Raw genomic sequence first — 224,034 nt, forward strand, 5'->3', positions numbered from 1 at the left:
AAGAAGTCTGGAGATAAATGTGAGAAGGGAGGGACAGGCAGTAGAAACAAAAGTGAAGCTGTTTGAGCAGCATATTCCAGAAGTCTTGAGGTCTTTCTGAGCGTAGCCTTCATTGATTTGAGATCTTCCACACCATTCTCTCACTAGAAGGGAAAACCTATAATGGCAGCAGGCCATAAAAAAAAACCCAGTTTGGGAATATTTTAATGAAGTTCCTCTACCTGTGGGTAAGACAGGCATGCATGCAAAATGTGCAACAAAGAAATGCAAGACCTGGTTGCCCAAATGAAACAACATCATGAGAAGTGATCCTTCTCAGGAGGAAGCTGTGTTGAAGATGATGAAAGGAACCTGTCTGAACATGCAGGATCTTCAGGTTGGTAAACTTTTTTATTTCATACTTCTTTCTTAAGGACTGCCTGTCTTCATTCTGGACTATTCTTGAATTCTCATGTTTGAGGAAAAAATATAGTTGTTACTGTATGGTACTATCATTTTAGATGCAGTTGTGATAAAAAATAAATAGCTGAAATAGGCAGCTCTTCCTTTTACAATTTCACCTTTAGAGTAGTACTGAGTGTCAGTTAATGCAATGAGTAATATTAAATGAGCAGTATGGTAATAATAATTAAATAACTGCATGGACTTATTTTGTTTAGGAGAATCCATCGTCAACATACAGGCTTCTGAAGACTATCCACTTTCAAGATCACTATCATTTTCTATAGTTTCAGAGTTATCTGCCAATGATAATGTTTCAGTCACATCATGTATGTCACATAGCCACAGTATATCACCTGTAGCAAAAAGAAAAAAAAAATCTCCATCATCCAGAAATAACCATGGATAAGTTTGTGGTAGGAACCAGCAGATTACAAAAGGAGGTAATTGATGATAAAATTGCCCGGTTTGTATATTCAACAAACTCTCCTTTCTGTATGATTAAGAACCCACACTTCATTAACATGGTTTGGTCATTAAGACCAGGATACAGTCCACCCAACAGAGCAGATGTCACAGGCAACTTGCCAGATAAAGTGTTTTTATGAAAGAGAAATTGAGCAGTGTGCAAAAGGTCTAGAGGGTAAAATTGTTAACCTGAGTTTTGATGGGTGGAGTAATGTCCACAGCGATCCTGTTGTATGTGCTTGTGTGACAACAGAAGAAGGGAATGTCTTCCTTACAGAAACAATTGATACATCAGAAAATGCACACACAGCAGAATACTTACAAGAAGTATCAGTAAAAGCTATAACAAACTGTGAAAAAAATTCAAATGTCTAGTACACAGCTTAGTCACAGACAATGCTGAAAATATATCCAAGATGAAAAGAAATTATTTAGAAGAGAGTCCCAAGCGATAAGATACGGTTGCAGTGCTCATTTGATGCACCTCTTAGCCAAAGACTTCAGTGTTCCAGAAATAAAGGCTAATGTTGAAATTGCAAAATACTTCTGTAACAACCACTTTGCCGCAGCTGCTCTGAAAAAAGTGGGAAGAACCAAGCTAACACTCCCAGAAGATGTGTGATGGAACTCAGTAGTGGACCGTTTTGAGCACTAGATCAAGAACTGGTCTAATCTGATGACAGTTTGTGAACAAAATCATGAAAAAATATATGGCACTACCACAGCCAAGGTTCTCAACATTGGGCTTAAGAGAAATGTTGAACACATGCCGAGTACCCTGAAGCCTATTTCTGTAGCCTTGAACAAAACGCAGGGAAATAGCTGTTTTATTGCTGACGGTGTTGAAATTTGGAAGGAAATGAGTGAGATCTTAAAAAGAGAAATATGCAATGACAAAGTTAAATTACAAGCCTTAAAAAAACGAATGGGACAAGCACTATATCCAGCTCATTTTCTTGCAAATATTCTCAATACTTGGTACCAGGGTCAAACCTTAATTGCTGAAGAAGAGGAGTTGCCTATGACATGGACATCCAGCAATCATCCCTCCATAATGCCAACTATAATAAACTTCAGGGCTAAGGGTGAACCATTCAAGAAATATAGGTTTGCTGATTATGTTTTAAAAGAAAGTCATACCAGTGAACTGGTGGAAGTCACTTTAGCACTTGGATTCAGAGACTGTTGAAGTGATAATCTCACTTTTAACAGCAGTAGCTTCTTCTTCCAGGTAGAAAGAATATTTTTTTCCTTTGGACTAAAATTCCAAATTGAGAAACCATTTGGGACCTGAAAAAGCAGGAAAGCTTGTTTTTCTTTTCCAGATTATAAACAAACAGGAAAATGAAGGTGAAGACAACTGAGTTAGCTGCAGAAGCCAATATTTTAAGTTTCTCATGTTGACCTGGCTGACATGGTTGATTTAATTTTTGTTGTTTTTTTTTAAAATTCATTTAACTATTTTAATTAAAAACAATTTTAACAAAAACAAACCTGATTTTAAAAAGTTTGAATGTTTAACTAAATTCAAAAATTCATATGCTTGTTTTGTTAAAATATTATATGTTTGCTGTTGAAGAAAAAAATCCAGAATACATAACATTGTTGTTTTAGTTAAATACAACAATTTAAATGTCTGTCTGGTGATGTTCTCCTAATACAGGATGGCAAGAAAATTCTCCAAATATTAATGATTAACCTGTTGAATTGGAGATATTTCTGAAGTCATTGGGAGGTGAACTGTCTGCTTCAATTACCTTTGGTAAATGAAATAACCAAACAAACATTCATTTTTTATATATAGCTGTAAAACTAATCTGAAAAGCTTTCAAAATAAATCACTTTAAAAATGTATAGTGTGTACCTTCTAAAAATGAAACCTACATCTATCTCTGAGTTGTGAAGAATATGTATTAGGGTTATAACAACCAACAAGAATGCACTTTTATGTAGAAATCCATGATTAAATAGAGTCTTCCTGACTAGTGATTTAAATTATGATTTAAATCAAATCCAGCCTGGAGACCATACAGATAAACAATAGAGAAATCAGGGCCATAAAGGCAAAACAATAGACAAGTATAGATTTCACTGTCATAACTTGATAAGTGGTTTCTTGCCAGACAGAATGCTATCAAGCAACATTTTCTTTAAACATCTTAAGGTCTGTTTCTTTATCTGGTGATGGTGGGTGTAACAAAGTGGCCTTCAGCAGGACACAACTGAGAGTATCAATTCAGGACAAATTACTCCGAGCAGGGCAGTCACAGCCCAAGGCTGGGGTTCCTTCACTATTAAGGCACACCAAACCAGCCAAACAGAAAGGACTTCAGTTTCACTCCAGTGGCTAACCACAAGTCATCAAGTAATTCCCTCAAACACTCCAGTTTCCCAGTATCACCACCAGCGCCGCTCCTTATGGGGATGAATGGCTATGAAAACCAATACCCCAGTAAAAGAAAAAAGGTTCTCCCGATCCCAAAGGACAAAGCCCCAGACCCAGGTCAATACACCAGTTAGATCTTACCCACAAATCACGCTGTTGCTAATCCTTTAAAGGTTTATTCATAAAAAGAAAGAAATATAGATGATAGTTAAAATTAGTTAAATGGAATCAATTACATACAGTAATGGCCAAGTTCTTGGTTCAGGCTTGTAGCAGTGATGGAATAAACTGCTGGCTTAAGTAAAGTCTTTGGAGTACATCCAGAGCTTGGATGGGTCATTCAGTCCGTTGTTCAGAGCTTCAGTTTGTATCAAAGTTCCTCCAGAGATAAGAAACAGGATTGAAGACAAAATGGAGGGGTTTCCAGGGCCTTTTATATCCTCTGCCATGTGAAAGGCCCCTTTGTTCTTACTGTGGAAAATCACAGAAGCAAGATGGAGTTTAGAGTCACATGGGCAAGTCACAAGTCCCTGCATGACTCAGTTCTTTACAGGCATTGCTCACATGCTACCTTGAATGTTCCCAGGAAGGCTCCTCATATGTGGATTGGAATCTCCCAAGGTCCATTGTCAGGTGTTTCTTAATTGGGCACTTAATCTGAATAGTCCTTTCTCAAGAAGTTGACCAAATGCTTCACTAATGCTACTTAGAATCAGACACATTTAGATATAAGTACATATTAATAACTTCACATACAAAAATGATATACACATGTAGACAACATAGTCATAACCAGCAAATTACAATCTTTTCAATTTACAACCTTTCTTACTTGATCTCCTTTGTACAAGATTTGGTGCAACTATAGGACCGTGGTTGCAACAATGATCTATACAGTCACAGTTTACATCAATAAAGTCACAGTGGGTACTATTAGGACAGGAGTGCTGTTATACCAATAAAATAAAACCCAACAGGATCTTTTAAAAGAGGATAAGGCAAAATGCCACATTTATTGTGAATACAAAAAGAGGCACAATAAACAAGTAATCATAAATATTCTATCCCATGTACTCACACAAAATACCAAAAGAAGCAAAGCAAGTAAAAAGTCATATTTACTACATTCCATTCACTCCCACACACATACACATACAAGTTCTGCAAAGTTGTTATAGTTACCAGCCTAGAGGTTGCTCATGCCAAGTTACTGGCCAGGTAACCTGGGCATGGGGGTGGAGCCGAGTCTTTGATAGATGCGCATCTGATGCTCCTGGAGGGTGGTTGCAGAACCAGACTCAAAGTCCTTAGTCTTTAGGGTCTGTTTTTATAGGAGTTTATTCCTATGCCAGTCTGTGGAGATGGCTTCATCGTGCTGTTGCTGAATCAATCCAGCAGATGGCACATCCCTGATGGCTCCGTGCTGCCAGATGTTATCTTGTTCTTCGGCTCTCCCATCCTTGAGACTGTTGGGTGGATTTCAGTCTTCGCTCCGGGGTTCATCCGGTTATCTCCACTTAGCGCATTCTTCGGCCAGTCGATACTGAAGTGGTAACTCTTAGGCTGGCACTCCTAACCATTCATCTTCTATTTACACACAACATCCATTCACATGCATTCTTGAGCTTTATTTCAACATATATCTCTTCTGACTTTAACAACTCTTAGGGTGTAACGAAACTGCTTAACCCCCTTACCATATAACATACATAACAAGCAAGATAAAGAACGCGAGAAGGGTGGGAATCTCTGTGTGCTGTTCCGAGGAACAGTTATTTTTGCAAAGTCTTATCTCTTCTGAGAACAGACCCTCTGTCCCAGGATGTGCTGAGCAGTTTGGCCTTGCAAACTGCTCACAGAGAAAGGAAAAAGGAAAGGCCTTCTAATTAACATTACTTTGGGATCTTTAAACTATATAAAATTAAAAATCATACAGAAATCCTCTGATATAGTAACAGTGCCTTCTTAACAGCCTGATATTACATTGTTTTGGTGAAATTTAGATAGAAACTGAGGATGTGACTCTCTGCAACTTAGCTCAGGGCTGCTGATTTTACTGCAGAAGAAGGCCTCAGATCTTATACCCCAGTCTTTTCAACAACCTTCTCCCTCTGTGCCCCAGGCTGCCCCCAGGCCATGCTATGACCCCCTCCACATAGCCTGGGCTGCCTCCCCACCTCGGGTCACGCCAGCAACACTGAATGGGTAGGAGCAGGACAAGATTGCATTTGTCAAGCCAGAAAAAAACATGTTGTAGTAATCAAGATATGAGCTGCCTTTACATCTTACAAAGAGAGCTAAGACATTTCCCCATTCTAAGAGCACCCAGGGGAATCCTTGTATACATTTTTCTTAGAGAGACAAGTGGGTGAGATAATATCGTTTATTGGACCAACTGGATATAAGAGTGGTAATGAACAGGTAAGATATTCCATGGTTCTTTTCCGAATGGTACCTGCTTTAGGATCCTTTGTGACATTTGATTTATTATTCCTGTAGGACTTGATGATTCACATAATGTTACATAGTCCTTTTGGACTATTTTCAACTTGTTTGGTGATGTTTTCCCTACTGCAAGGTGATCTAACTTAAGCTATTGTTGCAGGTATATGCTTGTGTATAATGGTGCAATTTTATTTTTTTTGAGTCATGGGAAGTATTCTAGAGCTAGAAAATCAAGTATTGGGCCCTTTGAATTTATAGAAATAATAATATTACTTTACACTTATATAAACTTGAATAAATTTAAACATTCTCAAAACACGTTTCTAAATTAAAACTCACAACTGTGACATTATTCCCATTTTACATGGGAAACTGAGGCAAAGAGTTAAATGGCTTGCCCAACATCACCAAGGAAGTCTACAGCAGAAGAAGGAATGAAACTCAGAACTGCTGACCCAGTCCCCAATCCTGTGTTTGGCTGAAAGGCCAAACTTTCTCTGATTCATAGGATTTAGCATAATCTTACTTATCTCATTGGTCAATGTACTATGCCGGCTTCACATGACTAGTTGTGAAAATGTATTAAGCATAAATTATCCACTTTTGCTCTTACAATACCTCTTATTTGGAATTTACATCTTTATATGTGGTAGTTCTGAATCAACATGGAACATTTACCAAACATACCTTATCTGCTTCCAGGCAGAGGCAATGCGTGGGGGGTGGGAGCATGTGGAGTCATATTCCTCCCCCACCCCCCGGTCGCCCGATTGCTTGGTCACATGGTGTGGCCGGGCCCCCTCCCTGTAGGGGATCTGTGCCGGGTAGGGAGAGGCAGGAGGAATAGCTGGGAGCTGCAGAGAAAAAGGGGGGTTGCCTGGTGGTAGGGGCATGATAATGATACAGGGAAATAGGCTGCTCAGGGATCTTGACTTAAATGTCAAGATGGTCTCTTGAAGGAGGTGCAGACAGAGTGATAGGAAAGGAGGTCTGTTCTGTTTTCGGAGGTCTAGGTATCCTTGGAGGCTCTGAAGATCTGGGAAGTGTCTCTTGCAGGGTGTTGGAATGATCTGCAAAACTGTGCAGTTTGGGACCTGCTAAATCATCTCTTTATTGCAGGCTCATGAAGGCCTGAGCATTACTCTTAAATCCTTAAGGGTGTGGAGCAAGAAGTCTGTGTCTGCACTGAAGAGCTTAGGCCAGTGGTCCCCAAACTGTGGGGCATGGAGGAATGTTTGGCGGAGTGCTGCTGGGCCTGGACTAGCCCCCATTGGGGGAGGGAGAGCCACTCTGTCCCTAGGTCTGCTCCTGACCCAGCTGCGGCCCCAGCTGCAGCTGTGGCTCCGCTCCTGGCCGTGGCCCCCGGCTCCTGGCCCCAGTCGTGGGCCCACTCCCAGCCGTGGCCTCCAATTTCCAGCCCTGACCTCAGCCCCTGGCTCCCAGCCCTAACTGCAGCCCCAGCTGCAGCCCTGGCCCTGACCGTGGCCCCACTCCCAGCCACAGTTCCACTCCCAGCCCCACTCTAGGCTGCAGCCCCGCTCCTGGCACCAGTTTTCCCAAGGCTCCCAACCATGGCTCTGGGGGGCACGAACTAGGTAAGGGGGGCACAAGAAAAAAAATGGGGGATGACTAGCTTAGTTCCTTCAAAGGGGATGTCTTCAACAGTATTCTGTACCTCTAGGAAGTCCAGAAGACTGTAGCCAAGATGTTCACTGCATGACCACAGCAGTGGCTAGGGATCTAGAAGCTGTCAGTGGCATCAAGAGCTGCCTTCAGAGAATCTTTCACAATTAACTGACCCTCCAAAATTAGGGCTTGAATTTGTTCTTCTGGTCTTGTGGGAGGTATTCAATAAAGTGTGTGAACTTTGAATAACTGTTGACATCATATTTAGAAAGAGATCTTGAAGTCATTATGGATAGTTCTCTGAAAACATCCACACAATGTGCAGCGGCAGTCAAAAAATTGAAAAGAATGCTGGAAATAATTAAGAAAGAGATAGATAATAGGACAGAAAATATCATGTTGCCTCTATGTAAATCCATCGTATGCCCACATCTTGAATACCGTGTGCAGATGTGGTTGCCGCATCTCAAAAAAGATATATTGGAATTGGAAAAGATTCAGAAAAGGACAACAAAAATGATTAGGGGTATGGAAAGGCTTCCGTATGAGGAGAGATTAATAAGACTGGGACTTTTCAGCTTGGAAAAGAGATGGCTAAGGGGAGATCTGATTGAGGTCTATAAAATCATGACTGGTGTAGAGAAAGAAGATAAGAAAGTGTTGTTTACTACTTCTCATAACACAAAAAACTAGGGGTCACCAAATGAAATTAATAGGCAGAAGGTTTAAAACAAATAAAAGGAAGTATTTCTTTACACAATGCACAGTCAACCTGTGGAACTCTTTGCCAGAGGCTGTTGTGAAGGCCAAGATCATAACAGGGTTCAAAAAAGAACTAGATAAATTCATGGAGGATAAGTCCATCAATGGCTATTAGCCAGGATGGGCAGGAATGGTGTCCCTAACCTCTGTTTGCCAGAAGCTGGGAATGAGCGACAGGGGATGGATCACTTGATGATTACCTGTTCTGTTCATTCCCTCTGGGGCACAGGGCACTGTCCACTGTCGGAAGACAGGATACTGGGCTAAATGGACCCATGGTCTTACCCAGTAGGGCCATTCTTATGTTCTTAGTCATCAAGGCCTGATACTTTGCAACTTGAAATTAAAGAGCCATCAAGAGGTAACTCTTCTTACCCAGGCGGTCTAAGCATTTGGACTCCTTGTCAGAAGGAGAGGGTCTGGCATAAGCATGGCAATTTCTTTCATTAATCACATCTACAATCAGGGAATTGGGGGCTGTCAAGGTTCCTCCCCCACTCTGAACTCTAGGGTACAGATGTGGGGACCTGCATGAAAAACCTCCTAAGCTTATCTTTACCAGCTTAGGTCAAAACTTCCCCAAGGTACAAAATATTACACCCGTCGTCCTTGGATTGGCCGCTACCACCACCAAACTAATACTGGTTACTGGGGAAGAGCTGTTTGGACGCGTCTTTCCCCCCAAAATACTTCCCAAACCCTTGCACCCCACTTCCTGGACAAGGTTTGGTAAAAAGCCTCACCAATTTGCCTAGGTGACTACAGACCCAGACCCTTGGATCTTAAGAACAATGAATAATCCTCCCAACACTTGCACCCCCCCTTTCCTGGGAAATGTTGGATAAAAAGCCTCACCAAATTTGCATAGGTGACCACAGACCCAAACCCTTGGATCTGAGAACAATGAAAAAGCATTCAGTTTTCTTACAAGAAGACTTTTAATAAAAATAGAAGTAAATAGAAATAAAGAAATCCCCCCTGTAAAATCAGGATGGTAGATATCTTACAGGATAATTCGATTCAAAAACATAGAGAACCCCTCTAGGCAAAACCTTAAGTTACAAAAAAGATACACAGACAGAAATAGTTATTCTATTCAGCACAATTCTGTTCTCAGCCATTTAAAGAAATCATAATCTAACACATACCTAGCTAGATTACTTACTAAAAGTTCTAAGACTCCATTCCTGGTCTATCCCCGACAAAGACAGACTATAGACAGACACACAGACCCTTTGTTTCTCTCCCTCCTCCCAGCTTTTGAAAGTATCTTGTCTCCTCATTGGTCATTGTGGTCAGGTGCCAGCGAGGTTACCTTTAGCTTCTTAACCCTTTACAGGTGAGAGGCGCTTTCCCCTGGCCAGGAGGGATTTCAAAGGGGTTTACCCTTCCCTTTATATTTATGACAGGGGCAGAATGGGAAAAGAAGTACTTGGTTGGAATATGATATTTTTTATCTGCCACTAGCAGATGGACAGAATAGGGGCAGGTGTTTGCCATAAAGTACATGTAGGTGATAACAGAGCCTCATTAACTGGTAAAATTATTTTATCCTGGGAGGTGATACTGAAAACGTAAACCAGGGAGCATTGAGATTCCTGGACCTCTTCTAATGGGATTTGGAGGGATTCCACTATGCGTTTCATTAGGATCTGGAAGGTCCTGAAGTCATCAGCATAAGTTGCTGGTGGTGGCAATTCTGCCTCATATGGGAAGGAGGGGGACTTGGCTGATAGGGGAGAGCTTTCCTTAGTTCGTGGCTCTTATTCATCTTGTATCTCTTCTGGTACCAAGGTGGTGTACAGTACTAGAGGATGGTCTATTGGTGCTTGTGAATGATGCATTACCAGCGGCTGTTGGGGTTTTTTTCTGGCTGGTACTGTATAAAACTGCTTGCTGAGGTGTCACTTGGTATTCCAGTAAGCACACTGAGGAGGTGGATAGGGGAAGACTCCCTAAGGGTATTCATAACCTTGAGGACTAGGTGTTTTTCTTCAGTATGTAGGCTCAGATGGTATGATACCAAAGCAGAGTCTTGTACCAAGACATCAGAGCCAGAAGAATAAGTATTCTTCTCTGGGCTAAAATGGAGTGCCTCAGGTATTGATGCTGGTACTGAGGGTGGAGTTTCTAACCTTGGTCCAATGCGAGAGGGTTCAGGCTGCAGTTGTTACAGTGTTACTGTGGAAGGGGTGTTAGGATATAGATATTCAGGCCTGCCTGTAAAGGCCTGTACTTTAAGAATTTAGGTATATGTTTATCATTTAGCTAGTAATAGAGGTATACAAGAAAGAATCTGGGTAAGGGCCTTCTCTCACTGTGACAGTCTGAGGCCCTGTTCTTAGGTCAATGCCTTTGGCTAAGCAGCAGAGGCAGCCATAAGCTGGGAAGCACACGCTCACATCCTCACATTTCAAACTAGTCAATAGGGGGCTGATAGGAAGGTGATCCGCTTTATCACCTCCAGAGAAAGGGAAGAGCCTAGAAGATGTAAAAGGAAATCTAGTTTGATAGTTTTGTGTCTGGTAAGAACTCACTTATCAATAGACACAGCTAGGAAACCCTTATGTCTTTATCGATGTAGTTGTGAAATCCTCACTTCTGTATTGTTTTGTCATTTTAGTTCCCACTTTGCTATTGTTTATTGGCATGGTGTCTGTCTGGTTGTGTGATTGTTTCTGTCTGTTGTATAATTAATTTTGCTGGGTGTAAACTAAGGTGGTGGGATATAATTGGTTAGCTAATTATGTTACAATATGTTAGGATTGGTTGGTAAATTTCAATAGACTGATTGGTTAAGGTATAGCTAAGAATATTACTATATAAATTAGGGGCAAACGGGAAGTAAGTTGGGATTCAAAAATAAGGAAAAAGGAACTCGGATTTAAGCTTGCTGGAAGTTCACCCCAATAAACATCGAATTGTTTACACCTTTGGATTTCAGGTATTGTTGCTTTCTGTTCATGCGAGAAAGACCAGGGAAGTGGGAGAGTGAAGGAATAAGCTCTCTAACAAGGGGCTTCTGTGGAGCTCTTTAGGAGAGGGGACTCTGGTTCCTCTGATATAAGAAGGTCCTCCGGAAGAGAAATCTGGGGAGGGCTGGAGGACTGTGATAGTCTGAAGCAGAATCCTGAGTTGATACTGGGGTCTGGCACAGGAATCGGCACATATCTGGAGAGCATGTGGGAATGGAGAGGCTCTGGATGATACTGGGTGATCTGGATGAAATCTCTGAGCTCAGAACATGATGAAGATGATAATACTGAAGAGGAATTCCAGTGCCAGTTTGGATTATATTTATGGCTCTGAGATGGGAACAGTATGGAGGCAAGTGTGGAAGCACTGGCTGGATCTTGGTGCCTCAATATATTAGGTGGTACCAAGGTAGATGCTTCTTTGTGCTGCCTGGTAGACTTCTCTGATCGAGTCTTCTTAGGCAACACTGATGCCTTGGTACCAATTTGAGCCAGAGCCTCAGTAGTATTCCTTACAGGAAGCAAGGACTCTCCAACTCAGATTTATGAGGTGATCTACCCCTTTGCTTATATTCCTTAGTAGGAGAAAGAGGCTTCTTTCTTTCCATTATCTTCATTTGTGGAGCAGCTGCTGGCGTTCCAATGGCCACTAGAGCGGCCTGAGATATTGAGGCCAAGGTAAGGGGGGAGGGCAGACCTCACTGGAGATAGAGAGGGTTCCATTAAGAGGAGTGTCATGGGGGCTCCTGCTTCTGCCTCTGTTGAGCGGGGCACCCCTGTTTGCTCAGTGCAGGGTTGATACTCCCCGCCACATGCTTGTCCGGATTCCTTGTTGGGTCAAACAATCACAGTCAGGGTATCTCAGGACCCCTGACAGGGCAGAGCAACCATGCAGTCCATAGCTCCTAGGGTGGGGCAAAGCAAGGCAAATACTCGTTCTAAGGCCCCAGTTCAGGCACTGGCTCCTAACACATCCCCTGGGTCACTTTCTACCAAAAAGCCCATCTTGGGCATCTCCTCGGCTGGCAGCGGCTCGGCATCCCAGTCGGTCTCTGTGGTCGGCTGGTTGTCCACAGCATAGTCTAGGTCCATGGTCTCTACGGCCTGGAGAGTTGATGGTTCCTTGGCAGGAGCCTGCAACACATGTCCTTCCTCCTCCGCCGCCAGCCCCAACTTAGCAGGGCTGCCTCCTTTTATCAGTCTCTTCCACCTGGAGCATGCGCAGCAGGAATAAGGGGGCATGGTCAGCCCTCGTTTGCGCAGTGCAGGGTTGATACATTCTGTCACAAAGAGCTTCAACCTAGCCTCTCTGTCCTTTCAAGACCTGCCTTTGGACCCCTTGCAGACTTTGCACTTTGACGGAACATGGATGTCTCTGAAACACTGGAAGCAGCTAGAATGCCTGTCGCTATGGGGAAAGGACTTTGCAGGTCTGTTGGGGTTTAAACACCAAGGTCTTCAGTGTAACCTGGAGTGCCTGAGAGCTAAACCAAAAGTCTAGCAGAACATACATTGGCAGGGAACCCCCTTTTTTGAAGCACAACTGTCTGAAAAATAGGAAAATAATAAACTAAATAACTAGAGAAAGAAAAGGAAAAATAATAATCAAATTTAAGTAAATGAAAGGAGGGAGGTTGTGAAACAATGGACATCAAATGCTCTGTCCTGTGTTAGTTAGGTTTTTTGCCTTCACTACTCTGCTTGGAAGGCTATTCCTGAACTTCACTCCTCTGATGGTTAGAAACTTCTGTCTAATTTCAAGCCTAAATTTATTGACATCCATTTTATATCCATTTATTCTTGTGTCAACATTGACCCTTACCTTAAATAACTCTTCTCCTTCCCTGGTGTTTATTCCTCTGATGTATCTCTAGAGAACAGTCATCTTTCTCCTCAGCCTTCATTTGATTAAGCTAAACAAGCCAAGCTCCTTATGGCTCTTCTCATAAGGTTGGTTTTCCATTCCTCTGATCATCCTAGCAGCCCTTCTCTGCCCCGTTCCAGTTTCAGTTCATTTTCTTAAACAAGGGGGACCAGAACTGTACACAGTGTTCCAGATGAGGTCTCACCACTGCCTTGTATAATGGTAATAACACTTCCCCATCTCTACTGGAAATACCTCATCTGATCCATCCTAGGATTGCATTAGGCTTTTTTGCAGCCACATAACATTGGCGGCTTGTAGTCATCTTGTGATTGACCAATACACACAGGTCTTTCTCCCCCTCTGTCATTTCCAACTAAAACATCTCAAGCTTATAGCAAAAATTCTTGTTTAATCCCTACATGCATGATATTGCATCCTGCACTATTAAATTTCATCCTATTTCTATTACTGCAGTATTCAAGGTCATTCAAACCACAGACATTTTTCAATTTACTACTATAATAATCTTGAAGAAGCTCCAGACTCACATTAGAAACCCCTGCCTAGAAAGCAGGGTCCTATGCTCTGTCCCCACTAATTGGCATAGATAGGAATTGAATTCTTGTGGCCAGATTCTGTCCTGATTTACATTACATGCAGTTCCAGTGAAGTCAGCGTGGCTACATGAGTTGAAAATCAGGACAGAAATTGGCCCACAGAGTTTACTTCACAGATTCCAAAGAAGGTTGCTTAGTCAAACAACAAAAAGCATGCAGAAGGCCAAAACTTTTAATATGAAGAAAAAAAATATTGAGAGCATGAAGGCCTTAGAGAGATGGCACGTCTCCGGTCCAGATTTCCCCTAGAGCAAGTCTTAGTTTAGTTTAATTAACTTCCTCAGAGCCCAGGTCTGTTTTCTCTCCTTGACAATCAATGCTTATACAAAGGGAAACGTCTTCAGCTCGAAGGTCAATTAACTTCACTGACTACAAAATTAAAAATAATATAGATACATTGAAATAGTTACAGTTAATTTTTCAAGTGACTGTAGTGTTTGTGAAAGATAACATAGCTCTGAAGGCCGCATTTTTAGCAAGAGAACTGGTACAGGAGAGGGAGTAGCAGTCCAAACTTTCCCAATCTTCCCCGCCAACATGCCTCAATTTTAAGTCACAGAAAAACTACCTCAAGGGGAAAGGGGATTCAGTCCCCAAATGGTTTCAGTCCTTGGCCACTCTGCATAGCTTGCCAGTAGCAGTGAAAAATTAGTGACTAATGCGATGGTGATTTGGTGATGTGCACTCATGTTCACTAGGACGTGTACTGAACTATAAACTCATTTTAAATAGGTCACTGAAAGACATAAAATGGTAACAAAATTGAGGTAGGGATTTAGCCTGCTGACTTGAAGGTGAAAGGCTCTAAATTCCATTACTAATCACTTGGGCCACGCTGTCCATTAAACAATTTTTATCAGATTGCCTATCAATCTACCAGAAGCAGATAATCTTTAATGTTGACTACTCATATATTTGTTCTTTTTCCAGGAGATGTTAGCTTCCAGCTTCTTTTGAAAATTGTAACTGAGTTAACGATTAAGGGTCCACTTCTGCATTCCTTGTATGTTCAAATATTTCATTGGCTTCAATGGAAGTTTTGTCTGCACAAGCTATGCACTGACTTTTTTCAGAACTGAAATAAGTTGGCCCCTATTGACCCTGAATAAAAAAATAAAAGGGACAGCTTTCCTTTTTAAAAAAAATTATTTATTTTTATTTAGAGCTATAGTTGGGACACAGAAGACGACATCTAGTTAGACTGAAAATGCAAGTTATCAGTAAATGTTTGACTAAAATATTGTTTTATTATTTGCTCCAATAAACTCAAATTCTTTCTCAATACTGAGTTAAAGTATTTCATAGTAATATGTTACTTTTAAAAAGTATGTATTGCAACAATACTAAAATAGCACAAATAATTTAATGTAAAAAGACCTCAAAATTAAAAACTCACCATGAATATGTTTTTAATTCTACCTATGTATTTATATGGCCCCATCACCATTATATCTGAACATCTCCAAAGTAGTTAAAAATAGAAACAACACCTCTTTCTTCGTTTCCCGTTCAAAGGAGATGTAGCTCAATTAGTTATTAAGTGTGTGCGCGCATGTGAGTGTGTAGATTTTCAGGGGGCAGAAAGCAAACTCACAAGAGACAGGTTATTCATTTAATTCTGAATGATCACAAACTTCTTTGTTTATCTTCTGGGAACACATCTTGGGCCAGCTTCTATCTCACTCCTGAGCCTTCCTTTGTTGACTGTTTTGTGGTTGTAAAAGAACATAGTTGTTGTGGGAAGTCATGGCTGCAAATCTTTGAGATAGTCAAAACTCTCCAAAGAACAGGATCTAGCTATCCGGACAGATCTTGAATCAAACTCTGCATTCAATTGAAAACCAGTTCAGAGAGTGGGAGTGCCTGGCCAACATTCTCACCATCACCTGTTGCTAAGTACATGGGTTGCTGCCTTTTATAGCAGTTAAAGTTTTTTCAGAATGTGTAGCTTTGTTCCTAGATATGAGTTGCAATAATAAAATCTGGAGGTCAGTAATGCAGTGATCTCCATTGACAGGTGTAAAACTGATCGGCAGGGTCACAGTCAGTCACAGATAAAAAAAGAGCATTTTTTGTTTTTATGGCTATTTGACATCAATAAAATTGGATTCAAAAGGATCCCAAAGCAGTGGCCTAACTTAATTTGAGGGCAGATGTCCTTACAGTGGCATTTCCCTTTTCCTATTAGCATCACCTCAGCTTTGCCCTGATTCAGTTTTAGCCAACTGCTCTTCCTGCAGGTGCTAATTTTGGTGAGGCACTGAGAATTCTGGGAGATTGTGCTGTTTATGATTTTTTTAAAAAGTGGAGCTGAATGTTCATGGTGCACTGGCACCTAAACCCATATTTCACAACTTCTCCCAACAACTTCATACAGATGTTTAATGAAACGGGAAGACTGAGCCTTGAGTGGACTCCGCGGGTGACATCTTTTGAGATGGAGAAGCCATAACAAGCCTCAGCGTTTAGTCTAAAAGAAGAGACTTGAGCCATTTCAGGGCATTTTCTTCACATCTGCAACTGTCGGTGGTAGGAAACAAATACATGGTAATCAATGGTATTAAATGATATAGTAAGGTCTGGGTATTTCCTTTGTCTGTTGGCAAGAAGAGCAGAGAGCACCTATGCATCAAATGCTGTCTTTTTAACATGCAGTGGCCTGAGAGGGATCAGGTATTCTTCTAGTTTCTCAATCAGTTTAGTTAGAAAAAGAGGTTGGACAATGGGCAGTAGTTGGTGGAGATGCTATCATCAAGTGATGGTTTCTTTAATACTGGTTGGATTATTGTATGTGTCAGGATGGCTGGTAGCCTTCCATCATCAAAGGATTCAGAGTAACAGCCGTGTTAGTCTGTATTCGCAAAAAGAAAAGGAGGACTTGTGGCACCTTAGCGACTAACCAATTTATATGAGCATGAGCTTTCGTGAGCTACAGCTCACTTCATCGGATGCATACCGTGGAAACTGCAGAAGACATTATATACACACAGAGACCATGAAACAATACCTCCTCCCACCCCATTGTCCTGCTAGTAATAGCTTATCTAAAGTGATCATCAAGTTGGGCCATTTCCAGCACAAATCCAGGTTTTCTCACCCCCCTCCCACAAACTCACTCTCCTGCTGGTAATAGCCCATCCAAAGTGACCACTCTCTTCACAATGTGTATGATAATCAAGGTGGGCCATTTCCTGCACAAATCCAGGTTCTCTCACCCCCTCACCCCCCTCCAAAAACCACACACACAAACTCACTCTCCTGCTGGTAATAGCTTATCCAAAGTGACCACTCTCCCTATAATGTGCATGATAATCAAGGTGGGCCATTTCCAGCACAAATCCAGGTTTTCTCACTCCCCCACCCCCATACACACACAAACTCACTCTCCTGTATTACCAGCAGGAGAGTGAGTTTGTGTGTGTATGGGGGTGGGGGGGTGAGAAAAACCTGGATTTGTGCTGGAAATGGCCCAACTTGATGATCACTTTAGATAAGCTATTACCAGCAGGACAGTGGGGTGGGAGGAGGTATTGTTTCATGGTCTGTGTGTGTATATAATGTCTTCTGCAGTTTCCACGGTATGCATCCGATGATCTGATTGGCTGCTAGCCTGCAGGGGGCGGGCAGTAGGGTGTCTGTTTGTTTGCGACAGGGAAGCCTGGCTGTTTAAAAATAGCCAGAGCTTTGCGAACCAGCTGAGCGGCGGAGAACCAGCTGAGCAGCGGGGACAGCAGAGCAGCTCACAGCAGGAGTTTGCCTGGGAGTTCGCCTGGAGTGAGCCCAGTGAGGCTTACGTCTTGCAAACTGCTCTGAGGAAGCTCATAGTAGGAAGGTGATATGGAAGGGGGGGGTTCAGCTGTTGTGACCTGCACTGGATGTGCCATGTTTGTCTTTCTTCCACAGGACAGAAGCGACCTTGTCTGTACAAAGTGCAAGCTGGTCTCCATATTGGAAGAGAAGATTGAAGGTCTGGAGCAACAGATAACAACCCTGCGTTGCATACGGGAAACTGAGGATTTTCTGGACAAAACTCAGGGGCACAAAGCTCTACAGATATAGAGCAGGTTGCACAGAGGAGCCAAGAGGCCAGTGAAGAAGCTTGGCAACATGTGACCTCCAGAAGAGGTAAGCGGAATGTCCGGGTTCCAGTAACACAGACACAGGTAACTAACCGCTTTCATGTTCTCTCCACAGGTATCGTTGCGGAGAGTGGACCAGATGATATGTCTGGGGCGAGAAAGCAGAAGGAGACTCCGCTGGTTGGAAGGCATGAGATGCGCTGTCCTGAGGTTGGGAGTTCCACGACCACCACTCCCAAGAGGAGAAGGCGGGTGGTGGTGGTCGGGGACTCTCTCCTCCGGGGGACTGAGTCATCTATCTGCCGCCCTGACTGGGAAAACCGAGAAGTCTGCTGCTTGCCGGGGGCTAAGATTCGCGATGTGACGGAGAGACTGCCGAGACTCATCAAGCCCTCGGATCGCTACCCCTTCCTGCTTCTCCACGTGGGCACCAATGATACTGCCAAGAATGACCTTGAGCGGATCACTGTGGACTATGTGGCTCTAGGAAGAAGGATAAAGGAGTTGGAGGCGCAAGTGGTGTTCTCGTCCATCCTCCCCGTGGAAGGAAAAGGCCTAGGTAGGGAGCGTCGAATCGTGGAAGTCAACGAATGGCTACGCAGGTGGTGTCGGAGAGAAGGCTTTGGATTCTTCGACCATGGGATGGTGTTCTAAGAAGGAGTGCTAGGCAGAGACGGGCTCCACTTAACGAAGAGAGGGAAGAGCATCTTCGCGAGCAGGCTGGCTAACCTAGTGAGGAGGGCTTTAAACTAGCTTCACCGGGGGAAGGAGACCAAAGCCCTGAGGTAAGTGGGAAAGCGGGATACCGGGAGGAAGCACAGGCAGGAATGTCTGTGAGGGGAGGGCTCCTGCCTCATACTGGGAATGAGGGGCGATCAACAGGTTATCTCAAGTGCTTATATACAAATGCACAAAGCCTTGGAAACAAGCAGGGAGAACTGGAGGTCCTGGTGATGTCAAAGAACTATGACGTGATCGGAATAACAGAGACTTGGTGGGATAACTCACATGACTGGAGTACTGTCATGGATGGTTATAAACTGTTCAGGAAGGACAGGCAGGGCAGAAAAGGTGGGGGAGTACCACTGTATGTAAGGGAGCAGTATGACTCCTCAGAGCTCCGGTACGAAACTGCAGAAAAACCTGAGTGTCTCTGGATTAAGTTTAGAAGTGTGTGCAACAAGAGTGATGTAGTGGTGGGAGTCTGCTATAGACCGCCGGACCAGGGGGATGAGGTAGATGAGGCTTTCTTCCGGCAGCTCACGGAAGCTACTGGATCGCATGCCCTGATTCTCATGGGTGACTTTAATTTTCCTGATATCTGCTGGGAGAGCAATACAGCGGTGCATAGACAATCTAGGAAGTTTTTGGAAAGCGTAGGGGACAATTTCCTGGCGCAAGTGCTAGAGGAGCCAACTAGGGGGGGCGCTTTTCTTGACCTGCTGCTCACAAACCGGGTAGAATTAGTGGGGGAAGCAAAAGTGGATGGGAATCTGGGAGGCAGTGACCATGAGTTGGTTGAGTTCAGGATCCCGACACAGGGAAGAAAGGTAAGCAGCACGATACGGACCCTGGACTTCAGGAAAGCAGACTTCGACTCCCTCAGGGAACGGATGGCCAGGATCCCCTGGGGGACTAACTTGAAGAGGAAAGGAGTCCAGGAGAGCTGGCTGTATTTCAAGGAATCCCTGTTGAGGTTACAGGGACAAACCATCCCAATGAGTCGAAAGAATAGTAAATATGGCAGGCGACCAGCTTGGTTTAATGGTGAAATCTTAGCGGATCTTAAACATAAAAAAGAAGCTTACAAGAAGTGGAAGGTTGGACATATGACCAGGGAAGAGTATAAAAATATTGCTCGGGCATGTAGGAATGTTATCAGGAGGGCCAAATCGCACCTGGAGCTGCAGCTAGCCAGAGATGTCAAGAGTAACAAGAAGGGTTTCTTCAGGTATGTTGGCAACAAGAAGAAAGCCAAGGAATGTGTGGGCCCCTTACTGAATGAGGGAGGCAAACTAGTGACAGAGGATGTGGAAAAAGCTAATGTACTCAATGCTTTTTTTGCCTCTGTTTTCACTAACAAGGTCAGCTCCCAGACTGCTACGCTGGGCATCACAAAATGGGGAAGAGATGGACAGCCCTCTGTGGAGATAGAGGTGGTTAGGGACTATTTAGAAAAGCTGGACGTGCACAAGTCCATGGGGCCGGACGAGTTGCATCCGAGAGTGCTGAAGGAACTGGCGGCTGTGATTGCAGAGCCATTGGCCATTATCTTTGAAAACTCGTGGCGAACCGGGGAAGTCCCGGATGACTGGAAAAAGGCTAATGTAGTGCCAATCTTTAAAAAAGGGAAGAAGGAGGATCCTGGGAACTACAGGCCAGTCAGCCTCACTTCAGTCCCTGGAAAAATCATGGAGCAGGTCCTCAAAGAATCAATCCTGAAGCACTTGCATGAGAAGAAAGTGATCAGGAACAGCCAGCATGGATTCACCAAGGGAAGGTCATGCCTGACGAATCTAATCGCCTTCTATGTTGAGATTACTGGTTCTGTGGATGAAGGGAAAGCAGTGGATGTATTGTTTCTTGACTTTAGCAAAGCTTTTGACACGGTCTCCCACAGTATTCTTGTCAGCAAGTTAAGGAAGTATGGGCTGGATGAATGCACTACAAGGTGGGTAGAAAGCTGGCTAGATTGTCGGGCTCAACGGGTAGTTATCAATGGCTCCATGTCTAGTTGGCAGCCGGTATCAAGTGGAGTGCCCCAAGGGTCGGTCCTGGGGCCGGTTTTGTTCAATATCTTCATAAATGATCTGGAGGATGGTGTGGATTGCACTCTCAGCAAATTTGCGGATGATACTAAACTGGGAGGAGTGGTAGATACGCTGGAGGGGAGGGATAGGATAAAGAGGGCCCTAAACAAATTGGAGGATTGGGCCAAAAGAAATCTGTTGAGGTTCAATAAGGATAAGTGCAGGGTCCTGCACTTAGGACAGAAGAACCCAATGCACAGCTACAGACTAGGGACCGAATGGCTAGGCAGCAGTTCTGCGGAAAAGGACCTAGGGGTGACAGTGGACGAGAAGCTGGATATGAGTCAGCAGTGTGCCCTTGTTGCCAAGAAGGCCAATGGCATTTTGGGATGTATAAGTAGGGGCATAGCGAGCAGATCGAGGGACGTGATCGTTCCCCTCTATTCGACATTGGTGAGGCCTCATCTGGAGTACTGTGTCCAGTTTTGGGCCCCACACTTCAAGAAGGATGTGGATAAATTGGAGAGAGTCCAGCGAAGGGCAACAAAAATGATTAGGGGTCTGGAACACATGAGTTATGAGGAGAGGCTGAGGGAGCTGGGATTGTTTAGCCTGCAGAAGAGAAGAATGAGGGGGGATTTGATAGCTGCTTTCAACTACCTGAAAGGGGGTTCCAAAGAGGATGGCTCTAGACTGTTCTCAATGGTATCAGATGACAGAACGAGGAGTAATGGTCTCAAGCTGCAGTGGGGGAGGTTTAGATTGGATATTAGGAAAAACTTTTTCACTAAGAGGGTGGTGAAACACTGGAATGCGTTACCTAGGGAGGTGGTAGAATCTCCTTCCTTAGAGGTTTTTAAGGTCAGGCTTGACAAAGCCCTGGCTGGGATGATTTAACTGGGAATTGGTCCTGCTTCGAGCAGGGGGTTGGACTAGATGACCTTCTGGGGTCCCTTCCAACCCTTATATTCTATGATTCTAAGTGAGCTGTAGCTCACGAAAGCTCATGCTCATATAAATTGGTTAGTCTCTAAGGTGCCACAAGTACTCCTTTTCTTTTTATCATCAAAGGAAGCAGTGTTCAGGAATACCAATACTTAATAATAAAGTTATTATATTTAAGTGTAGTTTAGTTCACTGGTTTAAGGCAAAAGTTGTAGCCAGTCTCCAGAAATATTGTATGTGCATCCATTTGCACATGAAAAATAGGCCATTATCTGTGCAATTACTTATTTTGTATAGGCAAAGGGAGTTTAATGTGTGCAAACAGATGTGCCCAAACATAGTACAGTTGAATTTTCAGATGCCTCCTGAAACTTGAGGCCTGATTGTGATCCAACTATAGTTGGTGACAAAACTCTCACTTACTGTAGTGGGAGCAGAATCAGACCCCTGTCTCTTACCATTTTAAAAAAGATATCCTAACTCCAATCAACAATATGAGATATTTTCAAAACAAAGATCTTGTTTAATTAAAGGTTAGTTTCCGTAGACTTCACTCATATGAAACTCTCATACACAAGGAGTTCTGCATGAATACGGACTGCAGCATAGAACCTTGAATGTTATCAGTTACAATGGCTCTTTCCAATGAAACTATATTTAAAGTTTTCATAATATGCATCTTTTTATCGACAGACATTACACAACAATCAATAAATATATCTTCTTTTAGAAATATCACTATTTGATGGTTAAACAATTCTATCCATCAATATGATGAATGAACTTTGATTAGATATAAAATCCATCACATTATTAATGTCTCTATATATGATTAATTTCAAATCTGAAGGCTTTGTAATGTTTCTTGAATACTGGAGGCCATCCTGTCATCCCCATTCCAGCACAAGGAATGAAGATTGGAATCCTTAAAGTGCTTCTGAAGTCCATTTCTGCTATATTAAACTTATGTTGTCCTGAAAGTTAATCTTTGCTTGAAAAATCATAGAATGTGAATGCATAGGATTTCCTTACTCCAAGGATTGCTGAGATGGTTTACAATTTTCAGCAAGATGAGCTACCAACTGTATTGCTGTAATCATAGGTAATTGTCATGAGCAAACAACAGGCTGTCTGCGGATCCATCTAGAATGATCTGAAATAGAATTAAATATATCTGGTTATTTCAGTATATTCATTCTAAATCAAATCAGTATTTCATAACAGAGTAATAGGTTAAAGTCTGGATATGATATATTCATTGGTTATATACATATAATTTAACTAGCTAACCCTGGAACAGCCATACACACCTTTTTAGGTAAATCAGTGTGACTACTCACTCTGATCTCTATGCCTAATACTTATAATCACTTAAAATCTATTCTTCTGTATTTAATAAATTGATTTTATATTTTACCTAAAACAGCGTGGTTTTGGGTGAAGTGTTTGGGAAATCTCAGTTCAGACTACAAAGGCTAGTGTAAATCCATTCAACACTGAGGGAGTGGTGAACAAGGTAATAAGCTTATGCTGGCCAGGCTTCTGACCAGTGCAAGATAGTACAGTTCTGGGATGCAAGGCTGGGGAGCTGGGGGGAATTGCCTGGGGCCTCTCCATTGCTGCTTCATGACTGGCTGGTAGATCATTCATGTAACTCAGTTGGATGTGTCCCTGCCTGTGGATGGCTGTGTAAGTGCAGTGCCTGTCAGAGGCTTGCAGTTTAATATTAACATCACACACTGAGAGACAACCCAGGCTGCTGGGTTTGGAGGGCTCAGCAGTCCCACAGTCCAGGTTGCACAGTTAGAGCTGTTCAGACTGCAGGTGAGAGAAAGTACATCAGCAAATCTTGGAGCTAAGGGAATGGGAAATAGGGGCTCAGAATCAAGCTGAGGAGTAAGCACACCAGCAGGCCTTAAAACTGCAAGCCAAAGCAGCTGAGAAAAGGTAAAAGAGCGGAGACACCAACTGGCCTTGCTGGAGAACCAGAACCCTTCCTCATCACTGATTCCCACCTCTCCAAAAATCCATAAATAGGAACAATTGTGTCCTGCATACAAAGAGACAGACAATGTTACAGAATCATAGAATCACAGAATATCAGGGTTGGAAGGGACCTCAGGAGGTCATCTAGTCCAACCCCCTGCTCAAAGCAGGGCCAATCCCCAACTAAATCATCCCAGCCAGGGCTTTGTCAAGCCTGAGCCTTAAAAATATCTAAGGAAGGAGATTCCACCACCTACCTAGGTAACGCATTCCAGTGTTTCACCACCCTCCTAGTGAAAAAGTTTTTCCTAATATCCACCTAAACCTCCCCCACTGCAACTTGAGACCATTATTCCTCGTTCGGTCATCAGCTACCACTGAGAACAGTCTAGATCCATCCTCTTTGGAACCCCCTTTCAGGTAGTTGAAAGCAGCTATCAAATCCCCCCTCATTCTTCTCTTCCGCAGACTAAACAATCCCAGTTCCCTCAGACTCTCCTCATAAGTGATGTGTTCCAGTCCCCTAATCATTTTTGTTGCCCTCCGCTGGACTCTTTCCAATTTTTCCACATCCTTCTTGTAGTGTGGGGGCCAAAGCTGGACACAGTACTCCAAATGAGGCCTCACCAATGTCGAATAGAGGGAAACAATCACGTCCCTTGATCTGCTGGTAATGCCTGTACATATACATCCCAAAATGCCATTGGCCTTCTTGGCAACAAGGGCACACTGTTGACTCATATCCAGCTTCTCGTCCACTGTAATCCCTAGGTCCTTTTCTGCAGAACTGCTGCCGAGCCATTCGGTCCCTAGTCTGTAGCAGTGCATGGGATTCTTCCGTCCTAAGTGCCGGACTCTACACTTGTCCTTGTTGAACCTCATCAGATTTCTTTTGGCCCAATCCTCCAATTTGTCTAGGGCCCTCTTTATCCTATCCCTATCCTCAAGCATATCTACCTCTCCTCCCAGTGTCATCTGCAAACTTGCTGAGGGTGCAATCCACGCCATCCTCCAGATCATTTATGAAGATATTGAACAAAACTGGCCCGAGGACCGACCCTTGGGGCACTCCACTTGATACCGGCTGCCAACTAGACATGGAGCCATTGATCACTACCCGTTGAGCCCGACAATCTAGCCAACTTTCTATCCATCTTATAGTCCATTCATCCAGCCCATACTTCTTTAGCTTGCTGGCAAGAATACTGTGGGAGACCATGTCAAAAGCTTTGCTAAAGTCAAGGAACAACACGTCCACTGCTTTCCCCTCATCCACAGAACCAGTTAGCTCGCTATAGCAGGCAATTAGATTAGTCAGGCATGACTTGCCCTTGGTGAATCCATGCTGACTGTTCCTGATCACTTTCCTCTCCTCTAAGTGCTTCAGAATTGATTTCTTGAGGACCTGCTCCATGATTTTTCCAGGGACTGAGGTGAGGCTGACTGGCCTATAGTTCCCAGGATCCTCCTCCTTCCCTTTTTTAAAGATGGGCACTAAATTAGCCTTTTTCCAGTCGTCCGGGACTTCCCCCAATCACCATGAGTTTTCAAAGATAATGGCCAATGGCTCTGCAATCACATCTGCCAACTCCTTTAGCATTCTCGGATGCAGCGCATCCAGTCCCATGGACTTGCACTCGTCCAGCTTTTCTAAATAGTCCCGAACCACTTCTTTCTCCACAGAGGGCTGGTCACCTCCTCCCCATACTGTGCTGCCCAGTGCAGTAGTCTGGGAGCTGACCTTGTTCGTGAAGACAGAGGCAAAAAAAGCATTGAGTACATTAGCTTCTTCCACATCCTCTGTCACTAGGTTGCCTCCCTCATTCAGTAAGGGGCCTACACTTTCCTTGACTTTCTTCTTGTTGCTAACATACCTGAAGAAACCCTTCTTGTTACTCTTAACATCTCTTGCTAGCTGCAACTCCAGATGTGATTTGGCCTTCCTGATTTCACTCCTGCATGCCCAAGCAATATTTTTATACTCATCTCTGGTCATTTGTCCAATCTTCCACTTCTTGTAAGCTTCTTTTTTATGTTTAAGATCAGCAAGGATTTCACTGTTAAGCCAAGCTGGTCGCCTGCCATATTTACTATTCTTTCAACACATCGGGATGGTTTGTCCATGTAACCTCAATAAGGATTCTTTAAAATACAGCCAGCTCTCCTGGACTCCTTTCCCCCTCATGTTATTCTCCCAGGGGATCCTGCGCATCAGTTCCCTGAGGGAGTCAAAGTCTGCTTTTCTGAAGTCCAGGGTCCGTATTCTGCTGCTCTCCTTTCTTCCCTGTGTCAAGATCCTGAACTCAACCATCTCATGGTCACTGCCTCCTGTGTTCCCATCCACTTTTGCTTCCCCTATTAATTCTTCCCGGTTTGTGAGCAGCAGGTCAAGAAGAGCTCTGCCCCTAGTTGGTTCCTCCAGCACTTGCACCAGGAAATTGTCCCCTACATTTTCCAAAAACTTCCTGGATTGTCTGTGCACTGCTGTATTGCTCTCCCAGCAGGTATCAGGGTGATTGAAGTCTCCCATGAGAACCAGGGCCTGCGATCTAGTAACTTCCATGAGTTGCCGGAAGAAAGCCTCGTCCACCTCATTTTCGTCCGGTGAGCTATAGCAGACTCCCACCTCGAGTTGTTGCTCACACTTCTAAACTTAATCCAGAGACACTCAGGTTTTTCTGCAGTTTCATACTTGAACTCTGAGCAGTCATACTGCTCATTACATACAGTGCAGCTCCCCCACCTTTTCTGCCCTGCCTGTCCTTCCTGAACAGTTTATATCCATCCATGACAGTACTCCAGTCATGTGTGTTATCCCACCAAGTCTCTGTTATTCCAATCACATCATAATTCCTTGACTGTGCCAGGACTTCCAGTTCTCCCTGCTTGTTTCCCAGGCTTCTTGCATTTGTGTATAGGCACTTGAGAGGCTGTGTGTGATTAAAGAGATTCCTGAGGACAAGAAAATCCCCTCTTTGCTTGCAAAGTTAACTGGTAAAGCGCTGAATATATTCAATGAAGTGCAAGCTCAGGATGCTTTAAATTATTGTAAATTCAAAGGAACAGTTCCAGATTATCCCTGGAACATATAGGGTAAAATTTAGGAAACTTAAGAAAAATGCCGGTATGAGTAATGGGGAATATGTAAACAGCATGAAAGATCTGATGGGAAAATGGGTGAGGGGGAAAAGGGGTTGAAAGCTTTGAAGAAATATTTGACCTTGTTGCTTAGGAGCACTTCCTAAGCATATGTAAAGATGAAGTGAAACAGTGTCTATGGGACAAAAATGTGAAAACTGTGGATGAGATGGCGTCTCTAGCTGTTGCCTTTGAGAAGACCCAGGCATCTATAGAGACTAAACCACAGGAAGAGGGGATTAAACTTTGTAGAAAGCAGTGTTCCTGTTTTACCCCTGGAAAAAAGGAGGGTGGCTGGGAGGTTGGGCACTCACCTCCCCAAAATCATTCTGCCAATCCCTATCTCAAATCTCCTGTGAAACCAGAAGAGCCCAAAAGGTACTATCACTGTAATGCTACTGATCGCCTGAGGAATAAATGCCCTGTGGTGGGAGGAAGCAGGCAACAAATAGTTAATACTTCTCAAGACAGGAATGTTTCAGGCACCTGAGATTTATCATATTGGTTTTGTGAGACTAGCCTCTGCAGAATCAGACATGGAGCACATTAATGTTGTCAGAATTAATGACACGGAATACTTAGGGTGGAAGCATACAGGGGCACAGATTTCTCTGGTTAATCTGGTGTTTGGTGCTACACTCTATGTATTACCTGGTCAAATGGCAGAAATTGTAGATGTGGGTGTGTAACGATTCTTGGCTCTGGAGGGACCCAACTGAGAGTGCCAATTCAGGACAAATTGCTTAAAGCAGGGCAGTTACAGCCCGAGGCTGGGGTTTCTATGCACACCAAGGTGAATCAAACCAGCCAAACAGAGACTTTGGTTTTACCCCACTGGCTAACCACAAAAGTCACACAAGCAATTCCCTTAGACACTCCAGTTTCCCAGTATCACCACCAGTGCAACTCGTTATGGGGACAAATGGTTATGACAACCAATACTCCAGTAAAAGAAAAAAGGTTCTCTCGATCCCAAAGGACCAAGCCCCAGACCCAGGTCAATATACAAATCAGATCTTACCCACAAATCACGCTATTGCCAATCCTTTAGAATCTAAAATCTAAAGGTTTATTCATAAAAGGAAAAAGATATAGATGAGAGATAGAACTGGTTAAATGGAATCAATTACATACAGCAATGGCAAAGTTCTTGGTTCAGGCTTGCAGCAGTGATAGAATAAACTCCAGGTTCAAATCAAGTCTCTGGAGTACATCCACAGCTGGGATAGGTCTTTCAGTTCTTGGTTCAAAGCTTCAGTGTAGCACAGTCCCTCCAGAGGTATGAAGCAGGATTGAAGACAAGATGGAGGAGCTGCAGCAGCTTTTTATATTCTCTTGCCATGTGGTCTTTCTTTCTTTGTCCCAAAGACAAGCTGTCCATCACATGGGATGGAAAAACCTTCAGAGTTCTGTCCATAGGCATGTCCCTGCATCCTTGCTGAGTCACAAGGTGTGTCTGCCTTCTCTCAATGGGTCAGTTGTATAGCTGATGGTCCTTAATGGGCCATCAAGCAGGCTAGGCAAAGCAGACACCAACTTGTCTGGGGTGTCACCCAGAAGCATAGCATAAATTGGAAATACAGACAGTATAGAGCCAATACTTATATCTTTAAATACAAAAATGATACATGCAAACAGATAGCATAATCATAATCAGCAAATCATAACCTTGTCTAAGACACTTCATTTGACCTCCTTTATACAAGATTTGGTGCCACTACAGGACCTTGGTTGCAACAATGATCTATACGGTCCCAGATTATGTCAATAACATCACAGGGTGGAACCAGATTCCCTGTGCCACTAGCTAGAATTCATTGGCGTGGGAAAATTTGGAAAGTGTTTTGACTGTGGGTGTAATAGAAGGTCTCTCAATTGACATACTTAGTGGGAATGATTTTTTTTCCATATAGCTCAAGCTGTTAAGGTGTTTGCTTGCAGCAAGAAGGAATATTATGGTGAGACCCCAGAGGGAAAGAGTAAAGTCCCAGGAACTGCTGAAGGAAAAGGGAGAAAGTCTCTTTGATTCCTCTGCAGCAGGTGAAAGCAGCATGCTTCCAAGTGTGGAGGAGGTTGAGACCAGCTCCTGCACTGCAGATGAAGACATCATCTCCTCAGGAAGGGAGGAAGGCGGAGTGCCTGTCACTGAGAAAGCAGTCCAGGGTTGTCATACATATAAAGGGAAGGGTAAACACCTTTAAATCCCTCCTGGCCAGAGGAAAAACCCTTTCACCTGTAAAGGGTTAAGAAGCTAAGAAAACCCTTAAGAGAGGGCCTGGACTAAGTAATGTGGCTTATTTAAACCAGATGAAGGATCTGTTAGATAAATGGGTCCAAGGAAGGGATGTTACTAGCTTTGATGGAATGTGTGATTTGATAGCTTAGGAGCAATTCCTGAATACGTCCAAGGAGGAAATAAAACAGTGTTTATGGGATAAGGAAATGGACTCAGCAGAAAGTCTTGCTTCTTATGCTGATATATACGAGCAGTCCCAGAGCGCCAGAGAGGTGGGGCAAGCTGGAACAAAAGGGGTGGAGGGAGGAGAGAGGAACAACCCTGGTCGCAGTTGGAGCGGATACAAGAAGGGACACCCTCAGACCACACCCTACTACCGGGGACAGACCAAGGCCCCAACTACACACCAAGGAATGCTCCAGACACCTTATTGTTCTGCCACACCGTTCTCCAGCAACCCACCTCGCCCCAGTGACTCGTCAGCTGGACAACGTTTTAAACGTAATGAGCTGGGGCATGTAAAGGCCAACTGCCCCAAGAACCCCAACAGATTACAGTTCATTGCACCGGAATCACACCAGAGGTCCTCAGCCCCAGATACCTCCCAGATACCCTCAAAGCGGAGGGAAACTCTGAGAGTGGGTGGGAAGAAGGTCACCGCGTGGAGGGACACCGGAGCACAAGTGTCAGCTATCCATGCTTCCTTAGTGGACCCCAATTTAATTGACCCAGAGATCCAAGTAACAATTCAACCCTTCAAGTCCAACTCTTTCAGTTTGCCTACAACCAAGTTGCCTGTCCAGTACAAGGGCTGGTCAGGAATGTGGACTTTTGCAGTCTGTGATGATTATCCCATCCCCATGCTGTTGGGGGAAGACTTGGCTAGCTTCACATGATTGGCCAAGAGGGTGGAAATGGTCACTCGCAGCCAGGCTAAGCAAGTTGTCACGCCTACCTCTGTTCCGGAAACTTCTACCAGGACCCGGTCAGAGGTGATGGAACCAGACCCCATGCCAACGTCTGCAACAGCAGTAGTGGATCCAGTCCCAGAGACCCAGACAGAGCCAGCCCCAGAACCAGCACCGGCGGAACAACCAGCACCAGACCCGTTGCCAGCACTGAATCCCATACTTGCACCACCAAACCTGAACCGGCAGCAGCTGATAACCCTACACAAGAGGCTCAGCCAGAGCCTGAACACCAACATAGTGCACCAGCGGAGAGCAGTTCACAGTCAACAGAAACAGCCCCATCCCCTACATCGCTTCCAGAGGGACCAAGCCTAGGTCCACAATCCAATGAGGAACTGATGTCTCCAGCATCAAGGGAACAGTTTCAGACCCAACAGGAAGCAGATGAAAGCCTCCAGAGAGCTTGGACGGTGGCATGGAGCAACCCACCGCCTCTCAGCTCTTCTAATCAATCCAGGTTTGTTGTAGAAAGAGGACTTTTATACAAGGAAACTCTTTCTGGTGGACACCAAGAAGACTGGCATCCTCAGAGACAGTTGGTAGTTCCAACTAAGTACCGGGTAAAGCTCTTGAGCTTAGCCCACGATCATCCTAGTGGCCATGCTGGGGTGAACAGGGGCCAAAGACTGTTTGGGGAGGTCATTCCACTGGGAGGGAATGCGCAAGGATGTTTCTACCTGTGTCCTATCTTGTGGAGGTATGCCAAAGAGTGGGAAAACCCCAAGACCAGGTCATAGCCCCTCTCCAGCCACTCCCCATCACTGAGGTTCCATTTCAGCGAGTAGCTGTGGATATTCTGGGTCCTTTTCCAAAAAAGACACCCAGAGGAAAGCAGTACATATGGACTTTCATGGATTTTGCCGCCTGATGGCTGGAAGCAATAGCTCTAAGCAACACCAGGGCTAAAAGTGTGTGCCAGGCACTAGCAGACATTTTTGCCAGGGTAGGTTGGCCCTCCGACATCCTCACAGATGCAGGAACTAATTTCCTGGCAGGAACTATGGAAAGCCTTTGGGAAGCTCATGGGGTGAATCACTTGGTTCCCAACCCTTACCATCATCAAACAAATAGCCTGGTGGAGAAATTTAATGGGCCTTTGGGGGCCATGATATGTAAATTTGTAAATGAGCACTCCAATGACTGGGACCTAGTGATGCAGCAGTTGCTCTTTGCCTACAGAGCTGTACCACATCCCAGTTTAGGGTTTTCCCCATTTGAACTTGTATATGGCCGTGAGGTTAAGGGGCCATTACAGTTGGCGAAGCAGCAATGGGAGGGGTTTATACCTTTTCCAGGAACTAACATTCTGGACTTTGTAAACAACCTACAAAACACCCTCTGAACCTCTTTAGCCCTTGCTAAAGAAAACCTACAGGATGCTCAAAAAGAGCAAAAAGCCTGGTATGATAAACATGCCAGAGAGCGTTCCTTCAAAGCAGGGGACCAGGTCATGGTCTTAAAGGCGCTCCAGGCCCATAAAACGGAAGCGTCGTGGGAAGGGCCATTCACGGTCCAGGAGCGCCTGGGAGCTGTTAATTATCTCATAGCATTCCCCACCTCCAACCGAAAGCCTAAGGTGTACCATATTAATTCTCTAAAGCCCTTTTATTCCAGAGAATTAAAGGTTTGTCAGTTTACAGCCCAGGGAGGAGATGACGCTGAGTGGCCTGAAGGTGTCTACTACGAAGAGAAAAGTGCTGGTGGCGTGGAAGAGGTGAACCTCTCCATGACCCTTGGGCATATGCAGCGACAGCAGATCAAGGAGCTGCGCACTAGCTACGCGCAGACGTTCTCAACCGCCCCAGGACTGACTGAACGGGCATACCACTCCATTGACACAGGTAATGCTCACTCAATTAAAGTCCAACCTTACCAGGTGTCTCCTCAAGCTAAAACTGCTTTAAAACAGGAGATCCAGGATATGCTATAGATGGGGGTAATCCACCCATCTGGCAGTGCATGGGCATCTCCAGTGGTTCTAGTTCCCAAACCAGATGGGGAGATATGTTTCTGCGTGGACTACCATAAGCTAAACGCTGTAACTCGCCCAGACAACTATCCAATGCCACACACAGATGAACTATTGGAGAAACTGGGATGGGCCCAGTTCATCTCTACCTTGGACTTAACCAAGGGGTACTGGCAGGTACCGCTAGATGAATCCACCAAGGAAAGGTTAGCCTTCACCACACATGTCGGGCTGTATCAATTTAATGTACTCCCTTTCGGGCTGCGGAATGCACCCGCCACCTTCCAAAGACTTGTAGATGGTCTCCCAGCGGGATTGGGAGAATATGCAGTCACCTACCTTGACGATGTGGCCATATTTTCGGATTCCTGGGCAGAACACCTGGAACATCTACAAAAAGTCTTCGAGCGTATAAGGGAGGCAGGACTAACTGTTAAGGCTAAGAAGTGTCAAATAAGCCTAAACAGAGTGACTTACCTTGGAAACCAGGTGGCTCAAGGAACTATCAACCCCCTACAGGCCAAAGTGGATGCTATCCAAAAGTGGCCTGTCCCAAAGTCAAAGAAACAGGTCCAATCCTTCTTAGGTTTGGCCGGATATTACAGGCGATTTGTACCACAATACAGCCAAATCACCGCCCCATTGACAGACCTAACCAAAAAGAAACAGCCAAATGCCGTTCAGTGGACCGAAGAGTGTCAGAAGGCCTTTAACCAGCTTAAAGCAACACTCAGGTCTGACCCTGTGCTAAGGGTCTCAGACTTTGACAAACCGTTCCTAGTAACCACAGATGCGTTCGAGCATGGTGTGGGAGCAGTTTTAATGCAGGAAGGACCGGATCAAGAATTCCACCGTGTAGTGTTTTTCAGCAAGAAGCTGTCTTCCATGACTTTTTCAAGATAATCACTAATGGCTCACATCTCCTCAGTCAGCTTCTTGAGTATTCTAGGATGTATTTCATAAGGCCCTGGTGACTTGAAGGCATTTAACTTGTTCTTTTCCTATTTTAACCTTTGAGCCAACCTAATTTTCACTGGTATTCACTATGTTAGATGTCCAATTGCTTCTAAACTTTTTGATGAAAAATGAAACAAAGAAGTCATTTAGCACTTCTGCCATTTCCACATATTTTGTTATTGTTTCCCTCCCCTCATTGAGTAATTGGCCTACTCTGTCCTTGGTCTTCCTTTTGCTATTAATGTATTTGTAGAATGTTTTCTTGTTACCCTTTACATCTCAGACTAGTTTAATCTTGTTTTGTGCTTTGGCCTTTCTAATTTTGGCCCTACATACTTGTGTTATTTGTTTAAATTGATCCTTTGTAATTTGACGTAGTTTCCACTTTTTGTAGGACTCTTTTTTGATTTTTAGATCATTGAAGATCTCCTGGTTAAGCCAGGGGGGTCTCTTGCCGTATTTCCTATCTTTCCTACACAGTGGGATAGTTTGCTCTTGTGCCCTTAATAATATCTCTTTGAAAAACAGCCAACCACCTTCAATTATTTTCCCCTTAGATTTGCTTCCCATGGGCTCTTACCTACCAAGTTCCTGAGTTTGCTGAAGTCTGCCTTCTTGAAATCTATTATCTTTATTTTGCTGTTCTCCCTCCTACCATTCCTTAGAAGCATCAGCTCTACCATTTCATGATCACTTTCACCCAAGCTGCCTTCCACTTTCAAATTCTCAACCAGTTCCTATTTGTCAAAATCAAAGCTAGAACAGCCTCTCCCCTAGTAGCTTTCTCCACCTTCTGAAATAAAGAATTGTCTCCAATACATTCCAAGAACTTGTTGGATAATCTGTGCCCTGCTATTTTCCCAACAGATGTCTGGGTAGTTGAAGTCCCTCATCACCACCAAGTCCTGTGCTTTGGATGATTTTTGTTTGTTGTTTAAAAAAAGCCTCATCCACCTCTTCTTCCTGGGTAGGTGGTCTGCAGTAGACCCCTACTATGACATCACCCTTGTTTTTTACCCCTTTTATCCTTACCCAGAGACTTTCAACAAGTCTGTCTCCTGTTTCCATCTTAACCTCAGTCCAAGTGTATACATTTTTAATATATAAGACAACACCTCCTCCCTTTTTTCCCAGCCTGTCATTCCTGAGCAAGCTGTACCATTCTATACCAGTATTTTAGTCATGCGTATTAATTCTGTGATGCCAACGATGTCGTAGTTGTGTTTATTTACTAGCATTTTGAGTTCTCCCTGCTTATTCCCCATACTTCTCACATTAGTATACAGATATCTAAGATACGGATTTGATTTCCCCACTATGTTGTCTCTTGTCCCTTTCTTATCCCTGCTATAAACAGCCCATGTTCCCCATCAGATTCTGACACTTCTTCCAGGTCTCCATGTTTTTTACTTACCTGTAAGCTTTTGTCTCCTGCCATCATCTGATGGTAGCATCTGTCTCCCCAGCCCCACAGGTATATTCCCCATACCTATCTCTTCTCCTTTGTAGATCTGGATCCTCACAAATAGACTTCTGTGGGGGTCAAGGAAGAAAGGAATGATGGAAGTGAAGGGAAGCATCCCTTCTAAGGCCCCCCCAGCAAGGAATCACTGGGATTTCATCCTCTCTTCTGAAAGCATCAGATGTGAGATTCTAGGATGTGAATATTCTATCTCACAGTGTCTTATTTTGGCCTAACAGCTCTAACTACGACACTTCATCAAGAACCATTTTTTCTAACATCCTCAGGATCCCTGGCCCCCTGCTTCTCACAGATTAATGGTTGTTTCCACAAGCTGATGAGATAATTACACTCTAGGGGGCCTGCTACTACTCCCAGGCCTGAATTCACGAAGGGGTTTAGGCACTATGATGCTGACCACTGCAATGCCTAATTTTTAGGTGCCTAGAAAATCCTTAGGATCCACAAAGCCTGAGTGACGAGACTAGGATCCTGGAGAAATATTTATCTAAGACTGCAATCCACAAAAGACTGCCAGCGAGGCAGGGAGTCACCTAAGCAAGCCAATAGGAGATACCTCTGAGAGGGTGTGTCCTAAGCCCTGCCCCTCTCAGGGAGTTCTGCACCTAAGTCCAGGCTGCAGGTAGGTACCCATCTCTGCTTAAAATCCGCAGCCAGGAACCCCTCTCTTAGAGCTGGGTGGCTTAAACACTTAAGCCATTTCTTGCAAGACTGGCTTAGACGCCTGCCTAATGCCACACAAAGCAGAGGAGAATGAGGATAACGACTCCCGTATAACTAGGGCCCTACTAAATTCACGGCCATGAAAAACACATCACAGATCATGAAATCTGTTCTCCCTCCATTAAATCTGGTCTTTTGTGTGCTTTTACCCTATACTATTCAGATTTCATGGGGGAGACCAGTGTTTCTCAAATTGGGGGTCCTGACCCAAAAGGGCGTTGCGGGGGAGTTGCAAGGTTATTTTAGGAAGGGGGTGTGTGTCACGATATTGCCACCCTTCTGTGCTGCCTCCAGAGCTGTGCCCTCATCCAGAGCCACCACTGTCTGGCTGCCCAGCTCTGAAGGCAGCACCCCACCAGCAGCAGTATAGAAATAAGGGTGGCAATACCATACCATGTCACCCTTACTTCTGCGTTGCTGCTGGCAGCAGCTTGGACTTCAGAGCTGGGCTCCCGGCCAGCAGCCACCACTCGCTAGCTGCCCAGCTCTGAAGACAGCACTGCTGCCAGCAGCAGCGCAGAAGTAAGGGTAGCAATACCACAACCCACACTACAATGCCCTTCCAACCACCGCACAACTCCTTTTTGGAGTTACAATTACAACGCTGAAATCATGAAATTTATGATTTTTTAAATCCTATGACCGTGAAATTGACCCAAACAGACCGTGAATTTGGTAGGGCCCTAGCTATAGCCATTAGCCCAGTGTTTAGGTTACTCATCCAGGATATGGGAGACCCCCAAGTCAGTTCCTCCCTCTGCCTGATGAGAAGAAGAGATATGAACAGGGAAGAACTATTGTAACAGCTTACCTAGGGACATGGTGGATTCTCCATCACTTAGTCTTTACATTAAGACTGAATATCTTTCTAAAAAACATAGCTCAAACAGCAGTCATCGGCTTGATGCAGAGATTACTGGGTGAGGTTCTTTGGCCTGAGTTATACAGGAACTCAGACTAGATGGCTACACTGATTCCTCCTGGCCTTAAAATCTATGAATCCGTGAGCCCAGAATGAGGACCCAAGTATGTAAACAAAACCAGTTTGTACACCCAGATACAAAGCCAGTTTGTATCTGCGTGTAGCCAGTGATGGAGAACCTTGTATTCTGCAGATCAGAAAAAACTTTAAGAGAAAGATAAAGGGAAATTTTGAGAATTCACTGCACTTTGAGCATCTAGCCTACCAGTTTTCGAAAGCAATACTTTATGCAATCCTCAGTTTTCTACACATTGTTAAAAGAAACTGCTTACTGTGTATTTCAACCAGAAGAGCCACAAGTGAGCCAAATACTAACTGCTTGTGAGAGAGCAGGGCATCATGAATCATTTTAGAAATGGAGTTCCAGGGGTGAGTGTGCTGCAAGATTGGGTTGCATGACTAGATGTGACTGTGAGTGTAAAGTGGGGACAGAATACTGGAAGGCAAAACCTATGCAAGATGAAGATCTAATGGGTATAAGGATAAAAGGAGAGATGAAGGTAAAGCAGTAAATGCTAGAGGCCATCCAAAGATTTGCTGAAAGGGACTGTGAGTACTACTGTCAATGATCACTTGTACATGAAAGACAGAGGTTTGGATTAAGGATCCAGGAGTAACCAGCAGAAGGATATTGTTCTCTTATTTTTGTGCTCCTAAAACACAGATCTCAGATTCTATTTGTCACCTGCTATCTCAGCTTCTGCATCAGAAGTCTTTGAATGTAAATCCACTCTCCTATACCTTTTTGACATTACCTTTCACCTTGGCTCTGTGCAAGAACTAGAAGTCCTTATTGTCAATGATTCTGGAAAGGAATCCAGCTTCACATGACATTTTCAAATTAACAGAAACTCTTCTTAAAGCCAATGGAGACTATTTTTGGAAGAACACAGAGGGGGTTTGACTATTTGGGTATAACAAGTGAGTTGTCATGTTAAGTCATTTGGAAAAGGGCTTAATGTTAATATTTTCAATTATTTTACCAATTCTAAAGCCTGACACTCATTTAAATTAATTCTGTATACCAAATGTATTAATGTAAAAAAAAACCAAAAACCCCAAACTAACATTTTCCCCATTTGTTTAATGGAATAATATTTGCAAATGGATACTTGGAAAAAAGTTTTGTTTTATAATAATGACGTGTTGTTCTGTGAACTGAATATTATAGAGATACAACAAACGATTATGGGAAAAGTATTGTAAACTGTCATATTCTTGCTAACAGGAAAAAATGTATGTTTGTTTCCTAAAGTAAACAGTCACTCAAAACTGTTATTTGTATGTGATATGATCCTTGCTGAAGAGTTCTTTTAACAACTAAAAAGGGAACAGCCTGCAGCTCCACTGGAAGGAGAAGTGTCATGTGGCTGATGATAATTCAAACATCACTGCCGTATTCCTCCTGAGAGAGGACGTAAATGCAATTTACAACCCCTACATGCACAATGGCAGCTCTCCTGGGGTGAATCTCCCCACTTGGGCAGCATAGTGCCTGCCTTCCACTAAGGAAAGGCAACTTTCAGCTCTGGCCACTGTATCTCTAGAGTCCCTTGACTTCTCCACAGTTGACCCCAGCCACTTTATGGGCTATGCTAACTGCCACTGGAGTGGGATTTGTGAGCATCCTGCTCCAATCCACCCTGCTTTAGGTGGACTCTTCACCAGTGGGGGTTGTAGTCTTCGTTCCACTGGTGAAAGCAGATTAAACCTGGGCAGGCTGTCTAGCCCCACAAATCTCCTGGTAGACCGAATCTATCACTTTATCAAAGATGTTAATGTCCTGTAACAATATAAAATCTCCTGGTACTTGCATTGTCAACCAGTTTTACCATTCATAAATGACTGTTACAGTCTGTCAGCATAGGTTGGTGTTTAAAAGAAATCAGCCGTTACGTAAGTTTGGTTCTAATGACCATTTTTATGGTTCAGGTAGACTAACTACCATAAGCTGTATGCAGAACTGGTATAAGTGGACTCAACTTCCAATGAAGTAAGTGTAAATTGAGCTCAGCACTACAGACTACTTCAACTGAGATATCCAAGTCTGGGTTTAGGAGCCTTAACTTTAAGCTTGAAAATTTTTAACCCAGATATTCTGACACTCATTCCTGTGTCAAAAGACTACTCTGATTATTTGTTTTAAAAGAATTTGGCACTGTTGACACAAGCCTGTCAAAATATTAAAACCTTACTTCAGTGCTGGAGAGATGGTCACCATAACATAGGCACTTGGTTGGAAAGTAGAGGTTAATAAAAGGGAGTAGAAATGGGATTCTCAGGGCACCAAGAGAAGTTCAAAGGAGCACAAAAGCCCCAGGAAAAACGCTACTTACCTGATTCATTGCTGCTCACTTGTGTTATTGTTTCATCTTCTTCATCATCATCATCATCACTATCACAATTTAATGAATGAAAGGCTGTTTCTGGCTCTGTGTCAACCTGATTTGCATCCAATTCTTGCTCAGCAAAGCTTCGCAGTGCAACAAGACGGTGATGTATTGCTGCATACAGGTACTCAGTATCTTTTGAACTTGCCTGTAGAAAATAAAGTGCATACAACCATTGAAAAATAACTGCAAAATAACTCTGACTGCATACCAACCAACCACTGAAATGCAGATGTAAAAGGGAGAGATTTCAAAAGGACTGAAAAGAGCTAAAATCCCTTCATCAGACACTTATTGTCCTTCAGAGTCAAAAGAATGCATGTAAGATTCCAATTTAGTAACCTTTTGAGAAAATCAACTTAAATACAAATAATATTAAGTTTGTCTTAATGGTCTGTGTTTTAGAATTTGTTAAAAATAATTGTTGGTTGTTTTCCTTATTGATATAATGGATGCAACCTTAAAACAAAAATTATGATTCATCTAGTGAATAACTCTTTTATTGAATACTTAATAGTCTCGACTCTGTGCAACTCCTCCGTAACAAAATGTACTTCTGACAATAATAAAACATATATGGACTGTGAAAATTCCTAGTAATATTTCTGGTTAGAAGTAAGTAAAAACAGAATTAATAACCAAAGATAAGTTTTCTCTGATTAACAAATGAAAAGATGCCATGAACTCAGCTGGTAAAGTTGGAAGGAAATCATTACCAGAGGGTAGTTGAAAGCACATGATCTTCTGGGGCCTGATACTCCACTGCTTTGCACCATGTGGATTCATTTACACCTGTACAAATTCGGAGTAGAAAGATACTAGTCTGATTTGGTAGTTTTATATCTCAATTTATACTCACTTTGCACAGGTGTAAGTGACTGCAAGAGTTGTGAAGCAGTAGAGTATCTGGCTATTCTTCCATGCTGCTCACATCTGCAGCAGCCAAAAACTTTCCTTTCATTATAGCCATGCACAATAGAAAGCCCTTGAGTGCAATTCAGAGTTGGTGTTTCAGCAGAAATTAACTCAGCTGTAAACTGAGTAATTTGTCATCACAGGAATACGCAGCTTTTCAGGGACAAAGTCCGCCTAGGGTTGCAAATGTTGTAGATTAGACTCAAGCAGCTGCCTTTTTCATTGGTTCTCAAATTGTCATATATCTTTGAACCTGAGCCATGGGTGAGCCATTCTTTTTAGGCATATCTGAGGAACTGTCCTAGATTGAGATGTCAATAGAGGAGGTTTGGGAACAAATTGATAATATTCATTATCAGATGATATTCATCCAAGAGTTCTAAAGGAACTCAAATATGAAAGTGCAGATCTGCTTACTGGGGTACATAACCTATCACTTAAGTCAGCCTCTATATCAGATGAATGGAGGATAGCTAATATAATGACAATTTTTAAAAAAGGTCCAGAGCTGATCCTGGCAATTACAGACTAACTTTAATAGCAAGCAATTGGTTGAAACTATAGTAAAGAACAGAAATATCAGACACACAGATGAACATTATTTGTTGGAGAAGAGTCAACGTGGCTTTTGTAAAGGGAAGTCGTGCCTCATCAATCTATTAGAATTCTTTGAGGGTGTCAACAAGCATGTGGACATGGATGATCCAGTTGATATAGTGTACTTGGACTTTCAGAAAGCTTTTGACAAGGTGCACACCAAAGGCTCTTAAGTAAAGTAAGAAGTCATGGGATAAGAGAAGGTCCTCCCATGGATCAGTAACTGGTTAAAATATAGAAAACAAAGTGTAGGAATAAATGGTCAGTTTTCACAATGTAAAGAGATAAACAGCAGGATCTGTACTGGGACCTGCGCTGTTCAACATATTAATAAATGATCTGGAAAAGGAGGTAAACAGTGATGTGGCAAAGGAGAAGATATAAAATTACACAACAAGAGAGTTAAGTCTAAAACTGACTGAAGAGTTACAAAGAGATCTCACAAAACTGGATGACTGGGCAACAAAATGGCAGATGAAATTCAATGTTGATAAGTGCAAAAGTAGTGCACATTGGGAAAAACTCATCTATACGTACAAAATGATGGGGTCTAAATTAGCTGTTATCACTGAAGAAAGAAACCTTGGAGTCATCTTGGATAGTTCTCTGAAAAAAGCTGCTCAATGTGCAGCGGCAGACAAGAAAGCGAACAGAATGTTGGGAACCCTTGGGAAAGGGATAGATACTGAGACAGGAAATATCATAGTGCCACTCTATAAATCCATAGTATGCCCACACCTTGAATACTGCATGTAGTTCTGGTCAGCACATCTCAAAAAAAGATATATTAGTATTAGAAAAGAGCGACAAAAATGACTAGGGGTATTGGAATAGGGTGACCAGACAGCAAGTGTGAAAAATTGGGACAAGAGGTGGGGGGTAATAGGAGCTGATATAAGAAAAAGACTCAAAAAATCAGGACTGTCCCTATAAAATCGGGACATCTGGTCACCCTAGTATGGAAAAGCTTCCTTATAAGGAGAGATTAAAAAACTGGGACTGTTCATCTTAGAAAAGAGATGACTAAAGGGGAGATATGATAGAGGCCTATAAAACCAAAAATGGTCTGGAGAAAGTGAATAAGGAAGTGTTACTTACCCCTTCACATAAGAAAAGGATGAGGAGTCACCCAATGAAATTAAACCTGCTGCCTAGTAAACAAACATAAGGAAATACTTCTTCACACAATGCATAGTCAACCATTACCAGGGGATAGCGTGAATGCCAAAACTATAACTGGGTTCAAAAAAGAATGAGATAAGTTCATGGAGGATAGGTCCATCAATGGCTCTTAGTCAAGTTCGCCAGGGATGTAACCCCATGCGCTGGGTGTCCTGAAGCCTCTGACTGACAGAAGCTGGGACTGAACAACTGGGGGTGGATCACTCGATAATTGCCCTGTTCTGAACATTCCCTGTAAAGCTTGTGGTACTTCCCACTGTCGGAAGACAGGACACTGGGCGACCCTTGTGGACCACCTGCCCTTCTAGTCATGATTGCATGGACCCACCATAAACCACAATGATCACTTTGAATAATATCCCTGTGGCAACTATAGCAATTGTTTTGATGCAGAAGGAAAAATCAGGAAAGTGTGTTGATATATTTTAGGCATCTTTTAATGTTATTTAGCTTCATGGAGTAGCCAGTTCCACAGATCACTGATAGTCCACAGACCACAGTTTGGGAACAACTTGTATACCATTGCTTTAGTGATCCCTGCTGGCTGTGTAATACAGTGATCTGGTTATCTCCTTGGGCCATATCAGACCTTCAGCTTTTTGCACAAAAAACAGCAATTGACCTCAATGGTAATTCTGTACATGTTATAGCCTTACACTTTTTACCAGAAGGAGGCTTGCTAGAACAAGGAATCTGAGCTAAATTGCCAAGTTCTAGATACTTGTCCTTTTTCAATTTTTTCTTACCTGTATTAGAAATACTTTAACAGAATGGTCTTCTAGGTCTGTCGCAGTGATGCACAAACTCTTGCGATTTACTCTTTCTATCGCCATCTGAGTCCAGAGTTTGGTGTTGAGAATCAGTCTCAAACTGCCTTGATTTCGCATAACTAAAACAGGAATGCTTACATATTAGACATTACATGGTGATTGAAACCTCCCTGTTGTTGCAGCGGATTTATTCAGTACTGCTATAAAATCATATTTCTATTAACTTTGCATTTCAGGGGATTTATAACCTAACATTTTGAAAGAGGTGGGGGTTTAAATTTCTTTATTATGATTTGATATTTTTAAAGTTTCTCTCAATATTTTATACTTTTTGCCATATGATATAATGAAACAATCTTTCAAAACTACACAATAAAGTGTAAGAAACTACTGCTCAATAAACAGAACATCCCATAAGTCACTTGGAAGAAGCAGCGCCTCTGGAAAAGCCACATCAGAAAAGACAGAACAAGTGCTAAAGAAATCTGGAAGCAGAACACATAGTGCTTAGTGACATCTGTGAGTACCTGCAGCTCACAAAAGCTGCAGTGCCTAGGGATGTTTAGAAGGCAGCTAACTTTATAGAGTAATAATGAAGAGGCTTTGAGCAACTGGATATAGATATAAACAAACCTGGTTGCAGGATTACAATGATGTGATATCCAATTGACTATAGCAATTGAGAGCATGATTAAGAAGTGGAACTAATTTTTACCTAGCCTTGAGTGTAATGTTCCATGTTTATTGCTTGAAGTGTCATTAAGCCTCAGGGATCCTCTTCCTCTTTCAGTCCAGGATAGTGAGAGTTTATTAAATACAAAAAGCTTGCAACTGATCTAAAGGGGAAAATGTTATGGAAAGCGTCAACAGATCTGAATTCTGTTGTGCCGGAGAATGCAATTTATACGTTTGATGTCTCTGTGCTATAACTTTTTACTTTACAGTTTGCATAAAATTAAGACCAATTTTAAAAGTGAAATGAAAACTGCACTAACCCCAGATTTATGTTGAGTACCTCTACTAATCAGGCTATGGGGAACGTTTAGCATAGAAATACATTTCACTTTTACCTTTTCTATTTTAATCCTTCTCTGTGAAATCCACCAACATCTCTGTATTTCCTGAAGATGTCCTAGAATGCATCATCCTATGACATCACTGATATCAGAAGTTTCATGCAACCCATTGTACCAGTACTGTCATAAACTGAAGCTAATGACCCATCCATATACAAATTTCCCACATATGGATGGGAGAGTGGATTCAAGCAATCTTACAAATTGTGCTTCTTTCCATTTTTAGATTTTTGTAATATATGCAAGTGTTAATTTGCCAAGAAAATAAAGAGTTTTAAGAATCTCGAGTAGCAAGATTTATCCTGCTGGCCTAAAATTACTACGATGTACCTTAGTTTTATTATAAACCACTTACTTTGATAATTCCTTAGTTAAAAAAAAAATCAAGCCTTTGTGTTTATAAAGTAACTTTAAGAGTACTTATAATTTGGGGTTTTATTTATTGGTGTTAGGGAACACTGACTTATTGTGAAGACAGTTATAACAGACAATAGCAGAATGAGGCTTTGGAGCATGATTTTGGAGGTTGAAAGAGCTCTCTATATTCAGCACAGAGAATATACGATGAAAAGCTACACATCAGCTTGAAAAGAAATTAGTTAACAGAAGCATATTTTAAAAAAAGGAAAAAAACGTATACAGTTGTCCAACAAGTAGTAGTACATACATATTCATGGAATTATAAGTTACAGTAGACCATAATGTGCTTTCTAAACAAAAGCAGAAAGGCTCATCATGCAGTTTTTAGGAAAATATACCTGCAACACATTATGTTCTGCTTCTTCCCCTGTTATAACTTCAACTTTATCTAACAAATATTTCTGTGCTGGTTTGGAAATGTAAGCTGCAGCTGATTCAATTAGTGTTGACTTCTTTGCAAAAAATGTTTCTAAAGGAGAAATAAAAACAATAGAAAATTCTAAAATTTCTACAGCGGGAATATGTCAACAGTATGACTATTTGTATGGTCTAGGTCTTTGTACATTCGTCTTAGTGCTAGATATCAGTTAACATTTTAATAAACTTCAGGCATTCCAGTATATTTTTTAAAGAATAAGACCACGATCCAGCATTTCTGTATAGGCACATTGGTCTGTCCACAAGGAACAACTAGCAGGATCAAGCCCTAACTAGTTAATAGTTGAGTTTCCAAATCAAATTTATTTTGAGATATTGCTGCTCAAAGTCATAGTCATGAAAAACATAAGTCCCATAAATCATAATGGTAATAAGAGCGGTGTGAATATTTAGCAGGAAATAACATGAATAACTAGCTAAAATTGTAGCTGAAGTGACTTGTTCATAAACAAGCTATAGGCTGAAATGTGTTCACAAAGTATTCATCACACAGTTTTGGATAACAAATAAATTTGTAAAACTCTAAGACTATTCAAGGAAAACTTACAAATAAAAAATAGTCTAAATTAATCAAATAATAAGTCATTCGCTATGATGATAATCTAGCTCTAGTTTTGAGTCACAAACCAAATGGCAGTTGCTTTCTGGACACTTAAATTTATGGTGCGCATCCCAATAGTATACTAATGACTGGATAACTTTAAACTTTTAACTATTTAAAGTAAATAGATTATAATTACTGACCACCACTAATTTGATGTCCTCTATGATGCACTGAAATTGACCTATTGGTAGAGTCTCACTGTATTTGTTTGCTAACTAGTAATGCTTACCTGTATGTGAATAACCAGTATGAAAAGTTTTGGCATCTGTGGATGTTATTTCTCTCTTGCATAGATCAGTTTCATTATGCAGCTTGGGAGATTTTTGAGGGCTCTAAAAAATTGAAGAAACAAGGAAAAACAGATTGAGAAATTGTAACGTTTATATGTTTGACATTAGCAGCAAGCTGAAAGATCAGGAATATATTGAATCATAAAATACACAGCAGGGGTGAAGATTAGTTGAAATAATAGGTTAACATGCAAACTTTACTCCTACATACAAATACTGACATAGGATATAAATAAACAAGCGTTTGGTATTTCAGTCAATAGTGGAACTTTGTCCATTATTATAAAAGCCTTCATTAAGCAGGAACTGCAGTCTCTTCTTAAGAAAGACTCTGGGCTAGGAGAATAAGCTTCTTTCCATTTAAGTTTAAGGTGATCTGATAATAGAAGTGGAGAAGTTTACCAGATATCTTTCCAAATTAATTCCTCATTTTACTGGACCACCATATATACCAAAATTTTAAAAAAGGCATTGCAGAATTTAGAAATAATCACTCTGAGATATTTTAAACTATTACATTTAGCTGATTCTGCAGAGTTACAGTTTTCTCATTGTTCACATCTCCTGTATATCTGAATACTGCTAATCAAATATTTTCTTGGGAGTCAGAGGGGAGAAAGCCTACAGCTCTGAATGTTAAAAAGTCTAAAATGGTTTGTGCTATAACAGAAAATTACTAGAATTGATTTTCCTACTGAAGGGCCAAATCTAAAATTTGGGCCACCTAAGTTGTGCCCATGAAATGTGCGCACAAGCCAGCCGAGCATACCCAACAACTAACTGCCTTTGCAGATGAGCACCAACATATATAATTACTCATTTTGGACCAATCCTGTGAACAGCAATACATGTTTAACTTTACTCACATGACTTGACTTCAAAGAGATGACTCATGTGCATAAGCATCTGCAGGACTGGGGGCTTTGTATGAACATAAGACAAATGTTGTGGTCACAATTTAGGTGACCATCTTTGAAAATGTGACCTCAGCATTCAAATGCCAACTTTTTTAGAAACAAGAAAAAAGAAAAATTTCAATATTTACAAATCTTACCAAAACTCTCTCTACCATGTTTTCTCCAAACACAAAAGTAGAATTTCTGTTGTTTAAAAAAGTTACATCTTCAACTGGCTGATTTCTAGAGGAATATGTGAAAAATATCAATTAGACTTTGTAAGAGATGCAAATATAACATCTATAACTGCATACATTTACCTTTCCAAATCCTACATTAAAGCAAAAATATTGGCCTACTGGGAACCACAGAGAATACTTCATTAAAGGAATTTAGGGAGATGCCTTGTATTTCGTGTAGAATAATGAGATTGTTCCTTAAAGCCTAGATAGTGGCAAAGCCACAAGCCACTGTTGCAGCACCCCAGGAGCAGTATAGGGAAAGAATCCTGCATCAAAGAGGCACACTTCTCTCCCTACTTCCTCTTACTCCAGCAAACTGCTACCCTCCCTGTGTCGGCTTAGCTGTGCCGGCCACCAGATCCACCCTCTCCCCTATCTTCATCTACTCCTTGTCCATCTGCTTGGGGAACACAGACGGGCAGGCGCAAAGCTTACTTCAGCATACCTAGATATAGGTTATGTCAATGCTGCAATGTAAGCGTGGGTTCAGACTCTGGGTTGAGCCCAAATCCTCCTTCTATCTACACACAAATCTCTCAGACTCAGGCTTAGACCTAGGGTTCTAGGACCCTGCAGGGATGGAGGGTCGAAGCCAGTGTCAAGCCATGACCCAGGGTTCAAGCCCTATTGCTTTGAAGTATAGATGCAGCCCTGCTTAACTTGGGTCCTGGGAGTCTGCCAAAAGTATCCCATAATCCCACAGGCCATCTTCTTTTGTCCTCTCTATTGCAAAAATCTCTAATAGACTCAGTTGAAAATGGACGCCGCCACTTGGCGTACAGCAAGAGCTCAGTGAGTCATTTTCTTCTAACCACTAAAAGGAAGAGATGCAGATCAGGATAAGTAAAGAACATGTCAGAGATCTTTTGACCAATTTGAATGAATTCAAGTCAACGGGCCTGATGCTGTTCACCCCCAGGGTACTGAACGAATTAGTGTAGAAATCTTGGAGCCACTGGCAATATTTGCAAACTCATGGATGACAAGAGAGGTCCCGGAAGACTGGAGATGGGCTAATGTAGTGCCCATCTTTAAAAAGGGGGGAAAGGAGGAGCCGGGGAACTATAGACCAGTCAGGCTGACTTCAGTACCTGAGAAGCTACTAGAGAAATGTATAAAACATTCAATTAGTGAATATCTGGAGGATGAAGGGGTAATCACAAGCAGACAGCATGGATTTACTAAGAAACAAATCATGTCAAATTAGTTTGATTGCCTTCTTTGACAGGGTAACTGGTTTGGTGGATAGGGGGAATGCGGTGGACATAATATACCTGGACTTTAGCAAGGCTTTTGACACAGTCCTACATGATATTCTGAAAAATAAGCTGCAGAAATGTGGGCTTGGTGGAACTACCATTAAGTGTATACATAATTGGTTATACAACCACAAACAAAGAATAACTATTAATGGAATGATGTCACATTGGAGGGAGGGTTCAAGTGGGGTTCCACAGGGATCTGTTCTGGGTAGAGTGTTGTTTAGCATCTTTATTAATGAGCTGGATGTAGGTGTAGAGAACAGACTGATCAAATTAGCAGATGACAAAGTTAAGGGGGTTTGTCAATACTTTGGAGGATAGAGCTAAAATTCAGAGGGATCTTGATAAACTGGAGAACTGGGCTGTAGACAACAAAATGAAATTCAGCAAAGACAAATGTAAGTTTGCTACACTGAGGGAAGAAAAACCAAGTGCACAAATACAGAATAAAGAAAAGGAGTACTTGTGGCACCTTAGAGACTAACCAATTTATTTGAGCATGAGCTTTCGTGAGCTACAGCTCACTTCGTCTCTAAGGTGCCACAAGTACTCCTTTTCTTTTTGCGAATACAGACTAACACGGCTGTTCCTCTGAAATACAGAATAGGGGATATGGCTTGTCAGCATCACTGCTAAGAAGGATCTGGGAGTTGTGGTGGATAACAACCTCAAAGTGAGTCAGCAATGTGATGCTGTTACAAAAAAAAGCAAATGCAATTTTTGGTTGCATCAACAGAGCAGTCACGGGAGGTGATAGTATCACTCTACTCAGCACTGATTAGGCCTCAGGTGGAGTCCTGTGTCCAGTTTTGATCACCAATTTATAGAAAGGATGCAGAGAAACTGGAAAGAATCCAGTGGCGAGCGACAAAGATGATAAAAGGGATGGAATCAAGCCATATGAACAAGGCTGAAGGAACTGGGTATGTTTAGTGTGGAAAGGAGAAGATTAAGGGGGGATATGATAGCAGTCTTCAAATACTTGAAAGGCTGCCATAACAAGGCTGGAGAAAAGTTGTTCTCTTGTGCCATAGAGGTCAGGCAAGAGGCAATGGGTTCAAACTACAGCATAGCAGATTTAGATTAAAATCTCAGGAAAAACTTCCTAACTGTAAGAACAGTAGGACAATGGACCAGACTGCCTAGGGAGGTTGCGGAAGCTCCTTCACTAGAGGTTTTCAAACGGAGACTGAATAGCCATCTGTCTTGGATGGCTTAGGCACAACAAATGTTGCATCTTGGTAGGGGGTTAGACTAGATGACCCTTGTGGTCCCTTCTAACCCTGTGGTTCTATGATTCTAAGCTGAAAACACACTATTCGAGAGGCTTCTGTGTTTGCAATGGAGACTCAACAGAACAAGCCTTTTGCAAAGCAGGCAGCTTCATGGTCATGGGAATGTACCCAGACTTTGGTGAATATCTGGTGTGAGGCGAGTAAAACTGTGACCTTCAGTAAAAATACCAGGAATGATCATGCATACCTGAAGATAGCAAACAAGATGGCAGCTTTGCAAATTTACTGGATCACTGACCAATACGGGGAACAGATTAGGTTGCTCAAAAGCTAGTACCAGTGGACCAGGGACCAGAACCGCACCTCAGACAACTTGCCAATATTGTGCCCATTTTATGAGGCCTTTGACTGGGTGCTGGGCACTGCACCCAATACAGAGTCAACCGTGGTGCATGATGACCTGGTCAGCCAGGATGGTGCCCTGCTGGCCTCAGAATCCAGAATGGAGACTGATGGGATGTTGGGGATTGCACCCTCAGCAAGTTTGCCGATGACACTAAACTGGGAGGAGAGGTAGATATGCTGGAGGGTAGGGATAGGATACAGAGGGCCCTAGACAAATTAGAGGACTGGGCCAAAAGAAATCTGATGAGGTTCAACAAGGACAAGTGTACAGTCCGGCACTTAGGATGGAAGACTCCCATGCACCGCTACAGCCTAGGGACTGAATGGCTAGGCAGCAGTTCTGCAGAAAAGGACCTAGGGGTTACAGTGGACGAGAAGCTGGATATGAGTCAACAGTGTGCCCTTGTTGCCAAGAAGGCCAATGGCATTTTGGGATGTATAAGTAGGAGGATTGCCAGCAGATCGAGGGACGTGATTGTCCCCCTCTATTTGACATTGGTGAGGCCTCATCTGGAGTACTGTGTCCAGTTTTGGGCCCCACACTACAAGGATGTGGAAAAATTGGAAAGAGTCCAGCGGAGGGCAACAAAAATGATTAGGGGACTGGAACACATGACTTATGAGGAGGGGCTGAGGGAACTGGGATTGTTTAGTCTGCAGAAGAGAAGAATGAGGGGGGATTTGATAGCTGCTTTCAACTACCTGAAAGGGGGTTCCAAAGAAGATGGATCTAGACTGTTCTCAGTGGTAGCTGATGACCGAACGAGGAGTAATGGTCTCAAGTTGCAGTGGGGGAGGTTTAGGTTGGATATTAGGAAAAACTTTTTCACTAGGAGGGTGGTGAAACACTGGAATGCGTTGCCTAGGGAGGTGGTGGAATCTCCTTCCTTAGAAGCTTTTAAGGTCAGGCTTGACAAAGCCCTGGCTGGGATGATTTAGTTGGGGATTGGTCCTGCTTTGAGCAGGGGGTTGGACTAGATGACCTCCTGAGGTCCCTTCCAAGCCTGATATTCTATGATTCTATGATCAAGTGAGGACCATGAAGTAATTTTCTTGCTGAAACCAGTCCCAGATCATGCTTTAGAACAGGATCAGCAGCAAATTCTGGGTCCATACTCAGAGGAGCTGTTTTTTGTCCCCACATGGAACAGCTCACTGCCGAGCCTGCAGCAGACATGGGAGGGACAGAAGCTGCCCCTGAGCCTGGAAAGTTTCTGCCTCCAATTTAAAATGTACTGCTACCGAATCAGAGGGATTTCCACTTTAAGAACTAATGCAAAAGTTATAAGACTCCCCAGCTAGCAGCATCTATCCACTACTGGTGGATTGTATCCCAGTGCCTCGGCATCCCCACTCCCTGCCACCATGTGGAATTCAACATGGCAACTGGGAAATGCCAATAGTAAAGAACATCTTTAAAGTGTATTTTTACCAGAAAGGCACAGATTTTTGCTAGGGCCATTCCTGTTTCTTAAAAACAACAACATTACATTGCCATGCCTTTAAGTTTGCTGCTCTATAATCACTCAACAGTCTGTGGAGCTGCCTGGAAACACTGAACTCTGTGTGTGTTTGGGGAAGTGTGTTCCACTTCCAAAACTAGCCCATTTCAGTGAGAGGTAGTCCATAGGGGACAAAATCATTTGTCCCAAGTATGACCAGGGTTTGAATTTTTGTTCAGAAAAGTGCAGGGGGCAGGGAGGGGGAAGGCTGTGATGCTCTGTAAGCCATGTGGAAGCTAACACAGCATCCTGTTGATTCCCTCATGGATTCTGACCCACTCCCAAATGCTGATAGCTGCAAACTTTTCCTGAAGCAGGAACTCCAGATCAGTAGTCACATTGCAGAGAAAGACGTATTTTCCAGGGCCACCTCAGTAGCTGACCAACCCACTCCACTCACAGATGTGATGTTCAGTCACTTTTCGTTTGAATACTTCGGATGCATACACTGCAGGTTTTTCAATAGCAGCTTAGAATAACATCTCCCTTTGTCAATAGGGCACCACAAGAACAGTTATTGTCAAGCACTACCTTCCAGTAGTCAGGCCTAGTGGTCGGAGTGAGGTCAAAGCAGGATGTAGTGTTGGGCCTGGGCCAAGGGTGACACTGGAATCAAGATCCAGGGACAAGCCAGGGCCAGAACCAAGATCAGAGGCTGTAGACAAGCCAGAATCAGTACCAGAGCAAAAGTCCAGGTGCAAGCCAGGGGTTGAAGCCGGGTGGTCAGAGACCAGAGACAAACCAAGTCAGTACCATAGCCAGGGTGGAGACACAGGCCAAAGGTCAAAGCCGGATAGTCAGAGACCAAGGAAAGTCAAGAGGTGGAGGCAAGGCTGGAGCGTGTTTGTAACAGGGCAAGATCAGAGTAGGGCAAGGTCTAGGAGCAGGGCTCAGGCAAGGCTGGGGCAGGAACAGGATCAAGAGCCGGCTGGGAGTCTCGAGAGTCTGATCTCCTGCTTCCTTGCAGTGTGTTTCCTGGCCAGATAGTGCTATTTCACAGAATGATCTGGCGGGGTTGGAGAAATACCTGAGCCTGGAGGTCATCTGACCCAGGCTCAGTTCAGGGAGAGGTTGCTACTGCATGCCTGATGGTTGATTCACTGCTGGAAAAGTAAATCAGTGAAGCTAAGTTATTGCATGCCTGAGCGGTGACACAGTTCAGCTCCATTGGAGGGGCAGCTGAGTGGGTTTGGGTTTGCCTCACAGTTATGTCATCCAAAATGTGAAAGACCTGAAATGATAGAAAAAACCTTTTGTTGCGAGGCCACTGACCGGCCTCCCACCCCCAACACAAGTAGTTAGGAATTTTTTGTAAAACAAAAGCAACTTGGAATTTTTAACATACCATTATCTGTGTACTACTGTAACTGCGATTAACCAGGCTGTGCCCAGGGACATTCTGTGGACTGAAGCATCCCTTTCACAATATATTGCAGTTCAGTTTTGAATGTAACATTTTATGTCCTTGAAATTCCACAAGCATTAATTCTGTGCTCCTCCAGTGAGCTATTTGAGACAATAACCTTCAGTGTCTTGTCCTGTTGCAGGCCCCTTGACCTCTACTGGCTGCTATATCTCCACAGCTCAACCTCAGTGCAGTACGAGCCTGGCCCAGCGTACCTTCACAGACTGTTCCAAGAGGAGCGTTTCCATGGTGAACTTGGACGAAGTTCTTGAGTGGGCCAACCAGCAGGTCCAGTACCAGAAGCAGAGGGTCTTAATATTGGAGAAGAGGCATGCCAAGAGGCAGGAGGAAAGGCTGAGGCTTACCACACAGCTTGAGGACAGGGTTTTAACAAAAGAGTAGGCACTTGCTTCACAGTTCCTGGAACAGGAATAGCAGCTAAGGGAGGAGCATAGAGCTCAGCAGAGAGAACTGTTTGAGCAGGTCATCTCAGTCAGGGCTGCAAGATTATCGGTTCCTGCTGCCTCTCCCACACCATCGCCTGATTCCTCTGCGATGTATTCTCAGTCCAGAAACAACTTGGAAAACTCCACATCTGGGTGACTCATGCAATCAGGCCCCAAAAACAGTTGGGCAGGACAGCTAAACACCATACAGCTCTCCATCTTGCCCCCTCTCCCACTGACACCTCTGCCTCGGCACCAAGTGCACAGAAAACAAGGAAAGAAGAGAAAGGAGAACAGAAGCCAGGGGACATGCAGTGGTAGGGTGATTCTGTTGTGTTTGCACTGGTTCATACACTTCATTTGTTTGTTTTGGAAATGTTTTTTTGTCAGTGTTTCGGTGTTTTAATGGCAGTGGGTGACTGTTGCACTGTTTTAACACATTTATAAGTAAAGCCTTTTATGTCATCAGGAAAGTTTATTGCTATACTGCATTTCATCATACAATCATGATTTGAAATAACAAAGCTAAACACATGATCAGGAACAATTAGGAATTACTACACAAATGCTATTCCTCTATACAGTTAGGTACAGCAAGTCACACATCAATAACTTCCTGATGTGAATCTATACTGTGAATCATCCCCCATTCTATCCCCAATTCATAATTCAGCATGTCATTCATAAGTACATTGCATGACGATCAAGTTCGCACCCTTCCCCACGCAGTGAACCCCCAAATCAATTAGCCCCTTAACTCCCACAAGCAGGTTCATAGAGGTACTATCCCCGCTCTTCCATCGGGCTATGGAAGCCCATAATGTAGGAGCACAGAGCATCCCTGAATGCTGTTGCCTGGGTGCATCTAGCTCCAGCTGTGGTAAGTGCACTTTCTGGCTGAGTGTTCAGTGGCCCCTTGCTGTCATAGGTCCATTCAGGGGGAAATGGTTCACCTCTTCCTCCTGGTCCATCTCGTGCGTTTGGTGGGTCAGAAAACGTTGCTGAAATGTCCACTAGTGCCTCATGGAAGCTCTGCCTGTTTACTGTCTCAAGAGTGAAAGTGCAAGCCAGACAACTTCTTGAAATGTTGCTCAGCTGGCTGTGTTGGTGGGCTGTTCAACCTTCCTGTAACATGCAGGGTGGGCAGTAAAGTTTTCCCACAGTGCACCATGGACAACAAGCTAGAGTGGCCACATTTCAGGAGGGCACTAGGGAGCCTGGGATACGGATGGTTTGACTCAGGTCTATATGCTGCATTGTGGATGCCAGAGCCCCAAACTGAAGCCCAGGTTAGAAAATCCTTAAGGTAGGGTTAGAATCATAGACTTTAAGGTCAGAAGGGACCATTATGATCATCTAGTCTGACCTCCTGCACAACGCAGGTCACGGAATCTCACCCACCAATCCTGTCACAAACCCCTAACTTAAGTCTGAGCTATTGAAGTCCTCAAATCATGGTTTAAAGACTTCAAGGTGCAGAGAATCCTCCAGCAAGTGACCTGCGCCCCATGCAGAGGAAGGCAAAAAAAAAAAAAAACACAGGGCCTCTGCCAATCTGCCCTGGGGGAAAATTCCTTCCTGAACCCAAATATGGCAATCAGCTAAACCCTGAGCATGTGAGCAAGACTCACCAGCCAGACACCCAGGAAAGAATTCTCTGAAGTAACTCAGATCCCATCCCATCTAACATCCATCACAGGCCATTGGGTATATCTACCGCTAGTAGTGGAAGATCAGTAAATTGCCAGAATTAGGCTATCCCATCATATCATCTCCTCCATAAACTTATGAAGCTTTGTCTTGAAGCCAGATATGTTGTTTGCCCCCACTGCTTCCACTGGAAGGCTGTTCCAGAACTTCATTTCTCTGATGGTTAGAAACCTTCATCTAATTTCAAGTCTGAACTTCCTGATGGCCAGTTTATATCCATTTGTTCTTGTGTCCACATTGGTACTGAGCTTAAATCATTCTTCTCCCTCCATGGTATTTATCCCTCTGATATATTTATAGAGAGCAATCATATCTCCTCTCAGCCTTCTTTTAGTTAGGCTAAACAAGTCAAGCTCATTGAATCTCCTTTCATAAAACAGGTTTTCCATTCCTCGGATCATCCTAGTAGCCCTTCTCTGTACCTGTTCCAGTTTGAATTCATCCTTCTTAAACATGGGAGACCAGAACTGCACACAATATTCCAGATGAGGTCTCACCAGTGCCTTGTATAATGGTACTAACACCTCCTTATCTCTACTGGAAATATCTCACCTGATGCATCCCAAGACCGCATTAGCTTTTTTGACAGCCATATCACATTGGTGGCTTGTAGTCATCCTGTGACCGACCAATACTCCGAGGTCCTTTCCTCCTCTGTTACTTCCAAGTGACGTGTCCCCAGTTTATAACAGAAATTCTTGTTATTAATCCTTAAATTTATGACCTTGCACTTTTCATTATTAAATTTCATCTTATTACTATTACTCCAGTTTACAAGGTCATCCAGTGTAGACACTCAAGCCCTGGGTTCTCCAGGTCAGCTGACTTGAATCCCACTAACCCTGGGCTTACCCTTCAAGTCCAGGTAACTCATCCAGAGGTGTAAGGAAAAGTTCAAGTTATAATCTGCCCATAAGCCTTCTTTTCCTTTTTGGCTGATGTGTGCATTTTTTCACCTAACAGCTACACAGACACACATAGAGCAACAAGCTAGAGGACAAAACCAAACACTTGCTATTCTCTAGGTATGCATTAAAAAACTCACAACACTTTAACTAACTTACCCTACTGTTTTAGGGCTAGTAAGGTGCATGGAGATAGATGGCCTCACTGTTGTCTCAGAACTTGCTGAATTCTCTGCTGGGCAACGAGAGCTCTCTTCAGACAACTGGAAATAATTAATATGATCAATTCAGAAATGTTGGAAAAAATTAATTGTGGCTCATCTTGCACTATAAATAGTTTTACCAGAAATTAGGGCCTGCAAAGTTAAATGCATGTGAGAAAGTATTACTGACAAGAGTAAGTCCATGCATGATGGGTCCACTTGCATGAGTTAAGATAATTCATGTGGTGGTTTGCAGAGACAGGCCCATGTTTATTGTGTGAAGCAAGCCAGTGCAATTCCTAACCAGATTTTTAAAAAAATTCCTTAGAAAGTAAAAAGTTTTCCCAACCCTCTACCCTAAATTCAGATTGAATTACAAGTTTACAGCATCTGCACACTCATCAAGCAGCCATATGGGCAGTTTAGCAAGGGCTGGATTTTTCAAAGCGCTCAGCATTGGCACAATTGCTCCACTGAAGTCAAAAGCAAAACTCCTGTTGACTTCAATGGGAACAGAATTAAACTAATACTGAAGACTTCCCTGTAAAATACTTAATTTCAGTGAAATGTTATTAAAGCTCAGGCACATGGGAAAAAACCCAGACATGTATATTTGACATTGAAGTTACATTTTACCTGAATATTTGCTTTCTCTTTAGCTTTGGAAGATGCCAGTGTATTTTCAGTGCACATCTGCCTTCTTTCCTCACATATCTGAGACTGTGGTGGCTGTAAAACGGCAGGTCTTATGACAGTCCACTGCTGAACTGGTGATGAGAGTCCTTGCAAAATACAAAATAAAAGGTTAATATATACAATCTTTCCTTTACATTTAAGCAACAAATTTTGGTCTTGCTTTTTCTGACTCATAATGTGGATGTGTGGTGGAGTTTTAAATTAATTGTATTTAAGTGTTATTGTTAATACCTGCCTCCCTTTCCTATTTTAAGTCCCTTCTAAAAACCCTGCCAAATAAAGGAGTGATGTAATATTTAATAAAATAAATCTGCACTGATTGTGATAAATCCATCTTCTGATTATATGAAGCCTGATCCTGCACCCATGGAAGTCAACAGGAGTTTTGCCTTGCCTTCACTGGGAGCAAAGTTCAGTTCTTGTTAACATTATGTATCAGAAATTTTTATTCAGGATGATATTCATTCCTGAGCAGTGGCCCTAAACATGGCCCATGAACCACTTAAGTTTTCAAAATAGGGCTTTAAGTGGAATTAAGTGGTTTACAGGCTTATAATATAGGCCTTCTGCACAGGGGGGTGAATATCAGCTGTAGAGAGTAAACTGGCCGGGACAGGGACTGTCTATGTTTTACCTGCTCTGTATAGTGTTGAGCACACTGTGGATCAACAACTAATAAATATTGCGATATTAACAAATAGTTACCTTTTTCTGTTCTTGTGATGTCATGGTTTCTCTGGAGAAGAGCTGAGGTCATGAATATGTTATTCTTTACTGCAAAAGAATTGTTTATCCACAGTGCTTAATTGTTTATATGCATTTCTGTAGCCCCCATCACTGCAGTATCTGAGCATCTCACAAACATTAATTTATTTCACACCACCTCTTCAAGGAAGGAAAATATGATCCCCATTTTATGGCAGGGGAAATTTAGGCACAGGGAGAGTGACTTCCCCAGGAACTCTAAGACAGAGCCAGGAATTGAACCCAGACATCCTGGGTGTCAGCCACTACTTTAACCACAAAACTGTCCTTTAGTTTTACAGCTCACAGGCATGATAATGTCACCAAGTCAGAATATCCTTTCAGATCAGGAAAAAAGAGACCCAAGAGCATGATGGTAAATGCTGGAGATCCAGCATGTGCTGGTAGTGATGACCACCATGATAAGTGTAATGATGGTCCGTGTGTGGCACTGCTGCTTTTATATGGTTTCCAAATGCTACCCAGAAATGTTCAGAAGGGCTGCCAGCCTTGTCCCATCAATAGCGTGCTACAAAATTACATGTCTCATAATCCATATGTGAACTCCTCCATTCCATTCCAAGATGATTCTAGTTTGCTGCTATACCAATTTTGTACACTTACCAGATTATTTGGAAACCCCTCATCAACAATTACTTTAATCCAAAGGTTTTCAATCTGGGAGTTATAAACAGGTGTCAGGGTTTGTGACCGCCCTGCCCTTCCCTTATTGATAAATGAGACGGTGATCCCTGCTAAATCTTGGCTAGAATGCAGGCTGTTCCCAGAATGGAAAATGGTGTGTCTGTATGGATAAATATGTGAATCACTGTTTTAGTCCGAGCACAACTAGCTCACACCATTTCTTCAACTCCATTCTGTGTTTACTGTCCATAATATTTGACATAATATTTTATAGGTTAATATAACCTTCCACCTACTTGCTACAAGCCTTTGTAAATCTCAAAAACATCTGAGTTGCAACAGTGAGTAGACTCTGCACAACCCAGAGGAGCATATGGCATAGGCTGCTTGCATCCCATCCAAACAGCAGCTCTCCCATGTGCAGAGTATTCCCTAGCACAAGGAGACATTAGTGCAACATTGACAGAAATGAATGCCATCTACTGAATCACCAACACATCTTGTTGAACATCACAAAGTTCCTTCCTCACATTCACATACTGACTTGGCCCAGCCCAGTTAGCTCAGTCCCACAAAAAGAGCTATTTTATTTTGTTATTTTACCGATTTTTGATTTTATGTGAATATTTACTGAATAATATTTTTAATTACCTGGCTGTGATGGAGGAAAGGTAGGAAGGATAGTACAGGAAGATGATCTCACTCTTTTCCGAGAGATTGCTGTATCTGAAAACATAAGAGACTGAAATGATCCTTTGTTCAAAGCACAGTACCTGAATATGGATTTTTCATGTTAGCAAAATGTATTTGTCACGGATGAGCAGACTCTACCTGTATCAGGCAACTACTAAGGCTTTATAGTGTAGACTTCGAATTTCCAACCACTGCTAGCACTAGTGCAGCTTCAGCATAGAGAAAAAGCTGGCAGGTGCCAGCATTTTTGACCATCCCATCATCTAGGTCTTCTCAAATTAGAGCTAGATGTCATGGTTGTTCAAGTGCCAGAGGCTCGTCTACACTGGTACTCCTAGTGTTGCTAACACCAATGATACTGAACACAAAGGTGGGAAAAATATAGTACAGGCACAGGCGAAGGGGGTTATTATAGCAAAATTCTGACACACAAATTCTGGTCATGTTATAACCAGTCTTTTTTTTTTTTTTGTATGGAGCTGTTCAGGTCTAAGTAGATGTAGGAATGATCTAGATGTAATTTTAAGGGTAGATAAAGTTAGATTAACTGTACTCTTTTAACGAAATGGGTTAATATTATTTACCTACATTAAGGCCCAAATTTTGAGGAAAGCATATGACACATTTTAAAATAGAATTTCTACTGCACATGCTCAGTACACAGGGGTCTGCAGTGACTTGTGTGTGTGTTCCCCACAATATTGTGGAAATAACTCTACCACCTTGAAGGGGTTTCCAAGTTGGATGATAACTGGTTGGAGGGGAAAGCCCTTGTCAGCATGGCTTTTCAATTGCATGGGTCCCCCTGGGGTTGAACCATGAACATCTTCCACAGGGTAGGAAATCCTGCTTTCCCTGGACCTAGTCAAAAAATTCCAGGGAAACTCATGATTGAGACACATGGACTTTCCACAGCCTTATGTGGAAATAACTCGTACATGGACCTGGGGCCCTCTGCTAATTTAAAACCAATATTTTTTCAGACTTAGGAAGGTGCAATTCCTCACTGAGCATTACTTGCAGACTAACCTTGAAGTTTAAAAGTTTATCTGACTTGGAATTATTCAAACCAAAATGACAGGGTTTCAGAGTAGCAGCTGTGTTAGTCTGTATTCGCAAAAAGAAAAAGGAGTACTTGTGGTACCTTAGAGACTAACAAATTTATTTGAGCATAAGCTTTTCGTGAGCTACAGCTCACTTCACTGGATGCATTCAGTGGAAAATACAGTGGGGAGATTTATATACATAGAGAACATGAAACAATGGGTGTTACCAGACACACTGTAACAAGAGAGTGATCACTTCAAACCAAAATGTGTATCTGAATAACGAGAAAAATATTTTTTCTAGCTTATCAATCTAGAAAATATAATTACAATTATAATGTAATTGATCTAAATGCCATACCCATGTAGAACTGCGAGTCAGACGTTTGGAAAGTAAAAGATGAAGACCTTGCCCGTTTCCTGGAACCAATGAAATCTAAGAGAAACATAACATATCATGTACTGTAAAATCAAATTTTCCAACAGATTTCAGTAAATTATTGCAGTACAGAATTCTAATATTAAAGGTCTCATATTAAAGCCTGACCTGGACCCGACCTGTCTACAGACAACCCAACCTAACCCAAGAGTGTTGAGTCATTTTTAGATCCAACCCAACCCAACACTTCCCCCTGACCCTGAGTCAGTGTGACTGCCTCGTCCCTGGGGCTTGGCCTGCTGGGGGCTTCCCATTCCCCACATCTCATGTCTGCAAATAGTCTCCAGCTGCCTCCTGCCCATGGGGTCGGTGCAGCAGGGGCTGCATGCCTCATCCTGCTGGCCATTGCTGCCTTGCTGTGCTGCGTGTGCTGCAGAGTGAGAGGCACAGCAACTCAGTGGCACGACCCACTGTGCTGACCTCATGGACAGGAGGAAGTGCTCACAGTTGACTACACTCAACTTGACCTGAGAGGTTTTGGCCTGTTTTTAGATGCAACCTGACCCAAACCCGACACTTGTAGTTGGATATCACTGGGTTTGGGTCAGGTTGCAAGGCTCTAGCAGAATCTACTTATGGAAGGGGCTCTTGATGCCTCAGTAATGGCCTGATCCAAAGCCCACTGAGATCAGTTCCACTCCCACTGACTTCACTGGGCTTTGGATCAGGCCTTTTTTCACTCTGCATCAGGCTGTATGGCACTCAACTGATTTTAAAGAGACGGCTGAAATAGGACTCTGGATCCACACCACTCTTCCCTCTATGGGGTCACCTTATAACAAGACCTTAAGGAAGTGAAGAGATCATTCAAAATCTAATAGTTGTGTCAGTGCTGCAGGGGAGCTGAAATTTGGATGGGGTGTGTGTGTGACAAAGGAGGACAAAAGTGGTGACTCTGTGCCCCATATATAGTCTTAATCCACCCATGGTAAATTGCCCTGTTACATACAAAGTGAAATTCTAATCACTACTAATGCATGCAATGGACTTAGCACTTACAAATAAATACACCCTTTATAACAAGTTTATTATAAAGGGTTTTAATTATGCAATTACCATTCTCAGCCTTGTAAACCACGTCTTCTGCAGGCCTCTGGGGGGGAAAAAAAAAAGAACAAAACATATCAATGGATATGTCTATACTGCAGTAAAAGAGCTGTGGCAGGCCCGTGTCAGCCGACCCAGGCTCATGGGACTCCAGGCTTCAGGGCTATAAAATTGCAATGTAGATGTTTGGGCTCAAGCTGGCGCCCGGGCTGTGAAACACTTCCCCCTCGTGGAGTCAAGGCTCCACAATCAGGCCCTTTATTTCCTGATTTTCTGGCTGCTTTATGACAAAAGCAAAAGGAAGAAGCTTAAGTGTTACCTTAAAAGGTCGTTCTTTCTTTTCAAAAACAAATATGGGCTGAGCAATAACTGATGTCTCTGGAAAAGGAAAGAGGTCACTTTTAGAACATGGGAATTAAACTATTTATCCTAATGCTGCATTTAAAACTAAACTGGGATCCACTGAAAATTTTAAATCAAGGTATTTCTCATCTTCTAAAAATACAGGGCTTGGTCCTGCAGTCCTTACTCAAACAAAACTCCCATTAAGCCTACTGTGAATTGTACCTAGTTAGGGCTGCAGGATTCGGCCCCATATTTTTAGGGGGGCTGCTCAGTGCTGGAGAACGTCAAGCCGCTACCGTGCCAGTAACATGTTAGCGACTTGGAGGCAAATGCTTTATGTGCTTCAGCAGCTAGACTTGGTAGGCATTGGCCTAGTGAAAGGTAATGTACCAGGGCTGGCAAGAAAAGGAAAGGTGCAAACACCCTAGGTACAGAGGCTTAAAAAGTTACAGTTCAAAGTGAGCAATAGCGGTTCTTGTTTGGGTCCCTGGGGAAGCCCAATGGAGAATTGGGACTCTTCAGGCCTAGTGCCTGGGATGCCCTCTCCAGTCCAGTCTCTATTCAAGCAAATAGGGGCTTACAGGTTTCCAGGCCAGGATCAGTTTTAGCAGAGTGTCTCTGATCGGGGCCCCTCTGCACTGGCTCCCTGCCCAATTGCTGCTGTCCCCCCCTGCCCCCCAATCAGTCCCACACACAGCTGCATCCAGTGTGATATCTGGCAGTCACAGTCTGTTCTGCATGTGGCTCTGTACACAGTTTCTGGGGTTGCTTCTCTGCAGCGCCAGGCTAGCCATGCAGCCACTGTTTTCAAATAGAACCTGGTCATTTACTGGTTCAGGACCTTTCGTCTTCCCTTTCCAGGAAGAAGGGGCTGTGCAGTGGGGACAAGCTGATTTGAGTTGTAGTCTGTTCTTAATAGATCCCCATTTTCATTCCCCCGCCCCCAACATTTTCTAGTTATTTCAACCAGTGGACTCAAGACCCCAGTTCTGCAACTCCTTTCACCCGCGATTTGCCTGGGATCAATTACTCAAGCTCAGGCCTTTATACAACCCCAGTGCAGCAAGCAGACTGAAAAAAACCCTTGCTTTCAGTAATGAAAGGCCCGATGTAACTGCAAAGAAAGAGGCAAAATTTGGCCCACTCCAGTCATTTGGCGTCTTGCCATAGGGGTGACCAGATAGCAAATGTAAAATCGGGACAAGGGGTCGGGGTAATAGGCACCTATGTAAGACAAAGCCTCGCATATCGGGACTATCCCTATAAAATCAGAGTATCTGATCACCCTACTTGCCACTCACCATTTAAAAAACATTGAGATGGCTGAAACCTCACAAAAATTGTGATTTTTATAACTGGGACTTCCCACAGGATCAACACATTAAAATATCTACCCTCCCCCAGATTTCTGCAAACATAAGAGTGACATCTTTATCTTGGTTTGCATACCCATTGGTGGTCAAACTGTTCTAATTGCACAATCAAAAGTCCCTTAATGGTATAATAAGCCTTCCATTTGAGCAGGGGTGGCCAAACCAACTTTTACAGTTAAAAAGCAGCTCACAGAGCCCCCGCCCCCCATTCTCTACCTACCAGACTGGAGGGGCGGGAAGCTCAGGGCTTCTGCCACCCTCCGCTGGGGTGTTGGGCTAGGGGTTTCTGCCAGAGACAATTGGTGTCTGCTGAGGGGGGGAGGGGCATAATTTAAAGATTCACCTCCCCCCAACAGCTTAAGTCACGCCCCCCCCAGACCTCCCCCTTACTCTCAGTAGCCCCTCCCTGCAGCCCCCAGGTGTTAGCTCCCTTGTGGAGAGGCCGTGGCAAACAGCTAGGAGCTGCAGGGAGGGGCTGCTGCTTTAGCTCCATGGGGAGAAGCAGCAGCTATCCCTGCAGCTCCCAGCTGTTTGCCGCTGCCTCTCCCCATAGCCACAGCTCCCAGCATGCTGGCTCCAGCAGCTGCAGAGCAGTGATGGGGCCCAATTGCACCATGTAACCAAGCGAGGCCAGCAAACCCTGACAAATTGGGGGGAGGTCACGCCCCCCCCCCACACACATTGCTTCTGGCTTCTGCCCAGCAGAAGAGGGACTCAGGGCTTCAGCCCAGCAGGGCGTGCCTGCTGGGGCTCGGGACTTCAGCAGGAGCGGGGCTGAAGCCCCGAGCAGGCACCTCTCACAGGGCTGAAGGCCTAAAACCCCCCTCCCTGCAGGGCTGAAGCCCTGAGTCCTGGCAGGTCCTCCTGTGGGACTGAAGCCCCGAGCCCCGGTACATGCACCCTGACTCTCGAACTTCTGAAGATTGTCATATGTGGCTCGGAGGGTCAGTAAGATTGGCCACCCCTGCATTAAAAAGTTTAACATTTAGTAATAAAATGTTTGAACAATTGTTAAATTACCCATGTAAATAAGTATTGCTCTCAGAAACCAGGTGCAAAAACATGAAACTGATTATTTATCACTGAAATGAACTGGTAGTAATTTAAAAACAAGGTAATAACTATATTACCTTGGTAATCACTATATTGCCCATCATAGACTTTCACAGTGAGAGCACGAAGAGAGCTTTGGCTCCACAAGCACAATCCCCTACAACTTCAGCTAAAGGAAAATCTGTTCGCTGATAGCAGCAAAAGACAAATGCTGCAGCACTTAGATGAGCAATTCCAATTCTATCCAGCAGAGGGGGAAGTAGCTCTCAACCTTTCCAGACTACCATACCCCTTTCAGGCATCTGATTTGTCTTGCATATCCCAAGTTTCACCTCACTTAAAAACTATTTGCTTACAAAATCAGGCATAAAAATACAAGTGTCACAGCATACTATTACTGAAAAATTGCTTACTTTCTCACTTTACCATATAATTATAAAATAAATCGACTGGAATATAAATATTGTACTTACATTTCAGAGTGTAGTACACAGAGCAGTATAAACAAGTCATTGTCTGTATGAACTTTTAGTTTGTACTGAGTTCACTAGCGCTTTTTATGAAGCCTGTTGTAAAACCAGGCAAATATCTAGATGAGTTGCATCTGAAGAAGTGGGGTTTTTTTACCCACGAAAGCTTATGCCCAAATAAATCTGTTAGTCTTTAAGGTGCCACTGGATTCCTTGTTGTAGATGAGTTGATGTACCCCCTGGAAGACTTCTGTGTACCCCCAGGGATACATGTACCCCTGGTTGAGAACCACTGATATAAACAACAGTAGTTCATTGAGGTATTCATTTATTAAATACAAACTATTTTTCTCTCTTCCCTACCTCCCCAACCCCCCATTTATTAAGGTTCAAGCTTAAATACTAAAGGACACTTTCAAGTTACCTCTTAAAATGTAAAATTCAGCACAATATTTTTAAGATACATTTACCATTTTAAAGCCTGTAGCATATTGCATTATCAAAGAAAGAATTGAGAAAGGAACTCGCTGATTCCACATCAGCTATCACTGAGTCACCCTGGCTGGAGCTAGAAGGCTGCAGGAGTTAGAAAACCCTTTGCCAGAACACTATTAACTTTTTGTTATTGAAATAACAGTTCTAAACTGGGAATTACTGAGGAAAGATTCGCAAAAAGAAAAGGAGTACTTGTGGCACCTTAGAGACTAACCAATTTATTTGAGCATGAGCTTTCGTGAGCTACAGCTCACTTCATCGGATGATTTACAATTGGTTGGTTTATGGCAGAAAATTGTGGAGCTAGGATATAATAGTGCTCATTAAGACATTAATAGGTGTATTCTGTTTTAGAAAATAGAATCACCATTAACTCCTGTGCCTGAGGAAAGAGCTCTTCTCAGAGCATTTAATGAGAGGTTACTGATACCACCTGGATCAAGTCATGTCATTTTCAGGGATCTATGCTGCTGCTACCAAAACAGAGGAAAACCCCGTGTATCCCCAGTAGTGTGGGTATTGTGGGTGTTCAGGCCATGCAGCATTCTCCTGGAGTGAACCCATTAGTAATCTTTGTAAAAAATAAAACTCTATGTATCAAATTATAATAAACTTTTTAAATTTCTAGCATGTTTAAATAAAAATATTGTACAGACATCCTAACTAGGAATGAGTGATGCAGACCTAACTAATCAGTGCTGTACGGCCAGTAACACTGGGGAATTTGCACACTCAAATGACTATGTTAATTATAAAGGTCTTGGCTTAATTTGTGGTTTCTGCATTGCTGAACAGGGTTGACACTGTCAGTGCTGCTGCATGCTGGGAAAGGAAGAGGGAAGAGATGGACAGCTTCTTTGTTTCTTTAGCATCAGCAGGGGGCATACAAACAGGCACAGTGACTGGCATAGTGTCCCAAGGAAGAGGTGGCCCTTTGTCATTAGCAGCAGTAGTCACGGACATACACACAGACAATGAGTAAAGGCCAAGAAAGGGGAGGGGTAGGATTGGCAGCCCCACCTCCTCATTACAGGGAGGAGGACACACAGACAGAGTCTGGTGAGAGGCTGGATAAGACCAGGTTGCTCCAGTCCTGAGCAGTTCAACTAATTTTGGGTGAAGGAAGCTGTTGGGGAAAAAAAAGTCACCGCAGAAGCTTGCCAAAGGAGTTGCCTCTGAATACTAGGACAGGAATAATCCACCACTCTCAGCCACGAGAAGGAGTGCCTGCCCATAAATAATCCCCACTAGACTCCTTTTCCCTTTCTACAAATCCCCTGAAGCTGCTGAATTAGAAAAGACCTGGCCTAATGTCTCCTGCCTTGAGAGTTGTAAAATGATCCCATGCCCTACGGCAAGTATTAGAATTGCCTGGTTAACTCATTTGTGAATCAGCTGGATGGCCAATCTTGGTTCCAATATACTGCTTACATGTGAGGAATTGAAACCTGGATCTGATATTCTGCTCTCCCTTACATATGAGGGATTCAGATATCTGGTCTAAAACTTACTCTTCCCTATGTGTGTAGAGCATGGATCCTAGCCACAATATTCTGTTCTCTTCCATCTGCTCAGATCATGGCTCCCAGCACCATCCCTCTGCTCTTCCCTACATGAGCTCTGAGTTCTGCACATATAGGGGAAAGCAGAATATTTGAGCTGACATTTGAGTTCTGTGCACATACACGAGGGCGGAATATTAGAGCTGAGACTGGCTGTGTGGGTCTCCGAGGAGTTTTAAAAAATCTCACTTTTGATGAAGGATTGTGCAATATAAATTCTTATTCATGATTTTTTTTAAATCAGTCATTTATTTCATCACTTCTAGAAAGCACTGAAATGTTAAAAATGAAACGTAGGTCACATTATGAAAAAAATCTCTGTGGCTTTTACTTCCTTAAACAAAACAACCAAAATAGGATGACGAAAAGAGGATGCTGGGAAATGTTGGATAATATTGTAATTACAGTATACAGACTATATTTTCAGACTTCAACCTGGTCTTGCACTTGTCGTACATGTGTTTAAGCACTGTCACCTCTGCATGCAGGTAATAGGTTCTATCAACTGCACGTGCACAAATAGAGATCATGTTTTTAAAATTTGTTTCGGGGGAGAAAAGGAGATCAGACTTGGAAAAACATGACTGCTGGATGCTGAGTGAGCACAGGAAGCATTAAGCAGAAAGACAACAAGGATATAGCTGAATCCAGGATGTAAAATTAAGGCTACATTAAGTCTACCCGTAATGTGAAAAAGTCTGTTTACCCAGCTAGGTGTGTGGTAATTTCAACCTGCAGTGCAAAACTGTAAGGTTTACTTTTATTTCTATTGATTTTCTGTTTTCCCAAAGTTGAAGTTTTTTGGTTTTTAATTTAAGGAAGTTTTTGGCTGGTTTGGGATTACTGTTGCATATTGTCCTGAGGACAGGTAAATGATCCGTGGCCTCGGAGGACAGATTGGAGGGAGGCCTGAACTTAAGTCCAGCTCAGGTTCTTGGTCAGAAGCAAAGACCAAGGTTGCTGTCAGTGCCCTGGCTTCAGACATCCCAAAGCATGAGAAAAACCTAAAAAACAAAGGAGGAGAGATGGGTTCATGGAAAAAAGACAACAGTTACAAATTGTTTTCTCTTTGCAGTTTGCAAAATTAATTTGGGGGGTTTTTTGGATCTGAAAATATTTAAAAAATTGTTTTACCTTCAGTGTCCTGAGATTCACATTTCTGCAGCTGTTTGAAAACTTTTTTTAAAACAACAGTTTCAAATGTGGATACCTAAAGTTAGGTATCTAAATATATATTTATACACCTAAACAGAAGTGCCTGTATCTCCTGTATGTTGTACTGTAGTAGCCTCCACTGACTTCAGTAGCATCTGTGAGTGCACAGCAATTCTGAAAATGAGGCCAATTTTAACATGGATTAAGATTCCTAAATTTAGGCATCTGCATTTGAAAATGTCAGTTCTGTTTTTTTGGGTAGTTCAAAATCTGTATTTTCTTTGCCAACTTTGACTGTAATTATAAATCAGTGCTGGCTGCCTTATGTTAATGAGTGCTGTTGTAGCCATGTTGGAACAAGGATTTTAGACAGACAAGGTGCGTGAGGTAATATCTTTTACTGGACTGACTTCTGTTGGTCAAAAGAGACAAGCTTTCAAGCTAAAGAAGAACTCTGTGAAACTTTAAAGCTTGTCTTTCACCAACAGAAGTTGGTCCAGTAAAAGATATTACCTCACCTATCTTGTCTCTCTTAAATAAAGGAAGTAAATAATTGATTTTCTCATACAGAGTTCTGCATTCCATTCCAGTCCATCCCACTTGCTAATGTTCCATTTTGGGTGAATTAGAAAACCAAGAAACCAGTTAATTCTGACATAGAATCATAGGACTGGAAAGTAGGGTTGCCAATGCCAACCCTCCAGGATTGACCTGGAGTCTCCAGGAATTAAAGATTAATCTTTAATTAAAGATTATGTCATGCAAAGAAACCTCCAGGAATACATCCAACCAAAATTGGCAACCCTACTGGAAAGGTCCTCAAGAGGTCTTCTAATCCAGTCCCCTGCACTCAAGGCAGGATTAAGTATTATCTGGACCAGCCCTGACAGGTGTTTGTCTAGCCTGCTCTTAAAAATCTCCAGTGACAGAGATGCCATAACCTCCCCAGGCAATTTATTCCAGTGCTTATCTATCCTGACAGCTAGGAAGCTTTTCCTAATGTCCAACCTAAACATCCCTTGCCACAATTTAAGCCCATTACTCCTTGTCCTATCCTCAGAGGTTAATAAGAACATTTTTTCTCCCTCCTCCTTGTAACAACTTTTTATGTTCTTGAAAACTGCTATGTCCACCCTCAGTATTCTCTTCTCCAGACTAAACAAACCCAATTTCTTCAATCTTCCTTTATGGGTCATATTTTTGTACATATTTAATAATTTGTATTGCTCTTCTCTGGACTTTCACCAGTTTGTCCACATATGTTTCCTGAAATATGGCATCCAGAACTGGACACAATACTCCAGCGGAGGCCTAATCAGCACGGAGTAGAGTGGAAGAATTACTTAGACCAATTAGGTTCTCCCTACTTTACTAGGGATGTACCAACACCTAGCTTTCGTACTATAGTTTGCATGACAAATATTATTCAGGAGCCAGCCAGTCAAATTTGAAGAAAGTAAAATGTTAGTAGTCATTATTAATCTTCCAGGAAAGCGAACATGAATGCTAGATACTGGCTACACCTTACAGAATGAATATTCAAAATTAGGCTAAAACTGGAAAAATCTGTATTTTAAAAGTTTCCCCACACAGCTGGCCAGTCTTTTCCAGGCTGTTTTGCTGATGTTGTGCTACTGACCCTGTTGTAAGGCAAGTATCTCAAATTTTCACTGCTGTCTTTCACCCAGTTCACAAATTGAGAGGCCTTAAAATGGCCAGCAAATCCATCACGATCTGCCACAGCCTTTGCTACTGTTAGAAGTCTTTCCCCTATATTGTATATATTTTGCGATGTGGCTCTTTACAAGTAAGTGGAATCCCGCTGCCTGACATCTTCCTTGGATTTTTTATTCTTTCTCATTCAGAATTTTGATCTTTATAAGGGCTCAGTGAAATGCAGAAAGCACCAGTTTTTAAACACAAAAACTATTAAATGAGAATATCAATGTCTGTGAATATAATTTCTACCCTTATATATTTTGGTACAGTGTTGTATAGTATTAGCAAGCTTATGCGCTCCACTTATATTGTATCATGTTTTCACTAACATTTGATTATTATTTGCAGAAATTAGTACAGCAATACTTACATGAGCTACTGTAAAAACTATTTAACTGTATGATGACTCCTTAGAGGAAAAAAATCAGAACTAGTTTAAATGTTCTCTAGCGCAAAAAGACATTTAATAGCAGTGGGACATTTTTGTTTGCCACTTTTAGCATCAAACCACAGACACTGTAACCAGAAAATTGTCTGAACCAAGTTAGGCCCGTCAGCGCTGCAGTACAATCTGCATAGTGTACTGTTAAGTATAGTATAATATGGCCTTGTCCACATACTTTTTCTAAAAATAAATGGAATCCCCACAATTGCCCTCACCATTCAGCTCCACCTTATGATTGTGAAGACTGCCTTTTTCTTAATGTCAATATGTTTCTGTTTTGCTGAGTTTGCAGGCAGAAACAGTGTCAACATTCAGGAGATATGTGACTATATTCACCTTAATGGGTTACTAAACTTCAAAACATAGTGATAATAATTTGATTGCTAACCCTCATAAACAAGCAGCCAAAGCACTTAGATGAAATACTGTAAACCTGAAAGAAAAGTACAGCTATTGTAAATCAGGTTTGGGATTTTATGTTTTCTAGCTCCGAAGAAACAACATTCAAGAAGTAAAATTAGAGTATATGTGGCATGTTTTGCAAAGTTTTAATGCTAATATTCTGCAGACATATTATTTCAAGTGATATACTATTTAGCTATCTTGTGAATGTCTTGGGAGAAGTAGAGAGGAAAATTAGATACCTCGCTTATTGTCATTTTGGTTATTACCTCTTCAAAGGTACTTGGATATTACAGTGATGGACACTCACAGGAGACATAAATAGACAGACAGATAGGTTTGCCCTACCATTTCTTAAAATTTGTAAAATTTAGAGTAATTGATCACATTTAAAAAGCATTACAATATTATTGTCATGCAGGATATTCAAAACTATTAATGCTAAGAACAGAATAAAACAAATATGGTCTAAAATATAGGACAGATTCTGATCTATTATAAATTGAAATAGCTCCAGTGAAGTCAAAGGAACTACATTAACTTTACACTAGCTGAGGATTTGGCTCTAAATTTGTCTCAGAAAAGCACACATCAGAGTTAAGCTACGTACTGATATTTCCATCCTTCACTATTGTCTATTATCAGAAAAAAAGTAACTCCCTTCAGATGCATAAATTACACAAGCAGACCAAAAAACACACGATAGTGCAAAACCAGCGTGATGTTTTTCTATATAAACTTATTTTGTTTCAGTTCTAAAACTGCTTCTTAGCACATTACTTTTGGATACAAAGAAACAACTGTCTACATTCCTATAGATACATTTCAGCCAAAAATCAATGAAGCCTTATGGCTAAAAACAGGACAAAACATGCTGGGCGAAGTGTGGTTTACATTTTATAGATCTGATTAAACATCACAATTTAAAATTTACATTTGCTCTCAGGCAAGTGGGTGTGCAGCAAGGATTTCAGCCAAGCTCTCAGGTCCCTTCCTATCCCTTTGAAGTGCATAATCCTAGTTTTCATTGCCAAAACTCAAGTGAGGAACATTACATGGGACGAAATTAGAGATACAGGAAAAACAGTAGTTTAAATCTGTAAAATGCAGAGCACCTCCTGCAAGACTTTTAGACAAAGACTTTAAAAAAATAGTAGCCTACAGTTAGGGGCCTAAATTTCTATGTATGTTCCTGAATAACAAGTCTGATTTTTAAGTTCTGAGCAACCAGAAACTCCCAATGAAGTCACTGGAAACTGCTGGTTGCTCAAAATTTATGAAAATCAGACCAGTTATTTAGAAACCTAAGTATGGACCTGGGACTCTAAGTTTAGACTCCAATGTTTAAAAAAAATCTTGGCCTTAATGTCCTTGACTCTATTGACTTCAATTTAAAAGGAGGTGAGAGTCCTCAGAAGTGAAACCTACAGGATCACATCCCAGAAAAATTAAAATAGTCCCCCTCCATCTTGATACACAGCCAGTTTTAAATCCATATATGATAGCAACTCTCTCCCAGCTAATTTAAATATATTTTTCTATTAAGATTTTGTGACACAAAGAAACGTTTTATTAAAGTTCAAATATTCTACACCTACTGTATTCCCTTTATCAGTCACAAAAAAAGCAAAACCATGAAATATAAAACAGGTTAGAGTAATAGCATGGAGGTAAATTTGACTCTGCAGTCCTAGAAGGGACTATCTTCCAGCCATATCACATCATCAAACTGTGGTCCTGTCAGACTTCACAAGCTAAGCAGAAGTAGGTCTGACAAGTGCTTGGACACTGAAAGGTGCAACAGGACGTGGTTTTGGTAGTTTAGTTGGTAATGCACAATATTCAAACTTGATGTCTTAATGAGATGTCCACAATAGATCTGGTCAAAATTTTCCCAACAAAACAGTTTTCCATAAAAAGAAATGCTGATCTGACAAAATCTAAACATTTAGCAGGAATGTATTTTCCATGAAAACAAATATTTTGTTTCAACAAAGTCAAAGCACTTCATTTTTTTAAGGTCAAAGTGCTTTGTTTCAATCATATCATTTGACTTTTAAGTAAAAATGATAGTCAAAACAAAGCACGTCAACCTTATTGAAACATTTCAATAAGGCTGTTTCAATATTTCCAAAACAATTTTTTCAGAATTTCTGTTTTGTGAAAAATGTTGACTTTTTGTTTCAAATTGGGATGACAGAAAATTTTTAAGTGCTGGAATTTCCAACAGAACAGAAATTTCAGGTTTCAACCAGCTCTAGTCCAAACTACACTAGTCTACACTGCAATTAAACACTCACAGCTGGCCCGTGTCAGCTGACTCAGGCTCATTCGGGCTACAGGGCTGTAAAATTCCTGCAAAATCCCAGTGCAGACATTCAGGCTCAGGCTAGTGCCTGACCTCTGGGACTCTGTGAGGGGGGCAGAGTCCCTGAGCCTGAACCTAATTGTCTATACTGCAATTTAACTGCAATTTATAGCTCCGCAGCTCAAGCCCACAAGCCAAAATCAGTTGACAGAGGCCAACCGTGGGTGTTTTATTGTAGTGTAGACATACCCTACATTTCAGTGAAGAGATTCCTGTATACCATACAATGTGCTGATCAAAGACACTAAATAAAAGGCAAATATACATTTTCAACCTCAGTTTCAAATTGCATGATATAGATACAACTTGTGGGAAAAGTTGTGACTGGAATGAGATAGGGAGTTACACAGCCCTACTCAGATCAACAATGATTCAAGCTTGCTCAGGAAACCTAGATTCCATTTCCAATGTATTTAGGAAAAAGAAAAGGACAGAGCATGTTCAGCTAACTAGGGCCAAATAACGCTTCTTAGAATCACACTTTTATAATATCTTTCCTATGTTATTAGGGTCCGAGATTGCAAATCCTTCATCACACAAATAGCTTATACTCACATGAATAATCTCACTGCTGACAATCATGTGACCAAGACTTTGTGGGATTGGGCCATTACTTGTTAGGCCATATTCACCCTTACATTAATCCTGTACTAGCCACAACTTTTGTTACTATAGGGCTCAAGCACCATCTGTGCAGTGGAATAGGAATTGAAGTTACCCAAATGGTGCTATTTATTATCCCATGCCTTGAGCATGCTTTTATAGCATGGATCTATGAAGGATTTTTTCTAAAAATATCCTTGTTCACACTGGTCATAATAACTTGGCTAGAAGCCTGGTCCCTGTGATGTTTACAAACCCAGCATATAGATACATTATGTATACAGCACTGGCCAGCACAGTTCCAACCACAATGTGAGCATTGGATAGGCTTAACAAAGACTTTTTAAAACCTCAAAGACTACAGTTCGTGAAAAAACATTATGCCTCCTTTCAAACAAGTGTGTGTCGTAAGTATTTTTGGAAGTCACATCACAATAATGTAATTTAAGCAGAGCTGCTATGCCAGCAGTAACTGTGCCACTAAACCAGTGAGACTGTGCCAAGAACAAAGAATTGCTTAATAAACACTCGAGACTCTCTGACATCCCCATGCTCACTATTATTATATATAACCTAACACTCCAGCCCATGCAGCGGTCAGTTTAGGAAGGGTCATAATAATTAGCATACAAATATTCAACATCACCACATCCTAATTAAGTGTTAGTTTCCTCATTTTACTTATGGAGAAACAGACATAGTGAAGTTAAGGCTTCGATCCAGCAAAGCAAATAAGTATATACTTAATTTTAAGCATGTGAATAAATGGGACCACTTGTAGTTAACATTAAGCACCTGCTTAAATGTTTTGCTGGATTAGGGCCTAAGTAATTTGTCCAGAACTATAAACTAAATCAGTGGCAGAACCAGGATTAGACCTCAGAAGTGCCTTACTCCTAGCAGTGTTCTTAGTGCACTAGACCAGCTCTTGGTTTAGCAATAGTTTGTACTAATCACACACAGGTATTTTTATTGGTCAATTATGCAGAAACTGTTTCTTGATAGCGTCCTTCCTCCTTTTGAGCTGCTGTTAATAATTTCAGATAAATCACTTTCAAATACTTCCTCTTCCTGCTCCTCCATTTGGGGCTCTTTGGTGAGCCTAAATGAGACAGCCCTGCTCTTATTGCCAAAGTGCTCAGCATAGGACATAGCATTTAGTACAGCCATAGGAGCAAGTGCCACTTCCACGAGCTATGCTAGGCCAGGCCTTTCTGAAAGCCGCAAAAGTTTCAATGACACAGAACTCAGCATCCTTAGGAACAAAGAGACTAACTGGAATTAAAATTTATAGCAAAATCTAGACCCGGGACACCTCTGGGATTTCAAAATGCAACACTTGAACATGCAGTCTTTTTTAACTCAGCAGGAAGCACAAACCACAGATCCCTGCAGGTAGAATCATAATTTTAAGAGTTTAGGATGAAAAGCATTTCAGACCAAATTCAGTCTTCATTTACACCTTTGCAACCCCATTAATATTGCTGGGACAGCATGCATATAACTAAGAACAGAGTTTGGCCTTTATGCCTACAACTATCCCATTCATCAAAAATATGTTTGCTGTGGGAGCACACATATACAAAACATTAGTCATACAAAACCTACCTGTGTAGCATTCATCGCTGCAGTTTAATTCGCTGTTACCCAAGCTGGGGAACTGATTGCTGATGGTTTGTTTATGCACATGAGTACTGGTACCAGTAGCTTGGTTCACGGTCCAAGTATCACTGGGACATCCTCTTCTTTTGGTGAGGTAAGGTTTGTCCTTCATGTGATGCACAGAGCTGACTGTAATATTGTTACCTGTACTTGAAGGTACTATCCCTGTATATAATGCATTTGCTTCACTAGCAGGAACTTCTTGGTGTCTCATACTTACAGTCCTTACAGTTTAAAAAAAAAATACAGTAAGCTTCAGTTTATCTGGCCCAGAACTTGTGGTTTAGTCTTACTAGCTCTTCTTTTGAAGATAAAAAAACCCCAAACCTAATTTCAGTAGTTTAAAATCCTGCATAGAAACTATGTTTTCCAAATAGCTGTCTAACTGCTACCAATTCCTGCTTTGCATTTTACTGTTGACATGAGCTTCTAATGCAGAAACTCAAAAGTAACACCTTGTTAAAGCAGTTACACCAGATTCAAAGAACATTGCTCCTGCACAAAATGTTGTAGATCAAATAAAGCAAGCCTTTACTGAGCACGCTCTTGTGTTACTGTCTCTGACAGCTAAGTGTAGAGTTCCTAGCACAGGCTGGTCTTTGGGAGATTATGTAAAGCCAGAAAGATTAACATAATGGGGTGGGCAATGAATGACGCTAAAGTCACATTGCATAGCACTTACCAAAAAGGGGATAGAGAATGGTTTCAAAAGATTCTGTGTTTTTCTAGTCATTGGATCCTCAGAGGCAGAACAGCTTCATACATAAACCCTGATTACCTCGTTTTACTGACAACAGTAGAGCAAATTAGCAATTAACACTAGGTGTGTGAGGGTAAGTGTGTGTGAAAGAGAGATTTGATGAAAGTTTATATATCTGCCATTCATCAAAAGAAATGCAGTTCCAAGCAGAACATAGAGAAAACTGCATGATTTGCATGTTGTACGATTGCAAAGGTTTCTAGTGGGTGTTCTTTTATAAAAGGAAACAAAAACAGTGTTCTTCCTTCAATTAGGGGAATATATCAACATTCTTCTCAACTTTGCTCAGCTGAGTAAGGAAAGTGCATAGTCCCAATCTAAATCAGGAATACATCTCCAATTATATTATTCTTCCTTTTCAGTAATTTTTAGAAAATTATAAAGAATAGCATGCATGTTATAAAAACTTGAAGATATACAGAATCATTATGGGCATAATCCTGCAACTCTTACTCATGCAAGTATTTTTACTCATGCAGGTAGTCCTATTAAAATGGCGAACTACAAAGGAGAGTCTAAAGAAGTCTATTAAGAGCCTCACTTGTGTAATTCATACCTCCTTCCAGCCCCTACAACATGTATGTTACACCAAGACCCCCTGGTGCTCACACTTACTTAGTTTCACACCCACTTACAAAGGTGTAATTTACACCTTCCCTCACATCACCTCAGAACTTGTCCCACTGAGTCTAACTTTGACCCTCTGAATGTAACGGAATCTAAACTGATGTAATATGCCTGCTAAGGGGCCAGAAGAAAGGAATGCAGCAGGCAAGTAACTAACAGGAGAGTATAAGAATGTGAAAGTTAAAATAGCCACACACTGCTCGAACCTACACTCCAAACAGCCTGCAAAAGATGTAAGTTACACTAACTTGGACTCCCTTACACATTGATAAATGGTTGTAAGTATGTCTCAGGGAATCTAACCAAGTATAAGAGAGTCTGACTTACACCATGCTACATATCACCACTGAATGGCCCAAAGAAACTACTTCTGTGACTAATGACTACTGCGGTCAGCAAAGGCTGCAAGATTTGGCCCTTTTGCTTACAAAATATTAGCTTGTGTGCTCCCACAGACCTAGGGACTACTTTTCTAGGTGGCTCTTACACAAGTTGTGTATTATTCCCTTTTCTCACAGTGCAGCCACATTAGAGGGGATCATGACCTATCTTATAATGATAAAACAATGAATCCTAGAGGTATTTCACCTCCTCACTAAGATTAAAGTAAGACAGAAGGTTAGCTTTTATGGCACAAAGATGCTATCTATCCTATTCACTAGAACAAAGAACTGTCAGCTAAAGACAAAGAGAGTTGCTTTTTATGGCATATATCTGAGTGGTCTGTGATAGTATATAATATTATGGTCAAAGCAGGAATTTATGGCAGTCAGAAGAACCAATTTACAATGTCACCAGACAGAGAGACAGCTAAACATTTGGATAAACATGGGATCTCAGTTAATTCTTTCTTATGTCATCTAGGAACCCTCCCTTATGTATAAGCACACGTAGAAATGTCTAACCAATTAGGTGTTTCTACAATACTGACAGGTGAGTTTGAGTTCTGCAAGGACAGTACAGACTAACATTGGACTCCTGAAGCAGTAATAAACCACAGTAAACAAGCTGTGAAAACTGCACAGTAAAAGTAGCAAACAGTAAAAAGCACAGCTGCCTATACAGTCTTTAATTTCATGGGCACCTCTGTGCTGCACAGAGCTGAATAGTCTCAGCAATCTCTCTCTGAAGAATAAGCACCACCACCAAGCAGGATATGTGGTAATCTCAGGCATGATTTAACTTGCGACTGATGTGGAGTGCAGAAGAGGACATTTTAAAGGGGCAGTGTCAAGAAGAGAGCAGACTAAGAAATTAAATTAGAAAAGTTCTTCCTCCCTGGAATATGCATCAGTTTGAAATCTTCTATGCCTCACATGGAGTCATAGAATCATAGAATATCAGGGTTGGAAGGGACCTCAGGAGGTCATCTAGTCCAACCCCCTGCTCAAAGCAGGACCAATCCCCTACTAAATCATCCCAGCCAGGGCTTTGTCAAGCCTGACCTTAAAAACCTCTAAGGAAGGAGATTCCACCACCTCCCTAGGTAACCCCTTCCAGTGCTTCACCACCCTCCTAGTGAAAAAGTTTTTCCTAATATCCAACCTAAACCTCCCCCACTGCAACTTGAGACCATTACTCCTTGTTCTGTCATCTGCTACTACTGAGAACAGTCTAGATCCATCCTCTTTGGAACCCCCTTTCAGGTAGTTGAAAGAAGCTATCAAATCCCCACTCATTCTTCTCTTCTGCAGACTAAATAAACCCAGTTCCCTCAGCCTCTCCTCATAAGTCATGTGCCCCAGCCCGCTAATAATTTTTGTTGCCTTTCCCTGGACTCTTTCCAATTTTTCCACATCCTTCTTGTAGCGTGGGGCCCAAAACTGGACACAGTACTCCAGATGAGGCCTCACCAATGCTGAATAGAGGGGAATGATCACGTCCCTCAATCTGCTGGCAATGCTCCTACTTATACAGTCCAAAATGCATTAGCCTTCTTGGCAACAAGGGCACAAGAAGTCACTGTAGCACTGGGGACCTGGGGTAGAACAGAATTTGATGTGTAGTGGGCTCTGAAAAATATAAATCATAAAAATAGTATTTATGATTTTATGCTGAACTCCTTAAATCCATAAGTATGCACTTCTTAACTGATGTTTTAATCACTAGGAGGACATATTTTCTCTTTAGTGTGCCTGCAGAACTTGTGCATTTTGGTTAGCAACCATCTCTTTGGATCAACATAGCTCGTGGCATAGAATTCCTTATTTGTTTTTTCAATATATACTTACTTATAAAGGGAAAGTAAAGGAAACATGTAAAACAACCAAGAGTTGTGATTATTCCCATGCTTGAATAATGTGTGCCAGGGCATTCAAATGATCAAACTACAGTTTGACCATAAAAATGCACCAATGGCCTGCTCCTTCAAAATACACTATGCAACACATTTGTAAAGTCTGGGTTGTGTCCCCTGCTAGTGGCTAGATCACATAAAGAATAACAACTGCTAACTAAGAGAGTTACTCTTTTAGTGCCAGTGGTAGAGGTCTGTGCTTTAGTACGGAAGGTCCTGCTGATGATCTGTATTGGGGTCAATACCCTGTATACTTCCCATGTGGCATGGAGTAACCTCACTGCACACTAACTTACTTCCCATCTCTCTTTTTTTTTTAACCGTGTCCATTTGTAAGAGACCACAGAAACACAGAAATTGCCAGACTGGCTCAGATCCATGGTCCAGTTAGTCCAGTGCCCTGTCTCTGACAGTGGCCAGCACCAGATGCTTCAGAGGAAGGTGCAAGAAAACAAACAGCAGGTAAATGTGGGGTAATCTGCCCTTCCCCCTCCCCACATACACACAAAGGTTTTGTCCGAATCCCTAATAGCTAGAATCTGAAACATGAGATTTCCAGTACTTTTTTTGTTAACATTAACCATTATTACTGGATATTCTTGTTATACATATAAATGTTCAATCCTTCTTTGACCCTTGCTACATTCTCGGCCTCAGTGACATCCTGTTGCAACAAGGTCCACAATCTAATTATGAGTTATATGATAAAGTGTTTCTTTTTAGCAGTTTGGATCTGCCACTTCTCAGTTTCCTCGAATGTTCCCTTGTTTCTGTTATGAGACAGGGGAAACAGAAGCTCCTAATCTACCTTACCTATTATACCATTCATTATTTTGTATACTTTTGCCATGTCCTCTCTATGGTAAACAATTCTGACCTTTTCAATCTCTCTTCATAGGAGAGTTTTTCTAATTTAGCTCAATTGAAAACCTCACTTAATAGCAATGCAGTCACAGTTCAACAGTGAAGGCAGTGTGGCCTACTGGACAGAGCACTGACTGGGACTTGCATTCTTTTCCTAGCTCTGCCACTGGTCTGCGGTGTGACCTTGGACAAGTCACTTCACCTCTCTGTGCCTCATTTTCCCCATCTGTAAAATGAGAATAATGATACTGACCTTTGTAAAATGCTTGTGGATCTACTGATGAAAAACACTTTGTGAGAGTGAGGGATTATTATTTACCTTTAGCTCAATGTTAGCAGTTCAGATTATAAGATTGATTGAACTAGTTAGTTTTTGTGTGCCTTAGTTGTCAGGATGTTCAATCTGAGACATCAGCTCCTAATGATGTCAAATGGAGATGTGGGTGCTGAGTACTTCTGAAAATTAGGCGTAAGGATGGTGTCTCAAACTGGACACCCAACATTAGTGTCTTCTTTTGAAAAAATGGTCATAGGAAACTACTATAGTCTCTAAGAAGAAAGAGTAATATCATTCTGAATTCTGAAATCAACTAAGGTTGTGCAGGGCAGCTGAGGTCATGCAGAGCTTCTAAACTTTTATGAGGTCATCCCTTATGATTCTGAACATTCTGTTCCTCCCTCAGTGTCAGTTCAGCTCTTGCTCTGCACATTTCAGTTGCTTTATAAACAGTCTTCCCCAATGTATGCAATGATTATTTACATAATTATTTGAACTGGGGTTTACAATGTACTAATATACAAATACTAAATTTGGCCAAGTAAAATAAAAGTGTCCATTCTTAGAGCTGGGTGCAGTGTGAGGGATTTTCTTTACCAGTGTTGGTACTAGAGATGGGAAATCTTGAATCCAAGCATCCCAAAGCATCGGAAAAGTTTGGGGCTCTAGATACAAATCCAGCTATGAACTTTGTGGATTGGGCCCATTACTAGTTTGGGAAAACACTTTCTTCAGTTCCAAACCACATCATAAAGACAGCCCTACTTGGTCAGACCAAAGGTCCATCTAGCCCAGTATCCTGTCTTCCAAGAGTGGCCAGTGCCAGGTACCACAGAGGGAATGAACAGAACAGGTAATCATCAAGTGATCCATCCCCTGTCGCTCATTCCCAGCTTCTGGCAAACACAGGCTAGGGATACCATCCCTGCTCATCCTGGCTAATAGCCATTGATGGACCTATCCTCTATGTATTTATCTAGTTCTTTTTTGAACCCCGTTATGGTCTTGGCCTTCACAACATTCTCTGGCAAGGTGTTCCACAGGTTGACTGTGCATTGTGTGAAGAAATACTTCCTTTTATTTGTTCTAAACCTGCTGCCTATTAATTTCATTTGGTAACCCCTAGTTTTTGTGTTATGAGAAGTAGTAAACAAAACTTCCTTATCTACTTTCTCTACACCAGTCATGATTTTATAGACCTCTCCTTAGATGTCTCTTTTCCAAGCTGAAAAGTCCCAGTCTTATTAATCTCTCCTCATACGGAAGCCTTTCCATACCCCAATCATTTTTGTTGTCCTTTTCTGAACTTTTTCCAATTCCAATATATCTTTTTTGAGATGCGGCAACCACCATAGGCGCCGACTCCGTGGGTGCTCCGGGGGCTGGAGCACCCACGGGGAAAAATTGGTGGGTGCTCTGCACTCACTGGCAGCTACCTGCCCCACCCCAGCTCGCCTCCACCTCCGCTCTGCCTCTGCCTCCTCCCGTGAGCACGCCGCGTCCCGCTTCTCCACCTAGCTCCCAGTACTTGTGTTTCGTGGTAGCAAGTGCTGGGAGGGAGGGGAGATGAGGGGCAATGAGGCGCGCTCAGGGGAAGAGGAGGGGCTGGGACGGGGATTTGGGGAAGGAGTCCAATAGGGGCTGGGAGGTGGCAGAGTTGGGGCGGGGACTTTGGGGAAGGGGTTGGAATGGGGGCGGGGCAGGGGTGGGGCAGGGGTGAGCACCCACCGGCGCTGGGAAAAGTTGGTGCCGATGGCGACCACATCTGCACATAGTATTCAAGATATGGGCATACCATGGATTTATATAGAGGCAACATGATATTTTCTGTCTTATTATCTATCCCTTTCTTAATTATTTCCAGCGTTCTGTTTGCTTTTTTGAGTGCCGCTGCACATTGAGATGATGTTTTCAGAGAACTATCCACCAGGACTCCAAGATCTCTTTCTTGAGTAGTAAGCTAATTTAGACCCCATCATTTTATATGTATAGTTGGGATTATGCTTTCCAATGTGCATTACTTTGCATTTATCAACATTAAATTTCATCTGCCATTTTGTTGCCTAGTCACCCAGTTTTCACAGATCCTTTTGTAGTTCTTTGCAGTCTGCCTGGGTCTTAACTATCTTTCGTAATTTTGTATCATCTACAAATTTTGCCACCTCACTGTTTATCCCCTTTTCCAGATCATTTATGAATATGTTGAATAGGACTAGTCCCAGAACAAACCCCTGGGGGACACCACTATTTACCTATCTCCTTTCTGAAAACTGACCATTTATACCTATCTTTGTTTTCTATCTTTTAACCAGTTACCAATCCATGAGAGCGCCTTCCTTCTTATCCCATGACAGCTTACTTTGTGTAAGAGCCTTTGGTGAAGGTCCTTGTCAAAGGCTTTCTGAAAATCTAAGTACACTATATCCACTGGATCCCCTTGGTCCACATGCTTGTTGACCCCCTTAAAGAATTTTAGTAGATTGGTGAAGCATGATTTCCCTTTACTAAAACCGTGTTGACTCTTCCTCAACAAATTACGTTCATCTATATGTCTGACAATATTGTTCTTTACTATAGTTTCAACCAGTTTGCCCGGTAGTGAAGTGAGGCTTACAGGCCTGTAATTGCCAGGATCACCTCTGGAGCCCTTTTTAAAAAATGGTGTCAAATTAGCTATCCTCCAGTCATCTGGTACAAGAAGCTGATTTAAATGATAGGTTACAGATTACAGTTTATAGTTCTGCAATTTCACATGTGAGTTCCTTCAGAACTCTTGGGTGAATACCATCTGGTTCTGGTGACTTATTGTTGTTTAATTTATCAATTTGTTCCAAAACCTCCTCTAATGATACCTCAATCTGGGACAGTTCCTCAGATCTGTCACCTAAAAAGAATGGCCCAGGTTTGGGAATCTCCCTCACATCCTCAGCCGTGAAGACCGATGCAAAGAATTCATTTACTTTCTCCGCAATGGCCTTATCATCCTTGAGTGCTCCTTTAGCACCTCGATCGTCTAGTGGCCCCACTGATGGTTTAGCAGGCTTCCTGCTTCTGATGTACTTAAAAAAAATTGCTATTACTTTTTGAACCTTTGGCTAACTGTTCCTCAAATTCTTTTTGGGCCTTCCTAATTGTATTTTTACACTTCATTTGCCAGTGTTTATGCTCCTTTCTATTTTTCTCGCTAGGATTTAACTTCCACCTTTTAAAGGATGCCTTTTTGCCTCTCACTGCTTCTTTTACTTTGTTGTTTAGCCACGGTGGCTCTTTTTTGGTTCTCTTACTATGTTTTTTTAATTTGGGGTATACATTTAAGTTGAGCCTAGATTATGGTGTCTTTAAAAAGTTTCCACGCAGCTTGCAGAGATTTCACTTTTGGCACTGTACCCTTTAATTTCTGCTTAACTAACCTCCTCATTTTTGTGTAGTTCCCCTTTCTGAAATTAAATGCCACAGTGTTGGGCCACTGTGGTGTTTTTCCTGCCCCAGGGATATTAAATGTAATTATATTATGGTCCCTATTACCAAGCAGTCCAGCTATATCACCTCTTGGACCAGATCCTGTGCTCCACTTAGGAATAAATCAAGAATTGCCTCTCCTCTGCTGGGTTCCAGGACCAGCTGCTCCAAGAAGCAGTCATTTAAGGTGTCAAGAAACTTAAACTCTGCATCCTGTCCTGAGGTGACATCAATTCATTCGTCCATAATTACATTTTGATAATTGAGATTTTGGTTAAAAAAAACCCTACATGTTTCAAAGCCAAACTCAGGTGAAACAGTGTCTTGTTGCAATCAGGCAAAGCCAAGAATTGCACCTGATTTTGATGTAAAACTATAAATGGTCCCAGATTCATTTAAAATTGGACCCAAATTTGCTCAGAAGAATCACAAATTTAGGAAAGCTTTCAATGAACCTGTGCTGAGTTACAAGTGTAATAAAAATCCAGGATTCTCTACGGTGTCATATTTCATTACGAATGTATTTGTTTATAGGTTTCAGAGTGGTAGCCGTGTTAGTCTGTATCAGCAAAAACAATGAGGAGTCCTTGTGGCACCTTAGAGACTAACAAATTTATTTGGGCATAAGCTTTTGTGGGCTAGAACCCACTTCATCAGATGCATGGAGTGGAAAACACAGGAGCAGGTATAAATACATGAAAAGATGTGAGTTGCATTACCAAGTGTGAGGTCAGTCTAATGAGTCAATCGATTAACAACAGGATACCAAGGGAGGAAAAATAACTTTTGAAGTGGTAATGAGAGTGGCCCATTAAAGACAGTTGACAAGAAGGTGTGAGTAACAGTAGGGGGAAATTAGTATTGGGGAAATTAGGTTTAGGTTTTGTAATGACCCAACTACTCCCAGTCTTTATTCAGGCCTAATGTGATGGTGTCCAGTTTGCAAATTAATTCCAGTTCCGCAGTTTCACGTTGGAGTCTGGTTTTGAAGTTTTTTTGTTGACGAATTGCCACTTTTAGGTCTGTTATTGAGTGACCAGGGAGATTGAAGTGTTCTCCTACGGGTTTTTGAATGTTATGGTTCCTGATGAAAGTAGAATGTAACTCATTTACAGTTAGAAAGGTAATTTCACACTGGAGAAAATGTAATAACCCCAGAATGTCAATGTCAAACTGACTGTACTTGGCCTGTAGTTTTTGTGTTCTCTTCTGTATTGCTAAAAATTAGTCTGCCAAATTTGTCCTCAGTTATACCTGTGCCACTCTAAATCGACAGGGTGTAACAAAGGGTAAATTCAGACATTGTGTGCTCAGTTGTTTGCGTGCTCATTGTCAACCTCTATCTCTCTCTCTGCCAACCTCTTCTTACTGCTTGACCGTTACTATGAATATTGCAATAGGTTCCAAAGGCTTCAGCTGGGATTGGGACCCCCACTATGCTAGGTGCCACACAAACACAAAGCAAGCTAAAGAGGCACCAAAGAGGCATGCTTGAAAGCCTTTTTTGGATTTTACAATCTAAAAAGACAAAAAACAAACAAAAGGGTGGGTGAAAGGCAAAGGGATCAGAGTGACCTGGCACACAGCTTGTTAGTTCTATTACTTTTATTTTATTTCATTGCTAAATTCACATATTGCATCATAGAAATATTATACAGTGCGGGGGAGGGAACTGGCAGGCGAAAACAGTAAATAAAAGAAAGGGATGGAGTGGGAAGAAGGAAGACCGCAGGGGAGAAAGAGGAGGACAGAACTGGGAGGGGGACGACAGCAGAAAGATTGTGAGGGAGAGGGAAGGAAGGATATTGGGGCTATTCAGGTTATTCATCAGACAGAAGACGGACCAGAGTTACACCCACAGGGACTGCCCCACATACACTCATAGTTCATTAGGCTGTTTTCTGATATTTGTATGATGCAATATGTGAGTTGAGCAAAAATGGGATTGATAATGGTTAATTATTTCCTAGCAGAGGTAAATAAACAGTGGTATTTGAATGTTATGTGTGCTCCCCCATGCACCCTGACACCTGACAGCAGATTATAGTGAATGATGTGATGCCCGAAGAAGAGGAGATGTTCATGGTCTAGATTGTGGGAACTCATATAACCTGGGGTGGTTTCCAGATTGTGGCCCTGGATTTATACACACACTGTGAGGAATGGCACAAAACATGTTTCCTTTAATGAGTTTTGAATTTATAATGAAATGAAAAGTCATCAGTGATGCTGTATTACAATAAAAAGCTGTTGTGTAGTCCTTGACTTTAATGAGAATTCTGTGAGCCAACTCAGCTTATCTGTTATCTCTTGTGCTATCACCAGTCATGTGATATCATTCAGCATAGAACCTTATAGCCAAGACAGATACCTGCATTTCTAATGTATTTCACATAATAGGTATTTTTTTTAAATCTATCATAAAGAAACAAAATATAGCATAAGTCCAATTTTTCTGCAGGTCACGTTTAACAGAAGCAGCAAATGGCTAGATGGCGCAGTCAGAGTTCATGTACCATGATTGCAGACTGTTTTGTTACGAATGCTCTAGAAGCATGATTTAACAGCATTCCTTGAAGGCAGACTATTGAAAGGCTAGAGGTTTGTTTCTTACACAACTTATTTTATGTAGTTTTCATAAACTTCATGTTAAAATTGAATATAGAAAAGTTCATAAACCCAAACCCCAAATCTGAATATCCCTCCTCATAGGCGCGGACTTCCACTCTACCCGGGGGAGTGCTCAACCCCCACCTCCACTCCAGGCCCATCCCCTCCCCGCCTCTTCCCATCCCCGCTCCGTCCCCACTCCCCCAACTCCCCACCCTACCCTGCCTCTTCCCGCCCCCGCCACCCACTCCACCCTTTCCCCCAAGGTCCCATCTTCACCCTGCCTCTTCCCACTCTTGCTCCGCCTCGTCCTACCTCTTCCCACCCCCCACCCCCAAGCGTGCCCCATCCCTGCTCCTCGCCGTCCCTCCCAGCACCTCCTGGTTGAATATTTTACCCACAGAAGTCTTAATTTAACAAATATTACTCAAACAGCTCTATTATTAATTTTGATATAATGCAAACTAAACGTTGTGGGTTTCCTCACTCTGAACAATTTGCCAGATACAAACTTGTTTGTAATTATGTGTTATATGCTCAAAGTCTGTTTTGTAACATACTTTATAAAAGTGATTTCCAAAGAAGCTACTCTACAATGCTGGCAGACAGCATTCATACCCAGCTGTGCCATTCCGAGTAAACAACTTTCTGCATAGAAATCAACATTGAGGGATTTATGCAAACCCCAGTAAAGATTTCACACGGACTTCAATAGGTTTTGGACCAGACAATTAATGAGCTGAATGCTACCCTTAGTAAGCCTACACAACCTCAGTTGAAGTAAATGGGTAGAATGCCCTCATAACCTGATTATGTTATCTATTCAACAACAACAAAAATCTTACTTTAATACCCTGGTTGCATGTGTTGTATCCGCCTCTAGTGACTTGTTCCAACAGAGAATAAGAATCTACTACTGCTACCAACAAATGCAGTTGCTCTTTTAATTCAAGTGGCAAAGGGCTATAATTTGGTGCTGAAAATCCTTGGTTTAATCTCTGCTGATGACCTATGGGGCATCTCTCTCAACCTCTAAACATGGCAACATGTGACACAAGCAATGAAAATTTGTCACAACGAACTAAACATGGACCACCTGTGTTTTGTTGTGCATTGTGTCATAATTGAAAGATAGCTAAAAACAATCAAAACAAGTTTTAAGAATATTTTTTCCACTGTGTGAATGTAATAAATCTTTTTTTAAGAAAGAAAGAAGATGTCCACCATTTACATCCACAAGGACCCCCCACCCACACACACTCATAGTTCATCAGTAGGTGTAACATCCTCCCCCCAACCTACAGATATACAACTCAGATCCCCTACCACCTGATCTAAAGGAATAACTGTTATTCTTTATTTGGAACAACCCCTAGAGAAGGATGTGACACACATGTTACCAGTGGTTATATAATTCTTTGCTAGACATCTGTACAGTGTTAGAGATCAGATCTTGGGTTCTCTATTCCTGGCTCTAGAACGGGATTTTAATCTAGTAGCAAGAACAGTGGCTAGAGACAGGAGAACCAAGCCAGTGGATTTGGCACATTCATTCTGAAGGTCAGTGTGCTATGCAGATAAATTTTGGGTTTGCCATATTAAGTTCCCAGTTCTTCTTGAAGTAATCTTGTGCTACCTTTCACTTATTTGTAAAATGGAGAAATTATAATGGCTTCTAGGGTAAGGTATGAGGCCTTGCTTTTAATCATAATGACTGAAGGTACAGACATATAAACAGGAGTCAATAGAGACGAGACTAGAACTGATGGTCTCTAGCTCAATGCACTTTTAACTAGGCTACAATGTATGTAGATGAAGAGGAGCTCTCTTGTCCATAGCATGATGCCTGCTTTGGCAGTACGCCAGAACAGCCTCCCTGATTCGCATGAAAGATGGACAATCATGCAAATCCTGTACATTTGAGAGCTCTGGCTGGGGGAGGCTCATATTTATTTTGGATTTTTTAGATGTGCAGATCACCTTTAATTTCAGTTTAATTTTTAAAACATTCAACACCACTATTAGAAATAACTCAGCAGAGAAGAAAAGGAGTACTTGTGGCACCTTAGAGACTAACCAATTTATTTGAGCATGAGCTTTCGTGAGCTACAGCTCACTTCATCAGATGCATACCGTGGAAACTGCAGCAGACTTTATATATACACAGAGAATATGAAACAATACCTCCTCCCACCCCACTGTCCTGCTGGTAATAGCTTATCTAAAGTGATCATCAGGTGGGCCATTTACAGCACAAATCCAGGTTTTCTCACCCTCCACCCCCCCCCCACAAATTCAGCAGAGAAGGATGTTTTTAAATAGTATTATAGCCTTAACATTATAACAGATAGTGACAGATTTATCAGTTGGACATCGATTCCAGCTTAGAGCATGGAGCAGCTGACACAGGACTTCACTAATAAAGAATTAGAAATGCCAGTCAAGTTAGATTTATGGAAAATAGATCCTGTCAAACTAACTTGATTTTTATGAGATTACAAGATTGATAAAGGTAATAGTGTTGATGTAATATACTTAAACATCTGATAGGTTTTTGACTTGGTAAAACAGGATATTTTGATTGTAAAGCTAGAATGACAAAATTAACATGGCACACATTAAATTGATTAAAAACTGCTTAACTGATGGAATCAGTGTGCTTCTACGGGGGCGCAGAGGTATCAGTGGATCAGCCCTGCACTGTTTATCATTTGTATCCGCATAAAATAATCACTGATAGAGTTTGCAGACAACACAAAGATTGGAGGAGGGTAAATAATGAAGACTACAGGTCACTGATACAGAGAGCTCTGGATCATTTGGAAAACTGGGCACATGCAAACAACATGCATTTTAATATGGCTAAATATAAATGTACACATTTTAGAAACAAAGAATATAGCCATACTTACAGCACTGGGGACTCTATTCAGGGAAGCAGTATCTCTGAAAAAGTTTTGGGGAGGGGTGTCATGGTGGCTAGTCAGCTGAGCATGAGCTCCCAGGGCAATGCTGTGGCCAAAAAGCCCTTATGCAATCCTTGGATGCATAGAAGGGGAATCTCAAGGAGAAGTAGAGAGGTTATTTTACCTCTGTATTTGGCATGGGTGCAACCACTAGGAATACCATGTCCAGTTCTGACACCCACAATTCAAGAAGGGTGTTGGTAAATTGGAGAGGGTTCAGAGAAGAGGCCTGGGAATGATTAAAGGAGTAGAAAACATGCCATATAGAGACAGACTAAAGGAACTCAAGCTATTTACCTTAAAGAGAAAGTTAAAGGGTGACTTGATCACAGTCTATAAGTACCTACTTGGAGAACACATTTGATAATGGACTCTTCAATCTAGCAGTCAAAGGTATAACACAACCCAATGACTGGAAGTTGAAGCTAGACAAATTCAGACTGGAAACAAGGTGTAAATCTTTAACAGTGAGGACAATTAACTATTGGAACAATGTACTAAGGGTCATGGTGGATTCTCTGTCACTGGCAGTTTTTAAAATGAAGATTGGATTTATTTTAAAAGATATACCCTAGTTCAAAAGGAATGATTTGGGGGAAGTTCTAAGGCCTTCGTTATAGAGGAGGTCAGATTAGATTACCACAATGGTCCCTCCTGGCCTTGGAATGTATGAACATAGGACACAGGGGGAAATCTACCCCGTGTAGAGGGCCAGCACGAAAACTATGCACCAAAGGCCCACACAAATCCTCATAAGAGGGCTTTGTGCTTGCCCTCTGCACAGGGGTGGATTTTAACCCAAAGTGATCAGGCCCTGAGCCCTCGTGCTTTTTTCCTCTGCAAAGGCAGAGGGCCATCACTTTTCCTGAATTTAAAAAGAAAAACGGAATCTCTTTACTGTTCCACTTAACAGAACCAAATAATGTAAAGAAACAACATGGAAGAGAAATATAAAATAAAACTGAGGAACAAAGAAGTTAATTGCACTATAGCCTTTTAATTATATAACAAATCAAATTAATTATTTCTACAGCACACAAATAATGCCAAGTGCTTTCCAGAGAAAATAATCACGATCCTTGGCCCAAAGAACTTATAACTTATGTGTAGCCATAACAATTTAGTAACATTCAGTTATAACAAAACTAAGCATATGCTAAAAGTGTTCAAACAAAGGATTGCAGAAGTGGCAATGTGAGTCTTGTGGTCATTAGCACTACCCCTGTTGTCTCTTCCTCATTGGTGCAGGACAACACCAAGAGGTTTCAGGGAACAGGGCAGATTTGGTGTATATCAACATGATGCTCTCACTTTGTATTTGTTTATTCAGGGCCACATTCTGCCATCCTTATGTGCAGAGTAATTTACTACTTAATGTGAAAGTCCTTTTTAAAAATTTTATTTGCAGAGATATTAATCAGTCAGCCAACAGGCATCTTTCCCATGCTCTGGGTGCTCTTATAACACCAACACTTTATAAGCTCAAAATTTTCATATCATATAGCAACATACTATTCTGTCACTCCTACATGATGTAAGATCAATAACAATGCCACCCTGCAGCCAAGATAAAATTGTTCAGTTTTCTAGATCCAAACCACCAAAGTTTGTATCTGAAGTTTTGGTTTAAACCCCTCTCTAGTTCCAAGCAACATGTGTCCCAACCATCCGCCCAGGCATTTGTATCAGGCTGGTTGCAGTGTAGTTTGCTCCTGTGGTTACTGTCTACTGTCAATAACTTCCTATAATCCTGTATGCACTCTCCTCTCAGTGCAGACCCTGTGTAGCGATGGATTTGACCAGTTCTTCCCCCTGCTCCTACACTTTTTTCCCAATCCCAATCCCTGATTTAAGAGGGGGAATATAGGCCATGTCCGTGTGCCAGCTGCATGACATGCTTGTCTGTTTAACTATGTGGCAGGGCAGCTGGAATGGAGGGAAAGCTCAGATGGGTAACAATCTGTGCCTGATAAATCACTAACACTTACAACATGTTCTCATTCCATCTGCCCCCAAGGGCTAAGAAGACTACAGCTAGGGATTACAACACAGTCAGGCATTGAATGGGGAAAAGGAGGAGGAGGGGTTTGTGGAAGGAAAATGCACATTACTGCCATCTCCAGTAACTGCCTGAGTACACAAGGAAAGCCGATTTACTGGATACAGGCAGCAGCCCCAGGGCTTGAAACAGGATATATTTCCGAACATGGGCAAAGTCACGTAGGAGGAAGAGAGATAGGCTCTGATCCCTCTGGCCCTGGGTCACTTAGCACAGCAGCATGCCAGAGGCTGTAGGGAGGCAAAAGGCTTGAGGAAGCCTGTTGAAAGCAGAGAGGGCAATATTTGGCACTACCAACTGGAGAGAGTCACAGGAGCTGCTGCTTTAATCTGCCCTCTGGGATTCCAGGACAAACACATACACATGATGCAAAACAAGAGCTAGTGGTTGCTACAGATTTGGAGGCCTATTGGCATTTTGCCAATACAAGTGGTAAACAGATCTAGAAACTGAACTGACTGAACCCTTAGGACTGTCACTGACTGACTACGCTTCCCAGGCATCTTGCTCATGCAGGACGTATACAATTGCTTTCTATTCCAGTGCTGCCATTTGAGATGGAGAGACACTGCCCAATCAGGATGAATTTTATATCAGTTAAGGTATCACCTGCTAAGCACTCTGAGGCTTCATATGAAAGACACTACAGAAATACAATCCATTATTAGTATTCTTTTATTAGTGTGAAAGAGTTTGGGGCATGTGTGTTTCATTTTAGGACCACAGTTTTTCAAAGATTTTAATTTCTCAATACGTGGCTGCAAGTATATACATGCAGCATCTTTCATTTGTGTATTTAAAATACTTCCCTGGGTTATAGAAGCTACTAAATTGTATGCACAAGTAACTGTCAGTGCAAGGTGCAGGTGCAAATTTAGGGGCTGGGTCGGGATCCTTTTGAAAATTTTGGACAAAAGTTAGGCACCTATATTGAGACCAAAGCACAGAAATATCTGAGATCTAGTTTTCAGAGGTGCTAAGCATGTACCCACAGTTACCGATTAAATCAATAGAAACTTTAGGTGTTCAGCAGCCTTGGGGAAAAAAATCAAACAACTTGTTTAGCTATCTAAGCCTGGATTCAGGTCTTTAGCTTTAGTTCTTCAAATCTACAAGTCAATTCAGATCAGTTCACTTGGCACAACTCTTTTGACTTTAAGTGAGTTTCCCCCTAATTACATAAGGGCTGAATCTGACCAGACATCCTGAAATATCATTCCTTCAAATTGCCATATTTTGACAACATTCTCTGCTATTCTAAACACCAATTTTTTTTGTGATCAAGGATGGAAGGACATGCTGGACATCAGAAAAAACAACACAATGTAACAACTTTTAATTCTACACATTTAGCTACTTTATCTGGTTCTGTAATTTTTGTGTGGTCAATTCCACAATCCAGTCAGTGAGCCCAGAAGAGCTGACACTGTCAGGAAGGACTCTTCAGGCAACAGAACAGGAATGCTAAGTGCATCAGCTGTGTCTGTTCATGATTTATTACCATCATTATGGTTTCTACTATGAGTTTTGAAATTGTGCAAATTATGGCAGTGTAACCTAGTGAACAGAAAACGGACTGAAAAGGAGGACCAGAGCTGTTTGAAACTTAGTTTCCAGCCCACAAGAAATTCTGATATTTAAAAAAAAAAAAAGTGTTTGCTTGTATTTGGAAATAAATAACTAATTTTCAAAATTTCCTGTAGAAAGAAAATTTTGAAATTTTTAGTTTTGGGACACCTCCCCCTGCCCTTTTGGTTCAATATTTTCAAAACAAAATGGAGCAGCCAGCTGCCTTCATCCCAGAAAACCCAGGGCGGGATTGTGGAGAGTTCCCTGCCATACAGGGTGGAGAACTTGGAACCCTGGCTGGTGCTGGGGATCTCAGGGTTTCTAGGCTGCTGGCTTCACAGCAAGGAGCCTGGAAGCTCTGTGGTCCCTGACTTTGCAGCAGTAAGCAAGGCAAAGCTACCTCAGATCCATGGACCCTGGAAGCCTGGGGTCCCCAGGAACGCTCCAAGCAAGCTGGCAGGAAGCCAGGCAGGTTTGGGGAGGAAGTCTGTCAACACTGTACCATTTCTGGTTTTGACAAATTGATATCTTCCTATGAAAAACAATTTCATCACAAGATTCTTGACCCTACTCCCAGCTCTGCTACTAGCTTGCTGGGTGGTCTTAGGCAACTTATTTCATCTCTTTATGTTTCAATTTCCCCATCTGTAAAATGGAGATACACTTACCTCTTTTGTAAAGTGATTTGAGACCTATCAATGGAAAGTACTATTTAAGAGCTATGTATTATTATGTTGCATAATTTAAGAAAACATCTTAATAACCCAAAACACAATTAGATGCCACACTGTGCAAACTCAACAAATAACCCCCTTCCCGGGGCTTGGCTTTGTTAAAAAAGAAGTTAATAAGATAAAGTTCAACTTAAGACTTCTACAAGGCTTGCCGTGTCTAGGGTTCCTATGTCATGATTGCTCAGCCCATACCCTAGATCCTCTCTCACTTCCCTTTATATACTCTTTCTGGGTCAGGTAATAGCCACCTGCCAAAGAGTCAACGAAACCCACTTAAACCTTTTGTAGCAGACCAATTCCTACTAACAGGGTGTGGTGTTTCAGGCAAATGCTACTAGCCTGTTACAAATGTAACATTCTCCTAACAAATTTGTTTAGGGCCATATCCAACCACCAATCTGCACAGAACTATCTGTCCACTTTTGTCTGAAAGTCCAAGTATTTTGGCCTTAGTTTTAAAATTCTCATGAATGGTGGCAAACCAAATATGTATATTAGTTATCAATATTTTAACGTGCTTCATTAGCAAACATTCAACAAATCATTCAATGCCACAGAAAAAACAGTCTGCAAAAACATTTGAACATCAAACAGAAACCAAGGAAAGAAGTATTAATACATTTCTGAAGAGCTGCGCATACTTTGTAGCTACTTAAAAAAATCCAGTGCCTTGAATCCAAAGCACTAGGTAAATTAAAAAAAAAAGTAATATAAAGTTCCATTAAAAACAATTCAGCAGATGCATCATTCTGGAGGGAGATTTGTAATCCTTCCATTTTATTTCTGCAAACCCTTTCCATGGAACTCTCATTTGAGCCAACTGAAGGAGTTGGGGATATAGCATGCAGAAGAATTCTGAGAGAAGGCCTTTGAACTTGTACAAAAGTAAAGAAAAATCTCATCAATTACAAAACCACAGCTTTGATTTACTCTATGCTTTTAACTTTTCAGAAAGTACAGATCGAAGGCACGATGCACCTGATTCTCCATTGTGCTTTATCTTATGTAATCATTCACACTAATGTAAAGTAGGTGTAAAACACTACCCATTCAGAGTTAGTAACATTTTATATCCATTTTGGACTCCCATTCCGCTAGTGTAAATGGATGGGAGGGCAGTAGAAAATGCAGGGCAGTAGAAAGTCAGGTCCAATCCATCTTGATTTCAACAGAACTTCACATCAGTTGAGCAGACAAAGTTTTGTCTGTTATGTAGGCAAAATGGAAATTGTAAGTCAAAGCTAAACCACATGGATATATATTTGCAGTACTGATTGGTAAGGAGAGGCTGTTGAGATTCAGGAGTCAGATCTCTATGTGTAGAGATAAGGTACAGAGATTCATTTTTCTTTTTGTCTTGTTCACCCATCGCATTTAACTCATCTATACAAATCACCTAGCATCATTGCAAGTAAAATCATGATACTGGGACCTACTTCTTTAGGTCATATGATAAAATAAATAAAATAAATAAATAAATCTATACTTGGATCTGGCAATTTCTATTTACCACTATTTATTTACAATTCCAAGATGTTGTTACCTTATTTCCATCTTTGTGCAAAACAACTTTGTGCATTTTTTAAAATCCATGTGTCTGCAACAATAAAAGAAAGTTGAAGGAGAAAAAGAATGAAAAGAGGCAAAACTGCTACTCTAGAGACAGGGTCAAAGTTTGGGTCACTCGTTCATCAGGCCTACAGGACAGGAGAGCCTTGCATTGCTCGAGTGAGCTCTTCTAGCCGGCACTCTCAGCAGTGCTAGCAGGCTCCAGGAGGTTTGTTACAGTGACAAGAAATCCAAAGGGTGAACTAAGGGACTAGATGAAGGGGAAAGCAATGTTTACTGAAAAAAATCGAGAGAAAATAAATGAAAACAAAAGTTGAACTGATAAACTTGGCTGAGTCTCAATTCCCAGTTATTAACTATACAAACAAGAACACACTTACATCCTAGGGATCATGCATGTTGGTCCCTGCCCTGTTGCTGACAGGTTCCATGCTCTGAGTTTGCATTTCAAGGTCTACACAATCCATCTCTTTCAGTCAATTTCTCCCCTCTTTTCAGGAATAAAGAGAAGAACATGACAGAAACAGAGATGGTAAGCATTCTCATTACCATCTGACTTCTAATCCAACACAATTGTACAATGAGCAACAGGAGCCTCATGCAGTTAATTCCAAGTTCCAGTTTACCCAATATTTGAAATCTTTGGAAATTTTTGAGTAAAATTGCTTTTGTTTCACAAGAATTTCACAAACCTAAGAACAGGCAGTTTTGACAAAAAATCTTCACTATGAATATTTCATCCAGCTCCACAAATGAAAACCTGCACTCTCTGTGACATACCCATTATGCCAGTCTCCTTGCCCAGCATGATAAGCCAAGAGGCTTCTGTTGCTGCTAGAATGATTTCCATGTGGGAAATGGGCCAATGGTGAGATCCTGACAAATGGCAAAACTCTACATTTTTATCTTTTATTGTTGTTGTTGTGAAAATGCAGCTACCACCATGTAAACAGAAATGCCAGTGCCCTGTAAACTCACACATCCCCCAGCACACTCACCTTAATAAATTGTGAACTTCAAATCCTAATTTGGACAATTGAAATGCTAACATCATTAGCCATAGGTCATTCCTCCCAAACCCCCATTTAATTGTAAAGAGGACATGGAAATTAAATGCAAAAAAATTAATGTTGCATTCACATCTGTCATACAATTAGAGTCACAAAAGTTAGGAAATGGAAAAGCTAGTTTCCAACAGCAACTGGAACTCAACCATATTCGTGTTTTATGGTGTATGTTGGACAAAGAATTATACTGTAATATTAAGACACACATTTAACAAAAAGAAAACAGGGGTATAAACTACAAAGTACCTGAGTGAATGCTGCTGTTTGACACATTTTTTTATTTCCTGATTTTGTGATTCTAACTCTGCAACCTTAATAGTGAGCCCACGTAATTTTTGCATTTAACAACTGAAAAACAGAAGTGTCTCCATGTTTCTCCATTACTTAGTATATCCAAGCATGTCCCTGGAGCACCCCTAAACTATACAGCACTGCTTCTCACTTCCCAGACCCTATTAAGATTCGAGGAGACACTTAAAAAGCCAGGACACTTGAACATAGTGGCACTTATACTAGCTGATGAGTGACAGTGATAAATGAGATAAAAAAAATATTGAGGCTTTGACTGGAAAGGCAAAACAAAGCACATCTTTCTTTCTTTCTCTCACAGCTTTATCTATATTCAGATATTTCTGTCACACACACAAACACACCCCTTCCCTACACCTACCTTTTAAAAGCTGAAAACACCAAAAGAAAACTGAGTTCCAGTGCAAAGGTTTTAAACTTCAGTTTATTAACCTTCCTTAGAATCCCCATAAGCCAAAAATCAAAGACTCAGTCAAAGAACCTTGGAGTTTGTTTAACAGTGGAACTTTCCATTTGCAGAGAAGTACTGAGTCACATCTTTCTCTGTAAATGGAAAGTTACACAGTTAATCCATATCCTATAATTAGTTCGTTTGAAAACTAATTGGAAATGGTCTCTCCCACTTTCTGGATACACTGTGATGCCACTTTGAGCAAGATGTGGCTCAGCGTACTGCACAAGCCTCTATTCCTGTGTGCTTCCTAGCAGATGGCTGAGTAGCAACGTTACAGCAGTCTCAGACCAGGCCAACTGTGTGCCTCCAGAAACCCCAGGAGGAGTGCTGTACGTGTAGCTCACTAAAAGGTTATTTTTCTAAACTACTTATTCTTTTTTGGAAGTAGAATGCCCACTGATTCATCTCAACTGGGTAGTGTCCTTCCCTAGAGAGCTCTGAGGAGCAGTCAGAGCTGTTCAGATGACCTAGCTCCAAAATGAATACAACTGACAGAAGCTGAATAAAAATATTCATGCCCTTGAAAAAAATCTCATGAAGGGCAGTTGGGTGCCTAACTTCTATCTGTGCCTTTGAAAATATGCCCTCTTGAGCTTTAAAGATAATGTTCCAGATCCTCAGCTGGTGTAAACTGGTGTCATCCATTGACTTCAACTGGAGTGCTGATGATTTTCAACAGCAAGGAACTGACCCAATGTGTTTTTATCACTTGAAAGTTAAGGGTTTTTAAAAACACCTATACACAGAAGAAATGCCCTGTCATATGAGTTGCGTACCAGAGCGGGTGGGGATTGGTGAATAAGTTATTTCAGAGAAAATAAATTAACAGATTAGAAAAATATTCTTTTCTATTTTACCACCATTTATCATTATAGCAAAGTAACTCACAGGGAGAAATACATTCATATTTCCAGGGATGATTAAGCCCCTAATTTCTTCTGGAAGAGGAAAGAGTTGAGGTCTTGTGCAGGGCCGTCCCTAGCTATTCTGGGGCCCTATGCAGGCTTCTGCAACGGGCGGGGTGGGGTTTGGGGGGTTGGCTTGGGGGGGCAGGGGGAAACCACCCCCCAGCACTCACTGGCAGCATAGCTGGGGCTGGGTTGCTGCACTTCCCACCACCAGTGAGTGCAGGCCTGGCCCTGCTTCAGTCCTCAAGAGAGTGGGGGTGGGACTGGGGCAGGGCAGGAGTGGGAAGGGGTGTTTGGCAGGGCAGGAGTAAAACCCTTTGAATGCCCTGTCAAAATCTTGGCTAAGCCCTGCTGTATGGTAGTGAAGCTAGGTGCAGGGGCCCAGGCAGCCAGCAGAGAGCCCAGCTACAGGCTCTAACGAGGGCCAGCTTACAGCAATGACTTGAGCTAAGTAGCGGCAGCTGGGCTGAGGAAGGGAAGGGCTATAAAAGCCCTGGAGAAAGCTCAGTCAGGAGACTAGGCTGGGAGGGGATAGGAGGCTTACAGCTTTGTCTCCTCACCAAAGGCAAGGAGCCAGGAAATCCTGGGAAGGGTCTGAATGGGGATAGCTATTGGGGGAATAAAAGGGACTATATGGTTGCACTGTAAACAGAGACACAAGGGTGAAGCACCAAAGAAGGTGTGGGGACTCTTTATTTGGCTGGCCAGCACAGGCACAAGGAGGTGGAAGCCAGTGCTGACCTTGTGATGGGGTGGAGCAGGGGCTATGGGGAAGAGGCAGGGCAGTTGCGTACTTTGCGTATCGCTAGGGACGGCCCTGGTTTTGTGATCCTCAGAATATTTCCTAACCACAAAGCTGCTATAGACTGCCTTTGATAGTGTATTGTCTAGTACAAGAAGGGCATCTTGATGTTTGCATAAGACTTTGAACCAAAATTTGATTTTAATAATTAGTTTCCCTTCCTTTTTTGCTGAAGTTCTAAAATAAAGCAATTATATGAATCAGTTTCCTTGCAAAACTCACTGAGATCAGTACAAGAATAAACTATGACCTGTGTTACGCAGGAGGTCCGATAAGAGGATCAGAATAGTCTCTTCTAGCCTTATAATCTATGGATATAGACTCTTAGAGTGAGGCCAGAAGGGACCAGCGTGATCATCTAGTTTGACTTCTTGCACATTGCAGGCCACAGAACCTCACCTACCCACTCCTGTAATTGACCCATAACCTCTGGCTGAGTTACTGAAGTCCTCAAATCATGATTTAAAGACTTCAAGTTATAGAAGTTTATAGTAGTTTAAAGCTGCAAGTGACCCATGCTGCAGAGGAAGGTGGAAAAAATCCCAAGGTCTCTGCCAATCTGACCAGGGGAAAATTCCTTCCCAACCCCAAATATGGCAATCAGTTGGACCCTGAGCATGTGGGCAAGACCCACCAGCAAGACACCTGGGAAAGAATTCTCTGTAGTAACTCAGAGCCCTCCCTATCTAATGTCCCATCACTGGCTGTTGTGGACATTTGTTAATAGTAGTTGCAGATTGGCTACATACCATTGTAAGCAATCTCATCATACTATCCCCTCAATAAGTGTAACAAGTTCAGCCTAGAAGCCAGTTAGTTTTTTTGCCTCTACTGCTCCCCTTGGAAGGCTGTTCCAGAACTTTACTCCTCTGATGGTTAGAAACCGTCATCTAATTTCAAGCCTAAACTTGTTGATGGCCAGTTTATATACATTTGTTCTTGTGTCCATAGTGGCACTTAAATAACTCCTCTCCCTCCCTGGTGTTTACCCTCTGACGTATTTATAGAAAGCAATCATATTTCCCCTCAGCCTTCGTTTTGTTAGGCTAAACAAGCCAAGCTCTTTGGGTCTCCTCTCATAAGGTAGGTTTCAGAGTAGCAACCGTGTTAGTCTGTATTCGCAAAAAGAAAAGGAGTATTAATGGCACCTTAGAGACTAACCAATTTATTTGAGCATAAGCTTTTGTGAGCTACAGCTCACTTCATCGGATGCATCTGATGAAGTGAGCTGTAGCTCACGAAAGCTTATGCTCAAATAAATTGGTTAGTCTCCAAGGTGCCACTAGTACTCCTTTTCTTTTTTCTCATAAGGTAGGTTTTCCATTCCTTGGATCGTCCTCGTAGTCCTTCTCTGCACCTGTTCCAGTTTGAGTTCATCTTTCTTAAACATGGGAGACCAGAACTGCACACTGTATTCTGGATGAGGTCTCACCAGTGCCTTATATAATGGTATTAACACTTCCCTGTCTCTACTGGAAATACCTAGCCTGATACATCCTAGGACTGCATTAGCCTTTTTCACGGCTGCATCATATTAGCAGCTCATAGTCACCCTGTGATCAACCAATACACCCAGGTCCTTCTCCTCTGTCACTTCCGAATGATACATCTCCAGCTTATAGCAAAAATTCTTGTTGTTAGTCCCTAAATGATGACTTTGCACTATTAAATGTCATCCTATTTCTATTATTCCAGTTTTCATGTTCATCCAGATCTTCTTGTATGATATTCTGTTCATATTGGCAATACCTCCCAAATCTGTGTCTTCCGCAAATTTTATTAGCGCACACTCACTTTTTGTGCCAAGATCATTAATAAAAATATTGAATAAGATTGGTCCTAAGACCGATCCCTGAGGAACTCCACTAGTAACTTCCCTCCAGCCTGACAGTTCACCTTTCAGTATGACCCATTGTAGCCAACCCTTTAACCAGTTCTTCATCCATCTTTCAATTCTCATATTAATCCCCATCTTCTCCAATTTAACTAATAGTTTCCCATATGGAACTGTATCAAACGCATTACTAAAATCCAGGTAGATTAGATCAGAACTGGACACAATACTCCAGTTGAGGCCTGATCAGCACGGAGTAGAGCAGAAGAATTACTTCTCGTGTCTTGCTTACAATACTCCTGCTAATACATCCCAGAATGATGTTTGCCTTTTTTGCAACAGCGTTACGCTGTTGACTCATATTTAGCTTGTGATCCACTATGACCCCCAGATCCCTTTCTGCAGACACCTTCCTAGGCAGTCATTTCTCATTTCATATGTGTGTAACTGACTGTTCCTTACTAAGTGGAGTACTTTGCATTTGTCCTTATTGGATTTCATCTTATTTACTTCAGACCATTTTTTTAGTTTATCCAGATCATTTTGAATTTTAATCCTATCCTCCAAAGCGCTTGCAACCCCTCCCAGCTTGGTATAGTCCACAAACTTTATAAGTGTACTCTCTGTGCCATTATCTAAATAACTGATTAAGATATTGAACAGAACCGCACCCAAAACCGATCTCTGCGGGACCCCACTCATTATGCCCTACCAGCATGACTGTGAACCACTCTCTTGGAATGATTTCCCAACCAGTTATGCACCTACCTTATAGTAGCTCCATCTAGGCTGTATTTCCCTAGTTTGTTTATGAGAAGGTCATGTGAGACAGTATCAAAAGACTTATTAAAGGTTTATGCATAACTGATGCTTCTGAAGAAGATGAAATCACAGTCTTACCCTTCCACAGGGGGAGCCATTTGGAGGATGGTCCAGTTTCCATTAACGTCAATGGAGAGACTCCTACTGATTTAATAGGAACTGGATCAGGTCCCTAATCAGCTATGGAATGCTGTGCATAAGAAGGTGCATGCTGCAGGCAACTAGCTTATTCTCTGAAATAGGAACTTTTGTTACCCATATTTTCTTACCTTGCCTAACTACACGTTAAAAGCAGTGCAATTATCCAGCCCTCTTAAAAACCCAGACATCATATTTCTTTTGATGACCTCCTGTGGCAGTAAATTCCACAGGCTTATACTATGTACTATATTTCCTCAAATGGAGTCTAAATCTCATTGTCCTTTAATAGTTGAATCCTTTGAGTTTCAGGTTTGACTGAAACCTAAAGCAGAACTCCCAGCATGCAAGCCCACACTGATCAAAGGCAAAGAAAGTGTTTGTTCAAACTCCTGTGAAGTGAAAGTGATACATTTCAGATAGGTCTTGACAATATTGAAACCCTCAATTCACTTTCCTGCTTAAAAGCTTCAGAAATGATTTAGACCGCGGTGCTGTACAATGGCTGTATGCACACTATAACAGCCAACAGATGGGAAATCAAAGTTTTAGCCACTGCAGTAACAATGTACGTAGCAAAATTGTTCCTTGAGCCCATGCTCGGCTCTGGGGTTATGAGGGCTCAAGAGGCCTTCCTCCCTGCTTAGACCCCACCTTATAATAGGATTGCCAGGCATTCAGTTTTCGACTGAGTTGAGGCTGAGAACAAAGCCCTGGCTGAAAGTTTTGTTTTTCTTTGGGGACCAAGGTAAAGAAGGCAATCCACATCTTACATCTTCTCCAGCGGCCCAGAACTGTAAGAGATGGTACCTCAGGGAGGAGGAAATGTGTCCAACTTTCTCTTTTAAAATGTTAACTGCTTTCAGTTGTCTCAGCTTTATTTGTACTACCCATGCACCCACTTCAATATGTTACTATACACTTTCATTTTCCTCTGCTTTGCTTTAAGGTTAATAGCATTTCAGACTAAGCAAGATCCTAAGAATAAGGCATTAATATAATAGTTTTTCATCTAATAATACTGATCTCTTATATAGTGTTTTTCATCAGTACAACTTACAGCACTTTACAAAGTAGGTCAGTAATTTTCTCCCCATTTTTCAGGTGGGGAAATTCCTATGGGGAGGGAAGTGACTTTCCTAAGGTCTTCCAGCAGGCCAGTGGCAGAGATGGGAAGAGAACTTAGGTCTCTTGAGTCACAGTCCAGTGCCCTATCCGTTAGGTATATCAGGGCGTGACCAGAGCCCCTCTGTACTTCAACAATTCCCAGCTGATCCCTTGTCATGAAACTGTAAAGCAACAAACTGAAAACTAATAAAGAACTACTTTATTATACAATGCATTAGTTAATATGTGGCACTCATTGAAAGAAAGAGCCTAAATATCAGACAACTATATGGATAATATATTAGAGAATGATAAATGAATAAGGGATCTAAATCCTCATGCTTCAGGGCATAAGCCAAACACTAACTGATAGGGGCTAGGAAAAACTTCTCCTTTGGGCTGATTATGGGATTAATGTACTTTCCTCTGAAGAATCTGACTCTAGCCACTGTCAGAGACAGAATACTAGACTATTAATTTGATCAGGTATAGCAATTCCATTGTTCCTAAAAGTCTCAGCCTTTAGAATAGTAGTGTGCTTTCTCTAAACTACCACATTTTGAACTATGCAAGCCATGCTTTCAGACATGGGACTTTCTTTGATTTTGAGAGCTATGTAATTTCTTTTTTGGCTGTGAACAATTGCATTTTATTGGTTACAGTCTCTTTATTCATAAAGACGGTAGTTCTGCTTCCCACCAAGACATTTCATTGCAATACATTCTGTTTGTTTAATCCATTTACTAGGTGCTTTTTCTGAGGAACTTAAGCACCCAATGATAAAGACCAATTACAAAGGATTAAAAATCTAGGAAAACAAGCAACCAGGCAAATCAAGTGCACAGTCAGCGAGCAGCAAAAACATATTCCATCTCCAAAAGGATCCACTTCCAAAAAATTGGAAGAAGGGGAGAAAGCGAGAACGTGGCAGAAAGCTAAGAAAAATGGAAATAGCTGAAAACTGCCCATGATAGGAGAAATGAAATAGTAAAATGGAACTGGATGTGTGCCCAAAAGACAGCCAGACAAGGATTCTGGTGGACCTCCTCTAGGAGGAAGACCCAATTTTTAGGGACTGACATTCCACTCCCATCTTTGGGAAGCTAGTATAATACAAGAGATTCTGTGTTTCTTCTGCCTACACAATTCTTACTGAAGTTAGTGAGCCTATTGGATTCCCAAGGAATTCCGTATTGATTCCCAAGGCTGCCCTGCCACAGAAAGGTACCATGCCTCCCGGGTCTCCCTGATGCACAGATACTGTGCATCTGTTACTACATCTCTTTCAGTGTGCACCTTACTCCCCACTACTGTGGCTGACCAGCTCAGCTGTCTAGCACATAGAGGTTGGAGCCATAGTCTTGCTTGTCTAGTCTCGCTGTTTCATTTGAGACACCAGGGTTCCTCAGGGGAGTATGAAGGAAGAAGTCCCTGTGTTCCCTAGAATGCAAGGACTACAATTCTACTTGGCCTTTGCACAGATGACACAAGGAGGGGGAAGAGTCGTTACACCCACCACCTCGAGTGTGACCCACATAAGTGCCAGGCAGAGTCTGGCCCCAAGTTAGCATTATGTGTGTATCTCATGGAGAAGCATCAAACATTAATTTACAATATAAATACAAAAATATAATGACAAGAGATGCTCAAAGAACGTAAGCCTGAGTATAAAAATTAACATCAGTCTTAACATATGGACACAACAACATTACAAATTCAGATCTTATACTTACTTGGGTTTGGAATGTGCACATGCTAGAAGTAAGTGTGCCATATGTCTGTAGACTATATTATGGAATAGTCAGCAGAGCAGCTTAACTGAAGTAACATACAGAATTAACATCATGAATGCTAACCAGCACTATTTTGCAAAAGGAAGAGTCTATGAAGATAGTTTTCTGGTATAACTAACTAACTCACTCACTCACACACACACCATGGTAATGAATGAAATTACAAGAACAAGGACCACTGTACCTGAATTAGATTCTCATGGTCATAGCCAAAAGGTGGCAACATTTTGAAGGTGATAAGAGAAGACACTAAGCACAAAGCTGACATGAGCAGAAACTAAGCCAATCCTGTGCTTTAAGCAACAATACTTACAGAATCAGCAGCCAATATATATGGTGGAAGATACATAAGCTTTTATTAATCACAGACATGGTATGACCAATACCAGCTTCTTCAGTATATTAAGAAAGCACAACTGTATTCCCCCTTTTCTTTAGCTGGTATCATAACAGCCTCCTTCCTATTAAATATTTGTTACACCGGACATTTAAGAGGGAGCATGGTCTTCATAGCAGGGGAAGAAGTGTCACCTTCTCTTTGTCCAGCCACTGTCCATCCTCTCTTATTGCTTTGCTTTTATGAAATCTTAGGTAAGAAAAAGTTAAAGCTTTAAGAAAAATGCTGATAGAGTCACAGCTCCCCTTTAACAAACAGTGCAGAATATCATATTCAATCATTTCTTTTACCCTCATAATCTTGTTCTGTATTTCCTTTCCCATCAGTGCTAATGATTCTAGTATTTCTGTGGAAAGAAATGCTCTCTCTTTCAAGATCATCTTGCTTGATTCATCCAGCGATGTTGTAATTTAGTGTTTGGAACACCATCGTTTATCTCAGTGGAAGCAAGTGGCCTGAACGATGTCTTTTCTCTGTACACAAATAGGCTGATAATAAGCAATGAGAGAAAATACTGGAAGGGTTGAGAATTCCATGGAATGTCAGTAAACTTGTAGGGTCTATATGTTCCTTTCCATTTGTCTGTGCAGAGGGAAGGTCACCAGTATCACCAACCCCAACTATCAAAAAACCATGAATACCCTCCCCCCCCCCCCCGCCAAGGATCAGAAGATTCACTTAAAATCACAAGATTTTAAAAAAATAAGATAGATTTGGGGTACTTTGCTGACTCATTTGAGACTTTAGGGTACATTCTAGTCATGATTTCAAGCTTTTCCCTACAATCATGTGGGCTAGAAACTTACTTTAAAAAAAATGAAATCTGAAATTCTCATGTAATAACTTGACTTCAGGAATTGGGGCTTTAAAAAATCAAGTATCACGATAGTTGGCAACACTATCAAGTTATGTTGTGGGCAAAGAAGGGGCACATAGCAGCTCCACTGATTGTGCTTTCCTGATTCCATGGAGGCACCTGTATCCCAAATCCATAGGACCAGCTTCTGTAGGTTAAGAGTAGGCATGAGGGGGACAGAGGTCGGGCTCGGAGGAGGCTCTTGACTATTATGGAAATGCACCTCAAAGTCCCAGAAAACAGAGAGACCAGGCAGGACAGCAGGCAGCACTGCAGTGACCGATTTTCCACAGGAGACGAGACTTTGGAGCAGAACTCAGTCAGTGTGGAGGGTCTATATAAAGCCTGTACTAAATCTTTGGTTAAACGTTTTCTTTGGCTTGGTTGTTTTATAAAAGTTATTTATTTTAGCCCAGGTTAAAGAGCTTTTGATGAGTAAAGCAACAGCTCTTTGTGTGGGTCTTTATGTATTTTGTAATCTCATTTAGCCTAGTTAGGTCAGGGAAGATTTCTCTGGTTTTATGGAGTATTGTGGATTTTACCTGTTGATTTACTCTGCTGGAAGAGTCCGCACAGAGTTTTAAGTCATTGGGCCTTCTTCTGCTGTTAGAGAGCCACGCAAAACCCCTATTTCTTTAAGGCTGGGAATTTCAAAGGGGTATAAGGGATCCTTACCCATAACTATTTCACATTTGGGGACAATGTATACCTTCAGATCAGCGGCACTGCTATGGGTACCCGCATGGCCCCACAGTATGCCAACATTTTTATGGCTGATTTAGAACAACGCTTCCTCAGCTCTCGTCCCCTAAAGCCCCTACTCTACTTGCGCTATATTGATGACATCTTCATCATCTGGACCCATGGAAAAGAAGCCCTTGAGGAATTCCACCACGATTTCAACAATTTCCATCCCACCACCAACCTCAGCCTGGTCCAGTCCACACAAGAGATCCACTTCCTGGACACTACAGTGCTAATAAACAATGGCCACATAAACACCACCCTATACCGGAAACCTACTGACCGCTATTCCTACCTGCATGCCTCCAGCTTTCACCCTGACCACACCACACGATCCATCGTCTACAGCCAAGCTCTGCGATACAACCGCATTTGCTCCAACCCCTCAGACAGAGACAAACACCTACAAGATCTCTGTCAAGCTTTCTTACAACTACAATACCCACCTGCAGAAGTAAAGAAACAGATTGATAGAGCCAGAAGAGTTCCCAGAAGTTACCTACTACAGGACAGGCCTAACAAAGAAAATAACAGAACGCCACTAGCGGTCACCTTCAGCCCCCAACTAAAACCCCTCCAACGCATTATTAAGGATCTACAACCTATCCTAAAGGATGACCCAACACTCTCACAAGTCTTGGGAGACAGGCCAGTCCTTGCCTACAGACAGCCCCGCAACCTGAAGCAAATACTCACCAACAACCACATACCACACAACAGAACCACTAACCCAGGAACTTATCCTTGCAACAAAGCCCGTTGCCAATTGTGCCCACATATCTATTCAGGGGACACCATCACAGGGCCTAATAACATCAGCCACGCTATCAGAGGCTCGTTCACCTGCACATCCACCAATGTGATATATGCCATCATGTGCCAGCAATGCCCCTCTGCCATGTACATTGGTCAAACTGGACAGTCTCTACGTAAAAGAATAAATGGACACAAATCAGATGTCAAGAATTATAACATTCATAAACCAGTCGGAGAACACTTCAATCTCTCTGGTCACGCAATCACAGACATGAAGGTCGCTATCTTAAAACAAAAAAACTTCAAATCCAGACTCCAGCGAGAAACTGCTGAATTGGAATTCATTTGCAAATTGGATACTATTAATTTAGGCTTAAATAGAGACTGGGAGTGGCTAAGTCATTATGCAAGGTAGCCTGTTTCTTCTTGTTTTTTCCTACCCCCCCCCCCCCAGATGTTCTGGTTTAACTTGGATTTAAACTTGGAGAGTGGTCAGTTTAGATGAGCTATTACCAGCAGGAGAGTGAGTTTGTGTGTGTATGGGGGTGGGGGGGATGTGAGAAAACCTTGATCTATGCAGGAAATAGCCCTACTTGATTATGTAAAGAGTTGTCACTTTGGATGGGCTAGCACCAGCAGGAGAGTGAATTTGTGTGGGGGGTGGAGGGTGAGAAAACCTGGATTTGTGCTGGAAATGGCCCACCTGTTGATCACTTTAGATAAGCTATTACCAGCAGGACAGTGGGGTGGGAGGAGGTATTGTTTCATATTCTCTGTGTGTATATAAAGTCTGCTGCAGTTTCCACGGTAAACATCTGATGAAGTGAGCTGTAGCTCACGAAAGCTCATGCTCAAATAAATTGGTTAGTCTCTAAGGTGCCACAAGTACTCCTTTTCTTTTTGTGAAATCCCACTGAAATCCACTAAGAGTAGGGCACTTAACTCAAGTAGGCACCTTGGAAAACCCCAGCCTTTACTGGTGTGACTGAACAAGAAAAGTTTTTCACATGAATGTTTTAAGATTAGGTATTTATTAACTGGTGTTTGCTTAACTAACTGTATCTACTACTGTTAGCTCATTGTGCTTTCACAGTCATTTGATGTACTGTGGGGTCAAAAGACGTATATATTTATTGGTAATTCAATATTGTGAGCACAGGTTCCTGAGATTTATTCTTCCTGATAGGGCCTTAATGTTGAATCTATGGTAAAACTGCCTGTATCTCATTTTAAGGAACAGGGAAAAAGGTTACTGTGGTCATGAGAAAGAACTCACATAAAGACTATGCAATTTTGACATGTAATGAATGTCTGCCTTCCAGCTCAATAGCCCTCAATGTGCAATTCCTTTATGACCAAATCTCACCATCCCTACAGAGCCCTTCCTTAGGCAAATCTCTCATTTCATTCAACAGGAGCATAGCCTGCATAAGCATTGACAGATTTGGCCCTCAGTAAATACTTATTTTATAGAGAGCTGTATAAGCACGGAACTAGCAACAAGAAACCTTTGAATGAACCATCAGTGTTCCCATCTATAAAATGGGGATAATAATGTTTAGTTATCTAGCCTACAGAGGTGTTTAGGAATTAATTAAATCAAATTAAGTATTTATAAAGTGCTTTGAAGGTGCCAAGTAGCAAATAATCAAACATCTGTAAAGTATTTATTATAGGAAATCTGCTCTAACTGCATGAATACATTTATTAAAATACATTTATTAAAAATGTTCTGGATATAACTTGACTTTGTTTCTCAGTACTATTGTCTCCCCCCACCTTAATTTGGCGACTTGTGAGCATTTAGGGATGATCCAGTTCCCATTGAAGTCAGGGGAAAGACTTTAATTGATTCCAACAGCAGCTGCTCAGCAGTTATGGGAGGGGAAAGCTATTTATTTAGGTACCTATTTTGTGAAACCATTTAAGAAACTCATCTATAAAAAACTGCAGAAGTGCATCTGCTTATCTAGCAGCAATTCTTTTGTTCATCACATTCAAAAGATGAGAAATTAAGTTTTGTACACAGTTTGACTGCTTCTCTCACAGCAGTTTTAACTTAGTGTGACTAACTTCACACTATTTAATCTATTTGTTTGATCCAACTATCTAATCTAGTTTATGTATCAACTAATCTATTTAAGTTCTCATACAGCACGCATGTATCTGAGCATTTCCCAAAATTATAGCATGTATTTAAGATTATAGTCTTCTCTGTTTTCCTCTCTCTGCAGCAGGGAGTGGATATTATGCACAAGTCTTATACAAGTAAGTGTAAGGCCAAATATGCTCTCTTGCTCACTCTCTTTCATTTATAAACTTATTTAGGATACCTCAGTCCTCTCCTGAAATAGGACCCAATTTTGCAACTGTTGTGTACATAATAATCCTCACTCACCATAGTAGTTCCTTTGACTTCAGTTTTCATAGTAATTTCATAGTAATCAGAAAGAGCCAAGCAGAATTCCATTTTTTTATATCATAAATGTTCTCCTGCTAACTGCTCATTCTTCAAATGTAGATGCCTAAATGGCAACATAGAAATTGTTTCCAAGCTCACTTTTTTCTGTTTCTTCTAAGTCTTATTTTGTTCAGGATGATTCACTGTTTTACAATAAGCAGCAGATTGCATAATTTTGGGTACCTGATCTGTATGCTCATGTTACTGAAGAGTCATCTTTATACATGGAGGCTGTACTACTTTATTATCTAGTGGTGCGAAATGGGGACTGCTTCTGATTCGGTCCTGACCCCATGTTTTACCTTGGGACCTAACTAATTAGTAAAAAGAAAAGGAGTACTTGTGGCACCTTAGAGACTAACCAATTTATTTGAGCATGAGCTTTCGTGAGCTACAGCTCACTTCATCAGATGTTTACCGTGGAATCCACGGTAAACATCTGATGAAGTGAGCTGTAGCTCACGAAAGCTCATGCTCAAATAAATTGGTTAGTCTCTAAGGTGCCACAAGTACTCCTTTTCTTTTTGCGAATACAGACTAACATGGCTGTTCCTCTGTAACTAATTAGTGTTTCACTTCTCTCATCCATAGTAACAGCCCCACTTACAAAGTGCTTTGAGATCACATATGAAAGTTTCAAGGGAAAATTAACACATTATTACTGTTGATCTGCTGATACGCCATTGGAGGCACATACATACTAGAAGCAACAGGTCATTTATGCTGCTTCAGACACTGAAATAATCTGGGTGTACATTTCTTTTGTGACTAAAAATCAGGGCGCAGCAGAATATTACCATGTATTCATCATGGACAGGGACCATTATTATTGATTTACTTACTTACACCCAGAGGTTTCAATCAAAATCAGAGATCCACGATCCTAAATGCTATAAAAAACCCAAACCAGCCATACGTGCTCTCTACCCCAAAGAACTTACAAACAAAAACTGCTATTTAATGAGTCACTGAATAGTCTCTAATTGATCTCCCATTTCATCCAGCCACCTGAGATGCCTTGAGTATCTATCTTCCCTGATCAGGATGACTAGACAAGAATCCCTTTGTAGCACATCAGTGCTGTCTGTAACCTGGACATGGGCAACCAGCACCATGGTTACAGCACATGTCAGTAGTCAGGAATCAGAGCCCTGGATTAGAATAAGATGCCAAGCCAAACTCAGGAATCAGAGCCAAGGGTCAGGACCAGGTTACCTGCCACAAAACAAGTCAGGAGAACTGAGAACAAAAAAGCCTTGTCACAACCATGAACAAATGATCTGGATAGCCACTGATCTGCTTTTGGGTTTAAGAGCTGGTCTGATGACTCTTCTAACGAATTGAACGGCATAACCAATCAAGCAGCCTACTGAAGCCAGTTGCACTTGTTAGGTTGCCCAGAGACTACCTCTGCTGCAGGCCCTGCTGTCTGACACATTTTACTTCCTATTCATGTCACGGTGGAATGGTATAAGGCATTTTCGTCCAGAAGTTGATCATGAAGTATGTTTCCTTACCATGAGATCAGAAGATACTAATCGGGAAAAAATACAGAAAGCTTGAAATGACATTGGTCTCCTAAAAATTCTCAAGGGATATGAGCCCATATAAAGGAAAAAGATCCATGCATTACTCTGAAAAGAATATTATTTGTGGAGGAAAACCTGACAATCCATAATGTTTCAGAAGCATAAGATTTGTACCTGCCAGATTCATTTGAATCTGTGCAGCTTGAAAGACGGTAGAGTTTTTCACAGCAATCAAGAGACCACAATTAATAATCATTATTTCTTTTTTCATTTTAATGTATTTTTTATTACAAAGGCAGTCATGTACAAGGCAGAATAACTATAGTACATATGGATTTTTTTTTTTTTACGTGAGGCCAGGAATTCAATTGAGTAACAAGCTGATCATATTTGGGAAAGCTGTTAGCCTGAACTACCACGGCAGATAGGCTGTGGGTAATGGTGTCAGATGTCCTAGTGTAGGTCCATATTAAAGGTTTGCAGGAACTCCTGTCACTGACTATGCAAACAGTAGAGTTGATCAAAGGAGCGATATGCTAATAAAACTGGTTACCTGATTGCTTGTGTTCCCGAGAGTAGAGCCCAGGATGTCTGACTGAGGTATTAGCCTACGGGAGCTTATTGTTGAAGTCAATTTGGTATCTCAAACATCAAAAGATAATTTAGCTATTACTGGAAAGTCAGTTAGCAAGCTGAAGCTGAGGGGCTGATCTCTATGTGAAATTGTAAAATGAGAGAAATAGACAGTGAATAGAAATTGTGTATGGTGAGATACATGGTCTCTTTTAAGAAAGGCTTGAGGAAGCCTGAGTCTGAATGTAGAGAGGGGGAATGACTTAAGTATACTGGCCAAGACTTTCAAAATGTGGACGCCTGAAGTTAGACCATGAGAGTTGTGAATGCTCAACACACTTGAAAATCCAGGTCACCTGTTTAGGGGCCTAACTTTAGGAACCCATTTCAGAAAACCTGAGCTCCCATGTTAACCTGGGTAAATTATTATTTTCTTGGGTTTTTTTAACCTGTTGTGTGGTCTAATCCTGTATTTGCATTGTATCTTGTAAATAAATCCTATAGTTATTAAAATGTGAGCAACTGGGAGAACTGTATGTAATTTAACCTCACCTAATCATTTTATGCTTTTTTAGTGCATGACACTGTAATATCTCAATGCCCTCCACACAGGTTAAAAAACAAGAGTAATCTGAGAAGATCTTAGTTTCCAGTTCCCCAGTGACTTTTCTGCACACGGTCTGATGCTGCAAGATGCTGAATGCTTTCTTTGTGGTGCTCAGCACCCTCAACTCCCATATGATTTAAACAGGAGTTCAGAATGCTCAGCACCTTTCAAGGTGCTCAATGCTAGGTTCAAGCACTAAATGGGGCTTTCTCGTTTATTTGTTCCCTAGGCTGCCATGATTCTTTGTTCTATCTACTGAAGTCTCCATCTGTCTACAGTGATTGTCTCTTTCAAAAGCTGAGAATACAAAGTAAATGTTTTCACAAACCGGCAAGGCCATAATTTAAGTGGAGAGGTCAGCTGATAATTGTATTTGCAGGTACATATAGTGTTTCCAGTGAGGTCAAACTGCACGTTAGAGATGAGTGTAGTGGAGTACAAAGGAGAGATCAAGAAGAGAGGGTATTTGTGACACAGGCACAATCATAATTCAACGTACACACATTTTGTGTAGAAATTTATAATATAAAAGACAGCATTTCATTCTGGGACTTGTTTCAGGGGCATAGTGTTCCAGCAGCCATCTTGGGAAAGGTAAGGAAGTGTTTCACGGCTTCACAAATGGGATCAGTATCATCATCTAATGTGACCTGCTGCATAACACAGTCCATAGAACCTTACCCAATAATTTCTGCATCAGGCCCATAGTTGCTGGATAGCTATGATAGGGTTGGCAGGCGTCTGGTTTTTGACCGGAACACCCGGTCGAAAAGGGACCCCGGTGGCTCCGGTCAGCACTGTTGACCGGGTTGTTAAAAGTCCAGTTGGCAGCGCAGTGAGGCTAAGGCAGGCTCCCTGCCTGCCCTGGCTCCACGCAGCTCCTGGCAGTGGCCAGCATGTCCCTGTGGCCCCTAGGCACAGGGGCAGCCGAGAAAGCTCCTGTCTCGAGCACTGAAAACTGGATATTGGCCGATAACTGAAACCAATGGGAACTGCGGGGGCAGTGCGCAGAGCTGCCTGGCCAGGCCTCTGCCTAGGGGCCACAGGGACACACCGGCTGTTTCCAGGAGCTGCACGGAGCCATGGCAGGCAAGGAGCCTGCTTTAGCCCTGCTGTGCTGCCGAGTGGGAGCTGTCTGACGTAAGTGCCACCCAAACAGAGCCCGCACCCCAATCCCCAAGTCGGAGCCCCCTCCCGCACCCTAACTCCCTCCCAGACCCCACATCCCCACCGCCACCATAACCCCTGCCCCAGCCCTGAGGCCCCTCCCTCCAAGCCTCTCCCCCAGTCCTGAGACCCCTCCTGCACCCAAACTCCCGCCCGGAGCCCGCACCTCACATCCCCTCCTGTACCCCAACCCCCTGTCTCAGCCCTGGGCCCCCTCCCACACTCCAAACCCCTTGGCCCAGCCTGGAGCCCCCTCTTGTACCCCAAACCCCTCATCCCCAGCCTCACTCCAGAGCCACACCCCCCACATCTTTTTCAAGATGGATTTGCAATAAGAACTGGGCTATCACACTTGATGGACAAACTTTGGAAGAATTGCCATCCAAGGCCAAATTTTCAAAAGTGATTTTGGGTACCTCAGTTTTTGGGCATGCAATTTGATACATCTAAAGTCTCATGTGCTTGAGATGCTGAGCGCCTGCAGTTCCTTGTGATTATGATCTCTTGACTTAGAGCCTATCCATGAGCACAGGTGACTGAACTGCTCTCCCAATTTGACAGTAGGTTGTGGGGTGTGGATGATTGGACCTTGGATACAGTTTACATGCTCCCATGTATTTGTTCAGAAATCTCTTTTTGAAACAACAGTCTTCAGAAGTGCCTTGCCAAATTAATAGTGTATAACAATAAGACCTATGTTTGTATTAGTCGTGTCATAATTAGAACCTTTAATATCTTGTATATTACTGACAAATAACCACTTTGCTTGCTTGTTGTAGTTATGGGAAACATTTCTAGGCAGGTTGAAGATCATTAGAACCACTGTGCCTGAGTGGCTCAGGCAGAGAAAAAACAGAATTATTACAAAAAACGATAGGCATTATGGGCTCCATCCTGCAAGGCACTGAGCACTCCTGTGACTTACGTGAGAGTTGAGAGTCATTGGCATCTCAAAGGAGTGTTGCCTGGAATGGAGAAATGTAGTGGCTTTGGACAACAGCTAAACCTGAACATTCACCTCTCACAGACTCTGGCACACAGCTGTACAGCACATACCACAATGACAAGAAAAGGGTGTGAAGCCTTTGATGAGCTAAACTATTCATGCCCTATCTTTAGCATGTTAATTAAACAGTCATGCCCATTAATGTGATTGAACTGATTGAAATGTGAAGCTTTGAAGAAACTGTCACGTCATAAATCACTTGCAAATCATCACTTCAATAACCAGTCAGACCTACTAACATGGATCACCTGTTCCTCTTTTCCATGGTGCACTGACAATGGCATAATACATTCTGGAGGACATTTAACTTCAAAACAGCTGCTCAGTACCATGCTTAATAGGCCAGATTTTCAGCTGGCCTTAACCTGGCTGTAACTATGTGTGTGCAAATTTTCCAAATGCAAACACTTGCATGCTTATTTGCTGTGTTTCTTTGCCTAATAACAGAATTTGCAAGCACAAATATAGCATGCATGCATATTTGTGCAGATGTGATTAGGGACCATGTTTTGAAAAAGTGTTCCACTGTGTCTATCATATTAATATTGACTAAAAGAACAAAATTGTGTTCTCTCTCTCTCTCTTTCTCTAACTAGGTCTTATATGTCCCCACAACACCCACCAAACAACAGAAATTTCTCTCTCTCTTTTCTCCTTCCCAGCCTGGAGGAGAAATTACTTGATTAATATATAGGCTTATTTGTTTGTTGATACTTGCAAAAGTAGGTGTAGTATATGTATTTGTAGAATTTATGGGTATGTGTTTACTGCAGAGTTAACTCAGGTTATCTACATTCGAGTTACTTCTCTCCAGTTAGCCTAGCTTGAGTGAGAGTCAAGCTGCTGTGTCCAAACTGTCACTCTCTTGTCACTCTCATACAGAGTAGTCATGTGAGCAGCTGGTGAGTTGTGCTAACTTCAGCTTTAGCTATTCACCCTGGATGGGCCAGTCAACTTTAGTTAAAGCATCAATGGTTTTTGTGTGTGGACAGGACTCAGGTTATAACTCAAGTTAATTTTGCAGTGAAAATAGTTCTTGCTCACAGGATTTAAGTCAAATAAAGGTGCTTTTGCATTTAGAGTCCTATGTTCATTTCTATTTCTTTTTTCATAGTCTAGATCCAGATCCTGTGAAAATTCTCCTCCATTCATGAGCCTTCCCCTATTGGTTGACATTTTCATGGTTCCAGTGGGACACAGCTGTTGCGGGATGTCATGCTCAGAGCAGGAATAGCAACCACCCAGGTAGTTAGGTCCAACCCTATGGAAGGTTTTGAATATCACGACAGCAACACTGAACTGAACTCTGTATTGAATGGGGAGCCAGTGTAAAGAGCAGACCACCAGAGTGATGTGTTCACAAAGACCTATGTTGTTAAGCAGATGAGCTTTTATGTTATTTACCATTTGGAACTTTATACCCAGGAATGAAATCTGTGGCTTCATTCCTATATATAAGGGCTGTATCTCCCCCTCCATATGAATGTGTATGGAAGAGAGGAAACTAATCAATAAATTATGCATCTCTAAAACAGTCACTGTTTGGAAGGCATACTACCATTTTCACAGCAGGACTAGAAGCAGTAGGGCAGGGGCAGTCTGGAGCCTGAAAAAAGCTTTTAGAAGGGATCCACTGGAAATCCTCACATATGCTCTGCAGTATCTGGCCAGATGCATGCAGGGACTTTCATACTGTACTCTTTTTCTAAACATCCCAAGCACTGGTAACATAGCCAGAGCCAGGGCCATGCTGCTCTTAGCTTCCAGGCCAGAGCTGTGCTCTGTGTCACAGAATGCAGCAAAAAGAAAAGGAGGACTTGTGGCACCTTAGAGACTAACAAATTTATTTGAGCATAAGCTTTTGTGAGCTACAGCCCACCACGAAAGCTTATGCTCAAATAAATTGGTTAGTCTCTAAGGTGCCACAAGTCCTCCTTTTCTTTTTGCGGATACAGACTAACACGGCTGCTACTCTGAAAAGAGTGCAGCAAGGAACTTAATGCTGTTCCATATAGTATGCAACTCTTTAACATGGTATTTGTGCCACGTAGCCACAGAACTATGCCACATGGAGCAGCTATTCCCTGACTTCACCCCATGCTGCCTGGCCAAAGTCCTTTCCCTATGTGTCCAGACTGCCCCGAAGGGCCTGATACCATTTATGCAGAGGGCAGAGAGAGGGTGAATCATATAATGATCCCACCTTTCTGCTCCACACAGGGAAATGGGTATTGGTGCTAACAAGGGCTGTTGATGTGGCAAAATGATGTGAGGTCAATCATTTGGAGCTACAGGGCTTGATAAAAAACATACAGTCTTATTTTTAAGCCTCTTGGGTGACTGTACTTTTCTGAGCTGTTTCACATGTGAATTCTCTAATGGAAGCCTTGTGGACTTGGAAAGCTTATTCTGGTTACAAGTATACGGGGTGACAGGTAAATGATTACTTTTCCTCTATCACCACCTCTCAGCTGGGGATTTTCCACTACAGTGTCATTGCTTAGGGAAAGTTTTAAAATGGCAGCAGAATCTCAAACTGTCTGATTCTAGTGCTGATATAGTGGTGCTTGATTTGCTTGACTAAGGAAGCTACTGGCAAAAAAAGCTACAGTTGGCAATTTGCTTGTCTCCCTGCATATTTTGGCTCCATATCAATGTTTTAAAGTTTTTTCCAGACGTGTGCAGAATAATCTGAACAGCTGTCATGTGACCAAATGTGAATGTGATGAGAACATTTTACATATACAGTGTGATGCCACAACTTAGTGTGATATGTTATAAATAAATATCAGTGTTAATGCTACTAATAAAAACTATAATCTCATTTAAGAATAAAGAAGTATTTGATTCTTCACTCACACTGTATTAATATTTTATCCTGATATAGGGATCTTATCCAGCAAACCCTTACATGAATAGTTCCAACATTAGGATTGGAGGAAGGACTACTGGCATGAGTAAGTAGATTCAGAGTTCGGCCCCTAATTATCATCAAATATATAATATATATGAACTATTAATATCATAACCAGGCCTCAGGAGTTGATGTTCTCACAAAAAGCTAAATTGATGTAACTTACACATACTGCTTGCCTCATCAATGCATAAAATACACCTATTTAAACTTCCTTAGATTCACCTCTAAATTTGGCCTTGTAATCCATACAGCTTGAAATAAAACTGCAAAAGAGACGTGTAATTACCTCACCTGTAATTTGTTAACATTAACAAATAACATTAGTGACAGTAAGAGAAAGCAATGAAACCTAACAGTTTTCATTAACTAAAAACTTCAGTATATGAAGAAGAATCATTGTCATGAGAAAATGTGTGTGTTGAGTCATTGAAGGAATACCAGACTGCATTTCTTTAAATCCATGTAGTTTTCCTATAAATTCCACTTACTTTCTACTGCAAGGTGCAGGGAATACTGAAATGGTATGCAGTGTTTGTTTATCTGCCTACATTTGCAAAAGAGCATTTCTCAAAGGCATTGCAGTGTTTTCAGCTTCCTTCAGTGTTGCTCCATTGGAGTCAATTTACACTAGCTGACGATCTGGCACATGATGCGTTGTAAAACTTTGCAGGTGTGGAAAATTTGCTTTATTTTCTTAGCGCCATGTCTTGCCAGCATGCCACACGTGGAACTCCCACAAAAGCTAATGGGATTTCTGCACAACTGATAGTAAGATAGAACCCAAAATTTGTAATAACTATGCAAGAATTTTATAGGTAGTAATACAGATCCATATATGTTTCTGCACATTTTATTTACATAAATCTATTGTGCATTTATTTTCTACTTAGATTTTTAAAGATCACGTTTTTATTTGTTCATTTTCTGAAGGTCTTCTGTTTTTAATTTTTTATTCTATTTTTTTTTAATTGGCACTCAGTCTGTGTTTTTAACGTGTAGGTCTCAAAGTACTTTACGCAGGTAAGGAAGCATTATTATGCTCCATTTACATTTGAAGAAATGGAAGCACAGAGAAGTTTAGACCAACATTTTCAAATGTATGTGCTTCAAGGTGGAATCTTTAGCTTAAAGGTAGAACCTATATCTAGTTGTCTGATTTTAAGAGGTGCTGTGCACCAGTACCTCCCACTGAAGTTAATAGAAATTTAAGAATCTAATTGTAGGAGCCCAAGTTTTTAAAAATGGCCTAAATGACTTGCACAGTATCACAGAATAAGTCAATAGTAGAACCAAGACTACAATTTCCATCTCATGACTATCAATCTAGTGCGTTATGACTTGACTACACTTCCTCCCTTTATAGGCCTTTCTGTGAAGCCATCATCCCTGTTTCCTAGAATTGACTGAAAATGAACAAAACTTTCTCTTGCAGCTGCAAAACTAAAAGAAAACAAATATACTGCCTAGTTCACTTAGTAAACTATTTCTTACTTTTTAAAATATACCTATTACTAAAGAAAAAAGTTATAGATGATGTAAGGAGAGTCCGAGGGAACTGGGGTTATTTAGTCTGCAGAAGAGAAGAGCGAGGAGGGATTTGATAGCAGCCTTCAACTATCTGAAGGGGGGTTCCAAAGAGGATAGAACTAGGTTGTTCTCAGTGGTGGCAGATGACAGAACAAGGAGCAATGGTCTCAAGTTGCAGTGGGGGAGGTTTAGGTTGGATATTAGGAAACGCTATTTCACTAGGAGGGTGGTGAAGCACTGGAATGCGTTACCTAGGGAGGTGGTGGAATCTCCATCCTTAGAGGTTTTGAAGGCACAGCTTGACAAAGCCTTGGCTGGGATGATTTAGTTGGTGTTGGGACTACTTTGAGCAGGAGATTGGACTACATGACCTCCTGAGGTCTCTTCCAACCCTAACATTCTATGATCTTCTGAAGTTTGCTAGGGGATTCAGAATGGGTTTGTTAATATTTTTACCTCCACCTTGTTTCTCTAAGAGGTTCAAAATAAATTACTCATGTACTCCTTTGTGTCAATTTGTTCTCCTTAAGCCATATTGTGCCATAAGTTTTTAGATTAAAACTCCTCTTTGAAATCAGTGGTGAGTTCTGCCTAACTGTTGATGGCACAGTATGGACCAAGGTGCTCCATTTGATCCTGGGCTGTTTGTTGTATTGGATATTCAAAACACAAAATTCAAGCTGTGTTTGTGAATTCTGATTGGACACATAGATCTCATGCTATTATTTCTGTTCCCTGATTGGATGAATGTAGAGTCAAGTTTTTCAATCAAATTAGTGTTCACAGAGCCATCGTGATAAACCCACCCACCTATAATCATAGTTCCACCCACTCTCAACCTATAATGAAGATATAATCTGCATTCATGCCTGTGTATAGTTTCAAATGTGTTATTCCCATCAAGCATTGTATTAAAATGAACATTTGGGCTGTGAAAAATTCTGCATTTTCAGTTTAGGGGGATTTTGTAGAACTCTTTCTTTGTTGTGGTTCATCCGCTGAGGTTTGGTTTGACTTTGGGGGTTGAAGTACATTTTATTAAGATGCTACGTTGCTCAAGGATTTTTCTAGACATAAGGTGCCATTCATAACCCCAAAAGAAACTCAGTTAACAAGGACACTGGTATATGTCACAACCTTTTTCATCTGTGTTAAAGTTAACTGTTTAGGTCTTGTTGCTGATGAATTGTCTCTTTCTATAGAATTAATAAAAGACATCTAGATAAGCATTTCTTTGACCTTTCAAAGATAAGCACTTTGACCTTTCATTTATTAAATAGTTTTTTCCATTGCAAGAATTTCCCTAATTCAACTGAAACAATACATTGATGTCACAGACACAGTGTCTCCACCTCATGACTGCATAACACTGCAGGATGGCTGTCAAACAGTAAGTGATTGGTTCATAGTTTTCATTCTTTACAATTTGTCCTTTGTGCTCTGATGTCCAAAAACACCCATGCACCAACGGACCCAATAGTAGTTGTACATCATATATCCCCTCTGTCTCTGCCATTTAGAACAACAGTGCTATTTTTGATTGCTTATTTTTGCATGAGGGTAAAAGTCCCATCCAAACTGAAACACGGCACATTTGAGTTCAGCCTGGCAGTAAATTTCTCTGTCTTTCCCAGCCAAATCTAAAAAAAAAAATCTGATTTAACTGCCTGTTTCTCTCTCTTATCTGAAAACAAACCAAAGTCACTCAAGATGAGGTGGAAAATGAGCCAATGATCAAAGTCAGGGAAACAGGAGAAAAGAGGACGGTAGATAGAGCCACATGTGGGGGACAGATGGGAGAAGAGCCAGACAGAGTGGACTTCAGAGGGGGTGAAGGAGCAGGAAGAGGAGGAGGCTGGAAATAGCAACAAGGAATGAAGAGGAGCCCAACAATACTGAGGTAGCTACCTAATTGTGGGAAATGAGACAAGGAGAAGACAATGACAAATGTAAAGTCAAAGTCTTGTGGCTTCAACAAGTCTAAGGAGATCAACAGAGTGGGAGATAAAAGGTTGTGGATCAGGGTTGAGTCTTTAGGAGCTGCAGCAGAGGGAGCCGATGAAATGAAACAGGGTAGGGGATAGCAAAAAGGTTGGCAAGAGTAAATCCTGAAATAAGAATATCACTGCTTCTGCTGCATGGCCTCCTTGTGAGCAGCATCCTGGAGCAGCTGGGTATCAACCTCATCTGCCTGCAGCTGGACATAGCAGACAATGGAGCCCTGGATAAAGCAGTTCTTGACAGACAACATGTGGGGTACTTCTCCAGGTCAGTCACTCCAATGTCAGTGTGATATTCAAGTACTGATCCACAGAGTGGAGGGCCTCGTATGTGTACAACAACTAGACATCTGTGACTGGCCTGTGCCAACTGACTTGGGCTCGCAGAGCTCAGGCTGTGAGGCTATTTAATTGCTTATAGACTTCCAAGCTCAGTCTGGAGCCCTAGATGTTGGATTCTCCTACCCCACAAGCCTGAGTCAACTGGCATAAGCCAGTTGCAGATTTTTCTTTGCTGCATAGACATACCCACAGATACTCAAATCATCCTTTAGTTCTACTACCACATCCTTTCCAACCAAGGATTTGAAGAAAGTATCCCACCAGCTGGAAGTGGGGAGCTGCATGGGGGAACCCTGAGAAAGGAAGAATGTGTGGGCCGGGAGAGCACAGAAGAGGAGAGGATGGATGTAAAGGATGAGCCTAAATTGGGATATATGGCCAGAGGCAAGAAGAAGAAGATGGAGATGAGTTGAGGATTTCTGATGGTAGGAAAGGGGTGTAGTTCTATATTTACATTTATAAACACAGAATGGCTTTTTATAAAGCTTCTTATTTACTGACATTTTTCTTTAGAAAGAAAAAGTGCAATAATGTAATCCCCATCCATTCAAAACAATCAGTATTTGGTATTTGTATGACTAATATTTTCCATAACAAGTATGGAACAATTCTGAATGACAATTAGAATTTACAAAGGAATGGCACTAGTTAAAAATGAAGCAGGTGACCCAATTGACTAACTCCTCCTCAACTTCCTGAAATTTTGCACACTTGATTTTGTTTCAGAGTAGAGCTTTTCTGGGAAGCAAGGTAAAAATCAGAAAAAGAGCTTTTATATTATAATGTTTTGAAAATGTACCTTTTTAAAAATATTTTTAACTTATTTTGGCTCATCATATCTAAAAAATGGCTTGGACTAGAAACACCACATTTGTTTTGCTTTCATGGCCTTGCTGAGGAGAAGCGTCTTTTAGTTCTTGTGCAAGAGAGATGTCTTTGCTTTGTTGTGACACATAAGGTGTGTGAGAGCAGGGCTGCCATGAACCTTATATGCCAGCCCATTCAAAAAATTCTGGGACTCATTAAAAAGCAGGCAAATTCCTACACAACATATTTTGCTAAAATAAGAATTAAGAATGAAAATGTGTTTCAGTGGAGTCCAGCTATACTCAACTTTCTTTACAAAAATCCTACACCTTTCAAAAAACCTTAGACTGTCTAGAAATGAATGGCTAAGGGATCCCTGTAAGCCTTCACTGCTCAGTGTCACCCAACCTGATTTACACTGCCCACTGAATGTTAATCTTGCAAATATACACAAAAGTCAAAATAACAAATTGCTAGAAGACGATAAAATTCCATTTTCTATTCAAGAGATCAATTTCCAGTAATCTCCTTCTGCATCTATTTTTCCAAATGTTAAGGACAAAGTTAAGGTTGGGTGGGCAATGTAAATCGGGGATAATAGTGACCAAGGAAGATTTATGTAGTGGTGCGGAACTGACTGAATTCCGTACCTGGTCAATGACACTCTAATTTGGGGGATTCTTTTTAAAACATGCAGTTTTTATAAAGAGCATAATATTGCTGGACTTCACTGAAACACACTTAACAATTGTTTTTATTTGTTTAGGAATAATATATTACATGGAAAACATCTTCTTGTACAATTTCTCTTCACAGGGCCTTGTTCAAAGCCAATTGTGTCTTTCCATTGGCTTCACTGGGATTTAGATCATGCTTAGAGGCAAGAATTATCCTGCAAATCATGGGATTAAACAAGCCGCTGGACCACTTCTAAGAAGGATTGAGACAAAACATCAGAGTACAATAACAATTTCATCAAATATTCCATTTCAACTGAGACAATTAAAAAAAGATTGTCTCTGACTCCAATTGATATACATTTTATTTGCTATTGTTAGTATTCAGAATAAATATCCTTCTTTAGAATGAGTGAGTTCTATTGGAATGTCTCCCAAAATGTAATTATAAGGCTTTTGATTAGAACATAGGGACACTGAAATTGCCATACTGGATCAGATATAGGTTCATCTAGTCCAGTATCTTGACTCACAGTGCCAGGAACCAGATGTTTCAGGAAAAGTGCAAGAAAACACAAGGTGGACAGTTATGGAATGATATCTTTACAGATATCTTTGAGCTAGAGGATATCTTCTGTCATTCAGCACAAGGGTTCATATGCCTTCTAATATATTTCAATCCTATCTGATGCAACTGTGGATGTTATCACTATTGCACTATACATATCAATGCCTAATTCTTGGTTGAATCCCACCAAACCCTTGGTCCACAAAAATCTAGTGCCCAGGGTTTCCACCAGCTACATATGCATTCTTTTTATTGGTATTAAATGATACTTGAAATGTATTTGCTATGATTTAGGATTTAATACAACCCCAACATTAGATGCAACCAAAAGATGTGTAGTTGGTTTACTATTTGCCCATATCCTCTCTAAGAGAGATTTGAGCATTCTGGTTATTGTACATTCAATATAGGCTATTATAGGAAAATGGAGTATAGGAAAATGGGCTATAATTTCCCATAGACATAGAGGATATAGTAGCTTATGAACTGAACATTAGTCTGATTAAGTCTCATTTGGGATATTTGTATTGATTTCTTAATATTCAACAATTTCTCCATTGTATTGCAATGTAGATTCTAGTCCCCTGGAGTCTAGCAAATGCAGCACAGCAGCTCTTTTAAGCAGCCTCAATAATAATTTAGCAACATAACACAGGTTTCAGAGTAACAGCCGTGTTAGTCTGTCTTCGCAAAAAGAAAAGGAGTACTTGTGGCACCTTAGAGACTAACCAATTTATTTGAGCATGAGCTTTCGTGAGCTACAGCTCACTTCATCGGATGCATACTGTGGAAACTGCAGAAGACATTATATACACAGAGACCATGAAACAATACCTCCTCCCACCCCACTGTCCTGCTGGTAATAGCTTCTCTAAAGTGATCATCAAGTTGGGCCATTTCCAGCACAAATCCAGGTTTTCTCACCCTCCACCCCCCCCACCCCCCCACAAACTCACTCTCCTGCTGGTAATAGCCCATCCAAAGTGACCACTCTCTTCACAATGTGTATGATAATCAAGGTGGGCCATTTCCAGCACAAATCCAGGTTCTCTCACTCCTCACCCCCCTCCAAAAACCACACACACAAACTCACTCTCCTGCTGGTAATAGCTTATCCAAAGTGCTATTATCCATAAGCTATTATGTTATCCATAAGCTATTACCAGCAGGAGAGTGAGTTTGTGTGTGTGGTTTTTGGAGGAGGGTGAGGGAGTGAGAGAACCTGGATTTGTGCTGGAAATGGCCCACTTTGATTATCATACACATTGTGAAGAGAGTGGTCACTTTGGATGGGCTATTACCAGCAGGAGAGTGAGTTTGTATGTGTGGGGGGCGGAGGGTGAGAAAACCTGGATTTGTGCTGGAAATGGCCCAACTTGATGATCACTTTAGAGAAGCTATTACCAGCAGGACAGTGGGGTGGGAGGAGGTATTGTTTCATGGTCTCTGTGTGTATATAATGTCTTCTGCAGTTTCCACGGTATGTATCCGATGAAGTGAGCTGTAGCTCACGAAAGCTCATGCTCAAATAAATTGGTTAGTCTCTAAGGTGCCAACATAACACAGCAGTGGTAGAAGTTCCTTCAACTTTCATAGCCAAGGTCCCCAAACATGAACACCGGATACAATAACTTTGTGAAAAAATTGTCCTTCTGTTGGAAAGAGGAAGAGAAGAGAAAACTCAAGTTTAGTGACAGACTTCAAGTCAGAATTTAATATATCTGTTTTTAAAGTGATCAGATGCCATTGTGTAAAAACTTGGACAGATAGAATCATAGAATATCAGGGTTGTAAGGAACCTCAGGAGGTCATCTTGTCCAACCCCCTGCTCAAAGCAGGACCAATCACCAACTAAATCTTCCCAGCCAGGGCTTTGTCAAGCCTGACCTTAAAAGCTTCTAAGGAAGGAGATTCCACCACCTCCCTAGGTAACCCATTCCAGTGTTTCACCACCCTCCTAGTGAAAAAGTTTTTCCTAATATCCAACCTAAACCTCCCCCACTGCAACTTGAGACCATTACTCCCTGTTCTGTCATCTGCTACCACTAAGAACAGTCTAGATCCATCCTCTTTGGAACCCCCTTTCAGGTAGTTGAAAGAAGCTATCAAATCTCCCCTCATTCTTCTCTTCTGCAGACTAATTAATCCCAGTTCCCTCAGCCTCTCCTCATAAATCAAGTGCTCCAGCCCCCTAATCATTTTTGTTGTCCTCCGCTGGACTCTTTCCAATTTTTCCACACCATTCTTGTAGTTTGGGGCCCAAAATTGGACACAATCCTCCAGATGAGGCCTCACCAATGCCAAATAGAGGGGAATGATCACATCCCTCAATCTGCTGGCAATACTCTTATTTATACAGCCCAAAATGCTGTTAGCCTTCTTGGCAACAAGGGCACACTTTTGACTCATATCCAGCTTCTCGTTCACTGTAACCCCTACTTCCTTTTCTGCAGAACTGCCACCTAGCTGCTCAGTCCCTTGTTTGTAGCAGTGCATGGGATTCTTCCGTCTTAAGTGCAGGTCTCTGCACTTGTCCTTGTTGAACCTCATCAGATTTCTTTTGGCCCAATCCTTTAATTTGTCTATGTCCCTCTGTAGCCTATCCCTACCCTCCAGCGTATCTACCACTTCTCCCAGTTCAGTATCATCTGCAAACTTGCTGAGGGTGCAATCCAAGCCATCCTCCAGATCATTAATGAAGATATAGAACAAAACCGGCCTCAGGACCAATCCTTGGGGCACTCCACTTGATACCAGATGCCAACTAGACATGGAGAAATTGTTCACTAACCGTTGAGCCCGATGATCTAGCCAGCTTTCTATCCACCTTATAGTCCATTCATCCAGCCCATACTTCTTTAACTTGCTGGCAAGAATACTGTGGGAGACCATATCAAAAGCTTTTCTAACATCAAGGAATAACATGTCCACTACTTTCCCCTCATCCACAGAGCCAGTTATCTCATCAGAAGGCAATTAGGTTAGTCAGGCATGACTTGCCCTTGGTGAATCCATGCTGACTGTTCCTGATCACTTTCCTCTGCTCTAAGTGCTTCAGAATTAATTCCTTGAGAACCTGCTCCATGATTTTTCCAGGGACTGAGTTGAGGCTGACTGGCCTGGATCCTCATTCTTCCCTTTTTAAAAGGTGGGCACTACATTAGCCTTTGTCCAGTCATCCGGGACCTCCCCCGATCACCATGAGTTTTCAAAGATAATGGCCAATGGCTCTGCAATCACATCTGCCAACATCTGCCCTCTGTGGAGATAGAGGTGGTTAGGGACTATTTAGAAAAGCTGGACGTGCACAAGTCCATGGGGCCGGACGAGTTGCATCCGAGAGTGCTGAAGGAATTGGCGGCTGTGATTGCAGAGCCATTGGCCATTATCTTTGAAAACTCGTGGCGAACCGGGGAAGTCCCGGATGACTGGAAAAAGGCTAATGTAGTGCCAATCTTTAAAAAAGGGAAGAAGGAGGATCCTGGGAACTACAGGCCAGTCAGCCTCACCTCAGTCCCTGGAAAAATCATGGAGCAGGTCCTCAAAGAATCAATCCTGAAGCACTTGCATGAGAGGAAAGTGATCAGGAACAGCCAGCATGGATTCACCAAGGGAAGGTCATGCCTGACTAATCTAATCGCCTTTTATGATGAGATTACTGGTTCTGTGGATGAAGGGAAAGCAGTGGATGTATTGTTTCTTGACTTTAGCAAAGCTTTTGACACGGTCTCCCACAGTATTCTTGTCAGCAAGTTAAGGAAGTATGGGCTGGATGAATGCACTATAAGGTGGGTAGAAAGCTGGCTAGATTGTCGGGCTCAACGGGTAGTGATCAATGGCTCCATGTCTAGTTGGCAGCCGGTATCAAGTGGAGTGCCCCAAGGGTCGGTCCTGGGGCCGGTTTTGTTCAATATCTTCACAAATTATCTGGAGGATGGTGTGGATTGCACTCTCAGCAAATTTGCAGATGATACTAAACTGGGAGGAGTGGTAGATACGCTGGAGGGGAGGGATAGGATACAGAAGGACCTAGACAAATTGGAGGATTGGGCCAAAAGAAATCTGATGAGGTTCAATAAGGATAAGTGCAGGGTCCTGCACTTAGGACGGAAGAACCCAATGCACAGCTACAGACTAGGGACCGAATGGCTAGGCAGCAGTTCTGCGGAAAAGGACCTAGGGGTGACAGTGGACGAGAAGCTGGATATGAGTCAGCAGTGTGCCCTTGTTGCCAAGAAGGCCAATGGCATTTTGGGATGTATAAGTAGGGGCATAGCGAGCAGATCGAGGGACGTGATCGTTCCCCTCTATTCGACATTGGTGAGGCCTCATCTGGAGTACTGTGTCCAGTTTTGAGCCCCACACTACAAGAAGGATGTGGTTAAATTGGAGAGAGTCCAGCGAAGGGCAACAAAAATGATTAGGGGTCTGGAACACATGACTTATGAGGAGAGGCTGAGGGAGCTGGGATTGTTTAGCCTGCAGAAGAGAAGAATGAGGGGGGATTTGATAGCTGCTTTCAACTACCTGAAAGGGGGTTCCAAAGAGGATGGCTCTAGACTGTTCTCAATGGTAGCAGATGACAGAACGAGGAGTAATGGTCTCAAGTTGCAGTGGGGGAGGTTTAGATTGGATATTAGGAAAAACTTTTTCACTAAGAGGGTGGTGAAACACTGGAATGCGTTACCTAGGGAGGTGGTAGAATCTCCTTCCTTAGAGGTTTTTAAGGTCAGGCTTGACAAAGCCCTGGCTGGGATGATTTAACTGGGAATTGGTCCTGCTTCGAGCAGGGGGTTGGACTAGATGACCTTCTGGGGTCCCTTCCAATCCTGATATTCTATGATTCTATGATTCTATGATTCCTTTAGCACCCTCAGATGCAGTGCATCTGGCCCCGTGGACTTGTGCTCAACCAGCTTTTCTAAATAGTCCTGAACCACTTATTTCTCCACAGAGGGCTGGTCACCTCCTCATACTGTGCTGCCCAGTGCAGTAGTCTGGGAGCTGACCTTGTTCGTGAAGACAGAGGCAAAAAAAGCATTGAGTACATTAGCTTTTTCCACATTCTCTGTCACTAGTTTGCCTCCCCCATTCAGTAAGGGGCCCACACTTTACCTGACCTTCTTCTTGTTGCTAACATACCTGTAGAAACCCTTCTTGTTACTCTTAACATCCCTTCCTAGCTGCAACTCCAAGTGTGATTTGGCCTTCCTGATTTCACTCCTGCACCCCTGAGCAATATTTTTATACTCCTCCCTGGTCATTTGTCCAAGCTTCCGCTTCTTGTAAGCTTCTTTTTTGTGTTTAAGATCAGCAAGGATTTCACTGTTAAGCCAAGCTGGTCGCCTGCCATATTTACTATTCTTTCTACACATTGGGATGGTTTGTTCCTGCAACCTCAATAAGGATTCTATAAAATACAGCCAGCTTTCCTGGTCTCCTTTCCTCCTCATGATATTCCTCCAGGGGATCCTGCCTAGCAGTTCCCTGAGGAAATCAAAGTCTGCTTTTCTGAAGGCAGACAAACAGATATTGACTGTATAATTTTATTTTACATTTAGTGTGAGGTTGGATTTGTTGCTTAGCACTTTGGAGGATAGGATTAGAATTCAAAACAATCTTGACAAATTAGAGAATTGGTTTGAAATCAACAAGATAAAATTCAATAAAGACAAGTGCAAAATACTGCACTTAGGAAGGAAAAAGCAAATGCTCAAAATCAAATGCACAATCAAACCACAAAATGGGGACTAACGGGCTAGGTGGTAGTACTGCTGAAAAGGATCAGGGACTAATAGTGGATCACTGCAAAAAATGCAAATATCAATTTGGGGTATATTAGCAGGAGTGTCGTATGTAAGACACAGGAGGTAATTGTCATGTTGTACTTGGCACTGGTGAGGCCTCAGCTGGAGCCAATTCTGGGCCTCACACCTTAGGAGCAATATGGATAAGTTAGAGAGAGTTCAGAGGAAAGCAACAAAAATGAGAAAAGGTTTAGAAAACCTGATTTATGAGGAAAGATTTAAAAAACTGGACGTGTTTAGTCTTGATAAAAGAAGACTGAGGGGGGACCTGATAACAGTCTTCAAATATGTGAAGGACTGTGATCAATTGTTCTCCATGTCCACTGAAGGTAGGACAAGAAGTCATGGGCTTAATCTGCAGCACAGATTTAGGTTAGATATTCGGAAAAACTTTCTAACTATAAAGGTAGTTAAACTCTGGACTAGACTTCCAACAGAGGATGTGGAAACCTGCCATTGGAGGTTTTTAACAACAGGTTAGACAAGCAACCTACACCATCCCTGACATGCAATTTGGTCCTTCCACAGCACAGGGGGCTGGACTAGGTGACTTCTCAAGATCCCTTCCAGCCTTACATTTCTATAATTCAAGGCTTTATCTTGTTCCCACTGAATCCAATGTGAGTTTTGCTAATAATGTCAAAGGGAACAGGTTGGGGCCCATTTGGTGGGTTGCCCCCATATGAATATCATTATGATGATGGATGGTTTATGGGTATCATTATGATGATGGGGATTGGTCCTGCTTTGAGCAGGGGGTTGGACTAGATGATCTCCTGAGATCCCTTCCAACCCTGCTATTCTATGATTCTATGACTCTATGACTATGACATTTTGAAATATACAGCTTTTTTAAAGATCCTGAGTATCTTAAGCTTGAGTCAGTGTGAGATGACATTCATAATAATGTGTTTTAGACAGGTCTTACAGGACATGCAGGAAAGAAGCAAGTGTGCAATGAGAGTCCCATTCTTTCCAATGTGTTTGTCCCCCAGTGCCTGCAAAATTCTACTTGAAAAAATGAGGAAGTGCTTTTAATTAGAACCGTCAAAAATAATTAAACTGTCATCAAACTATCTGTTACATTTCCAAAACGAACAAAACAGTTCAATAGGTTTTGTTTGGAATTTGTCTTTGGGCTCACAGAGTATCCACTAAGATGTGCTTCTTCAGCCAGGGTAAAATTTCATCCCTTTCCTTCCCTCTGCTCTGCTTGCTTCCACCCTTTCCAGAGGTGTCTGTGATTCACTGGTATTGTGTGTACTTAACGAGTGAATATCCTTGGGATGAATTATAAAAATAATAATTTTGGAGCTTTGTTCTTTAGCGAGACCAGAGGAACACACCCTCCATACAGAGACCATGAGCGGGCCAAATTCTGCACCCTGGCTTGGGGAGAAAATTAGTGACTATCCCTAGGATTTGACTCAGCTCTGTGGTGGTGATATCAGGCAGAGCATGCAGCTCTGGCTGACTCTACTCCACAAATATTGGTCCACTATTTTCAAATGAGGGAACAATAATATTTTTAGAGTTTTTCAAAACATTCATGATTAAATCTGAACCAGGCAATGTTCACTTGGTTTTGTGACTAACAAATTTATTTGGGCATAAACTTTCATGGGTAAAAAACCCCACTTCTTCAGATGCCTGGAGTGGAAATTACAGATTATCTGTTAGTCTCTAAGGTGCCACCAGATTCCTCGTTGTTTTTGTGGATACAGACTAACACGGCTACCCCTCTGATACTTGGTTTTGTATTTCATTACAAACCCAAATTTTGGGCTACTCTTCACTAGGAGGGATTGCTCAGATTTTCAAACCTTAAAAAGCCTGGATCAAGATGTGAGTGAGCCTTGGCCAAGTTATGATTTTGAGTAGGAATTTGGCTGAGTTTCCCTTTGAGGTTTTGTTTTAATACTCAGTGGGGTGCAAACCCCACACAAACTGAAGTCAGAACAAAGCTGGAACCCCTGCCAACCAAAACTGCTGAGTTTCACTTAGCTCCTAAATAGTTTACAAGGACTGAAGCTTTGTTTGCTCTTGTTTGAGAGAACTGTTGGGATACTGCTCATAGTTTGCCTGACCTCAGCCTGTACTTGGAAAGGTTTACTCCTAAGCATACCTGTAACTTTCCACTTCACACTCCGTCTCAGCTATCCATTCAGTACAAACCATCCCTGCGAGTGTTGAGTATGCAAAGCCAAATCATAGAAAAAGTCAGATTACAGCAGACCTTTGGGACAAATGCTGGTATTTTGCCATTTGGCCATTAATCAAAATGGTCATAAACGCTACAACAATAGCATTGATTTGTGCCCATATTCCACCTGGCTGTAGCATGGCTACATGCATGACCTCTTTACTCACATTACTCCCGCTAGAAGCAGGAATCATCTGCCTAGAGGGAAGGGACGTGTATGGTTGCCATTGCAAGGTATGGGGCACAAAAGTACCACAGGCCCGCTGGATCCTAGGCCATGCCTTAGTGTGTCCCTCCTGTCCCGAGGTCGCAGATCAACTACTCCACATTTTTTTGTAAGGGATGGCAGTTACAAAGAGCTTTGAAGGTGGTGTCAAAAAGCTTGAATGGAATGCCATAACAGATCGGGAGCCATTGGAGGGATTCAGGACGGGGAACGTCGTGATCAAATCAATGGATAGGAAAGATGATTTTAGCAGCTATATTTTGCATGGATGGTGGGAGGCAATGGTATTCGGAATCCAAAGACGAGGCTGTTGCAGCAGTCAGTGCAAGATCTAAGGGGGTGCTAAACAAAAGATTTGGATGTAAGAATGGAAAGAAAAGAATATATCTCGGAGATACTGAGGAGGAAGAACAGATATGGCCTGGACGTGTTGGGCAAGAGAGAGGGAGGAGTACAATCTTCTAGATTGCAGGCCTGAGTGACAGGGAGGATGATAGTGTTGTCCACAGTCATAGAAAAGGGGAGAAGTGAGAAAATTTTGGAGGGATGATCGGGATTGGACTCATAGTTTCATCTCAGTTAACAGGGATTTCCAAATACAGCCCCTACTTATGTTAATGAGTGGATGAACAAAATTAAAACAACAGACATCTTGACTATGGCAGTAGAGTATGCAGAGCAGATTAGAAGAGGGGATATAAAGATGGCTTTTCACTCTCCTGATCTTAAACCCTCTCTGTGCTGGCATAACTGAATGCTGTTCTTCATTATGCCTGGTGTCAGTGGTTCCCAGGGCACAACACACTAGCCGGGGATCAACAGGGCATAGGAATGCCACCTTAGCCAAATCCCCTAGTCCCATAGCTGTGTGGCCCCTGCACTGGCACCAGTGAAGGGGTAGGTAGTGTAGAAGTCAGAATGCAGTCTCAGCCAAAACCACATGATCCTCCCAGTGCCAGTTAAGCAGGCTTGGGGGCCACATTAGTGGACCCAGATCCACTGCAGCAGTGGATCCGGATCTACTAGTGTCCTTTGCAGAAAGGAGTTTGGATGAAGGTGGTGAGGGAGGGGTTTATGATTTGACTATTATATTTTAGAACAGTCCTTTTATTCTGTTCCTCCTCCAAATTTCTCCTTAAAAGGCACTTTCCCCAGGAATCCTTCCTGTCTTGGTCTCTTCACCTTCCCCTACCTGAACCATTTTCCTGTGACTTGTATAGTCCTATCTATTTTAGATCATAAACTCTTTGGGGCAGGGACCGTGTTTTACTCAATGGCTGCAATCCCACAATCTGATCCACATGAGCAGATCCTTGTGCCCAAGCAGAGCTGTATCCCCACATACTTCCAACTGTGGAACTGGGCCTATGTTTGTAAAGTGCCATGTAAACATACAGGGCTTGTGGCATGTACATGGTTTTTATAAATAAAATAAATACTATAATTACATGTATTAATAAACACTTTTTGAAATATTCATGTTTGATACAGATGGAATTGCCAATTTTATCTGCACTGCTTACAGTAACTTTAATTTAAAATATAAATTTATAATTTCAGTTAAAAGTAGCCATTTAGCTCACATTATTAAAGCTAAAGATTTCTCATTAGAACTGTAATTTTTTTAGATTAAACTAGAAAGATTAGATTAGATTAAAAAAACAGATTACAATACTTATCTTTACTAAAGTAAAGGTTATACATTTCAGCTACCATAAACAATTGTGAAACTTCAGTATGTGTAGGGTTAAAGGCTGGAAATGGGCTATAACTTGCAGTGGAAATTTCCACTGCATGCTTTATTGGCAGTGGAATGAGCCAGACTCATCTGAAGGTGTGCACGTGTGTGGTCTCTTCATAAACACATCGGAATGCTGTGTCACATTATTTTTCCTTTCAGCTTTCTGACCAGCTTTTGTTTTCGGTCTTTCAGAGTTTTATGGAGTCACAGAGTACATAGTTACCCTGAAGTCAGTAGAAGTTGTGCCTGAATGAGGACCGCAGGTTTACACTTCAGCCTGCTCTGATTTTTTAATTGTACTTCTGGTTCCACTGTCCTGCAGCTCTTTGTCATTCGTTCTTTTCTGGCTCTTGTTTTTGTACTGAGTGTAACAGTTTGCACGTGTCATATTCCATACAGTAGAGATGTTAGACTGTAAATACTTTGGAGCAAATCTTATGTCTTATAAGCACCAAGCACAGTATTTTCACTAAATATTATAATAATAATCCCACAAATAAGGCCAGAAAGTGTAAAGCCAAGCCCTATTTGTCAGAGGCAGTTTAGAGTTTATAAAGCGATGTAAGTAGTGTTAAATATTCCGGGTGGGATTTTCAGAAGTCCTGAGTCTTGAGCTAAATGTACTCCTATTGAAGTCAGTGGGAGTTTTACCATTAACTTCATGGAGAGTGCAGGTAAGCCCATGCTGGGTGCTTTCGAAAATCCCATTTAACTACCCATATCCCCTCCAGGTCAGAGTTTTAATGGTTATTCGTCTTTGGGTTTGTGGGTTGTAACCAGGTCTACATCGGTGTAGTGGTGGAATAATTGGCTTTGTTTATTTTGAAGAGAAATTTGAGTCAAAAATAAAAAATCATATGAAGTGTGGGGGCTCATACTAAACACAAATTAAATATAATACATTTCTATGTAGGTGAGTGTTGCTTTTTCTTATTTTTGCACTGTTTTAAACTCATCATTTTTGTCCAGGAGAAGGTCAAATGGCATAACCCTTATTCACTTTGATACATCTATTGAAGATGATCTTCACCCAGGGGAAATAATGGAATGATACCAATGATTCAAAGGGGAAAGAAAATGTGTATATTTAAGAGTTTAATCTGTTTTTGGTCAGGGTTTAATTTTATGTAACAGCTATAGGCTTTGGTTTACTATAACCAATCAATGGAAGAAATAGTTTAAAGCAAAGTGGAATTTTAGGAAGTTGTTCCCACTGTATTACAACACAGTTTAGTTGTAGGTTCCTTCTTCGCCCCCTGATCTTTCAAAAAGCTCTGTGCAAATGGACTCCTGCATCTGCACAGTTTGAGAGTCTAGGTAACAAAAGGGGAGAGGACCTAAAACAAGACCTGTGCTTTATGGAACTATTTTTCTTTTGTGCGACTTGTTGATCTAAAATAATACTAAAATGCTGCTTTGAGATTTTCACCTGGATATGCTACATCTGAAGCAAAGAATTCAGAGGTAGGAGTAAATTGATTTTAAAAACTAAAAGGACAGCAAAAATGGTTACTTATCTGTACAAAACTGTTGTTCTTTACAATGTGCATGTATACATTCCATTGAAGGTGTGTGCTCAATACACTGGAGTTGAAGACTTTTTGCCAGGAGTACCATTATGTGGTGCATGCACCCCTGCCATCCTCATGCACTGAGTCAAGGGCATAAAAGGGGCATGACCGCCACCTAATTAATGCTTGAAATAGTGGGGAAGGTGGGAGAGTCATGGAATGTATATGTGCATGACATGTCAAAGAACAATAGTTACAGTACAAGTTTCTCCTGTACAGGTTTTTCTCCTTTGAATGATTGTATATATACACATTCCACTGTAGGAGATTCACCAGAAATTTTCTTACAGATAGTAGGACTTCAGACTGCAGCTCTGACCCACTGAAGCTGGCATCATCCCAGGAGCTTGATAGTGATAGTGTTGCATCAGGAAAAGGTACATACAGACAACTAAGTTGCTGCTTTACAAATGCCTACTATTGGTATGTTACTCAATGCTGAGGAAGTGGAATGAGTCCTAATGGAATGGGCTGTTATTCCCAGAGGAGGAGAAACCTTTGCTAGAGAATAGCAGAGCTTGATATAGTCAGAAATCTAGTATGATATACACTGGGCTGTAACCAGTTGCTCTTTAATCCTTTCACAGAAGGCTACAAAAAGTCTAGGAGATGACCTGAAAGACTTTGTGCAGTCCTGGTAAAAGAACTGAGCCCTCCGAATATCTAAAGTGCAGGAGTGGATTTACCATGAAACAAACTGTGCGATGGCACGGGGCCCCCAATGACAGGGGGGGCCCCAAAATGCAGGAGAACCTGCCCCCAAGTCCTGGCCAGCAGCGCTGAGTGCTTAGGCAGTTAGGCTGCCTGCATGCTGTGGCTGGTGGCCCCATGCTGCTCCCAGAAGCAGCCAGCACTGAGACCTGCTGCTCCCCTCCCCCCAAGGGGCACACAGAGATGTGCCAGCAGCAGGGCTAAGGCAGCTCCCTGCCTGCTCTGCCTCCCTCCCTCCACACCACTTCACTCCCGGAAGTAGCCGGCATGTTCCTGCGGCCTGGGGGGCATGCATGTCTCCGTGTGCTGCCCCCGCCCCGAGTGCTGACTCCACAGCTCCCATTAGCTGGGAACTGCAGCCAATGGGACCTGCAGGGATGGCACCTGTGGGCAGTGGCGCACGGAGACCCCCTGCCCTGCCCCCCCCTCTGCCTAGGAGCTGCTACTGGAGGGGGGGATGTGCCGGTCACTTTGGGAGCCGTGCCACCCGAGGTAAGTGCTGCCCCCCGCCCCCTCCCACACCCCAACCCCCTGCCTGCATCTCATACCAAAACTTCCTCCCAGAGCCCGCACCCCTCCCCCCTCCTCCCACACCCCTGCCCCAGCCCAGACCCCACACCCAAACTGTCTCCCAGAGCCCACCCCCCCGCACCCTCTCCTGCACCCCAACCTCCTGCCCCAATCAAGGTACCTCACTTTATTTTCATTTACTTCCCATTACTTATAATATAGGAGGAGGTTGAAGAAAAAAAGAATGAAAAACGGGGAGGTGGGGGGAGATAAGAGAGAACGTTCTTTTTCTTGGCTGCGGGGCTGGGGGTGAAAATGAAGCTGCGCACAGGGCACCACTAACTCTAAATCCGCCCCTGATAAAGTGTGAAGCTTCTTTTCAGCTATTTTAGAATGAGGTTTTGGAAAAAAACTCCAGAAAATGAATGGTCTGATTGAGGTGGAATGCAGACACAATCTTAGGCATGAACTTAGGGTGTGGCCTCAGAAATAAATTGTTTTTCTGAAATGTCATGAAATATGGGTCAGCTACCAGTGCCTGGAGAGTGGACACCATTCACACATCTTTAATTGCTACCAGAAATGCTGTTTTGATAGCAGTGATAAGGAAAAAGAAAAGGAGTACTTGTGGCACCTTAGAGACTAACCAATTTATTTGAGCATAAGCTTTCGTGAGCTACAGCTCACTTCATCGGATGCATACCGTGGAAACTGCAGAAGACATTATATACACAGAGACCATGAAACAATACCTCCTCCCACCCTACTCTCCTGCTGCTAATAGCTTATCTAAAGTGATCACTCTCCTTACATTGTGTATGATAATCAAGTTGGGCCATTTCCAGCACAAATCCATTGTTTCATGGTCTCTGTGTATATAATGTCTTCTGCAGTTTCCACAGTATGCATCCGATGAAGTCTCTAAGGTGCCACAAGTACTCCTTTCCTTTTTGTGAATACAGACTAACACGGCTGTTACTCTGAAACCAGTGATAAGGAAGTTACTGATAAAGATTTGAAGGGGGAACCTATTAAACAGAACAAAACTATATTCAGATACCAAGAGGGTACTGGACTGGAGACAGGAGGGTACATATGAATGAGGCCCTTCAAAAATTAGGTACCAAGGGATGCAAAAAAGATAGAAAACCCATCTGCTGGCAGATGTTTTGTAGAGATTTAGGCTGACTGCACCCTCACAATTGATGTAGGCTGGGGTACCAGTACTGCCTTGGCCAAGCTGGGGATCTGAGGATTAAAGTTGCTTTGTCTCTTTTTAGCTTCCTCAACTACCTCAAAATTAGAGGGACAGGTGGAAAGGCATACATCAGAAGACCTGACCAACAGAGGAGGAAAGCATCTGTTAAAAAAATCCAGTCTGTGACCTGCTCTGGAGCAAAATTTCCTGTATTTGTTGGTCAGGTTGGTTGCAAAGAGGTCTATTACAGGGTAACCCGACTAATGAAAGATCTGGTGGAGAGAGAGAGAGAGAGTGTGGGTGTGCGCGTGCGTATGTGCGCGCGCACATCACTTATGATGGTCTACGAAGTTCCTGCTCAGAGAATCTGCAGTAGAATTCTTCACCCCTGGGAGGTGAAACCTCTTTAGCAAAGCATTGTTCTCTATGCGGAAAATCTACAGGTGGATGACTTCTTGCCAAAACTGATTCAACCTCGCACCTTCCTGCTTGTTCAGATAAAACATATTGTTGGTGGTGAGTGTTTGAACCATCTGGTTCCTGATGGTGGAAATGAATGTCTCACAAGCTTTTAGAATGGCTCAAAACTACAGTACGTTTAGATGGAATGAAAGCTCCTGGGGCTTCCAAAGTGCCTGAGGTTGACCCAGGTGGGTTCCCCAACTGTGGTAGAGGCATCTGTTACCAGGGTCATAACTGATTGTGGTGGCAGGAAGGGTGCCTCCTTGCATATATTTTGAGAGGCCATCCACCAGTTCAGAGACTGAAGCACTGGGGCAGGCACACAAGTGAGCATGTCCATAGAATGCTGTTTGGACAATACACCATGTGGAACCAGACCTGAAGACACCTGAAGTGAAATCTGGCATTCTGAGTTACATATGTGCACAAGGGCATGTGTCCTAACAGCTGCAGACACAAGTGCACAGTTGTCCTTGGATTGGGCTTATGGGTTTTGGACAGAGAGACTATGGACTGGAATCTATCTGTCAGAAGATAAGCCAGGGCAGTTGTAGAGTCTATATCCGCCGCATGACATTTATTCTTTGTCTTGTTTGTAATATCAATCTGTCTATATTTAATTTTAGACAGACGAGGAAAGAGATGTGTGATGATTGGGATGTTTTGGATGTGGGACTTTGATCTTCCCCGAACCAGCCAATTGTCTAGGTAAGGAAATATTTAAATCCCTGAATGGCATACATGAGCTACTCCTGGAATACATTTAGTAACCACACTGAGGGCAGAGGATAGGACAAAAGGCAATACAGCATACTGGTGGTGCGCATTACCTACCATGATTTACAGTTACTTTCTGTGGCCAGGATGGATTGCCACATGGAAGCATGTGTCCTGCAGATCAAGGCAGCATACCAATCCACCATCTCCAAAGAAGGGATAATAGATGCAGTTGTGACCATCCTGAACTTGATTGTCTTGATAAATCTGTTCAACTTTCTTAGGTCTAGAATAGGTCAAAGATCACCTTTCTTTTTGGGAATCAGGAATTTGTGGGAATAGAAGCCTATCCTGTGTTGGTAAGGAACTTCCTCTATTGCTCCCCAATTCAAAAGAGACTCTAGAGGCTGTATTAATACAGCCTCATAGGGCAAGTTCCTGAAAAAGGACAGGGAATGTGGGTTGGGGAAGGGGAGGGAAGAGAACTGGATAACATAGTCTTCTTCCTCTTGCGCACCCAGCTGTCCAAAGAAATTTCTGTCCATGTATTATAAAATAAAGATAAGTGGTTTCCAAAGGAGGATGTGTCTAAAATTTGTAGATGATTTACAGTTGGTATACTGTCCTTGGTTGTGATGTCAAAACAACTGTTTTGAAGCCATGGTCTGGTAAGAAGGGACTGCCGTAGATGAGGTGACGTCTAGGAGGATTTGATCTCCGCCATTTCTCCCACATTTCAAGTCTTCTGAATGTGGAAGAGAGGCCCTGGCTGGTAGCAGTTACTAGATAGGCTTATTAGCATTCTGTGTTATTTTAATAAATCTGCTATGGTCTTCTGTTCTAAAGAGGTGTTCAAGTGAACCACATACTTTTCCTCAGAATGATCAGGGATCCCGATTATCTGTATATTCAATTTTCTGAGCCTGTTTTCCATCCAAAAGTCAATGTGTCATCATGCATTTCATTCAGAAAACAAGAGTGGTGATCAATCTCCATTGCATCAATTCAACTGTCAGTGTTGAAACGTATGCAGGGAGATCAGAAATATGTATTTAAATTTTGTAGCTCTTGAGAGAATTGCTATATAGAGTTACTGGTACTATTGCAGACATCAGTAAACAGCATTTGAATGACTTTCCTCCATGTGCTGGTCAAGTGGGTTAGCAGCCTGCCTGGCTCAGGTATTTTTTAGTAGAACAGGCATTGAGTGCAGCTAGGTCTGTTTGTCATTTAATTTGTTTTGCTGCTTTTTTGAGCTTTCCAGCCTCATAGATTATCCTGAGGCCATTCAAATCCCTTGATACAGCTTCTGATTAAGTTGTTTAATATGGTGGGATCCAAAACAGTATTGATCCTGATTTACAGAGGTGCTGAGCACCCACAACTTTCCAATAAAGTTAACTGAGGCTGCAAGTGCACAGCACCACTCAAAAAATCAAGTCCATAGTTTAAAGTCTTTAGAACAGCTATGCCTGGGAGCTCGGTTGCTTTCAGGTCGTTATTATCTTTGACTGCTTATTTATGAATATTAAAAATCTGCTCATATTGGCCGTATATTGATGAAAAAGCAGTATAGTCTAGGTAGGATGCTTAAAAAGTGAGGTTAATACTATATTTGCAGTCTTTTAGGCCATGCTTCAGTTAACATATATGGTCTTAGCCCAAGAGTAAATGTTTTTTCAAAACTCAAAAGTCATCTGTTTAGCTGTTTGTGATGGGTAAGAGAGGACTAGTGTTTAAGGTGCTGCTTTGCATCTCTTGAGCTCAAAAATAGATCTTGTGGGGAGGAAGATGGGAAAGAGGCCTTTCTAGCATGGGGAAAAGAGAGAGTAGGTCTCATGGGAGCACCTACCTAATTATCCTGGATAAAACTCCTTAAAATAGCATTTTTATTTACAGACATACACATAGACTTTCTTGATTATCTGATTCTTTGCTACCTCCTTTGAAAATGCCTAAAGGGAAATCTCAACCCAAGAACTTTATTAGCAAAATTACAGATTTAAAAAACAGAAATAATGTTTTTACCCAGAAAAGCCACAAAATGCACATCTCCCTTGAAACCAACTGAAAGGACATGTTTTCTTGAGACTCACTTTCAAGGACAGAATTGATGCACTGGAACAACTCATGGAGGCTGTGAGCCATGTTCTGTTCTTGGTTACACCCTCATAGCTCTACTGACAGTAATAGGGTTGTGTAGTTGCAACTGAAGGTGGATTTTAGCCCAGGGTAAATAAGGAGTAAGAAATATAAAGAACACCTGGCAGAACAAATCAGGACTTCTAAATGCATAGCATAAGAAACATTACTAAGCGACCCAAACATACACCAGATCTAAAACCAGAGGCTAGATCCTCATCCTCATTCCATTCCCATCATGCTGCTCTGGCAGCCTAAAATGGGGTAAAGGAGGAGACAGGGACTTGGTTTCACTCCTTTACATATCTTTCTCCCAATAAATTGGTAGGCCACATGGTAAGGAGTAACTTGCACCCATAAAGAGGCATAGCAGCAGATATGAAGCAGAGGCATTCTAGTGCTCCCCCTGGGGACTGCTGCTTCATACTGCCCTTCATGATGCACTTGGAGCAAATCAAACCATCTAGCCTGCAAGGATTATGTTGAGAAGTGACAAGACCACAATTATACAGACAAGGTGGGTGAGGTAATATATTTTATTGGATCAATTTATTGACAAGCCGTCACCAATTGAAGCTGGTCCAATAAAAGATATTACCTCACCCACCTTGTCTCTCTAATATCCTGGACCAAACACAGCTACAAAACTGCATACAACCACACTTTTTTTTTTTTTAAGTAAAAGTTACATTGCCCTGACTCACAAGATTTTAATAGAAATTTACTATGAAAAAATGTCAACTCATGTAGTTCTGCGTTCTTCAAACCACTTAGATTTCATTTAAAATATAATTAAAAGCATATGAATGAATCCCCAAAGACAAGGTAACATTTTTGCATGAGATACATATCTGTATAAATTATACATACTATTACTAAATCACAGTAGGAACTTATACAAACTGATGAAGAAAGAGAAAAATCCTTTGCAGTAATCTAAACTGTGAAATATCCTTAGCAGAAACCGTTTCCCAGGGAAAGACCTGGATATTTTAAAATAATAGCAGTATCAACTTCAGTATGGAAAGAAGTTTTAAAACATGGAGAACAGCTTAGGCATTTAAGTTGTAGAAGCATCCATAAATAATATGATAGTGCCATTGTCTCTTTCTGAACAGTATTTTCTGATTCACTGTTTCCTGAATCCTATTATTTTAAACAAAATAGGCAAATTGATAATTTCTAAGTAAGTGGGCAATTTACTTTGGGAAATGTTTTCATTAGCTCTAGATAGTAAGAAATGCAAGTCTGACACCTTCTGGCTACTTTTCAGAGTAACAGCCGTGTTAGTCTGTATTCGCAAAAAGAAAAGGAGTACTTGTGGCACCTTAGAGACTAACCAATTTATTTGAGCATGAGCTTTCGTGAGCTACAGCTCACTTCATTGGATGCATACTGTGGAAAGTGTAGAAGATCTTTTTATATACACACAAAGCATGAAAAAATACCTCCTCCCACCCCACTCTCCTGCCGCTAATAGCTTATCTAAAGTGATCACTCTCCTTACAATGTGTATGATAATCAAGTTGGGCCATTTCCAGCACAAATCCAGGTTTTCTCACCCCCCCCCCCCCCACACACACACACAAACCCACTCTCCTGCTGGTAATAGCTTATCTAAAGTGACCACTCTCCTTACAATGTGTATGATAATCAAGGTGGGCCATTTCCAGCACAAATCCAGGGTTTACCAAGAACGTCGGGGGGGGGGGGGTGGTAGGAAAAAACAAGGGGAAATAGGTTGCCTTGCATAATGACTTAGCCACTCCCAGTCTCTATTCAAGCCTAAGTTAATTGTATCCAATTTGCAAATGAATTCCAATTCAACAGTTTCTCGCTGAAGTCTGGATTTGAAGTTTTTTTGTTGTAATATCACAACTTTCATGTCTGTAATCGCGTGACCAGAGAGATTGAAGAGTTCTCCGACTGGTTTATGAATGTTATAATTTTTGACATCTGATTTGTGTCCATTTATTCTTTTACGTAGAGACTGTCCAGTTTGACCAATGTACATGGCAGAGGGGCATTGCTGGCACATGATGGCATATATCACATTGGTGGATGTGCAGGTGAACGAGCCTCTGATAGTGTGGCTGATAAAGGCTGACAAAGGAGGTGCTGTTGTCATCATGAATAGGTCGGAATATGAACAAGAGGCTGCTCATCAGCTCTCCAACACCACTTTCTACAAGCCATTACCCTATGATCCCACTGAGAGTTACCAAAAGAAACTACAGCATTTGCTCAAGAAACTCCCTGAAAAAGCACAAGATCAAATCCGCACAGACACACCCCTGGAACCCCAACCTGGGATATTCTATCTACTACCCAAGATCCATAAACCTGGAAATCCTGGGCGCCCCATCATCTCAGGCATTGGCACGCTGACAGCAGGATTGTCTGGCTACGTAGACTCCCTCCGCAGACCCTACGCTACCAGCACTCCCAGCTACCTTCGAGACGCCACTGACTTCCTGAGAAAGTTACAATCCATCGGTGATCTTCCTGATAACACCATCCTGGCCATTATGGATGTAGTAGCCCTCTACACCAACATTCCATACAAGCCGTCAAGAACACTATCCCCGATAATGTCACGGCTAACCTGGTGGCTGAACTTTGTGACTTTGTCCTTACCCATAACTATTTTACATTTGGGGACAATGTATACCTTCAGATCAGCGGCACTGCTATGGGTACCTGCATGGCCCCACAGTATGCCAACATTTTTATGGCTGACTTAGAACAACGCTTCCTCAGCTCTCGTCCCCTAATGCCCCTACTCTACTTGCGCTATATTGAGGACATCTTCATCATCTGGACCCATGGAAAAGAAGCCCTTGAGGAATTCCACCATGATTTCAACAATTTCCATCCCACCATCAACCTCAGCCTGGTCCAATCCACATAAGAGATCCACTTCCTGGACACTACAGTGCTAATAAACGATGGTCACATAAACACCACCCTATACCGGAAACCTACTGACCGCTATTCCTACCTACATGCCTCCAGCTTTCACCCTGACCACACCACACGATCCATCGTCTACAGCCAAGCTCTGCGATACAACCGCATTTGCTCCAACCCCTCAGACAGAGACAAACACCTACCCAACTAAAACCCCTCCAACGCATTATTAAGGATCTACAACCTATCCTGAAGGATGACCCAACACTCTCACAAATCTTGTGAGACAGGCCAGTCCTTGCCTACAGACAGCCCCCCAACCTGAAGCAAATACTCACCAGCAACCACATACCACACAACAGAACCACTAACCCAGGAACCTATCCTTGCAACAAAGCCCGTTGCCAACTGTGCCCACATATCTATTCAGGGGACACCATCACAGGGCCTATTAACATCAGCCACACTATCAGAGGCTCGTTCACCTGCACATCCACCAATATAATATATGCCATCATGTGCCAGCAATGCCCCTCTGCCATGTACATTGGTCAAACTGGACAGTCTCTACGTAAAAGAATAAATGGACACAAATCAGATGTCAAGAATTATAACGTTCATAAACCAGTCGGAGAACACTTCAATCTCTCTGGTCATGCAATTACAGACATGAAAGTTGTGATATTACAACAAAAAAAACTTCAAATCCAGACTCCAGCGAGAAACTGTTGAATTGGAATTCATTTGCAAATTGGATACAGTTAACTTAGGCTTGAATAGAGACTGGGAGTGGCTAAGTCATTATGCAAGGTAACCTATTTCCCCTTGTTTTTTCCTACCCCCGCCCCCCCAGACATTCTTGTTAAACCCTGGATTTGTGCTGGAAATGGCCCACCTTGATTATCATACACATTGTAAGGAGAGTGGTCACTTTAGATAAGCTATTACCAGCAGGAGAGTGGGTTTGTGTGTGGGGGGGTCGGGGGGGGGGTGAGAAAACCTGGATTTGTGCTGGAAATGGCCCTACTTGATTATCATACACATTGTAAGGAGAGTGATCACTTTAGATAAGCTATTAGCAGCAGGAGAGTGGAGTGGGAGGAGCTATTTTTTCATGCTTTGTGTGTATATAAAAAGATCTTCTACACTTTCCACAGTATGCATCCGATGAAGTGATCTGTAGCTCACGAAAGCTTATGCTCAAATAAATTGGTTAGTCTCTAAGGTGCCACAAGTACTCCTTTTCTTCTGGCTACTGAGGGCTGCAACATAAGTTTTCATACCACATTGTTGACACCGTGGGAAAAGATTGGAATTGATTATTAGAAGTCATATTGTTTGATATAAATTTCAATTCACATGACAGCTGAAACATCTATGTGGCTATTAGTGGAGACTGAGATAAGGAACAACAGCTTTCTAAGTTTTCCACTAGCCCTTGGAATCTAGAACATTTGGATACATTTCAGAGTAGCAGCCATGTTAGTCTGTATCCGCAAAAAGAAAAGGAGGACTCGTGGCATCTTTGAGACTAACAAATTTATTTGAGCATAAGCTTTCATGAGCTACATAGGATGCATTCAGTGGAAAATACAGTGGGGAGATTTATATACACAGAGAACATGAAACAATGGGTGTTACCATACACACTGTAACGAGAGTGATCAGGTAAGGTGAGCTATTACCAGCAGGAGAGCAGGGGACAAGGGGGGGAACCTTTTGTAGTGATAATCAAGGTGGGCCATTTCCAGCAGTTGACAAGAACATCTGAGGAACAGTGTGTGTGTGTGTGTGGGGGGGGAATAAACATGGGGAAATAGTTTTACTTTGTGTAATGACCCATCCACTCCCAGTCTTTATTTAAGCCTAAATTAATTGATACATTGTTTTTAATGTAGATTTTAGCTCTCATGTTAAATCTGTAGTAGATTATAGTGCTGCCCAATGAGATTCAGCACCTACCCTGTTTAGGCACTTTTGTAAGTCCAGATAGGCACCTATCTGCATCTCTATGTCAGTGTTGCCAACTCTCATGATTTTGTTATGAGTCTCATGACAATTATAATTTTCCTTAAAGCCCTAGGTCCTGGAGTCAGTCAAGTGGATATAGGATGATTTCAGCCTTCATTCTTAAAGAAAAAGTAAGTTTCTAGCCTGAGTGGCTGTGGAGTCAGCTTCAAAATGTGACTCCAGTGCACCCTAAAGACCGAAAAAACAGAAGGCAAATAAAAATAAATTAATTTTACATAATTTCACGATTTTAAAGCCAATCTCATGATTTCTGGGGGGCCTGACTCATGGTTTTGAACATCTGAGGTTGGCAGTACTGCTAAGTGACTACATACTTCTGAAAATCTGGCTCTCACATACAAGTAACATGATTCTCCAAGTCTTATGGGAAGGATGCGTAGTAAATGCATCTGATTCCGGTTTCTGATTACAGAGCACACTCCCATTAATCCTGTATATGAAAAAAACCCCACAGATGGTGATTAGTGTCACCTTTTTGTGACTAGAGGTGGTATGGCATGGTTTGCTGATATGAGGGATCACCGACCTTGACCCCAAGGCAGTGCTTACACCACCCAGCAGCTCTTCTGAGTAATCAGGGAAGGATCTGGAGAAGGGTTAGCTTGCAAAGGATCCAGCCCCCAGAGCTCCACATTTAGGGAAACATCCAGCCCAATCAGCTGAGGGACTCGATAGAAACCAGGAAGTAACAGGAAGTTGCCTGAGCAACAAGACGAATCCCTGGCTGGCTGCTACTATGGTCCCCTTCTACTTACCTGACTCCTAAGCCTGGCATTCCTGCCTGCTCCTGGTTCCTGTCCCCCTATTCCAGACTCCAATCTACTCCTACTTCATGTTGTTCTGCCCTGATCCAGGTCCCTGCTCCTCTGCCTTACCCCTCTCTCTGGCTCTGACTTCCGGCTTGGCACTGCACTATTTTTGGTTTTGACCCTTGGCTCAAACCAGTAGGCCTTACTGTCCACAGCCTGGTCATTGCAGCCTCCTCCACATCATTACTCAATTCCCGCCCTGATCTGTTATTAGCCATTGCTTTGTCTGTCTAAATTAGAGTGTAAGTTCCTTTGGGCAGTCACGTTACTTTCTTATATATTGATAAAGTGTCATGCAAAGTAACTCTATATAATATAGAAGTGTGTGATACAATGAATTTCTACATTTACCTAGAATCTTTTAATAATATTTCTGATAGGACAATATCTACTGAAGAGAATAGCGTACCAGAGAAAAGAAGGTTATTTTACTTTTTGCAGACCCACTTCCTTCAAAATCTGCTGAGCTACTACCACCTGCAAAACATTAACTGAATAAATAGCATCCAATAATTTAAAGCATCTGCTCTTTGTAAGCAAATCTGAAAAACAAACTGAAGGCTTTCTAAAACAATGCTCTCTAGCAGTGTAATCTTGAAGCAGGCTGCTCAGCTGCCCAATTCTTTCATGGCTGATGCCTTTTAAAACTACTCCCTGTCGCGTAGCTGTTTGATGTAATTTTTAAAGTCTGTTTTGTCCTGCCAGCTGCACTCTCCTTGTCCAGACTTCAAAGCCCATGTCATGCAGAGCACAGCATTTTCATTATAATAATAATAATTATAGTTTATTCTGTAGTGCCCCCAAATATGCTCGACATTTCACAGAATATATAGTATACAAATATATGCTCTCGCTCTGTCGAATTTACAATCTTTGTAAAAAACATGGCATGCCTGTCACTTCCCCTGGCTGAACAGATCTAACTGCAAGGAAATGTGAAGGTTACTGACTCTGTGAATGTTGGTGGAATCACTTATTTTTTCTCCCAAAAGCCTCAGATCGGCCTTGTCGTATGCCGTCAAATAATTATCAGCCCCAAGCAGAACTGTGCAGCACGTCAGTCAGTTTTTGGCACTGCTTTGCTTACTTCTAATTTTGTAGATATAAAAATAAACAAAGTGTCTCCTGGGTGCTGACATATTATTTATAAACATGTTGGTACCTGTCACAGGCTGGCTGGTCCTTTAAGGGGAGTCAGGCTCAGCCTTGCCTGTGACCTAGCAGTTATCACCCAGTAGATCCTGATATGGACTCAATTACAATTAGTGATCAGGGTCAGGGTAAGCTACCTAGAGAGGAGTAGGTTTCAGAGTGGTAGCTATGTTAGTCTGTATCAGCAAAAAGAAAGCGGAGTACTTGTGACACCTTAGAGACTAACAAATTTATTTGGGCATAAGCTTTCGTGGACTCATTCAGGAGCCAGAGGAGACCTCGGAGACAGGAGCAAAAGGAGTTCCTGCCCTCTGGCAAGAGGGCATGATGAAGGCAGGCTGGAAAGAACCACAGGGCCCAGATCAGGCTCCTGTGAGGGGCCCTGAGATTGGAATCTCCCTGCTTTCTTACATGCCCTAAGGGAAGCTTCTGTAGTCTTGGGGAGGGGAGGAGAGGTAGAAGAGAAACTTGCTGAGAAGAAGCAGCATGGAAAACTGCAGGGTCCAGAAGAAAAGAGAAAGAACAGAAAACTTCAGCATAGCTCAAGAGGGCCAGAAGAATTATTGGTTCGACAATTTATTTGGATTTACATTTGGACTTTTGTTACCATAGAAGGGGACTGAATTTAGGTGACCTGGCTAGAGGGCTGGGCCACAAAAGACCCAGACAGAGATAGGCCATGACAAGGCCAAAGAAGTGGTCAATAGGGGGCATTAGAGATTAAGTCTCTTGCAAAGCCATCTTCTAATGCCACCGGGTGCTACAAAAGTGAGTGCAACCACTTACATACACAACCCTATCCTTTTTTTCAAATTTGGATGCCATATTGGATTGGTTAGCACTAACACTATTTTATAAAGGGACTGTCTTACTCTTCCCACCCCCTTGCTGGAATTTTCCATATTAGAAGAGCAGATGAATCATGATTTTCTGAGCTCTGCCTTCCTAATATGGAAAAAGTCAGCAAGGGGCCCCTTCTTCTAACATTCTTCTCTAGTATCCTTGCACCACATGACCTCCAAATATATATATCTACTCCAGAAGAATCCTTTGGTAGAACAAAGATCCAAGTATGGCATGGGTAACAAAGTAAACATTTCATGTCAGTATTTTGATTTAATTAACCCACAATTAACTTTGCTGACATATTACATGAATTTTACATTAAGAGGAATTATGTGAAAAATAAATGTTGTTTTACCCAGGAGAGCTTTGTGTATAGCTTCAGTTTTCAATTACAAAATTCCTATAATCCTATTAATACCAAGTTTACATAAACAAAGATGTTGCCTGCTTGAATCAAAGGAAAAATTTAAAGGGGACAGGGCTAAAAAACCCCCTTCAAATTAGAGTAATAGAAATAGTTAATTATACACCAGTTAGATGCCTGTAAGCAACAAACTAATAGCATCGCCAATATTTTTACATTATTAGAGAAATACTAGTTCTTACCTGAAGGTGGTGCTTATGTGCCATTAAATAAACCATTCATTTGTTTGGAAAAAAAAAATATTCCCAGACAGTGAAACATATAATAAATCCATCACATAATTCCAGCTTCTCTTTTTAAAAGACAGACCAGGGATGGAACTATGACAGGGGCCAAATCACATCTTTCTTCTATAGGAGGTGAGTTTCCCAGGTCATGTTCATAGCTATTTGTGAAATGGGACTGCATCTTATTTTGCATGCAGATTAATGGTGAAACACTCTTCCTGTGCGGCCAAACATTAGTCTTTATAAAACACAACAAAAGAGTATTCTTAAGGAATACTTAAAAAGGAAGAGGATATATGCAGATGAAATGCTAGAACAAACATTTGGCTATCCAAGCCTGCATGACTAAGTACCTGTCAGAAGCTGTAGTTTTGCTAACTGGCTTCTGTTAATTCAGATTGAGAAGCAGTTGTTTAATTGTAAAAAGAGGAAATTAAAATATATTCCCAACAAATAAACCAAAAGGTGCACTTTTAGATGAAACCCTGAAGTGTTTGGGTTTAACTGACTTCCTCTAAAGTTGTTTGCAGTGTTGTTATAACCGTGTTGGTCTCAAGACATTAGCGAGACAAGGTGGGTAAGGTAATATCTTTTATTGGACTGACTTCTGATGGGGAAAGTGATAAGCTTTCCAGCTACACTGAGCTCGACCGTGACACAAAAGACTTGAAAAAGAGCTCTGTGTAGCTGGAAAGCTTGTCTCTTCCACCAACAGAAGTTGGTCCAATAAAAGATATTACCTCTCTAAAGTTGCCACTTAAAAGAAGCCAATAAGACGTTTAGAATTAATAATATATACATTTATATAGTACCTTTCATCCCACAGGATCCCAGGATGCTTCACAAACTATTTTTGAGGTTGCTAGCCATCAATATAGTTTAAGATGCAAAAGTGTTTTTTTTATAAGCCTTCTTCTTGTTATCAGTCACTCGTAACTTTCGGAATGGTTCTCCTGTTGGTCCGAAACTTTATATGCTTGGTCTCTGTCTGAAAGTAACTGCTCTGATTCTGAGATGTCAGATACAGGACCCAAAAAGTGAAGGGGTAAAGGTACCTTTATGTTGCAACCTTTGTGACTTCCTAGTTTTGTCTGAGCATACATTAGACTAGAGCACCTGCAGAACTGCCCTAATGTGTATCACACCAAAGGCCATTCTGACACCCAACATAACAAAAACCACAATAGTGCTCTGGCCATATTCCCTTTCCCCAGGAAAAATGCCCTACTCTAGGGCAATGAGGAGGGTGGCATATAGCCTCTACCGCAGCTGTGTTCCAGGCATGGATCTTCCCTTAGGGCAAGTGAACTCACCAGGTCTGGATCCATCAATTTTATGGCCCCTTTTTTTGGAGTAAAAGGGCCATAGCCTAGCAAGGAGTCAGGTGCATGCTTCCACTGGCTCTGCTAGGGTAGTGTCCCTTCTTCAAACCTTTTCTACCATATGTTGCTTCAAGCCTCAATTCAGCCAATAATGTTTCAATAATTATAGCACAAAAATCTAATCTCACTTCCTAGTGTGTGCTTTAAAATAAAATTTGGTAAGTTGTCTGTGAGAGTTTAGCTTTTTCAGAAAGCACTTACAAATAACAGGATTTTTCTTCTTGAGGTCCCCCCCTTCTCCTATTTGAAATAGCTCTTTCAAAATCTTTTAACTAAAGGGGAGTTGGAGTAGTCAGGCACATTCTAATAGTCAGAAGCATTCAGATATCACCGTGGCAGATATCACATACAAATAGTTTCCTGCATCTTCTCTATCCCTGTTGAAGTCTGTATGAAGGGATGGAAGAGAGGAGGGAGGTTGAAGGAGAATAGAAGGGGGGAGTTGTTGTGGGTGATTCTCATCATTAGTGACATCTAAAAAGAGGAGACAAAGACTGTCTCATTATTTCTCAGTAGTTTTTACCTCTCAGAATTGCCAGCTTAGTCATTGTGCAGGACAATCACACCTTCCATTGACATCAGTGGGAGAGCATATTTAGAGGGAGTCTAATGATTTCAATAAGCTTTGGATCAGCCCCTTATACAACACTTAAATGAACGTTCATACACTTCAATACCATCTGCACTGACAGAACACAATATCTATTCATCCACTACACTATTCAGCACTCATACCTAACAAAACCTTAACACCACATGATTTCACAGTAAATAAACACTTCCATTTCATTAAGAGTGCTCTGGCTCTAATTCAGCTCTACTTATAAAACCTCATGGTGTGCAGAAAAACAGCCTCAAGCCCCCTCCTCTTCCCACACCAAGATCGGATACAATGACGACCCTTTAAAAGACGAAGTTGACGCATAAATTGGAAAATCCATTAACAACTGGAAAGTAATAAAAGGCAAAACTATTAACCGTTATCCACCCTACCACCCCCACCCCATGTTCTGGGGGGTAGGGGTGGATAAGGCCATGTCCTCCAGCCCACTGTTTCTTGCCTCTTAATGGTGGGGCCCTCTTTCCTTATATCTTGCAGATCTTTTCCCAGTACATGTCTGAAAAAAATGTTGCTATTCCTCATGAATTTTGCCTCATTGTCTGTGGATGCTGTGAAGCTTCTCTCTCCACACAAGATAATGTAAACAAAAGCTCTTATATCAAGAAATAGATGATCAGTATGGGTCAAAAATAGGCTTAGAAAACCTGAGTGTCAGACACAGCTAGCTAACCTATTATTTCCTGTTTATTTCTTGTTAAGTCATTGACGTGGCAGTTGCTCCAGATGGTAAATGTATCACCTTTCAAGAGGGAAGTGAAGCAAGGGGCCTGAATGTGGGGTATAGAGATCTAACAACTGAAGTGACTTTGAGTGATTATTGTGCCTTTAAGACCCAGAACATCCTCGATGCAGAGTTAAATGAGACTTGTTATTTGCAGGCCATTGCAGCTAAAGTTAAATGTAGAATGAATCTAAGAATTAAGGGCAGCTGGATGTAACTTTTAAACAAGGACTCTTTCATGGTGCAAATTCATTCATTTTAGTGTTTTTTCATTTTTTGTTAATCTAATCCAAGCCTGAAAGTCTCTCGTCAAATTAAAAGGTGAGATTGGTTGATGGATTTTGGTAGATATCCCAGTAACAACTAACTGTTATTATTAAAGATCCATGGCATCCTTCATCAGTGTTGGGATATTAACCTGTGTCCTGACCGGATTGTTACTTCAATGTTGTTGTCCCTTTGGCCTGAGTGGTTAGCCAAAAATCTATGGCCTTGCTGAGTTGTTGCCATTAGGATAAGAAATCAGTAATAAGAGTCAGGTATATTGTTGAGGTAATCTTATTTATTTACAGAAAATGTACACAAAGTCCTCTTTCCCTGAACACAGCACAAAACAAACAAACAATAGCAGGCAGCTTCCTGGCTGAGAGATTCCCAATTCTACCTGTACAGTGAGTTCTGTGCCCAATAAGCCCTTTCCCTCTGCTTTCTCTCAGGATCAACTCACAATTCCTTCTCTGGGCTTTCTGCCTCCAACACACATACAACCTACAATTGATATCCTAGCCCCTCAGATTGCAACCAGGAAACCCACTCGTCCACATGGCTTAGTTCTGACCTGCCATGTGCCGGTGTGCTTTGGGTAGTAGCCCCACAGTTCTCAATACATAAAGGGGCTTAATTGCTCCTTCTGTAGAGCGTGAAAGAATGCTGGACAGACCCATTGGCTTTAATGAGGTGGGTCATTGCCTTTGGACCTGAAACTCCCTGAATGGCAGCCTAACAATATTTATAGAAACACTGGTCAGCATTCTACTCACCTAAATCTACTCACCTAAATCTCACCTGTAGATTCAACCAGAAAATGATTTTCCATTCACTGCTGTAAACTGTTGTGTAGCTCTTGCTTAGGGCTTGTCTTCATGGGAAAATTGACCAGTATAGCTATAGTGCAATAAGCAATAGTTATTCCAGAATAGTTTCCAGTGTGGACACTCTGGGTGGGATCCACAAAGGCAATTAGACACCTAAGTCCTGGTTTTAGGCACCACTGCAACCCACAAAACTCCTGCTTGGCTGCTGCCTAAGCTTATAGGTGCTAAAGTCACTCAGTGCCTACATTTTTGCAGTAAAAGTAAAAGCCACAAGTACTGCTTTTCTTTTTGCGAATACAGACTAACACAGCTGCTACTCTGAAACTAGACTTCTATGTTTCTGCCTCTGGCATATGCATTGCTGCCTCCCTCTAGGCGCCCAGGCACTTATCTCCCACTTAAACCCCAGTGCAATTCCTGAACTGGGGGAAAAGATAGGTATTCAGCCATTCAAGTAATGAGTGGGGCTTGACTGGTGGGTGTGCTCAGAGACCACCCTAACTCCACAAAATGGGGGGTAGGGGGAGGAGATGGACCTTCCTTATAATCCTTAGCCTACACTCACTGTTATTTCAGCATAGTGGGTCCATATGGGGAGCTACTCCAGAATAGCTTTTGAAAAATATCTTATTGTGCCACAGCTTTGCCCATGTAGACAAGCCCTATTTCTATTAAACCACTGCCACATTTCACGCTGAAGTGGCTGCAATTCCATACAACCCAGAGAGATCACTATGTATAATTTATACATCAGTTACACTTGCAAAGACCTTGGGATCCTTTGGGATGAAAGGCTCTGTATCAATGTAAGCTCTTTATCACAGGGCATGTTCTAAATTAATTATTTTCTGGATAAAAATATTTTGTTGAAAATAGTTTTGCCCCATGTATCCTTAATTGTAGGCATTTCCCAAGACTAGTTTAAAGAAGCTAGCTATTTCTATATACCCACTATCCCATGTCACAGCATCCTGAAAGATTACAAGAATATTCTGTCCTAGAGCTATATTTGCCAAACACCTCTTCTATGTTTACATAATGTTTTACATATTTGTGCCTGCCATTTAACTACTAATGATACTACATTTGCTTAGCATTTCTACAGCTCTTTTTCATCTTCAAACACTTTACAAACATTAACAAAGATAATCCCCTTAATCCTTTTAATTAATCACTTAAGTTCTTCTTGCTATTTCTGCCCCTCCCCGAACAGCAAGGATGGAACTGAAAGGACCAGTGGCCAGCACAGCATTAGCTCCACCTCTTATGGAAATTACCAAGAGCCTCTTTTGCATGCATCTAAACCAATCTCCAGGCTGCTGTGGAAACACCAATTTTAAGTAGGTGTTTTTGGTTTACAAGTGAGAATACTAGAAATGTACAATTTACAGCAAAAAGGGTTTTAAAATATCTTCTTTACTGCCTGCAAAACAACAAGAGATTTTCAAAGTATTTGCAACCATTGTGAAAGAGAAATAAAAGAAGCTTTAGTTTTTTTGGAAACAGCTCTATACCCTTTCCCTATCTATCTAGGGTACTTATTAGGCACCTATGAGCTTAGCTATCCAAACGCTAAAGAAAATTAAGAAGCAAAAGAATCTGGAACAAATTATTTTTCTTTATTCCATTACAGGGAAGTATGAATGATTATGTTCAGGGATTTATTTACTTAACAAGTGTTCTTCCTGGGAAATGGCTTATTGAAAGTGCATTTTATATTTATAATCTGATGTGGGATGAGTGTGATCTCTTCCAGCAAGAATAACAAGGAGTCCTTGTGGCACCTTAGAGACTAACAAATGTATTTGAGCATAAGCTTTCGTGGGTCAGAACCCACTTCATCAGATGCATGGAGTTCCCTAATCAGGGTCCTGCAGATAAAAATGCCTAGCACCTGACAGTCTAAATCTAGGTGTCTCCATCTGCATTATCCACAAAGGAGCACAGCTGATATGGATGGTCCTAATCTGCAATGACCTGTTACTTTAATTCTGTCCTGAAGTGAATGGATAGCCAGTGGAGATTGTGAAGCACAGGTATAATGTGTTGGCTTTGGCCTTTGCAGCTTGTGAATTGAACTGTTGCATGTTGTACCACTTAAACCTTTCTGTGGTGGTTACACATAGCTCAAGTAGAGTGAATTGTAGTAGTCTAATTTGGAGGAGACAAAAGCATAGATCAAAATGGTGAGATCCTTCTCCAAGTGTTCCACATAACTGGCAATCTGTGATTATTGTGTGTGTGGAGCAGTGATGAGACCAGCATGACTCCCAAGGACTCACACCACTTAAGTACTGTCACCAGCCTCTGCAACTACCTTAGTGTGGTGTACTTAACCAGAATTTGGTTAAGACAACATTATTTAGCTTAAGAGCTGACAGAACCACAGCACAAAGTTATAGGACAAGAAGCACAATCCACTGTAAGGAGAGTGATCACTTAAGATGAGCTATTACCAGCAGGAGAGTGGGGGGGGGGAGAGAAAACCCTTTGTAGTGATAATCAAGGTGGGCCATTTCCAGCAGTTAACAAGAAGGTCCGAGGAACAGTGGGGGGCGGGGGAGAATAAACAAGGGGAAATACTACAAGGGGTTTTCTCCCTCCCCCCCCACTCTCCTGCTGATAATAGCTCATCTTAAGTGATCACTCTCCTTATAGTGTGCATGATAAACACCCATTTTTTCATGTTCTGTGTGTATATACATCTCCTCACTCTATTTTCCACTGAACGCATCCGATGAAGTGAGCTGTAGCTCACGAAAGCTTATGCTCAAATAAATTGGTTAGTCTCTAAGGTACCACAAGTGCTCCTTTTCTTTTTGCGAATACAGACTAACACAGCTGCTACTCTGAAACCTATTTTTATTATATTAAATATAAAAAGTAGGGTTTAAGTGGTTTCAAATAATAAGAGACAGAACAAAGTAAGTTACCAAGCAAAATAAAACAAAACACGCAAATTTAAGCCTAATCCATTAAGAAACTGAATACAGGTAAATCTCACCCTCAGAGATGTTCAAATAAGCTTCTTTCACCGTCTAGACTCCTTCCTAGTCTGGGCCCAATCCTTTCCCCTGGTGTAGTCCTTGTTCGTTCCAGCTCAGGCGGTAACTTGGGGATTTCTCATGACTGGCAGCCTCCTTTGTTCTGTTCCACCCCCTTTTATAGCTTTGGCACAAGGAGGGAATCTTTTTTCTCTCTGGATCCCCACCCCTCCTTCTAAATGGAAAAGTACCAGGTTTAAGATTGATTCGGTTCAGGTGACATGATCATTACCTAGTAGCTGGAAGATACGTAGATAGGAAGGTTTGCAGGTAAACAAACCCATTCACAGTTCATTGATTCTGAAGCACCCTTAATGGCTTCCACTTAACATGTTTACATCAGTAATACAAGTTTATATCTTATTCTCTTAACTCCTGGCATAGAAATAATACATGCAAACAAATAGGACGAACACACTTGGTAGATCATAAGCTTTGTAATGATACCTTACAAGAGACTTTTTGCATGAAGCATATTCCAGTTACATCATATTCACACTTATAAACATATTTCCATAAAACGTATGGAGTGCAACGTCACACCCTCCCACTTTGTCAGGAGTTGGGTGTACGCTGCTGTTCTTGCAGAAAAAAAAAAAAAAAAGGCCTAAGCACCTGATTCCAGAAGAGGGTTCCGAGCTGTAGATTACGAACAGATGGGTGTTTCCTTGCAGCAAGGATTTAGATGCTGAACTCTCTTGGAGGGGTGGGACTTAGGCCACACCCCTCTCATCAGCATCTGCTGTTGCCTAGTCTAGTTTAGGCATATGCCCTGCCTCGTAGGGAGGTGGATTACCTACACCAATGAGAGAATCCTCCTGTTCATTCAGGTATTGTCTACACTGAAGCGCTACAGCAGCACAGGGTTGTTGCTGTAATGTTTTAAGTGTAGACAAGCCCTTACCATCTGAAAGAAATTATCTGGACTTAAATTATTTACTTCATTGCTGAGAGGCTGCCATCATCAACTCTCTTTTGCTTCTGTCTTTTGAAAGAATAGATTGTAAATGTTCAGTCATATGCTGTAAAGACACTGATCTGTCAAGTGCTATAGTCGGTACCATGGGTAAGTGGGAATGACAAAGCACTATAGTGTCTTAAGGAATTACTAGTTTCCATCTGCTCTAAATCAATAAAGACTGTAATGGCACAAACCTCTATTTTATCAATCAGGAACATTTTCGAAGTTAAAACACACAGTTCTGAAAAATTCTCCAAATGTAACTTCCAGTATTAATCTCCTTCTCCTCCCAAACCCAGAAAAGCATTTGGATGGGTTAATACGACCACAAAGCTGATTAGCATGACTGTACAAGGATGAAGGATAATTAGGATGCTAGAAGCCACATTATTTTATGGTGCCTGGTTTCTGAATAGTACTTTAAAAGTCAGCTGCTCAAATAACTTAAAGGACTAGCTTCACAAGGGAGACTTGGGCACCTGGCTACCCATTTAGGCACCTATGTTCTAACATCTGGGCATCACTGGCATCATAAAACTCCCAGTTAGCAGTTGCCAAATACTGTAGGTGCCTAAAATTCCTACACTCCTCACTTTCATAGATAGATGAAATTTAGATGCCAAGGCCAGAAGGGACCACTGATCATTTAGTCTGACCTGTATAACACAGGCCATAGAACTTCCCCAAAATAATTCCTAGGGTATATCTTCTAGAAGAACATCCAATCTTGATTTAAAAATTGTCAGTGATGAAGAATCCACCATGATCTTTGGTAAATTGTTCCAATGGTTAATTACTCTCACCATTAAAAACTTATGCCTTATTTCCAGTCTTGTAAAGTCGTTTTAGGTGCCTGTGTTTCTGCCGGTAGTGTGAGTGTATGCACAGTCACCTAAGTCCTGGCACTACCAAGCAGCTTGGTACCTAACTCACGCCTAAGCCCTGTTGGGATTCACAAACTCGACATTCCACTGCCTATCTCACCTGCAGCTCCCAATCTGGTAGGCATGCTCTGTGCCTCGTTCTCAGAAATGACTAAATTGTTTTGGCTTAAATTTTCCAAGAAAATTCAGCCTGAGGCTGAGGAAAATTTCAGCCCAAAGGGCTACAGTTTGCAAAGTTGTAAGCAACTGAAAATAGGGTCTTCTAATGGGAAGTGTTTGACAACCTTAAACATGGGTCCAGATTCTCATTTACATGAAGACCACTTCACACCACTCTGGCCTTAAGGTGGGGGTAAGTGTAATTGGTAATTTAAAATGAAAGTGTAAAGTAGCTTTGGGGTAAACAAGAAGCAGGCCCTTCAATCCTACAGCTATCTCCATTATTGTGATGACACTGAGATTCGTACTTGTCTGATATATTGTATTTCATTTGGTACAGAGCAACTGTACATTAAACATGCATCCACAGCAGCATCCACAGCACTCACTTCATTAACTACTGAAACTTTTTGTGGGAATAGATGGTCTCCCCCTTCCCCCCCCCCCGGCTCTTTTTACCTTCCCTTTCTCTCAGACCTGGTGCTATTCTCCCTGAATTATTTACAAGTATCTCAGAATGCTGCATCTTGTTACTGACTTTAAACCATTCCAAGCTTCCTCCTTTCCATTTTGTGCTGTTTCTCTCATTGTGGAGTCTTTGTCCTGTGTTTGGTGCAGAAAAGGATGACAGTTACTGTGTGTTTAACTAATTTTTTTTAAATGATCCACCTTTGTTGTCTGTCTAAGCAAAAAGGGAAAATCCAAATATAAATTACCGAGCAGTTATCTCCCAAAAAATGAGATCTTGTTCTGTTTCAGATGTGAGAACAGGCTGTCGCCATTTGCAGTCAACAATAATTGAATGGAACGGAAGGGCTCATTTGAAGTTTAATCCATGAGAATCACAGTTACAATGCTGGTTCCAATGTGTTGTATTGTTTTTGTCCTCAGAGTGACCCTTCAGGGTTCATATCCCATGTCTCACTATCAATGCAGGTAGCCCCCTGAGAATGAGCACTCCCTAATCTACCTTCAGAAGCCTAGAAAGATTAAAAATAGATGCAAGATTTACTTACAGGCCACTGGAATGCTGCGGTGTTACCTTTCTCTGTTACCTAGTTCAAAAGGTCTCACAGAACACCAGATGATAGGGCAGGAGTTAGAATGATGCAATTTAAATAATTTGTCTTTAAAAAAAAAATCTACCAGGAAGGAAACTTTGTTCTTTTTGAGCCAAATCACAATTTCGTTGAAGTCAATGGCTTTAATGATAAACTCCATTGTCTGCAAAGGCGTCTCTAACATAGTTTCAGTTTTAAGATGTATAACTGCAATTAATATTGTATTCTTTAGGAAAGCCATTTATTTTTCAGCTGCATGACACTATGCTTTTCAACAACAAACTTCACTTTACTCATTAAACACAAATCTTTAAGGAGGAAAGGAAGGACTGCATTTTAGCAAAAGGACTGTGATATAGTCATAATAAATACAACACCACACTGCAGTGCCCCATTCATTTCTCCACACTCCTTTTATGAATAGAAGACTTAGTTAAACCACGGAACAAACATTACTTCCTGACCATGTGTCTCTTTGGAAAATAATTTCATTATCAGAAAGCCAAATGCAAAGCCAGCTTTTGGAATGTCCAAAACCATAAGGTGGGACTTACACTGGAGCAGGATCTGGCCATTACTTTATCTTTAGTGCCTGTCACCAGGTACACTACTCATGCTAGTCTGGTGCCTCCTCTTGGTCACTCTGGGAATTAGTTCTTGAGGTCAATACCCCCTTCTTCAGCTTGTATGCTGTTGTTCTATCTCCCTCACAGGTCTGCAGCTCCTCTCTCATCCCACAATCTGCAGCAACCTCTTAGTGACTCGGCCCTCCAGCCAGGTCACTCAGTGTTCTTCCCTTCAGGGTAGTAAGTACCTTCTCCCTAGCAGTCCTAGGCAGTATTCCCTCTCAGTGCCCCATGGCGCCACAGCCTCAGTGTCTGTTAGGGGAAAACGGGCCCACCCTCTATTTTGGGTTCCAGTCCAGGGACCCTTAGCTCAGCAGTTCTGGGCTTTCCTCTCTCAGCCCTCACTCCTCCATCCCTGGACTGCTTCCTACCACATCTGGTTCCTCTTCTCACTCTGGGTGTACCAACTCCACACCCACCTCCCTCTTCCCAGGGCGTGACTGCTGCCTGCCCTCCTGCAGCCTTTCCCAGCAATCCCCTCTACTGCTCACAACTCCTGGCCTTATTAGAGGCCCCTTCTGTTCCTGCATAGCTGAACCTCTTCCAAATAGTTCCTTGCTCTTTGAGTCCTCCTCCAGGTGTGGCCTGTGGAGTTAATTGGCCTACCTGGCCATTTTAACCCCTTCCAATCCTGAGTGGGTTGGGCACCCCATCACAGTGCTTTACTATCCAGCAGGGATTGTGCCTGCTATAGTCAGCAGCGTATTAATGCCTAGGCTGACAAGGCCTAGGCCTAGGGTGGCAAATTTGCAGGGGCAGCAAATTTATAATAGCAGCCAGAGGGTGCTTTCCCCGGCGCTGGTTCGCACCCTCTGCCCCCGCCCAAACTCCACCCCTTCCCACCCCCATTCCCCGCTCCCTCCCTGCCCCTATTGGTCCCCTTCCCCAAATCCCCACCCCGGCCCTGCCTCCTCTCCTGAGCGCATCGCGTTCCCCCCCACTCCCCCCTCCTTCACGAAGCTGTTTCGCACTCAAGCACTGGCAGGGAGCGGGGAGAAGTAGGACCCGGCGGCATGCTCAGGGGAGGAGGCGGAGTCAGAGTCAGAGCGAAGGTGGGCTGGGGCGGGGGGATGGCAATTATTTCAGGGCCTAGGGGTGGCAATATCTTTAATCCGCCACTGTCTATAGTGAGTTTAATATTTGTAGCAAATTCTGATTTCAGTTATTCTGGGGTAAATTCAGAGTGCTTGGACATTTTGTAGCTGTCAATTACAGTTAATGCAAGTGATTAACATAAAACAAATTAACTAGGTTAAAAAAGTAGTCATGATTAATCACAGTTTTAATCGCACGGTTAAATAATAATAGAATACCAATTTAAATGTATTATAAATATTTTTGGATTTTTTCTAAATTTTCGAATATATTGTTTTTAATTATAACAGAATTTGAAGTGTACAGTGCTCATTTTATATTATTATTTTATTACAGATATGTGCACTGTAAAAATGATAAGCAAAAAATAGTATAGATAAACAAGTACTGTAGTGCAATCTCTTTATCATGAAAGTGCAACTTACAAATGTAGAATTATTTTTTTACATAACTGCAATCAAAAACAAAACAATGTAAAACTTTAGAGCCTACCAGTCCACTCAGTCCTACTTCTTGCTAAGTCAATCATTAAGACAAACAAGTTTGTTTACATTTATGGGAACCCAGCCTGTGTATTAACAACTGTAAACTGCCTGCAACATCCAGTGGGGTGAGGAAAGCTGTTTGATTCAAATCTTGCTTAGTCTGTTAAAGTTAGAATTTAGACTGTGATCCTATTTTTATTTCTTCTGTAACCAACTTTGACCTCCATGCCTAACACTTATAATCACTTAAAACCTATCTTTCTGAAGTTAATAAACTTATTTTAATGTAATATCCTTGCCAGTGAGTTTGTCTGAAGTGCTTGGGGAATCTGCTCAGACTACAAAAGCTGGCACATGTGCATTTTCCTTTGACAAAATGGTGAATTAATTAATGAGCTTCCACGATTCAAGAGAAGGTCTTGAGCAGTGTTAGATGGGACATCACTGGGGTGCAAGGCTCGGGGCTGGGGAGATTTGCTGGTGTCTCTCTCTGTATGCTTCATGAGTGGCTTATAGAGCATTCATGCAACTTAGCTGGGTGTGTCTCTGCATGCTGTTGGCTGAGTGATCATAGCACCTGGAGGGGTTTGTTGCTTGTCACTAGCACAGCAGTGTAAGAGACAGCCCAGGGAGGAGAATCCAGGGGGCAAAGCAGTCCCATAGTTCCAGATGGTACCCTGGGGGTATGTCACACACATGCAATGGGGTAAAGTGAATTTGGTGAAAATGTTATATGTCACATAAGAAAGATGTTTGAATGGAAAAAAATTACATTTTATCTTAGGGGACACTCTTACAGTTTCTTCTGTCACCACATGATGAACCCTTAAAAGTTCATCTAAGGAAACTCTAATGCAATGCACAGAATGACCAGAAGGGATTGGATACAATCTAGTGGATAGGTCACTGAACAGGGATGTAGGAAATGTGCGTTTAATTCAGATTTCCTGTGTAACCTTAGGCAAGTCAGTTAATCTGCCCTCAATTCTCTGTCTGTAAAATGTGGCTAATACTTCCCTGTCTCACAGAGGTGTTGTGAAACATTAATGATTGTGAGATGCTTACATATTATATACTAATGGGGCCATATGAGTACCTAGCTAGATACATGAGACTGAGAAGACACTTGGGCCCAACTAAGGTTCTGTAGTGCACACAAGAGTGGTGACTGTTTACTTCTGATACTGGTAAAAGCATGTCACCTTATAACACATGTATTTATGCTGCACAACACAGAACAAGGCAGAAATGTATCTGTACTTAAAAAGAAAGGTGAAACGCCTGAGAATAACCAGGTCCTTAATCCAAGCAAAAACATCTGGAAAAAGCTCTTGGCACATGGCTCATATAATCCAACCATTTTTAACTGATTGGCCTTTGGCCTGATATTTGCTCCATTCAACTATATATTCACTGCAATCATCCTAGTAAATGCCTTTATATTCACAAAGCTATTAGCAACAGCATGCAGTACATTGTCTTAAATCAGCTGTGTCTATCAAAAATAATTTAATGAGCATAACAAGTTTTGAAAGACAGGAGACTACTAATTGGAAACACTTTTTTCTTTTAAACTACTGTAAAAATTTTATATAGTCACACTGTGTATGGTTAACTGGTAGGTTTAGGAAGATATTCTGTATTGCAGAGGTAGCTTAATGGTCCATCCACTGAGTAGGATGTATGCAACTTCCCATTCTGTATAAATAATGGGCAATATCCAAAGGGTCTTGCAGTGGTGCAGAAGCCCCAGTCTTTGTTTGTCTTACATCACTGGTGTGAAACTTCTACCATTTATTTGAATAGTGCATTTGAATTGCTTCTATTGCTACCATTTGCTGCCTCCACAGGAGTCAACAGCTCAGTTCCCATGGTGCTGTGTACTTTCTTAAAAAGGTTGCATACATACAGTACCACATGTTTCTGTGGTTGCTAAGGTAATGAAAGTACTTGTTTTTTACAAAATGGTTGAGATTGAAAAATAGGGACATAAAACATAGAGAAAAAGCTGCAGAATAAGGACTGTTTGGTTTTTTAAATCTTTTTAAATAAGTAGGGGCATTTTGTAATTGATTTTTCATTTGATGTACTTCTTTTCTGTTCAAATATTATTGACTTCTATATAGGGTGACCAGATGTCCCGTTTTTAAAGGGACAGTCCCGTTTTTGGGGACTTTTTCTTATATAGGCGCCTATTGACCCCCACCTCTGTCCTGTTTTTTCACAGTCGCTATCTAGTTACCCTATTTCTATACACACTGTTGCAATTAGATGGTATAGAGGCAATGTACTGCACACAACACCTTTGTTTAATACAGAGAGGTTTTATATGTTCAACTAGTGCCAGTTAAATACAAAACAAATGAGTGGCATATCAGAGCAAATGTAATATTGTATTTTTCACTATATTGTTATGCATCATATTGAATATTCACCCCATTCTCATTTATCCCTTTGCTACTGTTTTTATTGAACAACAACAATATGCTTCAGCCTGTACAAGAGAAAGACAGAAGTTCAGTCACTGTACCAAAGAGCTAACAATTTAAAGTCCAAATGCTTCTTCCACTCTCATGAGAGGTGGGGAGCATAAAGATTCTTATAACTGGAATGTCATTTACCGAGGGTAAAACCTATATAGAAGAGGGAGAGAAGGACAAAGGGCTGGAAAGGTTGTGATATATTAACAGTTACAAGTGTTAACAATGGTGAGGAGCTATTGTCTGATAAGGAAGAAATGAGAAATTCTTTAGATAAGGTTACAAAGAATGAAAACCAAAGTAGAAACAATTATGGGCATCTCCTACTGACAACAAGGAAAAGAAGAGAATACGAATGACAGCTTACTGGACCAACTTCCAAGTGCTCTGAGCCACAAGATACTGAACTTATTGGTAATTTGAACTATTTACATGTATATTTAGTAATACATAGTATTACTAGTAATTTACTAGTATTTAGTAATCAAATACAACTGAAAAAGCAATTTCTAAAAGTTACAGACATTCCCTATAAAGCAATTTATGTTCCAGAAAGCAGAGAAACCCCAACCAAAAAGAGAATTCATCTTGGATCAGCTTCTTACAGATAGGAAAGGACTTACTGAATATGTGAGAATAAAAGGGAAGCTTGGAACAAATGGTGACTACAAGCTATTGGTATTTAGCATACTCAGAAATGGCAATATAGAATACTGCAGTGAAAGGATGTTATAATTCAGTAAAGCTAGTTTGGGGAGTAATTAAACCTATTAGTGAGGGTCAATAGGAGAAGTATTAAAATCCATCAATGTAAAAGCAGGTTTGGGAGTTAGAAAAAAAACATTGGGGCCGGTTCTAATTTTTTTCTCTGGCTACTTTGTGCCATTCAATCACGGAAAATTATTTTGGACAGGTCTATGACAAGTGAATATCTACTAGAAGACTGGAAGAAAGCAAAACTCATACTGATCTTCAGAAAAGAAAAGAAGAGTGATCCTGCCAATTATATCCCATAAAATAACGTTAACAGATGACCACAGTTGTTTCTCCTCTGGTTTTCATTCTTTGTAACCTCTCTGCCTCTCCAGCTCCTGGAGCTTTGCAGCAGGTTGGGAGTAGAGCACCAGGATCAGGGAGGATCAAATGATGGGAGGCAGTCTCCTTGCTCACAATTCCAAGCCTACCTTTTCAGCCAGCATTCTGACCATAAAGTCCTCTCTCAGGGCCACACTACAAGTACTTCGCCTGCTTTCTGGTTCATTTTTTACCCACACAGAGACAGACAGATGCAACCAAATCTAGAAAATTATATTGACCTAATTTACATTGACATAGAGCCACTGCAGTTATTAATTTGCTTGTGTGTGTGCACAGTTGGCTCCTTGTGTTAGCGGTGCATGTCCTCACTAGGAGCACTTGTATCGATTGTATTGTCAGTGTGCGCATAGTGAGATGGTTCTTGAAAACCAGTAACAGTCAATGTAATTCTATGCTGCTTGGAGAGGTGGTGTTACTGAACCAGCACAGAGAGGCACTTACGTTGACGGCAGCCAAATTTAAGTGAAGACACTTTCACAGCTAAGTCAACACAAGGCAGCTTACATCAACCTAGCCCTGTAGTGTAGACCAGGCCCACAATCCCCAGCTCCTGCACCTGCATTCAGACCACAGGTGCCGACTTTTCAAACTGCCAGGGGATGCTTGACACCAGGTCTGTCCCAGGCCCCGCGCCCACTCCAGCCCTTCCCCCAAGGCCCCACCCTGCCCCTCCTCTTTCCATCCCCGCCCCACCCCACCTCTTCCCGTCCACTTCCGCCCTGTCCCCCGAGCACACCACATATTCACTGCTTCCCCTCCCTCCCAGCCTTCTGAACGCTGCAAAACAGCTGATTGCAGCAGGCGGGAGGATGGGGCAGGAGGCGCTGATCTGCGAGGCCCGCTGGCAGGGAGATGATAGGGAGCTGTTAGGGAAAGAGGGAGCTGATAGGGGGCTGCTGGTGGGTGCTCAGCACCCACCATTTTTTCCCCATGGATGCTCTAGCCCCAGAGCACCACGGAGTTGGCGCCTACGATTCAATCTATTCTGTGAGCAGAGGCTTCCATTGGTTCAGCTATCACTAAACAAACGACTGAATGGAAGGTGGCTAGCACACACATCCATCAGCTTTATCAAGGTCTCTGCGTGCCTATAGATCAAAGATAGCATCCAAATTTCAGCATAACAATACATTTTTAGAAGCTTAATCTCACTCATTAGCTACAGACAGCACTGATCTCCAAATGAGGGACTGTGCCTTGCTATGTTTGAACAGATGGAAGTAACATGGACACTGAAACAGTCATGTTTACCCAAACAATTACATTTCCTGGCCAGACATAAGAATCTGCTTTGGGGCAGGTTGCCTATTGAGAGGTATACAGAATATTTTGGCAGAAAAGTGCTATAACTCTTTAAATAAACCAGCAGTTCTCAAACTTTAGTAACCTGAGGACCCCCATTCTGATTTAAAATGGAGGACCCCCAAGCTCCCTGCTCAGTCCCAGGCCCTGCCCCCACTCCACCCCTTACCCCAAGGCCCCGCAACACTTCTTCCCACTCCCACTCCACCCATGCCTCTCCTCTTCCCCGCCTCTTTTTGCCCCCTTCCCCGAGTGCCCCCGTTCCCCCTTCTCCCCCTCCCTCCCAGCACCTCCTGCACACCAGGAAACAGCTTTAACATATCTCCCTTTAGTCATTTCTTTTCTAAACTAAACAGTCGTAGTCTTTTGAATCTCTCCTCATATAAAAGCTGTTTCCTATCCCTAATAATTTTTGTTGTCCATCTCTGTACTTTTTCCAATTCTAATACAACTTTTTGAGATGGAGTGACCAGAACTGCACACAGTATTCAAAGTTTGGGCACGCTATTAGTTTATATAGTGGAATAATGATATTTTCTGTCTGATTATCTACCCTTTTCCTAATGGTTCCTAACACTCTGCTTTTTTGAATGCTGCTGCATACTGAGCGGATATTTTCCGAGAGCTATCCACGATTCCACGATCTCTTTCTTGAGTGGTAACAGCTAATTTAGACCTCATGATTGTGTATGTATAGTTGGGATTATGTTTTCTCATATTCATTACTTTGCATTTATCAACACTAAATTTCATCTGCCATTTTGTTGTCCAGTCACCCAATTTTGAGAGATCCCTTTGTAACTCTTTGAAGTCAGCTTTGGACTTAATGATTTTGGGTAATTTTACATCATCTGCAAACTTTGCTACCTCACTGTTTACCCCTTTTTCTAGATCACTTATGAATATGTTGAACAGAACTGGTCTCCATAAAGATCCTGAAGGGACCCTGCTATTTACCTCTGTCCACTGTGAAAACTAATAATTTATTCTTACCCTTTGTTTCCTGTCTTTTAACTAGTTACTGATTCATGAGAGGACCTTCCCTCTTATCCCATGACTGCTTACTTTGCTTAAGAGCCTTTGACCATGTCAAAGGTTTTCTGCCTTATAACATTTTGTAATAATGGTCAGAGCTAATATTGACACTAAAAATGTTTTTCAAAGATCACTTGGACTGTGCTAAAGCCCAAGATGTTCCCTATATTAGTATAATAGTGTAATATTATGTACCATAAATGCTGGTATATATATAAGTGGCTTGGGACATGACTATTCCAAGAAGACTGCATCTCTTCCAACATGTTACTGGCACAGTTGTGATCAGCTAAGGAACTTGGGCTAACAAACACCCCACCCCCACCCCTGGTTTAAAAGGAAGGCAACAGATGGCATGGCATTTTCCATAAAGGGTCTAAGATTCTGGAAATGGCTCTCCATCTTGGTCCAACAGAACCTGTTTTATTAAGGATTAGGCCACCCGCCACAATTTCTCTGAAAGTGCATGTACTCATGTAATTACAAGTTGTCCTACCATGTGTAAGAAAGCAGAATTTAATGCTGTAAATGGAACCATAATTTTGGTGTTTCTTTACTTCTGAGTATTTAACCAGGCAACATTAATAATTTTCTTAAAGTAGTTAGTTTGGTATTAAACTATTTTTTGCACATGCAAAATACAAAATGTACATTTAGAGCTCTGTGAGTTTGTGTGTAGAATCTTCATTAACGAGTTATTATAGCATAGAATTCTAGATGAAAAAAACAGGTAGATTTACTTATTTTGAAAGTTTTTGTTTGAAATGTTTGATAATTTTTAAAATGCAGAAGATTCCAGCTGGCTTTTAAACTTTGAGGCGGAACCCTGGCCCCATCAGTTAAAATGTTTGTTTCCTTCTTATTTTCCTCTGGCTGGCTCTGAGCCTGGTGAAAGTGAAGAGAAACCACAAACAATTATATAGTTGTGTTGGCTTTGAGGGACCCTACACCCTCCCTCGCACCTTTAATCCAAAATCACTCATACCCTTCATCAATCATCCTGATGTTCCTCCATCTAAGGTGAGCATTGTTGTGACAATTTTCCATTGTATCATAGTAATGGCTTAGGATCAGGCCCTATGGAATTCAAAGTGAATAAAACAATCTCTACAGAATTCGATGTGATGGCTACTGATGTTTTGAAAGGAATTTTTAGCAGTGAGCTCATTGTTTTGTAGATTTATGCCATGTTACTTCTTAAACTTTGAAGAAATATTTCATGGCCTTCTCTGACTCAGCACTATAAAATTCTATCCTATTCCCCATTACTATGTCCTTTCCATTTATTTCTTTTCTGCACTAAATGTGTTTAAATTACCATCTGTTTCTTTGAATTTTCTGTTTCCTTTGTTATTTTTGAGTGCCATCAATTAAAGCTTGCCAAGCCCATGTACATTGATAAAATACAAACAATGGGGGAAGAATGGTTATGTGGTTAAGGCACGGGACTGTGGGTCAGGAGACCTGACCTTGGGCAAGTCACTCAAGCTGAAATTTTCAAGTGTGCTTGCACAATACAAGTTTGTGATTTGTGTACGCACTTTGGAAATTGGCAACCTATTAAAGATGGCCCCTGCATATCACATTCCTGTATAATCAGCAGATGTTCAGCAGTAAGGATACATGCATATTATTTACTGATTAATTTACTAATGGTTTATTTTAAAAATTGTGAAATTCCTTAATTCCAGCACACACACATCTTCATAATATTACTCCTGCTATCAACAGCAAATACATTAATTAATAAATAAACGTTGAATTTTCTGGTAATGTGCTATGAAACTAATAGTTCCATGCTTCTTATTTGACACATCTATATTAGTTGTTAATTAATATATAGATGTCAAAATATTAATATCACAATAAAATGTACTAAAGATGAGGCTGAGTTGGGGTGGCAATTTTCAAATAGATCTGACTGAATAATAATTTTAAATACATCATTTGATTAATTCCATTTTATTTTTGAAATTGATATTTCTTCACTGTTTATTATATATATATAAAATTCACCCTATTACCACATGTGGAAGAATATATTGTACTAAGCAAAAATAAATTATTTTCTTTTATCTTGTTAAGTTATTGTAAGGTGTACGAAAACCTTGTGTTGAAAGCCAAAAATAGTTGGTAATAAATTGTGATTCTTGTCTCAGAAAGATTAACAGGGAAAACTCCAAAGACTAAAATTCAAAGGCAGACTCTGTACTTCCTGTCTTTTAGATCTTCTAACATGTAAATCGACCGTTACAAACAGGATTAGCTATTAGAATTGTATGAGTGAACTCCAACATTCAGCCCTGTTCTTTATCCACAGCAAGAGAAGACCAGGTGTCCAGAATCCTAATGGCCTTCTTTTCAGTTTAGGTTTATATGATCCGCATACTAAGCGCAAGTCACCATTGTTTTCTAACTTTAATTTATCGGTGGCCTTAAGAACTGGCTATTTTACTGCTAATTGTACTTTAAATTGTTAGCACAAAGCCTAACAGCAATTGGGACTCTAAACACGCACTTTCATGAAGTACAGTTATTTAAAAAGACTTTAGTTACTTTAATTTTATTTTGCTTTTCAACAGTTTATTTTATCATTAGGGTCTTGGATTTATACTGAGATTTCATTTATGAAAAAAAGGAACAATTTTTTATTACACAATTATTTCACAGTGTTTTAATTATCTTAATGGTTTAAGCTCATCATTTTCTGAATAAAGCTTTAGAGGCTGAACTAGAATTGGGCTAGAGATGTGAGAAAGTAGATTCCAAAAGTAACAGTGTTTGTACCATAGGCATGAAATCATTTCTGTGCAATTAAATAAAGAATGCTCATATAAGGAAATATGCAAATAAAACCATCTATTTTAGTATATCTCCCTATAAATAAAATGCACATTGATGTGATTGTTATATTAGGCAGCCATTCTGCTGTAAGCTCTGATCTCATCAGATATCATATGCTAAGGAACGACAAGGTTGGTCAGTACTTGGTATAGATTTGCCTACAGTGAAAACTCAGGTGCTGATGAAAGATATTTATGATTCAGTATGCAGCTCTCTTCTCTATGAGTCAATACTGAACCAGTACCCCCACCATGGTGCATTTGTAAATAGTCCACGTGTTTTTTGTAAGAGTAGGCCCAAACATTCTGGCCAAATTCCACTTTGTATAATTATATTTTACCTACCTAAAATTCCCCATATGGTTTCAGTTGGAAAAATATGGAAAGTATTCTCACTCTCCATCCTGGAATGTTGTGTTCTGGACTGTTGATATCTGCTGAATTTCTCCCAAGGCGTATTTTAGTGGTTGGTGAAGTAATCTCAATGTATGTGGCTTATACAAAGTGCTTTGGGATCTACCTAGAGGAAAGGCCATATATAATAATAATAGTAGTTTGCACTTCTATCTCACTTTGGAACTCAAAGCATTTTACAAATGTGACTGAAGTGGAAAACAACTAGCATTAGTCCCGTTTTATGGGTGAGGAAACTGAAGCACAGAAAGGTAAAATGATTTATCCAAAGTCACACTGGAAGCCTGTGGCAAAGCTAGAAATGAAGTCCAAATCTTCTGGTTCCCAGACCATACCCACAAGAGCATCCTTCTTCAAAAACATAAAGCATTGCCACTATCATCTTGTAATACAGAAATCAGCATCGACTGCTTTGACATCAGAAGTGAATTCCTGTTATATATTTAATAGAGGAACAGATATTTAACAGTGAATTTGAAAATACAATAGTATCTTACATTTATGTTTTGTATATTTTGCTTTTCAACTCAAATGATCCCAAAGTATTTTGCAAACTACATAACCTACATGAGTCAACTCACCCACCATTGAAATGCAGTCACCTCTAAAGGGCAGCATAATAGCTGATCAACAACCTGCAGCAACACTGCACATATGTTGAGGACGGGCATTGAAGACAGTTGTTCAGATGAAACTGCATGAAAATTTAAGTGAGCAGAATGTAATTAAGTGAGTTTGACTTTGGCCAAGATACTCAGAAAACACCCCTACTTTTTAGAATAGTGCTGTAAGGATCTTTAATGTTCAACTGTGGCCAGCAACTTGATTTTACATTTCATTCAAATAACTCCAGTAGCACAGTGGTCATCATAATGAATGACTGGTTCAGTACTGACTCAGAGGAGACTGCCTGAATCAGCAGTACCATTGACTGCAGTACAAAAGGTGCCCTCTTTCAAAGTTTGCCATTCAAATATTGACCATACCATGCTTATTTTGAGATACCTGTTGAGATCAAAGCCTAAGAGATGATTTAGTTATATGATATACATCTGACATAATTTCCTTTCCTTTGGAAAGGTCTGAGAGGCTGGGGAGAGACTTTTTAAACTGTGTAGTTGAAAAATTAAAGGTATTCATCTACATTGTGGCATACTTAATTTTAATTTGTATTCTTTTCAAATGCATGAAGTAAAAGTGCTTATTCTTGTGTTCAGTTAATTTCTTCAAAACAGGAGCAGTTAAATGATACACAGTTATAAACTTTGAGAAAAATAAGCAGAGTACTGAAACTGTACAGAGCTCTTAATTTTCAAGACTCTTCGTAATCAGCCTTTAGAAATTTGACACTGTCATGTGATAGAGTTTTGGCATGGTCATAGAATGTGCACAGTAGTTCTTTTGTTGGTATCTAGGCCTGATATAAATTGTATTAGAATCACAAAGCTTCAGTTTCTTTCTCATGTGTTTAAAGTATGTAAACACTAATGTCCAGAACAGAGATACAATGATTCAGCCTGCTAGGATAATATGGCATTCGCATGGTGGTAGTGATTCATTTGAAAGATCAAACCCTCATATAGCATGTCAATAATAGTATCTTTTGTCAGTTTATTCTAGAGATGTGTGGGAATGGTGTACATTCCCAGTCTGGTTGCAAATATGCAGACTGATACAATGCTACTCACTTATTCTAGCTGTTACATAGCTCTTCTTTTCATTCTGCAAACTTGAGAGTTAACCATTGATCCAGCTCATGTTTGGTTAGCCTATTTGCTATTAATGCATGTATCTGAGTTATGCGGAATGGATTTCTGTGTCCGTATTAATCAGAGTGATCTACACTTGTATAGTACTTTCCATTAATGAGTTGAGGTAAGGAAGTATTTTCATCCTTATTTTGTAAATGGGAGACTGAGGCATAGAGTGGCTAAGGACTATATTTTCAAAAGTGTCCAAATTAGTTTTGAGAATCTCAGCACTTGAGTGGCCAACCTGAGACATCTGAGGCCTGATTTGCAGGAGTTTTGAACACCGATGATTCCTTTTGCCTTGAGTGGGAGGTATAGATGCTCCTCTCTTCTGAAAATCAAGCAATAGGTTTCCCAAGAAGCCCATAAATAATTAGTGGACACTTTAGAAAATTTAGTCCTAAGTGGCTTCTCAAAGTACACAGGAAATCTGTGAAAGATTCAGGATCAATACGCTGATTTGCTGACTCCTACTCCTATGTTTTATCCACAAGACCATTCTCCATCCTCTGCACTGTTACTTTCAAACAAATTGCTACAGAGTCTAGGAAGGAATTTAAAAAAGCATTCAGCCCAATCAGGTGAGCAGAAGCAGTAGTTAGTTTCCAGTATGACAGACACTTTGCTCAAAGAGAAGATGCATTTGAGGTTTCTCTTGGATGACTGCTTTGCTTAAGGAGTTATCCAATAGAACAGAAAGTCAAGAAACCTTCTTGACAGTGAGCATCTTAGATGCTATTAATCCATTTTTGTTGTTCTAGTTCTCATCAATAATTTAAGAGAAGAATCATATTTTACTCCTTTTTATTCATTGTCAGCAATAAAACCAAGCCCACCAATATAGGTTTACTAAATTTGAAAGAGGACAGACATTTTAATTTAGGCCCCATTTTGCCTTTGGATGCAGGTACATGAATCTTATTTACTTTAGAGGGGCCCATTCATGCAGCTAAAGTCAGAACTCGCCCCAAATGATCTATAATATTCAGGATTCATCCAAATCTCACTGAAGTCAATGGACAGATCATCACTGACTTCACTGGGTTTTCAATGTAGCTTTTAGGGAGGAAATCTATTCTCAGATTTACACACCCAACTCCTATTGACTTTAATGGGAGTTAAGCACTCACCCAGACCAAAGAGGGTGAGGAATGCAGAAGAAAGCCCCCAAAATGTATACATTGACCAAACATATTGATAGGTCAGGAGGGTCTTTTCTGAACTTTGTATAAAGAATTGCAACAGAAGCAAAAACAAAACGGTCCACTAAGAAAGAACTACTGGTTATATAGGCAAGGGAAATTGTTGTACAAATAAGAAATAAAACGAGGGATGCAGAGAACAATCTGAAATCTCTTATGTTAAAATGCCTTTTATTTTCATCTTGTATTTTTTTGTCTGCCAACTCAATGCTTTTTAAGTTTTATTTTGTCTGAAGAGATAGGGATATTAAAATCACTAAACATAGTAGAGAGAGATTTCAATTCAGAGGTGGAAGCCAGAATTAGAACTGGGGTTATCCACATTTTTCTGTGTCCATACTATCAGATTTACAGATTCTTTGACTCAGCATCTGTGGAAGATGGCCAGATTAATTTTAGGAGGCTGGGGTTCTGTCAGGCACTTTTTGTTTGTATTTCTGTCATTTATTTGTATATCTCTCCGACTTACAGCACAAAGTTTTAAAGTTAAAACCCATTAGAATTTTTTGTTTCAAAATGAATAATTTATCATACAAATGCATGCAGTATTCTTAAATGATGGAATTTAAAAGCTTTGCAACATTGGATTTTGTCCACCCATTTTAGTAATTTAAGGGTTTACCATATTTCACTACTTGTGAAATCTGTTAAATCTTGTTCGTGAAGCTGTTACTCATGGGAAATAACTAAAGAAGAATCTACCAAAAAAAGCCTACTTTAAAAAGTCTGTTGTGTTCTGACTGTATAGCAGCCCCATAACATAAATCCATTCTCTGTTCTCAGTTCTGTACTCTTGGCCCTAAATGGGCAGAATTTTTTTCCCTTACAATGTTATCGCCTGCTGTACTCAGGATAGGATCCTAGCTAGTACATTTCCTTATCTGGGAATCCTTGATTGGTGTCTGGTCGATATGTTCTATGAGTGACACAATCTCTCTTGAAAGTTCCATAGAACCAGATTGTTCTGGTACCAGTAAACAACTGAGGGATGGCATGCTAATGTCAAAGTCCAACACTGTAGGCAGATAGGTGCCATGGTCCGTACATCCTTATTGTCAATGAACTGTCCCACAAACGGTTATGATATTTCAGAATGGGGAAAAGCTTCCCATAGAGGTACCGACAGAATTTTTTTTTAACTCCAAAACAATAACTAGTCATTCTTTCTCAAGTGGGATTAGCCCCTTTTAGCTTTAGTCAGTGACCTGGAGACATAACCAATTGGTCGTTGTCTGAGATCCCCCAAATTACTGCCCCTACCCCATATGCCCATAGGGCAAAGCATCACATGCCCAGATTAATCCTTTGCCCAGGTCAAAATGAACAAGGCACTCCAAGGTCTTGAGTGGTTTTTTAGACTCCTGGATAGCTCTCTCATCTCTTTCCCCAATGCCAGTGGGTCTCACTTCTCAAGAGATGATACAAAGGATCTAAAAGGGCTGAAACATTTGGGAAAAACCTGTGATAATAATCTAACATACCTTGCAGCTCAGTTGTGTTCTGAGGGGCTGAGGCTTGTTCAGTAGCTGTGAATTTGTCTGCCACAGGGTAAATCCTCTCTTTGTCTTTCCATAGCCAAGGCACCACTTCTGGTCCAAAAAAAAAAAAAAAAGTATTTGCTTGTTTGAAATGAAGTTAATAGATTCTGAGAACAGAAGGGACCAGTGTGATCATTTAGTTTGACCTCCTGTATAATACAGGCTAGAAAACTTCCCCCAAATAATTCCTACAGCACATCTTTTAGAAAAACATCCAATCCCTGATCTAAAAATTGTCGGTGATAGAGAATCCACCACAACCCTTAATAAATTGTTCCAATGGCTAATTACTCTAAGTGTTAAAATAATTATTTCTTATTTCAAGTCTGAATTTGTTTAGCTTCAACTTCCAGCCACTGGATCATATTATATCTTTGTCTGCTAAATTGAAGCGCCCACAATTAAAGACTTGTTCTCCATGTAGATAGTTATAGACTGTATTCAAGTCATCCCTTAACCTTCTCTTTGTCAAACTAAATAGATGGAGCTCCTTGAGTCAATTACTATAAGCATGGGCGGCGTATATAAGAGGCTTGGGAAGGCTAAGCCTCCCCAGATTAAAAAAGGTTGGCCACATAGGGGGCAAATGCCGGATGCAGATCACCTCCCTTTGGAGGCCGGCCAGCCCCCTGCCTTTGCGCCCTGGTAGCACAAGCACTGGAAGCTCTCTAGAAGTGTGGGGGGGGGGGTGGTCAAAGGCATCTGGACCATGGCCTTGCTCCCACTCTGTCCCCCACAAGGCCCCGCTCACAGTTTGCCCCTCCTCCCTGTTGCTCCACCCCAAGGACTCGCCCCTGCTTGGCCTCTCCCACCGGGGCTCCGCCCTCTTCCTACCCCAACTCCAACTCTTTTCCTGAGACCCTGCCCAACACTTGTTCCTCTTCACCCCCCCATAAGGGCAAGTGACAGGGAGCGGAGAGGACTGAGTGGTAGGCAGGGTCTCAGGGGGAAGAGGTGGAGTGGGGGCAGGAAGAAGTGGGGTTGCAGGAGAAGAGGCGGAGCAGGGATGGGGTTGTGGGGGGTAAGAGGCTAAGCAGGGTCGGGGCCTCAGTAAGAGGCGGAGTGCAGGTGGAGTCTTGGGGGGAGGGCAGATTGGGATGGCAAGGCCACGGTCCAGGTGCCAGTGGCCCCCCCTCCTTCTAGGAAGCTTCCAGCGCTACTGGGAATAGCCTCCCTAAAGAAAAGACTCACGCGCTGCCTATGACTATAAGGCATGTTTTCTAATCTTTTTATCATTCACGTGGCTCTTCTCTGAACCCTCTTCAATTTATCAACATCCTTTTTGAAGTGTGGGAACCAGAACTGGACACAATATTCCAGCAGTGGTCACATCAGTGTCAAATGCAGATGTTAAATAACCTCTCTTCTCCTACTCATGATTCTCCTTTTTCTGCATCCCAGGATTGCATTAGCCCTTTTGGCCACAGCATCACCCTGGGAACTCATGTTCAGCTGATTGTCCACTGTGACCCCCAAATCTTTTTCAGCATCACTGCTTCCCTGGATAGAGTCCTTCATCCTGTAAGTATGGCCTACATTCTCTCTTCCTAGATGTATACATTTAACCAGATTAAAATGCATATTGGTTGCTTGCATCTAGTTTACCAGATTGCTCTGTATCAGTAACCTGCTCTCTTCATTATTTATCACTCCTCCAATTTTAGTGTCATCTGCAAACTTTCAGTGATTATTTAGTTTTCTTCCAGGTCATTGATAAAAATGTTAAATAGCATAAGCCCAAGAACTGATCCCTGTGGGACCCCACTGGAAACATACCTGCTTGATGACAATTCCCATTTACAATGATATTTTATGACCTCTCTCTTAGACATTTTTTAATCCATATAACATGTGTCACAACTAATTTTATATCATTTTGGTTTTTTAATCAAAATGTTGATCAGTACCAAATCAAACATCTTATAGAAGTGTAAACAAATCAGCACAAGAGCATATGCTGCAGGATAGATTGGTTGGTGTAATTAATAATAATAGAATCATAGAAGATTAGGGTTGGAAGAGCCCTCAGGAGGTCATCTAGTCCAACCCCATGCTCAAAGCAGGACCAACACCAACTAAATCATCCCAGCCAGGGCTTTGTCAAGTCAGGCCTTCAAAACCTCTAAGGATGGAGATTCCACCACCTCCCTAGGTAACCCATTCCAGTGCTTCACCATCCTCCTAGTGAAATAGTGTTTCCTCATATCCAACCTAGACCTCCCCCACTGCAACTTGAGACCATTGCTTCTTGTTCTGTCATCTGCCACCACTGAGAACAGCCGAGCTCCATCCTCAGGTAGTTGAAGGCTGATATCAAATCCCACCTCACTCTTCTCTCCTGCAGACTAAATAAGCCTCTCCTCATAAGTCATGTGTCCCAGCCCACTCATCGTTTTCATTGTCCTCCGGTGGACTCTCTCCAATTTGTCCACATCCTGGAGTATTGCATCCAGTGGGGGGCCCAAAACTGGATGCAATATTCCAGATGTGGCCTCACGCATGCCAAATAGAGGGGAATAATCACTTCCCTCGATCTGCTGGCAATGCTTCTACTAATGCAATCCAATATGCCATTAGCCTTCTTGGCAATAAGGGAACACTGCTGACTCATATCCAGCTTCTCAACCACTGTAATCTCCAGGTCCTTTTCTGCAGAACTGCGGCTTAGCCAGTGAGTCACCAGCCTGTAGCAATGCCTGGGATTCTTCCATCTTAAGTGCAGGACTCTGCACTTGTCCTTGTTGAACCTCATCAGATTTCTTTTGACCCAATCCTCCAATTTGTCTAGGTCACTTTGGACCCTATCCCTACCCTTCAGCATATCTACCTCTCCCCGCAGCATAGTGTCATCTGCAAACTTTCGGAGGGGGCAATCCATCCCATCATCCAGATCAGGGGCAGGCAAACTTTTTGGCTTAAGGGCAGCATCGGGTTTCTGAAATTGTATGGAGGGCCGGTTAGGGGAGGCTGTGCCTCCCCAAACAGCCAGGCATGGCCCGGCCCCCGCCCCCATCCGACACCCCCCTCGCTTCTCGCCCCCTGACAGCCTCCCTGGGACTCCTGCCCCATCCAACCCCCCTGTTCCCTGACAGCCCCCCGGGGACCCTTGCCCCATCCTCACACACCCTGCTCTCGGTCCCCTGACCCCCCCGACCCTCTGCCCCTAACTGCCCTCCGCCCGCCCCATCCAGCCCCTCCCTCCTGACTGCCCCCCCCGGGACCCCTGCCCCATCCAACCACCCCTTCTCCCTGACCGCCCCCAGACCCCTTGCCCCTAACTGCCCCTCCACCCCATTCAACCCCCCCTCCTTCCTGACTGCCCCCCCGGGACCCTTGCCCCCATTCAACCCCCATTCCCCGCCCTCTGACCATCCCGACCCCATCTATGCCCCTGACCACCCCCTGAAATCCCCTGCCCTCTATCCAACCTGCCCCCCCGCCCCCTTACTACGCTGCCTGGAGCACTGGTGGCTGGCAGCACGGCTGCACCAGGACAGGCAGCCACGCCACGCAGCACGGAGCACCAGGTCAGGCTGAGCTCTGCAGCCCTGCCGCCCAGAACGCTGCCCACACAGCGGCGTGGATGCGGGGCTGGGAGGACAGTGTGGGGGGCCCGGGACAAGCCTCCCAGGCCAGGAGCTCAGGGGCCGGGCAGGATGGTCCCATGGGCTGGATGTGGCCCTCAGGACGTAGTTTGCCCACTTCTGATCCAGATCATAAATAAAGATGAACAAAACCGGCCCCAGGACCAACTGCTGGGGTACTCCGCTTGATACCGGCTGCCAACTAGATATTGAGCCGTTGATCAATACCCGTTGAGCCTGACAATCTAGCCAGTTTTCTATCCACCTTACAGTCCATTCGTCCAATCCATACTTTAACTTGCTGGCAAGAATAATGTGGGAGACCATATGAAAAGCTTTGCTAAAGTCAAGATATATCACGTCCACCGCTTTCCCCATATCCACAGAGCCAGTTATCTCATCATAGAAGGCAATCAGGTCAGACAGGCATGACTTGCCCTTGGTGAATCCCTGTTGACTGTTCCTGATCACTTTCCTCTCCTCCAAGTGCTTCAAAATGGTTTCCCTGAGGACCTGCTCCATGATTTTTCCAGGGACTGAGGTGAGGCTGACCAGTCTGTGGTTCCCTGCATTCTTCTTCTTCCCTTTTTAAAAGATGGGCACTATATTTGCCTTTTTCCAGTCGTCCGGGACCTCCCCCGATCACCACGAGTTTTCAAAGATAATGGCTCTGCAATCACATCAGCCAATTCCCTCAGCAATGTCGGATGCATTAAATCTGTACCCATGGACTTGTGCATGTCCAGCTTTTCTAAATAGTCCTTAACCTGTTCTTTCACCACCGAAGGCTGCTCACCTCCTCCCCATATCATGTTTCTCAGGACAGCAGTGTGGGAGCTGACCTTGTCTGTGAAGGCAGAGGCAAAAAAGGCATTGACTACTTCAGCTTTTTCCACATCATGTGTCACTAGGTTGCCTCCCCGATTCAGTAAGGGTCCCACAATTTGCCTGACCTTTTTCTTGTTGCTAACAAACCTATAGAAGCCCTTCTTGTTACACTTCACATCCCTTGCTAGCTGCAACTCCAGTTGTGTTTTGGCCTTCCTGATTACACTCCTGCATGCTCAAACAATATATTTGTACTCCTTCCTAGTCATCTGTCCAAGTTTCCACTTCTTGTAAGCTTCCTTTTTGTGTTTAAGCTCACTGAAGATTTCACTGTTAAGCCAACCTGGTTGCCTGCTATATTTTCTATTCTTTCTGTACATCAGGATGGTTTGTTCCTGCACCCTCAATAAGGCTTCTTTAAAATACAGCCAGCTTTCCTGGACTCCTTTCCCCCTCATATTAGCCTCCCAGGGGATCCTGCCCATCAGTTCCTTAAGGGAGTCAAAGTCTGCTTTTCTGAAGTCCAGGGTCCATATTTTGCTACTCTCCTTTCTTCCTTTTGTGAGGATCCTGAACTCAACCATCTCATGGTCACTGCTGCCTAGGTTGCCACCCACTTCTATGTCCCCTACCAATTGTTCCCTGTTTGTAAGCAGCAGGTCAAGAGGAGAATGGCCCCTGGTTGGTTCCTCCAGTAGTTGCACCAGGAAGTTGTCCCCAGCACTCTCCAAAAACTGCCTGGATTGTCTGTGCACTGCTGTATTGCTTTCTCAGAAAATGTCAGGGTGACTGAAGTTCCCCATTAGAACCAGGGCCTGTGTTCTGGAAACTTCAGTTAACTGTCCGAAGAAAGCCTCATCTACCTGGTCCTGTGGTCTATAGCACATGCCCACCATGACAGCACCCTTGTTGCTCTCGCTTCTAAACTTAACCCAAAGACAGTAATGACAGTATTCATAGACCATTGCTGGCAGAGGGGAATTTAAATTGGTCCAAAGCAGTAGAATTGACATCAGCAAAAAGCAGCAGTGAAAAACTTACAAGATTTTCAATTAGAATGCAGGGACAGTCAAACTAATTCAATAAACAAAATGCAAAGTGATATGGAAGAGGCTCATGCTCCTGAGGGGTGTTTCATAAGAACATCAGAATGTCTGTACTGAGGAACCAATCAGGGGTCGTTCTCCTCTTGACCTGCTGCTTACAAACAGGGAAGAATTGGTAGGGGGAGTAGAAGTGGGTGGCAACTCCATGCTCTGTGTGTCCCTAGACCTCTGACTGCCAGATGCTGGGTGTGATGGTCTATGCCCCGAGGGTCCAAGCAGTGTGGCCTAGCGGCCAGAGTCATTAGGACAGCCCTTAGGTGCAGGGCAGCGTGGCCTAGCGGCCAGAGTCTATAGAGGCAGGATGCCCACCAAGGGGTGTGGTGGCCCCGGTAGACCTAACAGTGGAGTAGCAACTTGCCACTGACTCAGCGGGGAGGGGGGCAGTCCAACATGCTGAGGTTTCCCGGGTGGGAAGTACCACTCCATTACCCTTCCTGGGTCACTTCCTACCAGTGTCTGCATTGGGGTCAACCATGAGACATCAGGTTCTCCGTGGTCAGCTGGGTCGGTCACCTCCGGGGCTCCTCCAGTCACCAGGATTCAGGTGGGTCCAGCAAGGCTCTGATTCCCGGTGCAGTCATTGGCTGTGGCTGGCCCTCCACAGGCGCTTCCCAGACAGGTGCTTCCCCTACAGCCTTCTACCCAGAATGAGCTGGGCTTCCTCCCTTTATACTGCTAGAGCATTTGGAGCATGCCCAGTCCCACCAGGAAGGCAGGACTTCCGCGGTCAGTAATATGGGCTTAACCCTGTCTGGGCGAGTGCGGGGTAAGCAGACCCTGTCACACTGAGACTAGACAACAGGGAATGGATCGCTTGATGATTGCTCTGTTCTGTTCATTCCCTTTGAAACATCTGGCACTGGCTACTATCTCCCACTGTAGAACCTGTCTAGGTGGTAGGTTCTGTGCTTGTCCTGGTAAAGTATAAAAGCCCAAAGAGAAGTTTACCAGTCCTGGTAATCCAAAGGCCAAAATCTGTTAGGCAGAGATTGATTTCAAGAACTAAAACTGAACTATGAGGAAATTTTCAAATTAGACCCTAGAAAAACACCACACAAGAAGTCACATAATATTGTTTCTATGTCCTGATTTGACTATCAATCCTACAAAACAGCTTTTTAAATGGTTGTTTCAACACTTTCAGTGCAAATATTTCAGCAAAAACAAATTCACATGTGAATTTGTAACACATTCTCTTTTCATGAATACTGTTGCAAACAAAAATTCTCTCATAGGAATGTCTAAATGAACAGCACTTAGATACTATGGTGATGGGCGTCACAGAAAATCTTTAATAGATTACCATTAAACCAAATTCATAGTTTATATTCAAATGAATGTTTGCAAATACCAGCTCGAGATCTCCTACATACAGTTTCACTAATCATCTAGTATTTTGTAATAACAAAGAATGGATGCAAACCCCATGAAATATAAAACATCTCAGCAATACACTTCTTCAGAGTTCCCTTGAGGCAAATCAGGATACCGTATATAAAATTATTAGAAGTATTCAGCCAATGAAGTTTAGTAGCCTGCAGCTCATAAACAGAAATGATAATGTCATAAGAGAAGAAGTATAAATAAAAGGAAAAATAACGAGACAAGAACATAACTTTCCTAGATATTCTCAGGTACAACATGTACTGGCAAAAGGGCGTGGATGTTCTCCAACAGACTTCACTATACTGAAATTTCAGCCAATTAATAGCAGCCACAAAATGGCTGATAACATTCCTACTCTCATGCAATGCACAGCAATTCCTCCACCACTTCACATCCAGCATTTCTTGGTTATCTGAGCAGGCATGGATGATAGTATATAGCAGTAATAACAAGCATAGCTCTCATGAATTATTCTTTGGGCCCTTCCCCTCTGGCAAAGTTTTATAGAATCTAATAGAAAATTATAAACTTTTCATAGTTGTTTTTAACTATCCTATAGAATTGCATTCAGAGCATATTCCTGCTACAGGATGGTTCAAAAAAAACGATAGAACAAATACAATTCCCTACGAATTTGTATACGTTGTCAGAATAATTTCTACAAAACTGTACTGGTTTCATCCCTACTAAATGCCATATTGTTTTTCCATAAATGTTTCTCCCAAGTATGTCCTGAGTTGCTCAGCTATTGCAAGAATCTTGATTTCAGAACTTTAATTCATTGACTCCACACCAGTCTCCTCAGACAAAGTAAGACATTTGGATATTTTTACATCTCTACAATACTTCAGGTTTCCCACATAAATGGAAAATTCACTTTATAAAGCCACTGTTGTGAGCACGTTGGGGCATATCTCCCATTTGCATGCTTACTCCTCCAAGTCGGAGTTTCATTGCTTGTGTTCTCTTACGAATTTCATTGCACTGTCAGCCTTGAGATTTATTTATTTAATGGTTATGCTTATTAAGTTTAATTTCAATAGCAGGAAAATAACTGGGACAAAATAGTTGAAATAACCTACTTTGTACTATTGCACTTGATAGCAAGTGTTCAGATTAATGAGCAGGATAGGATGGATTTCCTAATTTTTGGTTTCAGAGTAACAGCCGTGTTAGTCTGTATTCGCAAAAAGAAAAGGAGTACTTGTGGCACCTTAGAGACTAACCAATTTATTTGAGCATGAGCTTTCGTGAGCTACAGCTCACTTCATCGGATGCATACCGTGGAAATTGCAGCAGACTTTATATATACACAGAGAATATGAACAATACCTCCTCCCACCCCACTGTCCTGCTGGTAATAGCTTATCTAAAGTGATCATCAGGTGGGCCATTTCCAGCACAAATCCAGGTTTTCTCACCCTCCACCCCCCCACACAAATTCACTCTCCTGCTGGTGCTAGCCCATCCAAAGTGACAACTCTTTACATAATCAAGTCGGGCTATTTCCTGCACAAATCCAGGTTTTCTCACATCCCCCCCACCCCCATACACACACAAACTCACTCTCCTGCTGGTAACAGCTCATCCAAACTGACCACTCTCCAAGTTTAAATCCAAGTTAAACCAGAACATCTGGTGGGGGGGAGGAAAAAACAAGAGGAAACAGGCTACCTTGCAGTCGGAGACGTCGAAAATATGCAAGGTAGCCTGTTTCCTCTTGTTTTTTCCTCCCCCCCCCCCCCCCAGATGTTCTGGTTTAACTTGGATTTAAACTTGGAGAGTGGTCAGTTTGGATGAGCTGTTACCAGCAGGAGAGTGAGTTTGTGTGTGTATGGGGGTGGGGGGGATGTGAGAAAACCTGGATTTGTGCAGGAAATAGCCCGACTTGATTATGTAAAGAGTTGTCACTTTGGATGGGCTAGCACCAGCAGGAGAGTGAATTTGTGTGGGGGGGTGGAGGGTGAGAAAACCTGGATTTGTGCTGGAAATGGCCCACCTGATGATCACTTTAGATAAGCTATTACCAGCAGGACAGTGGGGTGGGAGGAGGTATTGTTTCATATTCTCTGTGTATATATAAAGTCTGCTGCAGTTTCCACGGTATGCATCCGATGAAGTGAGCTGTAGCTCACGAAAGCTCATGCTCAAATAAATTGGTTAGTCTCTAAGGTGCCACAAGTACTCCTTTTCTTTCTGCTAATTTTTGGTGGAGTTCATTCCACTCTGAATAATACTAAATCATCCCTACCAAAGACAGCTCTTGTTCCTGGCTCATAAATATCATATTTTTATCTTTTAGAATGCACCCAAGTGCAGGAACCAGGCACAACTGTTGTTCCTCCTAGTGCCCCTATGGGCACAAACCTACCCAAGGGGGGAAAGAAGGTATCTGGGCTTTAAGAACTCATACTGCTCCTCCACAGCAGCCAACAAAGCTTTCAAGTACAGAAATAATATGCTCCCCTTGAAAGCCAGAGAATTCAATGATGTACTATGTCTCAGAGCTCCCAGGTACATTTTTGAGCCCTGTATCCAAGACTGTGTGTTTCAGGCACAACAGATTGCTAATTCTACATGTATCAGATAGATAGGATATTGTCCAATACTAATTTTATGTCATACAAATATACTATTACAACAAAATCTGTACAATAAAAAAATACACCTTTAAAGTTGATTTTTTAAATACATTTAAACTCTAGGTATCATAAAGTCAATGCAGCATAAGTACCTTCAACACAGATGCTAGAAAAAAAATCTTTCTGGGTTGTTTTTCTATTGAAAAAATTACAACCTGAAAAATGTGGGTCTAAGATCCCCCAGCAAGATCTGCATATTCTGCCCTGTCACTCAGGTGTAACGAAGGGCAAAACTTGGCTCATAGAGCATCTTCAAATAACTAGCTTTTCAGTGTGCACTGGTGCAATGAATAGCAATTCATTCCAGAGAATTACAATGACTGGAGGTATGACTGGCTTTACGATGTCTGGAAGTTTTCATATTTGCCTCTAAATGAGACCCATTGCACTTAGTACTAGATCCAGTACTACGACACTCTGAAAAGGAAGCCAAAGCACCTACTTCTTTCTATGTGCCCTTTGTGGAAGTCAGAGTGCTCATTTTTTAAAAAAAACTCCCTTCACTCTTCACTAATGTCAGGAACAGCCCACAGGGCTGCTGCCTGCATCTCTTACCCACCCTCCCCCAGCTTCAATCACATAACTCATTTGTTTACAATTACTATGGCAACAATGGATGCTATGGAAACTATTAATAAACTGTCACTGGGGAAAAAAAATCAAGAAAGAGTAATGACATTTTACAATAAATTGCAGGAAGATAAAACATTTTAGATTTTCAGCCTAATTAATTTAGGGCAGATTCTAATCTCCTTTCTCACATTCAATAGTACCTTACTCCTTGAGTACTCCCAGTGGGTATAGTACTACTAAGCTAGAATCAGAGTATCAGAATCTAGCTATAATCTGTTTTCAGTTTCCCATTCCTACGTAGTTCTTTTCGATTCTCTCTCTCTTTCTTTTTTGACTGAAAGAAACTTCTTTAGATGAGGCATGTTTTTAAATCCACTATTCCCTTTATTTACTATTAACTATCTAGTAATGTGGGCCTTATAGTAAGTGAACATTTCACAATCTTTAATATATTTATCCTTCCAACAATTCTGGGAGGTAGGGAAGTGCTATTATTCCCATTTTACAGATGGAGAAGTGAGGCACAGAGACACTAAGTGACTTTCTCAGGATCACAGGGAAAGTCTGCAGTGGAACTGGGAATTTAATCTGGGTCTCTAGGGGCCAGTTTAGTACCCCAGCCACTGGATCATCCTTCCTTACCATAGAAGTTTTGTTGTAATTTATTTCTACTATCGTATAATTTATTTTTTTCTCTAAAGTATAGAGACAAATAATCAAAACTTTTTAAAGGGTACAATATAGAGAAACAAGACTGCAGTGACATGGGCTATTCATAGGTGCCAGCCTCCAAGGAAGTTCTCACTGGATGTATTATCAGCAGTAGAGAACAGCTGGGGCACCACACCAAATTGTCCCTGGGTCTCATACCTAAGCATTCTAATCAAGGTTCTGAAAAGCCTGCATTTCTAACAGATTTCTGTTCCTCTTGACTTGTCTGAAGAGTCTAAAGAGGAAGATGGATCTGCAAAGATAATACCTTTGAAGAACCCAGTTATTGCTAAGTACCATTCCTTTCTCCTTCATAGATTTGCCTCTGTAGATTAAGAAGTAAAAACCCGAGAAGGAATGCTGGAGAGTGCTTTACTGACTAGATTCTGAAGGTACGCCTTCCTGGATTGAACACCTGATTCAGATACAGGCTTGAGAATGAAAGTGTGAATCAAATCCCAGGAGACAGTCGAATAAATCTAAAAGACAGAAATATTACTGAGGCAGCTAGACTTCCAAAGCTTTCTGACACTGTGATAACACAACAGTGCAAAGATTCAGACAATTTTTGAACCAAGATTGTTTCCTCTTAAGAATCCCCACATTCTATGAACAACCAGGATGATATGGTAAAGGATTTAGCTCTCCAAAGTAACTAAAGGTCCTTTTAATATCCAGTTTGACCTGGAGGACCTAAAAGGATGTGATCTACTATAGATTAAACTCTGACACCATCTTGGGCAGCAGGACGTTGGGTTACTTTGTACTTATGACAAATTCTAAAGGTCATAAACCAAGGCAATGATCACCCAAAAGAGCTGCCTATAGGAGTCCTAGCAGCCACATTGAAGCAGATTCTTATACAGGAAATTGAACTAAGAGCTGAAAGGCAGACTTCTGAGGGAAACAGGTCCCCAGCTCCATGAAACCCGGGGGGGGGGGGCGGAATTTAGAACGAAATAACTATACAATCAGTATGGCCAGAATTGATGTTTATACTCCTTTCTATACTTATACAATTTACATCCTTAGCTAAGACACTTTGTCCTACAGTTTCTATTTCTGATGTTCCTGACTCTTTCACTAAATCACTCTATGATGTCAGCAAATCTTAACTCTTGTTCAGCTTGCTTTGTTCATTTGGAAAATGCAATGAATGCAAATGCATACAATAATGCATAGCTACTTCACAAGGTGGTTGTAAGGCTTAGTCCCTGATCATTGCTTGTAAAGTGTTTTAGAGCCTTGCATGACAAATCACCCTACTTTCACGAGTAATTTATTATGAGCAACAAGACTGCCGAGTTCAACGGCGTAGAAGGAATTAGAATCACTGGGGAAAATCATAAAGGCTGGCACATAGTGGTATAAATTACTGGCCTCCATACCTGAAGCTTATTTGTTAAAATGTTCCTTGAAAATGTCTTCTAATTGTTGTCAGCTCTGCGTAGATCCCAGCACAATAACCTACTCCCCACTTCTCCTGCAGTGGGAGAACAGTGATGGCACTCTGATTTCCAAGCCCTTTTTATATAAAACAAGGCAGCAAAGCTTCAAGATGCTCCCTAAAAAATCTCACTGAGCTTCCCTCAAATCCTCAAACACTCATTGCACAGACCAGGGTGGTCATGATGGACAGGAACTATTTACAGGACAGGAGAAGAAGAGCAGGGGTGTAAAAATTGTTTTACAGGCCCACACCAAAATTCTAAGCCTGGCTCTATAGCCCTCTAACTAACCTCAGGGGCATAAATAGGAAAATAAACAGTTCTATAGTATGAAAAATGTCTGAGAAACTGGATTTATTTTATTGATGTCTGAACTCACCTTTCTGTAAGGGGATGGAATAAGAAGCCACAAAGGCTGTGACTTTCGTATCTGGGTAACATGATTATGGCATTAATAAAAACTGTGAACTCTAATTTCACATAAACATATAAACTGGTCCAACTGTAATGAGGGAATTGTGTGAAAATGCAGGAAATACCATTGCTAGAACTGTCACGTTCACAATTAATTTTAAGGAACCTTGAACAAATATTTCTTTTTTTTCTCCTTTTCCTTTGGTTTGAAGTTTCCCTCTGGCTACATGTAAAGTAGGTTCTCTTATTTTGCATTTGTTTGCTGCTAAATTGTTAGTACTTGGATGTCTTTAAAGACTTTTAACAATAAGTAGGCAATGGACTGAATGCTTTAAAAAAAAAAGCCTGGAGAAACGTTTACAGGGCTAACTAATGTTGCATATTAAGTTGCAAAACTGAGGGAAGTAAAAAGAAGAGAAGCTATTTTGTACTCACCATTCAGGGTTTTGGGTATCCAAGCTAAAGTAATGGTCCAAAGAACAGGAAGATAAGGTCATAGCTGTACCACATGAAGTGGACAGAATCCAAAAAAATCTTTTTGAAGGTATCCATTCTTGTAACAGAACAGAATGTACTCTTAGTTTGAAACAGCCAGATTAAAATATGGCAGAAGACCTATGCAAAGTACATTAATAAAAAGACTATATACAGTTCTCATAGTTAAAAAACCCACCACGTTTAGATAAAAAAAATCTCTTTCCTTATGCTGCCTAACATTATGAATAAGAACTTTGCATCAGGCTAAGAGAAACCCTCCATTTGAATTCTCAAAAAGAAAAGGAGTACTTGTGGCACCTTAGAGACTAACCAATTTATTTGAGCATGAGCTTTCGTGAGCTACAGCTCACTTCATCAGCTGTAGCTCACGAAAGCTCATGCTCAAATAAATTGGTTAGTCTCTAAGGTGCCACAAGTACTCCTTTTCTTTTTGCGAATACAGACTAACACGGCTGTTACTCTGAAACCTGTCATTTGAATTCTGTAATTCTTTGTTGTGATGAAGAGTGTCGAGTGGAATGCTGTTTGCAGCCTCACCAGATCAATATTTTCAAGATAAGGAGGTGATTCTTGTGCTCTTTCTTCTCATTCATCCTTGACAGGTAATATAAAGCCAAAATCCTGAACAAATGTGGTCATTGAACATCCCATGGCACTTTTTGATAAGAATAAAGGTGTTAATTATGACCAAATCCTTGTCAAATTCCAATCTGGGTACTTAAATTTTTCACACCTAAATGTCTCCCTGCAGTTTCAAGTGGATACAGTATTCTTCTTCATTTACTGTTCTAAATTGTTTTTTCCGAAGGCTAGTCTAATTAAACTGCTAGGGCTCAGCTGATGCACCAGTTCATAGCACACTAGCATTCTGTGCACCAACTGTCCATGTGGACCCTACAGCTGTGCCTTAAAATTTCCCTAGCGCGCATTGACCTACTCCTGTTTCAGAACTTTTAGTGTGGCGCTTGGTGCACACCCTGCTATTCTACTGCAGATTTACACCCTAGCTTGCTGCACGCTAAGTGTTGATCTTGCCAAGTCCATAGATATAATATTGCTGCCACATTTCACTCAAGCGGCGGCCACACTTCAGCGATAGGAAAAGTCAGAATTTTGTTAGACTTTTTAGAGGCTTCAGGATCAAAGGTGCTATCTCCTATTAATTAATTTTGTGACTGGATTTTTAGTGTGACAGTGAGAGAAAATTTTTACCAGGAACTTTCCACCAGTAATGCACTTAGTCCTTATTACTGATGTGCCTGTTTTCACTTTGTAATTTAACCTCTCTGACTGTACAAGTGTTCCTATGTCATCTTCAGTCAGGATGTCTCTGAAGAACTGTTTAATATTTTTAACATATTTTAAAACAATGTGGCTTATACTCACTGGACCATTAAGTCATCCTCTTCCTTCCTGTCATCTTTTGTAGGATGAAAACAAAAATGTGGTGCTTTCATACAAAGGCTGAAAGCTCCAACAGTCACTCTGTAGAGGGGAAAAAAATATGATTACACTGCCAGTCTGAATACCTACTACACTAGCATTTAGAACACACAGCAGTACACCAAGCCTATGTACTCCAAATAGCAACGATACTTTAACCAAATTCCAAATCCATTTATTATATGGATGAGATGTTGAGGATTAACAACACTCATGGGAGTCACAACTTTCTACAAACATGTAGTGTAAGATTTGTGAGAATTATCAATTATCCACCTCAAAGTATCTTATTATCCACCTCAAAGTATCTTCTCCCACAATATATCTGGTAGTTTTATATGCGTCCTCTTATAGAACATGTCATGTTAATTGGTCATAAATGCTATCCTTTAAATATCAATACAAATTTATTTCAATAGTTATTTACTAATAAGAAGTTCTATCAATTATATGATCAATTCAGTATTATAGTTAGAATTAGTTGAATTATTTAGATTTTTTCATTAAATACATAATTGACAAATATTTTTCCTCTATCACTCAACCAGTTGTATAGATGGCTTAACAGTGTTCGGCAAATAATTTAGCCAACATTTTTTATTCTGTCAGTCATTGATTAAATTCATTCTGCTCCAAAAACAAGACTAGCTCCCTCTGCTGTACACATCTGAAATAAATAGCATATTATTAGCATATGCTAACAGCTCAAGGGTAGATGGAAATTGTGGAGTTCTGCTGGCATCAACCCAGGGGGAGAAGCCCAGTGGCACATCATCTACCAAGGGCTGTGGTTACAGTGACACGTTTCAGGAAGAGGATATCAAGGCTAGTACAGCATAAACAATGGACACTGTTCGCTGAAGAAGGAAAGTGGCCTGGGCAGCAGAGAATGCACAATTTCAGGTAGATGTTAAAGCCTCTCCCCTGCTGCAAAAATTAAGGGAAGGCAGGACCCTGCCCTCAACTTGGTGAAAGGGGTTTACGTGGCACAGGGAGTAGGTGACAATTTCCTAACTTTTTTCAGCTTGGCCCAGTGATTTGAATTCCTTCTAACCCAATTAATCAGGATGAGTTTTTTCCCTGTATTTTTATTCACAAGTCCGTATGGTTTCTTATGTGATTCCAAAATAAAAGATCTTATTTACAAAAACACTAACAAGAAATGGGACAAAATTATAGCTAGTTTTATGCAAAATGTGAATATGGATATATATCCTAATGACAGATTTCATCTTTGCAATCTTCTTCATGTACTTCAAGGGAAGCTCAATGGCAATAGACATCTAGCTGAATCCTGACATGTCTTGACTTTATCAAGGCATGAATATTAAGGCTGTGATGGTTTGGATAACCTGTCTGTGTATAATTCACAAATTTTGATGGATTTTATGAACTCTATGTATAATTCCAATCTTCAATATGTAGTAATCAACCATGGGGCAACAAGGACTCTGCCACATATCACATACCCTGTTTGGAAGAAGCTACAGAACAAACAGAAGAAGTCATTAATATGTAACAACTGTGCTCTGTCATGATAGTGGCTATGCTAAGGAGGGTGCCTGAGCTGGAAGAATCCATTTATTCAAGGTGGTCTGCAGGGAGAGGGGATCGGAGGAGTGGAAACTCCCCAGAGGGGAATAAAGAAACCAGGTGTTAAAAGTGGCTTTCAAAAACTGAAAAGTTGAGAAACCAAGGGTCATGCTTCTCAGGCAAGGACATTTTGATTACTGCTCCAACTGAAGCTGAAGAGATCTTGGCTGTAGGGGTCACAGAAGAGATGCCATGATCCAGAGGACAAGCCTGAACTGGAAAAGTGAGGACCAGGAGAAGGGACCTGGAACCCTGAAAGGACTCTGACCAAATCCCAAAGAATGCTCAGGAGTAGCGAGGAAATTGTAGCAGGGAATGGCATATAGGTGTTCCTTTTTTTGCATGGCTCTGTATATCTCTTGTGCTGTCTAACATAAAGAGTGGTTGTTTACAAATCCTTCTACATCAGGGGTTCCCAAACTTGGTTTGCAGCTTGTTCAGGGTAAGCCCCGGCGGGATACGAGACGCTTTGTTTACCTGAGCGTCCACAGGTATGGCCACTCGCAGCTCCCCTTGGCCAGGAACTGCAAACCTCAGCCACTGGGAGCTGCGAGGGGCCGTAACTGTGGAAGCTCAGGTAAACAAAGCATCTCTCGGCCCACCAGGGGCTTACCCTGAACAAGACGGGAACCAAGTTTGGGAACCCCTGCTCTACATAGTCTGTGTTATTTGCTTCAACTATCATATGAAACTATGAACCAGGGTAAACTATGAACCAGAGTACTGCATGAAGGTGGCGCTCTGGAGAGGTTGAGCTTAAGCTACTGAAGAGTCTTGGGACCAGGACAACTGGACTGTAGGGTCCCACTTCCAAAGTGGGGTGCCAGACAGAGAGTCTATGTCAAGGGAGTGAGCCTAGCAGCTGAAGAAAGAGATAGTGCCTAGAGCCTACGCAGATCCAGTGCTAGTTAAAAGCACATGGATAGAGTGCTGGGATCCAAACACAGCAGCCTGGTGAGTGTCCAACAAAAGGAAGCTTGACCATAGCTGTGTCAATGGCACTGAAGATAGATGAAATGGGTAGTTTCCCTAAAGCTTGCTTTCTTACATTTTGGCAAAGAGATACTTTAGATTGAGGACATTTTATAGGGGTGTTTGGCCAAATCCCGACTCCTATCCATATGTGCATTCATAACATAGTAAACAAGGTTTTTACTATTCAGAGCTGAAAGTTAACTGTGAGAAATGTCAAATAGAAATGAACAAACATCTTGCATTTATTTGCAAGTGTCAATTACCTGCACTGCCCATTATAATGCATAAAAGGTGGCCTCTCCCGTGTAAGAAAGTAGCTTTTGCCCCTATACCAGTATGAATCATTCTGCAGTACAGAGAGCCAGGAAAAACTGCAGTAACGATTGTAAGAATATTAGAAGCAGGATGAAAGAATACCAGGCACTTCCCTTCCCAACCCTGTAACAATCTTGCACACATAGCAAACAAAATCGGAAGAAGGAAGAGAAAGAGACAAAATCAAACAACTTCTGGAATGACTGCCAGTCAGGACTAGTACTGTCCACCTCCTTATCTACATTGAATCCTGAAGTGCCCAGTACAGGTTTTGTATCGCACTCAGATTTTTTAGCCTGATGTTATTCCTTTTTCAGAATTTAAGTCATTAAGCGTATACTCAAAATGTGTCTAAGAGAACTCCATGAGAGCATGATAATGGGTCACATATATGCTGTGGATACATAGATGTCACATTCTCAGTTATAAGGAGTGCCATAAATCTAGACATTGCAACTCAGAGGATAACTGAGCTATATTGATCATGTCGGCTTTGATCGAGTATTCACACATCAAATATTTATTCATGTTCAAACATGCAAAAGTAATAGTTTCTCTCTTCTTTCACAGCTCAGAATAAAAGACATTCTCCCAGCGGCTTATTTCCCAGTGCCTGTGTCTTTCCTTTCCCCCAGAGGAACAATATAATACATACTGTACATGAATCTTATCAAAGGAGACAAGAAAAAATAGTTTGCAGGAAGAGAAGAAGATATGAGAAATATTGAGGAGGAATAACAGGAGAAAGAGTTTGTCATAAATATAAAGGGAAGGGTAAACCCCTTTAAAAATCCCTCCTGGCCAGAGGAAAAATCCTCTCACCTGTAAAGGTTTAAGAAGCTAAAGGTAACCTCGCTGGCACCTGACCAAAATGACCAATGAGGAGACAAGATACTTTCAAAAGCTGGGAGGAGGGAGAAAAACAAAGGGTCTGTGTCTGTCTGTATGATGCTTTTGCCACGGACAGAACAGGAATGGAGTCTTAGAACTTTTAGTAACTAATCTAGCTAGGTATGTGTTAGATTATGATTTCTTTAAATGGCTGAGAAAAGAGCTGTGCTGAATAGAATGACTCTCCCTGTCTGTGTGTCTTTTTTGTAACTTAAGGTTTTGCCTAGAGGGATTCTCTATGTTTTGAATCTAATTACCCTGTAAGGTATCTACCATCCTGATTTTACAGAGGTGATTCCTTTACTTCTTTTAAAAGTCTTCTTGTAAGAAAACTGAATGCTTTTTCATTGTTCTAAGATCCAAAGGTTTGGGTCTGTGGTCACCTATGCAAATTGGTGAGGATTTTTACCAAACCTTCCTCAGGAAGTGGGGTGCAAGGGTTGGGGGGATTTTGGGGGGAAAGACGTGTCCAAACTACGTTTTCCCAGTAAACCCAGTTAAAGTTTGGTGGTGGCAGTGGAAATTCCAAGGGCAAAGGGTAAAATTAATTTGTACCTTGGGGAAGTTTTAACCTAAGCTGGTAAAAGTAAGCTTAGGAGGTTTTCATGCAGGTCCACACATCTGTACCCTAGAGTTCAGAGTGGGGAAGGAACCTTGACAGATGTAAGGAAAAGAGACCGGAAAGAATGAGATGAGGCGAAAGCTTGGAAAAGTGGAAGTGAGCCACAATAGTGATGGAGGGTAGGAGAAGCGAAGATCTTTGGTCTTTTAGTCAGCATATTGGAAAGGTGGCAACACTAGCAATGGCCTCTCTCAAGCCCTATTGCTTACTGCGAAAACAGACCTTTTTGATCTTCTCTTCCCCAAATTCCATTTATTCCTAAATGCTATAAAATATTCCCTAGTGTTTCAAATAAACTCAGCTGAGTGCTTGAAGTGAGCAAATCCTTGATCAGATCCTTGGTTCTGAATAATCAACTTTCCATAATATGTCAAGAATCTGGCATTGCTCATCAGCACTTTGTGCCAGCAGCAACCTGAATTTCAGCCATTTGAAATAGGGAATGGTCAAGAATTTAATTGTGAGTGCCAGTGACATGCTTGGCTTAAAAGGCAATATTATACATCAAATATTTTACAACAAAAAAAGCTTTTGACAATTTTACCATGGTCCCTAAATTGCCTGATCCCCTATTTAATTTTACATACAGCTCCCAACCAACATGTCCAAAATACCCCTCCTGTTCTTAAGCCATTTGCCCCCAATTAAGATCAGAAAGGGCATTTTTGTGTAACAAGCTCCTTTCTCCATGACCACAGCCTTCCCTCCAGACAGCAAGAACCTTGAAAATAGGGCCTGTATTTATTTATTCTAATTGTTATATAACACCCATCCCCATGTAACTGGCTGTGCTACAAAAGTTAGCAACAACAATAAATAAAATAAGTCTGGACCCAGTGGCCCAGAGAGAAGCAGCTGCTCTGCCAAGAGGAGAGCCAAGGAAAAAAATAACCCAGAAAAAAAGAGCTGGTTAGAAATGGGAAGACAAAATGGTCAGAGATGCACTGGCCAGAAAGATCAGCACAGTTTGTATATCTAGGTAGGCATATGCTGTCATCACTGCTGTATGTGAGCACTTTAAACTCAGCCCCAAAGACAACTGCAGGCAGACATATTCAGGAAGTGTATCATGGAAACAAGAATGTTTTGTGCCTGTGCGGAAATCAATGAGGTGCAATGAAGACATCAACACCAAGGACAGATCCACAAACTGCATTCACTTTGGAAGAACACTGCGGCAGCAACAATCACTTACTACCCTGATCTTAGATTTTCAAGGATTTTATGTATCATTAGCATAAGCAAGACCTTGAAAATCCAAATCTTTTCACCCCGGGGGATATGTTAATGTGCAGGGTACTTGCAAGAGGACACAGAGTCAGTGTCTAATTATAGCTCCCTCACATCCCCTGTTTGAATTCAAAGATGCCTTTGGATGTACATAGCACACCCTGTAGTACAACCAGCACTTTCTAACTCAACTTAGAAAAGGATAACTCCAGCTTCACTTTGCCCTTACACAGACGTTTGGGTGAGAGCGATGAGAATAGCTGCTGGTGAGCATGTCAGAAGGCAGGTCTCCGTCTTATTTTTCTTATGGTAAGTAGTTTTGATTAATGTTGACAAAGATTTGCTCCTGCAGAACAATCCAGTTGTTTACTGATGTCCTGTTTCTGTTAAGTCCCGTCCCACCCCCCCGTTGACAGGCATGCTGAAAAGCACCAGTCAGTGTTCTGCTGTGGTAGCCAGGCTGTGCTCACGGAAGCACTACTGCTGCTGCTTCTTTGCATCTCCTCCCGGAACATACAGGTGTGCACCACACAATCTGGGGCACTGAATGAGCGGAGATATATTTATTTTACTTTGATCTAACTTCCTCAGCCTTCTGAGTGAGACCCTGTCAGAGAGGCTCATATGGCCACTGCCTATTGCCTCACCAACATTCCTCTTGCTACTGTACCATCAACGAGGTTTAGAAGTTCACCTTTCAGTAGGGATAACTCTAATCTACCTAAATCCAACAGCTATTATCTTTGGATAAGCCTTTTAGTTTTCTAATGATGCAACCTGTATCTCTAATTATATCACTTAAAAACACATTTTCTGGTCTAAAATAAAGAAAACAAGATACAGAATACTGCGTGCAAATGTGGTCGGCCCATCTCTAAAAAGATATATTGGAATTGGAAAAGGTTCAGAAAAGGGCAACACAAAGTATTAGGGCTATGGAACGGCTACCATATGAGGAGAGATGAATAAAACTGGGACTTTTCAGCTTGGAAAAGAGACTACTAAGGGGGGATATGATAGCGCTCTATAAAATCATGACTGGTGTGGAGAAAGTAAATAAGGAAATGTTATTTACTCCTTCTCGTAACACAAGAACTCGGGATCACCAAATGAAATTAATAGGCAGCAGATTTAAAACAAGCAAAGGAAGTATTTTTTTCACACAACACACAATCAACCTGTGGAACTCCTTGCCAGATGATGTTATGAAGGCCAAGACTATAATGGAGTTCAAAAAAGAACTAAAGTTCGTGGAGGATAGGTCCATCGATTGCTATTAGCCAGCATGGAGAGGGATGGTGTCCCTAGTCTCTGTTTGCCAGAAACTGGGAAGGGGTGAGAGGGGATGGATCATTTGATGATTACCTGTTCTGTTCATGCCCTCTGCAGCATCTGGTATTGGTCACTGTTGGAAGACAGGATACTGGTCTGACCCAGTATGGGTGTTTTTATGTTCTTATGTACCCCCTAGCTATAGAAAGGATCCAATATTTATGGACAGCCTCCAGCCTAGAGACTGTTTCTGGATAAAAACCTCAGTGCTAAACCTGCTTTTAAAAGGCTTTTTTCCTTTTATTCCCCTCTCTCAGTCCATGGTGACTCATGATTATTCAGAATGGGGAAATTCCCTCATGACTTGATGCTTGGAGCCAGGATGTTCTTTTCAATATCTTGACATGGTTCACTACTCTGTTTCTGGGCTAGACAGTGGTAGTTCCTGAAGCCCATTTCATGTAAACAACTGGCTTAGGAGATGTCCCTCCCTGCCTGACTGCTCACTGCCCTGCTGTGAGGTAGAGCTGAAATTTATGAGCATTTTTTCTATATGCACAATTATATAAAATCATAGCCATGCTCTGTATACATGTCATAATGACTATTAAGTTCAAAACATTACAAGCTTTCATAAAAGACCTTACTCAATGTATTTTATTGTAGAATAACACAGTATGCAATCAATTGGTTTAACTGTCTATTGGGAGGTTTAGACCTTCTGTTTTCCCCTTCGGGTGTCTGGACCCTGACTATCACAATCATCCTTCTCCCCTCTTTTCTGTGAGTGTCCCTCAAAGCTCCATTCTTGGCCTTCTTCTTTTCTCCTCCTACGCTATCTCTCTAGGTGCTCTTATCCCCTTTATGCAGGTGATTCTCAAATCTACCTCTCCGCTGATGAGCTATCTCCTCTCATCCAGTCTAGTATCCTGGCCTACCTTTCTGATATTTCTTCCTGGATGTCCAGTTGTCATCTTAAACATAATGTAGACAAAACTGAGATCTGGATTTTTCCCTAAAGCCCTCTCCTCTTCTTGCTTTCTATATCACTATGGACAACACCACAATTTTCTCAGTCACTGAGGCACATAAACTAGGCGTCATACTTGATTTGACTCTTTCACTAGGCACTCATTCAAACCATTTCTAAGTCTTGCTCATTTTTCTACATTGTATCTCTAAAATACAGCCTTTTCCTTGTCATAATAACATAAGAATAGTCATACTGGGTCAGACCAATGGTCCATATAGCCCAGTATCCTGTCTTCCAATAGTGCCCAATCCAGATGCTTCAGAGGGAATGAACATAAATGGTGGAAATACTCAATTGATCCATCCCCTGTCATCCAGTCCCAGCTTCTGACAGTCAGAGGTTCAGGGACACCCACAGCATGAGGCCACATCCCTGACCATCTTGGCTAATAGCCATAGATGAACCTATCTTCCATAAATTTATCTAATTCTTTTTTTTAACCCAGTTATACTTTTGGCCTTCACAACGTCCCCTGGAAATTAGTTCCTCAGGTTGACTGTGCATTGTGTCAAGAAGTGTATCCTTTTGTTTGTTTCATTAGGTGACCCCTAGTTTACGTATTATGTGAAGGGGTAAATAACACTTCTTTAGTCACTTTCTCCACACCAGTCATGATTTTATAGGCCTCAGTCATATCCCCCCTTAGCTGCCTCTTTTCCAAACTGAATAGTCCCAGTCTTTTTAATCTCTCCTCATATGGAAGCTGTGCCAAATCCCTAATCCTTTTTGTTTCCCTTCTCTCTACCTTTTCCATTTCTAATAAATCTTTTTGAGATGGGGTGCACACAATTAAAGTGTGGTCATACTTTTCCTAATGGTTCCTAACATTCTATTATCTCTTTTAACTATAACTGCACACTGATTGGATGTTTTCTGAGAACTATCCATTACGAGTCCAAGATCTATTTTTTGAGTGGTAACAGCTAATTTAGAATCCATAATTTTGTATGTATAGTTGGGAGTATGTTTTCCAATGACCATTACTTTGCATTTATCAATATTTAATTTTATCTGCCACTTTGTTGCTGAGTCACCCAGTTTAGTGAGATCCCTTTGGAACTCCTCATATTCTGCTATGGGCTTAACTGTCTTGCATAATTTTGTATTGTCTGCAAACTTTCCCACCTTACTGTTTACCCCTTTTTCCAGATTATTTATGAATATGTTGAACAGCACTGGTCCCAGTACAGATCCCTTGGGGAGACTGCTATTTACCTCTCTCCATTTTGAAAACCGACCATTTATTCCTACCCTTTGTTTCCTGTCTTTAAGCAGTTACTGATCCATGAGAGGACTTACCCTCTTATCCCATGACTGCTTACTTTGCTTAAGAACCTTTGGTGAGGGACTGTGTCAAAGGCTTTCTGCCAGTCCAAGTACACTATATCAACTGGATCAACCTTGTCCACGTTTGTTGACCCCCTCAAAGAATTCTAACAGATTGGTAAGGCATGTTTCCCTTTACAAAAGCCATATTGATGCTTTCCCAACAAATGGTGCTCATCTATGTGCCTGATAATTCTGTTCTTTACTATAGTTTCAATCAATTTGCCTTCTATTGAAGTTAGGCTTACCAGTCTGTAAGTGCCAGGATCAGCTCTGGAGGCTTTTTTAAAAATTGGTGTCACGTTAGCTATCCCCCAGTCACCTGGTACAGAAGGTGATTTAAGTGGTAGGTTACATACCACAGTTAGTAGTTCTGTAATTTCATATTTGAGTTCCTACAGAACACTTGGGTGAATACCAGCTGATCCTGGTGACTTATTACAGTTTAATTTATCAATTTGTTCCAAAACCTCTTCTACTGACTCTTCAATATGGGACAGTTCCTCAGATTTGTCACCTAAAAAGAATGGTTCAGGTGTGGGAATCTCCCTCACATCTTCTGTAGTGAAGAAAGATGCAAAGAATTCATTTAGTTTCTCTGCAATGGCCTTGTCATCCTTGAGTGCTCCTTTAGCTCTTCAATCAACTACTGTCCCTCCTGATTGTTTGGCAGACTTCCTGGTTCTGGTGTACTTAAAAAACATGTTGCTGTTAGTTTTTGTGTCTTTTGCTCGTTGCTCTTAAAATTCTTTTTTGGCCTGACTAATTGTTCTTTTACACTTGACTTGCCAGAGTTTATGCTCCTTTCTATTTTCCTCAGTAGGATCTGACTTCCAATTTTTAAAGGATGCCTTTTTGCCTCTAGATGCCTCTTTTACTCTGCTGTTTAGCCATGGTGACCTTTTTTGGGGGTCCTTTTAGTCTTTTAATTTGGGATATACAATTTAATTTGAGCTTCTATTATGGTATTTTTTAAAAGATTCCATGCAGCTTAAAGGCATTTCACTTTTGTGACTGTTCCTTTTAACTTCTGTTTAACTAGCTTCCTCATTTTTGTGTAGTTCCCCTTTTTGATGTTAAATTCTACTGTGGTGGGCTTCTTTGTTATTTTCACCCAGACAAGGATGTTAAATTTAATTATGTTATGGTCACTATTACCGAGTGGTTCAGCTATGTTCACCTCTTGAACCAGATCCTGTGCTCCACTTAGGACTAAATCAGAAATTGCCTCTCCTCTCATGGGTTCCAGGACTAGCTGCTCCAGGTCATTAATGGTGTCTAGAAAGTTGATGTCTGCATCCCATCCTGAGGTGCAAGGTACCCAGTCAATATGGGACAGCTGAAATCCCCCGTTATTATTGTGTTTTCTATTTTTATAGGTTTCAGAGTAGCAGCCGTGTTAGTTTATATCCGCAAAAAGAAAAAGAGCACTTGTGGCACCTTAGAGACTAACAAATTTATTTGAGCATAAGCTTTTGTGAGCTACAGCTCACTTCATCGGATACATGCAGTGGAAAATACAGTAGGGGGATTTTATATACACAGAGAACATGAAACAATGGGTGTTACCATACACACTGTAATGAGAGTGATCAGGTAAGGTGAGCTATTACCAGCAGGAGAGAAAAAAACCTTTTGTAGTGGTAATCAAGGTGGGCCACTTCCAGCAGTTGACAAGAATGTGTGAGGAACACCGGGGGTGGGGGAGAGGGGGGGAATAAATATGGGGAAATAGTTTTACTTTGTGTAATGACACATCCACTCCCAGTCTTTATTCAAGCCTAATGTAATGGTGTCCAGTTTGCAAATTAATTCCAATTCAGCAGTCACTCCTTGGAGTCTGTTTTTGTAGTTTTTTGTTGAAGAATTGCCACTTTTAGGTCCGTAATCGAGTGACCAGAGAGATTGAAGTGTTCGCCAACTGGTTTTTGAATGTTATAGTTCTTGATGACTGATTTGTGTCCATTTATTCTTTTACGTAGAGACTGTCCAGTTTGACCAATGTACATGGCAGAGGGGCATTGCTGGCACATGATGGCATATATCACATTGGTAGATGTGCAGGTGAACGAGCCTCTGATAGTGTGGCTGATGTGATTAGGCCCTATGATGGTGTCCCCTGAATAGATATGTGGACACAGTTGGCAACAGGCTTTGTTGCAAGGATAGGTTCCTGGGTTAGTGGTCTTGTTGTGTGGTGTGTGTTTGCTGGTGAGTATTTGCTTCAGGTTGGGGGGCTGTCTGTAAGCAAGAACTGGCCTGTCTCCCAAGATCTGTGAGAGAGGTGGGTCGTCCTTCAGGATAGGTTGTAGATCCTTGTTGATGCACTGGAGATGTTTTAGTTGGGGGCTGAAGGTGATGGCTAGTGGCGTTCTGTTATTCTCCCTGTTGGGCCTGTCCTGAAGTAGGTAACTTCTGGGTACACTTCTGGCTCTGTCAATCTGTTTCTTCACTTCAGCAGGTGGGTATTGTAGTTGTAAGAATGCTTGATAGAGATCTTGTAGGTGTTTGTCTCTGTCTGAGGGGTTGGAGCAAATGTGGTTGTATCGCAGAGCTTGGCTGTAGACGATGGATCGTGTGGCGTGGTCTGGATGAAAGCTGGAGCCATGTAGGTAAGTATAGCGGTCAGTAGGTTTCTGGTATATGGTGGTGTTTATGTGACATCGCTTATTAGCACTGTAGTGTCCAGGAAGTGGCTCTCTTGTGTGGACTGGTCCAGGCTGAGGTTATTGGTGGGATGGAAATTGTTGAAATCATGGTGGAATTCCTCAAGGGCTTCTTTTCCATGGGTCCAGATGATGAAGATGTCATCAATGTAGCGCAAGTAGACTAGGGGCATTAGGGGACGAGAGCTGAGGAAGTGTTGTTCTATGTCAGCCATAAAAATGTTGGCATACTGTGGGGCCATGCGGCTACCCATAGCAGTGCCGCTGATTTGAAGGTATACATTGTCCCCAAATGTGAAATAGTTATGGGTGAGGACAAAGTCACAAAGTTCAGCCACCAGGTTTGCCGTGACATTATCGGGGATACTGTTCCTGATGGCTTGTAATCCATCTTTGTGTGGAATGTTGGTGTAGAAGGCTTCTATATTCATAGTGGCTAGGATGGTGTTTTCAGGAAGATCACCGATGGGTTGTAGTTTCCTCAGGAAGTCAGTGGTGTCTCGAAGATAGCTGGGAGTTCTGGTAGTGTAGGCCCTGAGGAGGGAGTCTACATAGCCCGACAATCCTGCTGTCAAGGTGCCTGAGATGATGGGGTGTCCAGGATTTCCACATTTATGGATCTTGGGTAGCAGATAGTGCCCCGAGCAGGGGTATTCTAGGGGTGTGTCTGTGCGGATTTGCTCTTGTGCTTTTTCATTTTTATAGCCTCTCTAATCTCCCTGAAAATGTCACAGTCTCCATCACAATCCTCAGTAGGTGGTCGGTACTATATTCCTATTGCTATACTCATTATTCAAGCATGGAATTCAAGCATGGAATTTCTATCCATAGAGGTTACCTAGTATAGTTTGATTCATTTAAGATTTTTACCATATTTGACTCTGTTTTCTTTCACATATAGTGCCACTCCCCCACCAGCATGACCTACCCTGTCATTCCTATATATTTTGTACCCTGTGGTTACAATGGTACATTCCACCAAGTGTCTGTGATGACTATTATATCAATATCTTCATTTAATATCAGGAAGTCAAGTTCACCCATCTTAGTATTTAGACTTCTAGTATTTGTATATAAGCACTTACAAAATTTGTCACTTTTTATTGTCTGCCTTCATGTGATGTACTTGAATGGGACTCTTTTTCATTTGACTGTTTCTCTTCCGTACTTTATCAACTTCCATACTCTCTGCTTTACTAGAATATAGAGAATCCCTGTTAATACATCCTCCCCATGGGATGTCTCTGTCCAAACCACGTGCTCCTCCGCACCTGTAAGCTTTCCTCCAGCCCTATGTCTAAAAACTCCTCTATGACCTTTTTAATTTTACATGCTGCCAACCTTTTTTCATTTTGGTTTAGATGCAGCCCACCCTTCCTGTATATGCTTCTCCTTTCCCTAAAGATTCTTCAATTCCTAATAAACCTAAAACCCTCCTCCCTACACCATCATCTCACCCATGCATTGAGACCCTGCAGTTCTGCCTAACTGGCCCTGCGTATGGAACTGGAAACGTTTCAGAGAATGCTACCATGGAGGTCCTGGATCTTAATCTCTTACCTAGCAGTCTAAATTTAGCCTCCAGGACCTCTCTCCTACATTTCTGTATGTCACTGGTACCTACTGTACCACTGTACCATGACCACTGGCTCCTCCCCAGTACTGTACATAAGTCACCTTGTCCACACAACAAAACTCTCTTCCAAACCATCATCATTTCTTATCTTGACAACCGTAACCTCATCTGTTCTGGCCTTGACTACAAACACCTTGTTCCCCTCAAGTCTATTAAGAATGCTGTGTTTAAAATTATCATCTTGGCTTATTACATGGGGGTCGTGAGCTGTTAGCCTCCACCTCCAAACCTCTCTTCACCTCCAGCATTTATAATGGTGTTAAATATAAAAAAAGTGTTTTTAATTTATAAGGAGAGGCTTGCTGTGTGAAATGGGTCACCAATACAAAAGTTTGACACCACTGAATTGTACAATGACCTCACATAATAAATGGATACATAAATGATACATAATGATACATAAACTTAACACAGTAAGATCTCCCAAAGCTATTGCAGGAAATTGCCATATCTGTCACACAATATCCCGCAATGGTGTACACAGACTGGTGTATACTGCTCAGGCAATGAGATAGCAAACAATGCAATTTTCACGTTCAAACCTGAAGTTTTGTACATGTAAAAAAACTGCAGAGATCATGCTGAGCTCCCTTTGAGTATCTGACTCATAAATACAGAGTTCTGTGCAGAATTACCAAACCACCATGCAAATATAAGTAGTGTTTTCTAGCCTGCTCATCACCCTAGGGCCAGACAGAACTAGCATGGAGATTGAATTACTTCTCACCCATGGAGAGAGTATTCCTCTCTGGTTAAGGTGTTAAGGTTACTGGCAAGCTGCCTGTATCATACAGCACTGTATCTAACTGGAGGTTAAACAGCAGACTCTTACTGTACCAACTCTTCATTCTTTGTAAACGAAGTATGAAAAATAAGTAGAGGCAAGAGTATATTATGCCAATGATACATGCAGCATTTATTATTCAAGTGCATATGCTCTGAATAAAATAATCTTTGCCAGGAGCTCCATTGCCACTCTCCTTCAAATTTAGGCATTTCTAAATGCATTAGTGCACTGAGAATACTTTTTAAGTAAAAATTTATACAATGGGAAAAATGATTGAAGAATATATTACTTTACTCTGTTTACTTTTTTATTTTTATTTTCCAACTATACTGTAATATGATTAATAAATAAAATAAATTAATAAAATAAAATAATAATAATTAATAATAAATAATGAAAAGTAACTCACCCCAGAGTACGAGTCCTTCTTGTCAAAAGGGAGCCATCCTCTTCTGGGTTTGGAATCAGCTCTTTGGTGGAATCTCTTCAGGCATATCACCACTCGCCTTTTCAATTACCAACTTCCTGCCATGGACAAGGTTACACAACTATCAAACTCATGCTCATTATGGAAAGTTTGTAGCTTGGGGATAGAATTTCAATCCATAACACTGCTCTAATGATAAAGATATTTTAATTCATTCAACAGCATTTCTTTTCACAGCTGCAATTGTTTAAAACAGTTTGAGAATCACAAAACTGATTCGCTAATCTAAAACACTTCATACACCCTTTTGCATTTTTGGAAAGTACATGAAAAAACTAGTTTACTAGAGCTATTGGGCTAACCAATTTGACCCACTTTCATGTTTTCGATGAACCTAAATCCAAGTTTCATATAAGCCTCCTCTCTTCCCACTTGTGCAGGGCAGGCGTTATGGCTATGGAAGAATACACCCCTGTATTCACACCCGACACACTATTGTAATAAATCTTTCTATAAAGTATGCCTTGTAAGGTATCATCTGAAAACTCATAATTTGCTGGTCAGTATTGTCTTGATAAAATATGTGTGGCAAAATGGTATGCAAAGTTATGAGATTCCCCTGTATGGTGTTATTAGCGCACATTTCAAACCCCACAGCCCTGCCCAAACAGAAGTTGTCAAATAGGTCTGTCCTAAACAAAGGAATGTTTGCTCTGCTTAATTCACAAACACTCCAACCTCTTCCCCTCCCCGCCGCCTATTGCATTCACTGCACCTGAAGAGACAAAGGAAGCAGGTATTGGATTCTGGGGGAGGGGTGTGACCTGAGAATTTGGTCAGTAATCTAATGGAGCATGTGGTGAGAAATTTTGCTTGAATCTAATATAAGTTGTTAAGTTAGGCATTAGTAAACATTTTATTTTTATCTTTCTTGTAACCATTTCTGACTTTTATGCCTCATACTTGTACTCACTTAAAATCTATCTCTTTGTAGTAAATAAACTTGTTTTACTGTTTTATCTAATCCAGTGTATTTTAATAGAAGTGACTGAATAACTATTTGAAATAATAAACTGGCATGTTATTCCTTTCCGGAATAATGGACATAAAATATTTGTACTGTTCAGGAGAGGGCTGGGCAGTATTGGACGTGTATTTCTGGAGGAAAATCTAAGACTGGAGTGTGTGTTGGGACATACCCTGCAGTATAACCAAAGCTGGTGAGAACCAGAGTGTAGCCCAAGTGTGGCTGGTAGGCTGCAGTTACACACAAACATTCAGAGTGTGGCTTGCATGCTGGGAGGCTGTTTGTGAGCAGCCCAGATGGGAGCTACTTCAGCAAGGCATTGTAAGGCACCCAAATTTGCAGGGCAGGGGTAACATAACCCTTACATTGGTCTGGAGTGTACCTTGGTATGTTACAATGGCTTAGACTCTAAGCCATTCAAAATTCTGTAGTTTCTTCTCAATTTGCTTTGAGATTTCACATTTATTGAAAACCAAAGCTTAGACCACAAGAACAAAACAAAAAGTTATTTGAACCTTATTTGAGCTGGAACCACCAAGTTTTGCATAAGCTCTGAGAGTCTATATTCACTTTTCATTCACAAGGAATCCATGTGTACCACTGTAACAAGTATTGAGCCAGGAGGAGGACAGCTTCAAGATCAAAGTACCGATTTTTCAGGAAAACAATACAGAAGACGACGACAACCTCGCATTTACTATATGAGGTCACTGTACATTCCTTTCAAGATGATTTTACTCATTACCATATTTGTGTACAGAGGGAAGTTGCAAGGCAGCAGGCTGAACACTCAGGCAGAGTGATGTCAACAAGGTAACACTAGTGTAATTCAGAGAATTTGACCCCAAGTTTGGGGTATATGTAATAATTAGCAAATGGGTGAACACTCCAAAGTTCAGAGGTTTAGATTCTCTTCTGAACCCATCAGAACCTCTTTGTTCTAAAAACTGAGCTGGAGATATCATCAGAATCATCTTCTCTGAAAGATTTCCTGGCAGTAGCTGATGTAAAAATACTGCAAAAATAAATCTTTCTAATTTCACTGTTTTTATTTCTGGTGCCAGTTGAAAGAAGGAATTGTAGAAGCATGTTTGGGAGGGAAATAGTTAATGTTTTCCAACATGATGAAATATTCAGTTCAAGTTCAGGTTAATCTTTTTTTATCTGAACTGGTTAATTCATCCCTAGCTGTTAGACCCTTATTTTAAAAGTACTGCAGTATTTTATACCAGCGATTCTCAATCTTTCCAGACTACTGTGTCCCTTTAAGGAGTCTGATTTGTCTTGTGTATCTCCAAGTTTCACCTCCCTTAAAAACTACTTGCTTACAAAATCAGACATAAAAATACAAAAGTGTCACAGCACACTATTACTGAACAATTGCTTACTTTCTCATTTTTACCATATAACTATAAAATAAATCAATTGGAATATAAATATTGTACTTCCATATCCCTAATAATTTTTGTTTTATACTACTCTATATATTATGCACTGAAATGTAACGGCTTCTGTATGAGGAGAGAGTAATAAGATTGGGATTTTTCAGCTTGGAAAAGAGATGACTAAGGGGGGATATGATAGAGGTCTATAAAATCGTGACTCATTGGAGAAAGTAAATAAGGAAGTGTTACTTATTCCTTCTCATAACACAAGAAGTAGGGGCCACCAAATGAAATTAATAGGCAGTAGGTTTAAAACAAACAAAAGGAAGTATTTCTTCAGACAACACAGAGTCAACCTGTGGAACTCTTTGCCAGAGGATGTTGTGAAGGCCAAGACTATAACAGGGTTCAAAAAAGAACTAGATAAGTTCATGGAGGATAGATCCATCAAAGGCTGTTAGCCAGTATGGGCAAAGATGGTGTCCCTAGCCTCTGTTTGCCAGAAGCCGGGAATGTGTGAGAGGAGATGGATCACTTGACGATTACCTGTTCTATTCATTCTCTCTGGGACGCCTGGCATTGGCCACTGTTGGAAGACAGGATACTGGGCTAGATGGACCTTTGGTCTGACCCAATATGACCATTCTTATGCTCTTATAAACAAGTCATTGTTTGTATGAAATTTTAGTTTTACTGACTACACTGGTGCTTTTTATGTAGCCTGTTGTAAAACTAGGCAAATAGCTAGATGAGTTGATGTACCCGCTGGAAGACCCCTGCGTACTCCTAGGGCTAAGCATACCCCTGGTTGAGAACCACTGTTCTATACTAATGGCCCAAACACGATAGTAACTGTGTTTAAAGTTGTCATGACGTAGTCACTTCTACAGAATACAGCTGGTTCTCAACCTTTTTTTTCATGGACCACTTGAAAATTGCTGAGAGTCTTGGCGGACCACTTAATGATCTTTCCAGATGTTTGTACCATTAGCTAACTATTGTAAAGTGCTTTGGATAAAAGCACTATATAAAAAAACTCCTAATAATTAACTTTTTTGTTCTACAAATAAGAGCACACAACTCATATTTTAAGATCAGTAGTCTTACCTTTCTAATGCGATGGATGTGCCCTCTCTCCCACGCCGCAGCAGCCTCTGAACTGGGGCTGGGAAGGAGGGGGGTCTCTCCCCAGCAGCCGCAACCCTGGAGCTAGGGAAAGTTGCCTTTTTTTCTGGATGCCGCAGCCCTGCAGGTCCCAAATTCCCCCCACCCACTCTTCTCACCCCACTGCCCCCTCCCACCTACCCCGTATTCCCCCCAAGGCCACCACCTCACCTTACGTGTGCATCTTGTCCAGGCACCTAGTTAGTGGAGCCATGCCTGCAGGGCTCCACTAATTAAGTGGGTGGCCCTTTATTCTCTTGTGTGCGGCCGCCCAGGTGCGCACGTTAGAGGGAACTATCTGCGGACCACCTGAGTGGAGCTCACAGACCACTGGTGGTCTGCAGACCACAGTTTGGGAACCTCTGGAATACAGTATACTTTAATTGTGTTTACAGCCATTGCTGGTACTCCCTTCTTTGGGTTCAAAATTGAAACTAGAGGCTGATGATTTGTAACCAGAGGGTTTCCCATACTGATATTGATTAATTTTTTTAACTCCCACACTAAATTTAGATAGCTTCATTATCATTTTGACCACAGGTATGTTCTACAGAGATCTAGAAGCAAAGGCAATATAGATTTTTCAATATGATCTTCCATCACATATGAAATTACTGCTGCTATTCCACAGGGGGAAGTGCCACATGCTAACTTTACAGGCAATGGTGCATTATGGTGTGTAAGGACCCTTTCAGATGTTATCAGTTTCTTGGCATCATCAAAAGCTCTGGTCCACACAGTATATTAACACCATTCCTGTTCATTGTGTAACACTTTGTTTAGAGGCTATAACACTGTTGTCATGTTAGGCAGGAACCATGAAAATAACTGCCCATCAACAGAAAGGAACATAACTATGACACATTTTGTGGCTGTGATGAGGGGATAACTTCAGCTTTGTATTATGATTTATACAAACTAGATATATCAATGGGGTGGCCCTGCTCAGACAGCCTTGCAGATCCTTTCTGAAGGTTCTCAGGGTGCTTTTCATCTCTAGCTACCATGAACAGTACATGTCCAAGCAACAAGTGAGTTAAAGGAATAGCCAATAATACCTACTCCATGGCTCACTTCCAAATACTGGGTGAAGATACTACTCCACACACTAGTCTCTTACAGTGAAATAACCCCTGATGTGTGTTAATCATGAGGGTGTTCTCCACCTACTGAGAACCTTAAAAATATACTTTGAAACTTTTTCACTCCAGCGATATGTGCAAATTTTACTTTATAGTAGAAAAATCAGAGGCATATAGTCAAAGCAGCCTTACCTGAATATGCTATTTTCTACCATGCCTGCATTGCTATCCTAATAATATGCTTCCCCTCCCTAAACTCTACTAGTGGTGCTCTGTCTTCTATATCTAGAAACCTGCTAGAGCATCAGTGTGCAGAGTGCCTGCCAATAGTGGGCTCAGTTCTTGTGAGCATGGTCAGTACAAGCTAAGCCGCAAATCTGCAGGGGCACATGACCCCACATGGGCCCCCAACATCACCTCCAGCAGTATGTATATATGTAGCTAAGCTTTGCATGTTGTGTATAGTTAGTAAACAGTTATTTGAACCCCACTATGACTATCTAGGTTTTCCATATTACAGTTGTTATGTAAAGAGCAAAACATGTATGAAATGTTCACATTCAATACTTGCAACAATTGAAGACTTCTTCTAATTACTTGACTCTAACATCCCATTTGGAAATGTTTCCCTAATTTTCCTTCTCAGCAATTAATGCAAAATTCACCATTTTGCTCAACTCATACAAATGTTTCAACTGGCTTCACCTGTAAAGTAAACAAGATTAAAAAGGAAAAACTTCAAGGAAAAGCCATAGGTAACTGAGACATTGAACAACTCTTCACAAGCAAGGATGGCATGGACTCTAGAATATCAACAAAAAAAATAGTATAAGGATGCTGCATTCCCATTCGGGCTGCAATTAAAAAGTTTATTTAAATATATTCTGAACTCTGAAAGCAATCTGATATCTTTTTTCAAACATATTCTATAAAGGACAATGTGTAGTTAACTCTCTCTTTTGATGATTTTACTGACAAAAAATTGTTTAGTAATATAAAGGGTACATAATGTCCTGTTAAAGAAAAAAAGACACCACAGTGCCACAAACTGCAACTTCAGTTTTTATTTTAAAATAACTTTATCACGTATTATAACTGTCAAACAGTAGAAAATATTCTTATATGAAAGGATATACAAATAAAAGCAAGAGAAACTTATGAAGTTAACAATTATAGCTGATCAATTTTCTATACTCTGAATATTGTAATACATAATAAAGTTTACAGAGAATATAGTCTGGATCATCAGCTGGGATGAACTGGCATAGCTATATTGAAGTCAATAGCTGGTCTCATGTGTACACTATACATGAATTTTCACACACATGTCTTTATGTACTGGGAGCATGTGTGTGTCAAGAGAATCAAACAAACATAAAATGTCTTGAAAATATTTTTATTTGCACAGCTGAACTGCTGAGTTTGGACAGAAGTGTGCTATAAAAAACAGAAGATTATAATAGAATTGCTCTTACTTTTTGAAGACCGCTGCGCATCCTGAGCTCTGGGCTCTCAGTGGGAAGTAATGCATGGAGATTTTGAATGTCCCTTTATTGTACTGTGTTAAAGATGCCTGTATGAAGTGAATAGCGCCGAGATCTTGGAACTGTGGGAGAGGTTATTATAATGTTCCAATACCTTACTGCGGGAAGTGAATATCTTCCCTTCTCAGAGCTCTTATCTTGAGCACTCAGATAGAAACTGAATAGAACAGTGAATTGTTCTAACACTGCTTGGAAGACCAGAGTAGCAGACCTCCTCTGGGAAAATAGTTTAGTAATTAAAAAAAAATCAAGGGGATGCTGAAAAGGTCTTCAAATAGCAAGGCTTTATTATTGTAAGCTTTGTAGCCACACTAAAACAGAAAATTTGAAGGTTGGAACCTACTCCATACTTCTGAAAAGTGCAATGGCAGAAACTCTTACTTACATCAAGTGTCAGTTCAGCAGGAAATGGTTCAGTAAATTTCACCTGTGCCGAGGAAAAAAACCTTCTTACTTGCTTCTACTAGAAAATATTTTATATTCATTTTGGCTTTGGTCCAGTTATATGGTCTCCATCACCACAAATTTAACTCTTTCAGCTTCCAGATGATTTCTATGCTTTAATCACCAAAGCCAGACAGCCACTCTCTGGTCAATCTGCCAAGGGGACAGACAGGCCTGGTCCATCAACTCATAATTCTTTTCTGTTGTCTGAGGCTAGATACAATTTTCCAACCTCTTTTTTTTTTTTTTTTTGGTGCATGATGTATCACAGGAAAAAAGTGGTTACACTCCAATCTCTTATCAGATTATATTTAATGACCAACTAATATCAAAGGCCCTGATCCAGCTCTCATTGAAATCAATGGAATGACTATAAAGTGGGAGTCTTTATTGATGCTTCTGGACACAGATTCTATAGTTCTTTCTGGTTTTACAGCTCCCATATGAGTTAAGCATGGCCTGTACTGTCTACTGTCACTCCATAGGGTCTCCTTCATGCCCATCCTCAACTAAGCAGTCATGGAATGGACTACTGACTACGACTCCACATGCTGGGCAATAAACAACCACAAACAAAAGGCTATTTCCCTTCCACTTTTCAATGACAGCTCATAGCCACAGAGTTTTACCCTATACCACAACGGTGTACTGATTTAGGTTAAAGCAACGCAAGACTTTTGGTGCCCTTCACTGGAATTGAATTCCACTTAACAGTACTGTGCCACAATAAAAGTGGCCATATATTTCTATTAATACACATAAACTAAAATAAAATTGAATGATTCATAGTTGTTTGGTGGTTTGTTCTGTAGTGCACAGCATATGTGCGAGTACAAACGTAACTCCATTTACATGTAGAATATTCACTACCATTATTCAGGATTATGGGCCCAATTCAGCATTGCTCTATACCTTGTGTAGTCATTATACACCAGTGCAGAGTGGGTGTAAAACACTACCAGATTAGAATATCAACATTCTACACTTTACACTAGTGCGAATGACTACAAAGGGTTCAGGGCAGGAAAAGATCAGGCCCTGTGTGTATGAATCAGCAAAAGACTGGGGAAGTGGAAAAGAACAGACTAACATTTTACCAGAAACTGAGCCATATTCTACCTTCATTCTGTACACAGATGCAGGCCCGCTGACGGGGGGAGCAAAGGGGGCAATTACCCAGGGGTCCGGGTGATTTAAAGGGCCCAGGCTCTTTTAAATCGCCCGAGTGGGCTGCAGGGCTCCTAGGCGTGTGTGGGTTGGTAACAGTGGCTCTTTTAAATCACCCAGGTGGGCCGCAGGGCTCCTAGGCGTGCGCGGGGTGGTACCACCGGTGGCAAAGGCAGCCGGGCAAGCATGTGGAAGCCCTGACCATGCCGGAAGAGCATGCCCAGCAGCGCAGCTGGCAGCTCGCTGGGCGCCAGCCAGCACAGGCGCAGCACCGCACACACACACACACACACACACACACGCAAATTCAGTGCATGCCATTGTCACTTCACATATTTGTATCTTAAAAAAATATCTAGCAATATTCAGGAAGGCATCTTTGTCTATGATGTTTTCAGGCAGTTCAGTATATCACTATCAATAAGATTGGTCTCTGTCCAAAGATATAAAGCCTCACTTTCAGCACATCCATACAAATGACTTTTCCTCTCAAGATCAGATAAAGTCCAATATTTTTCCTAGCAATGAACATTTGTGTTGTATGTTTTATTTCAACTTCCTCTTCCATAGCATATGTAATGTATGTGATCCTTCATATCCTATAAAGAATTAGTTTCATACCAGGTAGCTGAAGGCTGCTATCAAATCCCACCTCATTCTTCTCTTCTGCAGACTAAATAAGCCCAGTTCCCTCAGCCTCTCCTCATAAGTCATGTGCCCCAGCCCCCTAATAATTTTCGTTGCCCTCTGCTGGACTCACTCCAATTTCATTCTATAATGTATTTATGTAATTTAAATATACAATTCAAAATAACAAATTCTACATCTTACATGTAGGCTCACAATTTGTTTAATACTGGTGCTGTAACTGGAAAAAAAAATTAACTACATCAAGCAATGCCACAACTTCCGTATATTGGGTTCTAATGTGTTATCAACAGGATAAAAAGTAGTGTCACAAACCTCAGTCATCCCTTTCTAGGGGGCCCATTGCCTGTTCTGCCCTGGGGCCTGGAATTCCTGTCAGTGGGCCTGCACAGGTGGCATAATGACTGAAGATAGTTTAAATAAATGTACAGATAATAGTCTAACTTCAATTTTTCTAAATATGTTATTATAAATAGTAATTTTTTCAGTTTTTCATTAAAATTTTACATATTTTACAAATTTTACAACTTTAACAGCTCATAGTGATACGAAGCCCCAGGAATCTTGTTTAAAGCTGTTTGAAGGCAACATGAACAATGCTGATGATATTAATAAATTCATGGTATACAGCTCTCATTTTATTCTCCTACCATGAGTTTTGGAATTGTTGGAGTTCTATCTGTAATAATTTATTAGGGACCTGAGCCTGCAATGTGTTGAGTGGTCTCAGTTTGCACTGGAGTTACTGGGAGCTGAGAGCATCCAACACTTCTCAGGAAGAATCCAGCCACCTTATGGGATCATGTCTTAATCACATTACACACGAGATGATGTGTTTCAAGATTATGGAATGAATTGGAAGTGCGAGTTAACAGCACAAAAAGGGTTTTTATAGTGATTTTAGAGGCTAAATGAATCATCATCAGGAAATGGAAATCAAGACACAGCTGACTCAGGCCCGTATTCAGCACTTCTGACGCACTCCTTTTGCAAGTAAAGCTCCCAGTGAAGACAATGGGAGTTCTGCCTGAGTAAAGAGCGGGTCAGGAGTGTTGAACTCCCATTGTCTTCAGTGGGAGCTCTGCCTGCATGCAGAATGAGTCAGGAGCAATACTGAATGGGGCCCATTCACAGAGCAGCTAAGTAAGACACCTAATACATCACTGTTTTGAAGTTAACGGTAGGTGGTAGGCATAACTGGAAGAAATACAGGCAGTTTGTGGAGTTATGTGAAAGATTTTGTATAAAGTGGCATTTTAAATGAATTCACTTGTTTGGCCTTATATCAGCCTTTAAATTTTAGTTTTGCAAGGTATCTGGTTGTTTGCTCTTGAGGTCATTTGAGTTAAACAAACTAATTAAAACGATGAGTTTTTTACACTCCATTTGTAGGTTAACGGGAGGTCCCTGCTTTGAGGGCCAGACCTTGTATCCCTTGCTAGTTTACTGAAAATGGGAAATTGTTTCAGTTTCAATATATTCTAGGCATGTTTGATCATCCTAGGAGATTTCCACCTACCTCCACTATTCCCATTATGCTGCTCTATGTGCTTCACACAGAAGCATAACCAATGGCAGCTTCTCCGCTGGTCTGTATGTCAGAGGGAGTCAGTCACATCTGTTGCTGGCTGCAGCTAAGTGATACAAGAGGCAGCAGGAATAGACCAGCAAGGACTCAATGCCCATAGCTCAGCATGAGTAGAACTTTCAACTTTATATCCAGATCCTGCGGAGAATGGGTGTTGTGGGATGGTTTGTTCTGTCAGCAGGCCTAGTGATCTGGGCCTCTGATTCCAGTCTATCAGTTTGTCGCAGGGTGGTTTAGTCAGCCAGCAGTCCTACTGTCTGGGGCTCTGACTCCAGTCCTATCAGTCTGTAGCGGGGTACTTTGGGTGCTCAGCAGACCTATTGGCCTGCGCCTCCAACTCCAGCCTCTCTGTTAGTTCAAGGTGTCCCTGCCCTCTGGATGAGGCCTTAGCTACAGTGGCCTCTTTGATGGTAACCCTTCCTTGGGGCCAGAGGCATAGCCCCAGGGTGGGTAGAGGGACCTGAGCTCTCCCTCTCCACCAGGTTCCAGCCCATGGCCCTGAAACTGAAGCAGTGTGCGCTGGCCAAAATTTGGCCAGTCCACTTGGTCACCTTCCCCACGGCCACTTCCTACTACGACTGCATCTCAGCTTAGGGTATGGTCACAGCAGACTTAGGCCATGTCTACACTAGCACTTATGTCAGCAAAACTTTTGCCGTTCGAGGTGTGAAAAAACTCTCCCCTGAGCAACACGTTTTGCCAGCAAAAGTGTATCAGTACAGCTGTACCGCAGTAATCTTGTAAGTGTAGACATGACCTGAGAGTCTACTTCCAAAGCCCACAGTCTAGGGCCAACATCTGCAGCCTTGTCAAGCCCTTGCCCATAGTTTTCCCTTCCTCTTGGAGAGCATCTGGTCGGTGGGGGGTGGAGGGGAGAGTCACAGTCAGATCCTCTCAGTGGAAGCATTCTCTTCTCTTGCTGCAGAGAAATTCTCCTCCAGGAAATGGCCTCTTTCTGCCTCTGGGGCTGCTGAAGCCCCCTTTACGCTAGTCTTCTCCCAGGAGCATGCTCAGCACTGCCTGAGCGGCAGGGCCTCTCTGGCCCAGTACTGCTCCAGCCCTTCTCTTCTCCCTGCCTTAGTCTGGAATTTGTAGACACCAGTGTAGAGGGTAAAAGAGAGGACAGAGAAGAGAGAGAGAAAGGGGGAGGCTTTAAAGACAGAGAATAGAGGATGCCAGGGAAAGAGAAAGGAAAAGGGACAGAGCCATGGAGACATAGAGCAGGAGGGGAAAAATGAAGGAACAAAAACCAGAAGGACAAAGGCACAGGTGTTGTAACTGGGGGTGCTGAGGGTGCTGCTGCACGCCGTGATTTGAAGTGGTTTCCATTATATACAGGGTTTACAGTTTGGTTCAGTGGCTCGCAGCACCCCCACTTGATAAATTGTTCCAGCATCTCTGGACAAAGGATACATCCAGAAGGAGCACAAAATAAGGTATAACTGGGAGTCAGGGGGTCAAGGAGCAAGAATGAGAAAAGATCATTGGAGAACAGGTTAAAAACCCTGAAATCTCCTATTGAAGTCAATGGTAAAACTCTCATCGCATTTCAGTGAGAGTGAAGTCTGTCCCCCTAAAAATGGAGCTAAGAGAAAATAATGGGGAAACAAGGAGGTGGAGACAGAGCGATAGTCAATGGGTGCTGGAGATCACTGTACCAGGCTGACAGGAGGAAGTGAAGAGTTGTGGCTCCACCGAGGAAGGGAGCATAGGAGGAAGTGTGAGAGACCTGCTTGCGAGAGGGAAAGCAACAGAAGTGAGAGCGGCAGCAAGAAGGACGGAATGGTTGAATGGGTGAGAGAGCAGATAAGTGTGTACACATATGAGTGACTGGACAACTGTGTGGGAGAGAGGGTGAGTGAAATACAGAACAGATGTAAATGAGGGAACATGAGCAAGTGGAAAAATGAAAGCAATACAGTGGGCATTTAGATAAGGGAAAAGGGTGGCTAATTTAGGAGCAGGAAGGGGTTTTCCACATTGAAAATCTGATCACCCTACACAAATAGGGGAGGAGCAGCATATGCACTATAACCCCACCACATATTTTGAGTATCAGACACCACTCAATGTATTAAGGATCTTTTTGAAGTTTATAAATATTTTATATGGCTTTTTTTTTCAGCTTACAGAAAGATCAGATCAAAACTTTATTATTTATTTTTAAAGCCATGCTGTAGTTACCTACAGAAACTATTAGACTTGGACTTGGGATGTGCTTTAGAAGAAAATCATCCTTGCTGCTCACCAAGCAGATTATGCAAGTTTCTGATAGATTCAACTAGTACAATTTAAGGCCTACATGAGAAATGAGAATAAAAATGTGAGACAAACATCCAGGCCTTGATCCTTTAAGTTTTTGCTCTGTGCAAACTTGTATACAACTTCAGAGCAACTATGATAAAGGTTGTATGTCAGCACAAATGCATATGGAAACCATTTATGAATTATAGGGCAGAAATAACATCTAATTAGTACATGAAGTAAATAAAAATAATTTGATATTACTACATAGTAAATTTTTGGGTGGGACAGGGTACTGTTTGGGGTTTGATTTTCATTTCTTGGTAGGTTATTGTCTGGTTTGGAGTAAAGTTATTATCTGGTTTGGCGTGGTTTTATTCTTGTTGCTACAATTGTGTTTATAACATATCAATAGTGCTTTATTTAGTAGGGAATGAATTTAAATAAATAATGTACAATGTAGTGATCACAGTTGCTGATATGCTTGCCCTCTAAGCAAAAGTTTAAATATACAACACTTTAAAGATCTGTAATTTTTCTAAAATACATCTTGTCTGTTCCATGAATACTCACGTCACCTCTGACACTTGGCATGAGTATTGAAAGAAAGAACCTAGTGCCACCCAACTGAGCAAGCTGAAACCACATTTCACGTAATGTCATGACATGTCAGCTCTCCACTGAAGAGTTGGCCACTGTGCTGTGTAGCTCTTCTACCAGCCTAATTTTCATATAGTGTCTGAAGGCTGCCTTCTGACCATCTTTTGAGATTGAGAAAGGGTAGTGGGCAGTAAAGGCTTGACCCAATGCCCTTTTAAATCAATGAACAGACTCTCACTGTCTTCCATGGGCACTGGATCAGGCCCCAGCAGAGGACAGGCTTTCAGAGAGAAAAAAAAAAGGATGACTACTACATAGCATGAATGGCAGATGCCAAGGATACTCTGAAGCAGAATGGCATTTTGAGTTCTCTCCTGTGTTATATGAAACAAAGACCAACGAGCAGAACATAATGACTTGAAATCATCTCAGTCGTTATGGATTGATTATATACAGAGACAGTAACACAAAAGACTTTTTGCCATTCTGTTTTCTAAACTCGAAACTGCATTTGCCCCTTGCTAAAAAATTTGCATATTTTCTCAAAGCTTGTTTCTTTCTCACAATAAACAATGCATAGCACTCCTGCCAAAAAAAAGTCCAAATGCTAAACAGTTGCTATAATAGTCGTTATTATAACAGCACTTTGAGCTGTGTGTTTTAAATTATAATTATTTTTTGAAAAGATTTCTATGTGGTCTTGATTGCTATAATTATGATTCTATAACAGTAAACATGTATAAAAAATTTCACATTAACATAATGCTCCACATAAATGAGTTTCCTTAATTGAGCTTCATTTAAATGAGTGGTGTTCTTTGTATTTGTATTTTATTTGCTAATGTAAAAACTACCCAGAATTCATTTAGTTTAGATACAGTAATTTCATTATAGGTAAAATGCAGATGCATAAATGAGAGTGTGGACACAATATGGGCTTCATACAGAGATGCTGTTGGAATGAATCCATTTTAGAAATAATAATTTCCTTTAATCATGCTTCTCGTTTGTCTGTACTGCTTTCATGGGGGCAGAATGTCTAGAAAACAGAGGGGAAGAGCAAGAGAGAAGGATCCAGAGTGACCATGATCATTGTATGAGCCAGATCATGCCCTGGTGATATTTCTGTTCCTGGAAGAGAGTCATCCACTATCTCCACAGCATCTGTATCCCATGGGTGGGAGGATACTCAAGGTGGGAGAGTGAGCAGCAGGATCCAGGAAATTCACATTGTCCCCTACTAATCCTGTGAGGAATCTGCAGAGAAGTTAGCACAGCCTCAAGCAGGTATTCTCACCCCCAGTAAAGGGAGTGAGAAGCCTTGAGCCTTTGCACTGAGGCCTGCTATGAGGTAGCAAAGGAATACATGTAGTGAGCACTGCTGGCTCCACCAATAGCACTGGTCTCTCTGGAAGGGGCAGGAGTGGAACAATGGCTCTGTTCGCTTGCCACCTTGGCCAGCACTGACCTCGAAGGGTACAGCTGGCACTGCAGTTTCCCAGGCAGAACTTTTCTTGGGGACTCTCAGTAGTTCAGTTAATTCACAAACTGGTTAAAGTTAGAATTGATTGGTGAGAAGCTTAAAAAAAGAGGGAAGGGAAAACAGAATGGGGATTAAGTGACATGACAGAGAGGAGACTGCAGGATTCTGGCTGCAGTGCAGTCCCCCCACACCTCTTTCCATAATTAGTCCTGAAGTTGCTTTGGGGTGCTTTGGAACCCCACTAAGAGGCAGAATGTTGCCAGAAGCTGTGATGGAGACACTGCAAGGCATCTTGGAACCAAAATCTCCAAAAGCCATTGTAGAGTCCTCCAGTAGATCCCTGATACATGGAGGCCAAACCCCTAGCTTGTTCTATGGGGCAAACTACCTCATTGTACATTGTGTATACACACACACATACATACCCTTGATGTAATGCTTTGGGGGGGGGGGGGAAATGCCCCAAATTGCATTCTCTACTTGCATAAATCCACTACATTTTCCTCCCACATATCCTAGGGCAGGGGTGGGCAAACTTTTTGGCCTGAGGGCCGCATCGGGTTTCAGAAATTGTATGGAGGGCCGGTTAGGGGTGGCTGTGCCTCCCCAAACAGCCAGGCATGGCCTGGCCCCTGACCCCCTGCTTCTCACCCCCTGACGGCCCCCTCCGGGACTCCTGCCCCATCCAACCCCCCCATGTTCCCTGACAGCCACCCCACAGGAACCCTGCCCCATCCATCCCCCCGACTCTGCTCCCTGTCCCCTGACTGCCCCCCGAAACCCCCGCCCCTGACTGCCCCCCGCCGCTCCATCTAACTCCCCCCCCTCCTTCCTGACTGCCCCCCCAGGGCCCCTGCCCCATCTAACCACACCTTCTCCCTGACCGCCCCCAGAACCCCTGCCCCCATTCAACCCCCCTGTTTCCTGCCCTCTGACCGTCCTGACCCCATCCACACCCCCGCCCCCTGATCACCACCCCGAACTCCCCTGCCCTCTAAACAACCTCCCCCCCCCCCCGCCCCCTGCCCCCTTACCGCGCTGCCTGGAGCACTGGTGGCTGGCGACGCGGCTATACCAGGAGAGGCAGCCGCACTGCACAGCACAGAGCACCGGGTCAGGCCGGGCTGTGCAGCTGCACTGCCCCAGGAGCTCGCAGCTTTGCAGCCCCGCCGCCCAGAGCACTGCGCTGGCGGTGCAATGCGCTGTGGCTGAGGAGAAGGGGGAAGAGCAGGGGAGAGGTCGGGGGCTAGCCTCCCTGGCCAGGAGCTCAGGGGCCGGGCAGGAGGGTCCTGTGGGTCAGATATGGCCCACAGGCCATAGTGTGCCCACCTCTGTCCTAGAGGGCGGTGATCTGTCTCCTTATATTTAAAGGAAACAAGGTTGCCTGTTCAGCTATAGTCATGCATACAATATATGTGATGGTCCAGTCAATCTATGATGTTGAATGGCGATATCGGAGGTTCACATTTCTCTACTGAGAACTTTTGCAGGGCAAAGCGGAACATTGCAGTTGTAGATCTAAAGCTGTCAGAAATCTCAGCATAAAGTTACAACTTATATTCATGGCAAAAAAACTTTTAAATGTTCTCTAATTAAAATGAAATGGCTTTTAGAGAAAAGAAGTAAAAACAAAATCAGAGGATTTGTCTGCTGGCTACAGTCAGCAGAAACACAGTAATGCAGGGGAACGGCCACCACTGTAATTTGAAAACCAATACAAATTTAGATATAAATCACTGAAAATATGAGTCCTGCAGATCAGATAGCAACTGTTTTGCCTAATCTCAGAGAAGATGTGCTTCCAAAACATCACACTTCTTGTGGCTCAGTAGGATTTTATAATAATCTTTTATACTCCATCATCAATAGAATGGCCCCTTGGCATTCTCTTCCACAACTTCCCCATCATAAATCACATTGGCTTACTGACTATTTGCAACAGATGAAGTGAAAATAGATGGCTGAAGTTGCCAGTAGAGGAGGTTTCACATTGATGACCAGTTATGACAAGAAGGTCTTTTGCCATGGCTGAGCAAAGAAGAGGTTCTTTGCCTCCTCACAGCATCTGCGAAATCTTGAGCACCAGAGTTATTCTATGTACTCCATAAACTGCTGAATCCATGCTATCTCTCACCGAAGCTCATTAGAGTACCTTCTATTGGAAGGAAACTGCCTTTTATTTTGCAAAGAAAATTGTTCAGATTAGAACTGAACGAGGGCCCTGTCCCCCCATTTCACACTGGCTCATAGAACAGACTATAGCATAACAGGAACATGCTGCAGTATCTTAAAGGATCCTTGCTCCCTTACATTGACTAGCAGGGCACAATCTAGCCCTGCATGATAATTTGAATGAAAGAAGAAATGCTGGATTTCAAACACATCCATACATTTGGTGAAAGGAGACGCAGTTTGATAATGTAATTTTGCACTGGTGTTGATAAACATCCATCAAAATGCTACAAATTGTAATTTGTTATTTATAACTGTGCAGCATAGAGGAAAATATTGGATTTCCCTTTATCACATACAGCTAAGTAATAAGCACAGGACTGGGTTTGAAACCACTCCTGCAGGGAATGGCAATGGCCACACATTCTTTTTCCTGATGTGATAGCATACCTGTACAAACATGTACCTGGCACAAGCCACAGACAGATGCAGGCATGTCTACTGCATGTCAGAAGTGGAGCTCTAAAATAACCTGACATACGATTGCCATTAATCTTCATCTGTCTCTTAGTTCTGCCATTTACTCACTATGTCACCTTGGGCAGGTCATGTAAACTCTCTGCACCTCAGTTTCTCCACCAGCACAGTAGGGGATAATGATACTTACCCACATTTCTAAAGTTGTCTGAGGCCTATGGATGAGTGTTAAATGCATTCTGTCCCACTGGATCAAAGGCAGGACATATCAAAAACCATATACGAGAACAAGTTCTCATGAGATTTCCATACCAGTTTTTCTGATATAAGATAATTTGAGTAAGGCTTTGACAGGCCATTCATGAGCGTCCTAAACCTCCAGAACTTTTGAGATTCACCCAGCATTAGTATACAGTGATCATTTGCTTAGAGGTAAGAATGTGTTCACTTTAAATGGTTAAAATGCGTATTTTAGCTGGGATCAATGCACTCATCTGTGTTACATATATGATTATTATTATCATCATCCAAAAAAATGGTCATATTGAAGTTTATTATGTATTACTTAATTTCCACCTCTTACATTTTTTACAGCTGGATTGGCTTGGTTGCTGTTTAATAGTTTGATGTATCTATAGAGATATAATAACAATACTTTACATTTATATAGAACCTATCATCAAAGTGCTTCACAAAGGTACTCAGATACTTCAGTGATGGGCGCCAGTAAAACCCTACATAGACAAAGAAATACGTATTATCTCTGTTTTAGAGGTAGAGAAATTGAGGCATAAAGAAGTTAATGTAATTTGGTAAAGATCATACAGTGAGGCATAGATAGGCATAGATAGGTATAGATTACAGGTCTCTTAATTCACATTCCCCTATTCTAGCCACAAGACACACTGCCTTCTCTTTCTTATATTCTCTTTGTTGATTAACTTCAGTCTAATATTATCATGTTTTAAGTACCTTTTCCCAGAAACAATAAAAACTCTAACACTACTGGAACCTTAGAGACTAACCAATTTATTTGAGCATGAGCTTTCGTGAGCTACAGCTCACTTCATCGGATGAAGTGAGCTGTAGCTCACGAAAGCTCATGCTCAAATAAATTGGTTAGTCTCTAAGGTGCCACAAGTCCTCCTTTTCTTTTTGCGAATACAGACTAACACGGCTGTTACTCTGAAACTACTGGAACCATAGGTTGAATTTAAAATGCTAAACTTTGAGACAGCTCAATGTCCATTTTCTCATTAGGTTTCAATACTAAATTCATTTCCTTTCACAAGAAAATACTATATTCTCATAATATCTACAAGTAGTTAAATGAAGATATACTTGCAAATCACCAGTATATACTGGCCAATGTACATGGCAGAGGGGCATTGCTGGCACATGATGGCATATATCACATTGGACAGTCTCTACGCAAAAGAATAAATGGACACAAATCTGACATCAGGAATCATAACATTCAAAAACCGGTAGGAGAACACTTCAACCTCTCTCCCACTCAGTCAAAGATTTAAGGGTGGCAATTTTGCAACGGAAAAGCTTCAAAAACAGACTCCAAGGAGAAACTGCTGAGCTTGAATTAATATTCAAACTAGATACCATTAACTTGGGTTTGAATAGAGACTGGGAGTGGCTGGGTCATTACACATATTGACTCTATTTCCTTAAGTTAAGTATCCTCACACCTTCTTGTCAACTGTCTAAATGGGCCATCTTGATTATCACTACAAAAGTTTTTTTCTCCTGCTGATAATAGCTCATTAGCCTCTCACAGTTTGTATGGTAACTTCCAACTTATCTGTATGTGTATATATATATAAATATATATCTTACTATATGTTCCATTCTATGCATCCGATGAAGTGGGCTGTAGCCCACGAAAGCTTATGCTCTAATAAATTTGTTAGTCACTAAGGTGCCACAAGTACTCCTGTTCTTTTTATTAAAAACACAGAAAGGCTAGAATGACTGACAGTGATGTCCAAAAGAAATTAGAATTAGCCAGATTCGAAGCTGAAGAGAGACAAAAAGAACATGATAGACAGATGGCCTTAAGGCGCTTGGAGATGGAGGCAGAAAAAGCCAGCGTGGAGGCAGAAGAAGCTGTCCACAAGAGAGCCCTGGAGGATAAAGAAAGAGAGAGGAAGCATGAACTGGAGTTAGAGATGGCAAGGGCTAAGCAGAATATACCAGACAATCCTAGCAATCCTTCTCCAGGTACCGCTTCCCAACCCAGAAAATTCCCCACCTACAAGGTAGGCAATGATACAGAGGCCTTCTTAGAAAATTTCGAAAGGGCCTGCCTTGGGTACAGCATCTCTACAGACCATATATATATATATATATATATATATCGTGGAGCTGAGGCCGCAGCTCAGTGGACCCTTAGCTGAGGTGGCGGCTGAAATGCCTAAGGAACACATGAATAGTTATGAACTCTTAAAAAAAAAGCCAGAATCAGAATGGGGCTAACACCTGAGCATTCCCGTCCGCGGTTCAGAGCCCTGAAGTGGAAACCGGATGTGGCACTTTCCCGACACGCCTACCACATTGTGAAAAATTGGGATGCCTGGATATCAGGAGCAAGCGTTAAATCTCTGGAAGATCTGCCTTTCCTAATGCAAATGGAGCCATTCTTAGAGGGTGTTCCTGAGGAAATAGAAAGATACATCCTAGATGGGAAGCCCAAAATTGTAATCAAGACGGGGGAGATTGGAACCAAATGGGTGGAGGTGGAGGAAAAGAAAAAAACTAGTAGCAGTTGGAGCGGATATCAGAAGAGGCAACCCGAGACAACACCCTACCACCGGGGGCAGTCCAAAGCCCCACCTACATCCCAAGGAAAACCCCAAACACCTTATCCTCCCACCACACCCATCTCCAGCGACCCACCTCGCCCCAGTGACCAGTCAGCTTGGCGATGTTTTAAATGTAATGAGCTGGGGCATGTGAAGGCCAACTGCTGCAAGAACCCCAACAAACTGCAGTTCATTACACCAGAGTCACACCAAAGGTCCTCAGGCCCAGATGCCTCCCACATACCCTCAGAGCGAACGGAAACTGAGTGTGGGCGGGAAGAAAGTTATCGCATGGAGGGACACTGGAGCACAAGTGTTGGCTATCCACCAATCCTTAGTGGATCCCAGCTTAATCAACCCAGAGGTCCAAGTGACAATTCAACCCTTCAAGTCAAACTCCTTTGACTTGCCTACAGCCAAGTTGCTTGTCCAGTACAAGGGCTGGTCAGGAATGTGGACTTTTGCAGTCTATGATGATTATCCCATTCCCATGCTGCTGGGGGAAGACTTGGCCAACCATGTGAAGCTAGCCAAGGGGGTGGGAATGGTCACTTGCAGCCAGGCTAAGCAAACCTTCACACCTAGCTCCATTCCTGCGCCTTCTACAAGGGCCCAGTCGGTGTTACCAAAGACCCAGACTGAGGTGGTGGAACCGGACACCATGCCAATGTCTACGACAGCTGTAGTGGTTCCAGTTGCAGAGACCCAGGCAGAGCCAGTCCCAGAACCAGAACTGGTGGAGCAACCAGCACCAGAACCATTGCCAGCACTGAATCCAGCGCTTGCAACCCCGTCTACAACTCTAACACCAGAGGGCACCACCGAGCCTGCCCTGCCAGCAGCAGCTAAACCTACGCAAGAGGCTCAGCAGGAGCCTGAACCACAACATAGTGCAACAGCGGAGAGCGGTTCACAGTCAACGGAAACAGCCCCATCACCTGCATCGCTTCCTGAGGGACCAAGCCCAAGTCCACAATTCAATGAGGAACTGATGTCTCCAGCATCAAGGGAACAGTTCCAGACCAAACAGGAAGAAGATGAAAGCCTCCAGAGAGCTTGGACGGCAGCATGGAGCAACCCACTGCCTCTCGGCTCTTCTAATCGATCCAGGTTTGTTGTAGAAAGAGGACTTTTATACAAGGAAACTCTTTCTGGTGGACACCAGGAAGACTGGCATCCTCAAAGACAGTTGGTAGTTCCAACTAAGTACCAGGTAAAGCTCTTGAGCTTAGCCCACGATCATCCTAGTGGCCATGCTGGGGTGAACAGGACCAAGGACCATTTGGGGAGGTCATTCCACTGGGAGGGAATGGGCAAAGACTTTTCTACCTATGTCCGGTCTTGTGAGGTGTACCAAAGAGTGGGAAAACCCCAAGACCAGGTCAAAGCCCCTCTCCAGCCACTCGCTATAATTGAGGTTCCCTTTCAGTGAGTAGCTGTGGATATTCTGGGTCCTTTCCAAAAAAGGCACCCAGAGGAAATCAGTACATACGGACTTTCATGGATTTTGCCACCCGATGGCCGGAAGCAGTAGCTCTAAGCAATACCAGGGCTAAAAGTGTGTGCCAGGCATTAACAGATATTTTTGCCAGAGTAGGTTGGCCCTCCGACATCCTTACAGATTCTGGAACTAATTTCCTGGCAGGGACCATGAAAAGCCTTTGGGAAGCTCATGGAGTGAATC

At 41.8% G+C, this 224,034-nt stretch overlaps 1 protein-coding gene, 1 long non-coding RNA gene and 1 pseudogene across 7 annotated transcripts; 1 reads left to right on the plus strand and 2 right to left on the minus strand.

The window, feature by feature from the left end:
- Positions 1-3,508: 3,508 nt before the first annotated feature.
- On the minus strand, positions 3,509-147,455 carry RANBP3L (RAN binding protein 3 like). Of its 5 annotated transcripts, XR_012668389.1 has the most exons (16): positions 73,608-74,237; positions 60,329-60,387; positions 60,019-60,055; positions 58,885-58,959; positions 57,436-57,510; positions 56,101-56,169; positions 55,336-55,481; positions 54,656-54,759; positions 45,543-45,627; positions 44,428-44,530; positions 43,495-43,625; positions 42,376-42,496; positions 41,637-41,779; positions 38,143-38,344; positions 34,033-34,151; positions 21,864-22,514 (listed from the first exon to the last, which is right to left on the minus strand). XR_012668389.1 is itself a non-coding variant. In XM_048850894.2 (15 exons), exons 1-15 carry the CDS (start codon positions 73,873-73,875, stop codon positions 3,729-3,731), a joined length of 1,656 nt encoding a protein of 551 aa, XP_048706851.2. In that variant the 5' UTR covers positions 73,876-74,237; the 3' UTR covers positions 3,509-3,728. The 5 variants fall into 5 exon arrangements, 4 of the variants coding, with proteins under 4 accessions (XP_048706851.2, XP_048706850.2, XP_074984534.1 ...); XM_048850894.2 differs by lacking the exons at positions 21,864-22,514; positions 34,033-34,151 and adding an exon at positions 3,509-3,766; XM_048850893.2 differs by lacking the exon at positions 34,033-34,151.
- LOC125636871 (U6 snRNA-associated Sm-like protein LSm2 pseudogene) lies at positions 119,348-119,851 on the minus strand (annotated as a pseudogene).
- LOC142072109 (uncharacterized) lies at positions 134,138-174,618 on the plus strand. 2 transcript variants are annotated; one of them, XR_012668391.1, is made up of 3 exons: positions 134,138-134,370; positions 136,675-136,756; positions 174,505-174,618. It is a non-coding gene; the product is annotated as an uncharacterized LOC142072109 (long non-coding RNA). The 2 variants fall into 2 exon arrangements; XR_012668390.1 differs by lacking the exon at positions 174,505-174,618 and adding an exon at positions 143,895-143,943.
- The last annotated feature ends 49,416 nt before the right edge of the window (positions 174,619-224,034 follow it).

This window comes from Caretta caretta, chromosome 5 (genome assembly GCF_965140235.1).
Source record: "Caretta caretta isolate rCarCar2 chromosome 5, rCarCar1.hap1, whole genome shotgun sequence".
Lineage (NCBI taxonomy): Eukaryota > Metazoa > Chordata > Testudines > Cheloniidae > Caretta > Caretta caretta.

Bases quoted from the DNA above. Each gene is read 5' to 3' on its own strand.
- RANBP3L (XM_075128432.1), bottom strand. From the start codon at position 73,875: ATGAGACACCAAGAAGTTCCTGCTAGTGAAGCAAATGCATTATATACA. The intron at 56,170-57,435 runs GTAATTAAAAAT...ATTCTTTTGCAG, and splicing joins CTTTCCTCCATCACAGCCAG to TAAAGAATAACATATTCATG. The intron at 45,628-54,655 runs GTAAGTTAGTTA...ATATTCCTCTAG, and splicing joins ACTAGCCCTAAAACAGTAGG to AAATCAGCCAGTTGAAGATG.